The sequence below is a fragment of the Heterodontus francisci genome, chromosome 5, assembly GCF_036365525.1.
Source record: "Heterodontus francisci isolate sHetFra1 chromosome 5, sHetFra1.hap1, whole genome shotgun sequence".
In the NCBI taxonomy this organism is placed as follows: domain Eukaryota; kingdom Metazoa; phylum Chordata; class Chondrichthyes; order Heterodontiformes; family Heterodontidae; genus Heterodontus; species Heterodontus francisci.
The window spans coordinates 75,731,851-76,020,208 of NC_090375.1; the positions used below are offsets into that span (position 1 = coordinate 75,731,851).

General features: G+C 44.1%; 1 protein-coding gene across 3 annotated transcripts; it reads right to left on the reverse strand.

The window, feature by feature from the left end:
* Positions 1–73,426: 73,426 nt before the first annotated feature.
* Positions 73,427–194,085, reverse strand: LOC137369920 (serine/threonine-protein kinase H1-like). 3 transcript variants are annotated; one of them, XM_068031658.1, is made up of 5 exons: positions 194,058–194,085; positions 185,164–185,472; positions 168,893–169,559; positions 165,825–165,952; positions 74,848–74,984 (listed from the first exon to the last, which is right to left on the reverse strand). In XM_068031658.1, the coding sequence occupies exons 2-5, from the start codon at positions 185,391–185,393 to the stop codon at positions 74,936–74,938; spliced, it is 1,074 nt and encodes a 357-aa protein (XP_067887759.1). In that variant the 5' UTR covers positions 185,394–185,472; positions 194,058–194,085; the 3' UTR covers positions 74,848–74,935. The 3 variants fall into 3 exon arrangements, with proteins under 3 accessions (XP_067887758.1, XP_067887759.1, XP_067887761.1); XM_068031657.1 differs by lacking the exon at positions 165,825–165,952 and having other exon boundaries at positions 73,427–74,984; XM_068031660.1 differs by lacking the exon at positions 165,825–165,952 and having other exon boundaries at positions 74,874–74,984; positions 168,898–169,559.
* Between the last annotated feature and the right edge of the window lie 94,273 nt (positions 194,086–288,358).

Genomic DNA, 288,358 nt, shown 5'->3' on the forward strand with positions numbered 1-288,358 from the left:
GTGGTGCGTGTCTGGAATTCACTGCCATGAATGGTGTTGGAGGCAGAAACCCTCAATTCTTTTAAAAGGTACCTGGACATGCAGCTGAAGTGCTGTAACCTGCAAGACTATGGACCAGGTGCTGGAAGGTGGGTTAGACAATGTCTAGTTTGTTCAGCCATCACAGACATGACGGGCTGAATGGCTTCCTTCTGTGCCGTAATGTTTCTATGGTTCTATGGGTGACCGGTAGCTTTGTTGTACAGCCAGCCTGCTTTTCTTAAAGGGAGGCTGTATCTTAAAGGGAAGCTGCAGGATAATATTGCTGCAATGTAAACTATTGCAAAGTGAACACCAGGACAGAGAGAGGGGTCCATAGTGATGGATGAGGCATTAACGGTGCAGGTGGGCAGGAGGATTGATGCTATGGTTCCATAGAGCCCAAGCGGCCCTCAAGGACCTCCCTCCAAAGGGAATGGGAGCAGGTGGCCAGGAACTGGACCCAAGGACCTGGCAGCAGTGCTACAAGAAGTCTAATGACCTCACGTGGGTGGTCAACGTCAGTGAATGCATCTTCATAGGACATCTCCAGAACACCAGGCACTCATGCTGCTCAATGCACCACACTTCCATCACTCATTGAGCAGCATTCCCCGGCATTCAGAATTTATGCCTAAAATCCAGATACCCCTCACACACATATCGATGCTGCCAGCCTCACACTCACCTCTCACTTCCTCCACATACCTCCAGCTATTCAGCTATGGCAAGCACATCACACAAACACAGTGCAATACAATCACTGACATTCTGCTCTCCCTCTTGCAGGACAAGGTGACACACAATGGAAGGGAGCAGAGCCTGTAGGGGGACAAGGATGCCTGCACCCTGAGTCCTATGGAGGAGATGATTCTCTGTATCATGGGGCTGGCTGCAATGGGGCCTGTGGCATCAAACATTGCTGAAAACATTGAGGGTGATGGCATCTCCCTTCTCATCAAGATTTTGAATACATTGGTTGGTCCTGTCATTGTCGAGGAGGATGAAGGAGTTTGGCTCTAACTTGGCAGAAGCGGCACTTACGTGAGGCAATTTCGGGCCCAACGTGCCTATCTTCAGATGGCACACCAAGTACACCATTTTTCCAAAGGTATCCTTCACTTTAAGATGGTAAGTACATAAGTAAAGGAATAAATATAAAATAGGAACAGGAGTAGACTATTCAGTTCCTTGACACTGTTCTGCCATTCAATTACATAATGCTTGATCTGTACCTTAACTCCACTAGGGGGAAGGCAGCATAGTGTTATGTTACTGGACTTGTAATCTAGCCTGGATTAATCCTCTGGAGGCATTAGTTCAAATCTCTACCTCAGCTGCTCCGGGAGTTTAAATTCAATAAATCTGAAATCAAATGCTACTGTCATGAAACTACTGGATTGTTGTTTAAAAATCCATCTGGTTCACCAATACCCTTCAGGGAGGAGGAAATCTGCTGGTCTGGCCTAGATGTGTCTCTAGACCCACTGCAATGTGGTTTACTCTTAACTGTTCTCTGAAATGGCCCTAGTCGGTGACTCAGTTGTAGATGGCTCACCATCACCTGCTCAAGGAATGGGCAATAATTGCTGACCTTGCTCGTGATGCTCACATCCCAAGAATGAATATTAAAAAATTACCCACCTTGGTTCCCTATCCCTTAATATGTTAACCTGACAAAAATCTATCAGTCCACTTCTAAAACTTTCAATACATACAGCTTCTTTGGAGAGAGAGTTCCAGATTTCCACAACCCTTTGTGTGAAGCAGTGCTTCCTGACATCATCTCTGAATGGTCTAAGTCAGGGTTGTCCAACATAAGTATGTTTGTAAATTCTTGATAAGCAAGGGGGTGGAAGGTTATCGGGGGTAGGTGGAAGTGTGGAGTAATCAGTTCAGCCATGAACGTATTGAATGGCAGAGCAGGCTCGAAGGGCCCCTGCTCCTAATTCGTATGTTCGTATATGGCCCGTAGGCCAGGATCTGGCCTACTAAATGTTTCCATCTGGCCCGCAGGTGTAAACTGTTCCCGGGGCCATTCCTCATCCTCACCATGACTGGAGATGAGAAATTTCCCTTCGTCAGTCTGGCTTTTAAACTATTGTGCTGTCAGAACTTTTAAAGTTCTTTTAAAAGTCAGTTCTTTTAAAAAAGATCATTGTCAGTTTCACAGGTAACAGCTTTTGACATCGGGAACAGCTGTTTCCCAACAGACTCCGGGTTTTCCGGTGGTTTCTGACTTTTTTTTAAAAAGCTGGCCAGTAAACAGAGTCTGTCCCTGATGTCAACAGCTGTCACCTGTGAAACTGACAACGATCTTTTTTAAAATAACTGACTTTTAAAAGAATTTTAAAAGAGCGTTCCACTCTCTGCAACAGTGTGAGAGAGAGAAGGTGGAGAGAGGGTGGAGAGAGGGAGAGAGAGGGGGGAGCAGGGAGGGGGGGAACAGAGAGAGTGAGAGAGAGCGAGAGAGAGAGAGCGAGAGAGGAGACAGAAGAGAGAGAGTGGGGGGGCGGTTTGTTCTTCTTTCTTTTTCTTTTGGGTCTCCTTATCTCGAGAGACAATGGATACGCGCCTGGAGGTGGTCAGTGGTTTGTGAAGCAGCGCCTGGAGTGGCTATAAAGGCCAATTCTGGAGTGACAGGCTCTTCCACAGGTGCTGCAGAGAAATTTGTTTGTTGGGGCTGTTGCACAGTTGGCTCTCCCCTTGCGCCTCTGTCTTTTTTCCTGCCAACTACTAAGTCTCTTCGACTCGCCACAATTTAGCCCTGTCTTTATGGCTGCCCGCCAGCTCTGGCGAATGCTGGCAACTGACTCCCACGACTTGTGATCAATGTCACACGATTTCATGTCACGTTTGCAGACGTCTTTATAACGGAGACATGGACGGCCGGTGGGTCTGATACCAGTGGCGAGCTCGCTGTACAATGTGTCTTTGGGGATCCTGCCATCTTCCATGCGGCTCACATGGCCAAGCCATCTCAAGCGCCGCTGACTCAGTAGAGTGTATAAGCTGGGGGTGTTGGCCGCTTCAAGGACTTCTGTGTTGGAGATATAGTCCTGCCACCTGATGCCAAGTATTCTCCGAAGGCAGCGAAGATGGAATGAATTGAGACGTCGCTCTTGGCTGGCATACGTTGTCCAGGCCTCGCTGCCGTAGAGCAAGGTACTGAGGACACAGGCCTGATACACTCGGACTTTTGTGTTCCGTGTCAGTGCGCCATTTTCCCACACTCTCTTGGCCAGTCTGGACATAGCAGTGGAAGCCTTACCCATGCGCTTGTTGATTTCTGCATCTAGAGACAGGTTACTGGTGATAGTTGAGCCTAGGTAGGTGAACTCTTGAACCACTTCCAGAGCGTGGTCGCCAATATTGATGGATGGAGGATTTCTGACATCCTGCCCCATGATGTTCGTTTTCTTGAGGCTGATGGTTAGGCCAAATTCATTGCAGGCAGACGCAAACCTGTCGATGAGACTCTGCAGGCATTCTTCAGTGTGAGATGTTAAAGCAGCATCGTCAGCAAAGAGGAGTTCTCTGATGAGGACTTTCCGTACTTTGGACTTCGCTCTTAGACGGGCAAGGTTGAACAACCTGCCCCCTGATCTTGTGTGGAGGAAAATTCCTTCTTCAGAGGATTTGAACGCATGTGAAAGCAGCAGGGAGAAGAAAATCCCAAAAAGTGTGAAGAATGCCTGCAGAGTCTCATCGACAGGTTTGCGTCTGCCTGCAATGAATTTGGCCTAACCATCAGCCTCAAGAAAACGAACATCATGGGGCAGGATGTCAGAAATGCTCCAAGAGAGAGTCAAAGAGTCATTTACTTACGGCACAGAAGGAGGCCATTCTGTCCACCGAGTCCAGGCCGGCTCTCCACAGAGCTATGCAGTCAGTCCAACTCCCCGGCTCAATCCCCATAGCCCTGCAAGTTTATTTCTCTCAGATGCCCATCCAACATCCTCTTGAAGTCATTAATCGTCTCCACTTCCATCACCTGTGTGGGCAGCGAGTTTCAGGTCATTACCACCCGCTGCATAAAAAAGTGCTTCCTCATATTCCTCCTGCATCTTTTGAACAAAACTTTCAATCTGTGTCCCGTAGTCCTAGAGGGGTGGGGGGGAGGGATGAGAGAACAAGACACACACACAGAGCGCAGGGAGAGGGGGGAAAGACATCAAGGTCTCTCCTGAAAGGTGGGCATCTCTCCAGAATACTCTGCATCGCTACATTAAGTGTGCAGAGATACTTATTAAAGCAAAAACAATGCCAGGTATGTCACTAAATCAGTTTTCAATATAGTGACGAGAAAGTAAGTCAATAAATTATTCTTCTCATTTAAAGCCTCTTCATAAAGATGCACATTTGTTGTTGTTTTTATGAGTAAGATACATTTTTAATGCCATTATCTTTCAAAATTGGCACCCCGGGCTGAACAAAAATCGCAATGTGGCCCTCCGGCCAAAAAGGTTGAACAACACTGGTCTAGCTCAAACTTTAAGGTTATGCCCTTTGTTCTGGACTCCTACCAGAGGAAGTCGTTTCTCTTCATCTATGAAATCCTTTAGTCATCTTAAATACCTCAATTAGATTGCCTCTTAACCTTCTATACTCAAGGGAGTACAAGCCCGGTCTATGCAAACTGTCCTCATAATTTAACCCTTTTAGCCCCAGTATTATTCTGGCAGATCTGTGCTGCAGCCTTCCAAGGCCAATATATTTCTTGAGTTACTGTGCCCAAGCAGGCACCAAACTGGACTAAACACAGTACTTCAGAAGTGGTCAAACCAGAGCTTTATACAACTGTAGAATAACCACCACACCTTTGAATTCCAGACCCCTGAGGTAAAGGCTCAATTCCATTAGTCTGTTTAGGTTTTTTTTGTATCTGTCCACAAGCTTTAGTCATTTCTGTACATGGACCATTAAATCTCTCTGCTCCTCTACTGTTCTTAGATTCTCACTGATTAGAAAATACTCTGATCCATCTTTATTAGCTTGAAAGTGGATGAACTCACATTTCCCCACACTAAACTACATTTGCCACAGTTTTGCCCACTCACTTAATCAATCAATGTCCTTTTTCAGCTTTTTGCTTCCATCAACACTACTTGCTGTGGTACCTAACATAGTGGTGTCAGCAACCTTGGATCTAGGGCTTTATATTCCTTCATCGAAGACATTGATAAATATAGTGAGAAACTGAGGCCCTAATACAGTTCCCTGAGGCACCACTATTCACATCCTGCCAATTAGAGTATATACCCATTATCCATACTCTCTTTTGCCTACCTCCTAACCAATTCCCTACCAAAATAAAGGCCTTCCATTTCTGGTTATCACAGAATAACAGAGTCATTTTGAATTCAATCCCAAAAGATCCATAAAATTCAAAAATAATGTAATAAAAATGGAATACGTATCATTACACTTACATATCATTAACATCACTATTGTTACTAAACAACATGGCCTGACTCAGCATGAGAAAAGCCACAGGAGATCTGCCACTTTATTTTAAACTTCAGAACTCTTAATGGGCTGCAGTTCATATTTAAAGGCATGAAGCCAATTGAAGGTAAGTGGTCACATATGGGAACAAGTACTGAGTCTTTAAAAAGGCTCAAAATAGATTTGAGACATTTGGCAGCATTTGTAAAGGCTGTATGGGGGTATTGGAGGTCTGGGGGAATCAATGTCTAGCAAAACAAAGTGAAGGCAAATCCAATAAGGAAGTCTGCAGAAAAGTGACTTGAATGGTCCAACACTTGAAACTCTGTTTGGTGCTGAAGTGAATGCTCTACTGGTTGAGGTGGATACAAGGAGAATTGCCCTGCTTGGTATTTCTGGGCACCCACCCTGGAAGATGACAATGAACCGTGCTGATGTGAGATGACGGTCAGACTCAATGCTGTATATGTTATCTGCAGGCCATCAGAACAGACGTGGGAGAAGACGTCAAACGGATCTGACAAGATAAGATGTGTATCAGGTAGATGGCCCAAGATTGCATGTCACAGTGTCCTGTCTCATATGTACTGGTTATTTTTGAGAAGCCCTCATTGAATTCTAATGTTTATTCCTTTTTTGTTTGTAAACCTGGATGATCAGGCCACCAGTGACTCAAAATACGACAAGTGTCCCTTTCACTGAAGTTAGGAAACTCTAGCAGAATGACAAAATGCCAGAAGATGCTATTAGTGAGCTTGATGAAGTAGAACTCTGTGTGGCAAAGTGCACCGGTGAGGAGCAGTGAGAACATGTTGGCCGGATGGTCACATGGCTGACATCAATAATCCTCCATACTTTCTGAAATGCAACAGTGCAATAAAATTGGGCAGCCGTGTCAATCTCCTGTTGTCTTTTAGTGGGAAAGGAGATGAAATGGTTGGCCATGCTGAACGATGTACCAGTATATTGTCTTTGTGTTTGCAATTAATAGACGTATTTATTATTTTAATTATTTAAGATGTCATCATCAATATATCTTAAGATAAGAAAATAATGAACAGGTTAAAGTAATCTTTTCCAAAATAATTTTCATCATTCTTTTTCTTTTGGGCCTCCTTATCTCGAGAGACAATGGATACGCGCCTGGAGGTGGTCAGTGGTTTGTGAAGCAGCGCCTGGAGTGGCTATAAAGGCCAATTCTGGAGTGACAGGCTCTTCCACAGGTGCTGCAGAGAAATTTGTTTGTTGGGGCTGTTGCACAGTTGGCTCTCCCCTTGCGCCTCTGTCTTTTTTCCTGCCAACTACTAAGTCTCTTCGACTCGCCACAATTTAGCCCTGTCTTTATGGCTGCCCGCCAGCTCTGGCGAATGCTGGCAACTGACTCCCACGACTTGTGATCAATGTCACACGATTTCATGTCGCGTTTGCAGACGTCTTTATAACGGAGACATGGACGGCCGGTGGGTCTGATACCAGTGGCGAGCTCGCTGTACAATGTGTCTTTGGGGATCCTGCCATCTTCCATGCGGCTCACATGGCCAAGCCATCTCAAGCGCCGCTGACTCAGTAGTGTGTATAAGCTGGGGGTGTTGGCCGCTTCAAGGACTTCTGTGTTGGAGATATAGTCCTGCCACCTGATGCCAAGTATTCTCCGAAGGCAGCGAAGATGGAATGAATTGAGACGTCGCTCTTGGCTGGCATACGTTGTCCAGGCCTCGCTGCCGTAGAGCAAGGTACTGAGGACACAGGCCTGATACACTCGGACTTTTGTGTTCCGTGTCAGTGCGCCATTTTCCCACACTCTCTTGGCCAGTCTGGACATAGCAGTGGAAGCCTTACCCATGCGCTTGTTGATTTCTGCATCTAGAGACAGGTTACTGGTGATAGTTGAGCCTAGGTAGGTGAACTCTTGAACCACTTCCAGAGCGTGGTCGCCAATATTGATGGATGGAGCATTTCTGACATCCTGCCCCATGATGTTCGTTTTCTTGAGGCTGATGGTTAGGCCAAATTCATTGCAGGCAGACGCAAACCTGTCGATGAGACTCTGCAGGCATTCTTCAGTGTGAGATGTTAAAGCAGCATCGTCAGCAAAGAGGAGTTCTCTGATGAGGACTTTCCGTACTTTGGACTTCGCTCTTAGACGGGCAAGGTTGAACAACCTGCCCCCTGATCTTGTGTGGAGGAAAATTCCTTCTTCAGAGGATTTGAACGCATGTGAAAGCAGCAGGGAGAAGAAAATCCCAAAAAGTGTGGGTGCGAGAACACAGCCCTGTTTCACACCACTCAGGATAGGAAAGGGCTCTGATGAGGAGCCACCATGTTGAATTGTGCCTTTCATATTGTCATGGAATGAGGTGATGATACTTAGTAGCTTTGGTGGACATCCGATCTTTTCTAGTAGTCTGAAGAGACCACGTCTGCTGACGAGGTCAAAGGCTTTGGTGAGATCAATGAAAGCAATGTAGAGGGGCATCTGTTGTTCACGGCATTTCTCCTGTATCTGACGAAGGGAGAACAGCATGTCAATAGTCGATCTCTCTGCACGAAAGCCACACTGTGCCTCAGGGTAGACGCGCTCGGCCAGCTTCTGGAGCCTGTTCAGAGCGACTCGAGCAAAGACTTTCCCCACTATGCTGAGCAGGGAGATTCCACGGTAGTTGTTGCAGTCACCGCGGTCACCTTTGTTTTTATAGAGGGTGATGATGTTGGCATCGCGCATGTCCTGGGGTACTGCTCCCTCGTCCCAGCACAGGCATAGCAGTTCATGTAGTGCTGAGAGTATAGCAGGCTTGGCACTCTTGATTATTTCAGGGGTAATGCTGTCCTTCCCAGGGGCTTTTCCGCTGGCTAGGGAATCAATGGCATCACTGAGTTCCGATTTGGTTGGCTGTATGTCCAGCTCATCCATGACTGGTAGAGGCTGGGCTGCATTGAGGGCAGTCTCAGTGACAGCATTCTCCCTGGAGTACAGTTCTAGGTAGTGCTCAACCCAGCGGTCCATCTGTTTGCGTTGGTCAGTGATTATGTCCCCCGATTTAGATTTGAGGGGGGTGATCTTCTTGATGGTTGGCCCAAGAGCTCTCTTCATGCCATCATACATTCCTCTGATGTTTCTGGTGTCTGAGGCCAGCTGAATATGACTGCATAGGTGTTGCCAGTAGTCATTTGCGCAACGCCTAGCTGTTCTTTGTGCAGTACTTCTGGCTGCTTTAAGTGCTGCGGATGTTAAATCGCTGGGGGCTTTCTTGTAGTTCAAAAGTGCCTGTTCATCATTGCCTGTTTAAAATCACATGAAATAGATTTTAAACTGTAATTTAGAGCTTTTGATGTTGAAGAGTGTGTTGTAAGGAATCAGAATGCACTTTTTTTAGCATTCTATAAAGATTTAATCTTCTAAATTGTATTGAGAATACTTATTATACAACTTGTACTGAATTTGCCATTCAGGACTGCCTTATGATCTTAAAAAGCATTTCAAGAGGTCAGATTAAGGAGGTTATCTGCCATTCTAAAATGAATAAAGGTGAATAGATATGTCTTTATGAATTGAAGGCAATAATTCTATTTAAAGGATTAATGACAGAGCAGTTTATGTTCGTTACTTACATCAAAGATTAGATTTATTACATTTCGGGAGATATTGCTGTTGCTGTATTTGCATATTATTGCTATTCCAAGGTTCCATGGAGAAGCCTGATATTAGGCTATCCATACCAATAAGAGCTGCTTTGCTAAAACGTCCAGAAAATCTCTCCACAATTATTACCTTTGATAAATTAGGAGATTGCATTGACTTAGACTTTGACTTTGCTTAGACTTTCCTTCTCCTTTACCTTTATTTTAGTATGGGAAAGAAATGTTTATGGATTATCTGTACCCTACAGATTCTGTGTGTGGTCATATTTCTAACAGATTTATTAACATCACAATTGTGAATACAATAATTAATTTGTTCTCAGTGGTCAAAAATATATGTTCTTATGCTGTTCATGAAGAAGTTAAAAAATAACTTTGTAACTTTTTTGAGAATGGGATCGAGCATAACAAACGATAAACTTTTTGTTGAAATACTTAGTTCTTAAAAAAAATCATAAATCACTGGATTTGAGATTGAATGCACACGGGGCAGACACAGAGCTAGTCAAGCAGTGCGTTGCCAAGTGTCAGATTGTGTGAAGTTGTTATGCTGTATAAGCTTGTTGATTTAACTTGTATGACTCTATTCTCTGAAAATTGTGGCAATAGTTCAAAATCTTCTACTTATTAAACTGACTGATGCCAGGTCTGACCTGGAATTCAATACTCACATTTTGATCCCTTTCCCCCTCCCCCATCTAGCCTGTGTAATTTTGCATGAGTTTCTCACAAGCAGCCTTTTAAAAAATTGCTTTTTCTTCTTAATTTCTGTGAACCTATTTTAGGATCAGAGCACTGCTCAGAGTAGCAGTACAAATGAGCAAGCATACAGTTGCTAAGAGTTTTGAACATTGTTTATGCATGTGTACTTTCTTCATAAAATGAATGCACAGAGGAAAATGTAACTGTTAGTGTTTTTTCCCAGTTATATTGCACAGTTCCATAGTCTGAGACTTAGAGTGCTGTTTCTAATGCTTACCATGATTGATCAATAGCTTAAAGACATCACCAGTTTGCTTATCGCTGCAATACTGCAAATGTACTGTAAAGTTTCACCTAAGAAGGTAAAAACAATGTTACTGATACTGAAAAATATGTATAATGCTATTTCACAGAATCACAGAATAATACAGTGCAGAAGAGGCCCTTCGGCTCATCGAGTCTGCACCGATGCATTAAAACAACTGACCTGTTTACCTAATCCCATTTGCCAGCACTTGGCCCATAGCCTTGAATGTTATGACATGCCAAGTGCTCATCCAGGTACTTTTTAAAGGATGTGAGGCAACCTGCCTCTACCACCCTCCCAGGCAGGGCATTTCAGACCGTCACCACCCTCTGGGTAAAAATGTTCTTCCTCAAATCCCCCTTAAACCTCCCGCCCCTCACCTTAAACTTGTGACCCTTCGTAACTGACCCTTCAACTAAGGGGAACAGCTGCTCCCTATCCATCCTGTCCATGCCCCTCATAATCTTGTACACCTCGATCAGGTCACCCCTCAGTCTTTTCTGCTCCAGTGAATACAACCCAAGCCTATCCAACCTCTCTTCATAGTTTAAATGTTCCATCCCAGGCAACATCCTGGTGAATCGCCTCTGCACCCCCTCCAATGCAATCACATCCTTCCTATAATGTGGTGACCAGAATTGCACACAGTACTCCAGCTATGGCCTTACCAAAGTTCTGTACAACTCCAACATGACCTCCCTGCTTTTGTAATCTATGCCTCGATTGATAAAGGCAAGTGTCCCATAGGCCTTTTTCACCACCCTATTAACCTGCCCTTCTGCCTTCAGAGATCGATGGACAAACACACCAAGGTCCCTTTGTTCCTCGGAACTTCCCAGTGTCAGGCCATTCATTGAATACTTCCGTGTCACATTACTCCTTCCAAAGTGTATCACCTCACACTTTTCAGCGTTAAATTCCATCTGCCACTTTTTTGCCCATTTGACCATCCTGTCTATATCTTCCTGTAACCTAAGACACTCCACCTCACTGTTAACCACTCGGCCAATCTTTGTGTCATCCGCGAACTTGCTGATCCTACCCCCCACATGTCATCTATGTCGTTTATATAAATGACAAACAATCGGGGACCCAGCACAGATCCCTGTGGTACGCCACTGGACACTGGCTTCCAGTCACTAAAACAGCTGTCTGTCATCACTCTGTCTCCTACAGCTAAGCCAATTTTGAATCCACCTTATCAAGTTACCTTGTATCCCATGTGCATTTGCTTTCTTGATAAGTCTCCCATGTGGGACCTTGTCAAAGGCTTTGCTGAAATCCATGTAAACTACATCAACTGCACTACCCTCATCTACACACCTGGTCACATGCTCAAAATATTCAATCAAATTTGTTAGGCATGACATTTGTCTACCATTTCTCAAAACCTGCCTGAAAAGCAGATAATTTTATTCTTCCCTCCCAGAAACTCTTATTCTTAGCCATTTACATTATACAGTACAAAATATATTTCTTTGCTTTGCTTTGCCTTTCAGTGAATTTACAGTTTTGCTTAAGGTGCAAGTATTTCTATTTATTTGAATACTGTTGTCTTCTCCATCTCCATTTTTTTCTCAGTTATTTACATGATTACAGCCAATATTGGAAGTAATTATCCTTAGATTAGTGCCTTGGGAACATTTATTTACTGGATACTAAGCACAGGAAATAGGGCCAAAAACCCATGATGCTGGGTATCTGACCCCTTGATGTTGCCATGGTGTTTCTGAGATTAAACCCTGAGATAGTGGATTGATTGCTTATCCCTGCAATAAGTGCAGACCAGTCATTCAAGTAAAGTGGGATGGGATACTTTGGTATTCCTGCCTCATCTTCCTGTTTATTTGCCGACCTGGCACCTATTTAGAGAGGCATCTAGAAGCTGCAGGCTTCAAGGCCTTGCACCCAAGTCCTTTCCGAATGGAAAATGCCGGCCATTGTCACTGCTACAAATTTCTCATAAAGGTCAACTTCTGTCCCCCCATTTCTGGACACTAGTCCAAACCAGAGTGTGCGTCTATACTAGGAATGTGCTCCATTAAACTTGGGTGTATTGAGGTCTTAAGCCAGTGAGGGGTGGAGGGTGGAGTGAAGCAGGAGATGTAGACTCATATTTCATACTGAAGCTATTAACATGGAAATGCATAACAGAGGTGTTTTTTTCCCCAATATCAAGCCTGCATTGCCCAAAACTTGAAGAGGTAGTTATCCACTATGATCCAGGCCTGGCTGATTAACTTTGACCAAAACACTTGACACACTCTCCTCCAGCTATGCCACAAACATTAGTCCCCAAACAAGGCTGTTTAGCTCAGAATTTGTCATCAGTGCCTTGTACTGTATTGGATGGTGAAAAAATTCACCTCTTTTTAAAATTTTGTTTATAATTCCAACACTCAGAGTTGTTATTTGTGCATTTTCTTTCTGTTTATCATGTGCTGTAGGTTGTTATGGAACAATCTAGGTTTTTGGTGGAAACTAAGAATTACAACTCCCATGATTATTGTTTATGATTTTTGTGTTTCTTTTCAGAATTATGTCTTTTTTTTGCATTTCTAATGTCATAGTTATTAGTTTTAGGTGTGTGCACTGACCTGAGCAAGGAAGGATAGTGGCTGCCAAAAGTAGTTTGGAAAAAGTATTTAAAGAATTTGATTGGTTCATTTTGTGCCAGGTGTTGGTTCCCAACAGGTAGCTTTAAAAATTTTGAGCAATTTAATTGCTCAAACAATGATTATTTGAGCAAATGTGACAAGCACTTTGCGTGTGTGTGGCACTTTGTAGCCTGACATAATTTTACGTTTATGAGATTGGAAGCGTGAAGGATAATTATCCCATAAACTAGATGCAAAACTTTAGTGATTTGAAGCTTCTTCAACCTGGGATCAATAATTTCATTATTCTTACTCCGTTGTGTAAATTCTGTTCTTTCACAGGGTGACAAAGCTGGGGGAGGGTGGTTGGAATTGCATGGGTGAAACCCAGAAATTAAATCAGGAGGTTGGAATCAGGGAACACAACTGAATTGAAGCAATTCATTTTAACTTCTGGGTTTCGCATCTCCAAGCTGTGCAGTGGGCATCATGCGCGCTCACATTATGCAATCTCAGTTATATTTAAAGGGACAATGTACAGATGGAAATGGGAGGTGAACGGTGCACAAACAGCAAGGACAGCACCCAAATTACTGCTAGGTGCATTCAGGAAGAGGAGGAGAGACGTACCTTTCCCCAGCAATGGGGCTTTCACTAAGAAGGCTTAGTTGGAGGTAGCCAAGGACATGAATAGTGCGAACATTGCCCAGCTCTTGGATACAATTTAAGAGGTGGTTTAACGACCTAACTATAATACAAAAGCAAAATACTGCAGATGCTGAAAATCTGAAATAAAACCAAAAAAGTGCTGGAAATACTCAGCAGGTCTGGCAGCATCTGTGGAGAGAAGCAAAGTTAACATTACAGGTCAGTGACCTTTCATCAGAACTGGCAAAGGTCAGAAATGTAATAGGTTTTAAGCAAATAAAGTGGGGGTGGGGCAAAAGAGAACAAATAGGAAGGTGTTGACAGGACAGAGGGTCACAGAGAATAACTGACAAGGAGGTCATGGGGCAAAGGCAAAGAGTCTGTTAATAGTGTGGTGAAATACAAAACGTTAGTGCAGAGAGGGTGTTAAATGATAGAATGATGAAAGCCGTAGCCACAATTTTTTATTTGTATTTCATTTTATTTTAGTTTGTTTCATCATTACAATTTTCTTTTGCCATGTGCCTGCCCACTGTTTTTTTTTTCTTTTTTTTTCCATGCTTTTGCTTAACCCTAAGTAAAGTTCAATTCAAAAGCATCTCATTAATGTCTCCTAAGGATGTAAACTGCACCAACACATTCCCATTCTCCTGCTCTAATTAAAGCTCTGACTTTGGCAAGTAGTTTATAGGCAGGCATCCAAGTGCACCTCTGCTAAATCAAGAAGTGGGCACTTTGGAGCTGGGTTGCGGTTGTAATCCAAAAAACAATTATTTTAACTACCCACCAGCCACCTGTTATGAATGATAAAATTCCCCTTTCTGTTCCTGTGGGTCTGCATTTAATTTCTGTCTCCTGTTATGATCAGGTGAGGAGGGGTTGAAGGGCTGCCCTCTTTTCCCTTTCCTTGTTTGACCACAACAGGTTTATTTATTTTTTGAAGTACATATACTTGCCAATTCAGTGAGTATTTAGCTGTTTATGTACCTTGATCATAAAAAGAACCAATCGGGCAGGTTTTCTTGAGTTTAACAAAGAAAGAGGTTAGCTTTATTGTACTTAAAACGATTGAAGTAAAATAATAAAATATGGTCCAACTTTCACATACAAACACACACACGTGAAGTTCACACACAAATAAGTTACAGTGTGGAAAAGGAGAGATTGGTCGAATTAGAGTCCAGAGAAATAAAAGGGGTATACAGTATGTGGAGGTTGGTGACTCAGCTGAGTTCAGGCTGAATTCTGTGGTCCTGAGGCTTTTGATTTGAAGATACAGCTGGCTGATTCTGTGGTTCTCCTGGAGAGAGCAATGTGACTGACTTCCTTCAAGGAGTCTTTGTCTGCAGCAGGGAAATATCAGGGAGTTCCTCAGGGTAGTGTCCTAGGTCCAACCATCATGACCTTCCTTCAATCATAAGGTCAGAAGTGGGGATGTTCACTGATGATTGCACAATGTTCAGCACCATGCATGACTCCTCAGATACTGAAGCAGTCCGTGTAGAAATGCAGCAAGACCTGGACAATATCCAGGCTTGGGCTGATAAGAGGCAAGTAACATTTGCACCACACAAGCGCCAGGTAATGGCTAACTCCAACAAGAGAGAATCTAACCATCTTCCCTTGACATTCAATGGCATTACGTTCGCTGAATCCCCCACTATCAACATCCTGGGGGTTACCATTGACCAGAAACTGAACTGGAGTAGCCATAGAAATACCGTGGCTACAAAAGCAGGTCAGAGGCTAGGAATCCTGCATTGAGTAACTCACCACCTGACCCCCCAAAGCCTGTCCACCATCTGCAAGGCACAAATCAGGAGTGTGATGGAACACTCTCCACTTGCCTGGATGGGTGCAGCTCCAACAACACGCAAGAAGCTCGACACCATCCAGGACAAAGCTGCCCCCTTGGTTGGCACCCCATCCACCACCTTCAACATTCACTCCTTTCACCACCGACGCACAGTGGCAGCAGTGTGTACCATCTAAAAGATGTATTGCAGCAATGCACCAAGGCTCCTTAGACAGCACCTTGCAAATCCACAACCTCTACTACCTAGAATGACAAGGGCAGCAAATGCATGGGAACACCACCACCTGCAACTTCCCCTCCAAGCCACACACCATCCTGACTTGGAACTATATCACCGTTCCTTCACTGTCGCTGGGTCAAAATCCTGGAACTCCCTTTCTAATTGTGGGTGTACCTATCACACAAGGACTGCAGCGGTTCAAGAAGGTGGCTCATCACCACCTTCTCAAGGGCAATTCGGAATGGGCAATAAATGCTATCCTAGCCAGCGATGCCCAAATCCCATGAATGAATAAAAAAAAGGTTGTCAGGGTCAGTAGGCAGAATTCGAAGCTTGCAAGGTGGATTGGAGAGAAAGAAAGGAAGGAGGGGCCTCACTTGGGTCTTCTCTTGTCAGCGTCTAGCTGCTTGTCTGGTTACTGCAGAGAAAACACCAGCTTAAGCACACAGATGGTTGGTCTGTCACATGACCGTCACCCAGTGATGGTGGTTACCAGTGTGTATTCCCTCTTGCAACTTAATCAGTCCATGTTTAGGAATTCCCTTCTCACAACCAGGGTCCTATTGTTCAAGTGATTAGGTTTGAGCAGTTCATCTCCACCAGTTTAATCATCAGATGATGGCCTTGATGAGGGGTTTAAACTAAATAGTGGGGCAAGGGATCAAATTTGGAAAGAAATTGTTAATCAAAGAGACACAAGGCAAGAGAGAAAGGTATTAATATGGGAAATGATAAACAGTCTGTGACAGGAGGAGTGACAGTACAAATCTAAGAGTAAATGAACAGAAAAGGCTAGAGGTTACAAAAATAATAAAAGGACAAAACTAAAGGCTCTGTATCTGAATGCACAAAATGAAACAAAACAGATGAACTGATAGCGCAAATAGAAATAAATAAGTACTATCTGATAGCGATTACAGAGACATGGCTGCAGGATGACATATATTTGGACCTGAATATTGAAGGGTACATGATATTTAGGAGGGACAGGAAGCTAGAAAAAGGTGGAGGGTGGCTCTGTTAATTAATGATGGTATTAGCGCAATTGAGAGGGATGACCTATGCTCAGAAAACCAGAATGTAGAAGCGGTTTGGGTAGAGATGAGAAATGATAAAGGCAAGAAGTCACTTGTGGGAGTGGGATATAGGCCCCCTAACAGTAACCACACGGTAGGATGGGATATAAAGGAAGAAATAATGGGAGCTTGTCAGAAAGGTAACGGAATAATCCTGGGGGATTTTAATCTACATGTATACTGGAAAAATCAGATGGGCAAAGGTAGCCTAGATGAGGAGTTCATAGAATGTTTTCGGGATAGTTTCTTGGAACAGCACATTCTGGAGCCAACCAGAGAGCAGGTTATACTAGACCTGATATTGTGATCAGAGTAATTAATGACCTTGTAGTGAAGGTGCCCCTAGGTAACAGCAATCAGAATATGATTGAATTTTACATTTTGTTTGAGGGAAACAAGAGTGGGTCCAAGACTAGTATTTTAAACTTGAACAGGGCAATTACGAGGGCATGAAAGCAGAGCTTGCTAAAGTGAACTGGCAAAGTATGTTACGGGATAGCTCAATAGAGATGCATTGGCAGACATTTAAGGGGATATTTGAGAATACACAGAATAGATACATTCCAATGAGAAAGAAAAATTCCAAGGGGAGGATCCACCATCCGTGTTTAACTAAAAAAGTTAAAGACAGTATCAAACTTAAAGATAAAGCATATCATAAAGCAAAGTTGGGTGGTAAGTCAGAAGATTGGACAGAATATAAAAAACAGCAAAGGATGACTAAGGCCAGAATTTTACACCACCCCAGCGAGCTGGATGGTGATGGTTGGGTAGCGTAAAATTGAGCAGGAGGCTTCGGGAGGCCTTACCGACCTGCTCCTGCCTCCGGCCCACTTTACGTGGGCTGTGTGGGGGGCAAGAAACGGGCTGCCCGCCCCAGGCCAATCAAGGCTCTTAATTGGCAATTTAACGGCCACTTAAGGGCCTTCGCCCGCCTCCACGGGGATTTTATCCGTGGCAAGCGGGCGTCCGGGAGATGTGAAACCTAGCGGCCTCTCAGTGCAATGTGGGTGGGGGGGGGGGGGGTGGTCCTGGACAAATGGGTGCAGAGTGCCCGATTGAGGGCACTCTGCGATGTATCCCAGGCTGTTATGTGAGGCAAGGGAGGAGATAGCAGTGGCTTTGACACAAATTTTCAAATCCTCTCTGGCCACAGGAGAGGTACCAGAGAACTGGAAGACAGCGAATGTGGTACAATTATTCAAGAAGGGTAGTAAGAATAAACCAGGTAATTACAGGCCGGTGAGTCTAACATCAGTGGTTGGGAAAATATTGGAAAAAATTCTGAGGGACAGGATTAATCTCCACTTGGAGAGGCAGGGATTAATCAGGGATAGTCAGCATGGCTTTGTCAGGGGGAGATCGTGTCTAACTAACTTGATTGAATTTTTCGAGGAAGTGACTAGATGTGTAGATGAGAGTAAAGCAGTAGATGTAGTATACATGGACTTCAGTAAGGCTTTTGATAAGGTCCCGCATGGGAGATTGGTAAAGGAAGTAACAGCCCATGGGATCCAGGGTAATTTTGCAAATTGGATCCAAAATTGGCTTAGTGGCAGGAGGCAAAGGGTCGAGGGCTGCTTTGTGATTGGAAGCCTGTGACCAGTGGTGTACCACAGAGATCGGTGCTGGGACCTTGGTGTTTGTTGTGTACATTAATGATTTAGACGTGAATATAGGAGGTATGATCAGTAAGTTGGCAGCTGACACGAAAATTGTTGGTGTTGTAAATAGTAAGGAGGAAATCCTTAGATTACAGGGAGATATAGATGGGCTGCTAAGATGGGCAGAGCAGTGGCAAATGGAATTTAATCCTGAAAAGTGTGAGGTAATGCATTTTGGGAGGACTAACAAGGTAAGGGAATACACAATGGATGGTAGGACTCTAGGAAGTACAGAAAGTCAGAAGGACCTTGGTGTACTAGTCCTTAGATCACTAAAGGCAGCAGCACAGATAGATAAGGTGGTTAAGAAGGCATATGGAATACTTGCCTTTATTAGCTGAGGCATAGACTATAAGAGCAGGGAGGTTATGATGGAGCTATAAAAAATGCTAGTTAGGCCACAGCTGGAGTACTGTGTACAGTTCTGGGCACCACACTATAGGAAGGATGTGATTGTACTGGAGAGGGTGCAGAGGAGATTCACCAGCATGTTGCCTGGGCTGCAGCATTTCAGCTATGAAGAGAGACTGAAAAGGCTAGGGTTATTTTCCTTGGAGCAGAGAAGGCTGAGGGGGGACATGATTGAGGTGTACAAGATTATGAGGGGCATTGATAGGAGGAAACATTTTCCCTTAGCAGAGGGGTCAAGAACCAGGGGGCATAGATTTAGGGTAAGGGACAGGAGGTTTAGGGGAGATTTGAGGAAACATTTTTTCACCCAGAGGGTGGTTAGAATCTGGAACACACTGCCTGAAGAGGTGGTGGAGGCAGGAACCCTTACAACATTTAAGAAGTATTTAGATGAGCACTTGAAACACCATAGCATACAGGGCTACGGGCCAAGTGCAGGAATATGGGATTAGAATTGTTGGGTGCTGTATGGCCGGCACAGACATGATGGGCCGAAGGGCCTTCTTCTGTGCTGTATAACTCTATAACTCTATGACTAGGGAAGTGGTAATGAGCAAATTGTTGGAGCTGCGGGCTGACAAGTCCTCGGGTCTTGATGGACTTCATCCTAAGGTCTTAAGAGAAGTGACTAGTGAGATGGTTGATGTGTTAGCTTTAATTTTCCAAAATTCCTTAGATTTGGGGAATGTTCCATTAGATTGGAAAATAGCGAATGTAACTCTTTTATTCTAAAAGGGAAGGAAACAGAAAGCAGGAAACAACAGGACAGTTAGCTGAACATCTGTCATAGGGAAGATGTTAGAAGCTTTTATTAAAGATGGCGTAGCAGGGCACTTAGAAAAGTTCAAGGTAATCAGTCAGAGTCAACATGGTATTGTGGAAGGGAAATCATGTTTAACCAACTTATTGGAGTTCTTTGAGGAAGTTACATGTGCTGTGGATGAAGGGGAACCAGTGGATGTACTGTACTTAGATTTCCAGAAGGCATTTGATAAGGTGCCACATCAAAGGTTCTTGCAAAAACTAAAATCTCATGGTGTAGGGGATAACATATTGGCATAGATAGAAGATTGGCTAGCTAACAGGCAAGATGTAACGAGGGATGCGCAATAGGGATCAGTGCTGTGGCCTCAACTTTTTACAATTTATATAAATGAATTGGATGAAGCAACCAAAGTTATGGTTGCTAAATTTGCTGATGACACAAAGATAGGTAGGAAAGTAGGTTGTGAAGAGGACATAAGGAGGCAACAAAGGAATATAGATAAAGTGAGTGGGTAAAGATCTGGCAAATGGAGTATAATGTGGGAAAATGTGAAATTGTCCATTTTGGCGGGAAGAATAAAAAAGAAGCATATTATCAAAATGGTGAGAGATTGCAGAGCTCTGAGATGCAGAGGGATCTGGATGTCCTCATGCATGAATTGCATCAAGTTAGTATGCAGGTACAGCACATAATTAGGAAAGCTAATAGAATGTTATCGTTTACTGTGAAGGGAATTGAATACAAAATGCTTCAGTTATAGGGCATTGGTGAGACCACATCTGGAGTAATTTGTACAGTATTGGTCTTCTTATTTCAGGAAGGATGTAAATGCTTTGGAAGCAGTTCAGAGAAGGTTTACTGGACTAATACCTGGAATGGGCGGAATGTCTTATCAGGAAAGGTTGGATACGCTAGGCTGGAGTTTAGAAGAGTAAGAGGCGACTTAATTGAAACATATAAGATTCTGAGAGGTCTTGACAGGGTGGATGTGGAAAGGATGTTGTCTCTTGTGGGAGAATCTAGAACAAGGGGTCACTGTTTAAAAATAAGGAGTGGCCCATTTAAGACAGAGATGAAGAGAAATTTTTTCTCACAGAGGTTCGTGAGTCTTTGGAACTCTCTTCCTCAAAAGGTGGTGGAAGCAGAGTCTTTGAATATTTTTAAGGCAGAGGTAGATGGATTCTTGATGAGCAAGGGTGTGAAAGGTTATTGGAGGTAGGCGGGAATGTGGAGTAGTCAGTTCAGCCATGAACTTATTGAATGGCGGAGCAGGCTCGAGGGGTCGAGTGACCTACTCCTGCTCCTAATTCGTATGTTCATATGTACGTGTGTTCGTATGCGTTGCTAATGGGAACAGGATAGGTAGTTCACTCAGATTCCCAAGGTTGTTCTTGATGGGTCTGTGCAAACAATTTGTCTCCACCTCAATGCATTGGAATGTGGAGTACAGCAAGTTGGGGTGGTCACCTTTAGCTGCTCGTAGATAGTTACCTTTTATCTGTTTCTTCTTTAAAAAATTGAATTTAGGTTTCCAGGTGGTGAATTAAAAAATTGTAATTCGACATAGCATGTTTTCGTGACACTTCAAAGTGGTGGATATATCTGTTACCAGTACTTGTTAATGTGTATTCCCATTAATAGTGCTATATAACTGTAATACATGTAGTTTGAAGGACTCTCTGATTAAATTTTCCTAGAAATTTGACCTAACTTCATGTCACGTTATTAAAATAGTACTCTTGAGATGAAGTGGTGGCACTCCAACATGCAATACCACAGAGTTTGGAGATGGAGGTTCAATACTTCCTGCTCAGTCCCAATCTATACTATCAATGATGTTGTTAATGGTTCTCTCTCTTCAGGTATTGTCCCTCTTTTCATTAAATCCACCATCATCACCTGCCTCAAAATTCCAACCCTTGACCCCCACCGTCCTTGCAAATGACTGTCCCATCTCCAACTTCCTTTCCTCTTCAAAGTCCTTGAACATGTTGTTGCTTCCCAAATCCATGCCCATCGTTCCCAGAGCTCCAATTTTGAATCTCTCTAATCAGGTTTCTTTCCCTGCCACAGTACCAAAATGGCTCTTATCAAAGTCACGGATGACATCCTATGTAACTATGACAAGGGTAAACTATCCCTCCTCATCTTTCTTGACCTGTCTGCAATCTTTTATATGGTTGATCACACCATCCTCCTCCAATGCCTCTTCACTGTCGTCCAGCTGGGTGGGACTGGAACTCGGTTCCATGCTTATCTATCTAATTGTAGGCAGACTATCACATGTATTGACCTCTCTTCCTGCTCCTGCACTGTTACCTCTTGTGCTCCCCCAAGGATCTATCCTTGGCCCCCTCCTATTTCTCATTTACATGCTGCCCCTCGGTGACATCACCCAAAAGCACAGCGTTAGATTACACAGATATGCTGATGACACCCAGCTCTACCTCACCACCATGTCTCTCAACTCCTTCACTGTTGATAAATTGTGAGACAGCTTATCCAACGTGTGGGGATGGATTTAATCATGCTGGTGGGGCTCCTGGCACGAGCTGAAAAGGCAGGGCGAACCCCGCCTTGGCCTTAAGGAGCCCCCAGCGTGATTCAACAGCGCTCAGTCACTTAAGTGCTTGGTGTCGGGATCCCTGTCCCTTTAAAGATGAGGATCTCGCCTCCAAGAGCTGACGGCCAATCAGAGGGCTGGCCGCTCAGCAGTATCAGCAGCACCACCATGAGCAGTGGCTGCTGCCAGTATCATAGGAGGCCTGTCACCGGGCCCAGTACTGGAGCCCCAGACCAGAGGTAAGTGAGGCGGGGTGGCGGCAGCCAGTCCAGCAGGCCCTGGCAATGTGGGGGTGGGGGGAGGGTGGGCGATGAAGGCAGGAGGGTTGTTATTGGAGGGATGGCCTTTGCCACCAGGGCCACCCCCACACCCCCACCCCCCGCACTCTGCCAAGCCCCCTGGGAGGTTGTCCTGTTTTATGGGTGACCTCCCCGCATGGTGGAGCCCCCTCTGCCACTGGTTTAATTCCAACGGCAGTGGAAAGAGGCCCTGAAGTGGTTAGTGATTGGCCACTTAAGTGCCTTAATTTGCCACTGGACGGGAAGGCTGTCTTCGGCCTTTCCCGCCCCCGACTTAATTGCGGTGTGACGGGAAGGCGACGGGCCCTCCACCCTCCACCTTGCATTACAATTCTATTGGCACCCCTGCCACCTAATCTGTCTTCAGGAGACCCATTAAATTCAACCCCTAATAGTGGATGAGCAGAATCTTGCTCCAATTAAATATTGGGAAGACTCAAGCCATTGTTTTAGTCCCCGCTGTATTCCACAGCTGCTGACTCCATCCCTCTCCCTGATAACAGTCTGAAACATAATAATCTGTTCACAACCTTGATGTCATATTTGATCCAGAGATGCACTTCTGACCACATATTCACGCCATCACAAAGACTGGCTATTTCCACCTTGGTAACGTTGCCCAACTTTTCCCCTGTCTCAGCTCATAGAATCATGGAATGGTTACAGCACAGAGGGAGGCCATTCGGTTCGCCTTGTCTGTGCTGGCTCTGTGCAAGAGCAACTCACCAAGTCCCGCGCCCACACTTTTTCCCCATAGCCCTGCAAATGTTTTCTTTTCATGTAATTATCTAGTTCTCTTTTGAAGGCCTCAATTGAATCTGCCTCCACCACACTCTCAGGCAGTGTGTTTCAGGTCCTAACCACTTGCTACAGAAAAAAAGCTCTTCCTCATCTCACCATTGCTTCTTTTGCCTATCACCTTAAATCGGTGTCCTCTGGGTCTCGATTCTTCTGGCAACGGGAACAGTTTCTCTCTCTCTAGTCTGTCCAGACGCCTCTTGATTTTGAACACCTCTATCAAATCTCTTAATCTTCTATTTTCCAAGGAGAACAAACCCATCGTCTCCAATTTATCCACGGAACTGAAGTTCCTCATCCCTGGAATCATTCTTGTAAATCTTTTCTTCACCCTCTCTAATGCCTTTACATCTTTCCTAAAGTGTGGTGCCCAGAACTGGACACAATACCCCAGTTGAGGCTTAACCAGTATTTTATGCAGGTTCATTATAACTTCCTTGCTTTTGTAATCCATGGCCCTTTTCATAAAGCCCAGGATACCGTATGCTTTATTAACCACTTTCTCAACCTGCCCTGCCATCTTCAATGATTTGTGCACATAGGCCCTCAGGTCCTTCTGCTCCTACACCCCCTTTAGAATTGTACCCTTTATTTAATATTCTCTTTCCTCATTCTTCCTACCAAAATGAATCACTTTACAGTTCTATGCATTAAATTTCATCTGCCACTTGTCCGGCCATTCCACCAGTCTGTCTATGTCCTCTTGATGTTTGTTACTATCCTCCTCACAGGTCATAATACTTCCAATTTTTGTGTCATCCGCAAGTTTTGAAATTGTGCTCTGTACACCCAAGTCTAGGCCATTAATTTATATCAAGAAAAGCAGGGATCCCAGTATCGAGCCTTGAGGAACCCCACTATATACCTTCCTTCAGTCGGAATAACAACTGTTCACCATGACTCTTTGTCTCCTGTCACTCAGCCAATTTCATATCCATGCTGCTACTGCCCCTTTTATTCCAAGGGCATTAACTTTGCTGACAAGTCTGTTGTGTGGCACTATATCAAAAGCCTTTTGAAAGTCCATGTACATCACATCGACTGCATGACCCTCATCAACCCTCTCTGTTACCTCATCAAAAAACTCAAGAAAATCAGTTAAACACGATTTTCCCTTAACAAATTTCTGCTGGCTTTCCTTAATTAATCCACATTTGTCCAAGTGGCTGTTAATTTTGTTCTGAATTATCATTTCTGAAAGATTTCCCATCACTAAGTTAAACTTACTGGCCTGTAGTTACTGGGCTTATCCTTACACCCTTTTTTGAACAAGGGTATAACATTTGCAATTCTCCAGTCCTCTGGTATCACCCCTGTATCTAAAGAGCATTGGGAAGTTTATGGTCAGTGCCTCCGCAATTTCCACCTTATTTCCCTCAGTATCCTTGGATGCATCTCATCCGGTCCTGGTGCCTTTTCTGGTGCTGAAAGCCTCATTAACACCTTTGTTACCTCGAGACTTGATTATTCAAACACTCTCCTGGCTGGTCTCCCACATTCTATCCTCCATAATTTAGGTCATTCAAAACTTTGCTACCTGTGTCTTGACTCACACCAAGTCCCGTTCCCCTGTCACCTCTGTGCTCACGAACCTACATTGGCTCCTGGTCAAGCAATGTCTTGATTTTAAAATTCTCATTCTTCGTTTCAAATCCCTCCATGGCCTCGCCCCTCCCTATCTCTGTAATCTCCTCCAGCCCCACAACCTAATTCTGTCCTCTTAAGCATCTCCAATTTTAATCACTTCACCATTGGTGGCCATGCCTGCAGTTGCCTAGGCCCTCAGCTTTGCTATTACCTCCCTACACCTCTCCACCTTTCTACCTCAATTTCGTCCTTTAAGACATTCCTTAAAACCAACCTCTTTGATCAAGCTTTTGGTTATCTGACTTGATATCTCCTTATGTAGCTCAATGTCATATTTTGTTTTATAATACTTGTATGAAGCTCCTTGGGATGTTTTATTACATGAAAGGTGCTATATAAATATAAGTTGTTGTTATGAGGACTAGGTCCAACTAGGATCAAAGCATCTTCCTGCTTAAGGTGAGGGAATCTCAGCTGGGTATTGCCGCAAGATTACAGAATCACAGAATTGTTGCAGCACAGAAGGAGGCCATTCAGCCCACCGTGTCTGCGCTAGCTCTCTGAAAGAGCAATTTACCTAGTGCTATTCCTCTGCCTTCTCCCTGTAGCCCTGCACATTCTTCCTTTTCTGATGACAATCCAATTCCCTCTTGAATGTCTCGATTGAATCTGCCTCCACCACACTCTCAGGCAGTGCATTCCAGATCCCAACCGCTCGCTGCGTGAAAAAGTTTTCCTCATGTCGCCATTGCTTCTTTTACCAATTACCTTAAATCTGTGCCCCCTTGTTCTCAATCATTTTACGACTAGGAGCAGCTTCTCTCTATCTATTCTGTCCAGACCCATCATGATTTTGAACACCTCTATCAAATCTCCTCTCAACTATCTCTTCTCCAAGGAAAACAGTCCCAACTTCTCTAATCCAGCCACATAACTGAAGTTCCTCATCCCTGGAAACATTCTCGTGAATCTTTTCTGCACTCTGTCTAATACCTTCACATCTTTCCTAAAGTGTGGCGCCCGGAACTGGACACAATATTGCAGTTGAGGCCAAACTTCTATACAGGTTTATCATAACTTTCTTACTTTTGTACTCTATGCCCCTATTAACGAATCCTAGGAGGCTGTATGCTCTAGAAACTGCTTTCTCAACCTGTCCTGCCACCTTCAATGATTTATGCACATATACACCCTGGTCCCTCTGCTCCTGCACCCCCTTTAGAATTGTACCCTTTAATTTATATTGTCTCTCTCTGTTCTTCCTACCAAAATGAATACTTCACACTTCTATGCATTAAATTTAATCTGCCACTTGTCCACCCATTCCACCAAACCGTTTGAAGTTCTATATTATCCTCCTTAAATTCACAATGTTTCCCAAGTTTTGTATCATTCGCAAATTTTGAAATTGTACCCTGTACACCAACGTCTATGTCATTAATGTGTAGAAGGAACAGCAAGGGTCCTAACACTGATCCTTGGGGAACTCCACTACAAATGGGCCGAAGGGCCTGTTTCAGTGCTGTATCTCTAAATAAAATTTTAAAAAATAAAAAAAAGGGCGGCACAGTGGCTCAGTGGTTAGCACCGCAGCCTCACAGCTCCAGAGACCCGGGTTCGATTCTGGGTACTGCCTGTGCGGAGTTTGCAAGTTCTCCCTGTGTCTGCGTGGGTTTTCGCCGGGTGCTCCGGTTTCCTCCCACATCCAAAGACTTGCAGGTAATAGGTAAATTGGCTGTTGTAAGTTGCCCCTAGTGTAGGGAGGTGATAGGGAATATGGGATTACTGTTGGGTTAGAATAAATGGGTGGTTGTTGGTTGGCACAGACTCGGTGGGCTGAAGGGCCTGTTTCAGTGCTGTATCTCTAAATAAACCTTCCTCCAGTCCGTAAAACATCCATTAACCACTACTCTCTGTTTCCTGTCATTCAGCCAATTTCACATCCACATTGCTACTGTCCCTTTTATTCCATGAGCTATAACATTGCTCACAAGTCTTTTGTGTGACACTTTATCACTTGTTTTTTGGAAGTCCATGAACACCACATTAACAGCATTACCCTGATCAACTTTATCTGTTACCTTCTCAAAAGCTCCAGCAAATTAATTAAACATGATATGCCCTTCACAAATCTGTGCTATTTTTGTGTGTCTGTGGTGCTGGCTAAGAATGGTAATAGTGGTGGTTTGTAGATTGAAGGAGGAAGGAAAACTGAGTGAAGTAATAAGTTCATAACATTTGAGGTCTTGGGAAAGAATGAATTATGTCAGGAGACAGTGCAGTCAGGGTTGATTTTTAACTTTCAGACCTGCTTGCAGCAGGGGAGCCGGCAGCACATCAGGAACCTGGATATTTCAGCAGCGCATTTGCCAGTGGCTTTTTAATGCACTACATGTGCATTTGACTTCTGGGTTTCTCAACCACTTAGAGCAAGTGGGCGTGATGACGACCTGCATGATTCTCTTTCAGCTCCAATATGTAAAGGGACCCTGTGAGGATCATATTTGAAGCACTGTAGAGGTGACAGAGCCAGAACCTGCACAGATGAAGCCTCAATATGGCAAGGCAACACCACGCTTCAGCATGCATCCCTGGAGATAATGCTGTGGGCTGTAAGTGCCCACAGGGGATATCTCTTCACCGTGGAGGGGAGGAAGAAGACAACCACTGAAAACAAGCAGGTGTGGCTGGAAGTGGCAGAGGAAGTCAGAAGCAGGTGTGTGGTGCCTTGCTCCTGGATATAATGCCGCAAAAGGTCTAATGACTTGATCAGGGCAGGAATAGTGGGCTCGATTTAGTAGTCCCACCGCCAAGAGTGGCGACAAGCACAGAACATGGTGGCCATCCCCCGCGGGACCTGTGCCACCGCGACTACGCGGCGGATGGCTACTTTACATATTGATGGCGGCCGCGCCCCCAATCATGTGGTGGGGCGGCCTCAGCGATGCCATTCACGGCGTCACCTGTTGAGGGACCAGGTGCTTGTGCTATTTTTTAAAGGCTGCCAGACCTGCAAACAGCACGCCATAACGCAGAGTTCATCCCTTCTCCCTGATACCTATCAGAGTGCAGTGTTCACCCCTTCCCCGCCTGGGTGGCGCCAGTTTTCCCTGGACGGGAAAGAGAAGGTGCATGAGTGTTGCACATTGCGCTGAAGCTCGTGAACTGAGGGGACAATTGCTGCCATTTGCATTTTAATTCATGCAAATATGTGGTTTAAATATGCTAACTTGGGTCCCATTGCAGAGCGGTGGAGAGGCTGCCATGGAGTTTCCCCGCCGCCGAGATGATTAGGCCCGGAAATCCCAGCGCTGGATTCCGTGGCGGCCGCTGCCACTCCAATTCACCAGCACCACCTACCCCCCGCCCCCACCCACCACCACCCCCCCTCCCTGCCACCACAGAACCCGACATTGGGCTGGGAACAAAATCCAGCCTGGTGAGTGGTACGCCACATTCAAGTACAATCTCTTCTTTCCCCAGATTTCTACTGCACATCACTCCTCAGACCACTACAACTTGGCAGGTACATCTATCCCTTTTTGTTGAGGCACCTCCTCTCATCCCCATCTGACCAGCCATCACAGACACTCACCCTCATTTTATTGCCTCACAGTGACTCTACACAAGTGTTGTCCTTCCGTCCTCTCAAAACATTCCACAGCTCACACTCATAGGTCTGTTCTTTCTATCCTTGCAGAAGAAGAGAACACAGAACACCTGGAGAGGCAGAGAACCGGGGGTGACCCTCTAGTCATCCCCACCTTGACAGCAGTAGAGGAGGAGGTGCTGAAGAGAAGCTTGTCTTAGCATGCTTGGTCATTGGAGATGAAGAGATGGGTGTCTTCCACCTATCTGGTGTCAGAATTAAATATCATTCAGCCTGATAAAGTGTACAATGATGACTTAGAGCCCTCTCAACACGTCAATCCTTATACATGTCCTTCATCTCCCACTGGTCCTTCAAGCATCCCACAGGAGGTGGTGCGGAAGGAGGACAAAGACAAAGGAAGTCACTCACTCTGAGAAAGCACCATCACAAGAGTCATTCACACCGTCCACCAGCTCAGATATGCACACCTTGGTGGGGCCACCATGACAGGTAGTTGGGTTGTCACATGGTGAATCACACATCACAAGTGAACAAAAGCAGGTGGTGGAGACAGGGACAACTGTGGAGAAGCCCTGTCGAAGGGCGCAGGACCCTCCAAGCTTTACTTAGTTGGATGCAAATGCTAAGCCTTGGAGGCCGTCAACAAAGAGAACAATTCTGGAGCAGCAGCAGAAAATGCATGGGTTTCTGTCAGCCTTTCCAGTTGCATTGCGCACGATTAGTGAGAGATTGGAGGAGTATGTCTCCAGCATGAGTGCTATGATATCTTGGGCCTTTGTACTAACATCTATGTATATGGTAAGAACGACTACCTGCATGGAGCATCAGTTGGGGCTGGCAACTGAGTGTGTGCTGACCCTCACCAATGACCTGCACACTCAGAATGCCACCTTATTGAGGATTGAGAAAGACCTCACCTTGGCAATTCAGCAGCTCACTGAATTGTAGTAAAGTGCTCTCCAGCTCTTTGCTAGCAGGGAAGTGCGGGTGAGCCAAGAGAGGAAGACATAAACAAAAAACATTATCTGAAATTGCTGTCTTGCAGCAAAACGGGACATGGAAGTGGTGATTCTATTCAAAGTGCTTCCACTTCTGACCCCTTGCATCCTCCATTCAGAGCCCCACATGTTGCTTTCTTTCTTGACGGTGCAGGTGGGGCAGTCTTTGGCAGGACCTTCATGGGCTCCAAAGCTCAGAGGATATCAGCCAAGAACCTCTGAGCAGTCACAGCAGAGATACAGCAGCCTGCCTCTAGCTCTGCTGAAACCATAGGGGTTGCACCATATAGAAGTAGTAGGAAAAAAAGAGAAAGTATTTGTAGTTGCACAAGGGTATTGACTTGGATGTTTAACACAGTGTTACACTGTTAAATTTCTGTTCTATGTTTATGAACTGCAAAAGTTATTTCCAGACTCCATTGTCCTGTCTTGCCCATTTTTGCCTGCTGCCTGCCAATTGGCCTTCTGCCTTGTGAAGAATGGTATGACAAGAGTTAAAGACAAGCAATGGGTGCCTGTGAGAGGGATAAATTTGAACTGTTAGACTGCTTTTTGCTGGGGGCTGGGCAGGGGCACAGTAGATTCAGGATTGAAGTGTGCCTGTATCAGACTGTCCTGGGTATCCCTGGCAGCTATGCGAATGGCTACAGATGCCCTTGCCCATCAGGCTTTTCCTCCCCCTGATCCTGCTGTTGCTCCTCCTCCTCTGAAGATGCAGAGCACTCGTCACTTTTCTTCTCCTGAAGATTCTGTCCTCACTGCTGCGCAATGTTGTGCAAGGTGCAGCAGACCATCACCATTCTGGAACTTCGGCTGGTGCATATTGAAAGCTACCCACAGATCTGAACAGGCACGTGAATCGCATCTTCAGCATCCTGATTACTTGCTCAATTACAACTCAGGTGTCCATGTGGCTTCTGCTGCACCTTTCCTGGGTGTCAGTATTTGGGCTTCTCACAGTGTCATCAGCTATGTCTTCAGAGGGTAGCCCTCCTAGCCATGGAGCCAACCGCTAACTCTGCTTCAAGGTGTGAATATCTCACGGAGGCTTGACTGGCACACGATAAACCCATTATGGCAGCTCCCTGGAAATTTTGCAGTCCAGCTCAACATGAATGGAGTGGAATCCTTTTCTGTTGATGAAGATTCCTGGGTGATCTGAGGGTGCTTTGACTGCCACACATATGCATTCTATGACTCCCTGGACCTATGCGTTGCCAGCCAGAGTGGCAAAGCCAAGCACCCTCTCATTCTGACTGGCCTCATCAGTCGCAAAGTGCACATAAGTTCTGGCCCTGGCAATCAAGGCATCCTTCACCCGTGGAATGCACTATGGGCATCAGATTGTGAGATTCTGCAAATTCTGCTGATCCTGGAAGGAGCTGGAGCTGAGTGTCCACTTGGAAGAATGTCTTCTTCTGGAAGGCTGCAAATGTCAGTGACCACCTGATGGGGCACTCTGAGCCTCTTGAGGCACTAATGCTCAGTCATGTTCAGGAAGTTAATCCTTTGCCAGTATACCCTGTGTTGGGGTATCACCTCCTGTGAGCTGGAGCTCTGTGTTCATCCACTCAATCCTGTGGAGTGGCATGCAATTGAGGAGAAGGTTGCTGTTGCTCCTGCTGCTGCTCCTTTTGTTCCTCACTTAAGGTCCAAGGTAGAGCTCCATAAGCGACTCCCATGCCAATCCAAAGGGTGACAACTGGGAAGTGCAGATGAAAGGCAAGAAATTCCAAGTTAGTAGAAATGACCTCTAAACTATTGGAAGTCACTTCCAAAGCAGTGAAAGCACATTGTAAGAACAGGTCCTGTGAGGAAAAACATTTCACTCAGGCAAGGAAACAGCTGTTATAGATCAGAATTTAAATCCTTTCTTGCCTGTCAATTGTTCAGCTCCATCAATCCCCACTGTCCTCTTGCCTTGTTTTATTTTTTTTTAGAGATACAGCACTGAAACAGGCCCTCCGGCCCACCGAGTCTGTGCCGACCATCAACCACCCATTTATACTAATCCTATATTCCTATCACATCCTCACCTGTCCCTATATTCCCCTACCACCTACCTATACTAGTGGCAATTTATAATGGCCAATTTACCTACCAACCTGCAAGTCTTTTGGCTTGTGGGAGGAAACCGGAGCACCCGAAGGAAACCCACGCAGACACAGGGAGAACTTGCAAACTCCACACAGGCAGTACCCAGAATTGAACCCGGGTCGCTGGAGCTGTGAGGCTGCGGTGCTAACCACTGCGCCACTGTGCCGCCCTATCTGGTGAGTTTTATGATGCCCAGAAAATCCTGCACTCAGAGTTAAAGACAGAATCCTTTTAACATATTTAAATATCAGACCCGCCTGTTCCATGGAGGTTTTCTGTGCACTAATGAATGACTTGAGTTAAATGCGGCAGTCAGCGGGTTCTTGCTACCTTCCTGACTCACTGGCAGTTTAAGCTTTTTTAACTTGCTGCTCACACAGAAACCCTCTCACCTTTCAGGTTAAAATTCCCCACTCAGTCTTCAAATTTCAGTACAGTGAGGGTACAGGAAGGTCATGATTGACATATTGCAGCTTGGGAGGAACAAAAGATAAAAATTCAAAGAGGCACTGGCCACAGCACTATCGATTAATAGGGAAAGCTAGAAAGGATATGACAGAGCAACTAATGTTAGTGGCTAGAATTGGAAGTGGGATCACCTTTTAATCTTGGTACCTTTGATTCTCAAAGGTAATTGCGGTGTAAACAAATGATCAGCTTACTGTATGGTTCTGACTTCAATCCTTCTAAAACAGTTACAATGGTGAATTCAAATATAGTTTTTCTTAATTATTTTCAAAGCTTTTTTGAAAACATTGTATCACGAGAGAAATGGCTGGGCTCAGCATTGAGCTCAATTGTGTGTGTGAAGAAAGTGACTTAACATTAGCAGATGCAATCATTAACCCAGAATGCTTCAGGGATCTTGGCCCAGTCTCTTGTGGGTAGCATTTTTACAGCACACTTTCCAGTGGAGTTTAGCTGGCAGTAATAATACCCCCTAAGCAAACCATTACATTTCTGGTGCCTACAATGGTGTATATCTCTAGAATTCTGATAAGTGGAAGGAAAGGTCAAGAGAGGAATGAAGAACTATTACTGACGCCTGATGTACAGCATTTTCTGTTGTAATAAGGGCAGCTAGAGATTTCCCTAGTCACTATCTTAATGTGATTTTCTTTTAGAAACAGGAGTGCCATCTTCAATCAGATATCTGGAAGTTGTGTTCTTACTGAATCAGCAGTATATTTCACCAGCAGGTGTTGTGGCAGTGGTGGGGGAGGGGGAGGATTTAAAAAAGAATTTCTTTCTGCCATACTAATTGACACTTTTATCCAAAGTAAAAATTCCAAAATACTATGTGTGGAGCATTTCAATATCTAAGCATGGATTTATCACCGACATTGGATAATAGTTGTGGGGAAAAAAAACTTGAGGGTTGAAACTTTGTCCTGTTCATATAGAAGTTTAAACACAGGGATGATCATCACTTCCATATATTTAACTATAGAAAACCTATTGCCTGCTAGTACCGTGATACAATTTTTTCACAGTCTTTCTGTGCTTTAAACAAATACCAGGGTCAATTTTCTTTCAGTTGCCTCTGGCTGAACCCTGTTATATGCCACCGACCACAGAATCGAAAACTCATCAACAAACACTTGACTGACACCCACTTGGGGATTTCTCAGCACATCTGTTCAGCAAAATTGTTTTCAAAATTTTCCATAATCACTGCTGGGAGGTGCTAACTCTTATTGCTGTTGGTCAGTCCTTACCAGTCTTTATCATGCCAATTATGTATCTTTTGTTCCATTTCTCCCTGACAGTTCTTTCAAGGCATTCTTATATGAGGTTGAACTGGTTGAGTCAGTTGTTTCTTTCCCCTTTGTGCTCCCTGCACCATCTAGTGGTCTTGGTAAGAACTGATGTAACCTCTCCTCACCTAGCAGAGCAGAGGAGCTGCACAGAAAGGAAGTTATGAAAATGTCGATTGAATGGGGCCTCTCCTGGCAGAATGTGTTATTTATGGTGTTTTAGAATTGTACATTTAACTGCAATGTATCATTTTGTATGTTAACATTAATGTACTTTTTAGCGTTATGTGTCAGCTGTGGCTCACTTTGCAGTACTCACCTCTGAGTCACAAGGTTCTGGTTTTAAGTCCCACTCCAGGGCTTGAGCACAAAAATCACTGACACACCAGTGCAGTAGTGAGGGGGTGCTGCCCTGCTGCAGGTGCTGCCTTTGGATGAGACATTAAACTGATGCCCCATCATCTTGCTTGGGTGGATGTAAAAGATCCTACGGCACTCTTTTGAAAAAGAGCAGGGTAGTTATCCCCAATGACCTGGCCAATATTCAATCAACATCACAAGAAACTGATTATCTGGTCATTATCACATTTGTGTGCAAATTGGCTGCCGTGCTTCCTGCATTACAATCGTGACTATGCTTCAAAAAGTACTTAATTGGCTGTAAAGTGCTTTGAGACATCCGGTGGTTGTGAAAGTCACTATATAAATGCGAATGCAAGTCTTTCTTTTCTTTAATATTATATTAATATAGGATTTGCTATTGTAAAATTAAATACTGAAAATAGCAATAAATTTTACTTTATAAAAGACAAGTAAAAACCACAGATCATGATGGAGCAGTGCACATGAGGTGCAACATATTGGCACACACTGTAGTGAGACACGGCTTCAGACTGTGATACCCCACATGCCATAAGGCTAGAGGGAGCTGTATCCAACTGTCAAATAGGAGGCATAGTTAAATAATTTTGAGAACTAAAGGATAGTGCAAAGGGATATTACAAGATGATGGAATGAGCAAAACTGTGGCAGATGGAATTCAGTGCCAGCAAATATGAGGTAGTATATTTTTGTAAAAAAGTATAAGTAGTAGTTTGGATGAAAGCTGGGTGATGTGGAATAGCAGAGGGAGTTTGGGTTTCAGATTCACAAGACATTAAAAGCAGAATCTTAAGTGGATAAGACCATAAAACAATCTAAGGGAATACCGGATTTCATGGCAAGAGGTGTAAAAATATAAAACCCGAGATGTAATGGTAAATCTATATAAATCTTTAGTAAGATTACATTTGGAGTGCTGCGTGTAGTTATGAATTTCACACAGTAGGAAGGATGTTGAGGCAATAGAGAAGGTACAGTACAGATTCATTAGGCTGCTGCCTGAGGAATACAAATATGAAAAAGACTTGAAAAATTGGGTCAGCTTTTGTTAGAACACAGGAGGTAAAGGATGATTTGACAGTGGTGTGTAAAATTATGAAGGAATTGGGCCAAACAGACAGGAACAGACTGTTTCTGATGATTCAGGGTCTCGATCAAGGGGACATAGATATGATTAAATGTAAGAGATTTAGGATAGGGAGCAGGAGAAACCTTTTTCTCAGAGGGTTGTGAGGCTGTGGAATGTAGTGTTGGAGTTAGTGATTGAAGCAGAGAATATATTAACATTTTAGAGCAGCTTCGATAATAGGTTGAAGGAAAAGGGGGACAAAGAGACATGGCAACAGGGCTGGCACATGGGATTAGTACTACTGCTCACATGGAGTGTAAACACCAACATGGCCTGGTTTCTCTTAGCCTGTGACTGGTGCATAGCACAGAGAAACCTTAAATAAATGGAGTGGTTAAACGAATAAAATAACTTATCAAGAAGGAAAAACACTGCTGAAACCCATCCAGCATTGGCAAGGATATTCAAATGTAACTTTTGGCGGGGATTCAAATTCACAACTATTAACTTGGGAGTTAAACCATCTTGTAATGGAGCTGCAGGGCCACATCCTAAAGAGCCTGCTGTTTATGAATGATTGCAGTTAAAGGATCATAGGACCAATGTTATGTTTTCCACTGCAGCCTGAGACCAAATTAGGCCCGGGTTTTAATGGCATGCTATGGATCCCACTGCTGGGACCAAATACAAATCCCAAGCCTGAGCAGGCAAACGTTGGGACAGTGGAGGGGATTTTACCAGCAGCGGCCAATTCTGAGGCGGCTGCCAGGACCGCCATCCAATTAAGGACGGCAACCTGCCACTCCGAGCTACCAGCTCAATCAGAGGACCGGCTGTCTTGACGGTGCCACATACAGAGGTGGCCGCTGCTGAGGTTGCAGGGAGAAGGAGAGGGCACCTTCATGTTGAGGCACCTTCGAAGAGCCGGTGAGAATTTTTTTTTGTCCAGGCAGGCAGGCCCTGGCAAAATCAGAGGTGAATGCTCCAACAGTGGCGTTGGAGCCGTGGGAGCAACTTGCCACTGGGGAGCCCCTCCGTGGGAGATGAATTCCCTGGGAAGCTGCTGGAAGGCTGCCTTGATGTACCTGGCCGGCATCCCGCACAGCAGGGGGCCATTCCAAAGCCAATAAAATACCAGTGGGGGTGTAAAATAGCAGTTCATAGGCCAGTTAATTATCTGTGCCGCTGCCATTCCCGTCTTTCGACATATCCCGTGGTGGCGGGAAGACATCGGGCTTCTGTCCCGATGCCTTCCATTGCCATTTTACCAGCCCTCCTGCCTCCCAGCCCATCTCTAGAGCTCTGGTAAAATCCTGGTCTTAATGTTAGTTGTTTTCTTTTTTATAGTCATTGTAATTCTGAAACAAAATAGATGCAGTTTTTGATAGTTAATGCTATGTTGCAGTTTTGGAGCTGGGACAAATCTGAAGTATAGTTCTACAAGTTCAAAGTCTGTGCGAATGGATATTTGTGGCAACTTTAAATGACCAGTGAAGGTAATGTAGACCTCGTGAGGTGCCAGGATTGTTGGTTTGAATTGCAATATTGTTTCAAAGACCTCTGTGCTAGAACCTTACATCATATTGAACCTTTTTTTTAACAAGATACTTTTTAGAAACTTTACATTCATAATAATAAGAGCTATGAATCTTCAACTTTTCATTAACATTGATGGCAAGTCAGTTTAAGCCTAAAAACTGTATAGTTTGTCCAATCATTTACATAGTCTCAAAAACAGGCTAGGATTAATTTCTAGGCTTACATGTTTTAAGTTACATTGGAGTAAATTTGAACTTTCACCACTGATAGTAAACTGGTGGTAGCAAATCAGCTGCCTGTTTTTCACCCCTTCCAATATTCCATGGAAAATCAAGCAGGGTATATCATGAGTGGCTGATCCACTAAGGGCAGTTTACCAACCAATAGTGAAAGTTATGTTTCAGAATTGCTTAATTTGCACAAAGTACTATTAATTCCATCACCTCAGCCTTCACTGGCTTCTGTGCCTCAGTGAATCAACTTCAAGATTTTTGTCCTCATTTTCAAATTTATTAATGGTCTTGCCATGTCCCACACAGTCCTAGTTTCTCACACCCATCCTCCAGTCTGCTGATGCTGGGTTCTTCCTTAACCCCCATTCCCTCTGCTCCAGTATTGATGGCAATTACTTAGCCATTACACTCCTTTTCTTCAGAAACTCCTTGCCTAGATCCAATACCTTGCTGCCTCCTTTTCTCAATAAAAAGCACATTGAGATGTTATTCTGCATATGAGGAATGCTATAGAAATGCAAATTGTTCATTTTAGCAATGGTTGGATGTGAGATGCCTAAAACAGCTGTCAATATCAGAGAAATGTTAGAAATGAGGTCTATGATCAAAAGGAGTGAGATGGATTGCAACCCCAGTTAACCAGATAGTTATCCTTACTTTTAGATGTGAGCTACACTAAAACTAGTTATCATTGCTAAGCAAAAATTTGAGCGTGACTCCAAGTGAGTGAATTTTGGCTGGTATTTGAAGCAGTTGTTTGGGACTCAATAGAATTCTGGTTTATCTTTGTGTGTTTGGGTACCTTCACCTCAGAGCTCATAGAGCAATACAGAGAGAATGAACTGGTGAGTGATGTCTTGATACAAGAAGCATCAAGGAAATGAAATTTGGAGAACAGCACTGAAACTTGAAGAGCAGCTGGGAGAGATGAGTAAGCAGAAAGTGGGGAGAAACACCTGTGCATAATTAATTTCAAGAATGCTCTGTTCAAATGAACAACACAGGCATATGGTGGAAATGAATGAAGAGAAAATGAGACCGAAATTAAGAGAATTATGGGGGAAATTTCCCTATGAATGCCAAGAGTAAGAGGCATGGGAATATTATCTTAAATTGGTTTCAGTACTGATATGCAATAACCATAAATACTGATTTTCAGATTTATTCTTTTCCTGAATTTAGATCTAAAACTTTGGTGAAAATAGGATCAAAAATAAAAGAGAATTTTCATAATCGAGACTAATCAGCAAAGCAATTTTGGAAGGATCAAATAAAATACTTCTAATTAAATAATAAATACTAACATTGTCTATCAAATGGAATTTTTATGCATTATTAACTTCATCAACTGCATCTTCAGCATTTCCTCTCAATGGACATTCATTCAGCAATCTGATATAGGAAACTGAAAGAACAATGTAATGTTGATTCTCCACATCATTACAGAGAGAAGGTAGAGTTCCTTGCACTTGGCCTGCATCATTTCCAAAAACACGAATCTGAAGCTTTAACGAACAAGACCCCGATATTTTCCATGGCCTACATGATTGTCATAACCCCTTCCTGCAGACATACCATATGCTGGAAGTACCAGTGGTATAGATAGTGTGCTTCTGCCAGATGGTGGGATTCTTCTACTAATGTCACACACTAAGTGGGTGGATGCTTGTATCATGTCTACTCCTTCAATAAGCTAATAGGCAGTAAAAATGATATAGAAAGAGTTGCTAAATAGATAGCGGGGTAGGGGTGCATGATCACATCAGAATTGGACGACATGGACCTATCAGGGTTTATCAGGTTCAACCATAATTTTGTCATTCAGCCTTTGGGGTAATTATTGGGGCGAACCCATAAAATACAGAACATAATATTTTATCGACATGGAGACTTTGTGCAGCTGATAAGGGAGCCTCGCTACCCAGCCACGGAAATTGGAATTCTGGGGTGCACTGCACACAATTTTCAGCCATTTTGATCAGAAAATATTTGGGCTTGCACAGCCAAATTATCTGATTTGCACTGACAATGGGCCAGGCTCCCATTGTCTTGTAGTCAGCAGTGCTGACTCACAAAAAAGCCTCTGAATGCAATACTTACTCCTGTTGTAAGTAGGAAGTTTGTTTCTGCAATTTAAAAAATTCTTTATTTAATTTTCTTGGCATGTTCTCACTCCAGTGTGTGTACAATATGTTACACAAAACACTAACTGAAAATGGAGGGAAAAGATTGCACTACACAAGACAAGTTTGATCCTTATCTCAAGACATTGGCTTGTAAACACAGCAGAATAAAACTCTGATTTATCAATGTTCCCAAGTGTATACAATTGAAATAATTGCTCAATTATCTATTGTGCCCTCAGTCCAAAAGGCAAGGCTGAAACATTTGCAACCATCTTCAGAAGTGCCAAGTGGATGATCCATCTCAACCTCCTCTTGAGATCCCCAGAATCACAGATGCCATGGTTGGCATCCTTCCATCTACAAAAGATGATGGACACACAGCAAACAATTCATTTAAGTGGGGTGTCTTCTCTTGGTGCACCTTTGTTGATGGCTGTTGCTATGGCACGACCGCTCAAGACAAAGCCCCCAATCAAAATATATGATTCTGATTGTGGTGGGAACAATTTGGCAGTTCAATTTAGCAGTGAAGTTCAGCAATTCAGTTCAGCAGTTCTAATATGAAACTCTTCCTTTTTCAGCGATGAACACAGTAGATCAATAATTGGTTATTTCTTTAAAAAATTAATCTAGCTTGAAGCTTCTTTAACATTTTGAGAGAGTATAATAAATAGGGGTTAAATAGACTGAGAGAGCTCTCCTATTTCCTTCACGTGCCAGAACAGTCTGTCAGCTGTTTGTCTCTGCAAAGCCAGTTTTTCAAAGTCAAACGGCAACCTTGTGTGTCCTGTTGTCCCTCTCTGTATGGTTGTATCTAGGCAACCAAGATGCACCTTCACTTGGTAACTTCTGAAGCTGGCTGCCTTAAAGAAGTACTGATCTCTTACAGCCTTAAAGGCACACCGCATATTTCCCAAGGAGAGCAAAAAAATAGGATCATGACACTGTGAAGGACAATCCTTCTGCCGCAAGTGCTGCACATGAAGCTACCAAGTGATGCTGGGAGTCGTTGTTTTTGATGTTGGCACCTGTTGCCAAGCTGCTGTAGCAACTGGTCATCATGGTAGTGCACAACAGTCCACAGTATGTGTCACCATTTTCCTCTTTCGCTAGCTAGTGACTCCCAAGTGCGATAGTTGACATTTAGGGCCTTCATGTCACGCTTGCAAGCATTCTTGAAGCAGAGCTTTGGGCACCCCACTGGTCATCTGGCCCCAGCTGTCTCACCATACAGTAGGTCCATGGGTATGTGACCCTCTTCCATCCTGTGGACGTGTCCGATCCATCGAATCCACCTCTGTTTGATTGGTGCCAACACACTTGGGAGGTCTGCCTTTGAGAGCATTTGTGATTTAGTCCTGCCAGGATAGACCCATAATGCGCCGCATACAGTGAAGATGGAAATTATTGAGCTTCTTTTCCTGGTAGCTCAAGGAGAACAAGTTACAGGTATGGGAGAGATAGTCCATGAGTCTTTGTAGCTAACTTTCCATGTGAGTGACTAATGCAGCATCATCAGCGTAGAGGAGTTCGCTGATCTGGGAGTGACGTGTTTTTGTCTTTGCTTTCAGCCTTGATAGATTGTAGAGCTTGCCGTCTAATCTTGGATGCAAATTTACTCCTTCCAAAACTGCAGGGAAGGCGAAGGTCAGGAACACGGAGAAGAAGATGCCAAACAGAATGGGGGCTAGGACACAACCCTGTTTCACTCAATTCTTCACTCCAAAACCGTTGGAAGTGGAGCCATCAAACTGTACAGCGCAGTGCATGTTGTCAAGGCAGGAGTGGATGAGATTGAGGAGTTTCAGTGGACAGCCAATTTTTTCAAAATCTTGTAGAGCCCTGTTCAGCTGATAGTGTGGAATGCCTTAGTGAGATCTACAAAAGTAAGGTAAAGGTGGATACTCTGTTCCCTACACTTTTCTTGCAGCTGGCATATGGAGAAGATCATATCCACAGTAGATCTGCTGGCACAGAAACCACACTGCGCTTCCGGGTGCCCTCGGTCTGCAAGTAAATGGAGTCTTTTAAGTATTACCCTAGCAAGGGCCTTCCCCGTGACCAAGCTTCAGCCAATTCGATTCACTCTACGTAATATGAAGAAACAACTGAAGGCACTGGATACAGCAAAGTCTATGGGCCCTGACAATGCAAGACAAATCCAATCTGGCCTGCATGCGGAAAGACCTTGAATACCATTCAGGCTAGAGCAGATAAGTGGCAAAGTAAAATTCGCACCACACAAGTGCCAGGCAATGACCATCTCAAACAAGAGAGAATCTAACCATCTCTCCTTGACAGGGCGGCACAGTGGCGCAGTGGTTAGCACCGCAGCCTCACAGCTCCAGGGACCCGGGTTCGATTCCGGGTACTGCCTGTGTGGAGTTTGCAAGTTCTCCCTGTGTCTGCGTGGGTTTTCTCCGGGTGCTCCGGTTTCCTCCCACAAGCCAAAAGACTTGCAGGTTGATAGGTAAATTGGCCATTATAAATTGTCACTAGTGTAGGTAGGTGGTAGGGAAATATAGGGACAGGTGGGGATGTTTGGTAGGAATATGGGATTAGTGTAGGATTAGTATAAATGGGTGGTTGATGTTCGGCACAGACTCGGTGGGCCGAAGGGCCTGTTTCAGTGCTGTATCTCTAATCTAATCTAATCTAATCTAATTCAATGGCACTACCATTGCTGAATCCCCCGCGATCAACATCTTGGGGGTTACTATTGACCAGAAACCTAGCTGGAGCAGCCATATAAATACTGTGGCTACAAGAGCAGGTCAGAGGCTGAGAATTCTGTTACACGTAACTCACGTCCTGACTGCCCAAAGCCTATCCACCATCTACAAGGCACAAGTCAGGAGTATAATGGAATATTTTCCACTTGCCTGGATGAGTGCAGCTCCAACAACACTCAAGAAGCTCAACTCCAACCAGGATAAAGCAGCCCGTTTGATTGGCACCCCATTCACCACCTTAAACGTTCACTCCCTCCACTACCGGTGCACAGTGGCAGCAGTGTGTACCGTCTATAAGATGCACCGCAGCAACTCACCAAGCCTCCTTTGACAGCACCTTCCAAACCTGCGGCCTTTAACACCTTGAAGGCCAAGGGCAGCAGAAGGAAGGGAACACCACCAAGAGACCCTGCAAACCCACACCATCCTGACTTGGAACTATATCGCTTTTCTTTCACTGTTGCTGCATCAAAAACTTGGAACTTCCTCCCAGCAGCACTGTGGGTGTACCTACACCACATGGACTGTTGTGGTTCAAGAAGGCAGCTCACCACCACCTTCTCAAGCACAATTATGGATGGGCAACAAATGCTGGCCTTGCCAGTGATGCTCACAAGCCATGAATGAATATAAAAAAACCTTCCACTTTCAAATGTTTTGAACATCACATTTAATTGTAGCATGTTGTGCCACAAAATCAAAATGCTACCTGAAACTATTTGCATGCTTCTGTACTAAGGAGAAGCATTTGATGCAGCCTTCATAAACTCCCTGCAGAAGACTATTACTATATCTGTTCAGTACTGAGAGAGGTATTGGGAATCTGCAGGTCACTACAGGCCAGTAGGAACTCCATGGCACCTGGAAGGGAGCCCTGAAGGATAGAGGTCCAGCACACAGATACAGTTTCCTCACAAGCACTGTGACCATGTCTAATGAGACCTGGTGCTGCAATTCACACAGAACATCTCCTTAACTACCTTACCAGGAAAGATTTCTACTTCCTCAATGTACAGACTGTATGTGACAACATGTGGAGGATCCTCCATGTCGATTCCTGATTATATTTATAGTTGTTGCATTACATTCATTCTTAAAAGTTCGATGCTCCCTGATATCTTCAGGGAAGAAAATCAGGAAAATGGATCAGTGATGATTGACAGAGCCTAGCCCCTGTTCCAATGACCCTTGTAAGTGTAGTCTGGATAACGAAAGAGGAATGCTACAATGAAACATAATCGTGGGCCGAAGGGCCTGTACTGTGCTGTACTGTTCTATGTTCTATGCCTCCAGCAGATAGCAGATAGAAGATTATTGGTGTCAGCTTACACTGGCTGAACAGATCAGTGGGGCTCTGCAGTATTTTTATGGCCATTGAAGAAGGGCTAGATTTTAATATTGCTGATGAGAAGACTCTATTTTTAAATTATCTGCAAACTAAGTTAGCTAATCAATGTAAATCTAATAATGTTATGATCACTGTTACCTTAGTGTTTCCTCACATGGAGATGTAATTTCACTTTTAAAGATTAAGGGAGTTAATTTCCAATGGAAAGAGATTTGCACCTGTTGGTGGTCAGCAGACATATTTACACAAAGGTTTCTACCATACTCTGTGGCCTTGACCTGACCTTATGTTGTGGAGGAGTTCCACTTTGATGAGTCTCAGGACTTCATTCACTTTTTACAGATCTGTATTTCATCCTTCAACACTTTGGAGTCACCTTCAGAGCTCTTTCTTCAACTTCTGAGGAACATCCAATTTCCAAGGGCTTCCACTCTCAGAGAATTTATGTGTATCTTAGTGAAACCTTTCCTGCGCACCAGGGACCTGCACCTTTAGAATTTAACTCAATCAACACATGCCTTCTGTTATGAATGTTGGACTTTGTAACATGATTATGTTTTTTTAAAAAAACATGATTTTTAAAAGGCTAAGATGGAGTTCGAAAGCTCAGGTGACCTCACATCCATTCTGCTAAAGGACAAGACAATTCAAACACTTTTTTGAAAAAAGAGACTGCAGGGGTAACACCTGAAGAACAACAGGTTTCACCCTCCCCTCCCCACCCGCAGACTTTTGGGTCGTAAAACAAAGAGTCAGTGGTTCTGAAGATGCAAATGTATCAGGCAGTTGTTAACACCTGGGAACAATGGCAGGCCCAAGTGGCTTGGTGAAACTAGACTTTTGGACTCTGCATATTGGAGCAGGTCAATAAGCTATTGATTTTTGAGTGCAGATAAATTTAACAGATTTTGTGAAGGCACACAGGCTGTAAGAGAAGAAACCAGCAGTTGTGGCCTCCAGGCAGGATGTAAAAAAGGAACCCAGCAGTTGCAGCCGCAAGACAGAAAGGAAGGGGATGCCTGCTCTCAGAAGCCTGATATAGTAAAAGGCTGCAAAGACTTGAAACTGTTTTGAAAGTTGAAGTATGCAGAGAAGTGGAAGACCAGCAGGATCACCAGGAATCACCTTATTCACAGACACCCAGGTCAGAAGTGCTCGGAGAAGTCTGTGAAGAGGACATTGATTTTTGAAAAGGTCTGGAAGATCCAACCCATTGCAACTGGGAGGAGTTTAAGACTTTTAACCACAAAGGATTTCAGCATCAAAAAGGACTGTGTAACATATATTTGTAGAGTGAGGTTTTCAAGTATTTTAATAAGTAAAGAAAATATGTTTCTTTGTAATCTGGGGTATCAGCTACTTACAAAGTACTATCTGGTTAATGGGGATTTCTTTTAGTTTAGTTGTCACAATAAAAGTCTTAAAACATGAAATCTTGTCAACTAATTCTTTAAATTGGTCTGAAGGTTCATATCTCATATTTTAATGTTAATGATCATACTGAGGTCGTGACACATCCCACATCTTCTGGCTTCCTTGGAGTAGATCTTGACTTTGTGCAACAATGGAAATAAAAAGCTGTGAACTTTCTATCGCCCATTTTACACTGTTGCATAAAATCAAGGTATACCCCTTATCTTCTGTGATTCACCCAGTAACAATTCCTTATCTATAATTCACCTCAGATGTCTCTCTGTCTCTGACTGGTGAATGCTAGTGATTGGGTGAATGATGGAGTAGGGGAATTCCTTTGGTGCCTAATGAACATTCACTATCTCACTTGCAGCGTTTGACATTTGTTCTTTCTGTGGAGACAGAATCACAATAAGGTTTTTGCATCCATTTCCTTTCCTTTTCTGCTCCTTTTGGAATCTCCACACAATAATAGCAACAGATATGATGCACATGATGTTGGTTTCAATTGCAGCACATCCATCTGCTCTGAATGAACCCACTGGTGGCTGCAGAGCTATTTCAACTTCTCCATCCCCTACTGCTTCAGAGTTCATGCCTGGTATCTCCACTGCCTTTTCTTTATGAAGGGTTAGAACATGAATTTCCACTTCATATCATTGTTTCTTTAATGATTTATCTAATTTTCTCTTAAAAAATGCAGTGGTCCTTCCCTCAACCACAGTCTGAAACAAAAATTTCCAAAAAGTCCTCTGTGTAAAGACATTTCTCCTAAGCTCTCTCCTTATGCTCTTAGAAACAATTTTAAAGTGATGACCTCTCATCATTGCCTTCCCAAATAGAGGAAATACTCTTTTCCTATTTATTTTATCCAAGCCCTTAAGCATTTCAAAAATGTCTGCTGGTCTTCTTTACTTCATTGAAAATAGTCCCAATATTTCAAATCTCTCCTCATAAGTATAGCTTTCCATCCCTGCCATCACCACATTCAAGGCATAAATGACAAGCAAGTCGATAGCAGGGCTGAAAATGTGTTGGGGAGGATAGCAACTGGTGGAAGTGTTAAGTTTCATGGGCTTGGGCAAGGTCTTTTGAGTTACATGACAATGGTTGATGCTCATGCCAATAGGGTGAATCTAGGGTGCTCGCTTGCTGAAGAGACAGTAAATTGTGAGCAGGACTTGAGGCTTGGAGTGGTGTAATTAAATCCTAAATCCACCAAAAGCAGCACAGGAACAACCCACAAGCCTCAGGGTCTGTGGAATTCAAACGGGAAAAACTAGTGCAGTAAGAAGTCAAAAGCACCATCCTGACTTGGATCTATATCATCGTTCCTTCAATGTCACCGGGTCAAAATCATGGAACTCCCTCTCTGACGGCACTATGGGTGTACCTACACCACATGGACTGCAGCAGTTCAGGAAGGCAGCTCACCACCACCTTCTCAAGGGCAATTAAGAACGGGCAATAAATGCTGGCCTTGCCAGTGACACTTACATCCCATGAACAAATTTTAAAAAAGCAGCCAGCAGTCAGCTGGAGAAAAAATTTACAAATTTGAAAAGAAATACTAATTTGCATAGGATGCTCACCCTTAATATATAACACTTCCTTTCCAATTTTCTTTTTTATTTTTAATCTTTAATCTTAATTCCTTGAGCAAACTGTTATAGACTGGTGAGAGATGATAGGGATGGCTCCCCGTTTTTCACCTCTACACTCACTGAAGACAGCAGTTTGTTAAAAAAATGTTTTATCCCCTGAGCGTTTTAATGGTCAATAAACAGATAAATTACAGGTTTTCCCATAAGGTTAAAAGAAAGATAAAAGTTTATTACACAGCACCCGAAAATGTACGCAACTTTACCCACTCTCACATGCATGTAGATATATACACACACACATGAAAAAATAGAGAGTAAAAGATAACATGCACTTAGGTCTGATGGTTTAAAAGTGTTTTCTATTTAACTTGCTTTTCCCTGAGGCGAAGACTTGAAATTGTGCAGGCCTGTATTCTTTTCCTTTGTACACTGAAGAAAGACTCGGGAGGTTTAGGAAGACGGATGCACAGCTGCTGACTGCTTTTGTTACATGCCAGCCAAAGGTCACTGGCAAAATAAAAAAATGAAATTAAAGGTCTCAGTTAGGGAATTCAACGCCAAACTCCAGTCGCTGCCTACATGTAGTTCAAAGCTGGTAATCGTAGGTAGGGTCCTGTCTCTTCGATGGCATCGGTGGATCTCTTTGTTCAGCATATACCTTTATTAAGCTCCTTATCAGAAATGTGGTTTCTGTCATGTGACAGAATGACAGTTTCTCCCTCATTGTTCTCATAAATGGTGTCTGATGGTGAGGCTATTGTTAGATAATGGGGTCTGGGTGCCACTCATCTTCATTCCATCTTGATAAAGTGGAGTCTTTTCACACCCATTCTTGAGGTTGAATTTGGAGTCACCAACTCTGCAATGCCATTGTTAATCCAATTTCTTGGAGAGAAGTAGCCATTAGCACGGAATGGGTCGTTTACATTTTAATGCCTTCTCCAAGGCCTGTCCAGACATGAAGATTGGCTCAGAGTTCTTGCATGTGTAATATCAGTACAGGATAAGGTCCCCTGACCTCCTGACTCCATTTTGTTTTGTAGGAAAAGTGTCAGTTTTGGCTTTGTTTCATAAGTTCATTATATAGTTCATAATTTCTCCTTGCCTGTGCATCACAAAACGCCTTGCACTTAGGCAAGGAAGCAGCTGTCATATTTCAGAATTTAATAGCTTTCTTGCCTGTCAATTGCTCAGTTTTGCCAAGACTCACTGTTATCTTGCCTTGTTTAACCTGGTCAGTTACCGGAAGCCCAGAAAAACTATGTGTTCAGAATTAAAGACAGAATCCAGGGTTAAAACTCAACTCAATTGTCTTTTAACATATTTAAATATCAGACCCGCTTGTCCTATAAGGGTTTCCCACACACTAATGAATGCATGCGAGTTAAATGCAGAAGTCATCAGGTTCCTGCCAGCTTATCGGGAAGCTGGCAGGTTCAGCTGCTTTAACCTGTTGCTCACACAGTAGCCCACCCATTTTGTCAGGTTAAAATTCTCCCCCCATAGTTTCAGGTCTTTCTCACTTCTTAAATTTCCTTTCTTTTGGGCCTCCTTATCTCGAGAGACAATGGATACGCGCCTGGAGGTGGTCAGTGGTTTGTGAAGCAGCGCCTGGAGTGGCTATAAAGGCCAATTCTGGAGTGACAGGCTCTTCCACAGGTGCTGCAGAGAAATTTGTTTGTTGGGGCTGTTGCACAGTTGGCTCTCCCCTTGCGCCTCTGTCTTTTTTCCTGCCAACTACTAAGTCTCTTCGACTCGCCACAATTTAGCCCTGTCTTTATGGCTGCCCGCCAGCTCTGGCGAATGCTGGCAACTGACTCCCACAACTTGTGATCAATGTCACACGATTTCATGTCGCGTTTGCAGACGTCTTTATAACGGAGACATGGACGGCCGGTGGGTCTGATACCAGTGGCGAGCTCGCTGTACAATGTGTCTTTGGGGATCCTGCCATCTTCCATGCGGCTCACATGGCCAAGCCATCTCAAGCGCCGCTGACTCAGTAGTGTGTATAAGCTGGGGATGTTGGCCGCTTCAAGGACTTCTGTGTTGGAGATATAGTCCTGCCACCTGATGCCAAGTATTCTCCGAAGGCAGCGAAGATGGAATGAATTGAGACGTCGCTCTTGGCTGGCATACGTTGTCCAGGCCTCGCTGCCGTAGAGCAAGGTACTGAGGACACAGGCCTGATACACTCGGACTTTTGTGTTCCGTGTCAGTGCGCCATTTTCCCACACTCTCTTGGCCAGTCTGAACATAGCAGTGGAAGCCTTACCCATGCGCTTGTTGATTTCTGCATCTAGAGACAGGTTACTGGTGATAGTTGAGCCTAGGTAGGTGAACTCTTGAACCACTTCCAGAGCGTGGTCGCCAATATTGATGGATGGAGCATTTCTGACATCCTGCCCCATGATGTTCGTTTTCTTGAGGCTGATGGTTAGGCCAAATTCATTGCAGGCAGACGCAAACCTGTCGATGAGACTCTGCAGGCATTCTTCAGTGTGAGATGTTAAAGCAGCATCGTCAGCAAAGAGGAGTTCTCTGATGAGGACTTTCTGTACTTTGGACTTCGCTCTTAGACGGGCAAGGTTGAACAACCTGCCCCCTGATCTTGTGTGGAGGAAAATTCCTTCTTCAGAGGATTTGAACGCATGTGAAAGCAGCAGGGAGAAGAAAATCCCAAAAAGTGTGGGTGCGAGAACACAGCCCTGTTTCACACCACTCAGGATAGGAAAGGGCTCTGATGAGGAGCCACCATGTTGAATTGTGCCTTTCATATTGTCATGGAATGAGGTGATGATACTTAGTAGCTTTGGTGGACATCCGATCTTTTCTAGTAGTCTGAAGAGACCACGTCTGCTGACGAGGTCAAAGGCTTTGGTGAGATCAATGAAAGCAATGTAGAGGGGCATCTGTTGTTCACGGCATTTCTCCTGTATCTGACGAAGGGAGAACAGCATGTCAATAGTCGATCTCTCTGCACGAAAGCCACACTGTGCCTCAGGGTAGACGCGCTCGGCCAGCTTCTGGAGCCTGTTCAGAGCGACTCGAGCAAAGACTTTCCCCACTATGCTGAGCAGGGAGATTCCACGGTAGTTGTTGCAGTCACCGCGGTCACCTTTGTTTTTATAGAGGGTGATGATGTTGGCATCGCGCATGTCCTGGGGTACTGCTCCCTCGTCCCAGCACAGGCATAGCAGTTCATGTAGTGCTGAGAGTATAGCAGGCTTGGCACTCTTGATTATTTCAGGGGTAATGCTGTCCTTCCCAGGGGCTTTTCCGCTGGCTAGGGAATCAATGGCATCACTGAGTTCCGATTTGGTTGGCTGTATGTCCAGCTCATCCATGACTGGTAGAGGCTGGGCTGCATTGAGGGCAGTCTCAGTGACAGCATTCTCCCTGGAGTACAGTTCTAGGTAGTGCTCAACCCAGCGGTCCATCTGTTTGCGTTGGTCAGTGATTATGTCCCCCGATTTAGATTTGAGGGGGGTGATCTTCTTGATGGTTGGCCCAAGAGCTCTCTTCATGCCATCATACATTCCTCTGATGTTTCCGGTGTCTGAGGCCAGCTGAATATGACTGCATAATGAAGAGCTGGAACCTGTCATAGCCGCTAAGCGCATTGCACTTTTGAACTACAAGAAAGCCCCCAGCGATTTAACATCCGCAGCACTTAAAGCAGCCAGAAGTACTGCACAAAGAACAGCTAGGCGTTGCGCAAACGACTTCTTAAATTACTGCATAGTAAAGTGCTCTGCTAACATTAAGTAAGTCAGCTTTGCTAATTGATCAACATGGTGAGAATTTTGCATAATGTAATCTTACAACAAGTTGAAAGTTAGCTAAGTATTACATGTTACAGGTTGAGAGTAAATTAGTGCTCACTCTGTCCACTAGATGGCATAACCTAGTGTATCTTCCTCACAACATCCAGTAATGGGGAAGACAAAACAAAGTGTCCAATTTCAGGGAAAAGAAATCTGGAAAATTCCTTCGCATCTCATAAGGCAATCAAACAAACTTCAGGAGACTATGGCTGCTCATGATGCATCACTAGGTGAACTTATCCACCCCTCCCCCAGATATGTCACGGCGTCCTTCACACACAGGAACTTCCATTACGGTTTTCAAATTAAGTATTTTTTTCTCATTTTACTTAAATAATTTATTCATGATTTGTAGTTTTATATCTTTTGAAACAACTCAAGTTTATTGTGCCAGCATTACCTCAGCTTCAGTATCTACTTTGGGAGTGAAATTATTCTACACAATATAGTAGCGCTAATGCAAGTTGCAAGTAAGTTTGCAATATGTATAGTAATCTGGTGCAAAAGTATTAAAGGGATATTAGCATATTTTTACCTATACTCCTAAAATTCAGGCCAAGACTGGACCAGTTTAACAAAGGTTGATGTAAATACATAGATACGCCATTAATTTCTACCAGTTTGCTAATAATTTATTAAGCACCAATTAAAGCCTAATATACAAATTTGTACATGTTTGCATCTCACACTAAATGAGTCCATTATAATAGTGGTTAAGCCACTGGAGACAGTTGCAGACCAGGATAGATTAGAAACTCAATTATTTTGGTGCACATAGAGCCATTCTTTTGAAGGTGAACTTTTTTCTTCAGGAAGAAAAGGTGCTTGAATTAACACATCTTCTGTGCTATTTATTTTATGCAGGGCTTGCCTGAATGTGGAGTATCTTGCCTACATTCTTTTTTTTTCTTTTTTTTTCTTTCTTTTGGCCTCCTTGTCTCGAGAGACAATGGATAAGCGCCGGGAGGTGGTCAGTGGTTTGTGCAGCAGCGCATTGAGTGGCTATAAAGGCCAATTCTAGAGTGACAGACTCTTCCACAGGTGCTGCAGATAAAATTGGTTGTCGGGGTTGTTACACAGTTGGCTCTCCTTGCGCTTTTGTTTCTTTTCCTGCCAACTGCTAAGTCTCTTCGACTCGCCATGCTTTAGCCCCGCCTTTATGGTTGCCCGCCAGCTCTGGTGATCACTGGCAACTGACTCCCACGACTTGTGATTAATGTCACAGGACTTCATGTCGCATTTGCAGACGTCTTTAAAGCGGAGTCATGGACGGCCGGTGGGTCTGGTGTACAATGTGTCCTTGGGGATCCTGCCATCTTCCATGCGGCTCACATGGTCAAGCCATCTCAGGCACCGCTGGCTTAGTAGGGTGTATATGCTGGGGATGTTGGCTGCCTCGAGGACTTCTGTGTTGGTAGTACGGTCCTGCCACCTGATGCCAAGGATTCTCCGGAGGCAGCAAAGATGGAATGAATTGTGACGTTGCTCTTGGCTGACGTATGTTGTCCAGGCCTCGCTGCCACAGAGCAAGGTACTGAGGACACAGGCTTGATATACTTGGGCTTTTGTGTTCTGTGTCAGTGCGCCATTTTCCCACACTTTCTTGGCCAGTCTGGACATGGCAGAGGAAGCCTTTCCCATGCGCTTGTTTAATTCTGCATCAAGAGACAGGTTACTGGTGATAGTTGAGCCTAGGCAGGTGAACTCTTGAACCACTTCCAGAGTGTGGTCACCGATATTGATGGATGGGGCATTTCTGACGTCCTGTCCCATGATGTTCGTTTTCTTGAGGCTGATGGTTAGACCAAATTCACTGCAGGCAGCCGCAAACCTGTCGCTGCGTCTCTGCAGACACTCTTCAGTGTGAGATGTTAATGCAGCATCGTCAGCAAAGAGGAGTTCCCTGTTGAGGACTTTCCGTACTTTGGTCCTCGCTCTTAAATGGGCAAGGTTGAACAACCTGCCACCTGATCTTGCGTGGAGGAAAATTCCTTCTTCTGAAGACTTGAACGCATGTGAGACCAGCAGGGAGAAGAAGATCCCAAACAGTGTAGGTGCAAGAACACAGCCCTGTTTCACGCCACTCAGGATTGGAAAGGGGTCTGATGAGGCGCCGCTATGCTGAATTGTGCCTTTCATATTGTCATGGAATGAGGTGATGATACTTAGTAGCTTTGGTGGGCATCCAATCTTTTCTAGTAGTCTGAAGAGACCATGTCTGCTGACGAGGTCAAAGGCTTTGGTGAGATCAATGAAAGCAACGTAGAGGGGTATCTGTTGTTCACGGCATTTCTCCTGTAGCTGGCGAAACGAGAACAGCATGTCAATGGTGGATCTCTTTGCTCGAAAGCCACACTGTGCCTCAGGGTAGACATGCTCAGCCAGCTTTGGAGCCTGTTTAAAGCGACACGAGCGAAGACTTTCCCCACTATACTGAGCAGGGAGATTTCACGGTAGTTGTTGCAGTCACCGTGGTCACCCTTGTTCTTATAGAGGGTGATGATATTGGCATCGCGCATGTCCTGTGGTACTGCTCCCTCGTCCCAGCACAGGCAAAGCAGTTCGTGCAGTACTGAAAGTATAGCAGGCTTGGCACTCTTGATGATTTCAGGGGTAATGCCGTCCTTCCCAGGGGCTTTTCCGCTGGCTAGAGAATCAATGGCATCACTGAGTTCCAATTTTGTTGGCTGTACGGCAGAGACAGGGCTGCATTGAGGGCAGTCTCAGTGACAACATTTTCCATGGAGTACAGTTCTAGGTAGTGTTCCACCCAGCGGTCCATTTGCTTGCGTTGGTCAGTGATTGTGTCCCCTGATTTAGATTTGAGGGGGGAAATCTTCTTGATGGTTGGCCCAAAAGCTCTCTTAATGCCATCATACATTGCTCTGATATTTTGAAAGAAGAAAGACTTGCATTTACGTAGCATTTTTCACAACATCAGGACATTGAAATGCAATTCATGGCCAATTAAGCTTTTTTTGAAGTGTGGTCACTATTGTAATGTAGAAAACATGGCAGCCAATTTTCACACAGCAAAGTCCCACAAACACCAATGAGATAATGACCAGATAATCTTTTATTGATATTTGTGAAGGATAAGTATTGGCCGAGATATCAGGCAGAACAAGACAGCACGGAGTGGGCTTCGCCATCAGAAACTCTTTGCTCAGCATGATAGAGCCACCCTCAAATGGCTCGGAACGCATACTGTCCATCCGACTGTTCACCGCCTCTGGTCTAGTACACCTACTCAGCATCTATGCTCCAACACTCTGCTCCCCACATGAAGCTAAAGACCAGTTCTATGAGGAACTCCATAATATCATTAGTAGCATCCCCAACACCGAACATCTATGTGACAAAACACATTGATGAAGGAAGAGCAGTGGATGTGGTGTATATGGATTTTAGCAAGGCGTTTGATAAGGTTCCCCATGGTAGGATCATTCAGAAAGTGAGGAGGCATGGGATTCAGGGAAAGTTGGCTGTCTGGATACAAAATTGGCTGGCCCATAGAAGTCAGAGGGTGGTAGTAGATGGAAAGTATTCAGCATGGAGCTCGTTGACCAGTGGTGTTCCACAAGGATCTGTTCTGGGACCTCTGCTCTTTGTGATTTTTATAAATGACTTGGATGAGGAAGTGGAAGGCTGGGTTAGCAAGTTTGCCGATGACATGAAGGTTGCTGGAGTTGTGGATAGTGTGGAAGGCTGTTGTAGGTTGCAACGGGACATTGACAGGATGCAGAGCTGGGCTGAGAAATGGCAGATGGAGTTCAACCTGGAAAAGTGTGAAGTGATTCATTTTGGAAGGTCGAATTTGAATGCGGAATACAGGATTAAAGACAGGATTCTTGGTAGTGTGGAGGAACAAAGGGATCTTGGGGTCCATGTCCATAGATCGCTCAAAGTTGCCACCCAAGTTGATAGGGTTGTTAAGAAGGCGTATGGTGTGTTGGCTTTCATTAGCAGGGGGATTGAGTTTAAGAGCCGCGAGGTTATGCTGCAGCTCTATAAGGCCCTGGTTCGACCACACTTGGAATATTGTGTTCAGTTCTGGTCGCCTCATTATAGGAAGGATGTGGAAGCTTTACAGAGGAGATTTATCAGGATGCTGCCAGGACTGGAGGGCTATCTATGACTCAGCAATGACCACCTATGGCAATCGTGTGAAGCGGAATGCAGACTGGTTTCAATCTCACATTGAAGAGCTGGAACCTGTCATAGCCGCTAAGCGCATTGCACTGCTGAACTACAAGAAAGCCCCCAGCGAGTTAACATCCATAGCACTTAAAGCTGCCAGAAGTGCTGCACAAAGAACAGCCAGGCGCTGCGCAAATGACTCCTGGCAACACCTATCCAGTCATATTCAGCTGGCCTCTGACACAGGAAATATCAGAGGAATGTATGATGTCATTAAGAGACCTTGCCTACATAATAAGAAGCTAAACCAAGATCCCTTCTGCTCTCTCAGGTAAACATTAAAGATCCCATGGTATTATTTTGAAGAAGAACAGGGGAGTTCTCCCTGGTATCTCGGCCAATACTTATCATTCACAAATATCAATAAACGATTAGCTGGTCATTATCTCATTGGTGTTTGTGGGACTTTGCTGTGTGAAAATTGGCTGCCATGTTTTCTACATTACAATAGTGACCACACTTCAAAAAAAGCTTAATTGGCCATGAATTACATTTCAATGTCCTGATGTTGTGAAAAATGCTACATAAATGCAAGTCTTTCTTCTTTCAAAAAATTTGTGAGAACTGACTGACTTTTTTTCCAACTGACTGCATTGTAATTGTTTGCTGCATGTTATGAATAATCAGTATCAGTCTTCAATCTATCTCAGCTGCACCATTCTAGATACTCCTTTTTATCATGCTGTGTTAGTTCCCAATCATCTTTATTACTTCCACTTTGTGCTGCATTTGCATTTTACTGGATCACTTTAAAACATCACGCTAAATTATTTGTTATGACCAGATGAGAAAGGGGTCTAGGGTTCGCTCTCAGCCTTCACCTGGTTTTAATGTAACTGCTGTTATTTTTTACACAGCGTGTTTTTAGCTCTCCCTTGGTGAATCCTTGTTCACTGCTTTCCAATTGTAAGACAAAGAAACCAGCCAAACAGGTTCTCTTAGGTTTAAAGAAGAAAGGTTGAACTTTAATTTGGTTAACATCTACAGATACATGGTGTGCCCATATTAGTATGCATATGAAATAAACATGCATGCAGATAGAGACAGAAAAGAGCAGAAAAAATAAAGTGGGAAAGTTCAAGCAATATCTGAAGAAGGTTTTGGTTACTGTTTTTCGAGCTCGCTGTAGAGTCCTTGATTGTAGGTAGATCTTGCTTTTCGTTGGGGCCCAGTATTCTTCTTAAACCTTGTTCGATGTAGACTTTTCTTTCTTGAGGTTCACGTCTTCAGTGTACTTGGAGTTCTGTGAGAAAGAGATGGGAGCAGATAGGAGAGGCTGTGGTGAGCCAGCCAGGAGAGGTCTTTATAGTCCAGGATCAAACAGTCTCTCTCTCTCAAACTGTCTCTACAATTCAAAAAAACTCAGGTTGCCCAGCAGGTTAGTCATGTGACTAGCTGGTTTGACCATGTCTGTTTGTGGATTGGGCCATCTTAGCAGTCATCCTGGAACGTGAGCTTCCTCACCTTCAATGTCTGGTGATCAAAGTCAATTGTGTGTTAAATGTGTCAGGGAATGGTCCTTTGTCTCCACAAGCACTGTGTTAATACGTAAATGTTTTTTTCCACGGCTGATCTGTTTAACAAGTCATTTCCTTGTTCCAGCAACAGTTTAAAATCAAAATTCATATGACAAAATTAATATGCCTCATTCTTGGCAGGTGGGGGTCTGCATGACACATTTAAGCAAGCTCATCAGATATTGATAAGCTACTTTTCAGAAGCTACATTTAGGTTATCGAGGATGATGGATTATAGTTATGAACAAAGAAATAGTAGCTAAGTATAACATTTGTACTATTATCACAGTCAATGCCATCTAACAGCACAAATTGAGACCTGAACCTGAAAACTTTTGATCCTTCAGGATAAGTTGCATGCTACCTCAACCAATTTAACAATCTGGGAACCCAACATTGAATGTTAAAGCTCAAAAGTAAAGTCTGGTGAAAGCCAGGAAATAACTCATGTATTTTCCAGTTTACATGTAGACACTACATTGATCTTGTGGGGTAATAACTTTGTTATGAATGCTGGACTTTGTAACATGATTATATTTTAAAAACTGTGATTTTTAAAAGTTTAAGATGGAGTCAGAGAAGTCAAGTGACCTTACATCAATTCTGCTTAAACACAGGACAGAAATCTTGGTTACCAGGACAACAGAGAACATAGATCAAATACTTTTTAGAAAAAGAGACTGCAGGGGTATGACACCTGAAGAGCATTGGGTTTTGTCCTCCCAGACTTATAGATCATAAGCTAGGAGTCAGTGATTCTGAGGAAGTACAAATGCATGGCAGCTGCTAACACCTGGAAACAATGAACAATGAAAAGCCCGGGTGGTACTGCTGAAACCAGACTTGTGGACTTTGCATAATGGAAAAGGACAATAAGTTATTGACTTGTGATTCCAGATAAATTTAACAGATTTTCTGCAGGCAGACAGGCTGTAAGAAAGGAAGACAACCAACAGTGGCAGCAACAAGCGAGAGAGCGAGGGAACATCTGCTCTCAGAAGATATACAGCGAAAGGCTGCACCTATTTTCAGATAACATACCAGCAGGGAGCTTGTTGTTTTGACTTGGGGAGATGTATACAGAGAAATGACAGGTCAAGACATGAAAATTGGTGGTGTTGTAAATAGTGAGGAGGAAAGCCTTAGATTACAGGACGATTTAGATGGGCTGGTAAGATGGGCGGAGCAGTGGCAAATGGAATTTTATTCTGAGAAGTATGAGATGATGCATTTTGGGAGGACTAACAAGGCAAGGGAATATGCAATGGATGCTAGGACCCGAGGAAGTACAGTAGGTCAGAGGGACCTTGGTGTACATGTCCAAATATCACTGAAGGCAGCAACACCAGTAGATAAGGTGGTTAGGAAGGCATATGGGATACTTGCCTTTATCAGCCGAGGCATAGAATATAAGAGCAGGGAGGTTATGATGGAGCTGTATAAAACGCTAGTTAGGCCACAGCTGGAGTACTGTGTACAGTTCTGGGCACCACACTATAGGAAGGATGTGATTGCACTGGAGAGGGTACAGAGGAGATTCACCAGGATGTTGCCTGGGCTGGAGCATTTCAGCTATGAAGAGAGACTGAAAAGGCTGGGGTTGTTTTCCTTACAGCAGAGGAAGCTGCGGGGGGACCTAAGAAAGGTATATAAAATTATGAAGGGCATTGATAGGTTAGATAGGAAGAAACTTTTCCCCTTAGTGGAAGGGTCAATATCCAGGCGGCATAGATTTAAGGTAAGGTACAGGAGGTTTAGAGGGGATTTGAGGAAAAGATTTTTCACCCAGTGGGTGGTTGGAATCTAGAACACACTGCCTTAAGAGGTGGTAGAGGCAGGAACCCTTAAGAAATATTTAGATGAGCACCTGAAACAGCATAGCATACAAGGCTATGGGCCAAGTGCTGGAAAATGGAATTAGAATAGTTAGCTGCTTGATGGCCGGCACAGACACGATGGGCTGAAGGGCCTGTTTCTGTGCTGTATGACTCTATGACTCTAAGATTGATTGAGATCAGTAGGCTTGACTTCTGGAATGTTTTTGGTTTCACTTTGAATTGTTAAAAAAGACAGTTGGTTTTTGCCTGCCAAGAAAACCAAACTCATCTCTCTCTCTAGGAAAGAAACCCTGCATATCTATTGTGTCAGTCTTCTCTTTCCTCCTGTATTTGAAGAAATCCTGCGTGTCGAATATGTGAGAACTGAAACCCCTGTTGTCACGTTTCAGCTGTAAGGCCCATCTGAAGCCTCTGTAGCTGCATTTCTTGGAAAGGCTACCCAAACTGATTTTCAACATTGCCTGGAAAGAACTAGAAAGATCCCAGTGACAGCCATCTATACACGTTTGGGACGCCAGAACAAAGGACATCTTTCCTTTATTGGCCGAGGTGTAAAATACAAAAGTAGCTGGAACTGTATTAAACGCTGGTTAGGCCACAGCTGGAGTATTGCATACAGTTCTGGTCACCACATTATAGGAAGAACATAATTGCTCTGGAGAGAGGACAGAGAAGATTTACAAGAATGTTGCCAAGACTTGAAAGTTGCAGCTATGAGGAAAGATTGGATCGGTTAGGGTTGTTTTCCTTGGAACAGAGGAGGCTGTGGGGTGACTTAATTGAGGTGTACAAAATTATGAGGGACCTAGATAGAGTAGACGGGAAGGATCTGTTTCCCCTAGTGGAGAGGTCAATTACCAGAGGCACAGATTTAAGGTGATTGGTAGAAGGATTAGAGGGGATGTGAGGAAAGACATTTTCACACAGAGGGTGGTGGGTGTCTGGAATTCACTGCCAGGACCGATGGTGGAGGCAGAAACCCTCAACTCATTTAAAAGGTACCTGGACATGTACCTGAAGTGCTGTAACCTGCAAGGCTACGGACCAGGTGCTGGAAGGTGGGATTAGATTGGGTGGCTAGATTGTTTGGCTGGCGCAGACACAATGGGCTGAATGGCCTCCTTCTGTTCAGTAACTTTTCTACGGTTCTTTCCAAGTTTCTCTTTTGTCTTTAAGAATGAGCAAGTGATTTTTTAAAACTTTTTTTTGTAACAGAGGTCTAAACAAAAATCCCTTTTATTTTTCCGGTATGTGTGTGGGTGTGAGGGGCTAAGGTAAAAAGGGAACTTCAATATTCAATCTGTGTGTTCATGCTTTACTTCATTACTAGTTAAGACTTGCTTTATAATAAACTGATAATTTTGTTGTTTATTAAAGAAACTTTTGGTTGGTGTGTTTTATTCTGGGAAAATAGAGTACATGATTGACTGTCTCAGTAAGTGGGAAAATGTAAATAAATGTTGTGACCAGTGGAGAAGTGGAACTAGAATAAACAGTGCACTTTTCCCACCTCGGTCATAACACAACATATGAATGCTTTTGTGTGTAACCTCTGGAACTCACTCACTATATCTCTCTGCATCCGTTTTTCTCTCTTCACTTTTAAAAACCTTATCAAAACTCACATTTTCAACCAAGCTTTCAGTCACCACCCCTTATCTCTCTATCCATAGTTTGGATAATCCCTCCTAATCTTTTCCTCCATGATTTTTCCTTGAAGGCTGAAAAGAGTAAAGGATGATCTAATAAAGGTCTTCAAGACAATGAAGGGTTATTGTCATTTCTTTAAAATGTTTTCTATCTTTACTATCCCAAATTATTTGGTTATTGGTTTTTTAGATTACTCGCATCGATGAGTCCCAATTCTTCATACCTTCAAGACTGCCCATTCTAACCATGAGATCTAATTGTGTTTTCAGTAACGTTCGCCAGGAAACAAACAACAGGCCTTATCTAGCAATTGCTTTTAGCTGCTGGACTTATTTTATACCTTTCATAAGATCTCACTCATCTTCGAAAGCACATCACAGCAGACCACATTTTAAGCTTAAAATGAGCAAACACATAAGAAATAGTCAATATAATTATGAACTAAAAATTGGTTCGCACGCATTTTTGAGTGCTGGCTATTCATGATTCATTATCTGCCCACTCCCATTGAGGCAGGCAGCATGCAAACTTTGTGCTACCTCCTCATTTGCATGATTTCTGTGTGCAGCCCAGCATGACTTGTGCTGCTGGCGAGCTGCATGCATAACAGGGGACTGAACACAACTTGCAAGGTTAGCACATGCTGCAACTAGCCTGCATCTCTTAAAGGCAGCCTGCTCTTCTTAAAGGGGATTTACTCTGATTGAAAGTGCTGCAAGTGTATAATAGCAAATAGAATACCTGGGCAGAGAGAGGGATACACAGTTTATGAATGTAGTACTGATGATCTTAGTCATGGAGGCTGACAGGAGGAGAAACGGCATGTTTCCATGGGAGGCAGGAGGCCCTCAATCAAGATCCTCCAAAGGGATTGGAAGCAGGTTGTCCAGGATGTCAATTCCCAGAATCTGGCCTCGAGGACTTGGCAGCAGTGCCAGAAGGAGTGTAATGACCTCTCGCAAACATATGAATTAGGAGCAGGAGTCAGCCCCTCGGCCCCTCGAGCCTACTCTGCCATTCAATAAGATCATGGCCGATCTGATTGTAACCTCGACTCCACATTCCCACCTACCTCTGATAACCTTTCACCCCCTTGCTTTTCAGGAACCATAGAAGGAGGCCATTCAGCTCGTCGTGTCCATGCCGGCTGAAAAGAAACTAGCTGCCCAATCTAATCCCACCTTCCAGCACCTGGTCCATAGTCTTGCAGGTTACAGCACTTCAGGTGTACGTCCAGGTACCTTTTAAAAGAATTGAGGGTTTCTGCCTCCACCGCCATTCTTGGCAGTGAATTCCAGACACCCACCATCCTCTGTGTGAAGAATCTCACGTGCCAAGAATCTATCTACCTCTGCCTTAAAAATATTTGAAGACTCTGCTTCCACTACCTTTTGAGGAAGAGAGTTCCAAAGATTCATGACCCACGGTAGAAAAAAAATTCTCCTCATCTCTGTCTTAAATGGGTGACCGCTTATTTTTAAATAGTGACCCCTAGTTCTAGATTCTCCCACAAGAGGAAACATCCTTTTCACATCCACCCTGTCAAGACCCCTCTGGATCTTACATGTTTCAATCAAGTTGCTTCTTACTCTTCTGAACTCCAGTGGATACAAGCCGAGCCTGTCCAACCTTTCCCCATAAGACAACCCGCCCATTCCAGATATTAGTCTAGTAAACCTTCTCTGAACTGCTTCCGATGCACTTACATCCTTCCTTAAATAAGGAGACCAATACAGCACACAGTACCCCAGACGGGGTCTCACCAATGCCCTGTATAACTGAAGCATAACCTCCCTACTTTTGTACTCAATTCCCCTTGCAATAAACAATAACATTCTATTAGCTTTCCTAATTACTTGCTGAATCTGTATACTAACCTGTTGCGATTCATGCACTAGTACACCCAGATCTCTCTGCATCTCAGAGCTCTGCAATCTCTCACCATTTAGATAATATGCTTTTTTTTATTCTTCTGGCCAAAATGGACAATTTCACATTTTCCCACATTGTACTTTATTTGCCAGATCTTTTCCCACTCACTTAACTATCTATAGTCCTTTGTAGCCTCATTAAGTCCTCTTCACAACTTACTTTCCTACCTATCTTCGAGTGGCCAAGGTCAGTGAATACAACTTCACATGACATCTCCTACCCACTGCTTTTACGACCTCTCACTCTGATCAATGCACCATACTGTCATCATTCAGCCATCAGTAGACCTGAGCACTCTGGACTCACGCCTAACATTTAGATACCCTACCTCACCCTCACACATTCTGTATTGCCAGCTTCACACCCACCTCTTGCTGCCTCTAGATACCTCCAATTATTTAGCTATGGAAGGCAGATCATCCAAAAGTGGTACAACAACACAATCACTGATATTCTTTGCTCTCTCTTGCAGGATAAGGTGGCCCATAACCACAGGGAGTTCAGGGAAGTGGTGGGGTCTGGGCATGCCTTCATCCTCTAAACCAGACGGAATTGAGGATGGTGGTATGTTCCTGCCTATGCCCCTTCCCAACTCCCACCTCATCTTCATCCTGCTATCTGACAAGATGTGCAAGCTGCAGATGGTGTGACCATGTACCTCTTGCTTTCCACCACATGCCCCTTCCCTCACCCCAACCCTTCCCTTCTGATTTCATGCTTTCAGATACTCAAGAACAGCCATCTGGCCAGCAACAGCCTCAGGAGGAAGAGAGAGAGCAACACCACAGCACTGATGACGAGGAGGCCCAGTCACTTGCTCTGACACTCGCAGCCACCAGCTCAGATACTGGTACTACACATGGAAAATTTAAGGCACAGAAAGAGGCCACTTGGCCCTTCTTAACCACCTTATCGACCTGTCCTGCTACCTTCAGGGATCTGTGAACATTCAAGGTCCCTTACTTCCTCTACATTTCTCAGTACTTTCCCATTAATTGTGTATTCCTTTGCCTTGTTTGACCTCCCCAAATACATCACCTTACACTTCTCCAGGTTGAATTCCATTTGCCACTTTTCTGCCCATCTGACCAGACCATCAATATCTTCCTGCAACCTACAGCTACCCTCCTCGCTAGCGACCACACGGCCAATCTTTGTGTCGTCTGCAAACTTCTTGATCATGCCCCCTACCTTTAAATCCAAATCGTTAATATACACCATAAAAAGCAGGGGACCCACTACCGAGTCCTGCGGAACGCCACTGGAAACAGCCCTCCAGTCGCTAAAACACCCGTCAACAATTACCCTTTGTTTTCTGCCACTGAGCCAATTTTGTATCCACCTTGCTGCATTTCCCTGGATCCCATGGGATTTTATTTTTTTAACCCCGTCTGCCATGTGGGACCTTGTCAAAAGCCTTGCTAAATTCCATGTAGTCCACATCAACTGCACTACCCTCATCTGTCTTCCTTGTTACTTCTTCAAAAATTCAATCAAGTTGGTCAAACAAGATCTTCCCTTAACAAATCCATGCTGACTATCCGTGATTAACCTGTGCCTTTAGAGGACCTATAGATTTGGGATCTGCACCGTGGATGAGTTACTGGGCATGAGTGGGCAGCAGCCAGGCCAGGGAGAAAGGATAGCTCCCCAGAAAGCGAATTTGCAGGTGGTTTCTGCTACAGAGGACTCAGATGAGGACCTCGATGGGGTGGCATACAGGAGAACACTGATGAGGATGCACACTGAGATGTTTGGTCCATTGGCTGGCCTACCAGACAACTTCCTGTCGCTGTCAAGGAACATAGAGGAGTCTGGCTCCAATGTGGCAGTGAGCACCATGCAGAACTTGGAACCCATCCTTTCCACTGTGAAATAGTGACCAGCTTCATGACAGCACCAGTAGGCCCACCTGTGATCAGCATATGGTGACTGCTATCTCAGCGTCCACTACAGTACAGACAGAAGCCACCCAGTATCTCAGTGCTGCAGTGGAAGCTCAGACAGAGGTCATGAGATTGATGCTTGCTGCCGTACAGGTTCAGACTGCTGCCATCAGAGCTGTGGAGCTCAGTGCTCAAAGGGGCTTGCAGGCTAGTGCAGTAGTCCAGCAATCTATGCTCCAGCGGATTACTAGGATTGCTGAGGTTCTGCCCCAGGATGACAGCATTCACGCTGCCGCCACTGCCACTCTGCCCTTGCTGTTGCCTCTTAGCACGCCAGCCCAAACTGTTGCCATCCATGAGACGTGGTACAGTCCAGTGTCAGGGACCCAAGGCCCAGAGCTCCTTGAGTGCATCCTCCTAGGCCATCTGCTGTCTCCCCCACTGAAAATCAGCAACCTTCCACCAGTTAGGCTGCAGCCACCGGGGTAGAACTGTGTAGGAGAACTAGGACAGACAAATGTGCCTGCAAGACTGGCATTAAGCTAATGCACAAGGGTGAACAGTTCCATTTTGATTGTATACTTGGATGTGTTGGTGGATAAAGATGTTAATGAAAAGGTTTTTGTTGGTGTCTTTTCTCACTGTATTATGGCCAAGGGGACGCTGGGATGGGTTTCTCCGTGGGAATTGGTGGTTCCCCGGTGTAAACGGGATCTTTCCCCGATGGAAGCAGAGTCTGAGCAGGGCCTCTCGGACAGCTCACCTGGAGTGAAGGCATCCGGGATGCATTCTCGCTGCTGCCTCCCCTTCCTCCGCCTCCTCCTTCCGAGGTGGTGAGTGTATTCCTGGTGGCAATAGCGATGTTATGGAGAATGCAGCAGATCACCACAAACTTGGAAACACATTCTGGCATCTACTGGAGGGCTTTCCCCGAATGATCTAGGCATCAGAATTGTTGCTTCAGCACACCGATGGTCTGCTCCGCAATATTTCTGGTGTTGTAATCTTATGTTCTGGTTATACTTTAACAAAAAAATTCATTTAATGGGATGTGGGCGTCGCTGGCAAGGCCAGCATTTGTTGCCCATCCCTAATTGCCCTTGAGAAGGTGGTGGTGATCTGCCTTCTTGAACCGCTGAGGTCCATCTTGTGTGGATACTCCCAAAGTGCTGTTAGGGAGGGAGATCCAGGATTTTGATCCAGCAACAGTAAAGGAACAGCAATGTATTTCCAAGTTGGGATGGTGTGTGGCTTGGAGAGGGACTTGCAGGAGGTGGTGTTCCCATGCATCTGCTGCCCTTGTCCTTCTAGGTGGAAAAGGTCGCAGGTTTGGAAGGTGCAGTCGAAGGAGGCGTGGTGAGTTGCTGCAGTGCATCTTCTATATGGTACACACTGCTGCCACTGTGCGCCAGTGGTGGAGGGAGTGAATGTTGTATGTGGTGGATGGGGTGCTGATCAAGTGGGCTGCTTTGTCCTGTATGGCGTTGACCTTCCTGAGTGTTGTTGGAGCCGCACTCACCCAGACAAGTGGAGAGTATTCCATCACACTCCTGACTTGTGCCTTATAGGTGATGGACAGGCTTTGGAGAGTCAGGAGGTGGGTTATTCACTGCAGAATTCCCAGCCTCCGATCTATTCTTGTAACCACAGTATTTACATGGCTGTTCTAGTTCAGTTTCTGGTCAATTGTAAGCCCCAGGATGTTGATAGTGGAGGATTCAGCGATTGTAATATCACTGAATGTCAATGGGAAATGGTTAGATTCTCTCTTGTTGGAGATGGTCATTGCCTGACACTTGCATGGCGCAAATGTTACTCAGCCCAAGCCTGGATATTGTCCAGGTCTTGCTGCATCTCTGCACAGACTGCTTCAGTATCTGAGGAGTCACAAATGGTACTGAACATTGTGCAATCATCAGTAAACATCCCTACTTCTGTCCTTATGATTGAAGGAAAGTCATTGATGAAGTAGATGAAGATAGTTGGGCCTAGGACACTACCCTAAGGATCTCCTGCAGTGATGTCCTAGAGCTGAGATGATTGACCTCCAACAACCACAACCATCTTCCTTTGCACGAGGCACGGCTCCAACCAGCAGAGAGTTTTCCCATGATTCCCATTGACTCCAATTTTGCTATACTCTGTCAAATGCTGCCTTGATGTCAAGGGCAGTCACTGTCACCTCACCTCTGAAGTTCAGCTTTGTCCACGTTTGAACAAAGGGTGTAATGAGACCAGGAGTTGAATGGCCCTTACGGAACCCAAACTGAGTGTCACTGAGCAGGTTATTGCTAAGCAAGTGCCGCTTAACAGCACTGTCGATGACACCTTCCATCTACTTACTGATGATCGAGAGTAGACTGATGGGGCGGTAATTGGCCAGGTTGGATTTGTCCTGCCTTTTGTGCACAGACATACCTGGGCAATCTTCCACATTGCTGGATAGATGCCAGTGTTGTGCCTGTGCTACAACAGCTTGGCAAGGGGTGCGGCAAGTTCTGGAGCACATGTCTTCAGTACTATTGACAGAATGTTGTCAGGGCCCATAGCCTTTGCAGTATCCAGTGCCTTCAGTCATTTCTTGATATCACACAGAGTGAATCGAATTGGCTGAAGACTGGCATCTGTGATGCTGGGGACTTCAGGAGGAGGTCAGTGCAATAAAGAGAACTGAACTTGAGACCAATTGCTTTTTATGGAATAGTTACCCAAATGAAGCAGTAGGGTAGCCTAAGACTGGATGTTATAGAGCTGGGCCTTTCGGCTTCTGTGCTCACCAGCATGTGATTTTCTTGTTCAATAAATGTAAAATCATGAACTGGAGAGTGCATAATCAGAAAATGCTGATATATATGTAAGGTCTGGTGGAATACAGCACTCAAACTGTCCTTTTCAATCTACATATAGGCTCAGGAATTATAATTATGGTAACAGTATATGAACATTTTTCATGTAAACTGTGAGGAAGCCCCTCCCTGTGTCAATCCACTTTGCTTTTCTCTCCACCTTTTAAAATATTCTCAAAATCCATCTTTTCCAGCTTTCAACTATCACCTATGATCTCTCCAGTCATAGCTTGGTGTCCATTTTATTCCTTATTCTTTTTATCTCCCCTCTCCTTTTGTAAAGCACTGAAACTTTCTACGTTAAAGATATTATATAAATAAAAGTTGTTATTAGCTGTCTGAAATTATTTTGTCCACTTTTTAGGCATTTAAAAAAAACTTATCACTATAAAAAAAAGCAGACAAAGGATTTTCACTTAAGTTGATTGCTACAGGCATTCCATAAGATCCAGAACCCTGCCATCGGAAGTCCCGCCCTTGGAGAGCTGCTGGCCAATCAGAGGCAGTGGCTGCTGCTGGAGGTGACGTCCCAGAGACCGAGAAGCGCACTGGAGCCAAGCCTCAGCCAGATCAGGGTAGGAGGGTTCTCGTGGGGTGGGGGTTCATGGTGGGGAGGGGAGCTGGAGGGGGTTGGCAGCAAGGACAGGGGGGTGGCCCTCAGCAGGACCCCCTTCCCAATGCCAGGTCCCTTGTTCAGGCACTAAATGTCTTTAAACAAGGACACCCTGTCCTGGAGCTGGGAAGCAGCCTGCACGATTTTTCCTACCACGCTTCCTGTGTGGCGACAGGGCTGCCCACTGCACGACTAATTGCGGCTGAGGTGGGAAGGCCCTTAATTGGGGGTTAATTTACCAAGTTAAGGGCCTCAATTGGCAGTGGCAAGACCGTTCACAGGGAGCCCCCCCCCCCCCCCCCTCCACCCACCCCGCCACCATCCCACCCAATTTTATGCTCTCCCTGCCTCCAAACCTGCTACTGGGGAGAGAATAAAATTCCATCCATTGTCTTCTCTCCCTCCAAAAAGGAAACAAGTACTATGAGTGCCACAGAAGGATAATCGAAGGAGACAACTATCATTGAAAACCCAAGTCAAAAGGAAAATGAGGCTTTATACTTAATAGGCAAATTGGCAGGAGAGCCTGTAAGAAATGGCAAGTTTGGAAGTGAGATGGCAAGAGAAAGTTGGTAAAGGCCGAGCATGTATTGTAATGTATTGTAATTTCCTCACACTCATCCACTATTTCTTCAACTGCAAGTCATGTTGTGCACAGCTAAATAAGCTCTTCTGTCTTTTGCATTATAGGAGATGTCTTGGGGCCTTCCAGATCCACAGTTGCTGTCAACTAGCTTTTTAACTCTGCCAGCATCAGCACAGAGCCACTTGTGAGGAATTAGTTAGACAGTCAGAAGAGCTGTCAGTGAGCACTAGTGCAGATGAGGACCGAGGAGTGGAAGAGAAGGAGAATGCTGATGAGCCTAAAGACCCAGATCCTAGGGGTCTGGTCTTCAAAAGAATTATGATGTGGGAGCATTGATCTAATGTGCAGGTAGTCGAGACAGTCTCTGTACCAACAAGAATTTTGCAAAATGAAGACAAAAATGGTCCGCATGACTCCTCAACTGAAACCTAAATATTAGTGGTAAGTGAGATGGTCTCACTTTTCTTTCATCTGCCTTCTTATGTTCTTTATTAACAAATGCCATAGTATGAGAAAAAATCTATGGCATTTCATTATTTTGACATAAACAATGATATTAGTACATTCTATTCCCAGTTGAAATATAATAGCGCTCATTAATTTTAACATCAACTGTAGCAGGAATGTGGGCTGTGGGGTGTAGGTTGATCATGCACAGAATGAAAACTGATTCATTATGTACACACCCACTAAGAGATTAATTTATTGAAACAAAAAGTTCCATTTTCATTCAATACAAAAACATGATGCAAAAATCTGTCATCTAAAGCCAAGCTAAAAGTTATTATCGAGTCACACAGAGTACCACATTCAACACAAAGAACTTTCTTTTTACTTGAATAATAAATTATTGATAGCATATAGACCAGTTAGGGTCATATCTACACCACAAAACAGAAAAAAACACATATTTAGCACACTTAGGCTAAGGGAGTAAGGTAAATTCAGAAAAAATGATTAGCAAAAAAGGATGAAAAATGAACATGCACATCCTCTTCCATACAAACAAAAAGTGTTAGACATTATTCACCTTCCCTCATTCCCTTTGTAACTTTCATGAAATGATCATATTTTTGAACCATTCTGAAGTGATGCCATTTTTTTAAACATTGACAGTAAAGGTTAAAGTGTGTTGTCTTCATTTAGAAGTATTCTTTGTACAATAAATGTCTGCCAAAATACATATGACACCTGTTGTGTTGAAAAACATAATTAAATTACTTGCGTGCAATGTCAGCATGATGAAACCATGCACGGCTTTAGTCCTCACCAAACATAAAGAGATTTCTTAAATGCTTTTACATACAGTGCTCCTTTGAACACAAAACAAACTCATAAAATGTAAGACTTCTGTCTTTTACAAAAAGTGCAATGAATGTGGTCTAATGGAAAATGGGTTTAGAAATTGCACTATTCAATATTATTGTACACATGTTTATTCTGCTTGTCTGACCCTGATATTTTAACGGATGCATTAACGCTTTAATAATAAATGGGATAAATCACCATTCAACTAACAAAGGAATGTATTAAGGGGCATATTTTCTACTGGTGGATTTCAAGTACAGATGCATTTCAATGCATTCAAACTACATTCATGTATGTGCTATTTTAAAAATAAACAAGTTAATGCCTGGCTAAAAATAGCACATAGATTCAAGTAGTACAAGCTAACAGTACATGAACTTCACTGATTGGAAAGAAAACACTTTACATACTAATACCACACAGCATGATTTCTCAGCTACTGAAATATGAAGCTGTGGCATGTTTGAAGCCTTTACAGAATTTGCAAACAAAAATACTGGTTGTCACCTAGGTCCTGCTGGTTTTCCTTGGGATTGCCAAACTCCCCTGAGAGCAGAACAGATGTCAAGCTAAACTGCAGAGGTGCAACTATTGCTTTATAGCATATCTTCAGAAATAGTCTCCTTTTAATTAGTACAAGTCAATTAAAATTGGACTTCCTAGTGATAAATGCAAAAATTTACAGTTGCACAAATGTTCAACTAGTACTTAAATGTCTAAATCTCAGCAAAATGAGGGCAAGGCATCCAGGTATGCACAAACCCTGGTTTTGTTTCCCGCCCACAACCCTCCTTCCAAAGTCCAGAAACAGATCAGTTGCTGACCAGTTTCTCAGTTGCTGAGAATAGGACTCAAGTTACCCTTTTCTATAACTTGTAAGGATTACTCTGGGTGCCCCAGTGTTATTAACACAGGACCAATTCTGAATCTGTCCCTTTTTTAATAAAAAGGGTATAACTAATAAAAGAATTTAACCGTAAAATGTTCAACAAAACAAAGGGAAACTTATAAAACTAAATTATATTATTATTTCTGTTGTCTATGAGACACTCCAGTCCTTGCAGTACCCAACAGTCGCAGGCGGTCTCAAGTGTGCTGGTGGACACTGCATATTCCCTCTCCAGGGCTACCTGGACGTGGACAAGACCGTGGAAGAAAGACATGCAACCAAAGTGATCCCTCTCGTGCACATCGGCTGCATCAATCCTGGACCTATAGATAGCTATATTGGCCAGGCCCAGAAACAGACCCACAAGAAGGTCCGTGTCCTCCACACCAGCTTGGACATCAACCTCTTAAAAAATGTTTTGTGATGTAATGTTAAGGTCATAAAAGCCAAATAAGACCATAGATTATCTAAAAATGGATAACCAGAGGCAAAACAAAGCAACATCAGTGCAATTACCTTGTAATAGCTTGAAGAATCTGCAGCAATTTTGTGAGTGACATTAAATTAATTGGTCACCAGTCAAAATCTCTCCATTTTGTTTATGTCCTGTTGCTGTACAGAAGCAATATATCTCAATCCTGACAGTACATCAGAAAAATGAGACCAGCCTTAGTCACTTAAATTCAAAACCAAAAAAATCCAACATTTTGTTTGTCTATCCAATTTAATTTTTAGCCATTTCTCTCCTGAAGGTGCTGATTCATTTTCAAAAACAGATCCATGAGTGGCAGCTGGAAGTCTGGACCTCACTAAAGGTCATTATTCATGTACAATTTTAGCAAGATATTTGATGAGCACTACAGATAAATCCATGTGGGCCTCTCCAACAGAACTTATTGGATTAGAATTGGAAAAAATGGCTGCTTTTTCCCCTCCTGCAATTGGTTTGGCTGAGACCAGCTACCTCAGCACAAACCAGAGATCAACTTCAGTTCAGTTTCTGGTCAATTGTAACCCCCAGGATGTTGATAGTAGGGGATTCAGTGATCGTAATGCCATAGAATGTCAAGGGGAGATGATTAGAAATTGTTGGAATTGTTGGAACTCTTGTTGGAAATGGTCATTGCCTGGCACTTGTGTGGCGCAAATGTTATTTGCCACTTATCAGCCCAAGCCTGGATATGGTCCAGGTCTTGCTGCAGTTCTACACGGACTGCTTCAGTATCTGAGGATTTGCGAATGGTGCTGAACATTGTGCAATCATCAGCGAACATCCCCACTTCTGACCTTATGATTGAAGGAAGGTCATTTATGAAGCAGCTGAAGATGGTTGGGCCTAGGACACTACCCTGAGGAACTCCTGCAGTGATGTCCTGGAGCTGAGATGATTGACCTCCAACAACCACAACCATCTTCCTTTACGCTAGGTACGACTCCAACCAGTGGAGAGTTTTCCCCGACTCCAATTTTGCTAGGGCTCCTTGATGCCTTACTCGGTCAACTGCTGCCTTGATGTCAAGGGCAGTCACTCTACCTCACCTCTGGAGTTCAGCTCTTTTGTCCATGTTTGAACCAGGACTGTAAAGAGGTCAGGAGCTGAGTGGCCCTGGCGGAACCCAAACTGAATGTCACTGAGCAGGTTATTGCTAAGCAAGTGTTGCTTGATAGCACTGTCGATGACACCTTCCATCACTTTACTGATGATTGAGAGTAAACTGATGGGACAGTAATTGGCTGGGTTGGATTTGTCCTGCTTTTTGTGGACAGGACATGCCTGGGCAATTTTCCACATTGCTGTGCAGATGCCAGTGTTGTAGCTGTACTGGAACAGCTTGGCTAGTGGCACGGCTAGTTCTGGAACCCACAGGTCTTCAGTACTATTGCCGTACTGTTGTCGGGGCCCATAGCCTTTGCAGTATCCAGTGCCTTCAGTCGTTTCTTGATATCACGTGGAGTGAATCGAATTGGCTGAAGACTGGCATCTGTGATGCTGGGGACCTCAGGAGGAGATCAAAATGGATCATCCACTCAGCACTTCTGGCTGAAGATTGTTGCAAATGACTCAGCCTTATCTTTTGCACTGATGTGCTGGGTTTCCCTATCATTGAGGATGGGGATATTTGTGGAGACACCTCCTCCAGTCGTTGTTTTAATTGTCCACGACCACTCAAGACTGGATGTGGCAGGTCTACAGAACTTGGATCTGATCCATTGGTTGTGGGATCATTTAGCTCTGTATATTGCATGCAGCCTCTGCTATTTGGCATGCACGTAATCCTGGGTGTAGTCTCACCAAGTTGACACCTCAATTTGAGGTATGCCTGGTGCTGCTCCTGGCATGCCCTTCTGCACTCTTCATTGAACCAGAGTTGATCCCCCAGTTTGATGGTAATGGTAGCGTGGGGGATATGCAAGGCAGTGAGGTTACAGATTATAGTTGAATACAAGTCTGCTGATGCCCCACAGCGCCTCATGGATGCCCAGTTTTGCATTGCTGGATCTGTTTAAAATCTATCCCATTTAGCACAGTGGTAGTGCCACACAACATGATGGAGGGTATTCTCAATGTGAAGACATGACTTGGTCTCCACAAGGACTGTGCGGTGGTCACTCCTACCAATACTGTCATGGACAGGTGCATCTGCGGCAGGCAGATTGGTGAGGACGAAGTCAAATATGGTTTTCCCTCACAACCTGCCACAGACCGAGTCTAACAGCCATGTCCTTTAGGACTCAGCCAGTAGTGGTGCTACTGAGCCACTCTTGGTGATGGACCTTGAAGTCTCCCACCCAGAGTACATTCTGTACACTTTCTACCCTCAGTGATGATCAACATGGAGGAATACAGATTCATCAGCTGAGGGGGCAGTAGGTGGTAATCAGCAGGAGGTTTCCTTGCCCATCTTTGACCTGATGCCATGAGACTTCATGGGGTCCAGAGTCGATGTTGAGGACTCCCAGGGAACTCCCTCCCTACTGTATATCATTGTGCCACCACCTCTGCTGGGTCTGTCCTGCCAGTGGGACAGGATGTACCCGGCGGTAGTGATGGCGGTGTCTGGGACATTGTAAGGCATGATTACGTGAGTATGTCGATGTCAGGCTGTTGCTTGACTAGTCTGTGGGACAGCTCTCCCAACTTTGGCACAAGCCCCCAGACTTTGCAGGGTTGGGTTTGCTGTTGTCGTTTCCGTTGCCTAGGTCGATGCCGGGTGGTCCGTCCGGTTTCATTCCTTATTGACGTTGTAGCGGTTTGATATAACTGAGTGGCTTGCTCAGCCATCTTAGAGGGCATTTAAGAGTCAAGCACGTTGCCGTGTGTCTGGAGTCACAGGTAGGCCAGGCGATTTCTTTCCCTAAAGAACATTCGTGAACCAGATAGGTTTTTATGACAATCGACAATGGTTTCATGGTCATCATTAGACATGCTTTTAATTCCAGATTTATTAATTGAATTCAAATTCCACTTTCTGCCGTGGTGGGGTTTGAACCCATGTCCTGAGCGCAATAACTTGGATCTCTGGGTTACTAGTCCAGTGACAATACCACTATGCCACCACCTCCCCTGTACTTAAAGTGAAGCCCAGATTTTATCTCTGAACAGGAATTGGGTGTGCAGAAGGTGAAACAGACTGCAATCTGTCTGGCCCATAGACTGTGAGGCCTGGCTGATTTTCCTGTTTCTCTTAGCGCACAAGGAATCCACACAGACATTTAAAAAAAACTTAACCTTGGTCTACTGTCTATTTTGCTCTATTTCTCCAGGTTCCACTGGTGGCTTTGGCACTGTGTGTGCCTCTCAATTTCTGGAACTAAAATCACATTGTAGCATCAATGACAACATCAACTTTAGCATGTTAAATCGGACCCTACCAGCCTGGGGCATGCAGTTAGGCCTCCAACACCTGAACTCTGCCTGGTTAAAATGTGTCATAAGGGATGTGAATGCATTACGAAGGTGGCAAAATCACTAACCCCCCACCCCCACCGCCATTCTAATAACCCATCTATCTTGTTAGTGTCCGGCTGGCTGTGTTAAAACTGGGACTTAAATCTTTACATAATGCGTAGCCTGTACTGCAAACACATACTGAGGTAACACAGTGTGTTATTGACTATCTTGTAGTGCAAAATTGTTTTAATGTTACATTTAGAGCCCTGAAAGATTGACAGGCGTAGCTAGTTTCTGTAAGTAATTTCTTTATATTGGCTATAAATCTACAAAATCTTTGAACTGAGCTTTGAACTGGAGTGGTTCAATGAATATTATTTGTTTAAATCTCTGGTATTTCCTGACTGTTTCACCCAAAGGACAGCAGAAGAAGTTACGTCAGGCTCCACTTAGTGGCAAAATGTACAGTTTCAGGTAAAGAAAATAATTTTTCAGATATCTTCCTATATGAAGTATGAGAAGGGTATTAGCTGATTGCTGCACTCTAGATAAGATAATATTCTTTGAGATCAGCATGATTGACTGATTCTTTGTTTAGTGTGGAATATTTGGCACCAAATGTATCTACAAAGCTTTTTGCAGTTTAAAAAGATGCCTAAAATCCTGCGTTGGAGTAATTTAAATAATATCTAGTTTAATACTTTCAACGTGATTAAAATATTTGTAGTTTCGACAGAGTCATTTCATATTATTGACCGATCAGGTTCCAATTTCACAAAACGGTATCCTTGTCATTTATCTGTGTCCACATTCTTCATTTTCATGAATTCAATTAGCTCGAAAATCTGAGGGATAGGATTTACAGCTTGTTGGTCCATCTTCCTTACTCAGAGATACTTAGGTCTTCATATATTCAAGATTTTACTTGTGAGTAATGAGGATAGTAACATATTCAAGCAATTTAATTCCTGTCGTCTAGATTATAATTAATAATGTGAATAATAATTAAAGAAACAGATAATGATTATTCAAATGTGCAGTAATAGGAGACAATGTCTGTAGTCACCTAGCTGAATATTTATGTTATATTTCCCTAATGATGCAAAATTTGAACTCAGCAGATACATTTGTATTGCCTGCATTTCACGCGTGATATACTTAAATACATTTGAAGTAAAAAGCTGAAAAACATTATTACAAAAAGAAATTATCAACGTTTATGCCAATGAATTAGAAATACTTTATGAATCAGGCTTTTGGAGATGCTACCATTCTAAGAAAATTAGTCCTGATTTTTGTCCATGTTTTTGGGCAGGAACGGTGTGGTAGTGGCTAGTGAATGAGTAGAACTTAAGGCCAGTCTCATTGTCATTCTGCTCACTGCCATTTTGATTAGAACCTTCAGATTTGCAGCCAAAGCTCCCACTAGAAGCAGTAGAAGTCTCTTTCTTGAATTCAAATCAGGGTCCTATGACAGCAATAGGACCCCAGGGTAAGTTTCAAGTACCACTGGGTGGAGCTTGGGATTCATACGTCTGTTTAATGGTACAGGATGTAGAGCAGCGTAACCAGTGGGCCTTAAAGGGACTGCAAGAGGCCATTCCAAAAATGGGGAGGTGGGTTTTAATGGCATTACTGCTCCTTTTAGCCCCACAAGAATTGACCCATCTGAAGCCACACCCTTCGCAGTCCTCTCCCTCTATTAAGTTAACAGCTGTGTAGAGGAGCTGCCAGTTTTCCCATCAATGGCATGCTCAGGCAGCTCACTGCAAATCTGGAAATTCGGCTGACCATTGGCATGTTTCAGGTTTCTGACTGCTTTCATTGAGTGGGTAACTGGCTTGCTCCACCTGCTTCCCGTCTGATAAAAAGGCTTGCATCAAAATCGGTCCCAGTAATTCTTAGAGTTAACTGAATGTCAGAAATGATAAAAGTAGTTTTGAATTTCACATCTCATGGCATAAACATGTACATCAACTTTTAAGATGGCACTGATTAAACAGAGATGTTAAAATATTGACAGTTCTATTTACTTTGATATAAAAATTATTCAATATTGAATGATGGCTGCAGTGTTGTGACTATGTATATGAATTGCTTGAACATTATTTAGACTATTTAAAATGTGAACCAATCAATGAAAACCTAGATGGTTCAATAATTTCTTTGCATGAAGAACAGTTTAATTCGCTGTAAGAGCCTTGAATGACAACCCATCATTACTTCTGGTCAATATGGTTCTGGTACCATAGGTTAAACTCCTGGATTTCCTTCTCACGTAAACGGCGTGACTTGCTGGAACGGCTTGACTTTGTAGACTGTGCTGACTTAGAGCTTTGACAGCGGGAAGATGTTCTCCTCATCAAGTTCTGAGAGATTGACCGATGGAGGTTTTTCATAGAGGATGAAGCTGCCATTGTCACAACCCATGGATGTTTCAAAGCTTGAGCGGCTGCCATTCTCTCATTAGGGTCTATTGTGATTAGCCTGTCAATGAAGTCCTTAGCAAGGTTAGAAACATTTGGCCATGGCTGTAAGGAAAGTACAACGTAAGGAAAGATCATTATTAATATAGAATATGCTGCAAAATAACAATTAATTCATTAAAGATAAAAAAAAGCCTGAACATCCATAGCAATGGCATCTCTTCCTACGCTTGCACATCACCCTGGGAGTCCATCAAGAATTCAATCCTTGACCTCCTTCTCTTCCGACCTGCATGTTGCTCTTTGGCAACATCATTGCCGACATGTACACTAATGACACTCAGATCTACCTCTTCACCGTACAAATGCACATCTTTCTTTATTTCTTTTCATACATCTTCTTTCTTCACTGCCTCTGTTTTGTCCTTGCCCAACATCAAGTCTTGGATGAGATAAAATCTCCTCCAGCCAAACACTGGGAAAACTGAACCCATCAACCCCACCATAAACTCTGTACCCTCATCACTGCCTCCATTCCCCTTTGCAGTTTTTGAGCTTAGCTTCTAACCCTATGCTTTCTTCCTCACAAAGACCACCTACTTCCACCTCTGTAACATTGCTCACCCCTGCCCTTATGTCAGCCCATCTGCTGCTGAAACCCTCATCAAGACTTTGTCACCTCGAGAATCATCTATTCCAGTGCTCTGCTGGATTGGTCTCCCATCTTCCAAACTTTTTAGACTTCAACACATCCAGAATTTTGCTACCTATATCCTGTCCCATACTAGGTCTGACTCGTCTATCATCTCTGTCCTTGGCTCCTGATCTCCCACCGCATCAAAATTCTGATCTTCATTTTAAATCCCTCCAAGTCCTTGCATTTCCTTCCCTCTGTAACCTCTCCAATCCTAAAACCCACCCTACCCCGAACTCTCCATTATTCTCACACTGATTTCTTATGTATCCCTTGTCTTCATCCAACACCCCTCTCCGCCCCCCTCATTGGCAACCATGCCTTCAGCCACCTAGATGTCACTGCCTGTCCACCTTCCTCTTGTTCTTTATGAACTTCTTTAAAATCCACCTTTTTAACCAAGTTTTCGTTACCCTTATTAACGTTTCCTCCTTTGACACCTTCATTTTTTTGATTATGCTTCTGTGAAGTGCATTAGGATGTTTTAAAGTCAATATGTGTGCAAGTATGTTGTGAATGCCAGAAACCGGAAATAAAAACAGAAAAACTGGAAATGCCAATGAGTTCAGTAAAGAGAAAAGTTAGGCTAATATTTTGAGTGGGACATTTAACTGGAACTGTAATGAAGAACCAGTCCCAAAATGCTAATCTACCCTCTCTCTTTCAGATGTTGACTTATTGGCTGTGCACTTCTCTTTTTATTTAATTTAGTAATCTGGCAAAGCAGAATATCAAAATTTATCGAAAAGATACCAATTGTTACTTAATTTCAGCACATTTGTATTAGTTAACAGGTTTCTGATGACGATAACAGATTTTAATAACACTGAACAATACTTTATTTTTATAATAGTTACTTATAATGGGCTAGATAATGGCGGTCCACCCGTGCGGACTGCACGTCGCAGAGCTGCCGCAATATTCAGCAAGGCGGCTCAGTTAAATGGCCAGGGCAGACCGTCCCCCCAATGACGGGGAGGGGGTGGGCGATCCGTCCCCGGCAATGGTGTCAGGCACCATTGTGCAGTTGTTGACGCTATTTTTAAAAGCTTCAAGCCCTTCCAATTAATTAAAATTTTTAAAGATGCAGTACTTCTAAAAAATGAAATAAATTTATCCTGACCCTCTCCCACCACCCCCCTCCCAATAACCATGGAAATAATAACTTACCCTCTCCCCCACCAAAACACGTATCTTGTGCTCCTGACCTCCTCCCCAAAGTTCATCAACTTTAAACTTTACCCCTTCCCACCACCCCCTAGACCACTGAAATTAGTTTTACCCCACTCCCCCCACCCCCACACTAAGAAACTTACCTGCTCCCCCCTCCCCACCAGTGTTCCGCCTTAGAACACCGGACGGAGTTCCGAAGGCGCAGGAGTGCCAGCCACTGGCACCAATATAGCACCGGAACGGACGGCAGGAGCGGGTAAGTAAATAATTCATTTCTTTTACTAATTTAACATATTTAAATTTTTGTCCCATTGCCAAGCAGCGGGGCAGCTGCCATGAGGCCTTGCTGCCGCCGGCAATATCGGGCTGGGCCTTCCCGGCATCAAGGCCCATGGTGGGCCTCTGCCCGAGGCATTTTCCGGCCTTCCCCGCCATGACCCCTGACATCGGGGGGCCTGTATAATCCAGCCCAATGACTCAAGTGTACATTTATTTCGGAAGGTGCAATGATGCATTGAATGGTAGAATAACAGTTGCCACTGATAATTCCCAACAATGAGAAGTCCTGATCACAGGAATTTGAAAAATGATGTGGCCTTTTGTATCTATTAAAATCAACAGTAAATTAGAGTCGAACTGTAAGGTAGTAGTATTTGCATTCTTTAATCCTAGTCAGTTTAAAATAGGAAGGATTAACTTGATAGTTGGACATAATGTAGAATAGTCCATAAGTATATAAAGTACATACAGAGAGCCCATCATTGATACACTGATGAGAAAGAAATGGGAATTGGTTACATTGGCAACTGTGATTCTAACTTCCTCTGGGTATGATGTGTAAAGAAGTCCTAAGCCTATTTTTGATAAACTGTTTTACATATTAGGCATAGCACACAAAGGAAATCTTCTCTTGCAGTTTTAATATAAAGTCTTGGTAAAATAATACCATATTAGTGGCATAATATTGTCATGTCAGAAGCAAGTGCTTATATCTGAATCAGGATATGAAGTACAGTCAGGAGATTACTTTAGATAAACAAAGGTGAGGAGAAAAAAAGCAATGTGTTCCCAGGCTACATGGTGGTGGTTTAGGCATGGCTCCAGTTCCTCACTATCTTATATCTTTTGTTCCATTCTTTAACGTGCATGTGAAGGGAGTGGTGGGGGGAAGGAATGCTGAAAGGATAGGCCTGAGCTTTGTATGTTTAAGAGTCATCATGGTCACACTGCTGACACTGTCCTGCTTTACACACAATAACCATTTTACGAATAATTGTGGTTTTTTTTTTAATGCCCCCAATATTTGGCCGAGTGGCAATAATCTAGAAAAAAATTGAATAGAATGGTGCCAGGTTCTTCTTTGTACCACACAGGATAGGCTGAATTTAGTGAGCCCGCTGTGGGTACCGATGGCCATTTTGCGCATCCGCCGCCATTCCCGGTGGTGAGATCATTAAATTCGGCCCCCTCATATTTCACAGGGAGATCAACGTGACAGCTCTTCTGGGGTCAGCCCCTCATCCCTATTGGGCTATCACATATAGTTAATGCTCCCGTTGCTCTCAGGGGTGTTAATGAGGGTGAGCTGTGAAAGAAGGTGGCCTGTGGCCAAGATGCAGGTGATGCCTAACCCCCTTTGCCATGGTAGTGCCACCCTCCCCATGCCTCATTTACTCCTGCATAGCCACTTGCAATCAGTAATAAAGAAAGAGGTGTGGAGCACTCACCTTGGAAGAACCCAGGAGATCATTGACCCTCTTGTGGCACTGTACCCAGTTATGGGGCATGACCCCATGGCTGCTGACCTCCTCAGTGATCTCCATCCAGGCTTGCTCGGTTAGGTGGGAGGAACTCTTCTTGCCATCGCTGGGGAAGAGAACCTTTCCCTTGCAGCCTGGAGGAGAATCTGGAGGAAGGTTTCACTAATTCATGGGGCTACACTGTGTCTTGGCTGAGCCATCCTATGGCGTCCTCCTCGGGGGGTTGGGAGGTCCACAGCCAAGGCAAAACGGGTCTCAGTTTGAAGCAGCTAGCAGCAAATGAATGCAAGGAAGCAACACAAGCAGGACTGGCAGGGCTGGCAGGGCTTTAAATATGGCATCAACACCTGCTCTGGAGTCATCTGAGTCTCTGTGAAACTGATAAAGAAACTGATAAAGAAAGGAAAAAGAGAATATGAATGCAAGCTAGCTAGAAACCTGAACGAGGACACCCAGGCCCCTTTGGGTATCAACACTTCCCAACCTCTCACCATTTAAGAAATACTCTGAATTTCTGTTTTTTCTATCAAAGTGGATCACTTCACACTTAATCACATTATATTCTATCTGCCATGTTCTTGCCCATTCACTTAGCCTGTCCAAGTCCCCTTGAAGCCTCCTTGCATCCTCCTCACAACTCACATTCCCACCTAGTTTTATGCCATCAGTAAATTTGGAAATATTACATTTGGTCTCCACATCCAAATCATTTATATAGATGTGAACAGCTGTGGCCCAAGCACTGATCCCTACGGTACCTCACTAGTAATAGCCTGTCATCCTAAGAATGACCCGTTTATTCCTACTCTTTGCTTTCTGTCTGTTAACCAATTCTCAACTGATAGCAGTGTATCCCATCTGCTCTAATTTTGTTCACTAACCTTCTGTGTGGGACCTTATCAAAAGCCTTCTGAAAATCCAAATACACCACATCCACTGATTCTCCTTTATCTATGTTACAAGTAACATCCTCAAAAAGCCCAGCATGTTTGTCAAACATGATTTCCAAGAGGGCTGTGGAAGCTCAACCATTAAGTATATTCAAGACAGAAATTGATAGATTTCTAGATACTAATGACATCAAGGGAGTGGGGGTAGTGGGAAAAAATAATACCATATTAGTGGCATAATTTTGTAATGTCAGAAGCAAGTACTTATATCGGTATCAGGATATGAAGTACAGTCAGGAGAATATTTTAGATAAACAAAGGTGAGGAGAAAAAAAAGCAATGTGTTCCCAGGCTACATGGTGGTGGTTTAGGCAAGGCTCCAGTTCCTCACTACCTTACTTCCTTTGTTCCATTCTTCAACGTGCATGTGAAGGGAGTGGTGGGGGGAAGGAATACTGAAAGGATAGTGGGGAAAAGAGGTAGATGATCAGCCATGATCTGTTTGAATGACGGAGCTTGCTCAACGGGCTGAATGGCCTACTCCTCCTATTTCCTATGTTCCTATCTTCCTCCAATAGGTTGATGGAATGAAAATCCTTCCTGTTGATGAAGGGTCCGTTGGAGCCTTGGGGGCCACATGTGTGCAATCTATCACATCTTGCACCTGGGGAATCCAGTGATGGCCCTGAATCCGATGGCCCTCTCAGCCTGACTGTCAGGGTTGGTCCGTAAGTACACAGTGTCGCCAGCCCTCTTGTAAAGGGCATTGGCCACCTCCTTGATGCAGCAGTGGGCTGCTGCCTGTGAGACCTCACACTCGTCCCCGGTGGATCCCTGGAATGATCTAGACATGTAAAAGTTAAGTGCCACTGTGATCTTCAGGACCTCAAATCCCGTAGGTCGCTACTCGTCCTGCAGCAGGGCATATAAGTCGGTGATGGTCTCTCTGGAGAGCCGTAGTCTTTGCTGACAATGCCGCTTGGGCATTTGGAGGTAGCTGATCCAAGTCTGGTACACTCTCCAGCACAGGTGAGCCCTTCTTGGCATGGCCGGCTGCTCTTGCTCTTGTCATGGAGCTACACGGGCAGGCACAGCTGCCTCTTGGCCCTCCCTCTGTCGGAGACACTGCATCACTCCACGGGAGTCCAAAAAGACAGGGTGTATGAGACTCATATCAGGTGACCAGTGGGGCGTCCAGAGGGCTGCAGAGACGACCCTGCCTGGCAAGTGAGGTTTTGCTACTTCTCCTGACTCTTCCCTGATAGCTCTCAGTGCCCACCCTTGCTGTTGGCCAACCCTCTCATCCAGCAGTATGGGCTTACACACATCTCACCCAACAGTTTGATCACCAGATACAGCCTCTCAAACCCAAGCCCCCCCACCCCCTTGCAGAGCCCTGAGACCCCGACACCCTTGCAGAACCTCCCGAGACCCCACCTCCTTGCACTGCTCCCGAGACCCTGACACCCTTATGGAGCCTTGAGACCCAACATCCTTACAGACCCCCCCCCCCGAGACCCCGATTCCCGTTGCAGACTCTCCAAGACCCAGAAGCCCCCCCCTTGCAGAGCCCCTGAGACCTCGACCCCTCTTGCAGAGCCCTCTTGACCTCGACCCCCACATCCCCCCTTGCAGAGCCCCCGAGACCCCGATACCCTGTTGCCCGCGAGACCCCCGACCCCCTTGCAGAGTCCCTGATACCCCTCTCTCCTCCCCCTGCTCCCTTGCAGAGCCCCCGAGACCCTGACTCCCCTGCCCTCTTGTAGAGTCCCCATTAACCCAACCCCCCCTTTGCAGTCCCTGAGACCCCGACCCCTCTTGCAGAGCCCCCAAGGCCACCGAACCCCCTGCAACCCCCCCTTGCAGAGGCCCTGAGACCCTGACCCCTACAGGAAGTATTTTCATTCCATCAACTTTCAACTTTGCATATTGGAGGAAGATAGGAACATAGGAAATAGGAGTAGGCCATTCAGCCCGTTGAGCAAGCTCCGTCATTCAAACAGATCATGGCTGATCATCTACCTCTTTTCCCCACTATCCTTTCAGTATTCCTTCCCCCCACCACTCCCTTCACATGCACGTTGAAGAATGGAACAAAGGATATAAGGTAGTGAGGAACTGGAGCCTTGCCTAAACCACCACCATGTAGCCTGGGAACTCATTGCTTTTTTTTCTCCTCACCTTTGTTTATCTAAAATATTCTGCCCCAGCGGGTCGGATGGTGGCATGGGGGTGGCGTAAAATTGAGCGGGAGGCTCTGGGATGCCTACCTGCTCTGCTCCTGCCTCCGGTGAACTTTACTGCAGTCGGTCGGGGGGTGGGGGAGGGGTGGTGGAAAATGGCTCGCCCGCCCAAGGGCTTAAGTGGCCGTTAAGTGGCCACTTAAGGGCCCTCGCCCGCCTCCACAGGTAATTTACACATGGCAAGCGGACGGCCTGGGAACGTGAAAGGCTGCCCAGCGATAGCTGCCAGCCTTTCCGCGCACCAGGGGAGGTGGCCATGGCAGTCGGGCACAGGATGCCCGATTGAGGGCCGTCCCCGCATCCTAACCCACCCCCGGGACCCATGACGCCCCCCCCCACTCCCCCCAAACGTCCACACCAGCCTCACCAAGGAAGGACTGATCCCCCTGGTGAGGCAAGCCCAACCTACCTCATCTCCAGGCTCCATGGTGTCGGCTGGGCTGCAGTCTCAGCCTCATCTCCCGCTCCCGGTGGCGCTGCCGGGTCTAAGAGCTACCACCCTGCTGATTGGCCGGCAGCTCACTGAGGTGGAGGTCCCACCTTGGGACAATTAAAGCTCGGGGGCCCGTAAAATATGGGACGGATCCCCAGGCTAGGCGGACGCGGGACGTAAAAGTCGGTGACGAATTCCCGTCCGCCTAAGGTAAAATCCAGCCCAATGTATTTAAAGTGAGTGTTCTACAATTTAAAATATATTCCTGTTGCATCGCAGCATCAATTCCACCTTGGTGCTTTTGCACGCTGACAAATCCGGAACCAACGTCACAATGATGGATATCTGGGCGGATGCTTCCGACGCGATTCCCGGTCCCCCCGTGCCACTTTAAACACACACACAAAATTCTGCCTGATGTTTCTAGAAAATAGTAAAATTATATGATCTCACCAATAAAAGTTCTAACGTAAAGATGTACAAAAGAATGCTTGCAGGGAATAAATAATAAATAAATACAACCTGTTAGATGTTGGGAGGTGTTGATTGCTTATTTAGATAATTCAACTGAAAGGCAACCATGCAAGACAATAAAAACCATAAGGTGCATAGACCACATGATAAAAATAAAACTGGTGCTCTTGTTCCATTGTTCTTACAGTAGAGATCTGAATATATTCACATGTACTATAATTTCTGCTCAGGCAACTCTGAGGAAGACAGTGGTAATTTATTTCAGGCATGTGTATTGTAGGCATAAGGAAGTGGTGATTTATGAAATAACTTGCATTTATATAGTATCTTACACAACCTCAAAATGTCCTAAATGCTTCACAGCTGATGAAGTATTTTTGAAGATGTTATGGCCAGGTAGTAAGGGGTGTGGTGGCTTCCACTGTTCACCTCTCAACTGACAGTAGCAAGTGTTCTTATTACTAGAGTTTTAACCCCTTGTGTTTTATTTGTTATATAAACAGACAGTGACAGGTTTTCTTGTAGGCTTAAAACAGAAGATTAATTATTTATTGAACAATGTTCATTTCCGAAATGGTCGCAACTGCATCCACACATGCATTCACTCTTGTGCACACACACGCACGTATACACAAGAGTAGATAGATGGAGAGGAAAAGGGTAAGTGGTTTGATGTGATGTAGGTATTCAGGATTCATGGTAAACCTGTTAAATCTTTTGGAGGACAGTTTCTCTTTTTATAATTGCAAGCCTGGGTTGTTTGTAGATTTTTCTGGTGGTTAAGACTTCAGTCTGGAGGTGGTGATCACTTTCAGTTCTGTGCTGCACTATGTTGAAGGATAGAATTCATAGCAGGGTTCCTTCGTTGATATTTGCTGAATCTCTCATTGCTCTCGGCTGGACAGGTTGTTGGTGATGTTGTGATCTCTCCTCTCTCTCTCTCCAGAGAGCTACTTTTTAAATTAAAAGTCTCTCACATGTTGCCTCTGTTAGGCGAGCAGTGCCTCCTCCCTGTAGTGACCAACAATGGACCAGGATGAGGCTACTTCACACCTTCTTTGTTTCAGAAGAGCCCATTCAATCCAAGAATGTGTCTTGATGGGTTCAGGATGGGTGTAAATGACACCTCTTTGCTTGCAATGTATCCTTTGGTCCATAATAGACAGTGAGATCTTGGGCAGCCATTTTCCAGCATATTGTCCATTTTTTAAAGAAAAAAATCAATTTTTATAACTCTTCAGTTTGGTTCTGTAGTTTCATCGCGGCACATCTTGTCAGCATTACAAAATATAATCACTCTTCTAATGTAGGGAAATGTGCCAGCCAAGTGGATGACAGACCAGTTAGCCAACAATCCCTTCAGAATATATTCCAATATGCATTTCAAAACCCATTCACTCCTGAATTATAGGTTAATAAGTTCCTGTCAGGTCATAGAGAAACAATGCTAAGCCATTGATCGGCAGAGGAATTATTTATTTACATTCTGAATCTAACCAATACAAGTGACTCTCTACAATGCTTGAAGCAAATACAAGGCTAGAAATTACTAATAGTCATATCAGTCTACGACATGACATGATTTCTCCTCCATTTAGTGGCTGCATAACCAATTTAAAATATATGTGTTAATGTTGGTGTTAAAATAATGGGCAAATAAATATCATTCTAATGCTTTCAGCTAGTATTGTCAAACTATAATCTCAAGGCTATGGGGTAAATTGTTCAACTTGGACTGCATCAGCTAGATGAAGGAAAAACTGCTACTTTGGATTACCTCTGTAGAAGGGAAGCAGAACAGAGTCCACGGTTCACTTCCTTACGGATGAATTGAGTTTGAAATTATTTGTTTGTGTAAGGTACAATGTAACGGTTTCAAGGTTTCATGAGGATTTGGCAGGAAAATCAAAGTCAGTGTGCATCCTTTGTAGTTAGGAAACCCAGGCATCAGATATCTAAAAGCACTAACTATGCATTCGCACTATCTACAGGACCTGGAAGATGTCTTAGTAATATGTATGAGTTCCTGTAGAACAGAAGCAAATGGGTGAAAACTGAAACTTTGATTGGGTAAAATGATGGGTGGAATCTTCCCACAGGTTTGGAGGCGGGACCAGGAGTAAAATTAGGAAATCATTTGTTGGGGCGGCTCCCTGATGCATTCACACCTCTGAGTGATTTTTCTGGAGACAGGGTGTGTCCGGCACTGGCTAACCGCCCAGTAGTGGTAGGTAGCTAATTATTATCAATTAAGTGCCCACTTAGGGGCAAATAAGTGATGCCACCGGTGGTGGATGGGTCCCCCGCTGAGGCTGAAGCCTGGCAGGTGCCTGGAGGCGACCCACGGCTGGCAGGCAGTGGGGTCAGCAAGACCTTCTTTAATTCCCACCCCCACCACCTGGAGCTGCGGGTGCCAGAGGGCCAGAACTGTGGCTGCAGGACATCTGTGGAGGGGCTCACCCTCTACACTAGCTTGGCAGCTGTGGCCACATTTACTTTCAACAATTGAAGAAATCTTCAGAGGGCGCCTATATCTTGAGGCACCCTCATGGTCTCCCTCCTACATTGGCAGCACCCACCTCTCCTGGTGGGGCTGCCGGCTACCCAAAGCCTCGGGCGCTCCAATTGGCCCTCATGCCTGTGGAGCCTGCCTGCCATCAGTAATTGGACAGGGGTCCTGGTGGCAGCCTGTTAATTGTCTGCCTCCAGGAAGATCGCACAGGCAGGTTGGACTCAGATACCATCGGGGTCGGGTCCCACATATGGTCCTGATGCCTGAGAATCTTCTTAGAGGAGAAGATCCTGCCCAATATTTCACATAAATAACCATTGTACTTTGTCAGTTGTTATTAGTAAACATACTCATCAAAGGCTTTTATGCAGTGTGTTGTTGCGACATGGATTAATTTCCTGGAAGAAAAAGTTGAGGCAGAGACCATTCCATACTTAAAAAAAAATATGGATACATATTTGAAGCAGAAGAAGATACAATGTTATGGTAGGGCCGTGAGCTTAGGTCTGGATTGCTGTATATGATTTCTATTTAGAGTTTAGTTGATTTTTGAATGGCTTTACTGTAGTGGGTATAGAGTGATTCAGTGAATCTCTAAAAAACCAGTTAACACTTTTTTTATCAGAGAGCAGGAGCAGGCATAAACAATTGACTAATCTGTTTCTGTGCTGTATACCTCCATGATTCTAAGTTGTGACATAATATAGAGAATATCTTTGCAAGATATGGATAACAGCCCACCCTAGCAAATATTTCCTGATTAATCACAGACCACGAAAGTGATATTTCAGAAAACAAAATGATGAGTAGTGTCAAAACTGCAAAAAAGGAATGATTATTTACACTCTTGACTCATAAAATACACTTAAAAATCAAATGGTTTCAAGTAAAATAGTAAAATTTTGTAAAAAGCTGTGTTTACAAAAATGCAGCTATATCAGTGCTGCCCTAAGAGCTCTGAATGTTATTTCTGAGTACCCAAGTCACAGTGGCTACACAAAGATCTTTGACTTCATGTTCATAATGCCCTAGATTTTCTGATCTGGTGGGAATCCTGCCAGTTTGGTGGTGGTACTACCTTAGTGTATCCCAGTCTCCCTGCACCTTACCCCAGCAGATCTTCCCAGGTCAGAATGCAGTATTGCTATGTTAATGATGACAAATGTGTCAGATGACATATTACTACTAAATGTCACCTCTGGCAGATAATCTTGAAAGTGGTAACAGAGATCAGAGTGACAGCAGACGGACTCCTCAGAACATTTCTGGCTTTAGTCCACCTCGAGACTGGGCCATTGCCTCCCTAAGAAATTGTACTACAAAGAACATGAAAAATAACATATGTAGCATAAAACATAGCACGTGGGTGGTATGGCAGATGAAGCAAAACAAATGCAAAACAGAGTTACAATTTGTTGTCACATCTTAATCAATAGTATTATAATAGTCTAATTTTAATAGTCTGCTTTTTTCCCCCAAAATACACTTTATTCATAAAAATCTGTAAAAAAATACATTACAAAAGAGTTCAAAACAGCACCAAGTTGACATTCCAAAAGTGCAAAGGAAATCAGTTTTCTTCAATACAAGAGTGCCTCACAACCCTTCCATTCCATTTTACCTGCCAAGTACATTTTACAGCAAAACCATATTTGCTGTATACAGCCCGAGGGCTTTCCCATGGGTCCAGCCCCTCAGTTTACTTTGGTGGGAGGACTTTACACAGTGGTCTTTCCCCATTGAGCCTTTGCTGCGGCTGCCCCAAGCTTTAGTGCGTCCCTCAGCACATAATCCTGGACCTTGGAATGTGCCAGTCTGCAACACTCGGTCGTGGACAACTCTTTGCACTGGAAGACCAGCAAGTTTCGGGCAGACCAAAGAGCGTCTTTCACCGAATTGATGGTCCTCCAGCAGCAGTTGATGTTTATCTCGGTGTGCGTCCCTGGGAACAGCCTGTAGAGCACAGACTCCTGTGTTACAGAGCTGCTTGGGATGAACCTCGACAAAAACCACTGCATCTCTTTTCACATCTGATTTGCAAAGACACATTCCTGAAGGAGGTGGGCAACTGTCTCTTCCCCACCACAGCCACCTCGAGGGCAGCGTGTGGAGGGGGCGAGACTCCGGGCATGCAGGAAGAATCTGACAGGGAGGGCCCTTCTCACCACCAGTCAAGCTACGTCTTGGTGCTTGTTTGAAAGTTCTGGTGATGAGGCGTTCTGCCAAAAGACTTTGGCAGTCTGCTCAGGGAACCATCCGACCGGATCCACCATCTCCTTTTCCCGTAGGGCCTTGAGGACATTCCGTGCAGACCACTGCCTGATGGATTGGTGGTCAAAGGTGTTTTCCCGCAGAAACTTACCCACGAAAGATAGGTGGTATGGCACGGTCCAACTGGATGGAGCATTCCGCGGCAATGTGACCAGACCCATCCTTTGTAACACCGGGGACAGATAGAACCTCAGCACATAGTGACACTTGGTGTTTGCATACTGGGGCTCCAAGCACAGCTTGATGCAGCCGCACACGAAAGTGGTCATCAGGATGAGGACAACGTTAGGTACATTTTTCCTGCCCTTATTCAGTGGTTTGAACATCGTATCCCTCCGGACCCGGTCCATTTTAGATCTTCAGATAAAGCGGAAAATGGCTCGGATGACCGCCATGGCACAGTAGTGGGGTATGGGCCAGACTTGCGCCACACACAGCAACAACGTGTGCGCTTCTCACCTGATAACCAGGTTCATACCCACAACGGAGAGAGATTGCTGCAGCAACAGCAGTTTACATTAATTTCAAAATCCAACCATGCCTCACACGAATGAGCTGCTTCAATTACTCATTACAGTAAAGGTGAGTTCCATCCCTGGGATAGCTCTCATGCCAAGTTTCTACCAGTATAGCCACAAATAGGATTCACAATCCTGACATGGTACTGCTTTGACTGCCACCATTATCATCTTGCTGCTTGCTGATCCCTGTTACCTGTTGTCTTTCCTTATTTCCATTTACAACTCCTCCCCAAAATCTGCCTTCCCTCTTTGCTAATTGCCACTACTCCTATGAGTTGCCATTCACTCTCTCGCTACACCAGTCAACACTTCCCCATGCTTATGTGTACACATACTTCCGATAGTTAGCATCGAAAATAAGCATGTCTGCGCATGTAACCAGGTGCAGATTACTTTATTGACAGCTATACACCTCATTTTTCACTGAAGTCATAGTGCTAAGCAAGTTGCACCTCCTTGTTTTGTCACTTTGTTAGCCAGGAAATTCACACATTCTTGTGACACAACTTTTTTGATGAAAGAAACTCACACACTTATTCACTTATTGTTAAGGAAGTGTCATTGATAAGAATTTATTTCTTGTGAATATTCTTGGCAGAAAAATATTGAGTATTTCTGCCTCTGGTATAAATTGGACACCTCCACTAAAGCCACAAAATGTGCACCATTAAATGTTGTCTGAGTTACAGCTGTGGATGAGATGTTACAGCACTGATATGGAATGCTGACAAGTAGCATTGGTCAAATAACCGGTAGTAGTTGAAAATGTGAAAACGATAATTAGAAAATAAGTGTCAACACAGAACCAACAATTATATAGCATCATACACTTCCTCAGGATGTTCCAAACTATTTCACAGACAATGAAATGCTTTGAAATGTAGTCACTGTTGTTATGTAGGCAAATGCAGCACAAAGCATGATCCCACAAATAGCAATGAAATAAATGACCAGATACTGTAATCTGTTTTCGGTGATATTGATTGAGAGGCAAATACTGGCCTGGGCACCAAGATAAACAGCCATCCCATCCTCCTGCTCTTCTTCAAATAGTACTATGGGACGTTGAGTAAGCAGGTGGGGCCTTCATTTTATGCTGCCCCTGAAGACACCTCCAACAGTGCAGCATTCCCATGGTACTGTGTTCAAGTGTCAACCAAGATCATGTACTCCAACATTCAGAGTGGGACTTGAACCGTGCTGACTCAGATCTGAGGGTGCTATCACTGAGCCAGGGCTAATACTTCAAAGTTACTGTTAAGGATTACAAACTTATAGCACTTTTCCTACAGAAAATATATACAAAGGTGCACAATATTGAAAAATTGTGGGATTTTTTATTTCTTTTGCAAAAGATTCTGTTGTGAGGATTTCTTATATAACCCATAACTTAGCTATTATTTCAAAAATCATTTATTATAGTTTACAAATTGATTATGGTTCTGGATCTTCTGAGCCATTGACTAAGTAAATCAGGTAGGTTTACTTTGGGCAAAAGCAAATACTGCAGATGCTCGAAATCTGAAAAAGAAGCTGGGAACACTCAGCAGCATCTGTGGAGAGAAAAATATAGTTAATGTTTCAGATTGATGACCTTTTGTGGAAGAAGTTAGAGATTTAACTTTTTATAAGCAAGTACAGAGTCAAGGACAATTGGGGGGGGGGCAGGGAACATGTGGGTGCACAGGGCAAATTCTGTGATAGGATGGATGGCAGGAGTGATTAAATGATGAAAGAGATGATAAGTGGGGTGGGGTGGTGGGGGGGGGGGGGGGGGGGTGGGGGGAGGTGGTGCGGAGTTGGGGGGGAGGTTGTGTAAAGGGAAGCGATGCAACACCTGCCCTTTCATCTCTTCCCTTCCCGCTGTCCAGGGCATCAAATGCTCCTTCCAGGTGAAACCACAATTTGCTTGTATTTTTTTTAATTTACTATATTGTATTTGCTGCTCACAATGCAGTGTCCTCTACATTGGGGAGGCTGAATGCAGGTTGGGTGTTCGTTTTGTTGAACACCTCTGTTCAGTCTGAAAACGTGGCCCTGAGCTGCCAGTCACTTACCACTATAATTCTTGAACCAGCTCCCACTCTGTCCTCTCTGTCCTTGACCTCCTATAATGTTACAAGTAAGCTCAACACAAGCTGATTGAACAGCTCAACTTTTTATTAGGCACTATAAAATCTCTTGGCCTCAACATTAAGTTTACCAATTTCAAATCATAACCACTACTCCCATTTTCTCGGATAACAGGTGCTGTTAATATATTTGATGTTGCCATTTACAGCTCCTCTGGACCCATCTTTTGTTTCTTTCTTGTCTCATTTCCACCCTTCTTTTGCCTTGCACTATCATCCCTTTGGTCACTTTTTTTATTTGTTTGTGGGATATGGGCATTGCTGGCTAGGGCAGCATTTATTACCCATCCCTAATTGCCCTTGAGAAAGTGGTGGTGAGCTGCCTTCTTGAACAGCTACAGTCCATCAGATGTGGGTACATTCATAGTGCTGTTAGGAAGGGAGTTCCAGGATTTTGACCCAGTGACAGTGATAGAACGGCGATATAGTTCCAAGTCAGGATGGTGCGTGGCTTGGAGGGGAACTTGCAGGTGGTAGTGTTCCCATGCATCTACTGCCCATGTCCTTCTAGGTGGTAGAGATCGCGGGTTTGGAAGGTGCTGTCGAAGGAGCCTTGGTGAGTTGCTGCAGTGCATCTTGTAAATGCTACACACTGCTGCCACTGTGCAACTGTGGTGCAGGGAGTGAATGTTGAAGGTGGTGGATCAGGTACCAATCATGCAAGCTGCTTTGTCCTGGATAGTGCCAAGCTTCTTGAGTGTTGTTGGATCTGCACCCATCCAGGCAAGTGGAGAGTATTCCATCACACCCATGACTTGTGCCTTGTAGATAGTGGACCGGTATTGGGGAAACAGGAGGTGAGTTACTTGCAGAATTTCCAGCCTCTGACCTGCTCTTGTAGCCACAGCATATAGATGGCTGGTCCAGTTCAGTTTCTGGTCAATGGTAACCCCCAGGATGTTGATAGTGGGGCATTCAGCTATGGTAATGCCATTGAACACCAAGGGGAGATGGTTAGATACTGTCTTGCATGAGATGGTCATTGCCTGGCACTTGTGTGGCGCGAATGTAACTTGCCATTTTTCAGCCCAAACCTGGATGTTGTCCAGGTCTTGCTAAATCTGAACATGGGCTGCTTGAGAAACTGAGGAGTCATGAATGGTGATAAACATTGTGCAATCATCAGCGAACATCCCCACTTCTGACCTTATGATGGAGGGAAGGTCATTGACGAAGCAGATGAAAATGGTTGGGCCTAGGGCACTACCCTGAGGAACTCCTGCAGTGATGTCCTGGGACTCAGATGATTGACCTCCAACAACCACAACCATCTTCCTTTGTGCTTGGTATGACTCCAACCAACGAAGAGTTTTCTCCCTGATTCCCACTGACTCCAGCTTTGCACGGGCTCCTTGATGTCATACTCAGTAAAATGCTGCTTTGATGTCAAGGGCAGTCACTGTCACCCCACCTCTGGAGTGCAGCTCTTTTGTCCATGTTTGGACCAAGGCTGTAATGATGTCAGGAGCTGAGTGGCCCTTGCGGAACCCAAACTGAGTGTCACTGAGCAGGTTATTGCTGAGCAAGTGCAGCTTGATAGCACTGTCGACGACCTCTTCCATCACCTTGCTGATGATCAAGAGTAGACCGATAATTGGATTTGTCCTGCTTTTTGTGCACAGGACATACCTGGGCAATTTTCCACATTGCCAGGTAGATGGAGTGTTGTAGCTGTTCTGGAACAGTTTGGCTAGGGGAGCGGCAGGTTCTGGAGCACAAGTCTTCAATACTATTGCTGAATGTTGTCAGGGCCCATAGCCTTTGCAGTATCCAGTGCCTTCAGCCGTTTCTTGATATCCGGGCATCTGTGATGCTGGGGACTTCAAGAGGAGGCCGAGATGGATCATCCACTCGGTACTTTTGGCTGAAGATGGATGCAAATGCTTCAGCCTTGTCTTTTGCACTGATGTGCTGGGCTCCTCCATTGTTGAGGATGGGGATATTTGTGGAACCTTCGCATCCTGTTAGTTGTTTAATTGTCCACCACCATTCACGACTCGATATGGCAGGACTGCAGAGCTTAGATCTGATCCGTTGATTGTGGGATCACTTAGCTCTATCTATTGCATGCTGCTTAATCACTCCTCCCTTCCATCCCACCCCACCCATCCCTTTTGTTCTTTCTTCCCATTGGCCTCCTTCTTTCCTGGCTCTGTACTTGCTTATAAATTGTTAAATCTCTAATTTCTTCCATTTCTGATGAAAGGTCACTAAACTGAACCGTTGACTAGGGTTTTATCAGTTCCCAGGAGGCAGGTTGGAAGGTGGGAGGGGCGAGTAAAATCACAAGGAGTCTCGTCAGATTGGATCCTCGACACAATCTGCCATCGTGGCATTTTTCCGACACTGGGACTGAAAGCGGCGTCTGCCTGTCCCAAGGAGACGAGCAGCCAATTTCCATAATTAAAGGCCCAATTAAGGGATATTTTACGGTACCGTCGGTATTTTTGCTGATGGCGGATTGACCTCATTGCTGCGTGGGAGGCGACCTTCCTGAGGCAGCCCAGGACGGAAGGTTTAATGGAACAAAGAGGGGGTCGCGGGCAGGGAAGGCAACCCTCAAGGCCCCAACAATTTTCCCGGAGGGGTTTCTCCTCTGACATTGGGCCCATGATTTTTAAAACATATTTTTCCTAACCAGCTGTAGGCTTGAGGTCTCCTGCATTCCTCAGCAGTGACCATCTCTCCCGGTGGCACTGCTGAGGCTTCAGGGCTGCCAGTTCTATGATTGGGCCGGCAGCATCAGGAGCCTGTCCACGGCCCATTGGCGGCCAATTCGGAGGCTGCCTGTGGTAAAATTGCCCAGAAAATCCCACTGCCAGCAAGCGTGGGCTTGGGACTGCTTTTAACCCTGATGTCGGGTCCAACTTCCCTTGTAAAATTCAGCCCATTAAATCTGTTTCTCTCTCCACAAGTGCTGCCTGACCTGCTGAGTGTTTCCAATATTTTCTGTTTTAAGTTTACTTTGAAGTTGCTTCTGGCTGCATGAAACATGCGCATTGGAGCCAATGGCTCTAGTGCAGCACTAAACCAGTAACAGAGTAGTTTACAAAAAAATGTTTCTGGAACAGAGGTAGTTTACACTATGGAGTGCAGCCAAGGATGTGCAACCTGCACTCTGCTGTCAACTCCGCTCCTGTAAAAGTGGAATGGAACAGAGACTGTTCCTTAATACAACAAAATAACTGGCTTCATTATTGCAATATACGTGCTTATTATCCATATTGTGGAGAAATCTAGAGATGTTGGACTTGCAGTAAAGGTCGTGCTGACTACATTGAGAAGAGATACCTGTTAAAAGCTCAGAAATCAGCAGAGAGAGGATAACTTTGTGATATCACAAATCATTTTACTGTCAATTTTAATGGATAGAAACATATTTCTGTTCATTACTTGACTAAGGTGCCAACATTATAATCATGATTCTTCTTTAGGGTTGTCTGTTTTTAAAAATATCTGTTTGCTCCTCCCCTTTTTCTATTTGTATTAATATACTTGTTTGCCTTTAATTTTCCAGCTTTGAAGAATTGTTTGCACTCGAAATGTTAAGATGTCTGTTCTCTTCACAGGTGTTGACTGACCTGCTGTGTGTTTCCAGTAATTTCCGTCATAGTTTTACAATTCCAGCATCGGCAATATTTTGCTTTTCTTTTAATTCGGGCAAGTTTTCACTTCATTGCTCTGTTGCTGCAGTGTAAATAACACAGTGTACCGCACTTGCAATGGGTCTACTATGAAAACCACTGTATAACGCAATGCATTGTTGAGCTCTTAAATTATCGTCTTAATCTTCTTCCTTTTACTGAATAACTACAATGCCTTCCCTGTTTACCAGAGAGTACAGTGACTCCATTCACCACTTCATTTCACTACTGACATCAAGTATATTTAAACTCTGCAAATATTCCATGTTCAAGCAGCAACAAAATTATACTTTGCAATGATATTGACTAATTAGTTATAGAAGTCACGAAGTAAGGACAATCTGATCACCATGTAATGCTGTTTTCTTTGCCAATTACCCTTATATTAAGTAAATGGCTATTTCTATAGACGGTGGCTCTGAATTTCCTTGGGTGCTGGGGTGACTTTCCAGCACAATTGTGTTGGGGATGGACTGTTGGGGGTAGAAACTTAGGTAAAACTTGGAAAGACTTTGGGGGAATTTAAATGCCAAAATGTGTTGGCTTGGATCATATGGGAAGTAAAAATATAAAAAATTTCAAACCCGAGTCCAAACCACCTTGAACCTGACCACTTCTGATTTTAACAGAGTTGGGATGGGAACTGGTGAACAACCTGGTCCCGGGAGGCGAGTACCTCAGATTTTTTTTCTTGGTTCCTGCTTTAATGTTGGCCGACTAGGTTTTATAGGCCTAGGGAACCTGGCAACTAAAGGGAGGCAAGGATTGCTGCATTGAACAAGTAAGTACTTTTCCAGCAGTGCTTGTGAGCCAAGTGCAGCAGAAGTGCTTTCTCTAGCCCACCAAGGAAACCTGTTAGCCTATCAGTGATTGAATCATGATAGTGGGAAGGTCAATGTTCTCCATGGCCCCCTGTGATCTTCTCAACAGCTCCCCTGACCTCTCCAGCAACGTCCCCCTCCTCCATCGATGCCCCTTCCGACCCCAATCTCCATCCATCCTCCATGCTTTCAGACTATGGTCTGGTGCTGCAGCTTACCCACCCGACAGCCAGTCAGCCTCCTAATTTGGCTGGCTGAGGCTGGGAAAAGGATTTCAAAAACGGTAATCACGTCCTGCCATTAAATTCAGCAAAACCTGAGGGAAACCTGTTCTTCTGGATTTTCCAGCGACAAAATTGGACCCCCCCAGCCCACTCCTTCTCCACCTCCCTGTAAATATCGGGACCATTGCCTCTGCATTTAGGATGTCAGCTGGGAATTTCCACAGGGAGTGGTAGAGGTCACAGTTCATCTGCTTGTACTTTTTTTCCCCAAAATATACTTTATTCATTAAATTTGTAAAAGTATATTACGTAACAGTTCAAATTTGACATGACATAAAGTGCAGCACAGTTCAGTTTCTTGCAATACAATACATGAGGTGCCTCACTACACTTACCATTACAGGTTATATTTACAATGTACATTTACATTTCATGTCAAACATTCTCTGGTGCATACAAACATCTTGTAAATGACCCAACTGAAAAAGGAAACAACACCATCTGGGTGACATTACCCATCCGTTTTTCCACAGCTTCCACTTACTGAATAGCCAAAAATCTGAATGCTAGGTAGATATCAGAGAGACACAAATATAGAATGCAGGGTGTCCAGACCTGGGTCTTGGCTTGGTTATTTCACTAAAATAAATTTCATAAAGATCCCAAAGCCAGTCTACAAAATGTTTGGGTTTGCATCCCCTATTCCCTGTTACAATCCCTGTTACATTGCCTCCCATTCCCTTCAGGCAACAACAATGAAATTGGCTAGTGTGGGAAGGTAATATTACAGAAGCTCATGTGGAGTATAAACATCAGTACAGATCAGTTGGGCAAATGGTCTGTTACTGTGCTGTAGTTTCTTTGTAATTATGAAGGAGAACAGTTTCCATGATGTTAGGCCTTATCAGCTGGTTCCAGCAGTTTCTCATCTGAGTAGCTTGCCTGATTTATTATAATAACCTGACCTGACCTTCAGATACTTTGGCTGGGCCACAACAGGCAATTATCAGCCCTGCTCTACCGCAGTAATGATGGAAGAACAGGATCGCGGGATTTCAGCCTCACTGTGTTTTCCAGAATGGAATGAGAAGGCAGTGTAACACGTTGTAAGATGGAACACAGGGGGCAAACCCTATCATTTATAGACTAGCTTGAGATTTTTATAAAGGAAAATTTATTCCTTGGTAAGTTTCTATTATGTTGCTGTTTACAGTACACAATGGATCTGCACTTCAAGAAAGTATGAATCAAAACAAATGTTGCATGTAATTAAATATGTTAAGTAAATAATGGTTTGATAGTTGCACGATAAAGCATCCATAATAGCATGAATGCAGTATATACCAGTATGCACAATACATAATCCAGTTTACTAATATAAAAAAATTGTAGGCCCAAAATTCTGATGGGTGGAAGTGGAACTGAGACAGGGCAGAATTTCCACTGACCATAAGGTTCTGGTGTTGACTCCACCATAATCAGTGGGGTTAGTTAATTTAAAAATGGAGAGACATGCAGGCTATCCAAATCTAGCCAACAACACTGTATGTACTTTATGGAGGATGGTAGCAGAATGGTAATATACTGGACTAGTAATCTAGAGGTCTGGACTAATGCTGTAGAGGCATGAGTTCAAATCCACCATGACAGCTGGAGGAATTTAAATTCAATTAATTAATAAATCTGGTATAAAATGCCAGTCTCAGTAATAATGATCATGAAACTACTGGATTGCCGTAGGGAGATGGTGGAAATCAGGGGAAGGACCTTCGTGGACCATTTAGAGAGAATTATGGAGAGGGGTTGTTAATAGCTTTGGTACACCATCTCTCAGGATTTGCAGCATCTAACTGATACAATCAGGACTGAGCACTCAGATCTAGTACCAGCACAAATGGCATGGCTAGAGTTCATCTTTGTGATACTGTCCTCTCTCTTGGTGACAGCTCATGCACCCTTTCCAGACAATCCCCTCAGATGCTTGCTCATGTAGGTCATAGAGTCATGGAGTCAGCACAGAAACAGGCCCTTCGGCCCATCATGTCTGTGCCAGCCATCAAGCACCTAACTATTCTAATCCCATTTTCTAGCACTTAGCCAGTAGCCTTGTATGCTATGGCACTTCAAGTGCTCATCTAAATACTTCTTAAATGTTGTGAGGGTTCCTGCCTCTACCACCTCTTCAGGCAGTGCGTTCCAGATTCCAACCACCCTCTGGGTGAAATTTTTTTCCTCAAATCCCCTCTAAACCTCCTGCCCCTTACCTTAAATCTATGCCCCCTGGTTATTGACACATCAGCTAAGGGAAAAGATTTCTTCCTATCTAACCTATCAATGCCCCTCATAATTTTGTATACCTCAATCATATCTCCCCTCAGCCTTCTCTGCTCTAAGGAAAACAACCCTAGCCTTTTCAGTCGCTCTTCATAGCTGAAATGGTCCAGCCCAGGCAACATCCTGGTGAATCTCCTCTGCACCCTCTCCAGTGCAATCACATCCTTCCTATAGTGTGGTGTCCAGAACTGTACACAGTACTCCAGAGTTGGCTAACTAGCGTTTTATACAGCTCCATCATAACCTCCCTGCTCTTATATTCTATGCCTTGGCTAATACGGGCAAGTATCCCATATGCCTTCCTAACCACCATTTCTATCTGTGCTGCTGCCTTCAGTGATCTATGGACCAAGGTCCTTCTGACCCTCTGTACTTCCTAGGGTCCTACCATCCATTGTATATTCCCTTGCCTTGTTAGTCCTCCCAAAATGCATCAAAATGTTAGGATACCAGACCATGCTGCCTGTGCGCCTGCAATGGCAATGCAACCTGCCGGGGAGTTCTCTTGCAATTCAGAAGGCCTCAGACTAGGGTCACCTTGGTTCTAGAAGCTCACAATATCAGAGCACAGCCAATTACCACTGTTGTCGCTAGTCCTCAACTATTACTTGTACATAACACCTGAAAAGGTTTAAGATCAACACAGAGAGGCGCCAGAGATTGATGCAGTGGTACTGAGAAACAATGGCTCTAAGTAGATATGTGCACAATAAATCTATTCTGTGAAATCCAGTGTTCTGAGGTATATTTGTTCTTACGTTGTTTGTGTTTGGGAAGATGCTTGAAGGTGAGTTTGCCAACCAAAAAATGGTCTTTTTATGCTTCCTTACTGAAGTGTTCCTTCCTTCAGCAGACATGTTTTGACACAGTCTTGAGGGATGAATGTGATTAGTAGACTCTGGTGGAAGGGTACCTCCTTGTAGGTCTTTTCCCCTTTTGTGTAGCCAGGCCTTGCATGATTTTCCCCTTCCTCCTGTTCCTGTTCTGCCTCCAGCATAAATACATAAAAGGGAAGATCTAGAGTAAATCCGTAAATCCCATGGTAGGGATTCAATGACAGAAGGGCACTAAAAAACAGGTTTCTCTACCTGAAACTGCTGAATGGTAGCTTGCAGAATCCTTTCTTAGTAACTCAGCTGAGAAAAAGATGACTCTAGTCACTTCAGTGAAAGCGAATGTTGCTGAAAAGGTTTGTGAACAAAATCTGTGAAACCGACTGCTTCCTAGTTTAGCAAGTCATGCAGGTAAGTTACCCCTTTTTTTTACAGGTTTAATTTAAGTCAGGTGCAATTCTGACATAAATGGCAGAATTTCTGGGTCAGCAGCATTTGGTCTCATTTGCATACACACGCTACTTTTGGGGTGGATGCATCTTTTGCTAGCACCCAGTTCCACCGGAATTTAGCATGAATTTTAGAATGGGTGTGTCATGCTAGGACCCCACCTGCCAAGAATGAGACACATTAATTTTGTCATGAACATTGATTTTAAACTGCTCCGGGAGTGAAGAAAGGACTTGTTAAACAGATCAGCCGTGGCTGGAAAATCCATTTGCATATTAACAGATGGTAATTGGAAGGACCAAGGACCATTCCCTGACACATTCAACCTACAATAGACCTTGATCAGCAGGTATTGTGTGTAAGAGGAGCATTCCAGAGACTGCTAAGGTGATACAATCCAAGATGTGGTCAGGCCAGTTAGTCACATGACTAACCTGCTTGGCAATCTGGGTTTTTTTGAATTGTACAAACAGTTTGAACTGAGAGTGTCTGTTTACTCCTGGACTGAGAAGATCTCTCCTGTCTGCTCCCATCTCTTTCTCACAAGCCTCTGAATCCACTGAAGACACATGAACCCCAAGAGAGAAAAATCTCCTACAGCGAACAGGGTTTAAGAAGAATGCTGGGCCCCAATGAAAAGCAAGATCTACCTACAATCAAGAACTCTATAGTGAGCTTGAAGAACCGTAATAAAAACTCTTCAGATATTGCCTCAAATTTTTCCACTTTATTTTTCTTCTGCTCTTTCCTGTCTCTATTTGCATGTGTGTATCGCGTATGCATGCTAGCATGGGCGCATCGTGAATCCGTACGCATCAACCGAATTAGAGTTTAAGTTCAAGTTTAATAAATTTCAACTTTTCTTCATTGAACCTAAAAAAAACCTGTTTGTGCTGGCTTCTTTGCCTTATAATTGGAAAGCGGTGAACAAGAATTCACCAAGGGGGAGATAAAAACACAGTGTGTTAAAAATTAAACCTTGTTACGGTAAGACCAGGTGAAGGCTGAAAGGGAACCCAAGATACCTTCCACACCGGATCGTAACAGGCGTAACTCTTGAGTATCTTATTAACACCCACAATTCTGTATGTCTTACACTCCCAAGATAGAAAATCACAATAATTCAAGCTCTGGATGTCAATTTAAAGTCTGAAAACAATACCAAGACCTAGAACAATAGCATGCACATCTTTAATAAGTAGATGCATTGTTATTGGCCATGTTTAAACCATACACTTGTTATGAAGTCATAAAGTTCAGAAATAATTTTGGATTTCACTGGTTACTGTGTGGCCTTCCTGTCTCTGTAGTTACTTTATATAAATTATTCCCTTCTCCTGTGACTTCAGCCATCTATTGCACTGGACTTGGCTTGGATCACATTTCTTCTTTGTCTTATATTTTATAATTAAAATCCATCAGGGCATGAAATTGACAAATGAAAGCAGATTGCTTTCAATGACTGGTAAGTGCAGGTTTCACTCTCTCTGCACGCAAGCAGAACAAAGAGGACATACAACAAAGACATAAACCAATGCTAGATGATACTGATAACATGCAGGTAAAACAATACCTGTCTGGAGGATATAGCCCTTATCTCTCCATCAGCTCTATTACAGCACAAAGGATACAGTCTCTGACAGATTTCACAGCTTGATTTTCTAATGCACTGAATAAGAAATAGGGCTTTGTTGATTTAAAAGCTGGAGAAACTTGAGCAAGTGAGAAGACAGGTAATAAAGAACTATTTTCTTTGTTGGGGTGGTGGTGGGAGGTGGGGGGTGTTGGGGGTGGGGGTGGAATTAAAGTCAGCCAGCTGTTCTCATGTACTGGCGAAAGACAATGTAACAATAACTTCAGTGTTCTCTTGTTTAAGTGTAAGCTCTATTGATTAAGAAGTTATTCTTTTTTGATACTCTACATACCTAGGAACACAAAAGTCTGAGTGTATCAGGCCTGTGTCCTCAGTACCTTGCTCTGTGGCAGCGAGGCCTGGACAACGTATGTCAGCCAAGAGCGACGTCTCAATTCATTCCATCTTCGCTGCCTCCGGAGAATACTTGGCATCAGGTGGCAGGATCGTATCTTCAACACAGAAGTCCTCGAGGCGGCCAACATCCCCAGCTTATACACACTACTGAGTCAGCGGCGCTTGAGATGGCTTGGCCATGTGAGCCGCATGGAAGATGGCAGGATCCCCAAAGACACATTGTACAGCGAGCTCGCCACTGGTATCAGACCCACCGGCCGTCCATGTCTCCGCTTTAAAGACGTCTGCAAACGCGACATGAAATCCTGTGACATTGATCACAAGTCGTGGGAGTCAGTTGCCAGCGTTCGCCAGAGCTGGCGGGCAGCCATAAAGACGGGGCTAAAGTGTGGCGAGTCGAAGAGACTAAGTAGTTGGCAGGAAAAAAGACAGAGGCGCAAGGGGAGAGCCAACTGTGTAACAGCCCCGACAAGCAAATTTCTCTGCAGCACCTGTGGAAGAGTCTGTCACTCTAGAATTGGCCTTTATTGCCACTCCAGGCGCTGCTTCACAAACCACTGACTACCTCCAGCCGCTTATCCATTGTCTCTTGAGATAATGAGGCCAAAGAAGGAGAAGAAGAAGACATACCTAGGCTATTAAATCATCCTATAGATCTCCAGAATGTCCTTAATAAATTCTGTAGAAGATACTTATAATATGAACTCCCTATTCCATTCCAATCTGCATCCTCCTGCATATAGGTTAGACTGTCTGATGGTAATTTGAACTACCAGGACTTTCATTATGAAACCTGTAAGACTCAACAGCTGCTGCATTTCATTTTTAAAACATTTCTATTATTATGTTCAAATCCAAGTGTTTTAAAATTCATATTAAATATACTTGGGAAAAGCTATTCGACACAATGGGTGAGAATTCCTTTGACCATTATCTGTAGTGACTCCATTAATGGAACTTCCAATGGAAAGGAATATTGGGCAGTGGGTGGCTAATCCAATAGCACCCATTGAACTGTCTCCCAACCCAGCCAACAAAGTTGATCTTTACATCCAAAATATATGTTTTTCAGGATTTCCTTCGGTCGGTATTTGAAGTGAAATTGTAAGCTAGTTCTTTTTGAACGTCTTTACAGCTTTGTTAGCCATCTTCACAATTGCATTTACAGTGTTACAATACATAAGTACTGGGACAATTCTTACCTCCATATTAGAGCTTTGGGCCATCAAATAGGAGGCGATAATTTTAACTGACATTCAAATTAGCACAGTGTTACTGTAATGTTTTGGGCAGGACACAAACCCTGATAACCTTCAGGAATCCTATTAAATTTTCCTGCACTTGCAGCCGTCAGCTTCCTGGGTCTCACTCTTACTGCAGTTAAAGCCACAGCTTTTTCTGCTGTGCTTTCCATCAGGGTTCCGTCTTCACTGAGCGGGTGTGCCCTGATTAACCCTACCGGTTTTCCTTTTAGTTTCCAGCAGTCAGCTTTTAAATGCCCTGCTTTATTACAATGGAAGCACACAGGTCTCCGGGTCTCACTCTTGCTCACAGCACCTTCCTTTTTGGCTGGAGGAGGGCCACCTGTGTCTCCTGCTTTCCTTTCTCTCCCAAGACTGCCTGGGCTTCTCTCACCTTCCCACCCTTTGTCCTTTCCAGATTTGTGGTGGTGATTAGGAAAGTTTCTCCCCTGGGAAACCGACTTATAAATTAAAGCAAACTCATCAGCTAGAACGGCCTCTTGTCAGGCTCTCTGGACCCACTGCTCCTCTGCATGGGTCTTTATGGAGAGCGGAGAGAGTTTTTAAATTCCTCTAATAGAACTATTTTCCTGAGATTTTCATAGCTGAGCTGTAGTTTAAGAACCCTCAGCCACCCTCAGCTGCTTACTTCTTTCAAACTCCAGATAAGTTTGATTAGCTTGCTTCTTGAGGGTTCTAAACTTTTGGTGATTGGCTTCGGGTACTAATTCATATGCCCCGAGGATATCATTTTTGGTCAGTTCATAATTTGATGAACTGTCATCTGGCAACGGGGAATAAACCTCATGGGCTTTTCCAGTTAGCTTGTTTTGTAGTAAAAGAGACCAGGTCTCAGGTGGCCATTTTTGCTGCCTTGCCAGTTTCTCAAAGGATACAAAAAATTCTTCCACATCTTCCTCATTGAATTTTGGAATTAGTTGAGTGAATTTTAGCAATTTTGTACCCAGTCCTGAATTATGCTCTTCCATATTGGCCATGCTTTCACTGGGGTTACTCTGTCACCTCCTAGTCAAGTCAAGCACTTCAGCTCTCTTTCTTCACATTCTTTCTGGAATATTCTTTCTCTCTCTCTCTCCTCTCTCTCTCGTGCCTTCTCCTGTCTTTCTTTCTCTCTCTCCTCTCTCTTTTTCTTCACGTTCCTTCTGGAAGGCCCTCTCTTTCTTCCTCTCTTTTTCCTCAAATTCATGTTTCCTCTGTTCCAATTGTAACTTTGCTAGCAGTACCCTCTCTGGATCTCCTTCGAACCCTGCTCTGCTTCTCTAGGTTCAAGGGAAAAGTGGTTGGCCACTAGCCTTAGGAGTTCAGACGTCCTAGCCTTGCCACGTACAGTGATCCCACACTGCTCAGCTATTTTCTTCAACTCCTCCATAGACAGTGCTTTTAACTTATCCCAAGTTACCTCATCCTGGCTTGGAGTTATACTAGCTTCAGTTGCAGACATGTTAGTATACACGCACAACCACAAGAAAACCTGTATTAATCTTGCTTTTTTTTTGATGGGGAACAATTTGGCTTCCCACCTCCAATTTCTCTCGTTTGTCTGTGGGTCAGTTCCGGATGCGAGCACCCAAATTTCTGTTATGACCAGGTGAGAAAGAGGTCTCGGGTTCCCTTTCAGCCTTCACCTGGTCTTACTGTAACAGGGTTTATTTTTTAACACACCATGTTTTTAGCTCCTCCTTGGTGAATCCTTGTTCACTGCTTTCCAATTATAAGGCAAAGAAATGAGCACAAACAGGCTTTCTTAGGATTAAAGAAGAAAGATAAAATTTTATTTAACTTAAACTTCACTCTAATTCGGTTAACATCTATGGATACATGACGTGCCCACGCTAGCATGCATACGCGATACACAAATGCAAATAGCGACAGAAAAGAGCAGAAGAAACATTAATGTGGAAAGGTTTGAGGCAATATCTGAAGTGTTGTTACAGTTCTTCGAGTTCACTGTAGAGTTCTTTTGTAGGTACATCTTGCTTTTCGTTGGGGCTCAGTATTCTTAAACTTTGTTCACTGTAGGAGACTTTTCTCTCTTGGAGTTCATGTGTCTTCAGTGGGTTTTTGGAGTTCTGTGGGAAAGAGATGGGAGCAGACAGGAGAGGCTGTGGTGAGCCAACCAGGAGAGTTCTTTTCAATCCAGGAGCAAAAGCTTTCTGGAAGCTAAGTTCAAAAATGGTATAATTCAGAAAAAACCCAGACAGCCAAGCAGGTTAGCCAAGTGACTAAATGGTTTGACCAGGTCTATTTGTGGATTGTATTGGAGCAGGGGATAGCTCCTTGTTCCAACACTATCTGTTAATATGCAAAAATGACTTTCTAGCTAGGGGCCTGGCAACCCCTTGTCACAGCCCTTTTCTTCTTCCCAGCAACAATTTGAAATTTAATGTCCATGTGGCGAAATTAATGTGTCTCATTCTTGGCAGGTGGGGGCCTAAATGACACACTCCAGAAACTTGTCCTCCATAGCTCATTAGGTTTACCCAGTCTAAATGCAGATTGAAGTCGCCCATGATTACTGTATTACCTATGCTACATGCTTCTCTAATCTCCTGATTAATACCATTCCCCAGACAATCACTACTGTTTGGTGGCCTATAAACAACTCCCACCAATGTTTGCTATCCCTGCTTTTTCTTAGCTCCACCCAAACAGATTCCACATTTTTATCTTCCGATCTGAGATCCTCCCTTACTAATGTACTGATCCCAACCCTTATTATCAGCGCAATATCACCTCCTTTTCCTTTTTGCCTGTCCTTCCTAAATGTTGAATATGTTTGAATATTCAGTTCCTGCTTTTGTCAGGTGGCTTTTCTCGTGCTTGGGCCACCTGCTTGCCAAGGGTAAAATCCCTGTCGCGGCAGGCGAGGCCCTTAAGTAGCCGTTAACTGGCCATGTAAGGGCCTTGATTGGCCTGGGGTGGGCGGGCCATTTTCCACCCCCACCGCCCTGCGTAAAGTGGTGGCGGAGGCGGGAGCGGGTCGGGAAGGGCCCCCGAGCCTGCTGCTCCATTTTATGCACGCCTCACCCCCCCGCCACCTTCCCGCTCTTTGGGGGGGGGGACGTAAAATTCCAGCCCTTGTCTTTTTGACATTATTCTGCATTCTTAGCCTTTGTTTTGCCTGCCTTCTAACTTCGCTTGCTACTTTTCTACCTCCTGTTATCAGTTTTACTTCCTTCCAATTTGAGCTACTCCTCAGGTTTCCAACCCCCTGACAAGCTAGTTTAAACCCTCCCCAACAGCACGAGCAAATCTCCCTGTGAGGATATTAGTTCCGGTCCTATTAAAGCGTAGCTCGTCCATCTTGTACAGGTCCCACCTGCCCCAGAACTGGTCCCAATGCCTCAGAAATCTGATGCCCTCCCTCCAAAACCAGTTCTCCAGCCACGTGTTCAATCGATCAATCCTCCTTTTCCTATGCTCATTAGCACTTGGCACTGGGAGTAATCCTGAGATTACTGCTTTGGAGGTCCTGCTTTTTAATTTCCTTCCTAACTCCCTAAAATCTGCTTTCAGGACCTCATCCCTCTTCCTACCTATGTCATTGGTACTAATGTAGACCATGATCTCTGGCTGTTCACCCTCCCCCAGAAGGACGTCCTGCAGCCACTCCGTGACATCCTTGACACTAGAATGTACCAGGATGAGGGGTTTCAGTTATGTGGAGAGGTTGGTGAAGCTGAGATTATTCTGTCTTTACAGCAGCAAAGGTTAAGGAAAGATTTAATAGAAGTGTTCATAATTATGAGGGGGTTTGATAGAGGATTTAGGGAGAAACTGTTTCCAGTGGATTAGTTTGTTTTTTTATGATAATCAAATAGCTGCAAGTTCATGCTGATACCAATCTTGTTACATTTCTAGATTTTTAAAAATTGAATTCAAATTCTCAAATGCCATGATAGGTTGACGCTCTGGAACATTAGTGGAGGCCTCTAGATTATTAGTACAATGACAAATCCATCACACTCGTGGACCCATTCAATGCTGATTTTGGTCATGGTTCCAACCTATGTTTTGCAATGAATAAGGCAGTGGTGAGACAAAAACCACAGTGCAGTCTTCCCGCCTCATTCCCTACAACATTCAGATTGCTGTAATTTTGGAGTGGATTGGGAAATAAGTGTCGAGCACTCCTTTCCCTCAAGCCAGTTCGGCCATTCAGGTAGATCACAGCTGATCTGTAACTCAACTCCATTTAACTAGATTTGCTCCTTTTCCCTTGATACTCAGACCACAAAAATCGTCAGTCTAGAAATCTTCAATTGACCCAGCAGTGATAGCCTTTTGTGAAAGACATGTGGAGTTATCGAATCATTTATGGCACAGAAGGAGGCCATTCGGCCCATGGGCTCCATGCCGGCTCTCCACAGAGCTATGCAGAGACTTCCAGATTTCTACTATCCATTGTGTGAAGTCTTTTCTGATTTTGCTCCTGTATGGCTGAGCTCTAATTTTAAGATTATATCCCCTAGTCCTTAATTCCTCCACTGGAGGAAATTGTTTTTAGGTATCTACCTTTTCAAATCCTTTTAACATTTTAAACACCTAGTATAAATCACCTCCCAAACTTCTATATTCAAGGGAATATAAATCAAACTTAAGCAACCTGTCCTCATAATTTTGTCTTTCAGTCCCAGTACTATTCTGGTGCATCTGCACCGGTGGTTAATATATGCTACCTCAGGTTTGGTGCTCAAAATTGAACACAGTACTCCAGATGGGGTCTGACCAAGGTTATATGCAGCTGAAGCATTGTACTTCAGTTCCCTTGAGATCAAGGCCAACATTCCATTTGCCTTTTTGATTGTTTTTCGTGATTGTCTAGTAATTTTGAATGATTTATGTACTTGGACCCTCACATCTGTTTGCTCAACTCCAGTTGTGACATTCTCACCATTTAAGAAATACTCTGGTCTATCTCTTATTGGTCCAAAGTGGATGACTTCAAATTATAGAATCATAAAACGGTTACAGCACAGAAGGAGGCAATTCAGCCCTTCATGTGCATGCTGGCTCTCTGCAAGAGCAACTTACCTAGCCCCATTCCCTTTCCTTTTCCCCGTAACCCTGCAAATTGTTTCTCTTCAGATAATTATCCAGTTCTCTTTTGAAGGCCTCGATTGAATCTGCCTCCATCACACTCTCAAGCAGTGCATTCCAAATCCTAACCACTTGCTGTGTGAAAAAGCTTTTCCTCATGTTGCAGTTGCTTCTTTTGCCAATCAGCTTAAATCAGTGTCCTCTGGTTCTGGATTCTTTAGCCAATGGGAAAAGTTTATTCCTATCTACTCGGTCCAGGTCCCTCATGATTTTGAAAACCTCTATCAAACCTCCTCTTAATCTTCTCTTCTCCAAAGAGAACAGACCCAGCTTCTCCACCTATCCATGTAACTGACGTTCCTCATCCCTGGAACCATGCTCGTGAATCTTTTCTGCACCCTGTCCAATGTCTTCACATCTTTCCAAAGGTGTGGTACCCAGAACTGGACACAATATTCCAGTTGAGGCTGAGGCAGTGTTTTATACAGATTTATCATAACTTCCTTGTTTTTGTACTCTATGGGCTGAACAATGTTGGAAATGGACCCGGATGACAATTACGAGACTCCAAATTCTATTGTGCTGCCATTACACTCCAAACTCACCACTACAAATTATCCCAGCCTAGATTTCTGTCACATTTTCCACAAGGTGCCATGTTACGTATTGAAAGTCGAGAGAAATATTGAAATTGCTAGACATCACTGCCTGTTGATAATATATTTGCAATGTGAGAGTGACTGATGTTTAACTCTGAATTTTACTCTAGCAACATGACATTTAATGTGTTTCCACAGGTCACCACATCTGCTCTACTGACATAATCTGATCGGATTTCTTTAAGTAACAACAATGAATTGTGTGAAAAACAGAAATTGCAGGAATTGTTGAAAGTAAAGGAATTCCTCACACTAAAAGAAAAACTACAATGCTTTATTGCTATGAATTATCTCACATTTCATTGACATTTCTGCACTGCTATGTCATAGCTATGCATATGGGAACAAACACAGGCACTTAGCTCCTTTGTCTAGGATTACAACAGAGCGATGGTGTAATTGTAAAAGAATTTGAAAATTATGTGATACAAATAGTCAAACATTTCATGTGAGATAGCAGAGAGATTAGTGAAGACACAATGGCCTAAAAATGAATAGCATGCCCAGCTGGTGTGAACCCTGGAGCAGAAAATAGTCCTCAGAGAGTTCACCAGGGGAAAAAGTTTGAATTTGGGGCTGCTGCATCGACGACAGGTCAGGTATGCCTTGTGTTATGTGAGTGCTTCTATTTTTTTTGGAAAGTATGTTTTAAGAGCTTACAGTTACATTATGGAAATTGATTCATCTGGAATCTTGAAGAGATTTAAGGTGAGAAGGAGGAGGTTTAAAGGGGATCAAAGGGGTAAATTGTTCACACAAAGAATAGTGGGTATCTGGAATGAGCTGCCAGAGGAGGTGGTGGAGGCAGGAACAGTAGCAACATTTAAGAGGCATCTGGACAGGTACTTGAATGAGCAAGGCATAGAGGAATATGGAATTAATGCAGGCAGGTGGAATTAGTATAGATAGGCATTATGGTTGGCATGGACGCGGTGGGCCTCTATGACTCTATGAGCTGCTGAACTTTGTGTTTTGGCTTTGGATTTGGCTTGTAGACAAGTCTTACTGGAAGGCACCTGTCTGTGGATAATCACCCAGCAGGGGTTGTTTTTGACTTGGGGAAATGTTTACAAAGAAATGACAGGTCAAGATTTATAGCGGTCAGGAGGCTTGACTTCTGGAATGTTTTAGTTTCTGTTTGAACTGTTACAACAGACAGTTGTTTTTTTCCTGCCAAAAGAAGAAAACCCAGCTCTCTCTCTCACTCTTGAAAAGAAATCCTGCATACAGTGTATCAGTTTCCTATTTCCAACTGTATTTGAAGAAACCCTGCGTATCAAATGTTTGGGAACTGAGACCTTTTTGCTGCATTTCTGCTGTAAAATCTATTTGAAGCCTCTGTAGCCGTATTTCTCAGAAAGCCTACCCAAACTGATCTTCAGCATCACCTGGACAGATCTGTTCGAGGAAGATCCCAGTGACAGCGTCTATACACATTTGGGACGCCAAACCAAAACCAAGGACAAGTATTCCACCTAAATGATTTTTTTTTGTTTTCTTTGTAACAGTGCTGTAAACAAAAATCCCTTTTATTTTTCCAGTTAACCAGGTGTATGTGTGCACGTGTGAGGCTGAGATATATAAGGGGCTTTAATATTTAAATTTATGTGTGTATGTTTTACTTCATTATTGGTTAAGACTTGTTTTATAATGAACTGATAATTTTATCATTTAGTAAAGAAACATGGTTGGTGTGTTTTATTCTGGGGAAAATAGAATATATGTTGTGACCTGTGGAGAAGTGGGACTGAATTAACAATGCACTCCTCCCGCCTCGGTCATAACACTTGGGAAAAGGGGACGACTGGAAAGGGGCAAAGTTAGCCTTGGTGAGATTGCATTTGGAGTATTGTGTCCAGTTTTGGTCTCCCGACCTAAGGAAGAGGGAGTGCAATGAAGGATCACCAGACTGATGCCTGGGATGGCAGGACTGTCCTATGAGGAGAGATTGAGGAGATTGAGCTCAGGTTCTTTAGAGTTTAGAAGAATGAGAGGTGATTTAATTGAAGCATACAAAATTCTTACAGGTTGATACAGGATGTTTCCCCTGATTGAGGGGTCTGGAACCAGGGGACACGGTCTCAGAATAAGAGATAGGCCATTTAGGATTGAGATGAGGAGGAATTTCCTCCTTCAGAGGGTGGTGAATCTGTGGAATTCTCTACCCCCGAGGACTGTGGAGTCTCAGTAATTGAGTATGCTCCAAACAGACATCGATAGATTTCTACATATTAACGATATTAAGGGATAAGGGGATAATGTGGGAAAACGCATTGAGGTAGAAGATCAGGCATGATCTAGTTGAATGGTGCAGCAAGCTCAAGGGGCCAATGGCCTACTTCTGTTCCTATGTTCCTATGTGAGGGTGAAGGCAGTGAGTAGGAAGGCAGTTGGGGTGGGGGTGGGGGCGGGGTGTCAAGTGGTGGTCAGCAGAGACCCCTGGTTTAACTGTGGAGCTGGGCAGTGTTCTCCTGCACTTCCTGGTCCCATATTCAGGTAATTTCTTTTTCAACTTATCTTTATAGTGCCAGCCTGCAGTGGTCCATTTAAGGATTGCTGGTTAGACACCTTCTAAACATAGTTTACCTAAATGCATCTGGACATGCGCCAGACGCATTAAGGGTGAAACAGTTTGGTCAAGGAATCATCAAGCGGCATTAGGCTCCTTATTTGCATATGCAAAGGAGATAACTTCTGTTTTCTGGATGACCCTTTTGATACCTGGACCAATATGGCGGGCCGTGCACTTCTGGCACAGTTTGTGCCTGTGCGCACCAGCTGTCATATTGGCTGCTTTAGGCCTGACAAAGGAATCGAGATATTTCACCATTATATTTAATAAATAAACATAATACAACTTACATTTCTATAGAGTTGTTCACATACGGAAAGACATCACAGCGACACTTCACAAGTTGTTGAGCAAAAAGGGGACAAAGAGAAGGTGGGTGATATAGGCAATGAGGCACAGGTGAAAGAAGGTTCTTGAAAAGGCTTTTGAAAGTGGCATGAGACATGAGAAGGTGCAGGTGCTGACAGAGGGAGTTCAAGGAGCCAGATGCATAGTGGCTAAAGGGAGCAGGGAATGAGAACTAAAAATTGGAAGGTGTGTTCATGGATGTACAACTAGAGGAGATCATCAGGGTAAATAGGGAAAGTCCATAGAGTGATCATAGAGGGACCAAAGATAGGTGAGAACAAGGGTCATAAAATCAATTCCAAGTATAATATGCCCCTTTGGAGGTCAGTGGGTTGGAATCAGCACACCAGATGAGTTTTTATCAACGCTCATCCCAAGCAGCTTGTTAATGCAGGACTTAGTGCTCTATGGACTGTTCCCAGGGATGCACAGCAATATAAAAATCAACTGCTACTGGAGGACAATCAACTTGGTGAAAGATGCTCTTCCTGAAATTTACTGGTTTTCCCGTGCAAAGAGCTATCGATGACCAAGTGACTATAGTATACCGAGGGGCTGGAAACTGTGTAAAACCCCTTGGGCCTGAATGCACTAGAAATGTTTAGCCAGCAAAAAAGAGATTGGAGAAATTGCTTTTGAAAGTTTTTGAAGCATAGATAAGGATTCTGATGGAAAAGTTGAGAGGAAGGTGGATAAGAATAGTCTTGGTGATGCATGCAATATGGGGTTTGAAGTTCATTTCCGGCTAAGGTTTTGTATGGTCTTATGCAGACTGGCAAGGGAACAGAGATGAGAACAATTGCTTGAGTCTTTCTACAATTCTGCTGGAGGAAATTTTGATCCATCCAAGACTTAATGCCAGACAAACAGTCTAGCAGCAAAAGGTGGCTGTGGGGTGAAGGGACGGGGTGGAGAAATAAGGCTCAGTTTCAGCAGAATACAAATGGAAGCTGATCCCATAACTTCAGATGATGTCACCAAGCAGCACAAAGAGGAACCATTGCTGGTATGTGTTGAATGCATTGAGACAGTTAGGACTGGATATCATACAAGAATAACAATGAACAGGAATCTCCAAGTAAACCTTATTTCTTTTATTTTTGTTTTATATTTCACAGGATCATCTTTTACCTAAAAATTATGATTTATAGAAGTGAAATTATAGTGCTTCATTGTTAACTTTGTGTCAAGCAACTGCCTAGCTCAGTGCTCTATCTTAAATGTTAAAGTTCTTATTGTTATGAAGTCCAACTTAAAAAAATCATCAGCTGTAATAGCTAAGAGAATCAAGTGCACAAAAAATTATAACATCCACTTGATGCTATCATTTTCTTTAAATTATTAAAAAGTGACAGGAAGCCTTACATCAAGGAGACCTTTTCCATAAATCAGCTGGCAGTGTAACTTTGGCGTTGATACATACTCCCTGAAAGGCGTTGTGTGCCGAAATATAGCAGCATTGCACGCAACAGACCGCCTTTTGACTAAGAATGCTGAATGAAACAATGCACTATTTTTGGCAGGCTATAGCAGCCATTGGCAGTTTACCTGCAAAACTGTCACTGATTGAACCATAAAACCAATTCCTTGAGTGAAAAAAAACAGCCTCTTGAAAGCTGGAGGAAGTATACAATTTCTTCAGAAAATCCATTTTTGAGGGATATGCCTCCTCCAATAGAAAACCTCATTTGAAAACGTGTGAAAGTTTTCATTAAAATGTCTAAATATAATTAAGAAGATAATCTGAGAACTAGCTGAAGATGGTTTGTAAAAGAAAAAGCTTTTCTTATTTAATTATTCATTAGAAATGAAAACATCTTCCTTGCTGTTGTTCATGGTCTGCAAGGGTTACAAGAGGTGGGGGTGGGAGTGGCGATTGGATGGATCGTGGACATTGGGAAAGTGGGCAACTGAGTAGCTACATGTAGAACCGGGGCGCAATGGGAAGAGAACATTAGTGGATACTGTGTGTTGGAACCACAGCTGATGCTAAAATGGCTGAGGGGGAATCTGATGGTGAGACAGCCTGGTTAGGCAAACCATGATGGCAAATCCATTCAGGATAGGACATCAATTTTAAAAAGTTGTATTTCTTGATTTCAAAAGTTAGAAAGACTTACATTTCTATAGTTCCTTTCACAAACTGTCAGAGTGCCTCAAAGTGCTTTTTAAGCAATGACATACATTTGAAGTGTAATCAGTGTTGTATGAATGCAGCAGTCAATATATGCGCATCAATATCAAACAGACAGCAATAAGATAATGACCAGATAATCTGTTTCAGTGATGCTGTTGAGAAATAAATATTGGCCAGGACACTGCTCCAATGGGAAGGAGAATTTGTTCCAGGAGGCTGCAGGTATCAGCAGATACATTTGTTGTGTAGTTTGGGGGTGAGGGTGAACTCTGTATTTGTTTATTTAAAATGATGCCTCATCAAAAAGACGGCACGGCAGCCTAGACATTGGTCTCTGGAGTGGGACTTAAACCCACAAACCTCTGACTCAGAACATATACAACCACTCGAGGGGATGTTTCCTAGGCAAGGTGAAGCAGGTTTCTGTGCATGCGGGGAGTTAAATCCTCTGAAATTGCCACCAGGTTGGGATCCCGACATCATTCCGCACTCTGCTGGGATTCTGCGGTACAGGATTGAAGGCAAGCGGAGAACCCCCTAGGATTTGTCAGATAAGTTATTAGGTAATTAAATACCAATTAAGAACTGTTTTAACCCTCATTTTTGGATTTCCAAGCCAGGGCACAAGTTTCCCCACCTGTCAACAAATCACCAGGACCACGAAGGTGAGTGAATAGCGGGAAGAGATTCTTCAGTGAAACTGATAAGCTGGTCAGTTACACAGAAGAAATCCATCGATGGGCGGGTGAAAGGCTGCTTTTCAAAGCACTTCCTCTGTCAGAGAGTGCTATCACTGCTTAACAAAAGGCTGTCAACATGTTGAAATCCACTTCACCTGTCAAGCACTTCACTCATCTTCAGCTGCACTTCCCTGCTGCCAGCCTTCACTATGGGATGAGAGCAGCTTATGCAGCTCCAACTTGCACCTCTGATGAGGGGCAAGAACAGAAGCCACATCACCAAAACAGCAGCAGCAGCAGCAGGAGCAACACCAGCAGCAGTACCAGCTGCCTTCTCCTGACCTCCTTAAGGCAGAGGGAATGGACACCAAGATCCAGCTGGAAGGAGGTGAGGCCCGCAACATAGGGTCTTCAGGCAGAGGATCAGCTTTCTTGACATATCTGAGCACCTGTGCCTTAGGAGGCTCAAGCTTTCATGACAGGTTGCTGCTGACATCTGCAGCCTCCTGCCACAAGTCCTTCCCAGTGGAGAAGGTGCGCATGCATTGCCAATGGCCATCAAAGTGACTGTCACTGTAGGGCCACCCTGCCCTCCCTTCCCCCATCTAACCAGGCCTCTCACCAAGTTGTTGCTCTCTTCTCCTGCAAGGAGAGAAAGCAAAGAGGTGTGAGTGCTCTTAATAGCTTGTGTGGAAAGGAGGGAAGGACAACATTTGTGGAGGGTGACTGTGAGGCATGGATGTGAGAGAACAATGGGATGAGGGTGAGGGTGAGAGTTGGCTGCTCAGCTGGGGATGTATGGTGCCTGCAGAGAGAGGAATGAATGAAGCTGCCAAGTGGCTTTTCCTGTGCAGGAGAATGTTGTGCAAGTCATAGTATGGGACTTGGCACCTGAAAGTGTTTTGCTGCTCATCTTTCATGTCCTTCTGAGGTCCTGGATTCTCTTGGTGCGTTGTTTCTAGGTTGAAGGGACCAGACTTCTGCTGTTGACTTCCGCAGTCACTTCCATCCACACCTGCTTGGTTGGAGAGATTGTCCTCTTCCTCCCGTCCAGATGAAATGTATCCCAGGCTGCTATGTGAGGCAAGGGGGGAGATAGCAGGGGCACTGACACAAATTTTCAAATCCTGTCTGGCCACAGGAGAGGTACCAGAGGATTGGAGGACAGTGAATGTGGTACCATAATTCGAGAAAGGTAGCAAGGATAAACCAGGTAATTACAGGCCGGTGAGTCTAACATCAGTGGTTGGTAAACTATTGGAAAAATTTCTGAGGGATAGGATTAATCTCCATTTGGAGAGGCAGGATTAATCAGGGATAGTCAGCATGGCTTTGTCAGGGGGAGATCGTGTCTGACTAACTTGATTGAATTTTTTGAGGAGGTGACTAGATGTGTAGATGAGGGTAAAGCAGTTGAGGTAGTCTACATGGACTTCAGTAAGGCTTTTTGATAAGGTCCCGCATGGGAGATTGGTTAAGAAGGTAAGAGCCCATGGGATCCAGGGCAATTTGGCAAATTGGATCCAAAATTGGCTTAGTAGCAGGAGGCAGAGGGTGATGGTCGAGGGTTGTTTCTGCGAGTGGAATCCTGTGACCAGTGGTGTACCGCAGGGATCGTGCTGGGATCCTTGCTGTTTGTAGTGTACATTAATGATTTAGACGCGAATATAGGAGGTATGATCAGTAAGTTCGCAGATGACACAAAAATTGGTGGTGTTGTAAATAGTGAGGAGGAAAGCCTTAGATTACAAGACGATATAGATAGGCTAGTAAGATGGGCAGAGCTATGGCAAACGGAATTTAATCCTGAGAAGTGTGAGGTGATGCATTTTGGGAGGACTAACAAGGCAAGGTAATATACAATGGATGCTAGGACCCTAGGAAGTACAGAGGGTCAGAGGGACCTTGGTGTACTTGTCCATAGATCACTGAAGGCAGCAGCACAGGTAGATAAGGTGGTTAGGAAGATATATGGGATACTTGCCTTTATTAGCCGAGGCATAGAATATAAAAGCAGGGAGCTTATGATCGAGCTGTATAAAATGCTAGTTAGGCCACAGCTGGAGTACTGTGTACAGTTCTGGTCACCACACTACAGGAAGGATGTGATTGCACTGGAGAGGGTGCAGAGGAGATTCACCAGGATGTTGCCTGGGTTGGAGCATTTTAGCTATGAAGAGAGACTGAAAAGGCGGGGGTTGTTTTCTTTAAGGCAGAGAAGGCTGAGGGGAGATATGATTGAGGTATACACAATTATGAGGGGCATTGATAGGTTAGATAGGAAGAAACTTTTTCCCTTAGTGGAGGGGTCAATAACCAGGGGACATCAATTTAAGGTAAGGTGCAGGAGGTTTAGAGGGGATTTCAGGAAAAATGTTTTCACCTGGAGGGTGGTTGGAATCTGGAACGTACTGCTTGAAGAGGTGGTAGTGGCAGGAACCCTCACAACATTTAAGAAGTATTTAGATGAGCACTTGAAACACCATAGCATATAAGGCTACGGGCCAAGTTCTGGAAAATGGGATTAGAATAGTTAGGTGCTTGATGGCCGGCACAGACACGATGAGCCAAAGGGCCTGTTTTTGTGCTGTATAACTCTATTACTCTATGACTGAAACCCTTAGAATAACCTTCAGCAGTAAGAAAAGTTAATCTTGGAATGTATAGCCAGATGGATAGAGCACAAATCCCAGAAGGTGATAATGAATCATGCACTGTTATAGCCACAACTAGAGTACTGTGTACAAGTCTGATTTATTACTATATTAAGAATATCTAGGCTTGACGGTAGCTATCTTGCTAGTCACTATTTAGGGTAGATATCTATCTAGATATCTAGCCAAGAAACAGATATCTAGCTGAAGCCTCTGAGGTATGAGAAGGTTGTTTACTTTGAAGAAGAGTCAGGGGAGATATTATGAAAGTATTCAAGATTCGAAAGGGAATGTGGGTCACTAGGTCTTACTATGGGTACCCACATAGGTCCGAATTATGCCTGTCTTTTTGTGGGGTATGTCAAACATACTTTGTTCCAGTCCTACCTCTCTCCCTCACCTCTTTTTCCGGTACATTGATGACTGTATTGGTGCCGCTTCCTACTCTCGCCCCAAACCGGAAAACATCATCAACTTTGCTTCCAATTTTTACCCTTCTCTCACCTTTATATGGTCCATCTCCGACACTTCCCTTCCCTTCCTCGACTTCTCTGTCTCCATCTCTGGGGATAGGCTGTCTACTAATATTCATTAAAAGCCCACTGACTGCCAAGGCTACCTTGACTACACTTCTTCACACCCTGTTTCCTGTAAGGACTCTATCCCATTCTCCAAATTTCTCCACCTCCGATGCATCTGTTGTAATGATGCCACCTTCCACGACAGCGCTTCTGATATGTCTTCATTTTTCCTCAACTGAGGACTCCCCCCACTGTGGTTGACAGGGCCCTCAACTGTGTCCGACCCACTTCCCACACTTCCACCTCACCTCTTCCCCTCCCTCCCAGAACTGCGACAGATTCCCCTTGTCCTCACTTTCCACCTCACCAGCCTCCACATCCGAAAGCATGACTCTGAGCTTCCGGTCGCTTGCCATTTCAACACTCCCCCCCACTGCTCTCATGCCAAGATTTCTGTTTATGGCCTGCTCCAGTGAATCAGTGAACATCAACTCAAGCTCGAGGAGCAGCACCTGATTTTTCGATTAAGCGCTCTACAGCCTTATGGACTGAACATTGAGTTCAATAACCTCAGATCATGATTGGCCTTTTTTTATATTTTTTATTTTATTTTATTTTATTTTTTAACCATGTGCCTGTTTTTCATGTAGACAGAGCTGCTCATTATTCCGGTCTTAACACTCTCACTGGTCTTTCACCACAAGCATTAACACACTCTTTGCCTTTGCCCCAGGACAACTTTATTATTTAATCTCTCCTGTCCTCTGCCCTATCAGACACCTCTCCTATTGTTCTCTTCCCTACATCCCCCCCTCCCCTACCCCTCACTTGCTTAAAACCTAATTCTTTTCTAATCTTTGCTAGTTCTGATGAAAGACCACAGACCTGAAATGTTAACTCTGCTTTTCTCTCTCCAGATGCTGCCTGACCTGCTGAGTATTTCCAGCACTTCCTGTTTTTATTTCTTATGAGAGGAAAGATGCACTGACAATTTAAATGTAATTACTTTATGCTATGATTGTGTGGAACAGGCTATCTAGCAGATAATCGAGGTAGATAGTATAGAAATATTTAAGGCAGAATTAGATAAATATTTGAGGGAGTATGCAGTTGAGAGGTATTAGTATCTGAAATTGTTCAGATGGATTGCAGAGGTTTTCTGGTTTTGTACATTCCTATATATTCCTATTGCTTGACATGAGCTTTCAGCTCAGTCAGTCCCGAAAAGAAAGTACAGTTGCTAAGAAATTCCAAAACATCAAATCTGACTAACAACAACTATTGTTCTTCTTTGTTTCATAGTTTTAAATTCCAACACAGTTTACTTACACGCTATTCACAGGACGTTTGTTAAAAGTCCGGAAGATTTTGTGACTTGAGTTACAAAACCATAGGCATCAGTCTGACCACAACTTGTCACTAGCTTCAGTTTACATTCAACAAATTGATAGCAGCTTACAGGGAGGTGATAAAGTTTATAATCAAAACAGCAGGCAGAGTGTGTATGCACATGAATGTAACACAAGTTAATGGTGTCCTATTGCAAAGCTGTGTTAATTGATGAGCTCTTTGTTCTTATTCTCAGACTCAAAAGTTCAAAGAAATAAGAGTTTGAGCAAATCCTGAAATTAAAGCTCACTACCAAAAAGCAGTGGCCCTAAAATACATAACTCAGTGTTACAACCTCAGTTGAGACCATTCACTTTAAATCAAGAGAAATGAACTCCCAGACCAATTTAAAGAATTACATGACAATACTTCACATTTTAAGACTAAACTAAAAATCAACATTAACTAAACAGTACTTAGTAGGTAGCTAATACAGTAAATTACAGGGAAAGGTATTTCCCATTAACTTATTAACACACTCGAAAACCCCACACCACATTTATATGTTACACAGTGTTCTCACTGAATTAGTATCTTTGTAGGTAAAAGTCCCAAAATCCTCCCATGTGCAATGGTTGGATCTCCCAGTCCTTCGCAAAATAAAAATGTCCCCTTCGCTCACTTCTTCTGAGCACATTTGACTGGTCTTCTATTAATAAGGCAATCTCTGGTGACCCTATTGTTCTTTTCTCCTCCTCGAACCTTCTCCTCAAACCTCGAGTCTTTGGACCGGGTGCAAGTCTTAGCAGCCTTTCACTGCATCAGTGTTCTGAGAGCAGTTCTTTTTCTCTCTCTCTTTACTAATGCAGCTCCTGCTGGTTTCTTTGTGTCTTCATATCTTCCTTATAGCCTGTCAGACTTAGGAAATCCTGTTGAATTTATCCAGAATCAAAAGTCAATAGTTGTTTTCCTTTTACAATATTCAGAGTCCATAAATCTTGCCATATGAAAACCACTTAGGCCTTCCTTTGTTTCTAGGTGTTAGCAATTGCAACTCGAATTTGCATTTGAGAGTGCCTGGCTTCCTGTTTACGATCTGAGAGGCTGGGAGAACGAAACCCATTGTCCATCAGGTGTTACAACCTTGCACTCTGCTTTCAAAAGGGCCTATGATCTGAGTTCCTTATTGTCATGGTAACCAAGGCCCTGGCTTGTTTCTGGGCAGTCTTGGTGTGAGGTCATATGTCTCGTCTGAATCCTTCTTACACTGCATTAAAAATCATTGGGCTTTATATTACCTTAGGCGGACAGGAATTTGCCACTGACGTAAAGTCAGTGGTGAACCCGCTTCCGCCTAGCCCGGGGATCCATCTCGTATTTTACAGGTCCTCGGGCTTTAATTGTCCCAAGGTGGGACTTCCACCCACTTGAGGGAGGAGGTTCCGCTTCAGTGGACTGCCGGCCAATCAGTGGGCCGGCAGCTCTTAGTCCCAGCAGCGTCACCAGGAGCAGTGGCCACTGCTGGGACTGCAGCCCAGCCGACACCATGGAGTCTGGAGATGAGGTAAGTTGGGCTTGCCTCACCAGGGGGATAGGTCCTTCCCTGGTGAGGCTGGAGAGGTCGTTTGGGGGTAGGGGGGTGTCTTGGGTCCCGAGGGTGGGTTGGGAGGCGGGGGCGGCCCTCAATCGGGCACCCTGTGTCTGACTGCCATGGCCCCCCCCCCCCCCCGCCCCGGGGCACGGAATGGCCGGCAGCTATTGCTGGGCGGCCTTTCACGTCCCCAGCACGCCCGCATGCCATGGGTAAAATACCCGTGGAGGCGAGTGAGGGCCCCTAAGTGGCCACTTAAGGGCCTTGATTGGCCTCGGGCAAGTGGGCCGTTTCGACCCCCCCACCTGACCGTTGTAAAGTTGACTGGAGGCGGGAGCGGGGCGGGTCGGCCTACTGGAGCCTCCCGCTCAATTTTACGCCGCCCCCACGCCACCATCCGACCCATGGGGCAGCGTAAAATTCAGCCTATAGTTTTTTTTAAACATAATCATACGACAAAGTCCAGTGTTCATGAAACTCAGTTCCATTACCAACAAGATTCAAATTCATATCTGTTGGAAATCTGCAGCCAGATCAGAGTAAAGACTGAAGTCTGAACTTAAATAAATAGGAGGAAATAATTCTGAGTACAGTACAAACTCAATGATAATCTTTGGTTTGGGAGCGAAATTTTCCTATGACTTGAATGCATGGACTGTCCCTCTATTTATTTAGCTACAATGTATTGCAGGTGCAAATTCAACTCACAGAGAGTACAATATGGCAGCTATTCCTGGAACTTGGCAGCAAGACTGTCAGGCCTGGGACTGAACATACCAGGTTACAATGTCGAGAGAATTAATTTGCCACTTTTCTGCCCACCTGACCAGCTCATTGATATCTTCCTGCAATTTACTGCTTTCTACCTTACTATCAACCACATGGCCAATTTTCATATCATCTGCAAACTTCTTAATCATGCCCCCTACATTTAAGTCTAGGTAAAGTTTTGTGCAGAGATGAAGCAGGAGACCAATGTCCAAGGGGCAGGCAAGAGAACTTATGCCAGGAAAAAGGTTTTAAATGGAGAAGGGTCCAGCAGTAAAATAAACTCAGTGGTTATGGGTGCTGATCAAACGGGCTGGGTGTTGTCAAGTTTCTTCAGTGTTGTTGAGGCTGTGCCATCCAGGCAAGTGGTGAGTATTCCATCACAATCCCGACTTATGCCTTGTAGAAAATAAAAAAGCATTAACAATATAGGAGATGAGCAACTCTTTGCAGAGCAACCAGCATTGCCTTGCAATTTATGGAATTTAGTTTATGTTTTCTTGTAACAGCAAGCAATGCAACAACTTACATCCACTAAAATCTGCTTCTAGGCCCCTCTTCAGTAAGCATGCATGTGAAAGTGACTCGTCCTTTTGATTTTTCCTCTGTTCTCTTCTTGGTATCTTTCCTGACATCAACACTGAGATATTGTATTTACTGTATGGTGAATTATATTTGTTAAACTGCATCTTTCTCTTCATTCTTTGCTTTCTACAATTTTCTCCTTCCTGTTCTCACCTGAATCTTTACTGGGGTACAATTTAAATGGTGTTAGGTTCTTCCAGTTTCTTACTGAAGTGCCCATCTTCAGGCTTGAGCTAGACAGTGAGTGATGGCAGGCTATTCCACTGCTGGAACATCACAGCTGCGTCTGATCCTGTCCTCATTTGACATCTACACGTACACACAAAGAACAAAAGTTGCTGGATATTAACCGGGAGCGGTAACTTTCATTCTACTGGGCCCGGGGATGCTGAGCCCTTTACAGCACTCCTAATGCTGCCCCAGCTGAGATCATCTAACCCAATACAGACTTGGGTTGAAGTTTGGACTTCTACTCTGTGACTCATTTGTGCATTGCCAGCTGAGCCATCAGGGGAATCCATGGTACAGTACATGGGCCTCCAAGGCATAGTGTTATTCAGTCACTCATGTTTGCCTGGTTTCCAATTCATAATGTCAAGATACAAATATTCCATGAAAACATCAATGGATTAGGAATTTGAATGGAAAAATAAATTAAGCAGAATTTAATGGTAGCTTACAGGACCAGTAACAGTCAACAAATAGTGCTTTCCAGGTGAAAAGTTGTGTTTAACATATTGGTATATTTCATGAAATGGACATACTTATTTATTGCATGTTTATTTAATAATTTTCCAGTTTTTAAGTCTGCATTCGTATCAGGTCAGGATCAATGTAAATAATGTTCTCACAAATTGACAATATTTGCCCCTTTTCTCTTTTCCTGAAGGTCTGCCACCTACAGGTGTGCATCATATTTCAGTTAAGTCAGACAATTGCCGGAAATTTTCGTTGGGCGGGCGGCCCCGTCCACTGTCCAAAAAGTTGGTGGTGAGCCCGTCTCCGCTGGCCCTGGGGAGCCAGATAGGGATTTATCGCTCCCCAAGCCTTTAATTGGTCTTGGGCGGGACTTCCTGCTCTTGAGGCAGGAAGTCCCGCCTAATGGAGCTGGCGTCCAATCAGCGGGCCGGCAGCTCTTTGTCCCAACAGCGCCACTGGGAGCGGTGGCCACTGCTGGGACTACACCCAGCTGTTTGAAGCAAGATGAAGGACAGCTCCGGACCTAAGGTAAGTTTTTAGGGCCTCGCCGAGGACAATCGGTCAGGCCCCAATGAGGCAAGGGGGGGTCAGTTAGGGGGTTGGGGGGGAGTGTTGTGTGTTGGGGACGGTTGGGACTTCAGTGGGGCAGCCCTCCGTGAGGCACAGGGTGCCCAAACAGGACAGCCCCCACCAGCCCACAAGAAGACTACCTTGTTCCACCAGGCGGGCTTTTTGAGGCCTCAGCTGCCCACCACCCAAGGGTAAATTACCCACGGCGGCAGGTGGAGGCCCTTCAGTGCATGTTAATTGGCCACTTAGGGCCTTGATTGGCCTGGGGCGGGCAAGCCATTTCTTGCCGCTTGAAACAGGGGCAGTAGGGGGTCAGGAAGGCCCCCCCCCACACCCACCTTCCACTCAACTTTATGCTGCCCCTCGCCACAAGCCCACTTGTTTGGGGGGTGTAAAATTCCGACCAATGAGTGCCTGTTCTAATAGAACTATCAATGCAAAGGGCAATCATGTGCCTCCTAGCAATTGATTAGAGTGTGTATTGGCAAAGACCAGAGAATGCTACATGGAGTGACAAGAGAAACTAAGACTGGAGACAAAGGGAGAAGAAAAGTGGGAATGTTGTGCTCAATTATAAATATAGTGTCCCTCCTGAAATAAATCGTACAAGTGTCATTACAGAACTTTTGAAAATAGGACCCATAACATTGCCTGAATATTTTCATAATTTCCTTCCAAATCTGTTCCCTTTTTTTAATACTTACGTTTTTTCTCAGCATAGATGACGGTGCAGGTGTCAAAGCAACACAGCAGAAATAAAAGTGCATTTTACAGATAGGCACATGAGCTAATGGAATCATGTCTATGGTGACAACCTGTAATCTTATCTTTACATGCTATTAGAGTAAATAACACAGTATTTGAGTTTGATAGTGGGCAGGTCCAATAAAGTATAAAATGAACATCCTCATAGATGGTATTGTTTTAATAACAGACAATTTTACTTCTAACAGGAGCCAACAGGAGTTTAGAGATTAAAATTAAAGATAAAAAGAGCAGCTTCCTGATGATTACTGAATAAACGATATGTCAGTTCTTATGTCAATGATGGCGATATAGGTTCCCTAAACAGTTTTACTGGGATCGGTCCAAAATGGGCAAAGAGATGGCAATTAAAGAGATTTTAGTTTTCATCATCCCCTTATATTTCTTCACCGCATGAACTCATCAGTGCACCTGAATGTCACTGTAACAGCTGTAAGTTATAACTGACAGGTCAACACAGGTCAAATCAGTTGCCGAAGATTGCCTCGGGAAGAATAATAACTTTGACAATAGTAATAGGTTTCATGTATGTATTGTTAATTCATGAAGCAGCTGTAACTGTAGACTAGATAAACTACCTTATATAAACCTAAGCAATACTCAACCACTGAGACAACAGAAAGTCTTGATTTAATTTATGCCCTTAGATGTAGTGCCACCCTCACTGCTTAAAGGTACATTGTTAAAGTTTTTCTGATTAAACAGTGACTGAAAACATTTGCACCTAGGATGATGGTACACTCTCCATCTGTCTGAGCAGTACAGCTTAACCCTTCTTTGAAACTGCTTCTTAAACAGTGGGAAAATGTAAGCTCTTTTGAATCTATTGTGACTGAATACATCTGAACAGATTTGCAGTGTGTTGCATTTACATGTTTAGGCACTTTGGGAGCTGAGGGTCCTGTCACAGTGCCTGGGAATGCTCAGTTCCCAGGTGCAAAGGAGAGGGAAAAGGGACAGGATCTGTAATGTAACCAGGCAACAGTGCACTTTTTAAAACAAATGCATTTACATTTGCTGAAGTATTGACACCAGCCCACAGAGCATATGGAGAAACAGAATCTGGAACCTTATTTGTCTTCACATCAGATATTATAAATGGTTTTTAAGTACTCATTTAAAGAGAGTGAATACTTTGTAACTAGAATGTCACAGGTCTTTAATGTCATCTTTTCATTTGTCTCATAATAAACTGTTTGACCAAAATCTGCAGCCATTTTATAATTCAAGGGTTATTTTATGTTAGCCTAGCACAGTGATTTGGCACCGGGTATTTTCATCCCCTGTAAAGAACTTTCTCCTGTGAGTGTAATATATAAAAGTCTGTACACCAGCAAACATGAAGTCCTTGCCTCAAATCACATGACTACTCTCCAGCAAACAGCTCACACCACAGGTTTCGTCTCATGTTTGGATATTTACCATGCTATAGCTGAACAAGGCAGAACAGCTGCAGGACTCACAAAGCATTACCAAGTCAACTTGTATTTTTCTTTCATTTCCTTCTTTGTACCTCCCCTGCTATACCACCTACTGACTCTTAGCAACAAGGCAACAGCAAAGGGGAAAGAGTTTGAACCCAGCTGCTTTTTTCCTGCCCTTGCTGGAGGGTTTTTCTTCCTAGTTTTTGATCATGTTGCTAAAATGGGATAAGCTGCCAACTTGTACACCGAAAGTACTCAGCTGATAGCCGCTAGCACAGCGTGTGGAAAACCCTCTTCAACTGACCTGATTAAAACAAGCAGCGTGATGCTGAAAAGCAGAGTAGTTGCAGTGCTTACAACACAAAAGGAGGCCATAATAAAAGCAAAATGCTGCAGATGCTGGAAATCTGAAATACAAACAGAAATGCTGGAAATACTCAGCAGGTCTGGCACTATCTGTGGAGAGAGAAACAGTGTTAACATTTCAGATCTGTGACCTTTCACCAGAACTCTACCTGGGGGTTCTGATGAAAGGGCACAGATCTGAAACAGAAACAGGTCATCTGGTTGAACAGATCAACAGCAGTGTTTATGCTCCACATGGGCCTCCTTCCACCCTTCTTCACCTAACTCCATCAATAGATCCTTCTATTCCTTTCTCCCCAGTGGTTTATCTAGATTCTCCTTAAATGCACCTTTATTATTCGCCTCAACTCCTCCTTGTGGTAGCAAATTTCACATCCTAACTACTCTCTAATTCCTTATTGGATTTATTACAAACTATCTTTTATTAATGGACCCTAAGTCTGGTCTCACCCATGTTGGTATATTTCAACTGTTATTGTCAGGATTGAATTAAGTCTCTCATTGGCCTCCCAAACTCCAATTTACATAAACTGCAGCACCTCTAAAAATCAGCTACCTACATCCTCTCATATCAAACATCTTGGGAAAGAACAGCAGGTCCATCATGCTCCATTCAACGTGCTAAAACATTAACCCTCCCCCAAACATGTAGAGGAAAAATTAGAGTGGGCGGGGCGCAAACTGCAGCCAATTCAAAAAGAACTCTGGACAATTTCTCCTGAATCAATGAAGTGAAGTGAGTAGACACATTTTATGCAAACACTTTGCTTTTCAGGCAGGATATTTGTGTGATTGTGCTTGCCTCTGAAAATCCATGGATTCAATGCTCCTGCATTATGTGGATCATTGACTCATGACATGTTTCCTCCAACCTTGCGGGCCTACTGGGGTGATCTAAAAGAGTCTAGAAAGAGAGGGGAAAGAAGTACAGGGAGAAAGCAGATTTAAGCTGGGGAGACTGAAGTAAGGAGAAACAGAGAGGAGAAAGAAACAGAGATCAGAATCTGGGAGCATTTCTTTGTAGGACAGGAAAGAAGCTGGATGTGACATTTGGGATGGGGTTGGAAGACCATTGACAGCATTAACTGCGAGGGTGTGGGGAGCAAAGAGTACCAGCATGATCTTGCTGGGGGGACAGCATCTTCTTGGAAGGGGGGAGTGGTAGAAGATTATCAACTTAACTAGGTTGGAAAGGAAAGAGTTACAGATTGAATTGGTAAGGGCAAGGGAAAAGAGTGTCAATATGAATTTGAAGAAAGAATTGGAGAAGTGTGTCCGGAATTTTACGCACCCCACCCCAAAAGAGCGGGCTGGTGGTGGGGGGGGGGGGGAGGTAAATAGAGTTGGAGGCTTGGTGGGGCCCTTCCCAACTAGCTCCCGCCTCCGCTGCCAATTTATGCGGGGTGACAGTGGCGAGAAACGGCCCGCCCGCCCAGGCCGATCAAGGCCCTTAAGTGGCCAATTAACGGCCACTTAAGGGCCTCTGCCCGCTGCCACGGGGATTTACGGTTGGCTGAGGCCCCAGAAAAACCGCCTGATAAAAGTAGGCGGCCTTCTGATGTCCTGAGGGAGTCCCTCCTGATCGGGCACCCTGTGCCTGACAGTGGGCTGCCACCAAAGCCACAACTGCCCCCAATGGCCAACATGCCCCCTGCCGTGGCAAGGCCCCAAAACCTTACCAGTTTTCCAGTTCTCCCCATCATCTTCATTCTTGAGCTGGGCTGCAGTCCCAGCAATGGCCACTGCTCCCTGTGGCGCTGCTGGGACTATGAGCTGCTGGTCTGCTGATTGGCCAGGGCTCCATTATGCGGGAATTCCTGCTGCAATGAGGTGGAAGTCCCACCCAAGACTAATTACGGGCCTAGGGACTGTAAAATCCGGTCTGGATGTCCAGGCCTGGCGGAGGTGGGATCACCACCAACTTTTCGGTCGGAGGATGGCTCCCCCCGCCCACGGTAAAATCCACTCCAGTGTCTCTGTGAAAGGGTGGAGAATTTGATAGGATGCAGTGTTTCTGAACTGGACCTGGAGCAGGGTATAATTGGTAAAGGTACGAGCTGGATGGGTTGCATCTGGGCAGGACCGGGACCAATTTCCTCGGAGGGGGTGTTTACTAGTGCTGTTGGGGAGAATATTGACTTGGTATCTAAATTTATTGAAGAGGGAGTAGTAATTGAGAAAAATGCCATGAATCTGAATTGGCCTAAACTATATCGGACAATATTCCTACAGAGTTTTCATAGGCGTTAACCAAATTAGAGTTTAAGTTTTGATAAATTTCACTTTTCTTCTTTAAACCTAAGGAAGCCTTTTTGTGCCCATTTCTTTGCCTTATAATTGGAAAGTAGTAAACAAGGATTCACCAAGAGGGAGCTAAAAACACGGTGTGTTTAAAAATTAAACCCTTTTACAATAGGACCAGGTGAAGGCTAACAGAGACCTTGAGACACCTTTCTCACCTGGTCGTAACAGAAATCTGGGTCCAATCGTTCAGAATTTTACCCACAGACAAACAAGGAAAATTGGAAGTGGGAAGCCAAATTGTTCCCAATCAAAAAAGAGCAAGATTAATACAGATTTTCGTGTGGTTGTGTGTGATTAAATACTAACATGTCTGTGACTGAAGTGAGTAGCTCTCCAAGCCAGGGTGAAGTAACTTGGGATAAGTTAAAAGCACTGTCTATGGAGGAGTTGAGGAAAATGGCTGAGCAGTGTGGGATTACTGTACGTGGCAAGGCTAGGAAGTCTGAACTCCTAAGGCTAGTGGTCAACCATTTTTCCCTTGACTCTGCAGAAGCAGAAGCAAGGTTAGAAGCAGACCAGAGAGGGTATTGTTAGTAAAGATATAATTGGAACAAACGAAACTTGAATTAGAGGAGAGGGAGAAAGAGATAGCCTTCCAGAAGGAACGGGAAGAGAAAGAGAGAGCCTTCCAAAATGAACGTGAAGAAAATGAAAGGCAGGAGATAGAGAGAGAAAGACAGGAGAAGGAACGAGAGAGAGAGGACAGAGAGAAAGAAAGATAGGAGAAGGAACGAGAGAGAGAGGACAGAGAGAGAGAGAAAGAATATTCCAGAAAGAATGCTAAGAAAGAGAGTTGAAACAGCTTGAGTTTTGTGGGGGGGGAGGCGGGGCAGGCGGCGACAAAGTAACCCTAATGAAAGCATGGCCAATATGGAGAAGCATAATTCAGGGCTGGGCACAAAATTGCTAAAACTCACTCAATTAATTCCAAAATTCAATGAGGAAGATGTGGAAGCATTTTTTGTGTCATTTGAGAAACTGGCAAGGAGGCTAAAATGGCCAGCTAAGACCTGGTCTCACTTCTTGCAAAGCAAACGAACTGGAAAAGCCTATGAGGTTTATTCCTTGTAGCCAGATGAGAGTTCATCAAATTATGAACTGACCAAAAATGATAACCTCAGGGCATATGAATTAGTACCTGAAGCCTATCGCCAAATGTTTAGAACCCTCCAAAAGCAAGCTAATCAAACTTATCTGGAATTTGAAAGAAGTAAGCAGTTGGATTTTGACCAGTGGCTGACGACTCTTAAAGTACAGCCCAGCTATGAGACTCTCAGAGAAGTAATTCTGTTACAGGAATTTAAAATCTCTCTCCCACTCTCCATAAAGACCCATGTAGAGGAGCAGCAGGTCCAGACAGCCCAGCAATCAGCCGTTTTAGCTGATGAATTTGCTCTAATTTATGAGTCGGTTTCCCAGGGGTGAACCTTTCCCAATCACCACCACAAATCCGAAAAGGACAAAGGGTGGGAAGATGATCTCCGCCCAGGCAGTCCTGGGAGAGAAAGGAAAGCAGGAGACACAGGGGGCCCTCCTCCAGCCAAAAAGTAAGGTTCTGTGAACAAAAGTGAGACCCGGAGACCTGTGTGATTCCATTGTAATAAAGCAGGGAATTTAAAAGTGAACTGCTGGAAACTAAAGGGGAAACCGGTAGGGTTAATCAGGGCATGCCTGCTCAATGAAGATGGGGACCTGATGCAAAGCACAGCAGAACAAGCTGTGGCTTTAAGTGTAGTAGGAGTGCAACCCAGGAAGCTTACGATGGCCAGTGCAGGAAAAGTTAATAGGATTCCTGAAGGTTATCAGGGTTTTGTGTCTGAAGGGAATGTAATCCCATACCCCTCGAGTGGGCCAAGCAAGCCCATCATGATTCTCAGGGATACAGGTGCCACCAGATCCCTTTTACTGGGAAAAGGCCTGACCTTTCCTCCAGAGAGTGCAGTGAACACCAAAATGGTGGTGAATGGTATTGGAGGGCAGTGTATGCCTGTACCTGTACAGTGGGTGCACCTGGAGTGCAACCTAGTTTCGGGACCGATGACCGTAGGGATTGTCCCTAGTTTGCCTGTAGATGGGGTTGACCTGCTCCTAGGTAATGATCTGGTGGGGGTGAAGGTGGTAGCCACCCAGTGAAATAAAGACCGCAGGAGGTCAGAGAGACAGAGTAGTAGCAGGAGACGATTCCCGGCAGTTTCCCTGAATGGGGATCAGGCCATGATCAAACCAGCTCACCCAGAGGAGACAGCATTGGCATTGCAAGCAAATGACCATGAGGTCTGCCTGTCTGAGATTTTCTTTGGAAAGTTAGGAGACACAGGGAATGAATTAAATGGATTTTCCCTAACTGAGGCTCAGCGAGCCGACCCAGTATTGCAATAGTTGGCACAGACTGCCCAGTCTGAAAGTGAAGCAGAGGGAGTCCCTGATTGCTACTATTTAAAGAAGGAGGTACTGATGAAGAAATGGAGTTCTCCTCACAGACCTGACAGCAAGGATTGGACAGTAGTTCACGAGTTAGTGGTGCCACAGAGGTACCGGGAGAAATATTAAGAAGAGCCCACGATACTACAGTGTCTGTACATGCCAGTGTGCGAAAAACCAAAGTCCGCATAAGACAGCAGTTTGACTGGTCAAAACTCCACAAGGATGTGGTGGAGTACTGCAGGAGTTGCCACATGTGCCAGGTTGAGGGGAAACCCCAACTTACAGTTAACCTGCACCCCTAAGTCCTGTACCGGTGTTAGGAGGACCCTCCAGCAGAGGAATGGTGAACTGTAAGGGACCCTCGCCGAGAACAAAAGGGGACAGGCAGGCACACGGCTGGCAAAAGGTAAGACAGAGAAGGGGAAAAAGTGACCAAGAGGGCAGGTTAAAGGAAGTCCGGGAGGAATCCTGGATGAAAATCCCTGCTGTCCGCTCAGTCAACCCCAAAAAATGTGAAAAGTTAGACCCTACATCCTTCTATGTAAATACAGACTCTAGAAGCACCCCACCAGAGTTGCAAACACCATTTAAAGGAACATGCAGAAACAAAGAAAGACCTCCAGGGAGCATAGAAACCATGAGGGTTATGCCTCACCTAGTCAAAGTGTCACAGGAGAGTGCAATCAAGTCTGCACAAATACTTGCAGGTAGGTGCAGAGACCAAAGGGGAGATTAACAAAGAATCCTTCCCCACAGTCTGAACCAAAAAGAAACCACCCATCCCCCTTTCCAGACCTCAACAGGAACAAAGACCCTAGGCAGCCAAGGAAATGGGCAAACGGAAGAGAAACTTCCAAAAAAAAAGGAACCACATGTTTATTGGGATGCCAAAAAAGGGGCAATTAAAGCAGCACTGGCACCAAGAGAAGACAGGCTGTAATAAGCTTTAGGATTTATGCATAAATGGGAATGCATGTTTTTTTTCTATATCATACATTTTCCTCTCGACCCTTTTAATGAAATTCGCTTTTCTCAAATTGCCTTTCATTCCACTGGGTGTGGAGGTGTCATGCAGGCCCCCACCTGCCAAGCATGAGGCATATTAATTTCACCAAATGGATATTAAATTTCAAATTGTTGTTGAAGTGAAGAAAGTACTTGCTTTAAAAAATTGCCAGATCATGACTGGAAAGACATTTGCATATTAACAGACAGTGTTTGGAAGGACAAAGCAGCCATTCCCTGACACATTCAACCCAAAATGGACCCTTGGCTGGAAAGACATTTACATATTAACAGACAGTGCTTGGAAAGGACATAGGAGCCATTCCCTGACACATTCAACCCACAATGGACTTTTGATCACCAGACGTAGAAGGTGGGGGAGCTCATATTCCAGGTTGACTGCTAAGTTGGCTGAATACACAAACGGACATGGTCAAGCCAGCTAGTCACATGACTAACCTGCTGGGCAACTTGAGTTTTTTGAATTTGTACAAACAGTTTGGGCAGAAGGTCTGTTGGCTCCTGGACTGAGAACTCTCCTTTCTGCCTCCCAGCTCTTTCTCACAAGCTTCTGAATCCACTGACAACACATGAACCCCAAGAGGGAAAAGTCTCCTACAGCAAACAAGGTTTAAGAAGAATATTGGGCCCCAACAAAAAGCAAGATCTACCTACAATCAAGGACTCTACAGTGAGCTCAAAGAACCATAACAAAAACTCTTCAGATATTGCCTCAAACTTTTCCACTTTATTTTTCTTCTGCTCTTTTCTGTCTCTATTTGCAAGTGTGTATCGCGTATGTATTCTAGCGTGGGCGTATTGTGTATCCATAGTTGTCAATCGAATTAGAGTTTAAGTTCAAGTTTAATAAATTACAACTTCTCTTCTCTAAACCTAAGAATCCCTATTTGTGCTGGTTTCTTTGCCTTATAATTGGAAAGTGATGAACAAGGATTCACCAAGGGGGAGCTAAAAACACGGTGTGTTTAAAATTAAACCCTGTTACAGTAAGACCAGGTGAAGGCTGAGAGAGACCCCTAGACACCTTTCTCACAGTAACAGTATCTTGGAGGACAGGAGTTGGATATCTCCTGAAGAAGTTCATGGTTTTGAGCAACTTTGTGACTATTCGGTGCCATCTGTGCTGAGAGGACTGTTGAGGAAATCTGTGAGATCTACCTTTGTCACATCTGATAATTAACGTGAAATCATTAAGTGATATATGTATATATTGACCATGATTTAGCTGCTAGTTCATGTTTAATTTGTGTTGATTTTGGTTTGACTGTTAAAGTAAAATGTATAAAAGTGAACTGTTGTCTTTTTTCTAAATTGGGATCGATCGGTGGATTCGATTCTTTTGGTTTGTTGGTGTCCATGGGGATCATAACATAATAAAAATCTTGAAATCTAATATAATAAATGTAAATTAATTTAAATGGAAATTCACCTTGAAATTATGACTATAGTTAACTTTATTGGGGCTCTGTCATATTTTTTCTGCAGTTGTTTGCCAGCTTTTCTGAGTTTAGTAGATTGACATGTGTACATGTTTCACTGCAATATTATAGGAAAACACATGCACAACCTTTAATTGTATGCAATTGCAAAAGTTGATGTCAAATTTAAACAGAAGTGTTTGTTATTGAAATATTGGCAATTGTTTACACTGATGAGATTTAACCTATGGTATGTTAACCATATCAGTGTTTTTATTACTGAGGGTAAAGTTATGAAAGAAATGGGAGCACATGATGCTTACAATCCTGGAGCATGGGCCATGTTTGTACTCTTCCATGTTGAGTTCTTGATTTTACTATGAAAAAGTTCCATGCAGAGGAGTTTCTCCATAAAGAGAAAATGAAAAAGTTCTTTACGCAGAGGGTGGTGGGTGCCTGGAACGCGTTGCCAGCGGAGGTGGTAGACGCGGGCACGATAGTGTCTTTTAAGATGTATCGAGACAGATACATGAATGGGCAGGAAGCAAAGAGATACAGACCCTTAGAAAATAGGCGACATGTTTAGATAGAGGATCTGGATCGGCGCAGGCTTGGAGGGCCGAAGGGCCTGTTCCTGTGCTGTAACTTTCTTTGTTCTTTGTTCTTTGTTGAGAGAAAACAGGAATCCATTCATTTCCAGGTCATTCTTGGACACTTCCAGCAGCCAGCCTCAAGTGGCATTGAATGAGATCTGGGAGTAGACTGCCTCCTTGCACTCCTGCCTGCAGTTGGTGCATAGCAGGAAAAGATTAGAAAATGGGAAGAAAACAGATTCTTACTCCTAGATTTAAAAAAAAACAATAATCTGGAGCACAAAACCTACTCTGCACCAAGTATCCATGTGGTTTCTCTGAGTAAGGCTGCTAAATCAATGCCAGTGTATTCCAAATTCTAAGTCTTTTTGTGTTTCATTATGAACTGAGTTGAGATAACGCAAACATATTCATTTAGAAACTTTGCTGTCATCAGAGTGATGAGACTTGCAGCCAGTACTTGTATATGCAAGAAAAATATTAAAGAAGTGAGGAATAAGATATGGTTATTTGCTCAATCAAAACTTATCCCTTAGGTACATTAAGGACTGGATTTTGTATTCCCGTTGCCAAGAACGGCAGCAGGCGTGGAACACGGTGGCCATCCCTCATGGGGCCCGTGCCGCTGCGCCAACACAATAAAGTGACGGGCGGCCACTTTACATATTGACGGTGGCTGCCCTCGCCCCCCCGCCCCTCGCCCCCCCGCCGCCGCCGCCAATAACGGCGTCACCTGTTGCAGGAGCAGGTGCTGCCGCCATTTTTAAAAGACTGCCTCCTCCCCCCCCCGCATACCTATCAGAGTGCAGAGTTCACCCCTCCCCCCCATACACATCAGAGTGCAGAGTTCACCCCTCCCCCCCATACACATCAGAGTGCAGAGTTCACCTCCTCCCCTCATATCCATCAGAGTGCAGAGTTCACCCCTCCCCCCCATACACATCAGACTGCAGAGTTCACCTCCTCCCCCCCATACCCATCAGAGTGCAGAGTTCACCCCTCCCCCCCATACACATCAGACTGCAGAGTTCACCTCCTCCCCTCATATCCATCAGAGTGCAGAGTTCACCCCTCCCCTCCATACACATCAGACTGCAGAGTTCACCTCCTCCCCTCATACCCATCAGAGTGCAGAGTTCACCTCCTCCCCCCCATACACATCAGACTGCAGAGTTCACCTCCTCCCCTCATACCCATCAGAGTGCAGAGTTCACCTCCTCCCCTCATTTCCATCAGAGTGCAGAGTTCACCTCTCCCCCCCATACACATCAGACTGCAGAGTTCACCTCCTCCCCCCCCATACCCATCAGAGTGCAGAGTTCACCTCCTCCCCCCCATACACATCAGAGTGCGGATTTCACCCCTCCCCCCATACCCATCAGAGTGCAGAGTTCACCCCTTCCCCACCTCGGTGGGGCGCCAGTTTTCCCTGGACGTGAGTGCTGCACATTACGCTGATGATCGGGACCTGAAGGTAAGATCACTGTGGTTTAGATTTTAATTCATGCAAATATGTAATTTAAATATGCTAATTCGGGTCCCATCGCAGAGCAGCAATGGGGCTGCCACGGAGCTTCCCTGCCGCCGGGAAGATTGGGCCCAGCAACCCCGGAATTGGGTTCCATGGCAGCCGCTGCTGCTCCGATTCTCCGGCCCTCCACACACCCACCCCCACCCACCACGCAGCCCAACATCTGGCTGGGAACAAAATCCAGCCCTTCTCATCATGTTATCTAACTGTGCTTTGAATAATTCCAATGTTTATTTTATTTGCATAATCATAAACATTTATTACTCTTTTCATTTTATTCTGCTATCTGTTCTAAATTTACTTTCCATTAATTTCTACTTATGTTCTTGCTCCTATTTTCTTTGCATACTTCGAAGCAATAATCTGGGCTTACCTTATTTATTATTATTATTCCTAGATGAGGTCAACCATCTCCTTCTATCTGGAAAGTATTCTGTACTGGTTTATTTAAACGTAATTTTAATTGAAGTGAGTCTCTTTGGAACTGTTCAGCATTATCAGGTATAAGAAAATTCTCTTACAAAGTACAGAACATTGAAAAGTATGAGTCATTAGGGAAAAAAATCAGTTATAGCACACCATAATCAGCTCTTATTAATTAACAATGAGCGTGAGGAGCTGGCGAAACTGCATCTTGGCCCAGGTAGGATAACTGCCTATGCAAGTGCTGTTATTGCTTTTAAATGAAAGAAAATAAGTGACAAGCTTGACCTCGTAAACTAATCAATAAAGGAGTCACCAGCCAAAATGCCAAACACTTCAGACACATTGTGCGGTTTTGGAACAGCCTCTTCTCTATACTCATTTCTTTTATTTGTGATCTGCCCTTATCACAAAACTACACCCCCAGTCAGCATTCTTTAAGGGAAGCTCATCCCAAAATTTTCTGCTTTGGGTGTAATTGGCGATCTGGGTACAAATTGCACTCATTTCAGAAGCATTGCCTTTGCTGAAGTTTCTGCTCAAGCTCATTTGCATATTGCCAAATGTAACTCTCCCATGAACCAGTGCACTCAGGCAGCACTTTACAACACAATTTTAAAAAAATAAATTGCACTAAAAATATCCCTTGATGCATTAAAGAATGGTAACCTGGTTCAATTTTATTAATACAGCTATAAATTAACTTAACACAAAACAAATAAGCATTTTTAATCATACTATCTAGTTCATCATCTGTGAGTCATCTGATTTTAAATAACTGAAAATGACTTTAAAAAACTGTACAGAACCATTCATTAGTTTCATTGGTGTCCAGTAGTCAGGGTTTTTTTTAGCAAATTAAAAAAGCTTTTAAAACATTAGATATTAAAGATATCAAGGGATAAGGGGATAGTGCGGGAAAATGGCGTTGAGGTGGAAGATCAGCCGTGATCCAGTTGAATGGTGGAGCAGGCTCAAGGGACTGAATGGCCTACTCCTGCTCCTATTTCCTATGTTCCTATGTTTATTAGTGTCTTTATGCCTAAAAAGAACAACTGAATTTTTAGAGCCTCCTCAAAGGCCTGCAATCAGCAGAAACTTGCAAAAATTCAATCTGGATGTGTGGCCAGTTTTGTGGGTGAGGCCAGTGTTTTGCACAATGTTTTTTAAACTATTGCAAAAGATCAGGGGGACATAATTTGCGCTTGAAATTCCTCGATCATTTGTGCTGACTTGTCTGATTTTGGCTAAATTACACTAAATTAACAGAGCAACCCAGTGGAAACTCCAGCCCTCAGTGTTTCATTTAGAAGCTCAGTAGTGTTTCCACAGATTGAAGTAAGAGAAAGGTATGATTTTTAAAGGCTTGTGCTTGACTGTTAGTGTCTGACTGTGACTGTGTTTAAACAATATATTGTTTATACCCTATATCCAGGGTTTCGGCAGATCTGCCACTGAAATTACAGTGGATGATCTGGAGAATTCATGCAAAAATCATGGGGAGAATTATATCAGGTTATTCTCATGTCATTCTTAGAAGTAAAATTAAGAATTGCATAACATGGTGCAGAGGATCTTCCTAGCGGTGCAAGGTGCATGGCACAGGGAGCCCTGGAAGTAGAGAAGTGGTATTATTGGACCAAACATCTGCAGACCTTGCATCTCAATGTAAGTGCCAGGATCAGCCTGCTGAGAACCTCAGCTGGTGAACATGCCATACCCGCAAATTGGGAGTTCCCTCGCCCTACAATGCCACCTCTAATGCATCTGACCTTGTTTGGAGCAGATGCAGACTCAATCCCAAACAAGTCCCTGTGGAAATTGTTCCAAAAGGCTGAAACCCAGCCTATCTGGGACTCGGGCTAATTTCCAGTCCTTCAGCTGTACTTCTGTCAGACGTCTAGTGGGAGCGCAACCAAAGGCCTGTGTACATTTGGAGTTTACATGTATTAGAAACAAAAAGAGAATTATGGAACAATTAAAATAAATTTCAAATATTTATTTTTAAAAATCAACAAGTTCTTCTAATTGCTCAGTCGGTAGGTTCACTTCCCGGTGAGGAATTGAGTCATGCAGGCAAGAAAGATCCCAGGTCAACTGCATTAACTAATCTCAGCATGGGTGGCAATTTGTGCAGTACAATAGCACCCCTGGGACGAGGGAGGGGATAAAATAGCCAGGGTTCCCTGATCATGATTAGCATTCAGTGAATCCTTCTGAAAACCACATATCAAGTGTGACAGGTTAGACTATGATTCCTCCAGTGGTAGCCAGCTATCTAAGCTCGCACTTGAAGGGCTGAATTTTGTAATGCCGGCAGGGCTGTCAGCGCTGGGCCGCAAAGGCAGGGGAACTCCCCCAATCTAGCGTAAGTTACTGAACTCTTAAGACAACTATTCAGGAAAGCTCAAGCATGGTGTCAGGATACACATTAGGAGCAAGCATTTCAAAGGATTAAGGAGATGCTGATTTCGCCAGATATCTTAGCACATTATAACCCATCACTACTGACCACAATTGCAGCAGATGCCTCAGCTACAGGGTTACAGTCAGCCCTTTTTCAAGAACAGCCAGATGGATGTCGAAGACTAGTTTATTATACATCACGAACATTGTCTGAGGCTCAGACGAGGTATGCCATCATCGAGAAAGAAGCTCTTCCAGTAACAAGGGTTTGTGATAAGTTCTCAAAGGTCCCAGGGCACCTTCCCTTGCAATCGCAGGAGGTGTAATACCTGCCCCTTTACCTCCTCTCTCCTCACTATCCCAGGCCCCAAACACTCCTTTCAGGTGAAGCAGCGATTTACTTGTACTTCTTTCAATGTAGTATACTGTATTCGCTGCTCACAGTGTGGTCTCCTCTACATTGGGGAGACCAAGCGCAGACTGGGTGACCGCTTTGCGGAACATCTCCGCTCAGTCCGCAAGCAGGACCCTGAGCTTCCGGTTGCTTGCCATTTCAACACTCCCCCCTGCTCTCATGCTCACATCTCTGTCCTGGGATTGCTGCAGTGTTCCAGTGAACATCAACGCAAGCTCGAGGAACAGCATCTCATCTACCGATTAGGCACATTACAGCCTGCCGGTCTGAACATTGAGTTCAATAATTTCAGAGCATGACAGCCCCCCACTTTACTTTCATTTTTAGTTATTTTTTCTTCCCTTTTTTTTGGCATTCCTTTTTACATTTTTACAATCTTTTTTTGTATTTATTTCAGTTCATCTTAGTTTGTTCAGTTTGCTCACCCACTGTTTTTTTCAGGTTGTTTTTCTTCAGGTTTGCACTTGCTGATGTTCAATATTCAGTATATTCACACCTAATCTGTACTAATGCTTTGTCTTTCAACACACCATTAACATATTGTTTGCCTTTGCTCCATGACCTTTTGGTCAGCTATGTGGCCTGGTCCAATCTGCACCTTCTCCTTTGTTATCTCTTGCCCAACCCCCACCTCACTTGTTTATAATCTGTGACTTTTCTAATATTTGTCAGTTCCGAAGAAGGGTCACTGACCCGAAACGTTAACTCTGCTTCTCTTTCCACAGATGCTGCCAGACCTGCTGAGTGAATCCAGCATTTCTTGTTTTTGTTTCAGATTTCCAGCATCCGCAGTATTTTGCTTTTATCTCAGATTATATTATTGGTTTATAGGTTGTCATAGAGACAGACAACAAACCCCTAGTTTCCTTACTTGATGAAAAGGAACGCGCTAGGATGCCTCCGAGAATCTAGACATTCCAGTTGAGGCTAATGACAATCATGCTCAAAACGGCATATGTACAGGGCAAGCTGCAAATAACAGAAGCTGCTTTGTCCAGAGCTACTGTTGACCATCCTACACAATAGGCTGTTACCATTATTAATAAGATTGTCATATTCTCATTTCGCTGCCTCACAATGACCAGCAGGTTCAAAAAAGCTCCAAGCAATTTGTCATGCTCAGATGCAAGATGAGGAGTGCATCTGTATCCACCAATATTGCATGCAAGGTTGGCCACAGCAGTGTCCCAATGGTAAGAGGATGAAAATACTCTTCGAACACAGAAGGCAGTTACTATTGTGCATGATTTGCTGGCATATGACAAGAGGCTTGTGATTCTGGACTTACTCCGGGTAGACATCTTGGAGAAAATACACCAGGGCCACATGGGTATAATGAAATGCAGAGCCTGGGCTCAGTTGTCTTTGTGGTGGCTGGGAATATCGAGAGATATATAAGAAATGATTTCTAATTGCCAGGTATGCGCAGTGCACAGACTGGATCAGAGGGAACCTCTTATCTCGACCTAATTTCCAACCACACCATGGGAACATCTGGGGGTGGATCTATTCCTGTTTAATGGATATTGGTTAAGGAATCAATAACAGCTTTATATGCATCTGGAAAGGCATGGTCTGATTGCGATAGTCAGCATGGCTTTGTGCATGGGAAATCATGTCTCACGAATTTGATTGAGTTTTTCAAGGAGGCAACCAAGAGGATTGACGAGGACAGGGTGATGGACATTGTCTACATGGACTTTAGCAAGGCCTTTGACAAGGTCCCGCACGGTAGGCTGGTCCAGAAGGTTCGAACACATGGGATCCAGGGTGAGCTAGCAAATAGGATACAAAATTGGTTTGGTGATAGGAGGCAGAGGGTGGTAGTGGAGGGTTGTTTTTCAGATTGGAGGCCGGTGACCAGTGGTGTGCCACAGGGATCGGTGCTGGGCCCTCTGTTGTTTGTCATATATATTAATGACTTGGATATGAATGTAGGGGGCATGATTAGTAAGTTTGCAGATGACACCAAAATTGGTGGTATAGTGGACAGTGAAGAAGGTTGTCTAAGTTTAAAACAGGATATAGATCAACTGGGAAAGTGGGCAAGGGAGTAGCAAATGGAATTTAATGCAGACAAATGCGAAGTAATGCATTTTGGGAAGTTAAACCAGAGCAGGACATATACAGTGAATGGCAGGGCCCTGGGGAATGTTGTTGAGCAGAGAGACCTTGGGGTGCAAGTACATAGTTTCCTGAAAGTGGCAACACAGGTAGACAGGGTGGTGAAGAGGGCACAAGGCATGCTTGCCTTCATCTGCAGAGGCATTGAGTACAAGAGTTGGGACGTCATGTTACAATTGTACAGAACATTGGTTAGGCCGCATTTGGAGTACTGTGTGCAGTTCTGGTCGCCGCACTACAGGAAAGATGTGATTAAGCTAGAGAGGGTGCAGAAAAGATTCACAAGGATGTTGCCTGGTTTGGAGGGCTTGAGTAATAAAGAAAGTGGATAGGCTGGGTCTGTTTTCACTGGAGCGAAGGAGGCTGAGAGGGGACATTAAAGAGGTATATAAAATTATGAGAGGCATAGATAGGGTAGATAGCCAGAACTGTTTCCTATGGTAGGGGTGACTAAAACTAGAGGGCAAAGATTTAAGGTGAGAGGGAGGAGGTTTAAAGGGGATCAAAGGGGTAAATCTTTCACACAAAGAATAGTGGGTATCTGGAATGAGCTGCCTGAGGAGGTGGTGGAGGCAGAACAGTAGTGACATTTAAGAGGCATCTGGACAGGTACTTGAAAGAGCAAGGCATAGAGGGATATGGAATTAATGCAGGCAGGTGGGATTAGTATAGATAGGCATTATGGTCGGCATGGACGCGGTGGGCTGAAGAGCCTGTTTCTATGCTGTACGACTCTATGACTCTATGAGCTGTGAGGAGGGATGATATGCCGAATAAATCATCAAATGAGGCCATATGGGTTGAGCTCAGAAATAAAAATGGGGCAGCCATGCTACTAGGAGTGCACTACAGACCCCCAAATAGAGGGAGATAGAAGAACAAATATGTAGGCAAATTTCTGAGTGAAAAACTATAGGGCAATAATAGTTGGGGATTTCAACTACCCTAATATCAACTGGGATACAAACTGTGTGAAGGGCACAGAGGGCACAAATTGCATTTAAGAGAACTTTTTTAGCCAGCACATAACAAGCCCAACAAGACGGGGCGCAATTCCAGATTTAGTCTTCGGCAATGAAGCTGGGCACGTAAAGTAGCAGTACATGACCATTTTTGAGGTAGTGATGATAATCCAGTTAGTTTTAGCATAATCATGGAAAAGGACAAAGATAAAACAGGAGTAAAAGCTCTAAATTGGGGGAAGGCAAATTTTATGAAACTGAGGGCTGATCTGGCAAAAATGGACTGGAATCAGCAACTTGAAGGAAAATCAGTGGCAAACCAATGGGAGGCATTAAAAAGCAAGATTTTACATGCACAGTGTAGGCATGTCCCAGCAAAGATAAAGGGTGGTACGACCAAATCTAGAGCCCTCTGGTTATCTAGAAGCATACAGGGTAAGTTAAAGCAGAAAAAGAAAGCTTACTACGGCCACAAAAAACTTAATACTTTAGAAAGCCTAGAGGAGTATAGAAAGTGCAGGGGTGAAGAAAAAAAGGAAATGATCTTCAAGAAGCTGTTTCTAGTCCACTTTTGCTAAATCACATTTCAGCTTAGTAAAATTGGCCTTTCACCAATTGAGAACTTATACGCTCAGGTTCCCATCCCCCTACCAAGCTAATTTAAATCCTCCTCAACAGCGTTATCAAATCTCCTCAGGATGTTATAAGTCCCAGCTGTGTTGAGGTGCAAACTGTCCTGTTTGTACAGGTCCTGCTTATTAATTTCTTTCCCAGCTCCCTAAAATCTGCCTGCAGGTCTTCATCCCTCTTTCTACTGATGTCATTGGTACCGAGGTGGACCCTGATCTCTGGCTGTTCACCAGCCTCCTCATAATGTTCTGCAGCCACTTGGTGACATACTTGATCCTGACATCAGGGAGGCAACATACGTCTTAGAATTACATCTGCGGTTGCAAAAACACCTGTCTGTTCCCCTAACTATTAAATCCACTATTACTATTGCTTTCCTGACCTTCCCCCCCACCACCTCTACCCAAGTACAGCTAAGCCACCCCTGGTGCCATTAACTTGGCCCTGGCTGTACTCCCCAGAGGAACCACTGCCCTTACCTATATTCAGAACTGAATACTGGTTGGAGAGCAAGATGCACTCAGGGGGCTTTTGTATTTCCTGCCAGGTCTGTCTGGTGGTCACCCATTCCCTCTGTGCCTGCACATTCTTATGCAGCGGGGTGACCACCTCCTCAACTGCACTATCCACATAGCGCTCAGCCTCGCAGATGTACTGCAGTGACACCAGCTGTTGCTCAAGCTCTGAAACCTGTAGCTTGAGATCATCCAGCTGATGACATTTCCTGCACGTGTGGTTGTCCAGGACACGACAAGTGTCCTGCAGTTCTCATGTGGCACAGGAAGTGCATTCGAGGGGACTCAGGTACCTTGCCATGTCTCTATTTATTAGACTACTATTTAAACTTAAGTAATAAAACTTAAAACTGGCCTCTGGTGAAATCTAGAAAAAGAAAGTCACCAGCTACTCACAATCAGCTCTTTCCCTTGGCTGTTGTCACTTTGTAATGTTTTTTACCTCTTACCTGAACACTTGTGCTCCCTTATCTCTCAGTCTGTATTTATTTGTAGATTCCTTTCAGATTTTATGAGTTTAACTAACACCAAAACACAAGTGCTTACCACTATAAACACTAATCAATAAACTTAATACTTATCAGTATCTTACCTGTGCCACTCTACACAATGCTAAGTATGCCAAATTCAGAAAAGTGCCTCTTACTCCAACAATGTGAGAGTTTCCAATTCCCACAACTATCTGTATGACTTCTATGAGTGACAGTGCCAATTTAATACCAAAATAATGGCTGTGATGTGGTCTATGCAATATGAACTGGATCGAGACTGCCCAAACTCCCTTCACAAAAGTTTCGGAGGGAATGGTTTAGAGGCGGGGAGAGCATATAATCGGATGGGATGGTGGCGGGGGGACACCGCCGCCTTCCCACCTCCGCCTTCCCACCTCCGCCAAAATTAATTCTGGAGTGGAAAACCCTGTCAACAGCCTTCCCGCCCCACCGCCAATTGAAGCCCTTGAGTGGGCAATTAATGCCCAGTTAAGGGCCTCATCCCACCACCATCACAATTAACTGGTGCTGCGGATGGCCCTGTCACTGCATGGGAAACAGGGCAGGAAAAATCGTGCAGGGTGCTTGCTGGCTCTGGGGGTGGGGAGAAGGGATGGGGAGTCCCTTGCAAAAAGCCACTTGGTGTGTGAACACGGGACCCAGCATCGGCTAGGGGGGTCCCTTTTAGAGCCACACCCTGCCCTTGCTACCGACCTTCCTACACACCCCTCCCCCGTGACCCCCAATCTGTGAGACCAATCCCGCCCAGACCTACCTGTGGCCTGAATCCAGCATTGCTCCTAGGTCTCGGGTGGGTGCTCCATCAGCAGCAGCCACCACCTCCCCGTTAGCATTGCTGAGTTAAAGAACTGCTGGTCTCTGATTGGCTAGCAGCTCTCAGAAGGCGGAACATCCATCTTTGGGGTCCTTGATCCAGTGGAAGGCACGCCACTGTTCAGTTAAGTGTCTAATTGGTACTTGATTCGGCAGGCCTCCCACAGAAGAGGCAAGGCAGGGTTCTCGATGTCTCTTTTTCCAGATGTCGAGACCCCCCCTTGCCAGGATAAAATCTCGGCCTCAGTATTTTTTGATTAAGTGTTTTAATATACAGGGAACTTTAAGAGTTAAAGAAATATGGATCCCACAAAAATAAATATCCTTAATTTTTTGAGGTTCAAAATAATAACTAATGGAAATGAAAATCCATATACAACAGGGAGCTGTTTCACTACTGCCTGGTTTGCACTCTTAAACCAAAGCTGAATTTCACCCCATTATGTTTATAAAATTTTTTTACCCCCTAGATTTATGAAATTTAGAACCTTCAACTTTCCTTAAAAATGTTCTCATTGTCTTGCTCCAAATTCCTCTGTAACCTCTTCCAATCCTATGTGCCTAGACCTACCCTTCTCTCAGATTTTGGCCTTCTTTGAATTCTCTCGTTCCATCCCATCAGTCATACAGCACTTTGCATGTGTGTGATATTTATCAGTCTTCTGTCAAGAAAACATGAGGATATTAATTCATCGGCTGGAAACCTACATTAAAACTTTTAAAAAGGGGGGCTGGGATCCTACAGTTAATTTTTTAAAAAGCTGGCAGCCAAGATGGCCCCCACAATTTGCATTGAAATACCTCACATTCCAGGACATTGAATCGGAGATGCACGTCTAACGAGGTTGCATCCAGGACAGTGCCTCATAAATTTGGAAACAACTAACAGCTTCGCTTCTAATAGCGAAACATTCAAAGCCATCTTGGAACATGAACAGTGGAGTCATACCTCCAGGGACTGAATATTGAAACAATGAGACTCAAGAAAGTGATTGAAAATACCTAGACACGAATTTAATTAATTTGCAAACGAGAGCACTGAACAATCATCTGACCACCCGCCCCATCTGTGGAAAAACTAACAATCTTTTGCAAAAGGACAAGCTCCTGAGACTTTGAAGCAGACAAGCTTTGAGTGTTAACCAGACCAGACCCCACTGGGGCTGTCTCCCTCTCTCTCTCTCTCTCTCCAGAAAACACTGCAGGTTTGAAACCTGTCTGCAACAGTGGAATCCCCAATTCTGCCATTGCCACAGACAAAGACCCCAGGGAGGAACGCCACCTACAACTCTGTCTCCAAGGAAAACCTAAACCAGCTGGGCCAGCCAGAAAGTGCACTTTTACCAGCCAACAACTTCAAGATCACCACTTTAGCCAGAAGACAATGGAATTACCTGACCCCACAAACTGTGTATTACTTTTTACTTGTTCTGGACTCAAATCCAAACCAAATTATTTCTTATCACTCTGTACGCTATTTGTTTGTGTGATTCTCATGTTGTGCATGTGTGAAAGTGCAGCGTAGTTTTATTATTTTATTTCGATTAGGTTTAGTTTTTTTCAGGTATAATAAACTCACCTCTTTCTTGTTTAAACTCAGGAAAACCTGTCCAATTGGTAAAGGAAAAAGGTAAAACACTCAGTGAAGTGGTAAGCACATCTACTGTTTTAAAAAGGAATAAACCCTGTTGTGGTCAAACAAGGAGATGGACAAGAGGGGAGCCTTATGACCCCTCCTCACCTGATCATAACACTTCTCTTTCAGTAGTTGCTACCCACGCTAAAGTAATATTAAAAAGTGTATCTTATGGACTATATAAATGGATTCCTGTCCTTATATTACTTATTGTTGTATAAGATTACATTGATACACAGAGTATTTCACAAATAAGTTAAATATACAAGGAATGAAATTCAAAGAGCTATTTGAGTAGAATAAAGAAAATATCAGAAAGTAAATAACTAATAATCCAAATCCATTTTTATTTTGACTTAGATAAAAGATAAAAGAAAAGATCAAATACTCAAAATCTAAATAAAACAGAAAATGTTGGAAGTAGACAGCTTGTCAATCAGTACATGTAAGCGAAAGGTAAGTTTAAAGTTTTGAATGAGAAACAACCCGTTAATTCTTCTTTCCTCATTTAGGCACTTTTCTAATCTGAGGAAATATGACACCAAAATGTTAAATAATGTCTTTTCTTCCAGCTGTCAAAACCTACTGAGCATTTTCTGTGTTTTTTTTTTAACATAACTTGTTTTTTAGGTTCCCCACCGCCACATACCATTTTCTGACTATAAAGAGGTATCTGTTTTGCTTCTTAGACTTACCAACACTCCTTACTCGAGATGTTAGCAGGTACAGAATGTCCCTATGGTGGGCTTGCCCTCTAACTTTTCTCTTCCTCTGCCTGGTGAAAACACCTTGCATCTCTACTCTACTTCATGTCTTCTACAGATAGTTGGCTGAAAAAATCGATTCTAACAAAACTCTATACAAATAGTCTGAGTTCAATGCTATAGAACTGTATGTAAAACGAGTTGATCTGGGAAAAAAAACTAATGTATTATTTGAGGTGGGAGGAGGCAGTTATACATCCATGTAATGACTGTCCCACATGCAAAACTAGAAAACAGAACTAATTGAGAGTTAACACTATTTGTCTTTATTTATTGTATTTATATAGCACCATTAACATAGTAAAATGTCCCAAGGTGCTTCACAGGATGATGTGATTCAGCTTGATTCAAAAAACCGCAAGCTATGTGTCAAAAAATATCAAAAATAGTGTTTATGAGAAACCACACAGATCACACATTGTCACTGTATCCATTCATTCATGAGAGACAGCATCAGAAATAATGTACTTTTTAATGATAATACTTTGACAGATTACCCTAAATTTAGCAACTGTTTATTTTGGCTTTCAAGTCTGAGGTTTACCAAGTAAATTCAGTGGCAGTCAATCTGGTTACACAAAAGAGACAGCATTTGGCTTGTCTATATGGGCTATATGTTGGGCAAGGTCCACGTGAAGATTTACAGCTAATTGGTTAATCCCTGACCTGATCTGTGGAGTCTGAGGTACGAAACATCACTAGCTGAGTTAAAAAATAAGATAACCTTTGTCATTGCATCTACCTTTTGGCCTCTTTGACCAAGCTTTTGGTCATCTGCCCCAAAATCTCCTTATGTGGCTCAGTGTCAAATTTTATTTGATAACGCTCCTGTGAAGCACCTTGGGACATTTTACTATGTTAATGGCGCTATATAAATACAATAAATAAATACAAATAGTGTTAACTCTCAATTAGTTCTGTTTTCCCAATCTGCTAACCACACAGAAATGATTTTGATACACATGAGGCAGAATTTTCCCAGCCAGTTGGAGGCAGATTCAGATGTGTGTGGGGTAGGAAAGTCCTGGAAAATGGCGTTGGGTCGGGATCCCTCAGATCCCGCAACAGGACCTCCAGGTAAGATTGAGAGACCCAGGTGGGCCTCGTCGGGAGTGATCAGTCGGGCCCCAACGAGGCAAAGGTGGTCAATTAGGGGGACAGGGGGCGTGTTGGGGGTAGTTGGGGCATTGGGGGCGGCCCTCCGACGGGCACAGGGTGCCTGAACATGAGGGCACCCCCCACCAGGCTGTCGCAAAGCCGCCTACTTTTAACTGGCAGTTTTGTTTGGACCTGGGCTGCCCGCTTGCCACTGGTAAAATTGCTGTGGTGCGGGCAGAGGCCCTTAAGTAGCCGTTGATCGGTCTGGGGCGGGCAGGCCATTTATCGCCGCCACCACCCTGCATAAAATGGCGCAGAGGCAGGAGCGGTTGGGAAGGGCCCCCCGAGCCCCCCACTCCATTTTACGCACCCCGACCCCGCCACCATCCCGCTCTTTGGGCGGGGGGCATAAAATTCTGGCTAACGGTAAGCTCTGTCAGTGTGCAAACGTCAGAGTCAATGTGGCATTAATGACTCCGAGGTTTGGAAGAATGTCCAGAAGAGGTTGTAAGATTTAGAAGGAGCACAAGTGGAAGGCATGTGTATCAGTGTCAAATAATAGGACATAAAGGAACAAAAAGGAAAGTTTTTGTTAAAGGTACATACAAAAATCTTTACTTGCACAGAGCAAGGCTGTATTAAGTCTATTAGTGGAGTATGACGTTGAGCTCTTCTTCCGTCGCCTCCGCCTCCGGGCTCACTTCTTTGACCAGGAGTCCTCCCCCCGACCAGCAGACCCATTCACCCGCCTCCAGCATTCTCCCTCTACCTGGACCCCTCCCCCTGGCCTCTTACCCGCTCTTGATCTCTTCATTGAAAACTGTCGGCGAGACATTGGTCATCTCAATTTCTCTGCCCCCCTCATTCACTCTAACCTGTCCCCCTCTGAACTTGAGGCACTCCGTTCTCTCAGGTCTAACCCCGACATGGTCATCAAACCTGCAGACAAGGGTGGTGCTGTTGTCGTATGGCGTACCGACGACCTCTACCTTGCAGAAGCTCAACGCCAACTCACGGACACTTCTTCCTACCTCCCTCTGGACCATGACCCCACCACCGAACATCAAGCCACCGTCCAAAGGACTGTCACTGACCTCATCTCCTCTGGAGATCTTCCCTCTACAGCTTCCAACCTCATAGTCCCGTAACCCCGGACAGCCCGCTTCTACCTCCTTCCCAAAATCCACAAACGGGACTGTCCCGGCAGACCCATTGTGTCAGCCTGCTCCTGCCCCACTGAACTTATTTCTTCCTATCTAGACTCTATCTTTTCTCCGCTGGTCCAGTCTCTTCCCACCTACATCCGTGACTCTTCTGACGGCCTACGTCATTTTGACAATTTCCAGTTTCCTGATCCCAACCGCCTCCTCTTTACTATGGACGTCCAATTGCTCTACACCTCCATCCCCCACCAGGATGGTTTGAGGGCTCTCCGCTTCTTCCTGGAACAGAGGCCCAACCAGTCCCCATCCACCACCACCCTCCTCTGCCTGGCTGAACTTGTTCTCACATTGAACAACTTCTCCTTCAACTCCACGCACTTCCTTCAAGTAAAAGGTGTCGCTATGGGTACCCGCATGGGTCCTAGTTATGCCTGTCTTTTTGTGGGATATGTCGAGCATTCTTTGTTCCAGTCCTACTCAGGCCCCCTCCCCCAACTCTTTTTCCGGTACATTGATGACTGTATCGGTGCCGTTTCCTGCTCCCGCCCCGAACTAGAAAAGTTTATCAACTTTGCTTCCAATTTCCACCCTTCTCTCACCTTTACATGGTCCATCTCTGACACTTCCCTTCCCTTCCTCGACTTCTCTGTCTCCACCTCTGGGGATAGGTTGTCTACTAATATCCATTATAAGCCCACCGATTCCCACAGCTACCTCGACTACACTTCTTCACACCCTACCTCCTGTAAGGACTCCATTCCATTCTCCCAGTTTCTCCGTCTCTGACGCATCTGCTCTGATAAAGCTACCTTCCATGATGGTGCTTCTGATATGACCTCCTTTTTCCTCAACCGAGGATCCCCCCCACTGTTGTTGACAGGGCCCTCAACTGTGTCCGGCCCATTCCCCGCACCTCTACCCTCACCCCTTCCCCTCCCTCCCAGAACAGTGACAGGGTTCCCCTTGTCCTCACTTTCCACCCCATCAGCCTCCATATCCAAAGGATCATCCACCGCCATTTCCGCCACCTCCAGCGTGATGCCACTACCAGTCGCATCTTCCCCTCCCTTCCCCTGTCAGCATTCCGAAGGGATCGTTCCCTCCGCGACACCCTGGTCCACTCCTCCATTACCCCCACCACCTCATCCCCGTCCCATGGCACCTTCCCCTGCAATCGCAGGAGGTGTAATACCTGCCCCTTTACCTCCTCTCTCCTCACTATCCCAGGCCCGAAACACTCCTTTCAGGTGAAGCAGCTATTTACTTGTACTTCTTTCAATGTAGTATGCTGTATTCGCTGCTCACAGTGTGGTCTCCTCTACATTGGGGAGACCAAGCGCAGACTGGGTGACCGCTTTGCGGAGCATCTCCGCTCAGTCCACAAGCAGGACCCTGAGCTTTCGGTTGCTTGCCATTTCAACACTCCCCCCTGCTCTCATGCTCACATCTCTGTCCTGGGATTGCTGCAGTGTTCCAGTGAACATCAACGCAAGCTCGAGGAACAGCATCTCATCTACCGATTAGGCACACCACAGCCTGCCGGACTGAAAATTGAGTTCAATAATTTCAGAGCATGACAGCCCCCCATTTTACTTTCATTTTTGGTTATTTTTTCTTCTTTTTTTTTACATTCTTTTTTACATTTTTTACAATCTTTTTTTTGCATTTATTTCATTTCATCTTAGTTTGTTCAGTTTGCTTACCCACTGTTTTATATTTTCAGGTTTGCACTTGCTGCTGTTGAATATTCAGTGCATTAACACCTAATCTGTACTAATGCTTTGTCTTTCAACACACCATTAACATATTGTTTGCCTTTGCTCCATGACCTTTTGGTCAGCTATGTGGCCTTGTCCAATCTACACCTTCTCCTTTGTTATCTCTTGCCCCACCCCCATCTCACTTGCTTATAACCTGTGACTTTTCTAATATTTGTCAGTTCCGAAGAAGGGTCACTGACTCGAAACATTAACTCTGCTTCTCTTTTCACAGATGCTGCCAGACCTGCTGAGTGGTTCCAGCATTTCTTGTTTTTATTATTATTAAAGTACATTAGACTTGTTTATGAGAGAGGGAATGTAATACATGAAAAGAAAAAAAAAATCACCCTGTGCCAATCCCCATTGCCTTTATATTTAAAGATGCAATTTTAAAGGGCTGTAAGGAAAAAATTGTGGATTCCACCCATGAAACAGCTTTCCATTGTCCAACGAGCCTAATTGCAGATTGGAAAATTGCCTGGTGTCACAGACATTGGAGGTACCTGGTTTTCAATGAAGGCCGATATGACAACAGGACCAGATTGAGGCACCAATTGATTCCTTTCATTCTACATAGGAAGATGTTTTGGGTTGTATTAGTGAAAGAAAAAATTTGCATTTATATAGCACCTTTCATAACCACAGGATATCCTAAAACACAGTTTCACAGCCAATGAAGCACTTTTTTGAGTGTAGTCACTTTTGTAACATAGAAAAAACAGCAGCTAATTTGCCCACAGCAAGATCCCACAAACAGCAATGAAATCAACGACTATCCCTTTTGTTTTCTTTTAGGTGCCGATTGAGAGATAAATGTTGGCCTGGACACCAGGAGAACTCCCCAACGCTTCTTCAAATTTTACCATGGGAACTTCTACATGAAAAAGCAGATGAGGCCTCAGTTAAACGTCTGATCTGAATAAAAGCAAAATACTGCGGATGCTGGAAATTTGAAATAAAAATAGAAAGTGCTGGAAATACTCAGCAGGTCTGTCAGCATCTGCAGATAGAAAAACAGAATTAATGTTTCAGGTCTGTGACCTTTCACCAGTTCTGAGTATTTCCAGCACTTTCTGTTTTTGTCTCATCTGAATAACCCATGCATGAATAACCATTTGGCATTATCTATTGAAATTACACCCCTTTTTCCTCATGTTTACGTTTTTGCAAAAAATTAAAAACATGTTTCAAAGGAGTTGAAATTTGTCTTAGATGTACTGAGAAAACTTACTCTTGGTAACACATTGAAGACAACTGCATTATTCCTTTCAGCTCCTACTTAAGTCTTAAGTCTGTGATAATTTAATGAGTTCTGACCAACAGTGTATTCAGGAGATGCTATTCAATGGGTCTGAAGTCTGTAAGCACAGTATAATTACTAAATCGATGTCAAGTTCTGTTGTAGCCTCTACATTTATTACAGAGCCAAGACTACTGGGTTTTAATACTTTGTTTAAATGCAGGCATTCTTCTTCAGAATCTAAAAGGTCAATTAGCTCCTCAGGGAATCAGTATTGCTCACTCTCTGATTAATACATTGCAGAACAGTACTGTAGGAAATTAATAATACATTGCAGATGGCTATTTCTAATCTTATTAACTAAACTCTGTTTTTTTTCATTTATCATGACAGCATCTCTACAAGCATCCTCAGTAGGTAGCTTGTGAGAATAAGTAAAAGCAAAATACTGCGGATGCTGGAAATCTGAAACAAAAACAAGAACATTTCTTGTTTTGGTTGTGAGAATAAGTGGCACCTTATTGTGAAATCCTCTCCCATTGTACTGAAGACCAAAGAGCATAGAATCTGTATTTAGATGGGGCTTATTAAATGTGGCCCTTTTTAAGAGACAGAAAACTTAACATTTCAGAAGAGTTCTGTGTGACTTCATGCTGTTTTGTATATAAGTTGAGCTCTTCTTTTCAAATAGCTTTCATAACCTCCCCTTGTCTAGCAGTAATATGGTCCATTTACCAAATGACAGCTAGACAAATTTCACCTTATTTACTCAGTTAGGGAATGCTTTATAATGAAAACAAGTAATCTCTCCGTCTTCCAATTTTTTGGGCGGTGATTTTGACTTTTGGTGATGATGTAAATTGAGTATTATTGACTTAGTTGCCTGTTATACGTCTATCTGAATTTTCATTTCCATTGGAGTCAAGAGCTTTTTGGATGCATCCACCAAGGTTATAATTGAGGAGGTCCTCGAGGAGGAGATTCCCTTTCCCACGACCTGCAGGAATATCCCCAGGGCAACAGTAGTCCAGGCCTGGACAATGGTCATTGAGGGGGTCATTGCCACCAGTATCACCCTCTGCAATGCTGGAAGAAGTTTAAAAATTGCACAAGAACAGAAGCTCAAGTACACCTTTCTCCACCTTTCTTGGCAGCACTTCACAACACTCCTTCCTCACTAACAATTCCCCCCACCCCCATCACATTCTTCACAACCCTTTTTTCTATCAACCAACTTCCTAGCACAAATAAGCAGTGTAGATGGAAGCATACAAAGAGATTTTGATATAGGAAGTGAATGGGTAAATCTTTGGCAAATAGATTTCAATGGAGACAAATGTGAGGTCATCCAATTTGGAGCCAAAAGGGATAGAACATTACTTTCTAAATTGTGAATAGCTAGAAACTGTGGTGATACATAGATCATTAAAATGTCATGAACAGTACAGAAAAATCATCAAAAAGACAAATGAAATGCTGGCCTGTACATCTAGAGGACCAGAATACAAATGAGGTGCCAACCTGGTGAAGCTACAACACAGGACTACATGCATGCTAAACAGTGGAAGTGGTATGTGATAGAGCTAAGTGATCCCACAACCATTGTATCAGATCAAAGCTCTACAGTCCTGCCACATCCAGTCGTGAATGGTGGTGGACAATTGAACAACTAACCAGAGGAGGAGGCTCCACGAACATTCCCATCCTCAATGATGGGGGAGCCTTGCCCGTCAGTGCAAAAGACAAGGCTGAAGCAATTGCAACCATCTTCAGCCAGAAGTGCCGAGTGGATGATCCATCTCGGCCTCCTCCTGAGGTCCCCAGCATCACAGATGTCAGTCTTCAGCCAATCCGATTCACTCCATGTGATATCAAAAAATGGATGAAGGTACTGGATACAGCAAAAGCTATGGGCTCTGGCAACATCCTGGCTGAAGACTTGTGCTCCGGAACTATCCACACCACTAGCCAAGCTGTTCTAATACAGCTACAACACTAGCATCTACCCGACAATGTGGAAAATTGCCCAGGTATGCCCTGTCCACAAAAAGCAGGACAAATCCAATTGGCCAATTACCACCCCATCAGTCTACTCTCGATCATCAGCAAAGTGATGGACGGTGTCGTCGAAAGTGCTATCAAACGGCACTTACACAGCAATAACCTGCTCACTGATGCTCAGTTTGGGTTCCGCCAGGGCCACTTAGCTCCAGACCTCATTACAGTCTTAGTTGAAACATGGACAAATGAGCTGAATACAAGAGGTGAGGTGAGGTGAGAGTGACTGCCCTTGACATCGAGGCAGCATTTGACAAGTGTGGCATCAAGGAAGCCTAGCAAAACTCAAGTCAGTGGAATCAAGGGGAAAACTCTCCACTGGTTGCATTCATGCTTAGTACAAAGGAAGATTGTTGTGGTTGTTGGAAGCCAAACATTTCCGCCCCAGGGCATCGCTGCAGGAGTTCCTTAGGGTATGGTCCTAAGCCCAACCATCCTCAGCTGCTTTATCAATGACCATCCCCCCGCCACCACCCCCACCACCCCCACTCATCATAAAGTCAGAAATGGGGATGTTCGCTAGCAGGCAGTTAGAAATATTTATTTCTGTGATGGGGTCATGCTGCACTGGGGCCCCCTGTTCGGGGCATGGAATCTCCAAAAAAACAATAGGGAAAGCATAAAAAATTTGGTTAATCATTCTGATCATATAACAAGAACAACTTGTATTTATACATCACCTTTAATTTGATAAAATGCCCCAAGGCATTTCACAGAGGCATTATAAAACAAAACATGACCCTGAGCCACATCAGGAGATATTAGGGCAGGAACATAGGATCACAGAAACCTAGGAGCAGGAGTAGGCCATTCGGCCCATCAAGCCTACTCCACCATTGAAACAGATCATGGCTGATCATCAATCTCTACGCCATTTTCCTCCACTATCCCCATATCCTTTGATGTCATTAGTGTTCAGAAATCTGTCGATTTCTGTCTTGAACATGCTCAATGATTGAACTTCTACTGCCCTCCAGGTTAGAGAATTCCACAGATTCACCACCCTCTGAGTAAAGAAATTCCTCCTTATCTCAGTCTTAAATGGCCTGCCTCTCATTCTGAAATTGTGTCCCCTGGATCTGGACTCACCAGCCAGAGGAAACATCCTACCCATATCTACCCTGTCACACCCTGTAAAAATTTTGTAAGTTTAAATGAGATCACCTCTCATTTTTCAAAACTCGAGAAAAAACTGGCCCAGTTTCTGCAATCTCTCCTCATAAGACAATGTCGCCAACCCAGGGTTTAGTCTGGTGAACCTCCCTCTACGGCTACCAAAGTGGATCACTTCACACGTATTCACATTATATTCCATCTGCCATGTTCTTGCCCATTCACTTAGCCCTATCCAAATCCCCTTGAAGCCTCCTTGCATCCTCCTCACAATTTATATTCCCACGTTGTTTCGTGTCATCAGCAAATTTGGAAATATTACATTTGACCTCCACATCCAAATCATTTCTATAGATTGTGAACAGCTGTGGCCGAAGCACTGCTCCTTGTGGTACCCCACTAGTAACAGCCTGCCGTCCTGAGAATGACCCATTTAATCCTACTCTCTACTTTCTGTCTGTTAACCAATTCTCAATCCATTGCAGTATATTCCCCCACCCATACCCCTGATCCCATGTGCTCTGATTTTGTGTGCTAACCTCTTGTCTGGGACCTTATCTAAAGCCTTCTTACTTAACATAAAATTTGGCAGATGACTAAAAGCTTGGTTAAAGAAGTAGGTTTTAAGGAGTGTCTTAAAGGAGGAAAGAGAGGTAGAGAGGCAGAGAGGTTTCGGGAGGGAAGTCCAGTGCTTAGGGCCCAGGCAGCTGAAGGCACGGCCACCAATGGTGGAACGATTAAAATCAAAGATGCTCAAGAGGTTGGAATTAGAGCACTGCAGATATCTCAGAGGGCTGTGGGGCTGGACGAGATTCCAGGGATAGGGAGGGGAGAGGCCATTGAGGGATTTGAAAATAAGGATGAAAATTTTCAAATCAAGGCTTAACTGGGAGCCAACGGAATATTATAGAATAAACTGTTCCACCACATCTCTCATTTTTAGTAGGTGTATGCAGATTCATGACTGGGTAGTATTAAGACTTGATGCAAACCTGAAATAGGTGAAAATGAAGTGCAGAGGATTGTCATAATATTTACTTCAGCGTTGATCAAAACTGTAACAAGTTGCTATTCTTATCATGAAGCAAAGTCCGTGGCACCACTGGTGGCTCAGCTGCACAGGAGGGGAGGAAGAAGAGTGGATTCGATAGTTAAGGTGTTTCTGCAGCAGTAAACGTGACTCCAGGATGGTAAGTTACCTCCCTGGTGCCAGGGTCAAGGATGTCACGGAGCGGCTGCAGGACATCCTTCTGGAAAAGGTGAACAGCTAGAGGTCGTGGTCCACATTGGTACCAATGACATAGGTAGGAAGAGGGATGAGGTCCTGAAAGCAGATTTTATGGAGTTAAGATGGAAATTAAAAATCAGGACCTCAAGAGCAGTAATCTCAGGATTACTCCCAGTGCCACGTGCCAGTGAGCATAGGAATAGGAGGATTGATCGATTGAACATGTGGCTGGAGAATTGGTGTAGGAGGGAGGGCATCAGATTTCTGAGGCATTGGGACTGGCTCTGGGGCAGATGGGACCTGTACAAGATGGATGGGTTATACCTTAACAGGACTGAAACTAATATCCTCACAGGGATATTTGCTAGTGCTTCTTCCTACTTCCTCCTGGACCATGACCCCACCACTGAACATCAAGCTACTGTCCACAGAACTGTTACTGATCTAATCTCCTCTGGAGATCTTCCCTCTATAGCTTCCAACCTCATAGTCCCGCAACCCCGTCAGCCCGCTTCTACTTCCTTCCCAAAATTCACAAACAGGACTGTCCTGGCAGACCCATTGTTTCAGCCTGTTCCTGCCCCACTGAAGTTATTTCTTCCTATCTTGACCTATCGTTTCTCCCCTGGTCTAGTCTCTTCCCACCTACATCCGTGACCCTTCTGATGCCCTACGTCATTTTGACAATTTCCAGTTTCCTGGCCCTAACCGCCTCCTCTTCACTATGGACGTCAAATCTCTCTACACCTCCATCCCCCACCAGGATGGTTTGAGAGCTCTCCGCTTCTTCCTTGAACAGAGCCCCAACCAGTCCCCATCCACCACCACCCACCTCCGTCTGGCTGAACTTGTTCTCACATTGAACAACTTCTCCTTCAACTCCACTCACTTCCTTCAAAGGGTGTTGCTATGGGTACCCACATGGGTCCTAGTTATGCCTGTCTTTTTGTGGGATATGTCGAATATTCCTTGTTCCAGTCCTACTCAGGCCACCTCCCCCAACTCTTTTTCCAGTACATTGATGACTGTATCGGTGCCGTTTCCTACTCCCGCCCGGAACTAGAAAACTTTATCAACTTTGCTTCTAATTTCCACCCTTCTCTCACCTTCACATGGTCCATCTCTGACACTTCCCTTCCCTTCCTCAACTTCTCTGTCTCCATCTCTGGGGATAGGCTGTCTACTAATATCCATCATAAGCCCACCGACTCCCACAGCTACCTCAATCACACTTCTTCACACCCTGCCTCCTGTAAGGGCTCCATTCCATTCTCCCAGTTTCTCCGTCTCCAACGCATCTGCTCTGATGATGCTACCTTCCACCACAATGCTTCTGATATGACTTCCTTTTTCCTCAACTGAGGATTCCCCCCCACTGTGGTTGACAGGGCCCTCAACCGTGTGCAGCCCATTTCCCGCACCTCTACCCTTCCCCTCCCTCCCAGAACCGCGACAGGGTTCCCCTTGTCCTCACTTTCCACTGCACCAGGCTCCAGATCCAAAGGATCATCCTCCGCCACTTCCGCCACGTCCAGCGTGATGCCACGACCAAACGCATTTCTCCTCCCTTCCCTGTCAGCATTCCGAAGGGATCGTTCGCTCTGCAGCACCCTGGTCCACTCCTCCATTACTCCCACCACCTTGTCCCCTTCTCACGGCACCTTCCCCTGCAATCGCAGGAGGCATAATACCTGCCCATTTACCTCCTTGCCAAGGCCCCAAGCACTCCTTTCAGGTGAAGCAGCGATTTACTTGTACTTCTTTCAATTTAGTATACTGTATTCACTGGTCACAATGTGGTCTCCTCTACATTGGGGAGACCAAACGCAGATTGGGTTACCGCTTTGCGGAACACCTCCGCTCAGTCCGTAAGCATGACCCCAAGCTTCCGGTTGCTGGCCATTTTCCCTCCGCTGCTCTCATGCTCACATCTCTGTCCTGGGATTGCTGCAGTGTTCCAGCGAACATCAACACAAGCTCGAGGAACAGCATCTCATTTACCAATTAGGCATGCTACAGCCTGCCAGACTGAACATTGAATTCAATAATTTCAGAGCATGATGGCCACCCCCCCTTTATGTTTAGTTATCTTTTCTTTTTTTCTTTTTTATTTGGTTATTTTATTTTAGTTTTTTTAGTTTGGTTAGTTTGTTTCTACTGTGCCTACCCACTGTTTCTGTTATTTAAAAATGGTTTTAATGTTTGTGCATGGAGTATCTTGTGCTTTACAGTCAATTCACACCATCTCTGTACTAACGCTTTGTCTTTCAGTACACCATTAACATACCGTTTGCCTTTCTTCCATGACCTTCTTGTCAGTTATTCTCTGTGACCTTGTCCTATCAACACCTTCTCTTTTGTTATCTCTTGCCCCACCTTTACTTGCTTAAAACCTTTTACATTTCTAATATTTGTCAGTTCTGAAGAAGGGTCACTGATTTGAAACGTTAACTCTGCTTCTCTCTCCACAGATGCTGCCAGATCTGCAGAGTATTTCCAGCATTTCTTGTTTTTATTTGCTAGTGCTGTTGGGGAGGGTTTAAACTAGCTTTCAGGGAGATGGAAACCTGAGGGGTAACTTAAATTGGAAGGAAGTAAAGCTGGTAACAGGAAGTAGAAAAGTAGCAAGCGACATTAGAAGGCAGGCGAAACAAAGACAAGCATCAACTAGAATGCAAAATAATGTTAAGAAGACAAGGTTGAGGACACTCTACCTGAATGCACACAGCATTCGCAATAAGTAAGATGATTTGAAGGCCCAAATAGAGGTAAATGGATATGATTTAATTTCCCTTAGGGAAACGTGGCTATAAGGTGACCAAGACTGGGAACTGAATATTCAAGGATAATCGACATTTAAGAAGGACAGGAAAAAAGGAAAAGGAGGTGATGTTGCTCTGATAATAAGGGATGGGATCAGCACATTAGAAAGGGAGGATCTCAGATCAGAAGAACAAAATGTTAGTGTGGAACTAAGAAACAGCAAGGGGCAGGAAACATTGGTAGGAGTTGTTTATTGGCCACCAAACAGTAGTGATTGTGTGGGGCATGGTATTAATCAGGAGGTTAGAGAAGTATGTGGCATGGGTAACTCAGTAATCATTGGTGATTTCAACCTGCACATAGACTGGGTAAACCTAATGAGTACTAATGCTGTGGAGGACAAGTTTCTGGATTGTGTTAGGGATGGTGTTCTAGAGCAGTATGTTGAGGAACCAACTAGAGAACAGACTATTTTAGATCTAGTATTATGTAATCAGAAAGGGCTACTTAATAATCTTGTTGTAAAAGAACCTTTAGCAATGAGTGACCATGATATGATAGAATTTTACATTATGTTTTAAAGTGAGGTAGTTCAATTTGAAGCCAGGGTCTTAAATTTGAACAAAGGAAATTATGAAGGCATGAGGGGCAAATTGTCTGAGGTGGATTGGGCAAATACATTAAAAAGTATGACAATGCATAGACAATGGATAGTCTTCAAAGAATTATTGCATAGTTTACAGCAACTGTACATTCCTTCAAGGCGCAAAAATCCCAAAAGTAAAGACGGTCAACCGTAGCTAACAAAGGAAGTTAAGGATTGTATAAGATTGAAATAAAAGGCCTATAATGTTGCCAGAAATAGCAGTAAATCTGAGGATTGGGAGGATTTTAGAATACAGCAAAGGAGGACCAAGAAACTGATAAAGAAAGGGAGAATAGAATATGAATGTAAACTAGCAAAAAACATAAAAACGGACTGAAAAATCTTCTATAGGTATGTAAAAAGGAAACGTTTGTCTAAGACAAATGTGGGTCCAATACAGGCAGAGTCAGGAGAATTTATAATGGGAAATGGCAGAGAAGCTACATGATTACTTTGTGTCTGTCTTCACTGAGGAAGATACAAGGAATCTCCCAGAATTAGAGATCTAAGGGACGAGGGAGAATGAGGAATTGACGAAAATTAGTATTAGTAAGAAGATTGTATTGGAGAAATTAACGGGGCTGAAGGTTGATAAGTCCCCTGAGCCTGATATTCTATATCCCAGAGTGTTGAAAAAGGTAGCTATGGAGATAATGGATGCATTAGTGATCATCTTCCAAAATTCTATAGATTGTGTAACAGTTCCTGCAGATTGGAAGGTAGCAAATGCCACCCCACTATTTAAGAAAGGAGGGAGAGAGAAAACAGGGAACTACAAACCTGTTAGTCTTACATCAGCTGTTGGGAAAATATTAGAATCTATTCTAAAGGATGTGATAAATGGACACGGATAATAACGATCTGATTGGGCATAGTCAACATGGATTTATGAATGGGAAATCATGTTTGATGAACCTGTTGGAGATTTTTAAGGATGTTACTAAAAGAATTAATAAAGGGGAGTCGATGGATGTAGTATACTTGGATTTTCAGAAGGCTTTTGATAAAGTCCCCCATAGGAGGTTGGTTAGAAAAATTAAAGCTCATGGGATAGGAGGTAATATACTGACATGGATTAAGGATTGGTTAACAGGCAGAAAACAGAGAGTAGGAATAAATGGGTCATTCTCTCATTGGCAGGCTGTGACTAGTGGGGTACCAAAAGGATGAGTACTTGGGCCCCAGTTGTTCACAATATATATCAATGATTTGGATGTGGGAACCAAATGCAATATTTCCGAGTTCGCAGATGACACAAAACTAGGTAGGAATGTGTGTTGTGAGGAAGATGCAAAGCAGCTTCAAGGGGATTTGGACAGACTTAGTGAGTGGGCAAGAATGTGGCAGATGAAATATAATGTGGAAAAATGTGAGGTTATCCATTTTAGTAGGAGGAACAGACGTGCAGAGTATTTCTTAAATGGTAAGAGATTAGAAAGTGTAGATGTACAAAGGGACGTGGGTGTCCTCATCAATAAGTCACTGAAAGCTAACCTGCAGGTGCAGCAAGCAATTAAGAAGGGTAATGGTATGGTAGCCTTTATCGCAAGAGGATTTGAGTACAGGAGTAGTGAAGTCTTGCTTCAATTGTATAGAACAATGGTTAGAGTGCACCTGGAGTACTGTGTGCAGTTTTGGTCCCCTTACCTTAAGAAGGATATTATTGTCATAGAGGGAGTGCAACGAAAGTTCACCAGATTTGTTTCCAGGATTGTGGGACTGTCCTATGAGGAGAGACTGGGGAAACTGAGCCGGTATTCTCTAGAGTTTCCTAGAATGAGAGATGATTGCATTGAAACTTACAAAATTCTTAAAGGGATAGACAGGGTAGATGCAGGTAATATGTTTCTCCTGGTTGGGGAGTCTAGAACCAGGGGACACCATTTCAAAATAAGGGGGAAGACACTTAGTATCGAGATGAGGAGAAATTTCTTTATTCAGAAGGTTCTCTACCCCACAGGGCTGGGGAAGCTCAGTCATTGAGTGAGTTTAAAGCAGAAATTGACAGATTTCTAAATACCAATGAATAAAAAGAGATATGGGGATAATGTGGGAAAAAGGCATTGAAGTGAATTATCAGCCATGATCATATTGAATGGCGGAGGAGGCTCGCTGGGCTGAATGGCCTACTCCTGCTCCTATATTCCTATGTATTATTAGTGCATTGCACAGTGAGAATGCTGGTCATGTCATTGAGGATAGTTACAATAACAACACCAATATTTTTGCCTTTTCCATCCATTGACAACATAATCTACATTTTTCAAGCAGGCAGCAGTGGTGAGATATTTCATTTGCCACCTGTGTGTATCTAACATTTCTGAGAAAAGGGTCATGGACCTGAAACATTTACTCTCTTTCTCTTCATAGATGCTACTAGACCATGCAGTATTTTCCATTTTTAATTTATCTAATTGGAAAATGTGCCCCTATAAATCAAACCTAAATGTCTGAGAGCCATTTGGAATGCTAGCCTAAAAGCCTAAAAATTGGTTAGCACCAGTCTATATCACACCAGGGAATGATCCTGCCACCAGAATGGATATGGGGTATGCCCAGGACATATACATTGGGCCTCAGGCCTCATTTACACAAGCCTGGTAACCTGCAGATGCCTGCTGAGCACCCACAGGCAGCTTGTCTGTGAAGAAGATTTCAAGATTTCAATTTTGAGCTGCTGTATAGTGGCCCCCCAGGGAGGTCCTGAGATGTCCACTGTAATTGTCAATGATGCTTTGTACTGGCTAGTGAGAAGTGGGATTTGTGAGTTTGCAGAGATTTTTTTTTATAAGTTCCTGAGAACTTTCCCACCTGGCCTGCAAATACAAGAATTCAAGTCATGGCAACATTTATAAATTTATCAAGTTGTATTTCAATGAAAGCTGAAGGTGAAATTTAAAGCTGTGTCCCTGTCTCCCCACCACAAAGTGTCCAGCACTCTATTATTATGGTGCCAGCTAAGGAACAAAGACAGAGAAATTGGGATCATTTGTACCCATTTTTTGGGGTACTGAGATTGCCCTCGGAGCTCCAAAATGACGTCGGCAATGCATGGGCACACTTGTGGGGCAAGTTGCACTGGATGCTATATTGGTGAGGACATTAGCGTGTGCGCAGTGAACATTTGCAGAAGTACGCAGAGCAGGCAGATCATGACATCAATCAGCATGCAAGGCTGATTTGACAGCAGCAGTGCCGGTTTTGCAACTTAGTGTTCTAGCAAACATCCTTTCTTAATCTCACACAGCTGAACATGCGCTCAGCAGAAGAAGGAACCCCCACCACTGCTATTTAAAGGGAAATAAACTACTTACAGTTTAGTTGCTGGTTTATTTCTTCTGGCTGTTGCCTTGATTCTACAATTATTGGGTTCTTTCTAGTTGTTAAAGTCTACAGGGAGTTGTGTGACAGATGCTGAAGGAGTTTTTCCTGACTTCAGGGCTTCTGCACCAACCTGCAGACATGGGTGCATGAGTAACCATTCTCCTTGGAATACAGAATGCTTTGGAGAACTAACAGAGGCACCACACGGCAGGACAAGCTGCTGGAAGAGGAGGGAGGAGGAGGGTGAGAGGGACTTTCAACAGGAAGCCATACCTGCCCAGGGTGTTCAGGAAGCAATTCTCCCACTTGAATATCAATGAGAAACAATGTGTGAGATGCCTGTTCTTCAGTAAGGACACTCTCATTGAAATCTACCACCTGCTGCAACTTCAGAACAGGGAAAGGACATCACTGCCAGTGGCTGTGAAGTTGACTGTGGCGATGAACTTTTACGTGTCTATCTCCTTACATGCTGGAGCTGGAGATATTTGCAACATCTCTCAATGTTTCATCCACTGTTGCGTAAGGGAGGTCACTGAGGTTTCTAGTCAATGAGAGCTAACTTCATTTCATTCTCTCTTGCCACACGGTTTGCCAGAATTGCAGGCTTCCCTATGGCACAGGGTGCCATTGACTGCATACAGATAGTCTTTCGAGTCCCACATGTCAACTCTGCTCGATATTGGAACTAGATATAGGGCGAATAGCTGAGGAGCAGGAGCATAAAGAAGAGAAGGAAGGGGAAAAATAGGAAGGGAGGAGGCAACCTAAAGAGTTCTTTCAGCCTGGGCTGTCTCATCTGAAAAACTTATCTGAATGCGATCCCAGTAACCACAACCACAATTCCCGATTCACTAACAGTTCCATACCTTACCTTCCATCTGTCACTGACCATCACAACATTCACTTGGCCACAATGCAAAGATAAAAGCTACTGCAGAATAAACATTCCTAACCAAATTTATAAATGAAATTATGCCACATTACATACAAAAAAGACAACTAATCACCCTTGTGTAGTCCGTTAGTCTTCTCCTTCTTAGGCAGTCCCTTGGGAACGAGGACTACTTTCTTCCACGTCAGGGTTGTGGGTCCTTAGGTGACTGAATAGTTCAATTCAGGATCTGCACACTCTGCCACAGGTGGGGCAGGTGATGTTTGGTGAGGCGAGTGAATGGGATGCTAGAAATTCCAAAAGCTTCTTCCACTGTTTGCACTTGGTCGCTGCCTGGGCATGTCGACGTTGTTCAAACTGGCTGGCACCCTCGTGGATGCTTCTTCTCCATTTTGGGCGGTCTCAGGCAAGAGATTCCCACGAATCAGTGGAGATGTCACATTTTTTCAAGGAGGCTTTAAGGACATCCTTGTAGCATTTCCTCTGCCCTCCTGGTAACCTCTTGCTGTGATGGATCGCGGAACAGAAAGCTTGTTTTGGGAGTCTTGTGTCAGGTATGCGGACGATGTGGCCCACTCAACATAACTGACTAGCCATGACCAGTGTCTCGATACTGGGAATGTTGGCCTGAGAGAGGACACTGATATTGGAGTGCCTGTCTTGCCATTGAATTTGCAGGATCCTGCAGAGGCACCACTGGTGATATCTCTCCGGGGCTTTGAGATGTCTGCTGTACAGTGTCCATGTTTCCGACGCATTCAGGAGGCCCTGTACACCATAAGCTTGGTGCCAGATTTAAGGTCTTTGTCGACCGAAGGCTGCACTGGCACACTGGAGACAATGCTGAGTTTCATCGTCGATGTCTGCCCTTGCTGAGAGGAGATTCCCAAGGTGTGGGAAGTGATCCACATTGTCCAATGGTCCGCCGTGGATCTTGATAGTCGGGGGGCAGTGTTGCACTGCAGGAGCAGGCTGGTAGAGGACCTTTTTCTTCCAGATGATTAGCTTAAGGCCCATTCTTACATAAGCCTCCATGAATGCATCGACGAGGGTTTGAAGCTCGGCCTCTGAGTGTGCACATATGCAAGCGTCATCAGCGTACTGCAGCTCAGTGACAGAGGATGGGGTAACCTTCATTAGATTAGAGATACAGCACTGAAACAGGCCCTTCGGCCCACCGAGTCTGTGCCGAACATCAACCACCCCTTTATACTAATCCTACACTAATCCCATATTCCTACCAAACATCCCCACCTGTCCCTATATTTCCCTACCACCTACCTGTACTAGTGACAATTTATAATGGACAATTTACCTATCAACCTGCAAGTCTTTTTGCTTCTGGACTGGAGGCGAGTAAGTTAAATAGTTTGCCACTCGTCCTGTAAAGTAGATCTACGCTGGCAGGGAGCTTCAAGGAGATGAGGTGGAGTGTTGCGGCAAAGAAGATGGAAAAGAGCATTGGTGTGATGACACAGCCTTGCTTGACCCCAGTTTGCACTTGGATTAGGTCAGTGGCAGATCCGTTTGCATGTCATCGTGCAACATGCGGAGGATGGTGACGAATTTCTCCGGACAGCCAAATTTGAGGAGGATGTTCCATAATTCCTCCCTGTTGAAAGAGTCGAAGGCCTTTGTGAGGTCAAAGGTGGCCATGTATAAAGGTTGCTGCAGATCCCTACATTTTTCTTGGAGTTGTCTTGCTGTAAAGATCATGTCCACTGCGTCTCTTGGTGGACGGAAATCACATTGTGATTCCAGTAGGAGCTCTTCAGCCACGGGGAGGAGGCGGTTGAGAAGGACTCTTGTGATGAGCTTCCCTGTGGCGGACAGCAGGGATACCCCTCTGTAGTTAACACAGTTGGTCTTGTCGCCTTTTTTGAAGATGATCACAATTACGGCATCTTGGAGATCCCCTGGCATGCTCTCCTCTTTCCAGATGAGGGAGATGAGACCATGTATTTGTGTCAAGAGTGCCTCTTCACCGTATTTTAGAATTTCAGTGGACAGTCCATTTTAGAAGTCCATTAGTACCTGCCTTTCATATGCCTTTTCCTGGCCTAGTGCTCCTAAGCAGTGCTACCCCAGTGGCTGCAGCATGACTGGTGGAAGGCTTTAAGTCGGGGAGACTGCAGGTGGCCTTGAAGGACGACGTCGAGCATCTCTAGCCCTAGGAGGGTGGCCATGGACAGCACCGTCTCAGCATAGGGGACAACAGTTAGGGCAGGCTGGTTGACAGGCAACAGCAGGACACTGGTGAAGTGACAGGGGTGGGAGGATGAATGCTGTCTTCCTGAGAGAGGACAACAGGTTTATGCTCCATGGAGCTACTACCACTCCCGCACGTCAGTGCCTCAGTAATACTAGTAATTTAAGGAGAGATTGTTGGACTGCTGTGACGCCCTGTAGGTTTGTTTGCACATTGTAATCCACAGCCATGATGGCAGCAGTCTGAGCTGCAAGACAGCAGCCTGAACTTCTACTGCAGCACTCAGATGTTGAGTGGATGCTGCTTGTGCGGTAATGGAAGTTGCAACATTGGCCATCAGACAATTCACCATGGTTGGATCTACAAGTGTGCTAATGGAGTTGATCACCACTTCATTGTTAGAAAGGATGGGCTCCAAGCTCTGTGCAAGGCCCTGTGTCAGGCTGAATCCCTCCATGCTTCTTGACGCTAACCTCAGGCTTTCTGGCAGGCTTCCCAATGCACTAAATATTTCATTATGCCTACCCATGTCTTTCTGTATACTGTCACATCAAAGTCCATCACTGTAGCTGGGTCAAAATCCTGGGCTCCCTTCCTAACAGCACTGTGGGTGTACCTACACCCCAAGGACTGCAGCGGTTCAAGAAGGAAGCTCACCACCACCTTCTCAAGGACAATTAGGGTTGGGCAATAAATGCTGGCATAGCCAGCGATGCCCATGAGAAAATAAAAAAAAGTCCACATCTGAGTCTTCTGCAGCAGAACTCATGTGTAACCTTTACCCCCCATCAAGCTGGCATTATCCTTGCCTGTTGCTCTGGCTGCAGGCTAATGATGCCCAGAGTCTCATAACATACAGATCCTGCCTCTATGCTCTCCTCTAAATTATGTCCAGTATCTGAGCTGGTGGTTGTGAGTGTGAAATTGAGTGACGGTGCATTTTTATCAAAAGTGTCTTCTTGCTGTTCTTCTATTGGCTGGCCAAGTTGCATTTCTTGGATATCTGAAAGGAGAAAGGTACTAGAGTAGGATTGTGGTCTGGGGAGTAGGGGAACATACAAGGTGTCTGTCTACACCATCTACAGATTGTAAATCAGAAAACTGTGTGTTAAAGGGGAAGTGGGATGTGAGGAGGAGGATTAAGTGTGAGGAGACCATCATCTTCAATGGTTTCAATCCTGTCACTGGCCATTGCCTTAACAATGACCATTTCCTGCGTGGGGGTTAGGACATGCAGGTTCGCCTATCCCCCTCCAGTTAGCTCCTGCTGCCTTTGGCTATGCGCCACCTTATCCTGCAAGAGAGGGTTGGAAGTGTGTCAGTCTGTGTCGTGCAACCAGTTTGGGTGAGGATGTTGTCAAGGTTAAATAGCTGGCAGTGTATGCAACCTGTGAGATATGTGTATGAGACCTGCAGCAGTGCTAAGTGTGTGAGAGTCCAGTGGACCATATGAATGTCAGGTATGTGTCCTGATAGTTAGAGATTTTTGGTAGGTGAATGATGAAGAGTGTGGTGAATTGAGCAGTGTCTGAAGCTGGTGGTGCAATTGATAGGATATGATATTTTAAGATGCATTCACTGACCTTGACTGCTCATGTGAACTTCTTGCAGCATTGCATCCAGGCCCTCGGGCTTGACTTTTAATATTGACCTCCATGGCTATCTGCTCCCATTGCCTTCTGAGCATGTGTTTGGAGGACCTCCTGGCCTCCTGGGGATACAGGATATCCAAGATTTTACCATTCTTCAGTATTTTACAGGTTACAGGGACTTCCTGTTCTGACAGCCAGCACCTACCCACAATGCACCAGGCTAGGTTTAAGCAATGCAGGCTAGCATGATGCTGGCCCCTGCAGGTGTGTCTAGCCAATCAACAGTGCAGGTAGCACTGGCTGGATGCAGAGATCATCGAAAAAACAGGCAGCACAAAGTTGGTATGCTGCCTGCATCGCAATCAACAGGTGCAGATTAATTGCACATTGCGATCCTCTTGCCCATTTTTGGGGCTATCGAATTTAGCCTCCAAAGCTCTGTAAATCATTTCAGTTTGCATAAATAGATTTTTTATTATTATTAATTTTATGCTCTCACTGATAACAAGGTGGTACTTAATCTTCTAATCTTCAATCTTCATCATAAAGTGGTGCTTGGAAGCAATGTACCCTCTAATATTTTTTGGAGTGTGCAGGTGATTCATTTAAGCCTGTGGCCCCTTTAAATTTTTTGCACACTAGCGCATACTCAGTAACTTAAAGGGCCGACTTGTGTATGGCCGGCATGGGGACTTGCGGGTTGCTGCACAAATGCGCAGCTTACAGGGAAAATTGCTTGCAAACCAGCCACATGTTGGGTTGTAACAAGTTAAATTGCATCTGTGATTCAGTGGCCTGGATTTTCCTCCCAATTACCACTTTTTTTGGGGATGTCCCTTAGTGGATTATCATAGAATCATAAAATTATATAATGGCTACAGCACAGAAGGAAGCCATTCAGCCCATCGTGTCTGTGGCATTCTCTGCAATGGCAATTTAGATAGTCCCGCTCCCCCAACATTTCCCCGTAGCTCTGCGAATGTTTTCTGTTCAGGTGCTTATCCAATTCCTCCAACACACTCTCAGACAGTGTATTCCAGACCCTAACCACTTGCTACATAAAATAGTTGCCCTCATTTTATCATTGTTTTTTTTGTCAATCACTTTAATCACTGTGCTCTTGTTCTCGATTCTTCTGCCTATAGGCACAGATTGTCTCTATCAAATCTCCTCTCAACCTTCTCTTCTCTGAGAAGAGCAACCCCAGTATCTCCAATCTTTCCATGTAACTGAAGTCCCTCATCTGTTAAGTATCTGCCAATTCCACCAACTTGTCTATGTCCTCTTGAAGTCTATTATTTTCCTTCTCACAATTCATAATACTTCCAAGTTTTGTGTCATTTGCAAATTTTTATATTGTGCCCTGTATACCCAAGTCTTAGTCATTAATATATATCAAGAAAAGCAGTGGGCCTAATACTGACCTCTGGGGAACCCCACTGTATAACTTCCTCCAGTCCAAAATCACTAATACTCTGTTTTCTGTCACTCAGACAACTTCGTATTCATGCTGCCACTGTCCCCTTTCTTCCATGGGCTTCAATTTTGCTGGCAAGCCTATTATGTGGCAGTTTGTTAAATGCCTTTTGGAAGTCCATGTGCACCACATCAACTGCATTACCCTCATCAACCCTCTCTGTTACCTCGTCTAAAAGCTCAATCAAGTTAGTTAAACATGATTTGCCTTTAACAAGTTAGGACTGGCTTTCCTTATTTAATCTGCATTTGTTCAAGTGACTGTTAATTTTGTCCCGGATTATCATTTCCCATCATCAAGATTGAACTGACTGGCCCATTTCTCCTTACATGCTTTTTGAATAAGAACGTAATATTTGCAATTTTCCAGTCCTCTGGCATCACCCCAGTATCTAAGGAGGATTGGAAGATTATTGCCAGTGCCTCTGCAATTTCTACCTTTACTTCCTTCAGTCTCCTCAGATGCATCTGATCTGATCCTGGTAACTTATCAACTTTAGGTACAGCCAGCCTTTCTAATACCTCCTCTTTATTAACTTTTAGCCTTTTTGTATCTCAACTATCTCCTCTTTCTCCACGACTTTGGCAGCATCTTCTTCCTTGGTAAAATCGGATGCAAAGTACTTATTTAGTACCTCAGCTGTGCTTCTGCCTTCAGGTGTAGATCCCCTTTTTAGGTACCTAATTGTCCCCACCCCTCCTCTTTACTATTTATATGCCTATAAGACGACCTTTGGATTCCTTTTTATGTTAGCTGCCAGTCTCTTCTCATACTGTCTCTTTCCCTTACTTGTTTCCTTTTTCACTTCTCCTCTGAATTTTCTATATTCAATCTGGTTCTCACTTGTATTAGCTATAGATTGTTATAGAGGAAAATGGGGCAAGAAAGCCTCTGCTGAAGTCTCAGTCTCAAAAATGTGTGTTGGAATTTTCCTCTGTCCCCTCCCTGAGTTTTTCTTTCAGCCACTGATGGCTAGCTGCACTGTATGTAAATGATTGAGAGGCTGGGGCTTGGTCCCATATCTTACTTTTATTTTGCTCTATTCTTGCTTCACCTCCCTGGAAAATTGCCTTTATTGAAGAGGCATTCAGAGTTGTTTGTTGGTGGCAGCCAGATGATAAATGCAGTAAAGGCCATTGAGTGGCTTTCTGCAATTTTCTTTATTAGCTGTTCAGTCCTGTTGCTTCCTGCTCCTCCCCATAACAATTATTTGAAGCGGCGATTTTGGCTTCTGTGGTTTCTATTTGATGAGGTTGTTGGCTTGTCCCTTTCAGCTGCTATAGCGAGTGAAGTGCTGCAGCAGCCCAGTACTTCAGATTCCCAATGGACAGTGGAGATAATGCTGGGTGCCGACTTGCATTGGTAATTAATCCCTACCCCAGACGTTTCCTCCTACCACACTACTGACAAGAAATCAACTGATAAAAGATTTGTATGTACAAGAATATTACAAGAGAGGTATCTATAAGAATTGGAAAATGAATTGCAAAAGAACCTGAAAATGAGAAGTTTACCTTAAGCTTTAAAACTTGAAAAGCGCAAGTTACAGCTTTTAACAAATTACTCCATAAGTTTCACCTACCTCACCTACATAACTGTATTTGCACTTGAGAATCATCCTGTAAAGCCTTGTCCGGTTTTCATCCTCAAATGGCATAGTTCCACTAAGCAAAATATAGGAGATCACACCTAAAGCCCACATATCTACTGCATTGGTGTAAGGTTTTCTCATCAGGATTTCAGGTGCAATGTACTCTGGTGTGCCACAAGTGGTCCTCATGGACCAGTCTCCACCTTTATTCCCAGAATTGGCTAGTCCAAAATCAGTGACAAGGATTTTGGAGTCTGATCCCGGGTGATAGTAAAGTAGATTTTCTGGTTTCAAATCTCTGTGTGTAATGCCCAAGGTATGTAAGTACTTGATTCCATCTAAAACCATCTGCAGTACCCTTGTAGCATCTCTCTCTGTAAATGATCCTTTGGCAATGACACGGTCAAAAAGTTCTCCACCAGTAGCCAGTTCCATCACCATGTAAATACGATCTTGGGTCTCAAAGACCTCGACAAGCTGGATGATGTTGTGGTGGCTCACCCTCCTAAGCACATTAAGCTCTGACTCGCACACCTCCTTTCCTTCTTTAGCCTTGGTCTCAATCATTTTGATGGCAAAGGGCTGTTTGGTGGCTCTGTGTTCAACTCTCACCACCCTGCTGAAGCTTCCTCTTCCAATAAGAGCCTTGATGTCATACCTGATGAACAGCATAGGTTTGTCAAGATTGGTCACCAATATAGATAGAATGTCTTTAAAATGCAGTAATTCCAAAATTTCAAATGACATGACACTGTTGAGGTTAAACTCTAATGCAAACATCAAAGTCGAGCTGTGACCACTAAATGTAATAGTTAGGGAGACAGTGACAAAGTCAAGTGTGCAAGTTTTGCAAGGTTTCTGTTAAGGAATCAATTTATTTAATCATAATTGTAACTATTTTAATACTTGAAACTAATTCCTACTGACTATATTTACTATCCAATCAGTGTGCATAATATTGGAAAAACAGATCAGTCAGTAAGGGAAGTATGTCAAATATCAACTGGAGAGATCTTGTTAACCTACAACATATACTGCAGCCCATTTTGCACTAAGAAAATATGTAAATTAATTTAGAGGTATGTGCATACATAGCAGTATACTGGCAAATAAGACAACTTTATTTGCCAAGATATAATCCCTGTCAGCATTATTGCCCACAGATTTTACTTTCATAAAGTTTGAGGTGTTTTGCATCTCAACATAGATGATAATTTTAATTGTTCATTGGCTGATCAACTGTAAACCATACCCTGAAGTACTGTGAATCTGTCTAGCTTGGGTGGTCAATTAATGAACCTGCCACTAAAATTTGATCTGGCTCCAATATTAAACACTGGGTATGTCAACTTGGAGCCAACGTGGCCCCAAATAGACTCCACTTACCTCTCCCTTCTCAAAGTGATAGTCACTAGTTGGATAACTAACAAGTACGAGTTTCAATCCTCACTCGATGAACTGCAGGTACAAGGAATTCCTCACTAGTAGCACAATTCACCATAAAATGTTTGAACACATTGCTGTTATCCTTTTAACCACAGCATGATTACACACCATACCCCAACAAATGGTAGATCCACCAGTATACTCTTGCCTCCCTGCAACCCAACTACGGTAGTTGGATAAATGACCAAACCTTGGATATATGAATGTGTGCTCTCATATCTAGATTCCCAGTAACACATTCCAGCAGCTGTTGTCCAAAGTCTCAGGTCTATTATACAACTATATCTCAGCGGTACAACAGATGCTTTAGCATGGTGAAAGGATTGATGTGCAGCATGCCAGCCACCTTAATGTTCCAAGTCTATTGCCTTCTAACTTACTCATCAGTAACTGCTTGATCCAGATTCTCATGTGATGTGCTTTAGTAACCGGTTGTGGCCACTGTAAGGCTGACTCCCCTGCCAGGGTACAAAGTGACAGATTTGTATAGGCTGGATTTCTCCCTTCCTGCAACCTTTTCTGCTTTTCCCCAAAAAATCCAGCTTGGTTTGTTCCTGGATCTGAAGCATGGGCCAAAGGAAATCCTTTTACTGTATGCTGCAGAGGTCTGAGCCATGAAGAAGAACTGCTTAGATTCATCTTATAAACTACAAAGTTAACCTGCATCAGGATTTTGCTGTTGATGAAGAAAAAATCTTACATTTATATAGTGCCTTTAACTTAGCAATACATCCCAAGATGCTTGACAGAGGTGATATCAGACTAAAATGGATATTGATCAGAAATGAAGCTATTCAGAGGAATAACCAAAAGCTTGGTCAAAGAAATTAGTTTTTAAGGAAGGTTTTAAAAGAAGACTATAAGGTGAAGAGGTGGAAATGGAATCTCAGAAATGGAGCGTACATGGCTGAAGGTGCTACCATCAAAGAAGGGACAAAGAGATGGGGGGATGCACAACAAGCTAGAATCAAGGAACTGGTTGATATTTTGAGGGAGGGGTGGTAGGGTTGGAAGAGGTTACAAAGATAGGGAAGTGAAAGGCCACGAAGTTATTTAAACACAAATATGAGAATTTTAAATTAGAAGCATTAGGGCACAGGAGTTAATGTAGGTCAGCAAGGACTGGAGTGATGGGTGAGCAGGACAAGATACATCAGAATAAGAACATAAGAAATAGAAGCAGGAGTAAGCCATACAGCCTCTCAAGCCTGCTCCGCCATTCAATAAGATCATGGTTAATTTGATCTTGGTCTCAACTCCACTTTCCTGCCTGTTCCCCATAAGCCTTGACTCCCCTATAGTTCACGAATCTGTCTACCTCAGTCTTGAATAAAATTCAATGATTCAGCTTCCACTGTTCTCTGGGTTAGAGAATTCCAAAGATTCACAACACATCTTAAATGGGCGATCCCTTGTTCTGAATCTATGCTCCCTAGTTCCCACGAGGGGAGACAACCTCTCAGCATCTAACTTGTCAAGCCCTCTCAGAATCTTGTATGTTTTAATAAGATGACTTCACATTCTTCTAAACGCCAATGAGTATAGGCCCAACCTGATCAAGCTCATAAGACAATCCTTCATCCTGTTATGACCAGGTGAGAAAGGTGTCTAGGGGTCTGTTACTATCTTCACCTGGTCTTATTGTAACAGGGTTTAGTTTTAAACACACTGTGTTTTGAGCTCCCTTTTGTGAATCCTTGTTCACAGCTTTCCAATTATAAGACAAAGAAATGTCTTTGAAATACTATTCAAATGTCTTTCCAATCATGGCCTTGCAATATTAAGTTTTAATGTTCATGTGGCAAAATGATATGTGCCTCAGCCTTGGCAGATGGGGGGGGGAGGGGGAGGGGGGGGGGGTTGCCTGACAATCCCAAGAATCCTTTGTGAACCTTCTCTGAACTACCTCCAATACAATTACATCCTTCCTTAAATAAGGAGAACTAAACGTATGCAGCACTCTAGGTATGCTTTCACCAAAGCCCTGTACAGTTGTAGCAAGACTTCCCTACTTTTATACTTCATCCCCCTTGCAATAAAGGTCAACATTCCATTTGCCTTTCTAATTACTTGCTGCACCTACATGCCAACTTTTTGTGATTCATGTACAAGGATATCCAGATCCCTTTGTAGTGCAGCATTCTTTATTCTCTCTCTATTTAAATAATATTTGGCTTTTCAATTCTTCCTACCAAAGTACATAACCTCACACTTTCCCACATTACTGCCAAATTTTTGCCCACTCATTTATATCTATATCCCTTTGCAGACACTTTGTGTCGTCCTCACAACTTGCTTTCCCAACCATCTTTGTATCGTCAGGACATTTGGCTACAATACACTCAGCCCCTTTATCCAAGTCATTAATATTGATGGTAAATATTTGAGGCCCTGGCACTGATCCTTGTGGCACCCCACTAATTATAGTTTGTCAACTTGAAAATGACCCATTTATCCCAAATCTCTGTTTTCTATTAGTTAGCCAATCCTCTATCTAAGCCAATATATTATCCCCAACACCATGAGCTCTTATCCTGTCCACCTTTTATGTGGCACCTTATTGAATAGCTTTTGGAAATCCAAATACACTACATCTACTGGTTCCCTTTTATCTGCCCTGCTCATTGCATCCTCAAAGAACTCTTAATAAATTTGTGAAACATGATTTCCAATTCATAAAACCATGTTGACACTGCTTGATTGCATTATGATTTTCTAAATGTCCTGCTACTACTTCCTTAATAATGGATTCCAGCATTTTCCCAATGACCGATATTAGGCTAACTGGTCTATAATTTCCTGCTTTCTGTCTCCCTTCTTTCTTGAACAGGGGTGTTATATTTGCAGTTTTCCATACCAATGGGATCTTTACAAACTCCAGTGAATTTTGGAACATTATAACCAATGCATCCACTTCTTTAAACATTCTAGGATGCAGGCCATCAGGTTCTGGGGACTTGTCAGCCTTTAGTCACATTAATTTGCCTAGTACTTTTTCTCTCGTGATAATGAATTGTTTTAAGTCCCTCCCTCCCTTTCTCTCCCTGATTTTCTACTATTATTGGGATGCTTTTACTCTCTTCTACCATGAAGACAGATACAAAATGATTGTTCAAAGTCTCTGCCATTTCCTTTCTTCCCATAATTCCCCAGTCTCATCCTGTAAGGAACCAATGTTTACTTTAGCTACTCTCGTCCTTTTTTATATACTTGTAGAAGTTTTTATTGTCTGTTTTTATAATTCTTGCTAGTTTACTCCCATAATCTATTTTCTCTTATTCTTTTTATTCATCCTTTGCTGGTTTCTAAAATTTTCCCAATCTTCTGGCCTACCACTAATCTTCGCAACATTGTATGCCTTTTCTTTCAATTGGATACCATCCTTAACTTCATCAGTTAGCCATGGATGGTTCATCCTTCTCATAGATTCTTCCTTTCTCAACGGAATATATCTTTATCGAAAATTATGAAACAACACCTTAAATATCTACCACTGCTTATCTACCATCTTACCTGTTAATCTATTTTTCCAGTCCACTTTAGCTAACTCTGTCTTCATACCATAATAACTTCCTTTATTTAGCTTTAAGAAACTAGTTTCAGACCTAAGTTTCTCACCCACAAACTGAATGTGAAATTCTGTCATGTTATGATCACTCTTCCCTGGTAGATTCTTTACTATGAGATCATTAATTAATCCTGTCTCATTACACATTACCATATCTAAAATAGCCTGTTCCTGGTTGGTTCCACAATGTATTATTCTAAGAAACTATCCCAAATGCACGCTACAAACTCATTCTCAAGGCGACCTTTGCAAATATGATTTGTCCAATCCATATGAAGATTAAAGACATTCACGATTATTGCAGTACCTTTCTTATAAGTCCCCATTATGTCTTGATTTATATTGTGTCCTACAGTGAACTACTGTTAGGGAGGCTATAGACTATTCCCACAAATGACTTATTTTCCTTGTTATTTTTTATCTCTACCCAAACTGATTCTAAATCTTGATCTTCTGAGGCAAGATCATTTCTCACTACTGTTGATCTAATCGCTTATTAACAGAGCTGTCCCACCTCCTTTTCCTTTCTGCCTATCCTTCCGAAATGTCAAGTATCTCTGAATATTCTATTCTCAGCCTTGGCTTTGCATTGGCTATCAGATCATACTCATTTACTTCTATTTGTGCCATCAATTCATCTACCTTGTTACAAATGCTGTGTGTATTCAGATAAAGAGCTTTTAATTTTGCCTTTTTACCATTTATCCCTACTCTGACCTATTTGCTGGTGCACTATGTTTATGTGCTCTGTCCCTTCTTGTCACACTCTGGTTATCGTTACGCATATCGCTACCTTGCATTATTACCTTGTCCTTTCTCTTTAACTTTCTAAATTCCCCCTCACTTGAACACTCAATGCCCTGTTCTTACTGACTCGATGCCAATTTGCTCGTGGCTCAGGTAGTAATCCAGAGATTATTATCTTTGTGGTTCTGCTTTTTTAATTTATCCCCTAGCTGCTCATAATTACTCAGCAGAACCTCTTTCTTAGTGCTACATATGTTCTTGGTGCCTACATGGACTGTGACTATTCAATCTTTCCCCACCCACTCCAAGTTCCTCTCTAGCCCGAAGGAGAAGTTCTTAACCTTGGCACTGGGTAGGCAACACAGCCTTCGGGACTCACGCTCTCGGCTTCAAAGAGCAGTATCTTTATACTCCTTCAACTTGAATAGCCCACTGTACCACAGTTTGCTCATCCTCCCTACAGTCCCTGCTCTCGTTCACACAGGCTGCAAGAACCTCATACCTGTTGGAGAGGTTCACGGGCTGAGGCCCCACCAATGATACCTTCCGGATCCCCTTACCTGCCTCATGCCTGTCCCTGACGATGGACCAAATCTGAAGGGAACAAAGTGTCAGGTAGCTTTCTCTCTCCTTGATGCATTACAGTTTCCGAAGCTCAGACTCCAGCTCATCAACTCAAAGCCAATGTTCCTTCAGCTGCATATACTTGCTTGAGATGTGGTTGTTGTGCATCACACTGCTGTTGACCAGCTCCCACATGCTACAGCTGCAACAGATCACCTGCCCTGCCATTTGTATTATATTTTATTTAATTAGGTTTTCAAGTCTGAAATATCAATTGCCTATTTATAGTTTTTTTATCTAGGTAATAACCTTGTTTAATTTATTCAATTTAATTACATGCTTTAAGTCTTTACTGTAACTTAACCCGCACTTCTATATTTAACCCTATTTGTTCATATTAATTTTTCATATATCAAGCAAAAGCTTGCAGGTGAAAGATGTAAAAGACCAAAGTGGCCTTCACCTCAGTGCAGTCTCAGAGGACTATGTCCAGTATGAAGCTGCCATCTGATGTCCCTGGTTTCTTCCAATCTATTCCCTTGAGATCCTATCTTAAATTGTACAAAGCCATAAAGAAGAAACTAATTTGGCCAGTGCAGACAGGTGAGCCAATTTGGACAAGCGCTTGCTGATAGCAGCCCTCATATTTAATGTGCAGTCGGGTGGAGCACTCCACAATAGCGCAAAGAAAAAAACTTACCTTCCTGTGGCAGCATACAACAGTCCCTTTAAGGACCGCTGGTTTGGTTGCTAAGTGCCTCAAGAAATTGACTGCAGCAAATCGAATGTCACAAAGGCGGCATGAGATAAACATTAGGACCCTGATCTCACATGCAAAGTTCTTAAAACTAGTTTTAGGCAGGCATTCTTGATGTGTATGGAGGAGTCCAAATCAATTTGGCAGGACGTGCACTTCTGCCATGGAGTGACCATGGATTTATCACCTGCCACGTTGGATCCTTAGGTTACCTTCAAATTGCGGATGTCGTTGGAGGTGGGGGAACGAAAAAAGGCACGTAATAACATTGGCTCTGGCCCCCTGACAGCATCATGCCTGAACGACATTTTATGTGTGGTGGACGCCAAGCAAGATGGGGCTCTGATCACCATTCGATAAAAGCCAATTAAAGGCCAATTAAGGTGTTTGGAAATCCAATTGACTTCCATTTTAAGTGCCCTGCAGCATTTTACGGGATGTGCACAGGCCACAATGCGGGGTGGGGGGGTGGGAAATGGAGTGTTGGCAACTTTAAATGAGTGGCAACAGGACGGCGGATGAAGGGACCTGAAGGACTCGGGCTAGTGAAGTTGAGGCTTCAAAGTAAAGAGGAGTGAAAATTGAAGTACAGAAATCATTGGCTCACTTAGGCCCACCTAAGCAAGTGGTCCTCCTGGCAGAGCCATCCTGGAAGAGATTTCTAAGACAGGGTTGGGATTGCTCATCCCCTCAGCAATCCCTGGAAAAGTAGCCACATTATATATTCAGTGCACGGGTGCCATGGGCATTTTCCATTCTGGAGGAGGCTCCTTCAGCAAGGAGGAGATCTGGAGAAGGAGGGAAAGGCAGGCAGGCAGCCAAGGACAACAGTAACCTGCTGGCCACCTACAGGTGCAGCCTCATGATGGGGAAAGGCAGAAGGCCACAGATTGAATCGGGCGCAAAGATCTCCGAGCGGACAAGGGTACCCAGCATACAGGCTGTACCAACAGTGGACACCCTTCCTCCTGATGTCTCTAATGACTGCACCTGTCTCAAGAGACAGTGTCAGCTCTGATTGTTAACTTCAACAAAACATCATATAATCCGCTATGAATCATTTCCCCTTAAATGCTTTGAGCTCCTAAGTGAATCACGTGTCAGTTTAGTATCATCTGTCACGAGTTGTACTATATAATTCTGATAATTCTAAAGCAGTTGGGACAGGTATCAATATAAATTGTGAACAAATAAGCTTAATAGTGAGACCAACTGTGATGGAAACCCTGCATACCAAATGGAAATATTAATTTCATCATATGGAACTTTGCCTGAGACTTTCATTGAGACTGTTACAAATACCTTTAAAAAAAAAGAACAGTGAGCAGCCAAGATGGCCATGCACAACATGAGAAGCCAAAGGCAGGCTGCAGACAGAGATGATTGCCCAGTCTAGCCAGAACAATTTAGTGCTCTCTGATTCACTTATCTGGGATAACCTTATCATAGGGGGTTGTCAAAAGGCATCGACACCCATTGACTTTGAGAGAGCCAAACCTCTCTACTAAGTATTTTTGAACAGCTTGTGAGGAGGGCCTTGAATTTCAAAGACCATTCTGGAAGATGCTGATTCAAACACAAAGAGGTCACATTACATGACAGCTTGGGCTACTCTGGAGATTTGTGAGTGGTGACACAGAAGTCAGATAGTAATTGAAATTTGGCAAGAGAACAGCCTCTCTGTCTCCCTCTCTCCAGTAAAGTGCCAGAGAAGCCTCAGCTGCAACTACAACGCCTCAAGTCTACATATTCTTACATTCAGCAACTAAGGGGACATGGATAAAGCCCCTTTTCTGCCTTCTGGAACCAGGGAAGCAAGCCCTAAAGTGGCCCAGTGAGGACTTCAGGACTACAATTTCAACTAAAGACTCTGAGACTCAGTATTGAAACTCCATTAATTATGGACTTTACTCCAACCTCCCAGCTGTGTTTTTTTCTCTGTAATCTATTTGTGGATGTGTGTGGCTCTTGTGTGAATATGGGCCTGGATGCGTAGCATATATTTGTAATTTTTCTTCAGTTTAGAGCAATGAGGTTTATAAACTTATATCTCTCTTGTTTAAACTCAAGAAAACCTGTCTGATTCGTTCATTTGCAATTATATTAGAGGAACAGGAGCAAGTGCTCACTGAGGTGGTAAGTTAAATCACTGTGTTAAAAGGATAAATCCTGTTGCGTTCAAACCAAAGAAGGGGCAAAAGGGGAACCTGAGACCCTTTCCTCACCTGGTTGTAACAGAAATTTGGGGGCTCTAGTCTGGCATTGCACCCACAGACAAACGAGAAATTGGAAGTGGGAACCCAAATTGGTTTGTGTTGCTAGAATACTAACATGTCCGTATCCAAGGCCAGTACCTTCCCAAGCCAGGGTGAAGTAACTTGGGATAAGTTAAAGGCCCTATCCATGGAAGAGTTGAGAAATATAGCTGGGCAGTGTGGGATCTCTTTCTGTGCGAAAGCTAAGAAATCCAAAATCCTAAAACTTGTGACCAACCATTTTTCCCTCGAACCTGAAGAGTCAGAAACAGGTTAATGTTCGCAAAAATACAATTAGAACAAAGGAAACTGGTATTGGAAGACAAAGAAAGAAAGAGCCAGGAGAGAGAGAGAGAGAGAAAGAATTTTCCAGAAGGAGCAGGAAGAAAGGGAGTTACGATGGCTTGAATTAGCTAGGGGGCGACACGGAAACCCCAGTGAAAGCATGGCCCATATGGAAGCTACCCTTAACTCAGGACCATGTGCTGAGCTCTTAAAGTTCTCCCAATTGATCCCAAAGTTCAATGAGGGAGACGTGGAAGAATTTTTTGTCCCTTCTAAAAAGCTTACTAGACTGTTAAAATGGCTGGCTGAGAGCTGGACACTCCTGCTACAAAGCATGCAAACAGGAAAAGCCCAAGAGGTTTATTCCTTGTTGCCAGATGAAAGTTCATTAAACTATGAATTGACTAAAAATGCTATCCTTGGGGCATATGAGCTAGTACTGGAAGCCTACCGCCAAAAATTCTGAACCCTTCAGAAACAAGCTGATCAAACTTACCTGGAATTTGAGAGAAGTAAGCAGCTGGCTTTTAATCAGTAGTTAAGGGCCCTTAAAGTGCAGCCCACATATGAAAACCTCAGAGAGGTTATTCTACTCGAGAAATTTAAAAACTCTCTCCCTCTTTCTATAAAGACCCATGTGGAGGAACAAAAAGTTCACAGAGGGAGGCAAGCCACAGTTCTGGCTAATGAGTTCACTCTCATATCCAAGTCCGTATCCCAAGGAAAAACCTTCCCTAGTCACCTCCAACCATCCCAAAAAGGATAAAAGGTGGGAGGGTGATAGGAGCCCAAACAGTCCTGGGAAAGAAAGAAAAGGGGGCCTCTCCTCAAGCCAAAAAAAGATAGTGCTGAAAGCAGGAGTGAGACCCGGAGACCTGTGTGTTTCCATTGTAACAAGGCAGGTCACCTCAGAGCTGACTGGTGGAAACTACGGGTTAATCAGGGCACAGACGGCCAGTGCAGGAGAAGGGACCCTGATGGAAAGCATAGCAGTGCAGGCTTTAACTAAAATAGCAGTAAGACCCAGAAAAAATACTGCTGTGGATGCAGGAAAATTTAACGAGATCCCTGAAGGTTATCAGGATTTTGTATCCCAAGGATATGTCACCCCATTCCCCTCAAGTGGGACAAGCAAGCCCATAGTCATACTCAGGGATACAGGGACCACCCAATCCCTTTTACTGGGAAAAGGCCTGACTTTTCCCCCAGATGGTGCAGTGAATGCCAAGGTGTTAGTGAATGGTATCGGAGGGCGGTATATGCCCATACCTTTATACTGCGTGCACCTCGAGTATGATCTAATTTCAGGACTGGTAACAGTGGGAATTGTCCCTAGCTTACCTGTGAACGGGATCACAGGTCCTGGGTAACGATCTGGCGGGGATGAAGGTGGTAGCTTCCCCAATAGTTTGAGAGAGACTAAAAGAGATCAGGGAGACCAAACAATTGCAGGAGAAGGTCCCCGGCATTTTCCCTGACTGCGTGGTAACTCGGTCCATGGCCAAACCATCTCTGTCCGAGGAGACTGAACAGGTGCTGCAGACAGCTGACTCTGCTCTCTGGTTGTCTGAAACATTCTTTGGGGAATTAGAAGACCCAAAGGATGGATTAGACAGGTCTTCCCTAGTTGAGGCTCAACAAGCTGACCCAGTATTAAGGAAGTTAGCACAGACTGCACAAACTGAATGTGAAGCAGAGGGAGTCCTGGAGTGTTACTATATAAAGAATGAGGTTCTGATGAGGAAATGGATACCTCCTCACAGACCTGCAGATGAAGAGTGGACAATGGTTCACCAAATAGTGGTGCCCCCGAGGTACCGTAAAGACATACTAAGATTGGCCCACAAACTTCCCATGGCGGGACATACTAGGGTAAGGAAAACCCAAGCCTGCATAAGGCAGCATTTTGACTGGCCAAAGATGTGGTGGAGTTCTGTAAAACTTGCCACACGTGCCAGGTTGTGGGAAAGCCCCAAACTGCAATAAAACCTGCTCCCCTAATTCCCATACAGGCTTTTGAGGAACCATTCAGCCAAGTGCTGAGGGGCTGTGTGGGACCCCTCCTGAAACCCACAGGGGGCTATCAGTACCTCCTCACCATCATGGATGTTGCTCCCCAATTCCCAGAGGCCATTCCCCTATGAACTATCTCTGCAAAGGTGGTGGTGGACGGGCTGGTCAAACTCGAGACAGATCAGGGTACTAATTTCATGTCTGGGATCTTTTAAAAAGTCATGGGAAACCTGGGCATAACCTAGCGAAAGTACTCAGCCTACCACTCACAGTTCCAAGGAGCTTTAGAATGGTACCACCAGACCCTAAAGACAATGATCAGGGCATACTGTTACAAGTATCCCCATGACTGGGACAAAGGGTTGGGATTCCTCCTGTTTGCTACCAGGGACTCACACAATGAGTCCACTGGCTTTAGTCCCTTTGAATTAGTTTATGGACATGAGGTGATAGGTCCCCTGAAACTAATCAAAGAGAAGTTTTTGGGGCACGGGGATGAGTCTCCCATGTTAGACTACATTACCATGTTCCGGGAGTGGCTCACGAGAGCCTGTGCAGTAGCTCAGGAGCACCTAAAGACCTCTCAGGCAGCTATGCAAAGGCAAGCAGATAAACATGCCAAAGCCAGAACATTTTGGTCTGGAGACCCTGTATTAGTATTGCTCCAGATTCAGGGTGAACCCCTGAAAGCCCGGTTCAGTGGCCCATACCGATTGGCAAAAAGAATTAGCCAGGTAAATTATTTGATTGACATCCTAGTCTGAAGGAAAAAACAAAGGCTGTGCCACATTAACATGTTAAAGCAATATCACAGCCAGGAAGAGGACATACAAGCACAGGTCTGTCAGATAGTCAGGGAGGAAGGGGGCGAACAGGACAATGGGGACGAGCTAAAGGAAGGCCTGGGGGATTTCCAAATTGAACCCCCTCCTGCCCGGTTAGTCAACACTGAAGTGTTAAATAACCTAGACACCACACTCTCCTATTTAAAGGTGGAACAAAGAGAAGCCCTTGCAAGGCTGCTCACTGCCTATAAAGAAGTCTGCAAGGACACACCAGGGTGTACGACCTTAACCCTACATGATGTGGAGGTGGGAGAGACCCCTCTCATTAAACAGAACCCTTATCGTATGGGTCCCAGGTTCGGGAGGAAATCCAGTAATTCTGGATAATACCTGATTGAGCCCAGCCAGAGCAACTGGAGTTCCCCAGTGGTGCTAGTGCCCAAGCCTGATGGCTCTACCCAGCTCTGCATTGATTATAGGAAGGTCAATGCAGTGACCAGAGTTGATTCCTATCCCATTCCCTGCCTGGAGGACTGTATTGATCAGGTAGGGAAGGCCACCTACATAACAAAAATAGATTTACTAAAGGGATATTGGCAGATTCCCTTAACACATCAAGCCAAGGCGATATCAACATTTGTCACCCCAGATGGCCTATTCTAGTGCCAAGTGATGCCCTTTGGTTTAAGGAATGCCCCAGCCATCTTCCAAAGGCTGATGAACCAGGTGGTGGCTGGCCTACACAACTGTGTGGTATACCTAGATGATTTGCTGATATACAGTGAGATCTGGGGGGACCATTTAGCCCAATTAGACACCCTCTTCCAACAGTTACAGGCAGCCCACCAGGTAGTAAACCTCACAAGGCGAGTTTGATAAAGCCAAAGTGACCTACTTCGGGCATGTTGTAGGTCAGGGCGAGTGCTACCCAGGGCAGCAAAAGTACAAGCACTGGTGGATTTTCCTATCCCCACCTCAAAAAGGGAAATCATGCGTTTCTGGGGATGTGTGGATTTTACAGCAAGTTTGTTCCAAATTTCAGCACTATAGCTGCCCCACTAACTGACTTACTGCAGAAAAGGGCCAAGGTGGTGTGGTCAGAAAACTGCCAAACCGCTTTTGAGAGGCTAAAGGTCACATTGACAAACGAACCAGTCCTGGCTGCTCCCAACTTTAATAAACCCTTTAAAGTGACAGTTGATGCCAGTGACCTAGGGGTAGGTGCTGTCCTGCTCCAAGATGATGAGACAGGCATTGAGAGACCAGTAGGGTACTTCTCCATAAGGTTAAACGAGCATCAAAAAAGATACTCCACCGTGGAAAAGGAGACACTGGGGATGTTGCTAACTCTCCAGCACTTCAACATGTATGTACAAAATGGATATAGGTGGTTTACACTGACCATAACCCCATAACATTTTGTGGAGAAATTCAAGACTCAAAATGCCAGGCTGTTTTGATGGAGCCTACTCTTACAACCCTATCATTTAAAAATTACCCACATTGCAGGGAAAAGCTGATGCCTTGACCAGGGTCTAACCTAACACATAACCCTACCAGACAAACTTCAAGGGAGAAGGCCAGTTTAAAACAACACTGCTGCTGCAGGGAAAAAAACCAAGCTGCAACAATTTTAAGATTTCTGAGTGGATGAGAGTGAATGAAAAAATGCACGCGTGTTTTCCTGTGTTTTCTCTTTTTAACTCCAATAATGAAATGCTCCCTTTGTTGCTTTCTATTCAGCGTGGCACGGAGGTGTGATGGAAACCCCACATATCAAATAGAAATATTCATTTCATCGTATGGAACTTTGCCTGAGACTTTTATTGAGACTGTTACAAATAACTTTTAAAAAACAGATCAGCGGGCAGCCAAGATGGCCATGCACAATTTGCACATGAGAAGCCAAAGGCAGGCTGGAGACAAAGGTGATTACCCAGTCTAGCCAGAACAATGGAGTGCTCTCTGATTCACTTATCTGGGATAACCTTATCAATGGGGGGTCATCAAAAGGCATCGACACCCATTGACTTTGAGACAGCCAAACCCCGCTACCAAGTATGTTTGAACAGCTTGAGAGGAGGGCCTTGAATTTCAAAGACCATTCTGGAAGCTGCTGATTCAAACACAAAGACTGCTTGGGCTACTCTGGAGATTTGTGAGTGGTGATTCAAAAGTCAGACAGTAATTGAGATCTGGCAAGAGAACAGCATCTCTCTCTCTCCCTCTCTCCAGTAAAGTCCCAGAGAAGCCTCAGCTGCAGCTACTACGCCTCAAGTCTACATATCCTTACATTCAGCAACTAATGGGACACAGATAAAGCCCCTCTTCTGCCTTCCAGAACCAGAGAAGCAAGCCTGAATTGTGCATGTAGCCCAGCGAGGACTTCAGGACTACAATTTCAACTAAAGACTCTGAGACTCAGTATTTAAACACCATTTATTATGGACTTTACTCCAACATCCCAACTCCTTTTTTCTCTGTAATCTATTTGTGCCTGTGTGTGGCTCTTGTGTGAATGTGGGCCTGGATGCGTAGTGTATTTTAGTAATTTCTAATCAGTCTAGAGTGATAAGGTTAATAAACTTACATCTTTCTTGTTTAAACTCAAGAAACCCCATCTGATTGGTTCATTTGCAATTATATTAGAGGAACAGGAGCAATTGCTCACTGAGGTGGTAAGTTCAATCAATGTGTTAAAAAAGATAAACCCTGCTGCAGTCAAACCAGAGAAGGGAGACCAAACAATTGCAGGAGAAGGTCCCTTCCTCACCTGGTCGTAACACCAACAAAAAAGTTGCACATCATCAAACCGCCTGTCTAGCCTAACTACAGGACCACTTAACTGAGGTAAAAATTCCATACATGTAGTTTATTCTATTATTTAAATGGAAACGTTACACCTCACAGTCATATTTTCAGTTATTCTGTCTCCTTCTGCCAATTTCTCCACCGCCCTACCCACATCCCATTCCGTAGTTGCGAGATTGAGCAAGAAAACTGCTGCCAGTATTTTACTTCTCCTCGGAAGTGGAGTGACTTTCTCACTAAATTACTCTCTCTACAAAATGCCTTCCCATTCCGCCACTGCTTGTCCTAACCATTGGCTCACCTGTACAACTAATTATTATTGGCTTACAATAACTTCTTGCTGAATGTGCAATTTAACATGCTGTTTCTCTTCCCTCAGTTATCGCTATTGAAATCATTGCTCATCGCACCAACTCACTTCATGGGACCTGGAGACTGTGGAACTCCTTATTTCCTTCAGTCTGCCCTCCCCAGAAAATCCAGGCTTTTAAAACTCAAGCTCGGATCATCTAATCACAACCTCTGATTTACTTTGTCTTCTCCCCTCAGTGGTCATCGGAATCTCTGTAAGAAACCTAAATATGGGGCAACGTTTTTACAGTAAGTATATGGGAGAGTTTGTCTGTATAGTGTCAGATTCAAATCACGCTTGAATTATGCTACTCAAATGTTAATTTTTCTTTTTAACGACTCACTGAAAATCATGCAGTACAGTTCATTCTGAAATTGTAACAGATATATTTTCCTCCGGTTATTAATTCTAGTTGAAGCGTGGACATGAGCGCAAGGTGGGAACACTATGTGCATGTAAACGAACCTTTAAGGGAAAGGGGTAACGTTTTTACAATACCATTCAAATTTGGTCAATGTATTCAAAACTGTGGACTCTCGTAAAATTATTGAAAATTTGCTGTAATTTTATTGATAAAACAATAACAATTGTTGCTGAGCAAAAAAAAACTTGGGGTTATAACCTTGGTATAATTCTGTTAGGAATGAATTAAGGATTGTTTGCTCACTGTGCCAGTTACCTTGCTGTCACTTTCGGATCAAACTTGGCTCTGTACTTGGCCACTCTCGTTCTCCTTGCTCCATCGGAACAGCTCGCATCGCTTTGCCCAGTGCCCACTCCCTTGGATCCCGGTTTCAGCGGCCCCTCATCGCACACTTTAGGCTTGCACTTCACCACCGTCTTCACAAAATCCACGTAGCAGTTCCTCGGCGGCTCTGGCAGCACTTTACTCGTCCCGCAGCCCATCATCACTCGGACATCGTGCAGCCAACAAGCTGCATCTGGCCGGTGCAGACCCAGAGCTACTAACTCTTGTGATCGCACACTCCTAGGAAGACAGCAGCAGCACTTTGGTAGTTTGCATTATACCATTACACTGCCCCCAAGCGACCCAAGAGGGAGAGAACTGCCAGTGATCCTGCAGGTACCTTTAGCATTCACCTGAACAGAAACATGAACACAGGGGTGGGAGTGCCGAGCAATCCGTCAGGACTTTTCCAACATAGATATGGAAGTTCTGATGAAAGGTCACAGACCTGAAACGTTAACTCTGCTTCTCTCTCCACAGATGCTGCCTGACCTGCTGAGTATTTCCAGCACTTTCTGTTTTATTTCAGATATGGAAGGACCTGATTACACCTTAATCTCAACATGTGCACCACATCCAAGGACATTGCCGAGCAGTACCAGACCATAATAATAAACCAGCAACAGCATTTTCTGCTTTTATTTCAGATTTCCAGCATCTGTACTATTTTGCTTTAATAATAATAGCAGGATCGGGCACAACAGAGAAGTATAACAGGTAAGGCAGATGAACGTAGAGCTTGGATTAGTACTTGGAACTATGATGTTGTTGCTATTACAGAGACTTGGTTGAGGGAAGGACAGGATTGGCAGCTAAATGTTCCAGGATTTAGAAGCTTCAGGCAGGATAGAGGGGGATGTAAAAGGTGTGGGGGAGTTGCATTACTGGTTAAGGAGAATATCACAGCTGTACTGCGGGAGGACACCTCTGAGGGGTCATGCAGCAAGGCAATATGGGTGGAGCTCAGGAATAGGAAGGGTGCAGTCACGATGTTGGGGGTTTTCTACAGGCCTCCCAACAACCAGCGGGAGGTAGAGGAGCAGATATGTAGACAGATTTTGGAAAGATATCAAGGTAACAGGGTTGTAGTGGTGGGTGATTTTAACTTCCTCTATATTGACTGGGACTCACTTAGTGCTAGGGGCGTAGATGGGGCAGAATTTGTAAGGAGCATCCAGGAGGGCTTCTTGAAACAATATGTCAATAGAGCAACTTGGGATGGGGCCGTACTGGACCTGGTATTGGGGAATGAGCCCGGCCAGGTGATCTAAGTTTCAGTAGGGGAGCATTTCGGGAACAGTGACCATAATTCCATACGTTTTAAGGTACTTATGGAGAAGGATAAGAGTAGTCCTCGGGTGAAGGTGCTAAATTGGGGGAAGGCTTTCTTCTTTCTTTCTTTTGGGCCTCCTTATCTCGAGAGACAATGGATACGCGCCTGGAGGTGGTCAGTGGTTTGTGAAGCAGCGCCTGGAGTGGCTATAAAGGCCAATTCTGTAGTGACAGGCTCTTCCACAGGTGCTGCAGAGATATTTGTTTGTCGGGGCTGTTGCACAGTTGGCTCTCCCCTTGCGCCTCTGTCTTTTTTCCTGCCAACTACTAAGTCTCTTCGACTCGCCACAATTTAGCCCTGTCTTTATGGCTGCCCGCCAGCTCTGGCGAATGCTGGCAACTGACTCCCACGACTTGTGATCAATGTCACACGATTTCATGTCGCGTTTGCAGACGTCTTTATAGCGGAGACATGGACGGCCTGTGGGTCTGATACCAGTGGCGAGCTCGCTGTACAATGTGTCTTTGGGGTCCTGCATCTTCCATGCGGCTCACATGGCCAAGCCATCTCAAGCGCCGCTGACTCAGTAGTGTGTATAAGCTGGGGGTGTTGGCCGCTTCAAGGACTTCTGTGTTGGAGATATAGTCCTGCCACCTGATGCCAAGTATTCTCCGGAGGCAGCGAAGATGGAATGAATTGTAAGGCTAATTATAACAATATTCGGCAGGAACTGAAGAATTTAGATTGGGGGCGGCTGTTTGAGGGTAAATCAACATCTGACATGTGGGAGTCTTTCAAATGTCAGTTGATTAGAATCCAGGACCAGCATGTTCCTGTGAGGAAGAAGGATAAGTTTGGCAAGTTTCGGGAACCTTGGATAACGCGGGATATTGTGAGCCGAGTCAAAAAGAAAAAGGAAGCATTCGTAAGGGCTGGAAGGCTAAGAACAGATGAATCCCTTGAGGAATATAAAGACAGCAGAAAGGAACTTAAGCAAGGAGACAGGAGGGCCTGTCATTGGCAAACAGGATTAAGGATAATCCCAAGGCTTTTTATACATATATAAAGAGCAAGAGGGTAACTAGGGAAAGGGTTGGCCTGCTCAAGGACAGAGAAGGGAATCTATGTGTGGAGTCAGAGGAAATGGGCGAGCTACTAAATGAGTACTTTGCATCAGTATTCACCAAAGAGAAGGACTTGGTGGATGATGAGCCTAGGGAAGGGAGTGTAGATAGTCTCAGTCATCTCATTATAAAAAAGGAGGAGGTGTTGGGTTTCTTGCAAAGCATTAAGGTAGGTAAGTCCCCAGGGCTTGATGGGATCTACCCCAGAATACTAAGGGAAGCAATGGAAGAAATTGCTGGCGCCTTGACAGAAATCTTTGCATCCTCATTGGCTACAGGTGAGGTCCCAGAGGACTGGAGAATAGCCAATGTTGTTCCTCTGTTTAAGAAGGTGTAGAGGGAAAAATTGTGGCCGATGCAGCTAAATAAATACACACATATATATATAAGATGAAAGTGTAGCCACATATTGTTACAAGTTAGTTAGCTTGCAGCCTTGAGCATGGTACTGCTGAGCCTGACCAAGGAGGGCCCCCCCATATCCGTGCATAAGACAGCTGCTCTGTCTAATTGCGGACTACACAAAGCAACTAGGAATGCAGGCCTGATAGAGGTAGAAGGATTCATTGTGAAGACTCAAGGATAGTTGATAAGGGGGGTTTGGTAAACAAGCTGAGATGGTCAGGGGCGTACCATGAGCTATCCCCACAACCACATGATGCATAATTAATAATTTCATTGGTAATGAATGTAATATATGTGATCAATAACCGTTATGATTGGATTGTGTCCAGCCGGGATGGGCTGAGTAACTGTATATTTGTTGTGGATTTTCCTTTGTTCAGTGGAGAGGCATCTGGACAGCCCAGTGACCTGCTCCCTGCTGGCGTAACTAAATAAACAGTTTGACATTGGAGCAGACCTGAGTGTCGAGTGATTCTTCTAGATTCATTCCCGCTAACAAAGGGTAGCAAGGATAATCCAGGAAATTATAGGCCGGTGAGCCTTACATCAGTGGTAGGGAAATTATTAGAGAGGATTCTTCGGGACAGGATTTACTCCCATTTGGAAACAAACAAACTTATTAGTGAGAGGCAGCATGGTTTTGTGAAGGGGAGGTTGTGTCTCACTAATTTGATTGAGTTTTTTGAGGAAGTGACAAAGATGATTGATGAAGGAAGGGCAATGGATGTTATCGATATGGACTTCAGTAAAGCCTTTGACAAGGTACCTCATGGCAGACTGATACAAAAGGTGAAGTCACACGGGATCAGAGGTGAGCTGGCAAGATGGATACAGAACTGGCTCTTTCATAGAAGACAGAGGGTAACAGTGGAAGGGTGCTTTTCTGAATGGAGGGATGTGACTAGTGGTGTTCCGCAGGGATCAGTGCTGGGACCTTTGCTGTTTGTAGTATATATAAATGATTTGGAGGAAAATGTAGCTGGTCTGATTAGTAAGTTTGCGGACGACACAAAGGTTGGTGGAGTTGTGGATAGTGATGAGGATTGTCAGAGGATACAGCAGGATATAGATCGGTTGGAGACTTGGGCGGAGAAATGGCAGATGGAGTTTAATCTGGACAAATGTGAGGTAATGTATTTTGGAAGATCTAATGCAGGTGGGCGTACAGGTCCACAGGTCACTGAAAGTGGCAACGCAGGTGGATAAGTTAGTCAAAAAGGCATAAGGCATGCTTGCCTTCATCGGTCGGGGCATAGAGTATAAAAGTTGGCAAGTCATGCTGCAGCTGTACAGAACTTTAGTTAGGCCACACTTGGAATATTGTGTGCAATTCTGGTCGCCACACTACCAGAAGGACGTGGAGGCTTTGGAGAGGGTACAGAAGAGGTTTACCAGGATGTTGCCTGGTCTGGAGGGCATTAGCTATGAGGAGAGGTTGGATAAACTCGGATTGTTTTCACTGGAACGACGGAGGTGGAGGGGTGACATGATAGAGGTTTACAAAGTTATGAGCGGCATGGACAGAGTGGATAGTCAGAAGCTTTTTCCCAGGGTGGAAGAGTCAGTTACTAGGGGACATAGGTTTAAAGTGAGAGGGGCAAAGTTTAGAGGGGATGTGCGAGGCAAGTTCTTTACACAGAGGGTGGTGAGTGCCTGGAACTTGCTGCCGGGGGAAGTGGTGGAAGCAGGTACAATAATGACGTTTAAGAGGCATCTTGACAAATACATGAATAGGATGGGAATAGAGGGATACGGTCCCCGGAAGTGCAGAAGGTTTTAGTTTAGGCAGGCATCAAGATCGGCGCAGGCTTGGATGGCCAAATGGCCTATTCCTGTGCTGTACTGTTCTTTGTTCTTTGTAACTTACATTGGCTCCTTAAACTGAACAAATTGAATGCCACTTCCCACATTCCAACCTACACAAACTGAGGCCTCAACCTGTACCAATCAATACTGACACCACAACATTCACATCACTGGCTGGTATGCAGACTGCTACTTCAATGAGCCACTATTTTCAGATGGACCGCTTAAGCAGGGTTAATTGCCAAGTCCGTATTAGAAACAGAAAAAAAAACTTAATAAGGGAAATCTTCATGTTTAGGCTGAGGAACTCGCTAAAATATTAAATGAGTACTTTGCATGTCTTCACAAAGTAGCAGATGATGTGAAGATTACACTAAAAGATGAGAGGAAGATTCCAGACATGATAGCAATAGGTAGAGAAGGCAAACTAAAAGATTAGCATTGATGCAAGCTGGTAAGTTACTTGGTCTGGAAGGAATCCAGCTGAGGTTGCTGGAAGAAGCAAACGTAGAAATAAGAGGCATTGGTCAAAACCTTTTACTTCTCCTTGGATACATAGTAGATGCGGAGGAATGGAGAGTTGCTCATGTCGTGCCAGTATTCAAGGAAGGGAAAAGGGATGAACCAGAAAACTACAGCCTCACCTCGGTGTGGAAATTATTGAAAACTATTATTGGGGCAAAACAAAACTGATTAACCCATTCCTTTCCAAATTAAAGCGAGTGAGCATGGATTTAGCAAAGCAGTAAATAGTGTTGAGGATATTTGTAGACTTGAGCGTGCCATGGACAAAGTGATGAAATGGACACAGGAGAATTGTGACGGGCCTCCCCAAAAGGAATCATAATATATAAGATTGCATATTGTAAATGGCATGTTTTTGACAAGTGCATCTTTAAAGGAGGCTGGGCAGGTTGATCAAGTAGTTTAAAAAAAAAGTATGTGTTACTTGGTTTATAAATAGAGGCATAGAATATAAAAGGAAAGAGATCATGCTAGAACTTTATAAATCAGTCAGGTTACATGTCAGTTGGAGTATGATGGATAATTCTGGGTACCACACTTCAGGAAAGTTATAAAGGCCTTAGAGTACAGAGTGTGTTTGGTCAGGATATTAATAGCAATGAGGGACTTCAGTGAGGAGTGGTTGAAAAATTAACACTTTTCTCCTATGAACAGCGAACGTTCAGAGGTGAACTAATGAAGTTTTTCAAGATGATGGGATTTTGATTGAGTTGACAATTATTTTGTTCAGCTTCTCGCTCTGACGACCAAGTTAATAAGTAGAGGTTATAGATTCAAAATCATTGGCAAAAGCTCAGGAGGAGAGATGAAGAATTTTTTTCTAGTGAGTATTGTTGGGATCTCGATTGCTCTACCTGAAAAGGTGGTAGAAGATGATTGCATAATTAATTTTATATGGAGTTGGACAGGTTCTTGAGAATGAGAAACTTATCGGGTTATGTACCAAAAGCAGGGATGTGGAACGAAGCATGGCTGCTCTTTCCAAGAGTCAGCATGGGTACAACAGGCCAAATGGCTGCTTCCTGTGCTGTAAGTTTCTACAATTCTGTAATAGCGAACAAAATTCTGGGTTCAATTCTGGGTACTGCCTGTATGGAGTTTGCAAGTTCTCCCTGTGACCGCTTGGGTTTTCGTCGGGTGCTCTGGTTTCCTCCCACAGCCAAAGACTTGCAGGTTGATAGGTAAAATTGGCCATTATAAATTGCCCCTAGTATAGGTAGGTGGTAGGGGAATTGAGGGAAGGTGGGGATGTGGTAGGAATATGGGATTAATGTAGAATTAGTACTTGGCATCAGGTGGCAGGACCGTATCTCCAACACAGAAGTCCTCGAAGTGGCTAACATCCCCAGCTTGTACACACTACTGAGTCAGCGGCGCTTGAGATGGCTTGGCCATGTGAGCCGCATGGAAGATGGCAGGATCCCCAAAGACACATTGTACAGTGAGCTCGCCACTGGTATCAGACCCACCGGCCGTCCATGTCTCTGCTATAAAGACGTCTGCAAACGCGACATGAAATCCTGTGACATTGATCACAAGTCGTGGGAGTCAGTTGCCAGCGTTCGCCAGAGCTGGCGGGCAGCCATAAAGACAGGGCTAAAATGTGGCGAGTCGAAGAGACTTAGTAGTTGGCAGGAAAAAAGACAGAGGCGCAAGGGGAGAGCCAACTGTGCAACAGCCCCGATAAACAAATTTCTCTGCAGCACCTGTGGAAGAGCCTGTCACTCTAGAATTGGCCTTTATAGCCACTCCAGGTGCTGCTTCACAAACCACTGACCACCTCCAGGCACGTATCCATTGTCTCTCGAGATAAGGAGGCCCAAAAGAAGAAGAAAAAAAGAAAAAAAGAAGTATAAATGGGTGGTTGATGGTCGGCACAGACTTGGTGGGCCAAAGGGCCTGTTTCAGTGCTGTAACTCTAAAATAAAATAAAAATTAAATTATTCACTGGGGTGGAAGGAGCGAATTATTTGTGATTGTTTGTCCCACTTGGGGGATCCTGTTAGCCAGGGTCCTGCAGCTTGGCCTTGTTTTTATAAAGGATTTATAAAGGTCTTTTTGGAGAATAAACTGTGCTGTTTGAACCTGGTGCAATTAATAGATGTATTTAATTGTCAAGGCTTTATTTTTATAATATCCCTTTGTCTCAAGTTACATTAAAAACAGAGCAGAAGGGTGTCACTGCTACTGATATCTAGATTCTATAGAGAATTTCTGTATCGCCAGATGGGCTGATGAGCTGGGGCTACTGGAATTACTGTGAATATCCAGTATCACATATCAGCTTTTACGCACAGATTGGTGGGATATAATAAGTGTTCCTTGGGGATCTGTACTGAAGCCTTAACATTTCACTATATTAATGACTTGCATGAAAGAATAGAGAGTTGAATACATTAAACAGGAGGCACAGTAAGTTGTGTGGATGGGAAGATAATGTTATAAAGAATATAGGCTAAGTGAGTGCAAAAAAGGGCAGAGGGACTTCAATGTGGGGAATATGAGGTCATCCACATTGTATCTAAGAAAATTAAACTGTTCTTTTTCTAAATGGTGACACTAGGAGCTATGGAGGAGCCTGATATTGTCATAACTAACAAAATATGATGGAATTTTAAGTGCAAATTAAGTTCAACACAACTTGAGTTTCTGCAATCTTTTGCGCTAGTTTTAAAAGCATCAAACTAGAAACTGGCCCCCGCCCACAAAACTACCCACACCCCGAGGGTGAATTAATCACCAATGGGAATTTCCGCTAACTGCGGCCATTTGCAGGTTTTCAAGGAGGCTTCAAAAATTAAGCCAGATCTTTTGGGTATAAGGACACTAATAGGTACATTTTAAAAGCTTTTGGAGAATTTATTTTGAATTTACTAAGGAGTTGGCTACTACCCCAATTTAACTAGAAAGTAGTTTCGAACATTTTTTAAAAGTTATTTTCAGTAGTTCAAAATTGGGTTACTCACTGGTGGGGGATCTTAAATGTTTATTTTTTGTGATAAACCCATTTTCAGCTATATTAATCAAGTTTTACCAAGTTACCACTCTTAAATATATCAAGGAATATGATTTAAAGCAATTTTTAAAAAACGATGTTTTGAAACATTCTCTGATTGTGCTGGTTCATGGCATATTTTTCATTCAGTGATATTCAGATGCGTGTGAGAGGAAACTCAGGTTGGGTGGAATGACACTTTTCAAAACCGATGCAATTTTCTGAGCAATTTGCACTGGAATCGCTGATTGCACCCAAAGCAGAATCTGTGGGGGGATTTTTATGTTCTCCCCACAGTGGGTTTGGAGGTACGGAGAGCATAAAATCGGGGTGTTCTTGCCACCATCCTGCTGCCACCAAAATTTAGTCCTGGGCAGAAAGGCCTATGAATGGCCTTTCTGCCCCGCCTCCAATTGAGGCCCTTAACTGGGAAATTAACCCCAATTAAGGGACTCTTCCTGCCATAGCTGCAATTAGCCATGTAGTGGGTGGCCCTGACACTGCACAGGAAACCGTGTGGGCTGCTTCCCTGCTCCAGGGAGAGGGGTGGTCCCTCATTAAAAGGCTGAACAAGGCACCAGGCATCGGGAAGGGGGGATCTGCCATCAGCCACCCCACCTGTGCTTGCTAGCGACCCTCCTACACCCCACCTTCCCTGTGACCCCTGCCCCATGAGACTCCTCCCAATCTGACGTACCTGTGGCCTCGGTCCAGCGATGCTCCTCGGCCTCTAGTAGGTGCTCCTTCAACAGCAGCCACTGCCTCTGTGTTGGCACTGCAGCTGCCAGCCTCTGATTCGCCAGCAACTTTCCATGGGTGGGACTCTCGGCAATGGGGTCCTTGATCCTGTGGAAGGCCTGCTGCTGTCCACTTACATGCCTGATTGGCACTAGATTCGGTGGGCCTTCCGGAGAAGAGGCAAAGGGAGGATCTCAGTGTTGCTATTTCTGGACGTTGAGACCCCTGTTGCTAGTATAAAATAACAGCCTGTGTGTCGATGCACACAAAGCACTAGCGCACAGGTGCAAAAAAAAAATTCATAGTCTTTCTCCAAAGGGGACTGGAATTCAAAAGTGAGGAATTGATGCTTTAGTTGTACAGAGCCTCGGTCAGACCCCATCTGGAGCACTGCATTCAGGTTTGAACACAGAACCTCAGGAAGGACTTGGAAAATGTACAGCCTATATTCGCCAGAATGAGACCAGGACTTAAAAGAGTTAAATTATCAGTATAGGTTGAATTAACTTTGATTGCATTCCCTTGATGTTAGAAGGTTGAGGGGTGATCTAATCAAGGTATTGAAAATTATTAACAGATTTAATACGAAAGACGAACATAGGAATTAAGAGCAGCAGTAGGCCTCTTGGCCCCTCTAGCCTGCTCCTCCATTCAACAAGATCATGGCTGATCTGATCGAACTCACAAATGTCTGAGAGAAAACAATTCTCCTCATCTCTGTCTTAAATGGGCGACGCCTTATTTTTAAACAGTGACCCCTAGTTCTAGATTCTCCCGCAAGGGGAAACATCCTTTCCACATCCACCCAATCAAGACCCCTCAGTATCTTATATGTTTCAGCCTCTTACTCTTCTAAACTGCAGTGGTTACAAGCCTAGCCTGTCCAACTTTTCCTCATAAGACAACCCAGGTATTCATCTAGTCAATGTTCTCTGAGCTGCTTCCAATGCATTTACATCCTTCCTTAAATAAGGAGACTGTCATGCTAGGCCCCCTTCTGCCAAGAATGAGGCACATTAATTTTGTCATGAACATTGATTTTAAACTGTACAGGAGTGAAGAAAAAAATTGTTGAACGGGTCAGCCGTGGTGGAAAAGACATTTGCATATTAACAGATGGTGATTGGAAGAACAAAGGACCATTCCCTGACATATTCAACCCATAATGGGCCTTGATCACCAGGTATTGTGTGTAAGAGGAGCATTCCAAAAAATGCTAAGGTGATACAATCCAAGACGTGGTCAGAACAGTTAGTCACACAACTAACCCGCTTGCCAACCTGGGCTTTTTCTGAATTGCACAAACAGTTTGAACTGAGAGTGTCTGTTTTGCTCCTGGACTGAGAAGATCTCTCCTGTCCACTCCCATCTCTTTCTCACAAGCCTCTGAATCCACTGAAGACACATGAACCCCAAGAGAGAAAAGTCTCCGACAGCGAACTCGGTTTAAGAAGAATACTCGGCCCCAACAAAAAGCAAGATCTACCTTCAATCAAGAATTTTACAGTGAGCTTGAAGAACTGTAACAAAAACTCATCAGATATTGCCTCAAACTTTTCCACTTTATTTTTCTTCTGCACTTTTCTTTCTCTATTTGCGTGTATGTATCACATATGCATGTTAGCGTGGGCGTATCGTGCATCCATAGGCATCAACCGAATTAGAGTTTAAGTTTAAGTTTAATAAATTTCAACTTTTCTTCTTGAAACCTAAGAAAGCCTGTTTGTGCTGGTTTCTTAGTCTTATAATTGGAAAGCGGTGAACAAGGATTCACCAAGGGGGAGCTAAAAACATGATGTGTTTAAAATTAAACCCTGTTACAGTAAGACCAGGTGAAGGCTGAAAGGGAACCCTAGACCTCTTTCTCACGTGGTCGAAACAGAAGTTTGGGTGCCAGCCACCAAAACCAAACCACAGACAAACAAGAAATTGGAACTGGGAAGCCAAATTGTTCCCAATCAAAAAAAAAGAGCAAAGATTTCAATACATGTTTTCTCGTGGTTTTGTGTGCTTAAATACGAACATGGCTGTGACTGAAGCTAGTAGCTCTCCAAGCCAAGGTGAAGTAACTTGGGTTAATTTAAAAGCACTTTCCATGGAAGAGTTGAGGAAAATGGGTGAGCAGTGTGGAATTACTGTACGTGGCAAGGCTAGGAAGTCTGAATTCCTAGGACTAGTGGCCAACCATTTTTCCCTTGAATCTGAGGAAGCAGAAAAATGGTTAGAAGTAGATCCCAACAGGGTATTGCTAGCAAAGCTACAATTGGAACAGAGGAGACTTGAATTAGAGGAGAGGGAAAGAGAGAGATGGAAGAGGGAGAAAGAAAGAGCCTTCCAGAAGGAACGTGAAAAGAGAGAGAGGAGAGAGAAAGAGAAAGAACCTTCCAGAAAGAATGCGAAGAGAGAGAGATGAAGCGGCTTGAATTAACTAGGGGGTGACAGAGTAACCCCAATGACTTATATGAAGGGGCATAATTCAGGGCTGGGTACAGAATTGTTAAAACTAGCTCAATTAATTGTAAGATTCAATGAGGAGGATGTAGAAGAATTTTGGGTCCTTTGAGAAACTGACAAGGCAGCTAAAATGGCCACCTGAGACCTGGCTTCTTTTACTATGAAGCAAGTTAACTGCAAAAGCCCATGAAGTTTATTCCCTGATGCCAGATGAGAATTCATCACATTATGAACTGACAAAAAATGCTATCCTCGGGGCATATGAATTAGTACCCGAAGCCAATCATTAGAATTTCAGAACCCTCAAGAAGCAAGCGAATCAAACTTATTTGGAGTTTGAAAGAAGTAAGCAGCTGGCTTTTGACCAGTGGCTGAGGACTCTTAAAGTACAGCTCAGCTATGAGAATCTCAGGGAAGTAATTCTGTTAGAGGAATTTAAAAACTCTCTCCCACTCTCCATAAAGAGCCATGTAAAGGAGCAACGGGTTCAGAGAGCCCGGCAAGCGGCTATGCTGGCCGATGAGTTTGCTTTAATTTATAAGTCGGTTTCCCAGGGGAGAAACTTTCCTAATCACCCCCATTTATCCAGAAAGGACAAAGGGTGGGAAGGTGACAGGAGCCCAAGCAGTCCTGGGAGAGAAAGAAAAGCAGGAGACACAGGGGGTCCTCCTCTAGCTAAAAAGGAAGGTGCTGTGAGCAAGAGTGAGACCTGGAGACCTGTGTGCTTCCATTGTAATAAAGCAGGGCATTTAAAAGCTGGCTGCTGGAAACTAAAGGGAAAACCTGTAGGGTTAATCAGGGCACACCCGCTCAGTGAAGAAGGAAACCTGATGGAAAGCACAGCAGTGCAAGCTGTGGCTTTAACTGCAATAAGATTGAGACCCAGGAAGCTTACAGCTGTAAGTGCAGGAAAATTTAGTAGGATTCCTAAAGGTTATCAGCATTTTGTGTTTGAAAGGAAATTGTACCCTCGAGTGAGGCAAGCAAGCCCATAGTAATCCTCAGGGAGACTGGGGCCACTAGATCCCTTTTAGTGGGAAAAGGCCTGACCCTTCCCCCAGACTATGCAGCAAACACCAGAATGGTGGTGAATGGTATTGGAGGGCAGTACCTGTACCTGTACCTATACCTGTACACCGGCTGCACCTGGAGTGCGACCTTGTTTCAGGAACGGTGACTGTAGGAATTGTTCCTAGTTTGCCTGTTTGAACTGCCCTTAGGTAACGATCTGGCAGGGGTGAAGGTGGTAGCCCCCCCAGTAGTGAAAGAGAGACTGCAGGAGGTCAGAGAGACAGGGCCGTGGCAGAAGACGGACCCCTGCAATTTTCCTGAATGTGTATAGATCAGGCCGTGATCAAACCAGCTCCCCCAGAGAAAACTGCATTGGCACTGCAGGCAAATGACAATGAGGTCTGCCTGTCCGAGAATTTCTTTGGAAAGTTAGGAGACCCAGGGAATAAATTAAATGCATTTTCCTGCATTTTGTTTCTCAAAATGGAGACGTGTGACCAGTGGTGTTCCACAGGGATCCGTGCTGGGACCACTGTTGTTTGTGATATACATAAATGATTTGGAGGAAAATATAGGTCTGATTAGCAAGTTTGCAGATGACACTAAGATTGGTGGAGTAGCAGATAGTGAAGGGGACTGTCAGAGAATACAGCAGAATATAGATAGATTGGAGAGTTGGGCAGAGAAATGGCAGATGGAGTTCAATCAGGGCAAATGCGAGGTGATGCATTTTGGAAGATCCAATTCAAGAATGAACTATACAGTAAATGGAAAAGTCCTGGGGAAAATTGATGTACAGAGAGATTTGGGTGTTCAGGTCCATTGTTCCCTGAAGGTGGCAACGCAGGTCAATAGAGTGGTCAAGAAGGCATATGGCATGCTTTCCTTCATCGGACGGGGTATTAAGTACAAGAGTTGGCAGGTCATGTTACAGTTGTATAGGACTTTGGTTCGGCCACATTTGGAATACTGCGTGCAGTTCTGGTCGCCACATTACCAAAAGGATGTGGATGCTTTGGAGAGGGTGCAGAGGAGGTTCACCAGGATGTTGCCTGGTATGGAGGGCGCTAGCTATGAAGAGAGGTTGAGTAGATTAGGATTATTTTCATTAGAAAGACGGAGGTTGAGGGGGGACCTGATTGAGGTGTACAAAATCATGAGAGGTATAGACAGAGTGGATAGCAAGAAGCTTTTTCCCAGAGTGGGGGATTCAATTACTAGGGGACACGAGTTCAAAGTGAAAGGGGAAAAGTTTAGGGGGGATATGCGTGGAAAGTTCTTTACGCAGAGGGTGGTGGGTGCCTGGAACGCGTTGCCAGTGGAGGTGGTAGATGCGGGCACGATAGCGTCTTTTAAGATGTATCTAGACAGATACATGAATGGGCAGGAAGTAAAGAGATACAGACCCTTAGAAAATAAGCGACATGTTTAGATAGAGGATCTGGATCGGTGCAGGCTTGGAGGGCCGAAGGGCCTGTTCCTGTGCTGTAATTTTCTTTGTTCTTTGTTCTTTGTTCTTAGGTGAGGCTCAGTGAGTAAACCCAGTATTGTGAGAGTTAGCACAGGCTGCCCAGTCTGAAAGTGAAGCAGAGGGGTCCCTGCTTGCTACTATTTAAAGAATGAGGTACTGGTGAGGAAATGGGGTTCTCCTCACAGACCTGAGAGCAAGGAGTGGACAGTAGTTTCACCAGTTAGTGGTGCCACGGAGGTATCGGAGAGAATATTAAGAAGGGCCCACGAGACTACAATGGCATACATGCCGGTATATGAAAGACCAAAGCCTGCATAAGACAGCAGTTTGACTGGCCAAAACTCCGCAAAGATGTGGTGGAGTAATGCAGGAGTTGCCACATGTGCTAGGTTGAGGCGAAACCCCAACCTACAGTGAAACCTGCACCCCTAAGTCCTGTACCAGTGTTAGGAGGACCCTCCAGCAGAGGGCTGGTGAACTTTAAGGGACCCCCACCGAGAACAAAAGAGGACAGGCAGGCACAAGGCTAGCAAAAGTTTAGAAAGAGAAGGGGAAAAAGTGAACAAGAGTGCAGGTTAAAGGAAGTCCGGGAGGAATCTTGGATGAAAACCCCTACTGTCCAGTCAGCCAACCCCGAAAAATGTGAAAAGTTAGACCCCACATCCTCCCACGTAAATTCAGATACTAGAAGCACCCCACCGCAGTTGCTAACAGCATTTACAGGAACCTACAGTGACAAAGACAGACCTCGAGGGGGCAGAGAAACCATGGGGGTGATGCCTCACCTAGTCATAGTGCCACAGGGGAGTGCAAGAGAGTCTGCACAAATACCTGCAGGCAACAGTGTCTTCTAGGACAAAGGGGAGATTAGCAAAGAATCCTCCCCCACAGTCAGAAAAAAGAAAACCACCCATTCCCACTAAAGTCAAAATCCTTTGCATGATTCAGCAAAGCACTGAAAGAGAGTTCAGGATAGACCCACCCACTGCTGACTCTGCTGACCCTAAGCAGCCATAGAAATGGGCAAATGGAAGAGAAACTTCCCCAAAAACCACATGTTTACTGGGATGCCAAAAAAGGAGCAGTTTTAATAAGTCTTAGGATTTATGAATGAATGTGAATGAATGAGAGGAATGCATGTTTTTTTTCTGTACCTTATATTTTCTCTCGACCCTTTTAATGAAATGCCCCTTTTCTCAAATTGCATTTCATTCAGCTGTGTGTGGAGGTGTCATGCTAGGCCCCCACCTGCCAAGAATGAGTCACATTAATTTTGTCATGTACATTGATTTTAAACTGTTACTGGAGTGAAGTAAGGACTTGTTAAACAGGTCAGCCGTGGTGGAAAAGACATTTGCATATTAACAGATGGTGATTGGAAGGACCAAGGACCATTCCCTGACACCTTCAACCCACAATGGACCTTGATCACCAGGTATTGTGTGTAAGAGGACCATTCCAGAAACTATTAATATGATACAATCCAAGATGTAGTCAGTTAGTCACATGACTAAACTGCTTGGCAACCTGGGTTTTTCTGAATTGTACAAACAGTTTGAACTAAGAGTAAAACCAAAAACTGCTGGAAATACTCAGCAAGTCTGGCAGCATCTGTGGAGAGAGCAAAGTTCACGTTTCAGGTCAATGACTTTTCATCAGATTTCCAGCATCTGCAGTATTTTGCTTTTATTGAACTGAGAACTTTTTTTTCCTGGACTGAGAAGATCTCTCCTGACTACTTCCATCTTTTTCTCACAAACCTCTGAATCCACTGAAGACAAATGAACCCCAAGAGAGAAAAGTCTCTGACAGCAAACAGGGTTTAAGAAGAATACTGGGCCCCAACGAAAAGCAAGATCTACCTACAATCAAAGACTCTACAGTGAGCTCGAAGAACTGTAACAAAAACTCTTCAGATATTTCCTTAAACTTTTCCACTTTATTTTCTTCTTTTCTTTCCTGTCTCTATTTGCATGTGTGTATTGCATATGTATGCTAGCGTGGGCGCGTCATGTATCTATGACGTTAACTGAATTAGAGTTTAAGTTTAATAAATTTCAACTTTTCTTCTTTAAACCTAAGAAAGCCTGTTTGTACTGGTTTCTTAGCTTTATAATTGGAAAGCGGTGAACAAGGATTCACCAAGGGGGAGCTAAAAATACAGTGTGTTTAAAAATAAAACGCTGTTACGGTAAGACCAGGTGAAGACTGAAAGGGAACCCTAGACCTCTTTCTCGCGTGGTCGTAACAAGACCAATACAGCACACAGTACTCCAGATGGGGTCTCACCAATGCCCTGTATAACTGATGCATAACCTCCCTACTTTTGTATTTAATTCTCCTAACAATAAACAATAGCATTCTATTAGCTTTCCTAATTGCTTGCTGAATCTGCATACGAACCTTTTGCAATTCGTGCACCAGGACACCCAGATCCCGCTGCATCTCATAGCTCTGCAATCGCTCACCATTTAGATAATATCTTTTTTATTCTTCCTGCCAAAATGGACAATTTCATATTTTCCCACATTAACTCCATTTTCCAGATCTTTCCCCACTCACTTAACCTATCTATATCCCTTCGTAGACTCCTTATGTCCTCTTCACAACTTACTTTCCTACCTATCTTTGTGTTATCAGCAGAGTTAGCAACCATACCTTCGGTCCCTTTATTCAAGTCATTTATATAAATTGTAAAAAGTTGAGGCTTCAGCACTGATCCCACTCATTACATCTTGCCAACCAGAAAATGATCCATTTATGCCTCTTCTCTATTTCCTGTTAGTTAGCCAATCGTCTATCTATGCTAATATATTACTCCCTGCACCATGAGCTTTTATTTTCTGCAATAACCTTTGATGTGGCACCTTATCAAATGCCATCTGTAATTCGAAGTACAATACATCCACCAGTTCCGCTTCATTCACAGCACATTACTTCTTCAAAGAACTCCAATACTTTGGTTAAACATGATTTCCCTTTCACAAAACCATGTTGACTCTGCCTGATTACCTTGAATTTTTCCAAGTGCCCTGCTAAAACATCTTTAATAATAGCTTCTAACATTTTCACTATGACAGATGTTAAGCGAACTGGCCTGTAGTTTCCTGCTTTCTATCTCCCTTTTTGAATAAAGTAGTTACAGCCACTATTTTCCAATCTAATGGAACCTTCTCCAAATCTAGGGACTGATTTTATGGAGGCCTCGATGTTGGGATCCATGGCGGGTGGGGGGCAGGGGGTGCTGGTGGCGCATCATGTCGATTGCCCTGGATGAGGCCCACCACGGACCTCACTCATCGATGGGACCTTAGTTTAAATATTTAAATAAATTAACTTACCTGCATTAATGACTTTCCTCTCGCCTCCTGAAGTATTGCCGCAATCTTCATCCTGGCGGCCGGCACTGACGCGCCTTCGAATCCCCATCTGGGGAAACGAGGCGCAACACTGGTGGGGAGGGGAGAGGAGGTGTGCTTCTCTGTGCGAGGGAGGGTGGAACATGGTCAAATGAATGTCATGGGTGTAGGGGATGGTGGGAATGGTTATAGTTTAAAATTTGTGCAGTTGCGGGGGAGGTAGGTCAGATAGTAAAGATGTATTTGGGGGGGGGGAAACGGGAAAATAATTAATTTAATTGTTATTGCAGGATGGGATAGGGGCAAAAGAGAGATATTTATTTTTTTAAATGCCATTTCACTTTAAATATTTAAATTTACCAGTAGTGCTAATAGCCCTTTAAAAATGGCATCAGCACCTGCACACAGGCAGCTGGCGCCATTGCCGGGGATGGACAGCCCGCCCCCTCCATGTGATTGGGGGTTGGCCTGCTCCAGCTATTTAAATGAGCTGCCGCGCTTGGAATCGCAGAAGCTCGGGCGCCATTTTCTTTGCCCGCCACCGATTTTGGCGGCGAGCCTCTAGAATTCAGCCCTCGAAAGTTTTGGAAAATTAAACCCAACGCATCAACTATCTCATTAGTCACTTCTTTTAGGCCCTAGCCTGCAGCTCCAACAATTTGCTCAGTACCACTTCCCTTGTGATCGTAATTTTCTTGAGCTCCCTCCCTCCCTTCCATTTCCTGATTTACAGCTATTTCTGGGATGTTACTTGTATTCTTTAATGAGGTAGATTCAGAGAAACTATGGGCTGAATTTGACCGGCCCTTCGACCCTGCGGGCCGCTGCGCAGGGGCCGGTAAAATCCTGCAGGGAGAGGCCTGCATGGACCCGCGATGTTGAGAAGGGCCTGCCGCAAATTACTGGTGACGGGTGGACCTCAGTGCGGCCCCCTGCCACACACCAGTGGCACCCCAATTGCAATATGTTAAATGGTACTTAACCTCTTCAGATTATGCAGCCTGCTGCCTCTCCATTGACACATCCTGATTTTTCGCTGAACGGGTGGCTGTCACATGCCTTCGCGTTTACGATTTGAAAAGCCAGCGGGTCCTCAGAGGTAGAAGATTTCTCATCAGAAGGCAAGTTCCTTTTCAGGGGTCTCATTCTGCATTCTTAAAGGGAGGAGGGAGGGGGGATTACAGGGGTGCCACTCTGCATACTGGAAGGGAGGAGGGGGGCGGGAATTACAGGCGTCTCACTCTGCATTCTTAAAGGGAGGGGGTCTGGGGTTACTGGAGGGGAAGCTCTGCTAGCATGAAGGGATTTACTGTGTACCCTTCCTCTGTGAACAGTGTACACTCTGTGCTTGTTTGTGTTTGTGAGGGAGCAATGGCACACTCGGCACCCTGTGTGTGGGGAGAGTGCCAGAAAGGGCAGGAGCATTTAGGTTGTATGGATGCTGGGGGCAATCAATTCAGCTGGTAGGATCTTGATGTAGTCATGCTGTGGCCCTCTGACCAATGCCATGGCACGCCACATAGTTGATCCAGGAAGGCAGCTGATGTCCCCGTCAACACCAATCCCTGCCCTGTTGGGGACCTTCGAATACACGAAGGGTTGAATTTTATTTATCACATGATAATAGGTATAGCTCATCCTATATTGTGTGATTCTCTGCTCATGAGGATCCGTATGCGCCAGAGGCAATACCAACAGGCAGGTGTGATCCACATAGAAGCCCCCGGTCGTGAATAGCAGCCCCCAAGGGAAGTTCGCCATTACGATTGTCGTGCGTCTACAGGCACCACATGACATGCCATCGGATGTCAGAGCACCAGTGTCAGAGGAGATTGAGCATATAGAGAGGGTGGTGACAGGTCTTTGTGATCTGCTCAAGGATGACCTGCAGCCCATGGGTCTGGTGGACATCCCATGCCTTTGTTCCTCATAGTGGCAGCGGTTCTCAAGCCTGATGCCTCTGCAGCTTTTTAGAGGCCCTCTAGTGAACTTTGTGGGGTCACACAGTCAACAGTGCACCGCTGTATCAGGGAGGTCACCAATGCCCTGCACCGGAGGGCCAGCGAGTATGTCCTTTTCAGGACGGACTCTCACAGCCAGGCCCAGAGGGCCATTGGTTCTGGCACCATTGCTGGAGAACCATAGGTTGTAATGTTCATAGACTGCACTCATGTGGCCATCAGGCCTCCCACCAGGCTTCCACCTGCAGACATCACCATTAAAGGAGCCCTCTCAATCTCAGTGAAGCTGGTATGTGAACACCGCAGATGTTTGCTGAGAATGTGTGACCACTTCTCAGGCAGCTGCCGTGACACCTGGGTCTTGCGTCAGTCCTAGCTGCCACCATTGTTCACTGAACTTGCTCAGATGGAGGGGTGGCCTCTTGGAGATAAGGGCTATCCTTTGCAGACATGGCTCCCGACACTGGTGAGAGATCCCACCACTGCTGCAGAGGAGAGATACAACGCCAGCCACTGAGCTACATGAGCCACCATTGAGCAGGAGATCAGAATGCTGAAAGAGCACCTCCAATGCCTGTATGGATAGGGTGATGCCCTGTACTATGGGCCAAAAAGGCCAGCTCCTTTCTTTGCTGCTCTGCACAAATACGCACCCAATAGAGGCCAGGCCTGGCATGATGAGGAGAGACATCATCGGATTCCTCCTTGAACTATGAGGACGCTGAGGTCCTACAACATGAAAGACTCATGGGAGGGCAAATGGCAGCCAGGCTCTGCACACAGGGCTAGCAGTGAGCTAGGGATGTACGGAAGTGGCTTATCAGACAAAGGCTGTCTGCTCCATAGGAACCAACATGAGCTCTGCAAGCCACACATCACCCTCGCTCACCTACTGTGCACCAGCCCACATCCGCAGCATTCCTGTGGAAACCATTAGAGGCAGCAGCCGACTGAGCCAATGTCTGTGTCACTGTATCCATGGAGACGTTCATTAGTAATGATGGCACGGCATTGCTATTATTGCATACATTGGCTCCCCTAAGGGCCAACAGTGCAAAGGGATATGACATTGGCGCTACATGCTGGCACAAGTCATTCGCACAGAGAAAAGGACACATATGTTGGTGAGGAACATTTAGTGAAAGACGTATTTACATTGCTGTGACACCCTTGCATTCCCATTTGTGTCAGTGCATTCTCTGTAAACCTCTGTAATATCTTTTATGGTGTATTTCAGTCCCACGTCCTGCAAATTTACTATTATTCACCCAGTGCGGCACACCTACAAGAAGGAATATTACACTCGAATGGAAGAAGAGGGTCACATCTTTACAGGACAGTGGGACACAGCAGGGTAAGTATGTAGCAGCAAAGCGGAAAGTGCTGGGGTCACTCAACAAGTCAGGCAGCATCTGTGGAGGGAGAAGCAGAGTTAACTTTCAGGTCTGTGAACTTGGACAAGTTAACTCTGCTTCTCTCTCCACAGATGCTGCCTGACCTGCTGGGTTTCTGCAGCACTTTCTGCTTTGCTGCCAGATTGACAGTAACCCTACTCTTCAGTAGTCAATTGAGTATTCTTTGACAGCTTTCAGGAAGCAGATGCTGGGGCACTTTAAATATAGTCCCAGCACCTGCTGCACAGCTGTCAAAGGGTTCCTCACTGCACCGAATGTCCTGCCTCTCCATAAGTAAAATGGGGGGGGGGGAGGCTTGGCGCAATGATGCTAATGAGTCCCTGTGCGTAATATCGCAAAGGCTCTGCGGCGGCCGCTAAATGTGGGCACCCTGCTGAGTTTAAAGGGTGCCGCCGCGGAGCACAGCAGCCGGATAAAATTCAGCCCTGTGTCTTTTGCTACAATCATAAAATTAGAGTTAGGCCATTCAGAAGTGAAATCAGGAAGCAATTTTTCACACAAATCTAGAAATCTGGAATTCACTCCTCCAAAAGGCTGGGAATGCTGTCTCAATTGAAATTTTCAAGGCTGGGTTTGATAGATTTTTGTTAAGCATGGGTGTCAAGGGTTATGAAATAAAAGCATTCAAACAGTGTCAGTGTGAGGTGCTGTCTTTCTTCTAACCCTCCTCAGTGCTACACCTGGAACTCATCTACTAACTGCTGCTGCTGCAAGTGGTAATGACCTGGAACTTGCTGCCCACAAGGGTGGTGGAAGCAGACAATCACTGACTTCAAGAGGAAATTGGAAGGCCACTTGAGAGAAATGGACTTGCAGGGCTACAGGGTTCAAGACGGAGAGTGGGATGACAGCATAGCTCTGTGGAGAGCTGGCATGGTCTCGATGGGCTGTTGCTGCAGGGGATTGAATGCTGCTGTGCGCTGTAGTTGGAAATACCTGATTTTGCTATTAGCTACTAGCCGAGAGTGGCGCTGAGGAAAGAGCCAGCAGCAGCACTGAAAGGGAGATCCAGGAGAGATCACTGAAAAGAAGAGTGAAGAACAGGCCTGAAGGAAGGAAGCCAGAATGAAGCTGATTTACATCTGTGAGGATGGACATGCAAACTTTGATCTGAAAAATGCTGATATTCAAGTGAAATACAGATGTTTGCCATGCTTTCTCCCATCACTAGCCTCCAATCTCTCCCTCTGTTGCAACCTATTTCTCTGTTCAATCTGTACTATTATGGTCAGTGCTCCTTCGAATGTTTCGGGGGAATTTTATTGTTGGTGAGCACATGGGTTTGATGCAGCTGCAGGGGGATTAAGTCCTGGAAAAATGCAAGCACATTGAGAAGCCTGCTCCAACCCACCGACTTCCGCATTTAATTCCAGTGCATTAGGCTTCATGCGTGCAACCCTCTCGTGAGAGGCAAATTGTGAATTTCAATGTTAATTGCTTATTTATAGCAATATTGACATGGTTTTCACAATTTGACTGTGGGTCCATGGGTTTCCTGGGCTTCCTGGAACTCACCTGTGAAAGCAAGATTGGAACACAGCAACAATTAAGGGTACTGAAGACGTGACAGGGAAATATGCCAGTAAGTACTGACACCTCACAGCTGCTTTCTTACCTGCTTGTGCGAAAGACTTTGTTCACAGTTTTCTGGATGTTATTTACATGGATTTTAAGAAAGCATTTGATAAGGTACCACATTAAACGGAGGTTAACAAAAGTGAAGCTCATGGAATAGGAGGGTCAGTGTCCAATTGGATAACAAAAATGGCTTATGGACAGAAAACAGTGAGTTGTAGTGAATGGTTGCTTTTCAGACTGGAGGATGTTAGACAGTGGTGTTCCCCAAGGATCAGTGCTGGGATCACTGCTTTTTTTGATATATATAAATGACTTGGATCTTAAAATACAGAGTAGAATCTCAAAGGTTGCTGATGACACCAAACATGGAGGTGTGGCAAACAGTGAGGATGATATTAATCGCCTGCAACAGGACATAGATAGGCTAGCAGAATGGGTAGATGGAATATAATATTGACAAATCTGAGGTGATGCAATTTGGCAGAAGGAATGGGGAGAGGCAATATATACTTAATGGCACAATTCTAAAGAGTGTGCAGGAACAGAGGGACCTGGGGGTGCATGTGCAGCAATCTTTGAAGGTGGCAGGACATATTGTGAGAGTGGTTAGTAAAGCATATGGGATCTTGGGATTCATAAATAGAGGCATTGAGTACAAAAGCACGGAAGTTATGCTGAATCTTTATAAAGCTCTGGTTAGGCCCCAACTGGAGTATTGCTGAGAGGTAACTTTTACAACCTTGGACATTATTTTTGTAACTTTGTGTTGTACATCTGATCTGTACTTTGGAGCTCTGCTCTATCAGACCATCATGGGTGTCACTTATGCTGTGTTACTTCGCCACACTTCAGGAAGAATGGAAGGTTCCTTGAGAGGGTGCAGAGGAGATTTACCAGAATGATTCCAGGGATGAGGAATTTTAGTTACAGTGTTAGGTTGGAAAAACTGGGTTTGTTCTCCTTAAAACAAAGGAGATTGAGGGGAGATTTACTAGAAAGGTACAAGATTATGACAGACTTAGATAAGTTAAACAAGGAAAAGATGTTCCCATTAGCAAATGAAAGGAGGACTAGGGGACACAGATTGAAAGTTTTGGGCAAAAGATGCAGGGGCATTGTGAGGAGGCACGTTTTTATGCAACGGGTGGTAATGACCTGGAGCTTGCTGCCCGCAAGGGTGGTGGAAGCAGAGACAATCACTGACTTCAAGAGGAAATTGGAAGGCCACTTGAGAGAAATGGACTTGTAGGGCTACAGGGTTCAAGATGGAAAGTGGGATGACTGCATAGCTCTGTGGAGAGCTGGGATGGACTCGATGGGCTGAATGGTCTCCTTCTGTGCCGAAAATGACTACTTGTGCTGAGAGGTAACTTGTACAACTTTGGACTTTATTATTGTAACTTTGGAGGTGTCATTTACACTTTGGAGGATTGTACATCTGATCTGTACTTTGGAACTCTGATCTATCAGATTAGTATTTGTGTCACTTATACTGTGTTACTTTGGACAAGGACCAAGATGACCAGATGCAGCAGATGCAGCAGGAGCAGCACCAGGAGGAGGAGGAGCATCAGGAGCAGCACCAGCAGGAGCAGCAAAGGCCTGCTACTTACAGACCTGCAACTTCACAGGAGACAGGGGGATCAGCAGAGAGGTGCAGTTTGCAAGAAGCCAGCACACAAGGTCTACAAACAGAGGATAAGCTTGCTTGACATGTCAGAACACCTGTGTCTTAGGAAGTTCAGGGTGTAATGAGGTGGCAGACATTGGCAGCTTGTTGGAACAAAATCTGCAGTCAAGTGGATCTAATGGCTATATTTCAGCAGCGGCTGTCAAAGTTACCACCGCCCTCTGGCTCCTTCCAGGGCTCTGCTGGAGACATTTGCAGGATGTTACAGTCAATGGCACACAAATGCATAAGACAGGTAACTGATGGCTTGTTTGCCAAGCAAGGCAATTATGTCAAATTTGCCTGCGACAGTGCCAGTCAGAATGAGTATGCACTTTGCTTTGTGGTTCTGGCTGGCTTCCCACAGGGGTGGGGTGCCATCAGCTGTATGCATGTGGCAATTAGGGTAACCACAGAACATCCAGGAGTATTCATCAACTGCAAGAGTTTCCACTCTGTCAATATACAGCTGGTGCAAAACGACAAAGAGATATTTATGTAGTTGTTTGCACGATTCCCAGCTAGGGTCTCCAGAATGGTCATGGTGTGCTGCCCTCTGTACAACACTGCACAGTAGAAAGGTTTGGATCTGTAGGAGCAACAAAGCAGAGAGTACAGATTCTGAGAAGGCGGAGGAAGAAGATGTTGAGGAAGAACATGATGGCAGCCAGTGGACCAGTAACGGTGCTCATTGCTGCCCAGATGCACGCATTATTATGAGATGCATTTAAGTTCCACCAGTCCATCCATCTGACAATTAAAAACCACTTACCCCATCGCAAATGACTCTAACACAAAGCAGTCCTCCAAACAAACAAGCATCCCTTTCACAGCCACGCATTGCTTGACATTAGTTCATGTCTTACCATTCATTACAAGTGAAAAGGCCATTTGCCAGGCTGCAACCAAAATGGGCAAGATGAGAAAGTGATGGAAAGAAATAATATTCATGTGGCTCAAAAATAAAACAGAAACTTATCAGTCTAACGTTGTGTAACACACCCAAGTGAATAGTCACGTTCAACTACAAATTTTTACCCTTCCTATTCCTAGCATTTCTACATGGTGCAATCCCTGTGGCTGCTCTGACTGCTGAGATGCTTTTGGCCAATGTCCTCTGGGTTTTGGAGCCTGTGAGGGCCTGCCAAAGACTGCTCCACCTGCACCTGTATAAGTGCAGACACGGCCATCGGAACTTAAGGCAGCATATCGGGTACTGACTTGGGATGGGGTAAGGAACAATGGGTGAGAAACGGAAATGATTTGACCACTAGGGCGGCGCAGTGGTTAGCACAGCAGCCTCACAGCTCCAGTGACCCGGGTTCAATTCTGGGTACTGCCTGTGCGGAGTTTACAAGATCCCCCTGTGACCGCGTGAGTTTTCGCCGGGTGCTCCGGTTTCCTTCCACAGCCAAAGACTTGCAGGTTGATAGGTAAATTGGCCATTATAAATTGCCCCTAGTATAGGTAGGTGGTGGGGGGATGTGGTAGGAATATGGGATTAGTATAAATGGGTGGTTGATGGTCGGCACAGACTCGGTGGGCCGAAGGGCCTGTTTCAGTGCTGTATCTCTAAGTAAATAAACTTTCCTGTCCCCTTTCACCATCATCTCTCATGGCCCACCTGCACTCCTTTGCTAGCAATGAGCTGGAGAATGCTTTGCTGCAAATCAGTGTAGCAATGAACGGCCAAGACTAGGGTTCCATCAGTCCTATTTAATGTGGCATTCATAGCATGCAAGCTATTAGTGAAGGCCTGCATGTACTCATTTGATTGTCACATCTGATGCTCCATGCAGGTGGCCACTCTTTCCATGGACGAAGTCATCATCGCAAATGCCTGCGACTCATGCTTGAGTTGGAGTCCTCCAATATCAATACCAGCATGCAAAGCATGGCTGAAACACCTGTCAGTATGTTGCACATTCTTTGCCGCTGCTCCAGAAATATCTTGTTCATTGTTTGCCCTCGAGGTACAGCATCTGTGTCCAGCGAAGCGGAACTTGGAGCATCATGTGCCCTCCAATGCAAACTCTCCACTGCTGTCCTGTCTCCACCATCTGCTCTTGCTCCATTGTGATATGTGAATCAGCAGGTAAAAACCCAACTATCTTTGTTACCCATCCTACTGAGTTGCTGCATGGTCTGCATGAGTTCTGCAGTGATGCATCCTCAGAGGGAGTAACCTCCTCTGAGGAATCGTTATTGTCCTCCAGGATCACCTCCTGTGGTACGCTTGAAGTTCCTGTGAGAGAAATGTCAAGATAAGAATGTTTGAAGTGATCATTATGCACATGATAGTATTTCACGATCAAGGCTGACATCAAGTCAACATGAGTGAGTGTTGCATGCCAATGTGGGTGTCTGATATTTGATTCTGTCACCAGGTAGCTGGGAGGCCCCCACTTCCTCCTCTCTGATGGCCAAGCACTCCGAGACTGCACTGATGCTCAGCCCCTCCTCCTCTGCAGCTGTAAGTTGTGAGATGGCTGGAGGGCCACCTCAGGTTCTTTGCCTCTCCTTGGTTTTCTGTGATCCCTTCTCCTGCAAGGAGGGAAGGAAGAGGCCTATATGAGAGTAATGCATTGAAGCAATGCATTTGTTGAGGGTGACTATGAGAAAGATGCGTGACGTTGCATTAAGATAAAGGTGAGTTTCAGTAGTGGATGGACAGATGAGGATGTGAGGAAGTGCATAGACAGAGCAGGATGGGCTTACCTGCAAGTTAAGTGAGTGTGAGAAATCATGTGCTGAAGTAGGCTTGAGAAGGCAGAGAGGAAGTTGATGTGATAAACACGTCAGATGTAGGTGAATATGCCAGTATACTCATCTTTACTATTCTGCTTGGATCATTAAACTGCTTTTGGCATTGAATCCATGAGCATGGCACAACACTCCTGCTACTAACCTCATGCCTTCTTTGTTTCATGTGCAGGCTTCTTCCTCCTGCCAGTAAAGATTATCTCCTTGTGGGTGCTGACAGCCTCCAACAGCGCATCCAGGGAAGCGTCACTGAAACAAGGCACAGCCTTTGAACATCTGGACTTCATTCTTCCAATTCCTTCTGTTGTCCTCCCAACTCCAATCTTCATCAAATTGCATGTTTGGAGTTGTTGGAGTTAAGATAACCTAATGCAGAATATCATCTCACCCACTTACACGTGGAAACCTGGAAATGATATGATAATGCAATGTCTGCGTTGAAAAGCCACTGACAGATGTGCTGCACTTTCTTTTGGGTATTTTGTGCATTGCCAGATCCCTCCCCAAATCCTTCCGCTCACAACACACCACAAAGTTAAAATCCAGCCCTTCCTGTTAAACAATCCTCCATCGGGAATCTTTACTGCGTTGAAATGAAGTGCCATTATACATTCTCTTATTCCAAATTATTCTTTCTAAGGATTTTGAATTGTGAACCTCCAGCCCTCCCTCATTCTTTCTTTCCTTCTCGAATCATTTGACTTTTAAAACCCATGACCAGCATCATCTAAACTTATATTTTTCTCTGTGTAATGTTAAAGAAAAATTATTTTACTGAACTGTCATTGGAAACCAATCACAAATTCTATTATCTGATTTTACTCAGTGTCCCCTTTAATCTTTCTAACAATGGTAGGTGCACTGTGCACGTTGGCCCTTCACCTTGGTTTCTCAATCTTTAAGAAATCACTGACAGTGTTTGTGTGTTTATTGTTAAATTGTGTAGTTTCTTCTCAACAAATTTCATCTTTGCCTTATATTTTATAACCTTAGTGCCCCAAATTAAGGACCCTCAATTGCCATGGGCTTTACAGATCCCAAAACGTATTGCAATTGAATAAGAGCAATTATTTTGGAATTCAGGCAATTTGCTTGCTTGCTGTTATAATGATTTAAATAGTGGAGTAATGCCACTCAGTGGCCAACTTTATTAGTTCAGGTAAGCATTAGGATTCCAGCAGCAGGCCAACCCAAACTTATAAAACTCAATTGAAGTTAAATGAAGTTTTTTCTGATTGGTTTTGCCCTGTGAGCAGTACAGTCATAGGAAGAAGCTAATAAAAATGGTACTAAATGATTACACGAGTTAGAGATATGATGTACACACCATCAACAGAGAAATTCTTTGGTTGTTATACTGGAAATTTTCATAATTATCGTGTTGCTACACATCAGCAAAGGAATTCTTCACTCCCCTGTATGTGATACTTTTTATTTCTAACTAAAAAAAAAATGTACAGTACAAAAAGGCATTGTCCACTTTGGTCAATTTTTGTACACTAGTAACTAGATGTTCAACATTAGTTATATTTATCCAGGCTTGTGTCCTGTATTTTTAAGTTTGGGTTGAAATGAATGGTTGGGATAGGTGGGGGCACATCGTGTTGTGGAAATAATAGAGTTTACAGCCTCTGGTTCACTGTGTAGCACAGGACAAGTGGTGGTACTGAATTCTTCTTATATTCCACTGTTTTTTAAAATGATTAATGTTTTATTTTATGTAAAATGCTGGCTGGAATTTTACACCCCCTAAACAAGTGGGCTGGTAGGGGGGCATAACTATTGTGTAAAATCCTTCAAAAATTCCCTTGAACACACTCTCACCATGTGTTCTTGAATATTTATAGGCAGTGATTTTTTTCCTTTATTCTCTTTATGCTTATTTCTATGATTTTGCCAAATGTAACTTTTCACCTTAACTAAAAACCTTTCATCAGAATTTGATGTTGTGTTCCAGCTGTTCTGATGAAAGGTCACAGACCTGAAACGTTGGCCGAAATTGTATGCCCCCCATAGGAGTGGACTGGAGGCGGGGGCGTTGGTGGGGGGGGGGGGGGGGAGAGGGCTGTTAAATTGAGTGGGAGACAGGGGGTGCCGTTCCATCACCTTCCTGCCCCCGCTGCAATTTTACGAGCGGTGGCGGTGGCAAGAAATGACCTGCCCATCCCAGGCCAATTAAGGCCTTTCAGTGACCAATTAACTGCCACTTAAGGGCCTCCTCCCAGCGCCACTGGTATATTACCAGTGGTGGGTGGGCGGCTCATGTACCCCAAGAGGCCACCCAGTAAAACCTGGTGGCCTCCTTGCAGGCTGGGAGTGTCCACCTGATCAGGCACCTTGTGCCCCATGGAGGGCTCCCCCACGGCACAAGCCTCCCCCTCTGCACTACATTTCCCCCCTCCACAACTGACCCCCACCCCTTGCCTCACCAGGGCCCGGCCGATTGTCCTCGGCAAGGCCCAATACCCCACTTACTTTTTTATGCGCCAGTGTCCACGATCCTCCTGAAACTGGGTGCCATCCCAGCAGTGGCCACTGCTCCCGGTGACATTGCTGGGACTGAGCAGCTACTGACCTCCTGATTGGCTGGCAGCTCCTGGAGGCAGGACTTACTGCCTCAGAGGGGTGGAAGTCCCGCCTGAGGCCAATTAAGGGTCTGGGCCACATAAAATAAAGTCAGGCTCAGGTATAAAATTAAAACCCGACCTGGATCCAACTGGACAACAGCCGACCTGAACCCGACCCGGGCCCGAGCCCTTTAATTTTTTAAATGCCCGACTCGACTCAAACCCGACACTTGTAGTCGGGTTTGGTCGGATAGCCAGGCTTTACTGGAGAGTGTGGAGTCCAGACTGCACGTTTCCCGCCTTGACGTCCTGAACGTTCATTTGAAGATTACTTCCTGGAGCAAGGCAGGTCCGACCCGACCCGAGCCCGAATGCTGGACCCAGAAGAGAGACCCGACCCGACCAGAACCCGACACATGTCATCGGGTCTGGTCGGATTTGGGCCAGGTGCCGTGCTTTAACGTAAAATCGCTGCGTGGCTCCCAGGCCTGGCAGAGGAGGGCTCTGCCCTGACTTTCAAGCCAGTGGGCGGGGCCTCCGCCCCGTCATAAAATTCTGACTATTAACTCAGTTTCTCTCTCCACAGATGCTGCCTGACCTGCTGAGTATTTCCAGCATTTTTTGTTTTCACTTCAGATTTCCAGCATCCACAATATTTTGCTTTTATTTTAGTGTCTTTTCACCTTATTGTCTTTAGGATATCACTTTATACATCTATGATTAAGTTCCTTTCCTATTTACTTAAAAAATTTAATAGATAATTGTTTTTCTATAGTTAATTTAATCACTTAGAACTAGGCTGTTGCTATATTTATATTTATACATTCATTCATCTCATTTATTTTTTTTCCCAGCTGGAATAAACTGTTCTGAATTTAAGAAAGTTTTGATCGCTATGTTCAAGGATATCCCATCTTCCACATTTTCTATTAGTTCAGCCTCTCAGTTAAACACCAGCCTAATGTGACCTCTTCCCTTCTTCCCCCTTCGTAGTGCTGAACTTTCTTCATGAATTCAGCTTTACCTCTTCAAGGCACACCTTATTTTTCAATTGCTCATTTTCAACAAATTCTTTATTTGTTCAAATATCTTCTTGATTCTTTTTGCCTCTGTAGCTTCTGACAAGACATTTTGATATTACACTTTAGAATCCAAGTTGTCTCACACCTGTACATACTTTTCTTCACTTGAGGTTGCAAAATTCTGCAGTTTGAATTCAAAAATCGGAAGTGATCGAAATGATTTTTGATATTGCTTACATTTTTTAAAATGCTGTGTTGCACAGATAGTGCTGCTATCAGACAGAAGGTTACAATAGCTATAACTTACATTGTTAGAAAAAGTAGCTTGATTTTAGTAAAATTGAATGTGTACAGTAAAAGCAACAGAGTTACAGCATTGGCATATTTTCTAATACTAGCACTCATAGAGGTTTGCATTAAAAGAAACAGAAATCTGGGAAACCATTGATTGAAGTGCTTGCTGTGGTTTAGTGTTATTCCACATTTTCCTGCTCACAGAAGCAGAAGATAGTAACCGACTGCTCATTAATGCCAATTAAGGACTCAACTGATACTGCTAATCCTTTTCCTGCTGGCTGTAATATTTACAGGCATCTCAATAATATGACCGTATATTAAAGGAAGGTGGGACTAGAGAATGTACCTCAGCCATTGGGAAATGGTTTTGTTTGCTTAGGTGTTGAAGATGAATTTCCCAGATTTTCTTTCCTGAGTTGGGATGGGGTTGTTAATGGTTCTCTTTCTTCAGGTATTAACCCTCTATCCTGCAAATCTGCCATCATCCCCCTTTCCTCAAAAAAAACCCTTGACCCCACTGTCCTTGCAAACTACCAGCCATCTCCAACCACCCCCTTTCCTCTCCAAAGTCCTTGAATGTATTGTCGCCTCCCAAATCCGTGCCCATCTTTCCCAGAACTCCATGTTTGAATGCCTCAATCAGATTTCCGGCCCTGCCACAGTACTGAAACAGCTCTTATCAAAGTCACAAATTACATCCTATGTGACTGTGACTAAAGTAAACTTTCCCTCCCTGTCCTTCTCAACCTGTCTGCAGCCTTTGAAATGGTTGATCACAGCATCCTCCTCCAAAGCCTCTCCCGTTTCATCCAGCTGGGTGGAACTGCTCTCACCTGGCTCCATTCTTATCGATCTAATCGTAGCTAGAGTATCACTTGCAAAGGCTTCTCTTCCTGCTCCCGCACCATTAATTCTGGTGTTCCCCATAGGATCTATCCTTAGCCCCCTATTTCTCATCTACATGCTGCCCATCGGCAACATCATTCAAAAACACAGCACGAGTTTCCACATGTATCCTGACAACCCCAGCTCTACCTCACCACTACCTCTCTCAACTCCTCCACTGTTGCTAAATTATCAAATTGCTTGTCTGACATCCAGTATTGGATGAACAGAAATTTCCTCCAATTAAGTATTGGGAAGACTGAAGCCTTTATTTTCGGTCCCTGCTGAAAACTCTGTTCCCCAACTACTGACTCCATTCCTCTCCCTTGCCACTGTATGAGACTAAGCCAGACTGTTCACAACCTTGGTGTCATATTTGAGCCAGAGATGAGCTTCCAACCATTAATTCATGCAATACTAAGACTGCCAATTCTACCTCCATAACATTGCTCAACTTCACCCCTGCCTCAGCTCTTCTGCTGCTGAAACCTTCAATCATGCCTTTGTTACCTCTAGACTTGATTATTCCAACACACTCCTGGCTGGTCTCCCACATTCTACCCTCTGTAAACTTGATGTCATCCAAAGCTCTGCTGCCTGTGTCCTAAATTGCACCAAGTCCCATTCACCTATCAGCCCTGTGCTCGCTGATTTACATTGGTTCATGGTCAAGCAACGTCTTGATTTTAAAATTCTCATCCTTGTTTTCAATCCCTCCATGGCCTGGCACCGCCCTATCTCTGTAATCTCCTCCAGCCCCACATCACTCTAAGCTATCTGCGTTCATCTACTTCTGGCCTCTCGAGCATCCCCAATTTTAACTACCTCCTAAGCTCTGGAATTCCCTCCCTACACCTCTCTGCCTCCCTACCTCACTTTCCTCCTTTAAGACATTCCTTGAAAACTACCTCTTTGACCAAGCTCTTGGTCATTTGACCTAATATCTCCTTATGTGGCTTGTCATATTTTGTATTATAATGCTCCTGTGAAGCACCTTGGGACTTCTAATGACATTAAAGGTGTTATTTAAATATAATTGTTGATGTTGTTGTTTTGCCTCTCAGGAGGTTACATAACTCCTACTGGAAGGGAACCCAGTCACAGTGCAAGTCACAATATTTTGTTGCACCATGACTGTTTGGGATAGATTTGTTTGTCCAACCGATTCATCTCTCATCCAATATGTATGTCTGTTCCTCCAAAGCTGAGCTGGAGTCTGCTTTCTGCAGCAAACTAAAAGGCATTACAGCAATTTTTTCAGCACTTCATTGTGACAGGAATCAGGAGAGGGGAGCAGGAAGAAAGTCTGCATGGGTAGCTCATTAATAGCCATATGAATCACCTCTAATGACAAGTATACTGGCCAGGTCAGGTTATCTGTCACAAAGAAGGTATCGTTCAACCCCAACATTCTTCAGCAGAAAACTGTCCGTGATGGGCAATGCCAATCTATTAGTGCTGAGAATGGTGACCTGTTCCAGCCCTGCTGCCATAGAGTCTGAAGAGCAGCTCACATAATATACCATCGAGAGATTTATTTTCATGATTGCAGTAGTCCTGTGAAATGAATAAAACTATCAGTGCACTTTAATTATAATGCGTTTGGAGTATGTTGCTCTGCCTGTCACTGCCCACTTGTCCATGAAGGATCTTGCTGGCGGGGCTTTATCCTCTCTATCTTGCCCCCTTTTTATCTTTAAGTCTTTTTTCTTCTTTTCTTCCAATGTCATTCCCACCCTGTTAATCTCCATGGTAAATACTGAAGCAAGGTAACTATTCAATATTTCTGCCATTTCTGTCATTACCTGTGAGTTTATCTTGTGCATCATTTAGTGACCCTATCCCTATTCTGATTTCTCTTTTGTTATTTATGTGTCTGTAGAATACCGTACTAATCATTTTTTATGTTCCTTGATCATTTAATTTCACAGTTCCTCTTTGCTTTCCTAATTGTTTTCTGAGTTAATTCCTAACCTCTTCATATTCCCTTTTGTTATCCTCTCCCTTATTGTCTATGTACTTAGAATATGCCTTTATGTTTAGTTTCAATTTTACCCTATGTCTTTATTCATTCACGGCGCTGAATTTTATGAGGCTTCCAGTGTCAGGGGTCATAGCGGGGGGGGAGGTGGGGGGTGGGCCCGGAAAATTTTTATGGGAGAGGCCCGCCATGAACACCGACGCCGAGAAAGCCCTTCCGCATTTTACCAATGGCGGTGAGGCCTCGGTGAGGCTTCATTTCAATTTGATAATAAAAGTTAATGCATTGCAAATTAACTTACCTTGTCCCGGCGGCTGTCCCATACCGATATTCCGGCCACAAATTCTGTGCCTTTGAAGCTCTGTTCGGAGTTCTGAGGCGTGACACTGGTGGGGAGGGGGGAGGAGTGAAATTATCAGGGTGGGGGGGAGCAGGAAAACACTTTTTATTGGCTGGGGATGGTGGGAAGGGGTTTAAGGGCAAATGCAACTAGGTTGGGGGGTAAAGGTCGTGTTGGGAATAAAGTTAATTTTTGTGATATGTTGGTGGGGGGGGCGAAGGGCATCCAGCTTTTATTCAATTTTTTGAGAACAATGAACCGTTAAATAACTTTAAAAATTAAAATTGCTTCTAAGGATTCGAAGCCCTTTAAAAATGGCACCGGCGCCTGTGCGGTGGTGCCGGACGGCGTTACCGGGGACAGAGCGGCCACCCCCTCTGCATCATTGGGGGTGACCATTCCGCCCCCTCCATTTAAATGAGCCCCCGCGTGAAATATCACAGGGGCTCAGTGAGGGCGCATCTGCGCCTGAAGACTGTCGACAGCAGAGTGCGCCGCCACGATTTGCAACAAGCTCATAAATTTCAGTCCATGGTGTTTTGGTATTGTGCAGTTTGTTCTTGTGTTGTAGAGGAATATTTGTTCCAAACTCTGTTAATTAGCATTTTATTTCTCACTGCTGTTCTATCGCTATCATTTTTTTCTGTTCACCCTCCCTGGTTTCATTCTCATCCCCTCAAAATTTCCTTTTTTTCCAAGCTACTACTTTGCCCTTAAGTCTTTCTTAATCATTAATTTTAACTTTATTATGTTATCATTCACTATTGCCTAGATGTTCCCCTACACTTACTTCTCTTATATGCTCTGGTTCATTTCCCTTTACTAGACCTAACAATGATACCTCTCTGGTTCAACTTGTTATGCACTAGGTAATAAAGATGTCCTTTATAGACAGTAAAAGCTCCAATCCCTTTTCCCCTTTGCCTGTTTCTTCATGCTGGCTTTTTTGGGGGGGGTGGGGGGGGTAGCTGAAATCTCCAATGATTATTATTCTATGTCTTTTACTTGTTTCATAAATTTGCCTACAATTCCCTTCCACTGTTAGGTGGTCTGTAGAATACCCCTATTATGTGATCAATCTATTCTTATCCTTTATCTCAACTCATATCAATTCCGTTTCTATCTTAATGTTAGATATGTCATTTTTTCTACTGCTATTATGTTGTCTCTAATTAGTACAGCTACCCCAGTCTCTTCTTCCTCTCTATCCTTTCTCCTGCAATATTTAACTACCAAATCTGTTCTTTAAGTAGTCATGTTTCAGTTATCCTGACTACATCTGGCTTAGCATGATTATGAATTGGTTCCAGTTCCCCTGTGTTGTTTCAGATACTGTGCACGTTGCTGTACAGGCAACTTGATTTGTTTTTATTAATTGTTCCCCTTGCTTTATTTTTAATGGTCATCTTGTATTTTTGTTCTATAACTGTATTTGTTCCCTGATCATTTATGTTACCTTTATTCCTTTCTTTGGTTTGACGTTTAGTTATTAACAGGACACAGGAAATGGGCACAGAGAGGCACTTAAAGGAACAGAGAGATATTTTGGTAAAAGATCAATCAGGAGCTGGAACCCTGATGGTTTGCAGAAATTCCAATTCAGTTTTTTTGTGCAAACCACCATGGGGTAAATGAATGCTGGGCAACAGAACGTTTTCTCACTTTTGCAGCCAAACTTAGCATCAATAAATCCAAAGGTCAGGATAATACGGGGTTGGGTGAAAATAAAGCTCTCTCTTCTTTGCTGTCTGCCAAGAGCAAAACCACTGGTTTTTCTGAGCTGACATTGCTAAGGGAATCTAGGACTACATTTTTCTACATCTTTGAAGCTTCGAAAACTTGTGTGGTGGGGGGTGGTGGGGAGGGGAGGGAGAGATGATGATTTGTACAGATCATTTTGTACAGAATTTTGCAGATATCGATCTCAGGCGTGGCCAAACTTCAATCCTAGCAATCTGGCCCTTGAAGCCCCGGAAAATCTTTTTTCGGCGCTAGCATTTCTTATTTCCTGGCTTGTGCTGTTTGAATTTCATGTGGTTGGAGGTTTGCATTGGGCTACTTGTGGCACTGTTGCTTCATTAATGGATAACTCTTAAATTAGAACACCAGCTGGTATCAACAGCTTGAGATTTATACAAACCAATGGGAATAATGATTTAATCTTTACACATGGCCCATGAGGCTTCATCATACGCACCCATTGAGCCCAAAAAACAAGAGCTTGGACAGTCCCAATCTGTGCACACTGTGACATTATGCATATGGGAAATTAGGAGATGAATCTCTGATTCGGTAATGTGCATTATGCTCCTCTCCTCCTTTTTCTGTGAGAATCTCAAAGGGAAGTCAGTACCCCCCGAATGCAAATCTTCAGGCCCCCAACTTTATAGACCTCCAGGGAAAAAAGCACTCCCTGAAATCCATGCAGTTTTTATAATAATGCCTTTGGAAACTAAACTTTTCTATGTGAAATGGTATACTATACTTAACTGGTTCACTGCACAGTGGTAGTGTGACAACACAGCAGGGGCTGTGATGGGAATTATGCCAAATGAATGTATTAAAATTGATTTGTGTATTAGCAAGCACAATGTGCAAGATTAACTTTAATGCATATTAGGTACCACTGGAACAAATATCAGGAATAATGAAAGAAGTCAAAACTTAATAATCATCAAATCCATTGCCCGGTATTCTCTATTAAGGTCAACATATAGCAGCATCTATTCCTTCTGATCCTGCTCACAAATGTCATGATAGTAATTCTATCACTTACACAACACAGAAAGGTGCCAAAGTTCCTTTCTTGATCAAATCAATGCTGAATCCTACCAGCTGATAGTCCTAGTCCAGAGCCTGTCTGTATCCCACCGAACCTTTCTGTCATGTACACAATCTTACAAATGCCTTTGGCATTTGGCTGTTCTCAGTCAAATTCACTGTTAAATCATAGGAACCTAGGAATGGTAGTAGGCCAATCAGACCTTGGAAAATATGCTAGAACTGAAAGCTCAATTCTACTGAACCTGTTTTGCAAAAGTCATTTGGATTTTTTTCTGGTAAAAGGGATGCTTGGCCTCTCTAAATGCTTTGTCGATGCTTGAGAGAAAAAATGATTTTGGCTGCTTTTTAAAATTTTCTTATCAGCAATACATTTGCTTCTCAGGTAGTAACTGCATTGAAACAGATTGATTGTTGATGATGTGGAGACTCCCTGACTCTTCAGAATGAACAAATAAACAGTAGCTCTAAAAGGGTATTAAAGGAAATTTGCAATTGTCCTTCTCAAAAGGTTGTTAACAGGCTTTCTACTCAATGCCATGAAGTAATTTGCCTCACAAAGAGGTTATTTGCATCCCAAAACATAACTGTTGTGCAGATGTGACATTTTGAGAAATATAATTATATAGAAATAAATGGGGCTGTTCTGAGATTTTTCCCCCTCCTCAGCATGGTAACAATTCCTCTTTAAAAAGAATGCTTCATTAGGAATTCATGGTGAGGATTATGGAAATGATGTTTATAAAACATTGTGACATTCATTTTGCTTCTCATTTCATGGATCTAGAAATAAGCCTTTCAAGATTTGGAATGTTCACCTCAGTAAATTTAGCTGTGCAGATTCTCATCTGTACTTAATTTCTTGCAGTTTCCAATACAGCTGACATGAATTAACATTCTTAGCCATTATTTATCAAACTATATAACTATTAAGTTAATTGAGAGGCATGAATTACGTATAACTGCTGATAGTCCATCATTAGCATTTCTATTCACTGCCCTTAAAGTAAATTAAGAATGGAATGATTAGCATCCTGTCTTCTAAAAGCAAAAGACATTCATGGTGAACATAAGCAAGGATAAATAATGGTTGATTGGGCGTGGGAGCAATTGAAGAGATGGACTAGCACATAGGTAAACACATCCTGGTGATGATCAACAGGAAACTATCAGGAGCAAATGTCTGATTGGAGTCCAGAAAGCAAATTAGTGAGACATATCCTGTTGATTTGAAAATCTATCCTGGCTTATAACCCATTTTTCCTCTCAGGTGGACATAAAGATCCCATGGTATTATGTGAGGAAGCGTAGGGGAGTTTTCCCCATATCCTGGCCAATATTTATCCCTCAAACAACACCACTAAAACAGATTATCTGGTCATTTATTTCATCGCTGTCTGTGGGACTTTGCTACGTGCAAATTGGCTGCTGCATTTCCTACATTACAACAGCAACTACACAAAAGTAATGTGATAACAGGATACTTAGAAAATGATGGTAGGATTAGGCAGAGTCAACATTAAAGACCAGCTTGGGTTTACAAATGAAACCCGACCCGAGCCCAACAGAACCACATCCGACCCCGAGCCTGCCCCAGCCCGAGTCCTTTCATTTTTTCCCGTGCCCCACCTGACCTGACCCGACCATCAGTTAACCTACCTTCCGTTTTTCACTTTGTTGCTTATCTGCACAAGCTTAAAAGAAAACTGTAACAAAACCACCCTTCAAGTCCAAAAAGTACATTAACATTGAAGCCACTTACCGGAGGTGGTGATAGAGCTTGTCCGACCTGGCTCGACCCGACCTGAGCCTGAATGCCGGACCCGGAAGTGCAACCTGACCTGACCCAAACCCGACACATGTCATTGGATCCCGTTGGGTTCGGGTCGGGTAGCCATGCTCTAGTCAACATGGATTTATGACAAAGAAATCATGTTTAACAAACCTGTTGAAGTTTTTTTGAGGATGTAACCAGCAGAATAGATAAGAGGGAACTGGTGGATGTAGTAGATCTAGGTTTTCAGAAAGCTTTTGATAAGGCCCCAGACAAGAGATTAGTAAGCAAAATTGGAGCACATGGAGCGCAGTCGCTTCCCACCTACATCCGTGACTCTTCTGATGCCCTACGTCATTTTGACAAATTCCAGTTTCCTGGCCCCAACCGCCTCCTCTTCACTATGGACCTCCAATCCCTCTACACCTCCATCCCCCACCAGGACAGTTTGAGGGCTCTCCGCTTCTTCCTTGAACAGAGGCCCAACCAATCCCCATCCACCACCACCCTCCTCCGCCTGGCTGAACTTGTTCTCACATTGAAGAAAGAACAGTACAGCACAGGAACAGGCCATTCAGCCCTCCAAGCCTGCGCCGATCTTGATGCCTGCCTAAACTAAAACCTTCTGCACTTCCGGGGAACAACTTCTCCTTCAACTCCACTCACTTCCTTCAAGTAAAAGGTGTCGCTATGGGTACCCGCATGGGTCCTAGATATGCCTGTCTTTTTGTGGGATGTATCGAGCATTCTTTGCTCCAGCCCTACTCAGGCCACCTCCCCCAACTCTTTTCCCGGTACATTGATGACTGTGTCAGTGCCGTTTCCTGCTCCCGCCTTGAACTGAAAAACTTTATCAACTTTGCTTCCAATTTCCACCCTTCTCTCACCATTACATGGTCCATCTCTAACACTTCCCTTCCCTTCTTTGACTTCTCTGTCTCCATCTCTGGGGATAGGTTGTCTATTAATATCCATTATAAGCCCACTGACACCCACAGCTACCTCGACTACACTTCTTCACACCCTGCCTCCTGTAAGGACTCCATTCCATTCTCCCAGTTTCTCCATCTCCGACGCATCTGCTCTGATGATGCTACCTTCCATGACAGCGCTTCTGATATGTCTTCCTTTTTCCTAAGCTGAGGATTCCCCTCCACTGTTGTTGACAGAGCCCTCAACCGTGTCCGACCTATTTCCTGCACCTCTACCCTCACCCCTTCCCCTCCCTCCCAGAACCATGACAGGGTTCCCCTTGTCCTCACTTTCCACCCCATCAGCCTCCATATCCTCATCCTCCACCATTTCCGCCACCTCCAGCGTGATGCCACTGCCAAACGCATCTTCCCCTCCCTTCCCCTGTCAGCATTCCGAAGGCATCGTACCCTCCGCGACACCCTGGTCCACTCCTCCATTACCCCCACCACCTCGTCCCCGTCCCAGGGCACCTTCCCTTGCAATCGCAGGAGGTGTAATACCTGCCCATTTACCTCCTCTCTCCTCACTATCCCAGGCCCCAAACACTCCTTTCAGGTGAAGCAGCGATTTACTTGTACTTCTTTCAATGTAGTATACTGTATTCACTGTTCACAATGTGGTCTCCGCTACATTGGGGAGACCAAACGCAGATTGGGTGACCGCTTTGCGGAACACCTCCGCTCATTCCGCAAGCAGGGCCCTGAGCTTCCGGTTGCTTGTCATTTCAGCACTCCCCCCTGCTCTCATGCTCACATCTCTGTCCTGGGCTTGCTGCAGTGTTCCAGTGAACACCAACACAAGCTCGAGGAACAGCATCTCATTTTCCGATTAGGCACACTACAGCCTGCCGGACTGAACATTGAGTTCAATAATTTCAGAGCATGATGGGCCCCCCATTTTACTTTTATTTTTAGTTATTTTTTTTCTTTTTTTACATTTTTTACATTTTTTTTGTATGTTTATTTCATTTCATCTTAGTTTGTTCAGTTTGCTTACCCATCGTTTGTTTTTTTCATGTTTGTACTTGCTGCTTTTCAATCATCAGTCTGTTAACACCCTATCTATACTAATGCTTTGTCTTTCAACACACCATTAACATATTGCTTGCCTTTGCTCCATGACCTTTTGGTCTGCTATTCTGTGGCCTTGTCCAATCTACACCTTCTCCTTTGTTATCTCTTGCCCCACTCCCACTTTACTTGCTTATAACCTTTGACATTTCTAATATTTGCCAGTTCTGAAGAAGGGTCACTGACCCGAAATATTAACTCTGCTTCTCTCTCCACAGATGCTGAGTATTTCCAGCATTTCTTGTTTTCATTTCAGATTTCCAGCATCCGCAGTATTTTGCTTTTAATTTAGAGCGCATGGGATTGGGGGGGAATATACTGGCATGGATTGAGAACCTGTTAATGGACAGAAAACAGACAGTAGGATAAATGGGTAATTTTCGGATTGGCAAGCTGTGACTAGTGGGGTACAGCAAAGATCAGTTATTCACAATCCATATCAATGATTTGGATGTGAGGTTTAAATGTAATATTTCCAAGTTTGCAGATGATACAAAACTAGGTGGAAGTGTGAGTTGTGAGAAGGATGCAAAGACGCTTCAAGGGGATCTGGAGAGGCTAAGTGAGTGGGCAAAAAAATTGGCACACGCAATATAATGTGGAGAAATGTGTTATCTACTTTGATAGGAAAAACAGAAATGGAGAGTATTTCTTAAATGATGAGAGGTAGTGTTGAATTTCAAAGGGACTTGGGTGTCCTTGTTCACGAGTCACTATGTGCAGGTACAGCAAGCAATTAAGGCGGCAAATGTTATGTTGGTCTTCATTACAAGAGGATTTAAGTATCGGAGTAAAGATGTCTTACTGCAATTATATAGAGCCTTGGTGAGACCACACCTGGAGTATTTTGTGCCGTTTTGGTCTTCCTACCGTAGGAAAGATATACTTGCCATTGAGGGAGTGCAACGAAGGTTCACCAAACTAATTCCTGGGATAGAGGGATTGTCCTATGAGGAAAGTTTAAATAGACTGCATTGGGATAGTGCAGGAAAATGGTGTTGAAGTAGAAGATCAACCATGATCTCATTGAATGGTGGAGCGGTGCGAAGGACTGAATGGCCTACTCCGGCTACTATTTCATACTTTCTTGTGTAAAAGTACCTCATTGACTGTGAAGTGCTTTGGGACGTCTTGAGGTCATGAAAGGTGCTATATAAATGCAAGTTCTTTCTTTCTTACTGATTTTATGCTCTATTAATAACAGTGAGTAAAAGTAATATCCATTTTACAGTTTGAAAGGATTTAAAAATGTATTTGAAAGATAGAAATGTATCACTTTGAAGATCCCATGATGGAGCAAATTCTGTCAGTGTTCAGTTTTCACATATTGTATACAATGTCAGTCTTAGCTTAATGGTGGTCTCTTTGAAGTAGATCTTGAATCCACAACCTCCTAAGACATGAGGGGCCAGATTTTGTTGAATGACGCATGCCAATATTAATGCACCAATTGGCCAGACACTTGTAGTGAGGAAAAGGTACCCCATGAATTATGAATTGCTACAAGAAGCAGGTGAATTTGCACTTTGCCACTGTTATCTTCACAAAAACTGCATCTCTCATTTAACATCTTGTGCTTTTCATGAAGTTGCTGCATTTGCACATTAATTGTCCATAAACTCGCCACAGTCAGTTAAGTCTAGTCACTAATAAGGTAGAGTACGCTTTTAACAATGTGATACTTGTTAATATAAAAGCAAAATACAGTGGACGATGGAAATTTGAGACAAAAACAGAAAATGCTGAAAATACTCAGCAGGTCAGGCAGCACCTCTGGAGAGAAAAACAGTTTTTCCTCAACCGAGGATTCCCCCCCCCACCTCCCCCACCCTGGTTGACAGGGCCCTCAACTGTGTCCGATCTATTTCATGCGCTTCTGCTCTCACCCCTTCCACACCCTCCATGAAGCAGCCTCGTATTCTCCGCCACTTCTGCCTGATGCACCGCCAAACACACCCTTTATGCTTTCCGAAGGGACCATTCCCTCCACAACACCCTGATCCACTCCACAGTCACCCGCAACACCTCCTCCCTTTCCTACGGCACCTTTCCAGGCAAGCACAGGAGATGCAACACCTGCTCTTTTACCTCCTCCCTTCTCAGCATCCAGGGCCCTAAACATTCAAGTGAAACAATGATTTACTTGTACTTCTTTCAATTTAGTTTACTATATTCACTGGTCACAATGTGGTCTCCTCTACACTGGGGAGACTAAATACAGGGTGACTGCTTTGTGGAACACCTCTGGTCAATCTGCAAGCCTGACCCCGAGCTTGCTGTCGCTTGTCATTTCAATTCTCCACCTTGCTCCCACTTTGACCTTTCTGTCCCTGTCCTGCTACAGTGTTCCAATGAAGCTGAACGCAAGTTGGAAGAACAGCACCCCATCTTTCGACTGGGCACTTTACAGCCTTCCAGATTCAACACGGAGTTCAATAATTTTAGATCATAACCTCAGCCCCCATTTTTTTTTCATTTTAGTTTTTTTTTGCTGGTTTCTTCTCCATCCCCTCCTCCCACTCCTTGTTTCTTTCTTAATCTCTTTGCTTTGTGTTCAGACAGCGGCTATCCTGTCATTTTCAGCTCATCCAGACACATCTTTTGTTTCTTCACTTGCCCCATTACTACCCGCTTTGGTTCTGTACCAAGAAACCTTTTGTCATTTATCTATCCTACCCTCCACCCTATCACAGACCTTCCTTTTTGTTCTTCTTCCTCCACCCCCACTCCCCCTTTCACTTGCTCAAAACCTGTTGCATTTCTAACTTTTGCTAGTTTTGATGAAAGGTCATCCAGACCTGAAACGTTAACTCTTTTTTTTTCTCCGCTTCCTGACCTGTTGAGTATTTCCAGCGTTTTCTGTGATAATTGTTAATGATTACCAATCAACCTCTGCAACAGAAAGGGAACAATCCTAAATGTGGAATCTCATTTCTTCAGGTTGCAAATTGTTTTAAGAGATTTGAAGAATGTTAATTTTTTTAATATTCTTACTTTTCCTTTCTGTCTCATTTTTCTCAGTCTTGTAATCCAATCTTTATTTCTTCTTTCTGTGCCTGATTTGACATTGAATTTACTAATTTACCCTCCTTTTCAGTCCTTAGGTCTCATTAGTTAGGAGATACATTGTTTGGCCCATTATTCTCCAAGATGCAAGATGCCTTGTTACCCTCATTCTGTTATCAACTCACACTGTCAGCAACTCAGCAGGCAAAAGATGTTAAAACCTAAATGTGTATGAACAAGTTTAGGTAAAGAAGCTTACAGTGAGATGTGCTGCATCAACAAACTCTGGTCCGATATGTCAAACTGATGCCTTGTCTGCCCTCTCAGGGGTGAATGTAAAGGATCCCTCAGGACTATTGGGTCAGTATGTCCAGTGTGATCAGGTATACCGGGCTCCATAGGAAGTGGGTGGCAGGGATGGGTGGGGTTCAGGCCAGACAAGTGTCTAGACCCCCCAACAAATTGTAATTAAAAAAAGATTTATCTTGATTGGTTCCCCTACACAGTTGATGGGTTAAGAGCCTTTTGCCACTATCTGTATGGCTATAAATGCAAGTTCTTTCTCTCTTACTTTCTTTCTCTATATTATATATAATGGTCTCCTCTGGTATTATGTATATAATATGCAGTTGGAGTTAAAAAATATTGAAACATGTGTCCTTGAAATGTAGAATAAATTAGTAATCTTTCCTTATTTGCAGCAAAAGCAACTTTCATTAACAGCAAATTTTCATTTATCCAAACTGCTGATGGTATAATATAGAAAAGTTTGTAAACATGTCTTGTCTTTGTGCTATTTCTTGAAAATGTTTATGTCATGGCAGGGTGGACTAAAATGCTGCTGTAGATAGCCAGAGTCACCCAAACGCATACCTCCCGCCTAGTTGTGCAGCACGTTTCAATGATAATTAAAATGTTTACATTTTATCACACGTCAGAGAATGTTAACACTTCCACCAGCTGCTGTTGATTATACAGATGGTGTTTGTGTAACAACAGCATAAAATTATTTAAAGTGATGCAGAATTCATTGTTATGGCAAGGCAAAACATTCCCATTATTCCACTCCCTCCATTTTCCACAGCACGTCAATGAGGAGGGAGTTGGGCTGAGACTAGTCGAAGAACTTGTCAGATGTTGTTAAACTAACTGGTTTGAAAATACAGTTGACCAACACTTACTACTGTATCACATCATAAACATTACTCTTCCGTGTGGTATTGGAGCTGCATTTACTACATGATTATATTTAAAGGTGGAGGATAGGAGGCCAGCCAGGAGAGCATTGCAATAGTTAAGTCTGGAGGTTTCAAAGGCATGGTGAGAATTTCATCTGAAGACAATTCAGGCAGAGGCGACCGATATTACTTTGTCTTTGGAAAGAAGTTGTCTGAGACTCCCTAGAGCCTCATTCTGCTTGGGTTTGATGCCACATGGGGTGTAGTTCCAATGGAATGTCAAATAGGATGTAAAACATGCTCAGAGTATTTCTTAGTTGAACAGGGGAGGAAAATTGCAGCTTACAACTAGACAGTGTAAAGGGGAATATAAGCAGAAAATACTGGAAATACTCAACAAGTCAGGCAGCCTCTATGGATAGAGAAAAGTGATACAACTGGCTGGAGCTCAAACTGCAGCTACCAGCTCCTACTGTAGTATAGATACAACACAATTTCACAAATGGATGTGCACCACAACTTTGCTTTATTCCACACGACCAGTAATCAGATCAATACATCACCCCAAGGCTGCAAGATTCATTACAAGATCATCACCGACTGATATGTACACAGCGATGCAAGGTCTGCAGTATAACTCGAATCTGAGGTTGCCAATGTCAGTGAACTTTAACAATTGATACAAGACAAGGCGAGGAGCTATGCCTGCATTCCTTGGGTGTTACAGCATAACTGGGACTGGTGTGAAACTGACCAACAAGGTAAAAATGTCTGCTAGAATGCATTTTCATTTCAGTAAAAAATCCAACGTGATGCTCGCCTGTTCATGATTTGAAAATATTTAACCAGCATCCTGAACGCAGTTCTGCACATGGTTTTAAGTATGCACTCATGTACACACAGGGCAGGGATGGTGTTGCCTTGTGCGGCCCTTGAGAAAAGATTCGGGTTGGGGTCCCTATGTTTTACTATATCCTGGGCCTCACGTTGTCGAGGTCTGGACAGTTCACCCTTCGTCCTGGCTGCCATCCTGAGTTAAAACCATGGCTTTAGAATCCGGGTCCCTTTCCATTCTCACCACCAGGGGACAGCCAAGATGTAGTTTTGAAACAACCAACAGATAGCAGCCAGTCACTCACCCACCAACCATCCTACATAGTGGCAGGGAGAGGTCGTTACAGCAGAAGGAAAACTACAGTGTTCATCACTAAAAAGATTTCTTTCTGCCTGCGTGAAATCTTGCAGGAATTTTTCTGTTAATTGCACAGAATAATTCATCACTTTGCTAACATTTCTGATATTTGTGCCTTTTCCATCATGGCACTGTATTTTATTGCTTGAAGTGTTGTTGTCTCTACACCAGAGAGTTTTCAGTCAGACTCAGTTGCAGGAAAAGTTACTTCATGAGCCCAAGTAAATTTTTCATTGATGAACCTTTTATCTGTCACAAGTAAAACATTTAAATGTTTTTACAAGAAGGAGAAGAAGAAGAAGAAGAGTTATACGTAAAAGGGAAGGAAATTCTGGGCAGATGATCTCCAAATGCTCTGGCCAGTGTTGCCTGAAAGGTAGATATCCAATGGAGATGCACCATTTCTCTTCTCAGTCATTTTGCCATGCAGGTAATGGAGAGAGTCACATGCATTCTGAAGCAACTCCATTTATTTCATTAAGTTTTGGCAATTTTGAGCAACTTGAGATCATTGGCCTGAATTTTGAGGTAAAAGTAATGTTGAGGCTATCAGTGCTCGCTATTATTAAGGAGTAAATTAGGCAGCAACTTCCAGCGACTGTGCATGTGCAGTAAAGTTGCTTTCCGAGTTGCCCTGCTCCACCACAAGCTTCATTACAACAGTACATCGCCAAGAGACTGGGCGTTGAGCCACATGCAACGGCGAAAAGTTGCAATACTTGCCTGCTAGATATTTGTCCATTCAAGTGTAAGTGAATTTTTAACAGTGTGTTAAGTTTTAATTGCTGTCTAACAATCTCTTTGGTGCTGAAACAAGGATGGGTCTCATTTCTTAAGATGCTAATTATTTTTGGAGAATTTAATTTTTTTTACTTTTTCTTTCTCTTTTATCTCTCTCTCTTATTTCCATCTTTCTTTCCTCCTCTATGTCGCTTTCCATTTTACATTGAATTAACTATTTCAAGTTGCAATTCAAGGTTTAGAATCATTAGCCCGAATTTAACCTTGAGGCGGTGGCCCTGCCCACCGGCTGGAAAGCGAGGTCGAGTCCGTCTCCGCTGGGTCTGAAAGCCACGCTGCTATTTTGTGTGGCTCAGGCCCATAATTGGATGCAGTCGGGGCTTCCGTTCTCTGAGGCAGCAAGTCCTGCCTACAAGAGCTGCCGGCCAATCAGAGGGCCAGCATCTCTAGAGTCCCAGCAGTACCACTGGGAGCAGTGGCCAATGCTGGGACTGCACACAAGAAGAAAAGGACCATGGACATTGGTCTCCAAAAAGGTATGTGGGGGGTCAGGCCTCGCCAGGGACAACTGGCTAGGCCCCGTGAGGCGGTGGTAGGGGGAGGTTGGAGGTGGGGGTTTGTTTTAGCAGGAATAGCCTGTGCCGATGTGGGGGAACCCTCCATCGGGCACAGAGTGCGTGATCAGGAGGGTCCCCCCAGCCTGCAAGGAGGCCGCCATGCATTACTAGGCAGTCCATTAACTGGCCACTTAAGGGTCTCAATTGGCCTTAGGGTGGGCGGGCTGCCTGCCACCTCCCCCACCACTGGTAAAATAGCAACGGGGGGGGGGGGGGGGCGGTTAGGTGATGGGTATGGCACCCCACCCAACTTCCATCTGATTTTACGTCCCCACCCCCCCGGCCTCCTAGCCCACTTCCAGGGAAGGCATAAAATTCTGGCCTGTATGGTTCAATAGGGATTCTTCACTCAGATTAGTTAAGAACACGCACCATTGCTTGCCCCATTCACAGAGGTCTCAGACTTCAGTCGAAGGAGTTGTGTTGTTTTGACTTGTTTTACCACGAATCGCAGTGCAAAAGCCCACAAGTGTAGATACAATGAACAGTGAGTGCTGTCCATGACAGCCACTTGAAACAGGCATTAGGCACCTTGACTATGCTTATCAGCGGTCTAACACCACATTCAGTGTAAACCGGGCAGGCCTTTAAGGAGCCACTGGGTCTGTATTAACAATATTACTAATGTTATTATGGAACCAGGAGGAGCAGGTATGCTCTTTCTGGCTCCACAACAATACTGTGAGCTGCTACTGGCATCGTCTTAGCTTCTTCCAAATTGCCTCTCTACCCCTTCCAGGTGTCAGAGCAGGCTGATTTTGCGATTGCCCTAATTGCCGAAATCACACCAGTTTTATGGAGATGAAGCCTGAGGCCATATTTTCAGCATGTCTTGGGCTGATGTAATCAGATGAGCTTTTGAGGTTTGAAAAGTTCACTTCATATTGGTTTCTGGAGCTTGATCAATTTCCCCCCAGATGTGTTTCTTCCAGGGCGAATTGTTAGAATTTACTTTGTGTTCCATCAAAGTTGTTGATGATTATCAAGTAAGGATTTGTGTTAACATTGGAGATTAGTTGGCTGAATGGAGTTTCCTTACTGCCAGTCAGTCATCGCATTATCTATCTGGGGTGCCCAGGGTATCTCCTATCCCTTTGTAATGCCAGACAGGAGACAGCAGGTTAAACTGATCAACAATCAAAAATCAAGATGACCATTATGTCAGTGTCTGGAGGTTTGGTGAGAAGGAACCTCATTTCAATATATGTTGGGGCATCACATGAGAGGATTTACATTAAGGGGAAGACATCAGACATTTTGGGTTAAGCTGTCAGGACAGTCGGAAGAAAAACATCTACAGAAACCAAGCTTGATCACCTTGGCTCTGCAGGAAACTAGGTCGTATGAGTTTAGTGTAACCATAATAATTACTGTATTTTTTGTCTGAGTAATAAACTTGCATTTGGACAACACTTTCGAGCCTGAACCACGAGGAATAATTTAACTAATTAAAAGGAGAATTCCTTACACAAAGCAATTAGCCTGACTGATGCCCCTATCACTGGACTCAATATGCACCTTGTCTACTGTGGCTGCAGTATGCACAATCTACAGGATGCACTGCAGCTACTCACCAAAATTACTTCAATAGCATGTCCCTCCCCCGTGACTTCTACCATCTCAGAAGGAACAAGAGCAGCAATGTTGTGGAATACTATTACCTCTAATTGTCCCAAAAAGTCACAGACCAATCTGACTTGAACAGACATCACTCTTCTTTATCGTCACTGGGTCACTATCCTGGAATTCCCTACCCAATGCCATTGAGAACTGCAGTGGTTTAAGGACAAGGCCCCCCACCACCTTCTCAGAGAAGCTAGGGATGGACAGTAGATGTGCCATGCCAATGTAGCCTACATTGCATAAACAAATGATTTAAAAAAAAATCACCCTGATAAAATTTCCCACTCTGTTTACAAAGTTGCGAGCACATAGCGAACAGAGTTACAAGCACATAGCGAACAGAATACGTAGCAAATCATTCCCTCTAGTAAATTTTTCTGAAAGACAAGTTATCAGGTGAGCTTTAAAGAAAAAGTGGAAACATATCAGTGTCAATAGAAGCCTGAGTTAATGCTGTATAGTATCTATTTCCTTCAAACCTAAATATTAGAAAAAATTGTCTGAAAAATTTGTGAGTTGGATTTATGTACATTCAACAGATCAACTAGACCATCATGTTGCCAAAAGCAACCTGAACAGTTATTATCACAGCAGCATTATTCCCTGAAGTTCACAGAAGCACTCTCCCCTGAAACTTCTTCCCAGTTCACAGAGGCATCATCCCACGCTAATATCCTCATTTACATAGGCAGTCTCCTGACCAAACACACCCTAATTCACAAAGTACTTCCCAATTCACTTCCCAAAGTACTTCCCAATTCTTATTGCAGCCCATACATGATGTCACTGCTTCACTCTGGCAGGCATTCTGTACTGCAAGTGGTAAACCCTGATCTATCACGTAGAGGCATTGTTATGATCAGTCTTTGATTTTGAGAGTCTGGATGCAATTCATTCTCATGCACCATTGAACAGGGATAACATTTAATACTTCTGTTAAGACACAACAAATCAACCAGCTTTCAAATCTTATCATAGAATCACAGAATGGTTACAAAAAAAGGAGGCCATTCGGCCTGTTGAGTCCATGTTGGCTCTTTCCAAGAGCAATTTAATTGGTCCCACACCACCGCCCTTTCTCTGCAGCCCTGCATGTTTTTTTTTCTCTTCAACTGCTTATCAAATTCCCTTTTGAAAGCCATGATTGAATTTGCCTTCACCACACCCACAGGCAGTGCATGCAGGAGCTTAAGTACTCACTGCATAAAAAAAGTTTTTCTCACGTTGCCTTTAATTCTTTTGCCAATCACTTCAAATCTCTGCCCTCTGGTTCTCAGCTCTTCCGCCAATGGGAGCAGTTTCTCTCTATGTATTCGACTCGACCCATCATGATCTTGAACACCTGTATCAAATCCCTAATCAACTGTCTCTTCTGTAAGAAGAACAGCCCCAGATTCTCCAGTCTATCCACATAACTGAAGTCCCTCATCTCTGGATCTATTTTTGTAGATCTTTTTTGCATCCCTCCGAAATTGCAGTGCCCAGAATTGGACACAATACTTTAGTTGAGACCTAACCAGTGTTTTATAAAGGTTCATCATAAAGGTTATCTAAAAGGTTGTTTAGTGAGCAACAGCTATATTTTGTAAAATATCTTATGGTTTGTCGATCTACAGATTTTGGGGTAGGATCACTAATTGGTAGTATTCAGTTTTGAAAGAATTTAGAAGCTAAATTTGTCCCATTTGGGGCAAGGTGGATTAATAAAAATTATTGAAATTTTGACATGTATATAAGATGTATATTAAATACTCATGGGTAGTCTTGAATCTGCAGTTCAGTTTCTGATGCTTACTGTAGTCGCACAGCAGCTGAAACATAGTGGTTTTATTTATTTATTTCTTTTATTTAGAGATACAGCACTGAAACAGGCCCTTCGGCCCACCGAGTCTGTGCCGACCAACAACCACCCATTTATACTAACCCTACAGTAATCCTATATTCCCTACCTACACCAGGGGCAATTTATAACGGCCAATTTACCTATTACCTGCAAGTCTTTGGATGTGGGAGGAAACCGGAGCACCCGGAGAAAACCCACGCAGACACAGGGAGAACTTGCAAACTCCGCACAAGCAGTCCCCAGAATCGAACCCGGGTCCCTGGAGCTGTGAGGCTGCAGTGCTAACCACTGCACCACTGTGCCGCCCCTAATGGTTGTTTGCCCATTAGTGTAACACCATAAAATTATTGCAGCAACATAACATATGACAGCACAAAGTAAATCAGTTACATGACTTATATGATGCTGAAGGATCCAAGCTTCATAGATGTAATGTTTGTAATACAATTTACCTGCCACTCTCTGTTCTCAGCCTCTTATTCGCTGGTAATTTAAATTGTATATTTATTTTGATCTGCCTTGATTTGCAGTATTTGCTTAAAATGCAAGTACTTTCATTTATTTATTCTTCCCTTCTCCATTCCCCAAAACCATTTTCTCAGTTATTTACATGACCATAAATCATATATCCCCCACCTTCCCCCAGCACCACCTCTTTGTAGTTTACAGTTGACTTTACAGTTCTTGCAGAAGTAGTTGTGGGAGTAAAACAGCCAAGGCAGGTTTTTCGCATTACAGAGTCTTCAACGAGCAGCATTTTTAGCACACAGTCATTCACCACAGTCTCAGATGAATCATTAGCTGACTCCAGCCATTGTGTCTAAGCTCAGCATCAAAGGACCTCACAAACAGACCCCCTCCAGCCCCAGTGCAAATATCAATCCCCGCCACAGACACAAACCTCATCACAAATGGCTCTGCCACAGAAAAGGCTATTTAACAGCTTAAACTATATATAAATGTTAAATATATGAATGCTTTAATGCTTTTGCTTGCTTGCATTTCACAGTTGTTATTTGTAAATGTACATCTAATTGTCACCTTGTATTGAATTCCAGGTACTGCAGTTCCGCAAGAAGTGAGTGAAAAGAACCCTCATGAAGCATCTCATGCATACTGAGTTTGTCAACAGGACCTGGTAATCTTTTCCTTAGTTGATGGATTATTTTCTGCATGGTTATCAGGTAATGTGAATTGTCAGTGCAATCTTGGTGTTACAGGTCCACAGAAGAATGATGGAAACTACAACTCCTGTAATCTATCTTTCACACACACTCAAAGAGAAGGGCACAGCCTGTTCAAGAAACTTCTGGCTAGCATTTCAAATGTATAATGGCTAAGCTTTTCCAGAATGATATTATTTTTAATGTATTTATATAGTTTAAATAACATTTACTAGGCCATATGAGGAGACAAAATGGTTGCGGAAAGAATTGTGAAAATTAAATAATTTGAATGATTTTGTAGCGAAATTTAGTTCATGAATGGTAGCTTTGGGAAAAAAATATTGTTTGGTTAGCTGTTTCGTGGTTGTTAAGTAGCTTTTTGTACCTGTCTAGTGAATGGAATTGGTGTTTGGTTGGTTCAATGCAGTGTTTGAGGCAATCAGCATGGCTATCTTAACAAAATAGTTATTTGAGCTGATCATAATTTTTTGCCGTACCATATGTTGATGCCTTTGACAGCTGTGGGCACAAACTAAATGCAAGAATTCTAGCATGGAGACAGATATGTGTAGTTAGCAGACCGAAAGTTAAAAGCTTTTACACTTATTAAATATTAGTATGGTGGTAATTATTTTGTTTGATGAAATAGAAACTTTTCTGATTGAGCAGATATTGTACAGCAGTAATCAAACACAAACAGAGGAACTCAGTACCAGACACTGTTAAAATCAACTTTTTAATTGCATTTAATACAAAGCAGTGAAAATACAAAGTGAAAATCAGACACATGGAACCACTAAAACCTATATTTGTGGCAGTAAACAGCCGTAAATAGAAATATTGCAACCATTTTCGTCATTGAAAGGCATGAAAATATCTAACAGTTTATACAAATTGGACCTAAATTTCTGATGTTACAAATACACCTTGGAATGGGCGGTGAGTGGGGGAGGAGGATGGATATTGAATGGCTGCCACTGAGTGGGTGGGATCCGCGGAAATTAGGGAGGGGAGAGAAACTGGTGCTGCTTAAATGGACCTGGAAGCACTCGAGCAAGAAAGAAATCTGGAAGGTTATAATGTAGCCAGAACTGCGATTAGAGCAGGCAACTTCACAGGCTAATTTGGAGAAAGGAATAAGGAGTGGGCAGGTATTTTAGAGTCAGGACAGGAAGCCCATGAAGAATGTTATCAACATTTTGTAGAGGAAGGTCACAGTAGCTATTAGTGTGACTTCCTTGAAACCCAGGACTCCTTTACAGTGTCACAAGAAGTTCAATGATTTACCTCTCACTTACCCTTCTTGCCAGTCTCATATACCATGGCTTTTCTTCTTTAATTCATCTGTCTTGCTCTAGGATCTGTCATCCCTTTTCCTATCTTGTTTTACTCACTACCTATAAATGTACCATCCCTAACTCATCACACCTGTCCTTTCTTGATTTTTGGCTTGCGAATGTAAACACAAATGCTAGAAATATGATCTGGCACTTTCAAATGCTACAGAGGAACTTCTACAGTACCGCATGACATTATAACATCTCTTCATTTTCTTTTCCTTTAGATAACCCAAAGCAAGAATCTGCAGTGGAGTAGGAAGAAGAAAGAAGCAGGTTTTTCACTTCTTCCCAACCAGCCACATCCTTACTCATGCTACCATTCAACCTTTCTCTTTCACTTATCAACCCAGAGAAATGCACCTGGGATATGTTGGTAGCTCCAGGAGGATTTTTCACTGCGTGAGATACAATTCATGATGGAAAGGTAAGTGGAGACTAGGTGTGGAAGGTCCGCAGAAGTCAGCCGCAATTTCAAGAATCTGCAGAGGCAATGCAACCTGCTAAAGCGTCCTTCCAGGACTCAGGAACCCAGAGACTAAGGTCACCTTGGTTTCACGAATGCATAATGTCACATTGAGTAATGACTAATGTTTTCTAGAGCGCTTACTGTTCGCAATTAAGCGAAAGTCATATTGCCATGAAATCAAGTATAAATTATTACGTTCTGTTGGCACTTTTCAATTAGATTAAAAAGATCCTGTGATACGAGATGCCAGAGTTGTTACAAGTAGCCACGTTTCAATGTCTGCCACCTTTATCAGATGGCAGCTCTTCCTGTCTCCATCTGATGAGGTTCTAGTTTGTATTCATCTTGTGCACAGCTTAGTTGATGCTGTGTCTTTTTAAGCTTCAGTAACAATAATCAATATCACACAACTTTGAAAGTTTATGTAGTTGTCAATTACAATGTCAACTCAATGTTGTCACTACAATGGTTTCTTACTGATCTGGTGCAACAAGTGCAAATAGGGAGACAGCTTTTAAAGAGTTAAATAGGAGTTCTGTGTGGTACATAGGGTTTAAAATCAGTCTGGATTGAGGGAGGGAAAGTCTCTCTCTACCAGCTGCATCTTACATAAAATGACAAGATCTAATCTACATGCTGCTCTTTAGTGATATCTTCTGCAGATGTGGGGACTCAACTTCGTTGGAGCTTCTCCAAGTCCTAACCAGGGATAGGCACCAATATGGTGCACCAAAGAGATTTGACAAAACTATTGACTCAGCCATGGACATGGGGGCAATTAACCTGTATATAAAGTGTATAGCCAATCTAATGCCATCAAAGCACAGTCTGATTTAAAACACATTTCTCCCTCGAAATAAAGTAGGTAAGCATACAAACATCAATGGAGAGGTGGTGGCATAGTGATGCCAGTTGGCTAGTAATCCATTGTCACTGGGCTAGTAATCAGAGGTCCAGGCTAGTCCTCTGAGGACTTTGGTTCGAATCCCACCACGTCAAATGGTGAAATTTAAATTCAATTAATTAATCTGCAATTTAACAAAAAACTACTCTATTGGTGACCATGAAACCATTGTCGATTGTTGTAAAAACCCATCTGGTTCGCTAATGTCCTTTAGGGAAGGAAATCTATCCTTACCTAGTCTGGCCTACATGTGACTTCAGACTCACAGCAATGTGGTTGACACTTAAATGGCCTAACAAGCCACTCAGTTCAAAGGCAATTAGGGATGGACAATAAATGCTGGCCTTGCCAACGATGTCCACATCCCACAAATGAATTTTAAAAATGGTATTAGCAAGCAAACTAATATGTAATGCCAATCCAAATTACTTTTGTTGACAGAATGGAGCTAGCTACACAGCTACACCATATCATAGGGTGGTAGATGGACCTTATCGGATGACCTCTGTGGATTCACACTGTGTCAGGAGTGCAAATTCATCCACTAAAGCATGAAACTCAAGGAGAGGATTGTTATTGTGGTTATTAGGGTGAGGCATTAGAAAAATCAGCAATTGAGAGATCAACCATTTCTGACATTTGTTATCACAGGACAATTTAACCCATGATGGTCAATGTTTGTGCAACTTCTCCACTTGCTTGTAATATGTATCTGAAGACAGGGCAGCCAACAAAAGGGTAGTGATCTCCAAATTAGGAGAATTTTGTAGGATAGAGTAGATAGTACTTCTGAAGAATCATGTAAAACAGAAAAGCAGAGTGGGACAGGAAGGGACAGAGAGATTAATGATAGGAAGCCAAGACTAGTTTATTCATATTGACAAGCTGTTAAACTAGATCCTGGATTCTAAAATACAGAAACAAGACCATCTCTCATGCACAAGTGTCATTTATTCACCAAAGCTAGAGACACAATTAGATAAAAACACAGTTATAAATAAAGAGTACCCTTCTGTTCTTTCAATAAAGTGATTTTCTTAAATTCACTTATGTCTATATCTCAGTCTATCACTGTCAATTCCGATTCAGCTCTGGCAAGATAATTATCAACAAAAAGCTTTTCTGCAAAATGTTGAGCGGTTCTTACTGCATGTATTACTCAGTTACAAAATGCTTAGTCACAATCTGTAAGATTGTGCTCCAGACTAACCAATTAATGTCCAAGCCAAATCTCTTACATGTTAGTAAAAGTGTACTTTTAACATAACGTAATGATATGATACAGCCAACTTTCAAATGACATCGACCAATCAGGCTATTTGCCCTCAAACTGGATATAAATGATGTACATTGCAGTTAATTTTTTGTTAATCATTCATGGGATGTGGACATTGCTGGTTAGGCCAGCATTTATTACCCATCCCTAATTTCCCTTGAGAAGCTGGTAGTGAGCTGCCTTCTTGAACCGCTACAGTCCGTGTGGGGTAGGTACAACCACAGTGCTGTTAGGAAGGGAGTTCCAGGATTTTGATCCAGCGACAGTGAAGGAATGGCGATATAGTTCCAAGTTAGGATGATATGTGGCTTAGAGGGGAACTTGCAAGTGGTTGTGTTCCCATTCATTTGCTGCCCTTGTCCTTCTAGATGGTAGAGGTCGCGGGTTTGGAAGTTGCTGTCCAAGGAGCCTTGGTGAGTTGCTGCAGTGCAGCTTGTAGATGGTACACATTACTGCCACTGTGCGTCGGTGGAGGGAGTGAATGTTTGTGGATGGGGTGCCAATCGAGCGGGCTGCTTTGTCCTTGATAGTGTCGAGCTTCTTGAGTGTTGTTGGAGCTGCACCCATCCAGGCAAGTGGAGAGTATTCCATCACACTCCTGACTTGTGCCTTGAAGATGGTGGACAGGCTTTGGGGAGTCAGGAGGTGAGTTACTCGCTGCAGGATTCCTAGCCTCTGACCTGCTCTTGTAGCCAAAGTATTTATATGGCTACTCCACTTCAATTTCTAGTCAATGGTAACCCCCAGAATGCTGATAGTGGGGGATTCAGCGATGACAATGCATTGAATGTCAAGGGGAGATGGTTAGACTCCCTCTTGTTGGAGATGGTCATTGCCTGGCACTTGTGTGGCACAAATGTTACCTGCTACTTATCAGCCCAAGCCTGGATATTGTCCAGGTCTTGCTCCATTTCGACACGGACTGCTTCAGTATCTGAGGAGTCACGAATGGTGCTGAATATGGTGCAATCATCAGCGAACATCCTCACTTCTGACCTTATGATTGAAGAAAGGTCATTGATGAAACAGCTGAAGATGGTTGGGCCTAGGATACTACCCTGAGGAACTCCTGCAGTGATGTCCTGTAGCTCAGATGATTGACCTCCAACAACCACAATCATCATCCTTTGTGCAAGATATGACTCCAACCAGCGAAGAGTTTTCCCCCTGATTCCCATTGACTCCAGTTTTGTTAGGGCTCCTTGATGCCATACTCGGTCAAATGCTGCCTTGATGTCAAGGGCAGTCACTCTCACCTCACTTCTTAAGTTCAGCTCTCTTGTCCATGTTTGAACCAAGGCTGTAATGAGGTCAGGAGCTGAGTGGCCCTGGCGGAACCCAAACTGAGTGTCACTGACCAGGTTATTGCTAAGCAAGTGCCGCTTGATGGCATTGTTGATGAAACCTTCCATCACTTTCCTGATGCTTGAGAGTAGACTGATGGGGCGGTAATTGGCTGGGTTGGACTTGTCCTTCTTTTTGTGTACAGGACATACCTGGGCAATTTTCTACATTGCCAGGTATATGCCAGTGTTGTAGCTGTACTGGAACAGCTTGAGTAGGGGAGCACCAGGTTCAGGAGCACAGGTCATCAGTACTATTGCCGGAATATTGTCAGGGACCATAGCCTTTGCAGTATCCAGTGCCTTCAGTCGATTCTTGATATCACGAGGAGTGAATCGAATTGGCTGAAGTCTAGCATCTGTGATGCTGGGGACTTCAGGAGGAGGCTGAGATGGATCATCAACTCGGCACTTCTAGCTGAAGATTGTTGCAAATGCTTCTGCCTTATCTTCTGCGCTGATGTGCTGGGCTCCCCCATCATTGAGGAGGAGGATATTTGTGGAGCTACCTCCTCCAGTTCTTCTTTGGCCTCCTTGTCTCGAGAGACAATAGGTAAGCGCCTGGAGGTGGTCAGTGGTGTGTAGAGCAGCACCTGGAGTGGCTATAAAGGCCAATTCTAGAGTGACAGGCTCTTCCACAGGTGCTGCAGAAAAATTTGTTTGTCGGGGCTGTTACACAGTTGGCTCTCTCCTTGCGCCTTTGTCTTTTTTCCTGCCAACTGCTAAGTCTCTTCGACTCGCCACACTTTAGCCCCACCTTTATGGCTGCCTCCTCCAGTTAGTTGTTTAATTGTCCACCATCATTCACTACTGGTTGCAGCAGGACTATAGATCTTAGATCTGATCCATTGGTAATGTGATCGCTTAGCTCTGTCTATCGCACGATGCTTATGCATTTTGGCACGCAAGTAGTCCTGGGTTGTAGCTTCACCGAGTTGACATCTCGTTTTAAGGTGTGCCTGGTGCTGCTCCTGGCATGCCCTCCTGCACTCTTCATTAAACCAGAGTTGGTCTCTATGGTCTCCCAGCCTGATGGTAATGGTAGAGTGGGGGATATGCCATGAGGTTACAGATTGTGGTTGAGTACAGTTCTGTTGCTGCTGATGGCCCACTGCGCCTCATGGATGCCCACTTTTGCATTGCTAGATCTGTTCGAAATCTATCCCATATAGCACGGTGGTAATGCCACACAACACGATAGAGGGTTTCCTCAATATGAAGGCAGGACTTGTTCTCCACAAGGACTGTGCGGTGGTCACTCCTACCAATACTGTCATGGACAGATGCATCTGCAGCAGGCAGATTGGTGAGGACGAGGTCAAGTATGTTTTTCTCTCTTGTTTCCGTCAACACCTGCCGCTTACCCAGTATAGCAGCTATGTCCTTTAGGTCTCAGCCAGCATGGTCAGTAGTGGTGCTACTGAGCCACTCTTCTTGATGGAGATTGAAGTCCCCCACTCAGGATACATTCTGTGTCCTTGCCACTCTCAGTGCTTCCTCCATGTGCTGTTCAACATGGAGGAGTACTGATTCATCAGCTGAGGGAGGGCAGTAGGTGGTAATCAGCAGGAGGTTTCCTTGCCCATTTTTGATCTGATGCCATGAGACTTCATGGGGTCTGGAGTCGATGTTGCTCCCAGGGCAACTCTCTCCCGACTGTATACCACTGTGCCGCTGCCTCTGTTGGGTCTGTTCTGCTGGTGGGACAGGAAGTACCTGGGGATGGTGATGGCGGTGTCTGGGACATTGTCTGTAAGGTATGTTTCCATGAGTATGACTATGTCAGGCTGTTGCTTGACTAGTCTGTGGGACAGCTCTCCCAACTTTGGCACAAGTCCCCAGATGTTAGTAAGGAGGACTTTGCAGGGTCAACAGGGCTGGGTTTGCCGTTGTCGTTTCCGTTCCCTAGGCCAATGCTGGGAGGTCTGTCAATCTTTATTGACTTCGTAGCAGTAAGATACAACTGAGTGCTAGGCCATTTCAGAGGGCATTTAAGAGTCAACCAGAATGCTGTGGTTCTGGAGTCACATGTAGGCCAGACCAGGTAAGGACAGCAGATTCCCTTCCCTAAAGGACATTTGTGAACCAGATGGGTCTCTACAACAATTGGCAATGATTTCATGGCCATCATTAAATTAGCTTTTAATTTCAGATTTATTAATTGAATTCAGATTTCATCTTCTGCTGTGATGGAATTTGAACCCATGTGCCCAGAGCAATACCCTGGGTCTCTAGGTTACTGGTCCAGTGACAATACCACTATGCCATCGCCTCCCCCAGTTACTGATTTTTGACATACTTGTAAAACTTGTCCTTTAATCCAAATCACAGCAAAAGAAAAATCCATTAATGACTGCTTCTAACATGGTCATTGAAACATAATAAAGTTTTACTTTGTCTTCCTCAACAGTTTTTAAAACTGCAAATTCAACGTAGACTGTCACATCATAGATTAAATTGATGTAAGGTATCCATTACATTATATTTACTAACGATTGTATAGGGTAAGCAGCATCTTTTTTTGGTCAATGCCACTCAGACCCATAAACCCATACTGTTGTATTCATGAGGAGCTTATAGTGCTGGATTCTGCAGATTCCTTGGATTTTCTTGCCTGTTTACCCTCAATACAAGTTCTGGAACAATTTGATTCCAAATGGATAGCAGCAGAATTGCAACATCTATACAGAAGTAAACATGCAGCAACTTTCAACATGTCACTGAGCCTGTGTCCCAAGTGAAAGTGATGTGTGCCAGAACATCAAGACATTCCCTTAGTGACTTTTGCCATTTTAAAATGAGTTTACATAACACAGGCCTTTAACTTTGTGTTTTAAAATAATCTAGCTGCTCGGTGAACTGGTGATGTTCTGACGAAAGGTCACTGACCTGAAAAGTTAATTCTGCTTCTCATTCCACAGATGTTGCCAGACTTGCTGAGTATTTCCAACATTTTTGTAAAGAAGCTTTAAGTGAGAAGACTAATTTAATGACTTACTTTCTCGTCACTGTTTTGGACACTGAGTTAGTGAGATACCGGGCATTTCTTTTTCACAAGTAGTCACTGTCTGCCCGCACACTTGTTACAGTGATGCAGAATATTCTAGATCGATGTCCATTTGTCAGGAGTGATCTTGATCATTCTCTCTCCCTCCTCTGTGTCTGGCTCCATCCCCTCTTCTCTATGTTGTCCCCCCTCTCTGTGTCATCCATCCCTCTGTGTCGTACCCCACCCCATGTCATGCCCCTCTCTATGTCAACCCTACTCTCTCTCTTTCCCTCTCTCTCTCTTTCCCCCATTCTCTCTCTCTCACCCCCACTGTCTCTCTCTCTCTCCCTCTTTCTCTCTGTCCCCCTGTTCCCCTCTCTCTTTCTCTCTCTCTGTCTGTTCTCCCTCTCTCTCCCAACTCCCTCTCTCTCTCCCCCTCACCTCGCTCTGTCCCCCCTCTTTCTATCTGTACCTCTCTCTGTTCTCCTCTCTCTCTGCCCCTCTCGCTGTCCCCCCCTCTCTCTCTCTGCTCCCTCTCTCTTTCTCTCACTATCTCTGCTCCGTCCCCCTTTTTCTTTCCCCCCCTCGTCCCCTCTCTTTTTCTCCCCCCTTCTATCTCTTTCCCCCATCTCTCTGTCCCCTCTCTCACTCTCTGCCTCTCTCTCTATGCCCCGCTGACTCTCTGTCCCCCTTCTCTCTCTGTCCCATCTCTTTTTCTGCCCCTCTCTCCCTCTGTCCCTTTACTCTTTCTGTCCCTCTCTCTCTGTTCCCTTCTCTTTCTATCTGACCCCCTTCTCTCTCTCTCCCCTCTCTCTCTCTGTTCCCCTTTGTCTCTCTCTCTGTCCCTCTCTCTCTCTTTGCCCCCCCTCTTTTTGTCCCCCCCTTTCTATCTTTGTCCTCCTCTCTGTCCCCTCTCTCATTCTCTGCCCCTTTCTCTGTCCCTCCCTGTCTGTCCCCTCTCTCTCTGTCCCCCCTTCTCTCTCTGTGCCACCCCACTCGCTGCCCCATCTCTCTCCTCCGCCCCTCTCTCTCTCTGTCCCTCCTCTCTTTCTGCCCCACCACCCCTTCTCTCTAACTTCACCCACCCCCCCCCACCCCCGACCATTGCTGAGAGGGGGAATAGCGGTTTCTGAACTTCAGACAGATTTGTAGATTTCTGGTAGGCTTTAAAAAAAAATCAAAACATGCTGGAAAAACCTGAATCTGTTCCTGCTTTCAGCACCTGTCAGCTGTGAATATGGAAAGGAATGTTAAAGAGCATTAGATAAAGATCTGAGCTTAGAAATTCCAATTCAGCTGTGAAACTGACAGTTGTGATTTTTTTTTAAAGCTGTTCTGGTCAGAAAGAAGAAGACAATGGGAAATTTCTCATCCCTGAAATTACCAGTCACGGACCTCAAAATGTTTTACCACGGACACTGGTGTCCGTGTACGGACACGTTGCTGACCCTTGGTCCGAACTTCAGTGGAATTTCTAGCACTAGCACAGTTCCTCTCTCTGTGCTGTAATTCTATGATTCAATGCTTTCGTGTGGCCACAATCCACTCTTCAGTATGTATGGGCCTACAGCACAAGACTAACAATAATTGGCAGAAGTCAGCACTAATTTGAATCTCACTAATAATGTCAGAGTGGTATAGTTAGAGGTGTATTTTACATGGTTGCAGTTAAAGGATATTGTTGGGTTAGCGTACAGGAAACTTGACATTTAATTCATATATTCCACACCCAGCCTGGGGTATGCTTGATGTTAATACAGAATGCATGCTAACCTGCGGTGCTTCACTCTGATAGTGAGTATTTACTGACAAAATCAGTATAGACCAAAACCCCTTTCCCCTCAACAATGCTCCTGCTGCTGATCGCAACTGCTACATACTGTGGGCAGGAATTCATTAATAGGGTTAGAATTCCCAACCTATAGTGCACAGTGACTGGAGTCACTTAATAAGCAGATGGACTTGGGTAGAAATGGTGTTGGAAGGAGACAGAAGGCAGAGAGAAAGAATAAAATGAAGAGGGGAAGAGGGAAGAAGCTGCGTGTGGTGCTTTGGGGTTAAAGAGTATCAGCGTAAACTGAAAGATGGGAAAGAGTGCCAATATTAACTAATGATTTATGGGGTGGGGTGGGGGGGAGGGGCCAGAGTGCCTGAATTAACTGGAGAGGGAAGAAGAATGCCAGCTTGATTGGGAGGGATGAAAGAGTACCAGCTCAAATGGCACTGGGAGAAAAGTACTAGATTGAAGTGAGAGAGAGAGAGAGAAGAATACTGCCATGCTCGGCCCCCACCTGCCAAGAATGAGGCTTATTAATGTTGTCAAGAACATTGATTTCTAACTATTACTGCAGTGAAGAAAGGACTTGTTAAACAGATCAGCTGTGGCTGGAAAAGATATTTGCATATTAACAGATAGTGTTTGGAAGGACAAAGCAGTCATTCCCTGACACATTCAACCCACAATGGACTTTTGATCGCCTGACATTGAAGGTGGTGGAGCTCGCATTCCAGGTTGACTGCTAAGATGGCCGAATACACAAATGGACATGGTGAAACCAGCTAGTCACATGACTAACCTGCTGAGAAACCTGAGTTTTTTCTTTATTTGTACAAACAGTTTGGGCAGAAAGTCTGTTTTCTCCTGGACTGAGAATATCTCCCTCCTGTCTGCTCCCATCTCTTTCTCACAAGTCTCTGAATCCACTGAAGACACATGAACCCCAAGAGAGAAAAGTCTCCTACAGTAAACAAGGTTTAAGAAGAATACTGGGCCCCAACGAAAAACAAGATCTACTTATAATCTAAAGTGAGCTCGAAGAACCATAACAACAACTCTTCAGACATTGCCTCAAACTTTTCCACTTTATTTTTCTTCTGCTCTTTTCTGTCTCTAGTTACTAAATGTAATAGCGCCAAATCTGCAGATGACACAAAACTGGGTGGGAGGGTGAGTTGTGAGGAGGATACAGAGAGGCTTCAGGGTGATTTGAACAAGTTGAGTGAGTGGGCAAATGCATGGCAGATGCAGTATCATGTGGATAAATGTGAGGTTATCCACTTTGGTAGCAAAAACAGGAAGGAAGATTATTATCTGAACGGCTATAAACTGAGAGAGGGGAAGATGCAGTGAGACCTGGGTTTTCTCGTACACCAGTCGCTGAAGGTAAGCATGCAGGTGCAACAGGCGATAAAAAAGGCAAATGGTATGTTGGCCTTCATAGCGAGAGGATTCGAGTACAGGAGCAGGGATGTCTTGCTGCAGTTATACAGGGCCTTGGTGAGGCCACACCTGGAATATTGTGTGCAGTTTTGGTCTCCTTATTTGAGGAAGGATGTTCTTGCTATAGAGGGAGTGCAGCGAAGGGTCACCAGACTGATTCCTGGGATGGCAGGACTGACGAATGAAGAGAGATTGAGTCGGTTAGGATTATATTCGCTGGAGTTCAGAAAAGTGAGGGGGGATCTCATAGAAACCTATAAAATTCTAACAGGACTTGACAGGGTAGATGCAGGAAGGATGTTCCCAATGGTGGGGGAGTCCAGAACAAGGGGTCAATGTCTAAAGAAATGGCGTAAACTTTTCAGGACTGAGATGAGGAGAAATTTCTTCACCCAGAGAGTGGTGAGCCTATGGAATTCGCTACCACAGAGAGCAGTTGAGGCCAAAACATTGTATGTTTTCAAGAAGGAGTTAGATATAGCTCTTGGTTCTAAAGGGATCGAAGGGTACGCGGCGAAAGTGGGAACAGGCTACTGAGTTGGATGATCAGCCATGATCATAATGAATGGCGGAGCAGGCTCAAGGGCTAAATGGCCTACTCCTGCTCCTATTTTCTATGTTTCTATGTTAATATTCCCCCGAATGTTGCCTGAACCTCACAATAGCTGTATATGGGGTTGAGTAACTCAACATCAGAAATGGCTTCAAGAGGATTAAAAAACTGGAATTTGTTTTGGCTCATAAACAGGCCAGCATTATGTTACTGGAGGACAAAATTCATATCAACCAATGTTGAATGAAGCCTCTCTAGCCACAGCTTCAAAAATTCCTAAAGTTAAGGGAAACAGAACTTTGTACTAGTCTGTGAAATATGAACATTGTTGTCATAGGAATATAGGATCATAGGAAATAGGAGCAGGAGAAGGCCATTCGGCCCATCAAGCCTGCTCTGCCATTCAAACAGATCATGGCTGATCATCTACAATGCCATCATTTTTCCCCACTATCCCCATATCCCTTGATGTGATTTGTATTCAGCAATCTATTGATTTCTGTCTTGAACATGCTCAATGATTGAGCTTCCACAGCCCTCTGAGGTACAGAATTCCAAACATTCACCTCTGAGTAAAGAAATTCCTCCTCAGCTCAGTCTTAAATGACCTGCTTGTCATACTCTTTATCATGGAAATTTCAGCAGTGGCTCAATTAATAGCTCGCCTCTGAATCATGAAGGTTGTGGATTCACATCTCACTCCAAGCACTTATGCACAAACATCTAGGCGAATACTCCAGTGCAATATTGAGTGAAGAACCACACTGTTGTACGTACTATCTTACGGTTGAACTGTTCAGCTGAGAACTCGTCTGCTCTCGCAGGAGGATGTAAACCTGTGGCATTATTTTGAAGAAGATTAAGGGAACTATCCCTAGACTCTTCGCCACTATTTATCCCTCAATCAACCCCAGTAAAGCAAATTAGCTGGTCATTCATGGGCATCTCACTCTTTAGCGTGACGAAGAAGGCCTTTGCTAGGGTCGTACACAAAAGACTCCATTTACTTTCAGACCCAATGTACCCGGAAGCACAGTGCAGTTTCCGTGCTGGCAGATCTACTGTGGATATGATATTCCCCATACCCAAGCTATAAGAGAAGTGTAGGGAACAGAGTATACCCCTTTACCTTACTTCCGTTAGATCTCACTAAGGCATTTGACACTGTCAGCAGGGCAGGGCTCTACAGATTTTGGGAAAAATTGGCTGTCCACAGAAGCTCCTCAGTCTTGCTCCGCTCCTTCCATCACAACATGCATTGCACTGTACAGTTTGATGGCTCCACTTCCAACAGTTACAGAGTGAAGAATGGAGTGCAACAGGGTTGTGTCCTAGTCCCCACTCTGTTTGGCATCTTCTTTCCCAAGCTCCTGACCTTCGCCTTCCCTGCAGATATGGAAAAAGTCTACTTGCACACTAGATCAGGCGACAAGCTCTACAATCTAACAAGGCTGTAAGCGAAGACCAAACTCATCGCGTCCTGATCAGAGAACTCCTCTACACTGATGATGCTGCACTAGTCGCTCACAGGCAGCACAGTGGCGCAGTGGTTAGCACCGCAGCCTCACAGCTCCAGCGACCCGGGTTCAATTCTGGGTACTGCCTGTGTGGAGTTTGCAAGTTCTCCCTGTGTCTGCGTGGGTTTCCTCCGGGTGCTCCGGTTTCCTCCCACATGCCAAAGGCTTGCAGGTTGATAGGTTAATTGGCCATTATAAATTGCCCCTAGTATAGGTAGGTGGTAGGGAAATATAGGGACAGGTGGGGATGTGGTAGGAATATGGAATTAGTGTAGGATTAGTATAAATGGGTGGTTGATGGTCGGCACAGACTCGGTGGGCCGAAGGGCCTGTTTCAATGCTGTATCTCTAAACAAGGAAAGTCAGCTACAAAGACTCATGGACTATCTCTCCCATACCTGTAACTTGTTCTCCTTGACTATAAGCGTCAAGAAAACCATAGTCATGGGACAAGGTGTTGCATTTTCGTTTCTGATCACACTAAATAACACCCAATGGAAGTGGCTAGCAAATTCTGCTACCTTGGGTGCACAGTGACAGACAATCTGTCCCTTGATGCAGAGCTCGATACACACATAGGGAAAGCAGCTACCACCTTTGGCTGACTTGTGAAACTTGCACTTGCTTAGGACCAAACTCATGGTTTATAAGACCTGTGTTCACTTCTTGTTGTATGGCTGTGAAACATGGGCAACTTACAGCTACCAGGAAAAGAAGCTCAATAATTTCCATCTTCACTGTCTGCGGTGCATTATGAGTATAACCTGACAGGACAAAATGTGGCAGTCCTCTCAAAGGCAGAGCTCCCAAGTGTGTTGGCACTAATCAAGCAGAGGTGGCTTCGGTGGACCGGACACGTCCGCAGGATGGAAGACGGTTGCCTACCCAAGGACCTTCTGTATGGTGAGGTAGCCGGTGCCAGACGACCAGTGGTGCATCCAAAGCTCCACTTCAAGGATGCTTGCAAGCATGACATGAAGGTCCTAAATGTTGACTATCGCACCTGGGAGTCACGAGCTGGTGAAAGACAGAAATGGTGACACATCCTGTGGACTGGTGTGCACTACCACATCGACCAGTTGCTACAGCAGCTTGGTAACAGGTGCCAACAGTAAAAACAACAACTCACAGCGTCCCTTAGCAGCTTCACGTGTGGTAAAACCTGCCTCTCAAGGATTGGCCTTCACTGCCACCAACAAAGGTTCACCAAGAGAAAACACCCCACCTAAATGGATTGTTTGCTGTGTGTCCATCATCTTTTGTAGATGGAAGGATGCCAACCAACTGGTCATTCACACACTGCTGTTTGTGGGATCTTGCTGTCTGCAAATTAGCTGCCACATTACAGCAGTGACTACACTTCAAAAAGTTCTTCATTGGCTGTAAAGTGCTTTGGGATGTCCTGAGGTCACAAAGGCGCTATAGAAATGGAAATCTTTCTTTAATCATTTTTTCTATTTTACATACTGTTTCTTGAAAATTTTTGATTTTTATCTGTTCAGCAGATGGCAGCAGAGATGCACTTTAGGATAAAGCATGCTGGGGAAAGAAATCTGAGAGAGCGAGGAGGATCAACTGGAGCAAAACATGAGGATATATGAGGAAAACATACTATACACAATGGACTTGCAATGTAAGAAAGAGACTATTAGCGAGAAGTGTAATGTTTCAGTGTTGTGTGTCTGAATTCTCCTCTCTTGCCCACTATATTGTTACCAGCTCTCCGAAAGACCACTCGGCGGCCTTCTCCTCTTAGCCCTGCACATTCTTCTTATTCAGATAACGATTCAATTCCCTCATGAATGCCTCCACTGAATCTGCTTCCACTGCACTCTCAGGCAGGGCATTCCAGATCCTAACCACTCGCTGCGTGAAAAAGTTTTCCTCAGGTCACTATTGCTTCCTTTCCCAATCACCTTAAATCTGTCCTCTCTTGTTCTCAATCCCTCCACCAATGGGAACAGTTTCTCCCTATCTACCCTGTCCAGACCCCTATGATTTTGAATACCTCTATCAAATCTCCTCTCAACCTTCTCTTCTCCAAAGAAAACAGTCCTAATTTCTTCAATCTATACACGTAACTGAAGTTCCTCATCCCTGGAACCATTCTCGTGAACCTTTTCTGCACTCTCTCCAATGCCTTGATATCTTTCCTAAAGTGTGACACCCAGAACTGGACACAATAGTTCAATTTTAACATAACTTCCTTGCTTTGTACTCTATGCCCCTATTAATGAAGCCTAGGATACTATTAAACACTCTGTCAACCTGTCCTGCCACCTTCAATGATCTATGCACATATGCACCCAGGTTCCTCTGCTCCTGCACTCTTTAGAATTGCACCCTTTATTTTATATTGATTCTCCATGTTCATCCTATCAAAATGAATCACTTCACACTTCTCTGCATTAAATTTCATCTGCCACTTGTCTGTCCATTCCACCAACCTGTCTATGTCCTTTTGAAGTTCTACACTATCCTCTTCACAATTCACAATGTTTTCAAGTTTTGTATCATTGCAAATTTTGAAATTATGCCCGGTACACCAAGGTCTAGGTCATTAATATGCATCAGGAATAGCAAGATTCCCAACACTGACCCTTGGCAAACTCAAATACAAACCTTCCTCCAGTCCAAAAAACATTGTGGGCGGCACAGTGGCGCAGTGGTTAGCACCGCAGCCTCACAGCTCCAGGGACCCTGGTTCGATTCCGGGTACTGCCTGTGTGGAGTTTGCAAGTTCTCCCTGTGTCTGCGTGGGTTTTCTCCGGGTGCTCCGGTTTCCTGCCAAAAGACTTGCAGGTTGATAGGTAAATTGGCCATTATAAATTGTCACTAGTATAGGTAGGTGGTAGGGAAATATAGGGACAGGTGGGGATGTTTGGTAGGAATATGGGATTAGTGTAGGATTAGTATAAATGGGTGGTTGATGTTCGGCACAGACTCGGTGGGCCGAAGGGCCTGTTTCAGTGCTGTATCTCTAATCTAATCTAATCCATTAACCACTACTCTCTGTTACGAGCAGTAGAGAGATGGAGAGCTTTAGGGAGGGTATTCCAGAGCTTTGGCCCTTGGCAGCTGAAGGCACAGCCACAAATGGAGGAGTAACTAAAATAGGCCAGAATTGACAAACCGCAGAGATCTCGGGTGGCTGTAAGGCTGGAGGATTTCTCAGAGATAGGGAGGGCCGAGGTCATTGAGGGATTTAAAAACAAGAATGAGAATTTTAAAATCGAGGTGTTGCTTAACCAGGCATCAATGTAAGTTAGTGAGTACAGGGATAAAAGGTAAAGAAATATCAAAACAATTACAGCAAGTCATAGGTTGCAAAAGAATAAGCCAGTTATACACAGCTCCACCTTAACAACACACTAATACAATATATATGACATGGTATTTTGGGCCTGCCTCGTGAAATGGTATTTCCTTCAATTTAAAATAACACAGGAAATCCACTAGTTTTTTTAAACGATTGGTTTGATATTCCAGGGTTCATAGAGTGCCTTTTGTTATTATGCACATTTGGAGCTTCAACTCCAGGACTTCATTAATTTGGAAAAATTTAAATATAGTCAATAATGTTCACTCATTATGATGTAAGGCAGGCATTCAGGCATAGAAAATTTGCTGAAAATTAGTAACCACTGAGACCTGCCAGTTTGTTTACATCTTCAAATTAACTGCTTCTTAATATGACGTGGCGCTACTTATTTTCCAAAGCAGCTTAAACCCCTAGTGTATAAGAGACCAAATCGGCTGAACTGAACTGGACTAGATCATATCTGGTAAATCAGGTGCTGTATTTTTTTCAAGAAAATATAACATGAGGAATAAACAATCCACAGTGATATTTTTCCCAATTTCTTCAACACCCCAATCGTCTGCTCAATGATGTTTCTCATGGCAGCAAGGCTCACATTATACACGTGTGGTTGAGTTGCAGAGGGGAGTCAGGAGGCAAGTATAGATAAGATAGCTCTTGTTGCCTAGCTGACACCCTCTGGTTTGACTTGGTGGCTGAGAGACTGAGGGAACAGTAGACTGGCACAGAATGAATACATCATGACTACAGCCAGGATAGCAGGCAATCACACTGCTGAGTGTGGTCACACACTAAATACACAGTGAGTGGTAGCCTTGTACATCTCAGCATTAATGTCATGTATGTGAAGTCAATGGCACCCTGCACCATGGGGATGCCTAATATCCTGGCAAAGCCACATGCGCTCGCCACCTGCTTCTTCCTGCTCAGAGGGAACACAACGAAGTCCCCTCTCCCGTCATAAAGAGCCTCTGTCACCTCTCTGATGCAGCAATGGTTGGTGCACTGGGAGATGTTATATATGTCATCTGTTCCAATCTGAAAGGATCCCAACACAAAGAAATTCAGGCTCACTGTCACCTTCATAGTCACTGACAGTGCCCTTTTCTCACGGGTCTGAGGCTGCAAATCTGGTGTCAAGAGGTGACAGGGTTCTGGAGCATCTCCTGAGTGAATCACAGACAACACAAACACTGCTCCTGGCTTAGGTGAACGTAAGAGGAGTGCTCCTTGAAGATACTAGGTGGATAAGGCTGCCATCTGATCGCCTTCTCCCTCTCTGTGAGCAGCTTGTTATCTTATTTGCTGCCTCTTCACATCCCTCTCATACTGCAGGCCAAGGGGGAAAGCAACTACAGCACCTATGACTGGGAGCAAGTGATGAGCCCAGACCCCTTGCAGTCACAACCAATGCCTTCTGCATGTGCAGCATCACTCCCTGCTTTTGGAATTAGGGGGTGTCAGAATCAATTAATTCTTTTAACCCCTTCACTCTCAAGTTCTGAAATGATTTGAAGTGGTAACCCTTCGTGGTGACAGTGGATGAATCCATTATTAAGAAAGTAGTATCAGGACGTTTAGAAAATCATAATACAATCAAGCAAATTAATGTGGTTTTATGAAAGGGAAACTGTGTTGGACAAATTTATTAGAGTTCTTTGAGGGTATATTGCCCAGGGTAGATAAAGGGGAACCAGTAGATATAGTGTATTTGTATTTCCAAAAGGCCTTCGATAAGGTGCCACATAAAAGGTTCCTACACAAAATAAAAGCTCATGGTGTTGGGAGTAAAATATTAGCATGGATAGAAGGTTGGCTAACTTACAGAAAACAGAGTGGGGATAAAGATTCTGAAACAATGCCACCAGTTCTAGATTCCCCCATGAGGGGAAACATGCTCTCAGCATCTACCCTTTCAAGCTCCCTCAGAATCTTACATGTTTCAATAAGATGTTTCTCATTCTTCTAAACTCCAATAAGTATAGGCTCAACCTGCTCAACCTTTCCTCATAAGATAACCCCTTCCTCCCAGGAATCAACCTAGTTAATCTTCTCTGAACTGTCTCCAATGCAAGTACATCCCTCCTTAAATAAAGATTCCAAAACTTTACATAGTGCTCTAGGTGTGGTCTCACCAATGCCCTGTACAGTTGTACCAAGACTGCCCTACTTTTATGCTCCATCCCCCTTGCAGTGAAGATTGGCTAAGTAACAGAAAATAGAGAGTCTGGATAAAGGTTCTGAAATTATGCCCCTTAGTCCTAGATTCTCCCATGAGGGGAAACATCAGGATAAAGAGTCAGTCATTTTCAGGTTGGCAAACTGTAACGAGTGGGATGCGACAGGGATCAGGGCTGAGGCTTCAACTGTTTACAGTCTATATTAATGACTTGGATGAAGGGGCCAAGTGTATTGTAGCCAAATTTCCTGATAATACAAAGATAGGTGGGAAAGCAAGTTGTGAGGAGGACACAAAGAGTCTGCGAAAGGATATAGATAGGTTAAGTGAGTGGGCAAAAAATTTGACAGATGGAGTATAATGTGGGAAAATGTGAGGTTATTCACTTTGAAAGGAAGAATAGAAAAGCAAAATACATAAAAGGAGAGAGACTACAGAATGCTGTGGTGCAGAGGGATTTGGGTGTCCTCATTTATGAAACATAAAAAGTTAGCATGCAGGTATGGCAAGTAATTAGGAAGGCAAATGGAATGTTGGCCTTTATTGCAAGGGATATGAAGTTTTAAAGTAGGGAAGTCTTGCTACATCTGTACAGAGCGTTGGTGAGACCACACCTAAAGTATTGCATACAGTTTTGGTCTCCTTATTTGAGGAATGATTATACTGGCATTGCAGGCAGTTCAGAGAATGTTCACTAAGTTGAATCCTGGGATGAAGGGGGTTGTCTGATGAGGAAAAGCTGAGCAGATTGGGCCCATACTCATTGGAGTTTAGAAGAACAGGTGATTTTATGGTATTGAATTATGAGATTCTGAGGGGGCTTGACAAATTAGATACTGAGAGGATGTTTCCCCTTGTGAGGGAATCTAGAACTAAGGGATATTGTTCCAGAATAAGGGGTTGTCCATTCAAGATGGACGAGGAGGAATTTCTTTTCTCAGAGAGTCGTGAATCTTTGGACATCTCTACCCAAGAGAGCTGTGGAGGCTGTATCATTGAATATATTCAAGGCTGAGATAGATAGGTTCTTGAACTATAGGGGAGTCAAGGTTTCTGGGGAATAGGCAGGAAAGTGGGGTTGAGGTCAAGATCAGATCAACCATGATCTTATTGAATAGCAGAGCATGTTCGAGGGTCTGTATGGCCTTCTCCTGCTCCTATTTCTGATGTCCTATGTTCTTATTTTATCCAGTATAGGTAAGGTTTGACACATATTAATGTCTGAGCAGTAGTATTAAAGCATAACAGCATTACCATTACACCGTGGGTAGCAGAATGATCTCCACGTGTATACTGGAAATGGCCGTGCCACAGGCACCATCACGCCTGTCAATGCAACGCGTACAGATGCTAGCCTGCCCTTTTAGAAACATAGAAAAATAGGAGGAGTAGGCCATTCGGCCCCTCTAGCCTGCTCCGCCATTCAATACGATCATGGCTGATCATCCAAACTCAGAACCCTGTTTCCGCTTTCTCCCCGTATCCCTTCATCCCTTTAGCCCTAAGAATTATATGTAACTCTTTCTTGAATATATTTAATGATTTGGCCTCAATTACTTTCTGTGGTAGAGAGTTCCACAAGTTCACCACTCTCTGGGTGAAGAAATCTCTCCTCATATCAGTTCTAAATGGCTTACCCCTTGTCCTTAGACTGTGACCCCTGGTCCTGGACTCCCCCGCCATCGGGAACATTCTTTCTGCATCCAGACAATGCAGTCTTGTTAGAGTTTTGTAGGTTTCTATGAGATCCTCTCTCATTCTTCTAAACTCTACAAGCCTAATTGACCCAATCTCTCTTCATACCTCAGTCCTGCCATCCCAGGAATCAGTCTGGTGAACCTTCACTGCACTCCCTCCATAGCAAGAATATCCTTCCTCAGATAAGGAGACCAAAACTGCACACAATATTCCAGGTGTGGCCTCACCAAGGCCTTGTATAACTGCAGCAAGACATCCCTGTTCCTGTACTCAAATTCACTCGCTATGAAGGCCAACATACTATTTGCCTTCTTAACTGCCTGCTGCACCTGCATGCTTACTTTCAGCGACTGGTGCACAATAACACCCAGGTCTTGCTGCACCTCCTCCCTTCCCAATCTATTGCCCTTCAGATAATAATCTGCCTTCCTGTTTTTACCTCAAAAGTGGATAACCTCACATTTATCCACATTATACTGCATCTGCCATGTATTTGCCCACTCACTGAACCTGTCCAAATCACACTGGAGCTTCTCTGCATCCTCCTCACAGCTCACACTCCCACTTAGCTTTGTATCACCTGCAAACTTGAATATATTACATTTAATTCCCTCATCTATATCATTAATATATATTGTGAATAGCTGGGGTCCTAGCACTGATCCCTATAGTACCCCACTAGTCACTGCCTGCCACTCAGAAAAAGACCCATTTATTCCTACACTTATTTAAGAAGGGTAGCAGGGATAAATCAGGTAATTACATGCTGGTGAGTCTAACATCAGTGGTAGGGAAAATATTGGAAAAAATTCTGAGGGACAGGATTAATCTCCACTTGGAGAGGCAGGGATTAATCAGGGATAGTCAGCATGGCTTTGTCAGGGGGAGATCGTGTCTGACTAACTTTTTGAGGTGGTGACGAAATGTGTAGATGAGGGTAAAGCAGTTAATGTAGTATACATGGACTTTAGTAAGGCTTTTGATAAGGTCCCGCATGGGAGATTGGTTAAGGAGGTAAGAGCCCATGGGATCCAGGGCAATTTGGCAAATTGGATCCAAAATTGGCTTAGTGGCAGGAGGCAGAGGGTAATGGTCGAGGGTTGTTTTTGCGAGTGGAAGCCTGTGACCAGTGGTGTACCGCAGTGATCGGTGCTGGGACCCTTGCTGTTTGTACCGTATATTAATGATTTAGACATGAATATAGGAGGTATGATCAGTAAGTTCGCAGATGACTCGAAAATTGGTGGTGTTGTAAATAGTGAGGAGGAAAGCCTTAGATTACAGGATGATATAGATGGGCTGGTAAGATGGGTGGAGCCGTGGCAAATGGAATTTAATCCTGAGAAGTGTGAGGTGATGCACTTTGGGAGGACTAACAAGGCCAGGGAATATACAATGGATACTAGGACCCGAGGAAGTACAGAGGGTCAGAGGGACCTTGGTGTACTTGTCCATATATCACTGAAGGCAGCAGCACAGGTATATAAGGTGGTTAGGAAGGCATATGGGATACTTGCCTTTATTAACCCAGGCATAGAATATAACAGCAGGGAGGTTATGATGGAGCTGTATAAAATGCTAGTTAGGCCACAGCTGGAGTACTGTGTACAGTTCTGGGCAACACACTATAGGAAGGATGTGATTGCACTGGAGAGGGTGCAGAGGAGATTCACCAGGATGTTGCCTGGGCTGGACCATTTCAGCTATGAAGAGAGACTGAAAAGGCTAGGGTTGTTTTCCTTAGACCAGCGAAGGCTGAGTGGGGAACTTGATTGAGGTGTACAAAATTATGAGGGGCATTGATAGGTTAGACAGGAAGAAACCTTTTCCCTTAGTTGAGGGGTCAATAACCAGGGGTCATAGATTTAAGGTAAGGTGCAGGAAGTTTAGAGGGGATTTGAGGAAAAAACTTTTCACCCAGAGGGTGATTGGAATCTGGAACACACTGCCTGAAGAGGTGGTAGAGGCAGGAACCCTCACAACATTTAAGAAATCTTGAGATGAGCACTTGAAACGCCATAGCATACAAGGCTACAGACCAAGTGTTGGAAAATGAGATTAGAATAGTTGGGTGCTTGATGGCCAGCATAGACATTATGGGCCGAAGGGCCTGTTTCTGTCCTGCATAACTCTATGACTCTTTGTTTCCTGTCTGCCAGCTAGTTCCCTATCCATGTCAGTACCTTACCCCCAATCGCATGTGCTTTAATTTTGCACACTAATCTCTTATGTGGGACCTTATCGAAAGCCTTCTGAAAGTCCAAATAAACCACATCCACTGGTTCTCCCTTATCTATTCTATTCGTTACATGCTCAAAAAATTCCAGTATATTTGTCGAGCATGATTTCTCTTTCATAAATCCATGTTGACTTTGTCCGATCCTGTCACTGTTTTCTAAGTGCTCTGCTATTACATCTTTTATAATGGACTCTAGCATCTTTCCCACTACTGATGTCAGACTAACCGGTCTATAATTCCTGTTTTCGCTCTACCTGCTTTTTTAAATAGTGGGGTTACATTAACTACCCTCCAATGTGTTGGAACTGTTCCAGAGTCTATAGAATTTTGAAAAATGACCAGCAATGCTTCTACTATTTCTAGGGCCACTTCCTTAAGTACTCTGGGATGTAGATTATCAGGCCAGGGGGATTTGTCGGCCTTCAATCCCGTCAAGTTCCCGAACACCATTTCCCTACTAATACTGATTTCATACAGTTCCTCTTTCTCACTAGACCCTATGTTCCCCAACATTTCTGGGAGGTAATTTGTGTCCTCCTTTGTGAAGACAGAACTAAAATATGTATTTAATTGGTCTGCCATTTCTTTGTTCCCCAAAATAAATTCCCCCGTTTCTGACTGTAAGGGACCCACATTTGTCTTCACTAATCTTTTTCTCTTCACATATCTATAGAAGCTTTTACAGTCAGTTTTTATGTTCCCCGCAACCTTGCTCTCATACTCTATTTTCCCCTTCTTAATCAATCCCTTTGTCCTCCTTTGCTGAATTATAAACTGCTCCCAATCCTCAGGTTTGCTGCTTGTTCTGGCCATTTCATATTTCTCCTCCTTGGATCTAATACTATCCCTAATTTCTTCTGTAAGCCACGGTTGAGCCCCCACTTCCTGTTTTATTTTTGCGCCAGACAGGAATGAACAATAGTTGTAATTCATCCATGCGCTCTTTAAATGCTAACCATTGCCTATCCACTGTCAGCCCTTTAAGTAATGTTCCCCAATCTTTCATCGCCTACTCGCACCTCATACCTTCATAGTTTCCTTTATTTAGATTCAGGACCCTAGTCTCGGAATCAACTCTCTCACCCTCCATCTTAATGAAGAATTCTATCATGTTATAGTCGCTCATCCCCAAGGGACCCCACACTGGGGCGGCACAGTGGCGCAGTGGTTAGCACCGCAGCCTCACAGCTCCAGGGACCCGGGTTCGATTCTGGGTACTGCCTGTGCGGAGTTTGCAAGTTCTCACTGTGGGTTTCCTCCGGGTGCTCCAGTTTCCTCCCACATGCCAAAGACTTGCAGGTTGATAGGTTAATTGGCCATTATAAATTGCCCCTAGTATAGATAGGTGGTAGGGAAATATTTAGGGACAGGTGGGGATGTGGTAGGAATATGGGATTAGTGTAGGATTAGTAAAAATGGGTGGTTGATGGTTGGCACAGACTCGGTGGGCTGAAGGGCCTGTTTCAGTGCTGTATCTCTAAACTAAACAACAAGATTGTTAACCAATCCTTTCTCATTATACAATACCCAGTCTAGGATGGCCTGTTCTCTAGTTGGTTTCTCAACATATTGGTCCAAAAAACCATCACATAAGTACTCCAGGAATTCCTCCTCTACAGTATTATTGCTAATTTGATTTGCCCAATCTATATGTAGATTAAAGACACCCAGAATTACAGTTGTACACTTATTGCATGCGTCTCTAATTTCCTGTTTAATGCCATCCTCTATATCACCACTGCTGTTTGGGGGTCTATATACAACCCCCCACCAATGTTTTCTGCTCCTTGGTGTTTCTTAGCTCCACCCATACATTGCGAGGGTTCATCTGTGGGATGGTCCCAAACATTCTCTGGCCAAATACCTCGACTATCTCTGTGCTCAGAGTATCCTTCTTATACTTTCTTTCCACAGAAAAGCCTATGGAGATGATTTAATCCAATCATTACCCTGCTATTATTTTAACAGCCCAATTACAAAAGATATCATGCATCTATTTGCCCATTAGGGTCAGGTCAGAGTCTCAGGATCTGTGACTTCCCACATTCAGACTCTTATCAGCTCATAAACATTCCAATGTCAAGCTTGACTAAAGCTAGAAAAACATGGTGACCTTGGTGCTCAGTTATTTTGTCTCAGCTCAACCTACATCAGGGCCAGGATCTGCTAGGATGTTTATCTTTTAGTTCTCACACAGCAGCCTCTCTGTTTTCATGTTCTGCTTGAATTTCTGCTGAAGTTTACCTTTTTACCATTTGGTTCCTGTTAAACCATTCAGGCCAAAAAAAACACATGAAGACCCAAACCACAGTTTCCCATCAAGTCACCTCTCAGGTATTTTTACTCAGGGTGTATTACAAGCAGGAATTTAAAAATATATAGTTCACTATAAGATTCTGTATAAGTACTATCAAAGCTCTAATTTACAATCAGTCAGCTAGTCAAGGTAATTAGCAAGAAAACCCAATGTAGGGATTTCCCAGAATTCTTACAGTGCAGACTTCACTAATTGTGACAAACTCCTCAAACCACCCAGGACTTCCGCAAATTCAAACAGAGCCTGTAGAAAGTAATCAGGAACTAACCTGCAAGTTGATGGGGATCCTTTTAAGAGTGCCGGCGGGGGAATCACACACATGCTCCCAACCCCCACACTAACAGCTTCCCCAAGATGGTGATCTGTGCAGGCTGCATCAGAAGTGAGTGCGAGTGTCAAGGACACCATTTTGGTACAAAAGCAGTACCCTTAGCACCAAATTTTGCGACCATTTTCTGATGTTCATCTTGGCTTCTGTAATGCATTTCAGAGGTAGGAATAGTTAAGCTGCGTTGGTTGAAAAGTAGGGAATTTATTAGCCAATCAAAAGCCTCAACAGTGATGATAGACATGGTCACTTTGATTAACTCAATCTCATATGTGACAAACAGGGAAGAGATGCCAGTAAAGGAATCCAGTCGTTGACAACCCCTGAAGCAATAACGTGCCCAGACAAATAACTTGATTCATGATGCACTAATAGCTGATGTTGAGTAGTACATAGGAACTCACAGAACTACATGGTCCTTAATTCAGCATCAATTAAGATTAAATGAATAGCTTCATTCAGTGCCACATGGATGACTACTGTGACAAATAGTAGACTGTGAAAGCTTGTCTGAGACTTTAAAATAAGCAGGTTAATGGCTCTGTTAAAAAAGCAAAGAAAGCTCATGCACTGAACACATTCAGTGTTCCTATGCTAACACCACACATGCTAATTGCAAGCTGTTTGAGTCCTAATTCTTGGTGTCGAAATGTAAGAAATACTGCATTCTCTATTTGTTTCTGTGGAAATATATTCAATGTGTAGGAAATTGAGGGGCAAAGTGAATTATTCGCTGTGCATCTAAACCTTCAAATTGAAGATTTCATTTAGAAACATTGAAAATTTACTGCACAGAAGGAAGCCATTCAACCCATCATGTCTGTGGTTGAAAAAGAGCTCTCTCGCTGAAACCTACTTTCCAGCTCTTGGGTCCATACCCCTGGAGTGATGGCAATTCAAGTACGTGTATCCAATTATCCTTTAACTGCGAGGAGAGTTTCTTCCTCTAACAGCCTTTTCAGGCAATGAGCTCCAGACCACTACCACCCTCGGTAAAAAAAATTCTCCTCAACTTCCCTTTAATCCTTCTGCCAATTGCTTTAAATCTAACCGCCCTGGTTATTTGCCTCTCTGCTAAGGGAAATAGGTCTTTCCTATCTACTCTATTTAAGCCCCTCATCAATTTATGCACCTCAATTAAATCTCCCCTCAACCTTGTCTGTTTCAAAGAAAACAATCCCAACCTATCTAATCTTTACTCTTAGCTAAAATTCTCCATTCCTTGTAAATCTCCTCTGTACCCTTTGTAGTCACATCCTTCCTGTAATGCTGTGATCAGAATTGAACGCAGTCCTCTACTATAGATTCAATCATAACCTCCCAGCTCTTATATTCTACGCCTTAGCGAATAAAGGAAAAGTTTAGAGAGAGATACAGCACTGAAACAGGCCCTTCGGCCCACCGAGTCTGTGCCGACCATCAACCACCCATTTTATACTAATCCTACACTAATCCCATATTCCTACCACATCCCCACCTGTCCCTATATTTCCCTACCACCTACCTATACTATGGGCAATTTATAATAGCCAATTTACCTACCAACCTGCAAGTCTTTTGGCTTGTGGGAGGAAACCGGAGCACCCGGAGAAAACCCACGCAGACACAGGGAGAACTTGCAAACTCCACACAGGCAGTACCCAGAATTGAACCCGGGTCGCTGGAGCTGTGAGGCTGCAGTGCTAACCACTGCGCCACTGTGCTGCCCCACAAAGTATTGCATATGCATTCTTAAACACCTTATCTGCCTGTTCTGCTACCTTCAGGCATCTGTGGCCATGCACTCAAAGGTCCAGTATCCCAAAAATTATTGTGTATTCCTTTGCCTTGTTTGTCCTTCTCACACTTCTCCAGATTGGTTTCTATTTTCCACTTAACTAGTCCATTGATATCTTCCTGTAGTCTACTTCTTCCTTTCTCACTATCACTTAAGGGCCTCAATTGACCTCTAGATAGGAAGGCCGCCTTCAGCTTATTCCACCTCCAACTAAGTTGCATTGTGACAGGGAGGTGACAGACCCTCTGCCCCCACCTCCCGTCACAATTCTGTTGGCCCTTCCATCTCCGAATCCATCTCTAGGGTGGTGAGGGGGCCCATAAAATTCAGCTCAAGGTGTGGCATTTTCTGAACTTGCCGAAATTAGGGGACCATTAGCAGGTCAGGAGCCCATTGTTATCTCCAGCGGGCTTTGTCGAGGCTCTCTAACTGAGGTATTAGCATCTTGCCTCTGGGTTCCCCGGCCAATCAGGGAGGGCAGGCGTTATGATGTGTCGATTCTGTCAAAGGAAGGATTTCTAATTAAAGGGAGCATGGCATGGGAAAGAATGGCTCAACTAGACAGGGATTTTTCAGGCTACTGCAACTACTCTTACCTGGAGGTCCTGCTGTGGGATCTGAGGGGCTGCAGTGAGATGAACTCTCCCAAGGATGGGAGGAAGAGGCCAACCTCTCCAACCAAGCAGGCATGGATGGAAGTGGCCGAGGAAGTCAGCAACAAAAGTGTGGTCCCTGCAAACTGGAGACAGTGCACCAAGGATCCAGGACCTCAGGAGGTGGAAAAAGGTGAATGGCATAACACTTTCAGGTGCCAAGCCCTACACTGTGACTTTCCCAGCATTCTCCTGCACAGCACTCCTCAGAACAACAACACACCTTGTAGCTCCGCACATTCCTCTCTCTCCAGGTGTCTCACATCCCTATGTGAGCCCACACTCGCACTCACCCTCATCCTATTGCTCTCTCACACCCATGGCTCACAGTCACCCTGCACAAATGTTGTCCTGCTTTGCTATCCACACAAGCCATTTTAGTAACTTTCTGCTTTCTCTCCTTGCAGAAGAAAGCACACAACCTTGGGGAGAGGCAGAAACCCAAGGGTGGTGGTGTGGGAGTTGGGGGGGAGGGGTTCTGGGTGGCGTTAGCCCTCTAGTGACTAACACCTTGACAGCCACTAGCAATGTGTGCTCACCAGGCCCACTGGGAAGGAGGTCTTGTTCCAGGAGGCTGAAGATGTCAAGCAATGATCTCCCGTAATGGCCTGGGCATCCTGAGACACTGGTGCTCACACATGTCGAGACAGCTGATCCTCTGCCTGTAAACCCTTTGTTTGGGGTCTCACCTTCTTGGAGTTGGATCTCTGTCTGTCCCCTCTGCCCTGTGGAGTGGCATGTGGCTGAGGGAAGGCAGCTAGTGCTGATGCTGACGCTGGTGTTGCTCCTGCTGCTGCTGTTGGTGTTAGTGTTGCTGCTTCTTTTGTTCCTCATCAGATGTGCAAGGTGGAGCTGCATAAGCTGCTCCCATGCCATGGTGAAGGTTAGCAGCAGGGAAGAGCTGCGGAAGGCGAGTGAAGTGCTCGACAGTGCACTGACATCCAAGAAGCTGGAGATCACCTGCCAAGCATTGAAAGCACTCTCAGAAGGAGTGCTGTGAGCAACAGCCTCTCACTGGCCATGGCTGCAGCTCTTCTGTTTCATTGATGAAAGGCTTCCCAGCCTGTCAGTTGCACTGAAGAAGCTCTCCCAGCTGTGCACTTGCTTCAGTGACCCTGGCAAGTTCCATTCAGCTTTGGAAATATGTCTGCCAGCGATTAAAGCTAGAATCCTTGATTAAAACAAAATTTCATTACCTATTAGAATATTTAAGTGACTTATCTGACAGCTGCTTGGGGTTCTCTGCTTGTCTTCAAACCTGCCTGAGTGAAAGCCGGAAGAGGGCGGATCCCAACCTGATGTCATTTTTAGGAGATTTAACTCCCCATACGCTTCCAAATCCAACTTCCCTTACCTGGGTAAATTCCCCCTTTATATGGGAAAGCTAGAGCTTATACTTGCAGGGGAAAGTACAGAGGAGTTGGAGAGAGACAGTATCGGGTTATAGTAGGGTTAAAGAATGGGAAGAGAAGGTAATCTGGAGTCAGTGGCTGTGGAGCCAAGGGGTCAAGAATAGCATGGATAGAGGCTGAAAGAGGGCAAAAGGGAGAGAAGGGTGGGAATGATAGGGAAATTTACCAGAGGGGGCAGGAGGGGAACAGGTGATAAAAGCAAAGTGGCAGAGGAGCAGGAGAAGACAGGGAAAGAAATGGAGGAGGAAGCGGAAGAAGGAGGAGGAGAGGAAAAAAGGAAAGGAGGAAGTTGATATTGAGGGGAAGAGGGACACGAAGTCTGAAGGTGCAAGGAAGTGATGGAAAAGTGATTAATGGGGGGAAATAATGTCAGGGGAGAGGTAGCATAAACCTAAAAATTGTAAAATCAGATATAAATCTTATTGTTTTAATTTATAATGCATAATTTAATATATTGTTTTATTGATAGCTCAGTTTATACATTATTTTATAACTTTAAGTCATTACTAAACAAAACTTGCTGAGTGAAATTATTTATGAATTCATTTTTTTAAAAATTCATTCATGGGATGTGGGCATCGCTGGCTAGGCCAGCATTTATTGCCCATCCCTAATTGCCCTTGAGAAGGTGGTGGTGAGCTGCCTTCTTGAACTGCTGCAGTCCATGTGGGGTAGGTACATCCACAGCGCTGTTAGGAAGGCAGTTCCAGGATTTTGACCCAGTGACAGTGAAGGAATGGCGATATAGTTCTAAGTCAAGATTGTGTATGGCTTGGAGGGGAACTTTCAGGTGGTGTGGTGCTCCCATGCATTTGCTGCCCTTGTCCTTCTAGGTGGTAGAGGTCGCGTGTTTGGAAGGTGCTCTCTAAGGAACCTTGGTGAGTTGCTGCTGTGCATCTTGTAGATGGTACACACTGCTGCCATTGTGCGTCAGTGGTGGAGCGAGTTAACGGTTGTGGATGGGGTGCCAATCAAGTGGGCTGCTTTGTCCCGGATAGTATCGAGCTTCTTGAGTGTTGTTGGAGATGCACCCATCCAGACAAGTGGAGAGTATTCCATCACACTCCTGACTTGTGCCTTGTAGATGGTGGACAGGCTTTGGGGAGTCAGGAGGTGAGTTCCTAGCCTCTGACCCACTCTTGTAGCCACAGTATTTATATGGCTACTCCAGTTCAGTTTCTGGTCAATGGTAAACCCCAGGATGTTGATAATGAGGGCTTCAGCAATTGTAATGCCATTGAATGTCAAGGGGAGATGGTTAGATTCTCTCTCGTTAGAGATGGTCATTGCCTGACACTTTTGTGGTGCGGAAGTTACTTGCCACTTATAAGCTCAAGCCTGGATATTGTCCAGATCTTGCTGCATTTCTACATTTGCTGCTTCAGTATCTGAGGAGTCGCAAATGGTGCTGAACATTGTGCAATCATGAGCGAACATCCCCATTTCTGACCTTATAATTGAAGGAAGGTCATTGATGAAGCAGCTGAAGATGGTTGGGCCTAGGACACTACCCTGAGGAACTCCTGCAGTGATGTCCTGGAGCTGAGATGATTGACCTCCAACAACCACAACCATCTTCCTTTGCGCTAGGTATGACTCCAACCAGCGGAGAGTTTTCCCCTGATTCCCATTGACTTCAGTTTTGCTTTGGCTCCTAGATGCCATACTCGGTCAAATGCTGCCTTGATGTCAAGGGCAGTCACTCTCACCTCATCTCTTGAGTTCAGCTCTTTTGTCCATGTTTGAACCAAGGCTGTAATGAGGTCAGGAGCTGAGTGGCCCTGGCAGAACCCAAAGTGAGCATCACTGAGCAGGTTATTGCTAAGCAAGTGCCACTTGATAGCACTTTCGATGACACCTTCCATCACTTTACTGATGATTGAGAGTAGACTGCTGGGGTGGTAATTGGTAATTGGCCGGGTTGGACTTGTCCTGCTTTTTGTGTACAGGACATACCTGGGCAATTTTTCCCATTGCTGGGCAGATGCCAGTGTTGAAGCTGTACTGGGTCAGCTTGGCTAGGGGCGCAGCAAGTTCTGGAGCACAGGTCTTCAGTACTATTGCCGGAATATTGTCAGGGCCCATTGCCTTTGCAGTATCAAGTGCCTTCAGTTGTTTGTTGATATCATGCGGAGTGAATCGAATTGGCTGAATTCTGGCATCTATAATGCTGGGGACTTCAGGAGGCAGCTGAGATGGATCAACAACTCAGCACTTCTATCTGAAGATTGTTGCAAATGCTTCAGCCTTATCTTTCGCACTGATGTGCTGGGCTCCCCCATCATTGAGGATGCAGATATTTGTGGAGCTACCTCCTCCAGTTAGTTGTTTAATTGTCCACCACCATTCACGACTGGATGTGGCAAGGCTGCAGAGCTTAGATCTGATCCGTTGGTTATGGGATCATTTAACTCTGTCTATTGCATGCTGCTTACGCAGTTTGGCACACAAATAGTCCTGGGCTGTAGCTTCACCGGGTTGACACCTCATTTTGAGGTATGCCTGGTGCTGCTCCCGGCATGCCCTCCTGCACTCTTCATTGAACCAGGGTTGGTCCCCTGGCTTGATGGTAATGGTAGAGTGCGGCACATGCTGGGCCATGAGATTACAGATTGTGGTTGAGTACAATTCTGCTGCTGCTAATGGCCCACAGCACCTCATGGATGCCCAGTTTTGCATAGCTAGATCTGTTTGAAATCTATCCCATTTAACACGGTGGTAGTGCCACACAACACAATGGAGGGTATCCTCAATGTGAAGGCGGGACTTCATCTCCACACGGACTGTATGGTGGTTACTCCTACCAATACTGTCATGGACAGATGCATCTGCAGCAGGCATTTTGGTGAGGCCAAGTTCAAGTATGTTTTTCCCTCTTGTTGCTTCCCTCACCACCTGCTACACCCCCAGTCTAGCAGCTATGTCCTTTAGGACTCGGCCAGCTCGGTCAGAAGTGGTGCTACTGAGCCAGTCTTGGTGATGGACATTGAAGTCCCCCACCCAGAGTACATTCTGCATCCTTGTCACCCTCAGTGCTTCCTCCAAGTGGTGTTCAACATGGAGGAGTACTGATTCATCAGCTGAGAGTGGGGGGCGGTAGGTGGTAATCAGCAGGAGGTTTCCTTCCCCATGTTTAGCCTGGTACCGTGAGACTTCATGGGGCCCAGAGTCAATGTTGAGGACTCCCAGGGCAACTCCCTCTCGACTGTATATCACTGTGCAGCCACCTCAGGTGGGTCTGTCCTGTTGGTAGGACAGGACCTACCGGGGGATGGTGATGGTGGTGTCTGGGACATTTTCTGTAAGGTATGATTTTGTGAGTATGACTATGTCAGGCAGCTCTTCCAAATTTGGCACAAGCCCCCAGATGTTAGGAAGGAGGGCTTTGCAGGGTTGACAGGGCTGGGTTTGCCGTTGTCGTTTCCGATGCCTAGGTGAATTCCCAGTGGTCCGTCTGGTTTCATTCTTCATTGACTTCATAGCAGTTAGATAGAACTGCGTGGCTTGCTAGGCCATTTCAGAGGGCATTTAAAAGTCAACCACATTGCTGTGGTTCTGGAGTCACATGTAGGCCAGACCAGGTAAGGACAGCAGAGCTCCTTCCGTAAAGGACATTAGTGAACCAGATGGGTTTTTGCAACATTCGACAATGGTTTCATGGCCATCATTAGACTAGCTTTTAATTCCAGATTTTTTATTAATTGAATTCAAATTCCACCTTCTGCTGTGGTGGGATTCAAACCCATGTCTCCAGAGCAATACCCTGGGTTCTTGGGTAACTAGTCCAGTGACCGTACCACTATGCCACTGCCTCCCCCTATTAAATGGGCTAAGGGCTGTAGAATAGAAAAGGCCAACATTAGCTGGCAGAGAACAGTGAACTTTGCAGCAGCAGGGCAGATTACAAAAATGACGGAGCAACAATGCGCCTAAGGAGGGGAGGTGCATTGTTTAATCACCAACAGCAGGAGGCCTCAAGAATTGGTCAATGCATAGGAGGAAAGCAAAGGCCCAGAAAGGGTCTTTAGAGAATTGGAAGTAACTGGTGGGAAAGAGCAGTGACCATGAGCAGGTCTGCAGCCAACTGTTGACAGTAGACAGCAGGAGTGGTCAAGAGCAGGTGACTGGCAGGAGTTGGGGAAAAATAGAATGGGCCAGGAGGAAATGAAGAGCTGTCAAGTTTAGGACAGTGCAAGGAAAAACAGAGTAGGAACAGAGAGAAGCCAAGCCCAGAGTGGACTCTCACTAGTTGCTTCCCTGTCACTGGGTCAAAATCCTGGAACTCTCTCCCTAACAGCACTGTGGGTGTACCTATGCCACAAGCACTGTAGCAGTTCAAAAAGGTGGTTCACCAACAAACCTTCTCAAAGGCATTTAGGAATGCCAATAAATGCTGGCCTTGCTAGCAATGCTCACATCCCATGAATGAATAAAAAATTGGTAAGGTGGGAGGATAGGAACACTAAATAGCCTGCAAACATGTGAACAAGTTTCGGATTTAAAGATTAAAATAATGATTTAAAGTTTAATTACTTACTGCAGTTTCGAAAAAGTCAAAAGGGCATTTAGTGGAGACAAAGAAGCTCAGAAACCTCCACAGCAGCTCCTGGTAGCAGTGTGCGAAACTTTAGGCACAAGAACACAAGAAATAGGAGCAGAAGTAGACCAATATGATCATGGCTGATCTTGGGCTTCAATTCCACTTTCATGCCCGCTCCCCATATCCCTTCATTCCCTGCGAGACCAAAAATCTATCTATCCAAGCCTTAAATATATTCAATGATGATCCACAACCCTCCGGGGTAGAGAATTCCAAAGATTCACAAGCCTTTGAGTGAAGTAATTTCTCCTCATCTCAGTCCTGAACGATTGACCCCTTATCCTGAGACTGTGTTCCCGTGTTCTAGATTCCCTGACTAGTGGGAACAATCTTTCAACTTCTCCCCAATCAAGCCCTTACAGAATCTTGTATGTCTCAATTAGATTACCTCTCATTCTTCTAAACTCCAGAGAATTTACTCAGCCTCTCATCATAAGACAACCCCCTCATCCTGTGGACCAATTTAGTAAATCTTCACTGCACTGCCTCCAGTGCAAGTATATCCTTTCTCAAATGTGGAGACCAAAACTGCACACAGTATTCCAGGTGCAGTCTCACCAAAGCCCTGTACAATTTTAGTGAGATTTCTTTATTCCTGTACTCCAATCCCCTTGTTATAAAGACCAACATGCCATTTGCCTTCCTAATAGCCTGCTGCACCTGCATGTTAACTTTATGTGTTCCTTGTATGAGTACCCCTATGTCTGTCTGAACATCAACATTTACCAGTTTCACACCTTTTCAAAAATATTCTGCTTTTCTATTTTATGACCAAAGTGAACAACTTCACATTTCCCTACATTATACTCCATTTGTCATCTTGCTGCCCACTCACTTAATCTGTCTATATCTATTTGCAGCCTCTCTACGTCCTCCCCACAGCTTACCTTTCCACCAAGCTTTGTATCATCAGCAAACTTAGATACATTACTCTCTGTCTCTTCATCCAAGTCATTAATATAGAGTGTAAATAGCTGAGGTCCAGCACTGATCCTTGCGGAACTCCACTATTCACTGCCTGCCAACTTGAAAATGCCCCATTAATGCCCACTCTCTTCTTCCTGTCTGTTAACCAATCCTCTATCCAGGCTAATATATTACCCCCAACACTACGAGCCCTTATCTTACCTATTAATCTTTTATGTGGCATCTTATCGAATGCCTTTTGAAAATCCAGGTTATCTGCATCTACTGGTTCCCATTTATCTAACCTATTAGTTACATCCTCAAAAACTCCAATAAATTTGTCAAACAGGATCTCCCTTTTGTAAAACCATGCTGACTTGTTCTAATCATACTATGCTTTTCCAAGTGCAATGTTCAGACTTCTTTAATAATAGTTTCTAGCATCTTCCCAACGACTGATGTTAGGCTAACTGGCCTGTGGTTTCCTGTTTTCTCTCTACCTCCTTTCTTGAAAAGCCGTGTAACATTTGCCAACTTACAATCTGATGGGACCATTTCTAAATCTAAGGAATTCTGGAAAATCATAGCTTGCACATCCACTATCTCTGCAGCTATCTCTTTCAGAACCCTAGGATGTAGATTGTCAGATTTTAGTCCCTGAAGTTTCTCCACTACTTTTTCTCAGCTGATCTCGATATCCTAATTTCCTCACTCTTTTTAGCCCCTGGGTTACTGCCTATTTCTGGTATGGAACTTGTGTCTTCACATTGTGAAGACAGACACAATGATGATTTCCCCATGATGATTTCTTCTGTCACTGTCTCTAAGGGGCCAATGTTTACTTTAGCTACTCTCTTCCTTTTTATGTACTTATAAAAGCTCTTACAATCTGTTTTTATATTGCTTGCTTGTTTACTCTCATTCTATATTTTCCCTTGTGCCAATGCTCTAAACTGGAAATTAGTCAGCCAATGACTTTTGTGACTGAAAAATGTGACAAAGACCTGAATTCACTAAATGGGAAAGCTCTACCGCAGAGTCATCTACAGGTATTTACATGGGGCTGGACTTTCCCATGGGCTTCAAGATCCTGAAGTTAATAATAAATGGGGATCCGAAGCCCACATTTGCCGGCATCAAGACCAGCGGTGCAATATTCCGGGAGGCAGCCTCCTAATTGACAGGGCTCTGCGCTCGCCGCCCTATTAAGCTCAGCGACGGGCTCCCAATAAGAGGGCTGGCACCTCTACGGCCTCGGCAGTTCCATGATCCATTTTCCAGCCTGCCCAGGCAAAGATCCCTGGCAGTGGGAATGTGTCTAGGAGATGTCCCAAGGTGGCTCCTTCCTATTTTACTGGCCATCCCACCTCCATGTCCACTAGCATAGGGCCAGGAAAATTCAGCCCATGGTAATCGGAGACTTGTTATAGAAACTGCCTGGATTTCATTTACAATGTAGCTGATTTGCAATACCAGTTTTACATCCAGGCAGTAAGTCAAAAATCTACTCCACTATGATGAAGAATGTTGTGACGCACTCAGTGATTTTAATATTTGATAGATGTGTTTTTACGGGCTTCTGCAACTAAGGTCATGTTTTTCTTTGCATTAATACATGGGCCAATATTTAAAATGAAGCAATGTGTATTGTGATAATCAGTTAACTAATGGAAAAGATCTTCCCAAACCATTTACCAACAGAAAATTAGTTCCATTTATTGCCCTAACTTACTGTTATCATTGATATAAATTCAACAAAAATATTTATGTCCTATATGAGGAGCAATGTAGTGTCATGCACCATTAACTGTGTCCTTCTAGTACCAGGAAAAGTTATTGCAACATTCCTTTTTGTAGTAACTGGTTTATTTATGCAGACCACTTCACATTGAAGCTGTTTTATGTGGCTTGGTTAATTGTGCTGTGAAATCTGTTCTGTTTACACAGTGAGATGAATGACACCACAAAAGGCACTTCTGTAGAATGGGAGTATAGCTGATGAGAGCCACATGAATCTCCCTGCATCACATGCACTCTGCAGTATTAATGCACTGATGCTTTTCTAAATAAACGTAGGACTATGAACCTTCAATCAGGTTAAGGGAGCTGATTTAAATAAACAAAATGCTGGGGGCCAGTTCCTGCAATTTAGACTAAACAATGTGCCTGTGCACATTCATACCACACGGGCTGGATTTTGTATTTCTGCCACTGCGCGGAACATGGCAGCCATCCCCCACAGGATCTGCACCGACATGTTGATACGATTACACGCCGGACATTTTACATATTCATGACAGCCACTCCCCCCAAACATGTGGCAGGGGCGGCCTCGGCATCACCTGTTAAAGGAGCAGCATCTAATCCCTTTCAGTCAATGACTAGAGAGCCCTTAAACAATAGGATAACTGTTACATTAAGAAAAATATGGGGTAGAAATTGGACCATGTGCCCATTTTAAAGGCATAAAATGAGCATAACAAGCCCTTATTTTGTGGACCAACATTTTGTGTCTCAAGGATATCTGAAAACAGTCTGACCTGAAATTAGATCGATCATTGGATCAGCATCCCTGGCAGTTACCTAGAACTGATCTTAGGTCACCTACATAAGTAAATAAAAGACCCTCACCTTCAATGTTTGGTGCTCAAAATCCATTGTGGGTTAACTGGATAAGGAAAGTAACCCCTTTGTCTCCACAAGCACTGTATGTTAATGTCTTTCCAGCCAAGGGCCTGGTAATTTTTTAAAATAAGTCCTTTCTTCACTTCAGAAACAGTTTTCAAATCAATGTTCATATGACAAAATTAATATACCTCATTCTTGGCAGTTGGGGGATCTGCATGACAATGCTCTTCAAATGTGTGAGCTGCTTGTGAAACAATTGCCAGAATACCAGGGCAGACAGAGGGCTCCCAAGTACACAGATGCAGCACTGCTCTAACTGGTGGAGTTGGACAGGAAGAGAAAGGCCATGTTTCCAGGTGGTAGGGCCGGAGGTTGATGGTGGTGGTGGTGGTGGTGGGGTGGGGGGGAGGCAGATGGCTCTCAAGGACCACCCTCAGAAGGAGTTTTACATACTGCTGTCAACTCCTTCATTGTATCTGTTGCAGATGGTATACACTGCAGCCATGTTGCGCCATGTTGGAGGGAGTGAATATTTAAGATGGTGGATATGGTGCTGATCAAACTGGCTGCTTTGTCCTGGATGTTGTCGTGCTTCTTGAGTGTTGTTGGAGCTGCACCCATCCAGGCAAGTGGAGAGTATTCCATCACACTCCTGACTTGTGCTTCATAGATAGTGGACAGGCTTTGGGGAGTCAGGAAGTGAGTCACTTGCTGCAGAATACTCAGCTTCTGATTTTCTCCTGTAGCCACAGTATTTATGTGGCTGGGCCAGTTAAGTTTCTGCTCAAAGGTAACCCCAGAATGTTAATGGCAGTGTTGGACAATACCAATTTATTGTACTTATTGTATGTCAAGCAGGATTGTTTAGTCTCTCTTTCTTGGAGATAGTCATTGCCTGGCACTTACGCTGGATTTTGTTCCCAGTCTGACATCAGGTTCCATGGCGGGGTGGGGGGTGGGGGGGGGGTGGTGGGGGTAAATCGGGGCCGCAGCGGCCGCCACGGAACGGGATGCCGGGATTGTCGGGCCTGATCTTCCTGGTGACGGTACCCAACTTAGCATATTTAAATAAGATATTTACATGAATTAAAATCTAAACTGCAGCGATCTTACCTTCTGTTCCCAATCCTCAGCATGACGAGTGGAACTCACGCGCCTTCACTTTGCCATCCAGGGAAAGCTGGTGCCACTGAGGTGGGGAACGGGTGAACTCTTCACTCTGATTTGAACTCTGCACTCTGATGGGTGTGGGGGTGGGGGAGGAAGAGGTGAACTCTGCACTCTGATGGGTGGTGGGGGAAGGGTGAACTCTGCACTCTGATGGGTGGGGGGAGGAAAGGTGAGCTCTGCACTCTGATCAGTATCGGGGGGAAGGGGTGAACTCTGCACTCTGATGGGTGGGGGGAGGAAAGGTGAGCTCTGCACTGTCCTTTCAGCTCTGTAACCCGGGTTTGAATCTAAAATGAAGGGAAGAAAGTGTCCTTTCTCTTCCTGCCTACCTGGCATGCCTTATCTCAACTCTCAGTGAGTGTTAGTTTTATAAAACAAAACTTCCCCTACTTTGCCACTTAACTTATGATCTCACTCAGAGAGACTGTAAGGATAGCAGGTTTGGAAGTGGACAATATGAAGTCTAGAATTAATGCAAAATGGAAAGGATTATTGTAAGAAAATTTTATTGAATTGAGTTTTAACCTTCTTTCCTCTCTTTTCTTGTTCCAGCTGCATAATGTATAGAACATAGAACATAGAACAGTGCAGCACAGTACAGGCCCTTCGGCCCATGATGTTGTGCCGACCCTTTAACCTACTCTAAGGTCAAACTACCTACATACCCTTCATTCTACTATCATCCATGTACCTATCCAAGAGTCGCTTAAATGTCCCTAATGTATCTGCTTCTACTACCACCGCTGGCAGTGCATTCCACGCACCCACCACTCTCTGTGTAAAAAACCTACCTCTGACATCTCCCCGAAACCTTCCTCCAATCACCTTAAAATTATGCCCCCTGGTGATAGCCCTGGGAAAAGGTCTCTGACTATCCACTCTATCTATGCCTCTCATCATCTTGTACACCTCTATCAAGTCACCTCTCATCCTTCTTCACTCCAATGAGAAAATCCCTAGCTCCCTCAACCTTTCTTCATAAGACATGCCCTCCAGTCCAGGCAGCATCCTGGTAAATCTCCTCTGCACCCTCTCTAAAGCTTCCACATCCTTCCTATAATGAGGCGACCAGAACTGAACTCAATATTCCAACCAGGGTCTAACCAGAGCTTTATAGAGCTGCAGCATCACCTCGCGGCTCTTAAACTCAATCCCCCTGTTAATGAAAGCCAACACCCCATACGCCTTCTTAACAATCCTATCAACATGGGTGGCAACTTTGAGGGATCCATGGACGTGGACCCCAAGATCCCTCTGTTCCTCCACACTGCCAAGAATCCTGTCTTTAAGCCTGTATTCTGCATTCAAATTCGACCTTCCAAAATGAATCACTTCACACTTTTCCAGGTTGAACTCCATCTGTCACTTCTCAGCCCAGCCCTGCATCCTGTCAATGTCCCGTTGCAACCTACAACAGCCCTCCACACTATCCACAACTCCAGCAACCTTTGTGTCATCGGCAAACTTACTAACCCAGCCTTCCACTTCCTCATCCAAGTCATTTATAAAAATTACAAAGAGCAGAAGTCCCAGAACAGATCCCTGCGGAACACCACTGGTCACCGAGCTCCATGCTGAATACTTTCCATCTACTACCACCCTCTGTCTTCTATGGGCCAGCCAATTCTGTATCCAGACAGCCAAATCTCCCTGTATCCCATGCCTCCTTACTTTCTGAATGAGCCTACCATGGGGAACCTTATCAAACGCCTTGCTAAAATCCATATACACCACATCCACTGCTCTTCCATCATCAATGTGTTTTGTCACATCCTCAAAGAATTCAATAAAGCTTGTGAGGCATGACCTGCCCCTCACAAAGCCATGCTGACTATCTCTAATCAAACTATGCTTTTCCAAATAATCATAAATCCTGTCTCTCAGAATGCTCTTCAATAATTTGCCCACCACCGACGTAAGACTGACTGGTCTGTAACTCCCAGGGTTATCCCTATTCCCTTCCTTGAACGAAGGAATAACATTTGCCACCCTCCAATCATCTGATACTACTCCAGTGGACAGTGAGGACGCAAAGATCATCACCAAAGGCGCGACAACCTCTTCCCTCGCTTCCCGTAATAACCTTGGGTATATCCCGTCTGGCCCCGAGGACTTATCTTTCCTCATGTCTTTCAAAATTTCCAGCACATCCTCCTTCTGAACATTAACCTGTTCGAGCATATCAGCCTGTTTCACACTGTCCTCACAAACAACAAGGTCCCTCTCACTAGTGAATACTGAAGCAATGTATTCATTAAGGACCTCCCCAACCTCTTCCGACTCCAGACACAAGTTCCCTCCCACTATCCCTGATCGGCCCTACCCTCACTCTGGCCATCCTCTTGTTCCTCACATAAGTGTAGAATGCCTTGGGAATTTCCTTAATCCTACCCGCCAAGACTTTTTCATGTCCCCTTCTAGCTCTCCTAAGTCCATTCTTCAGTTCCTTCCTGGCTATCTTATAACCCTCTAGAGCCCTGTCTGATCCTTGCTTCCTCAACCTTAAGTAAGCTTCCTTCTTCCTCTTGACTAACTGTTCCACATCTCTTGTCATCCAAGGTTCCTTCACCCTACCATCCCTTCCTTGCCTCATCGGGACAAACCTATCCAGCAGTCGCAGCAAATGCTCCCTAAACAACCTCCACATTTCTGTCGTGCATTTCCCTGAGAACATCTGTTCCCAATTTAAGCTCCCCAGTTCCTGCCTAATAGCATTGTAATTCCCCCTCCCCCAATTAAATATTTTACAACCCCGTCTGCTCCTATCCCTCTCCATGACTATAGTAAAGGTCAGGGAGCTGTGATCACTATCACCGAAATGCTCTCCCACCTGGCCTGGTTCGTTGCCAAGCACCAAATCCAACATAGCCTCCTCTCTAGTCGGCCTATCTACATATTGAATCAGGAAACCTTCCTGGACACTCCTGACAAAATCTGCTCCATCCAAACTATTTGTACTAAGGAGGTTCCAATCAATATTAGGGAAATTGAAGTCACCCATGACAACAACCCTGTTACTTCTGCACCTTTCCAAAGTCTGCCTCCCAATCTGTTCCTCCGTGTCTCTGTTGCTATTGGGGGGTCTATAGAAAACTCCCAATAAAGTGACTGCTCCTTTCCTGTTTCTGACTTCCACCCGTACTGACTCAGTAGACAAACCCTTTCTGCAGCTGTGATACTATCCCTGATTAGCAATGCCACTCCCCCACCTCTTTTACCTCCCTCCCTATTCCTTCTGAAACATCTAAACCCCAGAACATCCAACATCCATTCCTGCCCCTGTGATATCCAAGTCTCCGTAATGGCCACAACATCGTAGCCCCAAGTACTGATCCATGCTCTAAGTTCATCACCCTTATTCCTGACACTTCTTGCGTTAAAATAGACACACTTCAACCCATCATACTGGCTGCAACTTTGTCCTGTCAACTGTCTAACCTTCCTCACAGACTCTCTGCACTCTGTATCTGCCTGTTCAACAGCTACCCCATCCACTGATCCGTAGCTCCGGTTCCCATCCCCCTGCCAAACTAGTTTAAACCCTCCCGAAGAGCTCTAGCAAACCTCCCACCCAGGATATTGGTGCCCCTCCAGTTCAGATGCAACCTGTCCTTCTTGTACAGGTCCCACCTTCCCCAGAAGGCATCCCAATGATCCACATATCTGAAGCCCTCCCTCCTACACCAGCTCTGTAGCCACGTGTTCAGCTGCACTTGCTCTCTGTTTCTAGCCTCACTAGCACGTGGCGCCGGTATCAATCCTGAGATTACTACACTGCTCGTCCTGCCTTTTAGCTTCCAACCTGACTCCCTATATTCGCTTTTCAGGTCCTCATCCCTTTTCTTAGCTATGTCATTGATACCAATGTGTCCCACGACTTCTGGCTGCTCCCCCTCCCCCTTAAGAATCCTGTAGACTCGATCCGAGACATACCTGACCCTGGCACCCGGCAGGCAACATACCATCCGGGAGTCTCGTTCGCGACCACAGAATCTCCTGTCTGTTCTTCTAACCATTGAATCTCCTATCACTATCGCTCTCCTATTCTCCCCCCTTCCCTTCTGAGCCACAGAGCCAGGCTCAGTGCCAAAGACCTGGCCGCTGTGGCTTTCCCCTGGTAGGTCGTCCCCCCCAACAGTATCCAAAACGGTATACTTATTATTGAGGGGAACAGCCACAGGGGATCCCTGCACTGTGCGCCTATTCCCTTTCCCTCCCCTGACAGTCACCCAGCTACCTTTATCCTGTAACTTAGGTGTCACTACTTCCCTATAACTGCTCTGTATCACCCCCTCAGCCTCCCGAATGATCCGAAGTTCATCCAGCTCCAGCTCCAGTTCCCTAACGCGGTCTGTGAGGAGCTGGAGCTGGGTGCACTTCTCACAGGTGAAGTCAGCAGGGACACAAGTGGTGACCCTTACCTCCCACATCCTGCAAGAGGAGCATGCAACTGCCCTAGCTTCCATCCCCTCTGCTCTAAATTGACAAAAGAGATTTTAAAAAAATAAAGGAAAACCTTACCTTACCAAACCCTCCACACAAGAGTCCTTTTTTTTTGGTTCGAGGAGGAGGATGGGTGGGAGACACTACACGTGTAGTGATTCGGGTTTAGCCACTGCCCGAATATATAAGTTCACTTACCCAGCAGTCCCTATGCCTGCGTCCGCCGAATCACGAGGTAAGTACTTTATAGCTCAACTTACCTTCCCGGCTGCCCCCTGGTTCGCGCTCTCACCGCTCCCGCTGCTCAAATGTTCTTAAAATATAACATTGTTTTGAAAATTTAACTTAACTACTAAAATATCAGTAAATTAATATAGGATTGTCATGATGCCAACCAAGGTCAGCTGAAATTTTATTTAATGAGCCTATTCGACAATGTCAATTAAATAGCTCTCAAATGACTGACATTGGATGCATAAAGAACTATATCAGCAATTTGTGTTCATTTTGCACTTCACCTCATTCTTAAATTAATCCTTGGAAATTTGTTAATTGCTGCAATGTGGTGTTGTATGGAACAATATCCAGGAGCCTGGAGAAGCACTATTGCACTCTAGAGTTTTATATTTTGATCGCTGGATACCACTTAATGACCTAAATAGTGCCGCCTGTTATAAGTTCTATTATCTTCTATCACAGCGGAAATACAATTCATGTTAGCTGTGTGAATTTGGGCAGGTGACAAGAGATAATGAACTGGATGGAAATACTTTTTAAATGTACTGCATCATGCAGCATTACACTGTAATATTTGTATCCCTCGTAATGGAATAGAAGTAGAATTAGCACCAAGGCTCCTTCGACAGCACCTCCCAAACCCGTGATCTCTACCACCTAGAAGGCCAAGGGCAGCAGATTCATGGGAACACCATCACCTGCAAGTAGAAGCCTGCTACCCGACCCGAACCTGATGGGACCCGATGACATGTGTCAGGTTCGGGTCGGATCGAGCCCATCTTCCGGGGCTGGCTTTTGGGCTCAGGTCGGGTTGGGCCGAGACCAGATCGAGTCCGGTCGGTTCGGGTCGGGCCGGACACACACGGTAAGTGCTTTGCCGGTAAGTATTGAAATAAAAAAAAACTTACCTGAGCAGGGAGTCCGGGACGAAACTGAGTCAACGCAGTGCATGATGATGTCACTGTGACGTCATTGCGCATGCACTGCAGCTCGGTGGAGCTTCCCAGTGGGAAGGTAAGTAAAGTGATGGTCGGGTTGGGCTCGTGTCGGGTCGAGTAGTGGTGGGTTCAGGTTGGGCTCGGGGCAAAATCGGAGGGACTCAGGCCAGGTTGGGCTCGGGTCCGCTGTGGTTCAGTCAGGTTCTTTTTCCTGACCTAAAGCAGGCTTCTACCTGCAAGATCCCCTCCAAGCCACGCACCATCCTGACTTAGAACTATATCGCCGTTCCTTCACTGTCGCTTGGTCAAAATCCTGGAACTCCCTTCCTAACAGCATTGTAGCTGCAGCGGTTCAAGAAGGTAGCTGACCACCACCTTCTCAAGGGCAATTAGGGATGGGCAATAAATTCTGGCCTACCCAGCGACACCTACATCCTGTGAAAGAATTAAAAATGATAGCTTTATGTTAAAATGCAAATTTAAAATACAAGGGTAAAGCTAGGTTACATATGAACATATGAATTAAGAGCAGGAGTAGTCCACTCGCCCCTACGAGCCTGCTCCACCATTCAAGAAGTTCATGGCAGAACTGATTACTCCACATTTCCACCTACTCCCTGTAAATGGTTTTCTCTGGTGTACTGAAAACACACCTCTTATTACAAGTTCTGGACGTTAGGATGATATGGACAGATCAGACTCAGACCCACGTTTTTCCGGCTCAACCTTATTGTGTTTAATAAGATTAACAATAACACTTGTAAACAGTACAAAACAGTACAACCCTGGCTTGTTTAACAGGCCCTACCATGCTAAATTAACACAGCCTAATAAAAGAACCCTCCCGTGAAATAAACTAACAGAGGACTCCCAGCACACTAAGGTTTGCTTGGGACTTACAATCATCACCTCACACAGCTAAGTGGTTTTATTAATGTGTAGGCGCAGGCAATATGCTCACTCTGATTTCCCGTTGTTTTGCTAGCAGCTTCTTCCTGTACATCTCGCTCCTGGTTCCGTACCGCTGATGCAGTATCCAAGTTCCAGTTTGATTTGAGGTCCATTGATGAGGGATGATGAGCAGCGCTCAGCTTCTGGCGGTGTTCTGTTGAATCGAGCCGAGCCCCACTCGGGAGACTCGCTGTAGATTGATACCGAGGAGAAGCCAAACAGCTTCCTACTTATCCAAAACCCATCACCTCTTCTCCCGCCAATATTGATCGATGTATTGACTCAGGTGATCTATCTGGACCCCCCCCCCCCCAACTCCCCCACTCCGACCACAGGGCCTGGAGTGACTCATAACCTTTGAAATCTTTGTGAAAAATTATATTCTGTTTTCCCGCTCCCAGGCCTGGCACCCGGAGAGTCAATGAGTGCTGATTACTGGATGTCTGTCATTTCCCGAGTTGACGGCCCCCATTATCAGGTAATGGGTTTCAATCTCAAACTGATCTTGCTTAACTGGCTTATCCCCTGGAAGACAATGGCCTGGCCATCTCCTGCCTTCCACCAGTTTCGGTTGGGACTGAGTCGTTACTGTTCTTTATTAAGTTACCTCTCGGAGTATTGTTCCCAGTAATCATGTTAGATGGTGATGATGTCAATCGACCTGGGTTCCCTTCCACCCAGCCTGTCAGTGTGAAATGTTCATTTGCATATGAATATACCTCAGTCAGGTTAGCCTGGTTGGAAACTCCTGCCAGTCAATCCTATTCCCTGAGCCACTCCCACAAGCTTGCCAAACAGTACAGTTCTTTATTGGGGTTTTGGATTTAAAATATGATTCATATAAATGACCAGAAAGCTAGTGCTACACCCCAATAATCTTCCACCCCTTTGCTTATCAAGAATTAATTTGCCTCTGCCTTAAAAAATTCAAAGACTCTGCTTCCACTGCTTTTTGAGGAAGAGAATTCCAAAGACTCACGACCCTCAGAGAAAAAAATTCTCCTCATCTCTGTCTTAAATGGGCGACCCCTTATTTTTAAACAGTGACCCCTAGTTCTAGATTCTCCCACAAGGGAAAACATTCTTTCCACATTCACCCTGTCAAGACCTCTCAGGATCTTATATGTTTCAATCAAGTCGCCTCTTACTCTTCTAAATTCCAGTGGATACAAGCCTAGCCTGTCCAACCTTTCCTCGTAAGACAGCCTGCCCATTCCAGGTATTAGTCGAGTAAATCTTCTCTGCACTGCCTGTTTGAAACAAATACGATTTACATTTGACCCTCTGATTTTTTTGCATTCTATTTAGCATGCCAAATAAAATATAACAGTGCAAGTAAACCACAAAAAATTGACACTGGTACAGAATTATGTGTCCAGCTGATGATGGGATAGATCTGGAAACAAAATTGAGCCTGCGAATATTCTCACTACCATTGCACCCAGAGCACATGGGAATGAGCCAATAATTGCTTAGTGTTGTGGTAATGTAACTGGACTAATAATTCAAAGAATGTGAATTCCATTCCCATCATTCCCATTTTGGCAATTTGCATAGAGTTTAAAAAGAACGATGGAAATAAAAAGCTGGTATCAATAAAAGTAAAAAAACCCATCAGGTTCACTCATGTCCGTTTGGGAAGGAAACTTGCTATCATTACCTGAATCTGGTTTATATTTGGCTATTGGCCCACACCAACTGGTTGTCTGGTTGAGTCAGAAGCAATTAGGAAGCCACTTAGTTGTATCAAATCACTAAAGAGAATAACTTGCAACAGTTCAAGAAGATGGCCCTTCACCACCTCCTCAGGGTAACCAATGCCAGCAGTTGTCCAGTTCATTAGGAGTGGATAGTTTTCTCTTTACGATTCATTTAGCCTCTGAGCCTCCTAGGAAACTAACACATTTTCATATTGTATTCCAGATAGCAATTGAAATAAAGATAAAAAATGCTGCATCACAACAGTCGGAAAAATTCACAAGCACACAAAATAAGGAATATACTCTGTGATTTGACAGGGAAGTATGTGCTACGTGTTTCAAGAAAAATAAATTAATTGGAATGTTTCTTATAAAACCCAGACCAGGTTAGAACAGAGGGGGAATATCTCAGTCACAGGGTACAGTTTACTCCTATTAATTCAAAGTTATTTTTTTGTTGAAGAAGAAAATAGTGGTGTTATTTAAGCAATGTAAATGAAGCGACACAGGAATTATTTTTGCTTAAAAATTTTACAATGAGGATAGTTTGAAATGGTAACTTTGAACTAAGGGGAGTAGATTGAAAACAATAAGGGCTGAATTTTACCAGCCCCTTGATGCCGTAGGTCGCGGCGGCGGGGCCCGTAAAATTCTGTGGGGAGATGTCCACCTCAACCCCGACGTTGAGAAGGGCCCGCTGCACGTTATCGGCGGTGGAGGGACCTCGCGCAGACCCCCTGCCGCTTGGTGGCAGAGCCATCATCAAGATATTTAAATTAACAAAAATTAGATGTAAATGAACTTACCTGCTTGTGGTGGCCGTCCCACGCCGATTTTACGGCCGCCAATTGCACAGTACGGAGTTCTGAGGTGAGAAACTGGTGGAGAGGGGGGGAGGAATAAAATTTTCAGGGCGGGGTGCAGGGAAAACAATTTTTATTGGCTGTGGGGATGGTTGGAATGGTTTGAGGGTCAAAGGGAACAAATTTTGAGGGGGGGAGGTTTGGGATATCAATACAAGTTTATTATGGGGGAGAGGGCAATTTACATATAAATGACCATTTTGGGGTGGGAGATGGGATTTAGAGTTGGAATAAAATTTTATTTTTATTTCCCGGAGATCGGGAACTTTAAATATTAAAATGTTACGAAAGGGCTTGAAGCCCCCGTTGCCGGGGATGTGGCAGCTGCCCCCGATGACATCATCGGGGGGTGGGGGGGGTGGCCTTTCCGCCCATCTATATAAATCAGCCCCCTCGTGTTATATCGCGGGGGCTGTGCGGCGGCATTTCCATGTCAGAAGGCCGCCACTCTCACAGCGCACCGCTGCGGAGTGCAGAGCGCTGATAAAATTCAGCCCTAATTTGCCATTGAATTCTAAAAGAATTATAAAATTGTAAGAAAAATGCAAAAAAACTGCAGATGTTGGAAATCCCAGAAATACCAGCTAATCCATCCCCTTCAATTATTGCTCCAACTTCCCCTCTAGCAGGAAGTGCTGGCAATGTGAGATGGGTGTGCTGATGTTTCTAATGGGGGATGGGAACAGAGGGGTAGGTTGGAGCATGGAATGGGGACCTGCCATTGAAACACATTGGTGGTGGGGTGTACTGCAGAATTAATGTTCACTTGCTATTTTTCTTCACCCAAGCTGGGGCCGCTGGAATCAGCTCTGTTTTGCAAATTTTTCTGCTTCCATTTCTATCTTTTATTTATTCATTTATTTATTTGTTTATGGGACGTGGGCATCGCTGGCCAGGCCTGCATTTATTGCCCATCCCTATCTGTCTTTTTTCACACCTCATCAACTATTTACGTGATCTCTGTGTCTTGTAGCTATCCTTTATTTGTTTGATTTCCCTCAGCATGCTTGCTACTGCCTCATGCTATTACTTCTGCCATTTAACCATCAGTTGTTTTCCACTTCAACAACTATTCCTTTACCCGTGTGTGCCTGTGTGTATTTTTCCTTCCCCTTCCTATTTTTCTGTTCCTTTTTATATGCTGTTCATGATTTTCTGATCAAGGGATCCCATTGCTAACTTGACTGTTTTCTCCACAGATGCTGAACAACTTGCTGAGTGTTTCCAGCTTTTTCTGTTTTTGGTTTAATAATAAGTTTATTTTTATCATTTCAACATACTGTCAATAAACCATTTCCTCCAACTTCTTGTTTTATCTTTCCTCAAAAGGTCTTTTTAAACACATATATATGTATAAAAGGAATAATTTTCTAACACTTTGCTGCCACCAGACAACCTAATCCACCAGAAACACATATCTGAAATACCAAATATCAGAAATTTGCGTGCAGGCTTTGTGCTATTTTCGAAACATTTAAATGAATGGTTGTAAAATTATACACAGCATGTGCCTGAATCTACTTCCCACCAGCAGCATCAAATCAGAAAATTACCCATTTGATGTTGTCACTTGCTTTCTTTGACTTGTTTTTTTCTTTTTTTTGCATGAGGAACAATGTTTTATCTCCTGCTGATTCAAGTGACAAAGGTCTCGCAGGGTTTAGTGCTGTGCAACTGCACAATTTTTCTGACATGTTCTGATTAATGCCTGTCTGGGAATACGTAATGATGTTCTTGCATGTTTCTCAAAATTTGCCATTTGTACTATTGATGCTTTCAAATTTGATGCTATTTTATGCCATTTACAATGTTAATTAAAGGCTTCTTTGGCCTCCTTATCTCGAGAGACAATGGGTAAGCGCCTGGAGGTGGTCAGTGGTGTCTGGAGTGGCTATAAAGGCCAATTCTACAGTGACAGGCTCTTCCACAGGTGCTGCAGAAAAATTTGTTTGTCGGGGCTGTTACACAGTTGGCTCTCCCCTTGAGCTTTTGTCTTTTTTCCTGCCAACTGCTAAGTCTCTTCGACTCGCCACACTTTAGCCCCGTCTTTATGGCTGCCCGCCAGCTCTGGCGAACGCTGACAACTGACTCCCACGACTTGTGATCAATGTCACAGGACTTCATGTCGCGTTTGCAGACGTCTTTAAAGCGGAGACATGGACGGCCGATGGGTCTGATACCAGTGGCGAGCTCGATGTACAATGTGCCTTTGGGGATCCTGCCATCTTCCATGCGGCTCACATGGCCAAGCCATCTCAAGCGCCGCTGACTCAGTAGTGTGTATAAGCTGGGGATGTTGGCTGCCTCAAGGACTTCTGTGTTGGAGATACGGTCCTGCCACCCGATGCCAAGTATTCTCCGGAGGCAGCGAAGATGAAATGAATTGAGACATCGCTCTTGGCTGACATACGTTGACCAGGCCTCGTTACCGTAGAGCAAGGTACTGAGGACACAGGCTTGATACACTCGGACTTTTGTGTTCCGTGTCAGTGCGCCATTTTCCCACACTCTCTTGGCCAGTCTGGACATAGCAGTGGAAGCCTTTCCCATGCGCTTGTTGATTTCTGCATCTAGAGACAGGTTACTGGTGATAGTTGAGCCTAGGTAGGTGAACTCTTGAACCATTTCCAGAGCGTGGTCGCCAATATTGATGGATGGAGCATTTCTGACGTCCTGCCCCATGATGTTCGTTTTCTTGAGGCTGATGGTTAGGCCAAATTCATTGGAGGCAGCTGCAAACCTGTCGATGAGACTCTGCAGGCACTCTTCAGTGTGAGATGTTAAAGCAGCATCGTCAGCAAAGAGGAGTTCCCTGATGAGGACTTTCCGTACTTTGGACTTCGCTCTTAGGGCGGCACAGTGGCGCAGTGGTTAGCACCGCAGCCTCACAGCTCCAGCGGCCCGGGTTCAATTCTGGGTACTGTCTGTGTGGAGTTTGCAAGTTCTCCCCGTGTCTGCGTGGGTTTTCTCCGGGTGCTCCGGTTTCCTCCCACAAGCCAAAAGACTTGCAGGTTGGTAGGTAAATTGGCCATTATGAATTGCCCCTAGTATAGGTAGGTGGTAGGGAAATATAGGTACAGGTGGGGATGTGGTAGGAATATGGGATTAGTGTAGGATTAGTATAAATGGGTGGTTGATGGTCGGCACAGACTCGGTGGGCCGAAGGGCCTGTTTCAGTGCTGTATCTCTAAACTAAACTAAACTTAGACGGGCAGGTTGAACAACCTGCCCCCTGATCTTGTGTGGAGGAAAATTCCTTCTTCTGAAGACTTGAACACATGTGAAAGCAGCAGAGAGAAGAAAATCCCAAAAAGTGTGGGTGCGAGAACACAGCCCTGTTTCACGCCACTCAGGATAGGAAGGGGGTCTGATGAGGTGCCGCCATGTTGAATTGTGCCTTTCATATTGTCATGGAATGAGGTGATGATACTTAGTAGCTTTGGTGGACATCCAATCTTTTCTAGTAGTCTGAAGAGACCATGTCTGCTGACGAGGTCAAAGGCTTTGGTGAGATCAATGAAAGCTATGTAGAGGGGCATCTGTTGTTAGCGG

Coding starts and splice junctions, on each gene's coding strand:
- LOC137369920 (XM_068031657.1), bottom strand. CDS start 185,393: ATGATGGGCTGCGGGACGAGTAAAGTGCTGCCAGAGCCGCCGAGGAAC. Junction 169,560..185,163: donor GATCCGAAAGTGACAGCAAG/GTAACTGGCACA, acceptor GCTGTTCATCAG/GTATGACATCAAGGCTCTTA. Junction 74,985..168,892: donor AATACAGTTATGTAGGTGAG/GTAGGTGAAACT, acceptor CTTTCCTTACAG/CCATGGCCAAATGTTTCTAA.